The sequence below is a fragment of the Lithobates pipiens genome, unplaced genomic scaffold (genome assembly GCF_037356315.1).
Source record: "Lithobates pipiens isolate NorthernLeopardFrog02 unplaced genomic scaffold, aLitPip1_a1.2 Scaffold_13, whole genome shotgun sequence".
NCBI lineage: Eukaryota > Metazoa > Chordata > Amphibia > Anura > Ranidae > Lithobates > Lithobates pipiens.
Genome location: NW_027507718.1, coordinates 287,390,527 through 287,678,884, shown reverse-complemented (window position 1 = coordinate 287,678,884; position 288,358 = coordinate 287,390,527). Strand labels below are relative to the sequence as shown.

Genomic DNA, 288,358 nt, shown 5'->3' with positions numbered 1-288,358 from the left:
TTAGTGTTTTGTCTATTTAAATTTCCGATGTGTCTAGTGGTGATTACTGGTTAAGCCTGACTATAGTCATGACACAATTTGGTGTCCACAGCTATAATGAGGTTAAGAGAAATCGGAAGCATGTAGTAATAATTTAGTAAGGCACAGATCACTGCAGGCTTCATTTAGGTTATTAGAAAGGTTAAAGTTCTTCCATCTGTAGGGGACAGATCCAGATTTTTGGGCAGGTTTCCCCCAACCAAATGTCATTCATTAATACTATTAGATGGAACTGGAGCACTGTTTCATTCTGGTTCAGGTGCTGGGAATTAAAATAAAGATATAGGGATAAAGGTTAATCCATAAAAAGAGGAAAGCAGAGCAGTGGGATTGGTCAGAATTGAACTGTCTTCCGCTCATTTCTTTCAGACAGCAGCATTTGGTCTTAAGTAGGAGTTCCCTCTACACAAACCTCACAGATGAGGGTCTAAAGAAGGCATTAACTGCCCACTCAAAGGCTTTGTGATTATCCTTAAGGTCACAGCACAATCTCTCTGCCTTTTGACCCAAGAGGACATTATGTATGTCCAGGCAGTCAAAATGAACTAAAAGACAATAAATGTATTTTAGAGGTATTAACACATATGGCAAACATAATCCCTTCTGCACTGAAATACCAAGCCGGACCAGACTTTCATAAGCCCATTACGGTCGGTCAAGCTTATACTACTAATGTATATCTGTACATCACTGTTATTATGAATGGCATGTGTCCATATATAGGGAAAATGCTTAGTCCCTACATCTTCTGCTGTATAAGTGTCTGGGATATTGTATTCTTTGATTCCATGTTTAAGGCTGTGTGTGATACCAGAAAGTCATTTGATAGCTAGAAGGATTACTAAGAAAATGGAAAGGCAATGCTACTTTGTTTATAGCTCAAATGTGATCTAAAGTAAAATAATTTTACTCCTGTGTAAGGACTGTCTTCCTGTAAGACAGTATAGTACTTTCTTCTAGAGTTTACCCAAGAAAACACAAACTGCTAGATATACAGTGCCTTGAAAAAGTATTCATACCCCTTGAAATTTTCCACATTTTGTCATGTTAAAACCGTAAATGTATTTTATTGGGATTGTATGTGATTGACCAACACAAAGTGGCACATAATTGTCATATGAAAGGAAAATTATAAATGTTTTTCTAAATGTTTTACAAATAAATATCTGAAAAGTGTGGCATGCACTTGTATTCAGCCCCCCTTTACTCTGATACCTCTAACTAAAATCTAGTGGAGCCAATTGCCTTCAGAAGCCACCTTATTAGTAAATAGAGTCCATCTGTGTGTAATTTAATCTCAGTATAAATACAGCTGTTTTGTGAAGCCCTCAGAGGATTTTTATAGAACATTAGTGAACAAACAGCATCATAAAGGCCAAGGAACACACCAGACAGATCAGGCATAAAGTTGTGGAGAAGTTTAAAGCAGGGTTAGGTTATAAAAAAATATCCCAAGCTTTGAACATGTCACGGAGCACTGTTCAATCCATCATCCACAAATGAAAAGAGTATGGCACAACTGCAAACCTACCAAGACATGGCCATCCACCTAAACTGACAGGCTTTGCAAGGAGAGCATTAATCAGAGAAGCAGCCCAGAGGCCCATGGTAACTCTGGAGGAGCTGCAGAGATCCACAACTCAGGTGGAAGAATCTGTCCACAGGACAACTATTAGTCATACACTCCATAAATTAGGTGGGAGAATCTTAGGTGGGAGAATCTGTTCACAGGAGAACTATTAGTCGTGCACTTCACAAATCTGGCCTTTATGGAAGGGTGGCAAGAAGAAAGCCATTGTTGAAAGAAAGCCACAAGAAGTCCTGTGTGCAGTTTGGGAGAAGTCATGTGGGGGACTCAGCAAACATTGAACTTTTTGGCCTAAAAACAAAACGCTATGTGTGGCGGTAAACTAACATTGCATATCACCCTAAACACACCATCCCCACCCCGAAACATGGTGGTGGCAGCATAATGTTGTAGGGATGATTTTCTTCAGCAGGGACAGGGAAGCTGGCCAGAGTTTATGGGAAAATGAATGTATCCAAATACAGGGCAATCTTAGAACAAAACCCAGTAGTCTGCAAAAGACTTGAGACTGGGGCGGAGGTTCACCTTTCAACAGGACAATGACCCTAAACAAAGTATATTCATGTGTTAGAATGGTCCAGTGAAAGTCCAGACCTAAATACAATTGAGAATCTGTGGCAAGATTTGAAAATTGCCATTCACAGATGTTCTCCATCCAATCTGACAGAGCTTGAGCTATTTTACAAAGATGAATGAGCACAGATTTCACTGGTGAAAAATTATGAATAATAACTTGCGCTATGATGCTAAGATATAATATAATGAAATAAAAAAACGTGAATTGCAGCTGCTGTACGCAAAGTGCTAATCACCAAAAACTGTAAAATATAATTACAGCGCTTACAAATAATGACAAAATGTAAAAAAATCAAAAAGTGTATAATAACTATGTACTGCCAATAAAGTCCCAAATAAAGCCCCAAATAAAGTACTCTTGTGCTCCAATCTTCATAAAAGTGCTGAAGTGCTCCAAACTTCACTCTGCAATATATCCCTACTCACCAGAAATCATGGACTCCTAGCTTTTCAGTCTAGGGGGTCAAACAGACTTTAATCTGGTGATGGGCAATGGATGACACTGTCCAATAGGGATCTCCCCTCCAACATGATTCACCAGGACTCAAGATGTTCACCAAAATCAGAACAAGAAAGGGAACCAATAGTGACGTATTGCAAAGCAGGATGACTTATTGTGCATAAAATGTTGTACTTAGAGAACATCAGTAAAATCAGACATGTAGAAAGCAAGTAATCTAATCTGCCTATATTCCACCGCAAACAGAAGTGACGTCGTTTTGATTCTGGACCAGAAATTCCATCAATGCATTTCGCCCCCCCCCCCCCCCCCCCACAGGAAATCATCAAGGACATCAAATAATTCAGATGTGCAAAGCTGGTAGAGACATACCCAAAAAGACTTGCAGCTGTAATTGTAGTGAAAGGAGGTTCTACAAAGTATTGACTGAATACAAATGCATGCCACACTTTCACAATTATGTGCCACTTTGTTTTGGTCTACCACAAAAAATCACAATAATATAAATTTAAGTTTTTGGTTGTAACATGACAAAATGTGGAATATTTCAAGGGGTATGAATACTTTTCCAAGGGAATGTAAGTTGTGAAATCCTTATGACCCCATCATGTTATTAACCACTTGACCACTGGGCACTTAAACACCCTTAATAACCAGACCAATTTTCAGCTTTCGGTGCTCTCGCATTTTGAATGACAATTACTCAGTCATGCAACACTGGACCTATATGAAATTTTTGTCCTTTTTTTCACACAAATAGAGCTTTCTTTTGGTGGTATTTAATCACCGCTGGGTTTTTTATTTTTTGTGCTATAAAGGAAAAAATACCGAAAATTCTGTAAAAAAATGAATTTTTCTTTGTTTCTGTTAGAAAATTTAGCAGATTAGTAATTTTTTCTTCATAAATTTTGCCCAAAATGTATACTACTACATATCTTTGGTAAAAATAAGTACAAATTGGTGGATATTATTTGGTCTTTGTGAAAGTTATAGAGTCCACAAGCTAGGGTGCCAATATCTGAAAATTGATCACACCTGAAGTACTGACGGCCTATTTCAATTCTTGAGACCCTAACATGCCAGAAAAGTACAAATACCCCCCAAATGACCCCTTTTTGGAAAGAAGACATTCCAAGGTATTTAGTAAGAGGCATGATGAGTTTTTTGAAGTTGTCATTTTTTCCCACAATTCTTTGCAAAATCAAGATTTGTTTTACTTTTTTTTTTTTTTTCACAAAATTGTCATATTATCAGGTTATTTCTCACACACAGCATATGCATACCACAAATTACACCCCAAAACACATTCTGCTATTACTCCCGAGTATGGCGATACCACATGTGTGAGACTTTTACACAGTGTGGCCACATACAGAGGCCCAACATGCAGGGAGCGCCATCAGGTGTTCTGGAGCACCCCGGCCAATTCTGACATTTCTCTCCTACATGTAAAAATCATCATTTATTTGCTAGAAAATTACATAGAACTCCAAAACATTCTATATGTTTTTTTAGCAAACACCCTGGAGAATACAATGGTGGTCTTTGCAACTTTTTATCTCGCACGGTATTTGCGCAGTAATTTTTCGAATGCTTTTTTTTGGAAAAAAAAACAGTTTTGGGCTTAAAAAAAAAAAAAAACACAGTAAAGTTAGCCCAATTTTTCCATAATGTGAAAGATGAAGTTACGCTGAGTAAATATATACCTAATATGTCACTCTTCAAAATTGCACACGCTCGTGGAATGGCGCCAAACGTCGCTACTTAAAAATCCACATAGGCGACGATTTAATTTTTTTTTACTGGTTATATGTTTTGAGTTACAGAGGAGGTCTAGGGCTAGAATTATTGCTCTCGCTCTAACGTTCGCAGTGATACCTCACATGTGTGGTTTGAACACCGTTTTCATATGTGGGCGGGACTTACGTATGCGTTCGCTTCTGCATGCGAGCACATGGGGACAGGGGCGCTTTAAAAAAAAACATTTTTTTTATTGTTCATTTTACTTTATTTATTTTAGTTTGACATTTTTTTCCCCAAAAATAATTTTTTTGATCCCTTTTATTCCTATTACAAGGAATGTAAACATCCCTTGTAATAGGAATATGGCATGACAGGTCCTCTTTACAGTGAGATGTGGGGTCAATAAGAACCCACATCTCACCTCTAAGCTGGGAAGCCTGAAAAAAAAAAAAAAAAAGATTCTGTCTTTGATCGTATTAGCGATTCGGTAGAAGCACCGGAGGGCGGCGGGAGGGGGGGGATGTCTTTGGCTGGGTATTGCAGGGTATCACCGACTATGGCTGGGTATCTCAGAGTATGGCTGGGTATCTCAGAGTATGGCGTTGCAGAGTATTGCATTGCAGGGTATTGGCGGGTGTTGCAGAGCATTGCAGGGTATTGGCGGGTGTTGCAGAGCATTGCAGAGTGTTGCAGGGTATTGGCGGGTGTTGCAGAGTGTTGCAGGGTATTGCAGAGTGTTGCAGGGTATTGCAGAGCGTTGCAGGGTATTGCAGAGTGTTGCAGGGCATTGCGGAGTGTTGCAGGCCATTGCGGAGTGTTGCAGGGTGTTGCGGAGTGTTGCAGGGTGTCGCGGAGTGTTGCAGGGTGTTGCGGAGTGTTGCAAGGTGTTGCGGAGTGTTGCAGGGTATTGCGGAGTGTTGCAGGGTTTTGCGGAGCATGCAGGGCATTGCGGAGTGTTACAGGGCATTGCGGAGTGTTGCAGGGCATTGCGGAGTGTTGCAGGGTAATGCAGAGTGTTGCAGGGTAATGCAGAGTAATGCAGAGTGTTGCAGGGTAATGCAGAGTAATGCAGAGTAATGGGGGTATTGCAGAGTAATGCAGAGTAATGGGGGTATTGCAGAGTAATGCAGAGTAATGGGGGTATTGCAGAGTAATGCAGAGTAATGGCAGGGTATTGCAGAGTAATGCAGAGTAATGGCAGGGTATTGCAGAGTGTTGGCAGGGAATCGAGGGGTTAATTTTCGGTGAGCAGCGATGTGGGCACTGCAGATGCAGCCCACATCGCTGCTGACACCGATCTCTTCCCCCTCCGCTGTACCGATCGGTACAGAGAGGGGGAGGGAGGAACCGGCGTCATAACATGACGCCGGTTTGTTTACAAGTGATCACTCCGTCATTTGACGGAGCGATCACGTGGTAAACGGCCGCGCTGAGCGGCCGTTTACCGTGATTCGTGATGCGCCGGGTCCACTGGACCCAGCGGTCACGGATGCTCTCGTGTGCGCGCCCCAGGGGGCGCGTGAGAGCAGATTTCTGGGAGGCCGTTAATTAAAGTCTTAAAGGAGAAGCATGGAATAATAAAAAAAACAAACACACACTCACCTCCATGCAGCTGCAACAAGCAGATGCTACATCTGTCCCCCACCGGCTCTAAGACCATTAAGTAACCAAATTACACAAACACTGATCGCTCAGTTTTCCAGTTCCCAGGTCTGTTATGAGCAGAGAGCAGTGTCTGTCAGTCACCGCTCTCTGCTCTTCCCCTCCAGTATTTATTGGAGCAGTGGGCTGGAGAGAAGACGGGAGCAGCTGGCTCAGTAACCATAAGTTTGTGCAGGAGGAAATAAGTGTGTACAGGAGGAAACAAGTTTGTACAGGGGGAGAAGATGTTCTAAGACTATCACTTTTACACGGTCAAAGGTGATGTCTTCATCCTTCACACAGTGATGGATGGGAATTCTTGGAAGGAATAGTCTGCGGGGTTAAGCAGAGGAGGGGCAACAGTCTGCATGGAGATGCAGGAGAAGATTCATACTCAGTAAAAATGCATATCAAATATTCTGGCTCTAACTATGTGGTATTGTGCTTAATCTTAAAATATGATGGCAATTAAAGGTTCTATGGACATCCCTTATCCCCTTTCCCCCGTCCAAGTTGTACCTCCCAATAAAACAACAAAAACAAAACCAGCAAAAGACTGTTTATTGTCTCTGCAAGTGATGTCTTAAGTCTGGCAGTGGGGTGAATTGGTGGATTGTTTTTTACTAGCGGCAACTAAATCGCTACATGTAAAAAATAGCTGTGCCAATGGCAGCATGATAGGAACACCTAATATGCACATTTACTGTGAAGTCTAAGCAAGCTCTTCATTTGCTATGAGATAAGTATAGCTGGTTGATCATTATTATTATTATTATTACGGTATTATTATTAACGATTTATATAGCTCCAACAGTTTACGCAGCGCCTTACAATGTATAGGGGAGACAACACAATTACAGTACAATACAAAAGGTACAGGGGGGCCCTGCTCATAGAGATTACATTCTAAAAGGGAGCGGGTGGTGGTATAAAAGGTAATAGCTGCAGAGAATGATTTGATGGGGGCGGCTTGGGGACAGTTAGGTGGGTGTAGGATAGGCTTCCCTGAATAAATTAGTTTTCAGGGATCATGGAAATCAGGGATCATGGAAATCTTCCAAAACTTTCACATCACCCAATTAAAGTTCTAATGTTTTGGTGTGACTTTTACACACCAACATCAGTTTGTCACATGACTGTTTTGAAGTTTGACATTCTGAATCTGTCATGGTCATTTTATTAGATGTGACTGGCACAACTCTGAGATCATTTATATCCTTATAAAATATTTGTGGCATATTATCTCATATAATACAGAAGATGTAGCTTGTGTTGTGATTAACACTGGGCTTATCTATGCATTGTAACCACAAATTTGGTAAGGCTGGATTCACATCTATAGGTGCTTGGTAATATGTGATAAAATCTGTATTTGCATGCCACTGAGAGCCCGAGCAAGCCACTTCTGCCGCCTTCACAGCCTGGTACTCTGTTGATCACTGAAGGGGCAGAGCACAGAGTGGAGGCTGAAAGTCCCCTCTCTGGGCTTAGCGTTTAACCGAGAACTGAGCAAGCATTGGTCTTTGATTGCTAAAACTTGCTGTGGCTGACGTCACACAAAGCCGACCCAAGCTCTTCAGGGATCCTAACAAAAATGTTGGGATCTACCCAGACGTGTGACTGCCAGCTGGCTCAGCCTCTCAGCACGCCACTGAGAGCCTGAGCCAGCCGCTCCTGCCCCCTCCATAGCTCAGTGCTCCAGTGAGCACTGGAGGGGCAGAGCACAGAATGGTGACTAATAGAGGTGGTAAAGGACAGCTGAAGCATTGGACTGATGCTGCAGGTGAGTATAAAGGTGTAGCACCCTCTAGTGTGCTAGAAGGATAGTGTATTTTTTTTTTTTTTTGCGAGCGCAGGTAAATTTCCAGGCTTGGCTGGCAGCCAAGCCTGGGTGTGTTTTGATCTGGGTTGAGAGTGACTCAGAATAGAGCTGGGTGACTGACAGGCAGCATCACTAAGACCTCCCACTTCTTTCCAGAATGTTTTGGTGGTTTCTAGAAAGGGAGGTGGAGAGGGGAGGTGGATCTGTTTGGGGTGTTCTGAGGAGCCCTGACCAATCCCCAATCTGGATTGGCAGGGGGCAGGCCTCCTTAAATACCCAGGATAAGCCCAGCTGGGGAGGAGTTGTTTGGGTGGAAGCTAGAGATGGAGTGTTAGGCTGTTGGGGCCTTTTTATGGAGCTTCTCAGTCTGGGGGGGGGGGGGTGAACTTGGGCCTGTGGCTTTTGTGTGGATAGGACCCTTCTCACAGCACATGGAGATGTCCTGGACAGATGGCATAGGAACAGGAGAGTATAGCGGGAGAGCACTGCCAGGCAAAGTCTCCAGGAGAGGAACAACAGGTAGCAGCCAAGAGGGCTGGTGAGTGTAACACAGTCAGGAGATCTGGAAGGCACGCCTGAGAGGACTGGGAGATTACAGTCTGGGATGGGTGCAGAGACAGAGGAGTGGCCTGGGGTGTAATGGGCAGTGGAGAGAGAGGCAACTTCAGCCATGAAGACTGGCAGGGCCTGAGGATGTGGTACTGGGCTCAGTAGCCACGCTTACAGCTGGGACTATCTATAATTTTTCTACACTAAAGGGGCCTGCTGTGGTCCCTGCCTTCTAAAGGCATTCACCTTAGGCCTGGTTGAGCCAGTGTCAGTCCTACAAATCAGTACTAGCTGGTCTGGGAAGTGCAAGTAAGTGATATGCTGGAAGTGTTGAGGAGAAATAGTCTGCAAGCAAGTGATGTGCTGGAGTTGAAGAATGGAGTTGTATATATACCGGAGGTGTATACAGTCGGTCTCATATCTATTTTTTTGCAATCAGTTTGGGCATTTCGTGAATATCCCATCCCCATCCAAGTTTAGTCCCCTCAATAAAAATACAAAACCAAGTTCAAGGATTGGTTTTCTGCCTGAGGGTGAATGAGAAACTACAACACTCAGCAGCCCCTGTGGGGTACTGCTACAAATGTTTATTTATTTGAAATCCTGCACTTCTCTTTGAAGCAGATTCCTTAGCATTTAACACTTTAGTGAGTGTTGGGTGCCTATGTCCCATTGTTATGTACTATACACCATTTTTAAGCCCCTATATCACTGCTGTATCCTTTAGTAACATATGGATACACAAACCAAGATGATTACCTAGATGAAAACTCCTACTATGTTTCAGGATGGGATATAGGAAGCAGAGATGTTCAACAACACCAATACAATATATACAATGCTGTGAAAAAGTATTTGCCCCTTCCTGATTTATTTTCTTGCATATTTCTCACACTTAAATGATTCAGATCATCAAACAAATTTTAATACTGCACAAAGATAACCCAAGATGCAGTTTTTAAATTATTATTTCATTTATTAAGGGAAAAAAGCTGTTCAAACCTGCCTGGCCCTAACTGAAAAAGTAACTGCCCTATCCCATGCTGAATCATGAATGAACTGTGATTAAAGAGGGATTCCACCTACAAAAAAAAATGAAAAAACAGCAGCTATAAATACTACAGCTGCTGACTTTTAATAAATGGACACTCACCTGTCCCAGGGTCCAGCGATGTTGGCAGCCGAGACCGATCGATCGCTCGGCTCTCGGCTGCTGCTGCCACCATTCTAGGTGAGAGAATCAGGAAGTGAAGCGTTGCGGCTTCACTTCCCAATTCCCTACTGTGCATGCGCGAGTCACGCAGCGCAATAGGAATGGTCCGCGCTGTCTCTGGGACACATGTGTGTCCCAGCAGACAGCACGGCGGGACAGGAAACAGCAATGACTCCCTTGGGAGTCTATGCCCGGAAGTGGGTGCAAATACCTGTCTTAGACAGGTATCTACACCCCCTCCCCCCTGAAAGATGCCAACTGTGACACCAGAGAGGGGAAGGTTTCCGATGAGCGGAAGTTCCACTTTAGGGTGGAACCCCGCTTTAACCACATATTTTTGGAAAGCTGAGTTAAATTTCACTTGCCACCCCCAGGCCTGATTGCTGCAAGATCTGTTGAATCAAAAAATCACTTAAATAGAAGCTGTCTGACAAAGTGAAGCACATTAAAAGATCTCAAAATGCAACACATCATGCCGTGATCTAAAGAAATTCAAGAACAGATGAGAAACAAAGTCATTGACATTTATCAGTCTGGAAAGGATTACAAAGCCATTTCTAAGGCTTTGGGGTGCCAGCGATACCACAATGAAGGCCATTAATCACAAATGGAGAAAACTTGTAACATTGATGAACCTTACCAGGAGTGGCCGGCCAACCAAAATGGCTCCAAGAGCACAATGATAGCTCATCCAGGTGGTCATAAAAGAACTCAGAAAAACATCTAAAGAGCTGCAGGCCTCACTTGCCTCAGGTAAGATCAGTGTTCATGATTCAACAATAAGAAAGAGACTGGGAAAAAATGGCATCCATGGGAGAGTTCCAAGGCCAAAACCAATGCTGACCAAAGACTTTTAGGCAAATATTCTGTGGACTGATGAGACATTAATTTAACTTTTTGGAAGGTGTGCGTCCCATTACATCTGGCATAAAACAAATACAGCATTTCATAACAAGAACATCATACCAACAGTCAGACATGGTGATGGTAGTGTGATGGTCTGGGGCTGCTTTGCAGCTTCAGGACCTGGACGACTTACCATAATTGATGGAACCATGAATTCTGAGCTCTACCAGAAAATCCTAAAGGAGAATGTCCAGCCATCAGTTTATGACCTCAAGCTCAAGTGCACTTGGGTTATGCAGCAGGGCAATGGTCCAAAACACAACAGCAAGTCCGCCTCCAAATGGTTCAAACAAAGAAAAATGTAATTTTTAGAGTGGCCTAGTCAAAGCTCAGACTTAAATCTAATTGATCATCAAATGTTGTATGATGATCTTACACAGGCCGTTCATGCTTGAAAACCCTCCATATGGCTGAATTAAAACAATTCTGGAAAGAAGAGTGTGCCAAAATTGCTCCACAGCAACGTGAAAGACTCATTGCCAGTTATCACAAAGGATTGATTGCAGTTGTTGCAGCCAAGGGTGGCACAACCAGTTATTATGTTTAGGGGGCAATTACTTTTTCACATAAAGCCAGGCAGCTTTTTTACCTTAATAAATTAAACCATCATTTAAAATCTGCCTTTTGTATTTACTCAAGTTATCTTTGTGTAATAATAAAATGTGTTCAATGATCCGAGTCATTTAAGTGTGACAAATATGCAAAAAAAATAAAAATAAATCAGAAATGGGGCAAATACTTTTTCACAGCATTGTATATATAGAGGACAGTATACTGTATGTTGTATAAGTGAGTATAGAATACTGAGGTGTTGCAAGGATTTTACATAAGTTGTGGTAAAGTGACAACTGCAGTTCGAATAGCTATCTGTTGTACTTTAAAAAATGTTGATTAACAAGGAGGGGGCAGAATCTATATGAGAGAGAGCCCTAAGATTTGTTCAAGAACTCTTCTAGAGCATAGACACACTACATTCCCACCATAAATATTTAATTATGGACACAATCACCATTAATCACAAGTTTTACAAAGAATCACAGAAAACAGAACAGTGCATTTAATGTGTATAAAATCTACAACACTTAAAGAGGAAGTAAACCCTGAATCTTTGTTTCCCTGCAAAGGTAAAGCATAATGGGCTACTATGCATCGCATAGTAGCCCATTATGTGCCACTTACCTGACACAGGAGCCAGCGATGTCACTGCTGTCCCCTGTAGTCCGGAGCATCCATCTTCTAAGTGGGTCTCGCTGCTCTGGCCACTCACAGCGCTGGGGCAGCGATGACGTCACTCCCGCGCATGCGCAGGGAGCTGCCACTAACGGCATATCGCCATTAGCAAAGGCATGCTGCAAACGCCGATAGTGCACCTGCATGCCGCTGTCTACGACGCATGCGCCATAGACAGCTGTGACTGTCTTTTTGTGAATATCTCCAAAACGATATTTCTTGGACCTACAGGTAAGCCTTAATCTAGGCTTACCTGTAGGTCAAAGTGGTTTGTAAGGGTTTACAACCACTTTAAGGCAGCAAGGTCACATTCTGCTTGTGTTGTCGCTGTCAGTGCTGAATATGAAAAACTGGCCATGAAACAAAACAATAATCTGGAAATTGACTGAACAATATGCAGTGTGCCAGACAGGACAGAGGCCTCCCAGAAGCTGTCCGCTAATAATGCTAATGAGAATGTCTACAAATGTACACTGTGCTTGATAATATGCCAAGCCAAAAGAGAAAACATTCTGTATTTATACTAAGATCCAAATCCTGCCAGCAGTCAACTCCGGAAGAGAGGGCTTTGCTTGCAATACTGGAAGGATGAGGTGAAAAAGTCTGGAACTATTGGAACGTGTGATGGCTTACCTTAATTAAATGGCCAAATTACGCTAATAGCGACAGGGGTGTAAATGATCATGGTTACGTAAAACTTGAGCGTACTCACTGTGTACACTGCGCACATATGCCACAGTGCTTTTACCCACAAAATAGGTTTTTATTACTGTGCCACAAGTGATTGTGCAACAAATCTACTTTTTAAACCATGAAACTCATTCATTACATACAGTATGCTTTTCTGTACACAGCCTACTTTAAGAATAGGAACTTTGGGATGACATAGACCCCTTTCACACTGAGGCTGTTTTCAGGTGTTTTAGTGCTAGAAATAGCACCTGTAAAGCGCTTGAAAACCGCCTCCCATTCATTTCTGTGTGACTTTTCACACGCGGACAATGCGCTTGCGGGGCGTTAGGAAAAGTCCTGCAAGCAGCATCTTTGGAGTGATTTGGGAGCAATGTATACAGAGCTCCCAAAATGCCTTGCCCTTACCAAAGTGCTTTGGAAGCACTGCAACATGGGTACTTTTAACCCCTTCTTTGGCCGTTAGCTAGCAGCCGAAAAGCGCAATTTAAACAGCGGATAAGCGCTGCTAAAACAAGCGGTTTACCACTAAACGCTCAGGTGGCCCCAGTCTGAAAGGGGTTTAAATTTACTTGGAGTACAGTGGTCAGGAGTATGCCATATAAAGCCCGGCACACAGAGTGCAGTGGTCAGGAATATGACATGTACAACACAGTTTATATAGTACTAGGCAATTATTCAACATTCAGGTAAAATACAGATGCTACCAAACACTTTATTTAAGATACCCTAGCAGCTGAGAATTACAGCTGACGCAGGGCGGATAATAGAACAATGTGTATATGTGTACCAGCGCTTAAATATTGGTGTCCATAATACAGTCTTAAAACTGTAAAATCTTGGGAAAAGGCAAAGAGAGAGAAGAGTTTAATGACATGCGTTTGGAGGATATGAATATTTGGTGAGGGTATATAAGCACGTGGGAGTAAACAGGAGAAAAGCACATGGATTCTGTACATTTTCAGATACAGATATAGACACAGATATATGTAAGACCGCTGAGCAAATACGGTGTGACAGAAAGTATTGCAACGACTGCCATTTTATTCTCCAAGGTGTTCAAAAAAAAAAATCTATACTGTTTGGGTGTTCTAAGTAATTTTCTAGCAAAAAAAAAAAAACTGTTTTTAACTTATAAACAACAAATCTTAGAAAGAGGCTTGGTACTTAAGTGGCTAAGCACTGGTACACATATATACTGTGTATTTACAGTAGTGCAGGGCTGAGGAGTATGTAATGCACACAGTGCATGGTGCAGGAGTGTATAGCACACAGATTACAGTGCTTGGGAGTGCTTATCACACAAAGTGGAGGAGTCAGTTCTCAGAAGTGTGTAACACGCGGAGTTCAGGGGTCAGGAGTACATAACCCAAAGAGTGCAGGAGTGAGAAGTGCGTAACACAAAGGATGTAGAGGTCAGTACCTAAGATAACTTATTTGGGGCTTTTTTTTGGCAATAGTCTTGCAAAAGTTATTTTATTTTCTATGTAATGTGTAGTCAAAAGACATACAGTAAATAATTTTTTTTATTTTCACAAGTGTACATTAAAAGTACACGTTTTATTTAACCATTTGTCTTTTAAAATGAAACTAAAATGTTTTTTCTGCTACAACACATAGAAAACTTATTTTCAACTGAAAATAAGTACTTGTTTTCAATCTGTAAAAACTGGGCTGCTCACTGATGACTTTTCCAAAGTCCAAGTTGTTTATTAAGAAACAGAAGCTTGCAACACATTAAATGGTGGAAAAGTCATCAGTGAGCAGCCCAGTGGAAAGGGAGTGGGCTCCTTGGGCTTTGGCACCTGTATTATTTTGGGATATCGGAGTGTGTGTCACTTTTTTTTAGAACTGCACTTTTTTTATGTGACACTGAAATAAAACAAGCAAAACAAATGAAAACAAAAAATGGTTATGTTAGAAAATAGAAAAAGAAGAAAAAAATCGAAATAAAAACAATCAGTAGGTATAGAGCTGTTAAGAGAATGGGAGAAAGTAGTAAATAAACACTGGTTAAAGTGAACAAAAGGGTTAGGAAGAAATACATTTTATATTTTGCAAGGTCTTTTTTATGTAGCCGGGAGCGGACTGCAGTAACCTGATTCAGCACACCTAATCTCCACTTTCTCAGACTGTTCTTAATTCCCCCAGTGCATCACACTCCTGAGCCAGTGAGGGGAGCATCATGGGAATTGTCCTCTGCGCAGCCATCACCGTACTGCTGTATAGAGTGCAGAAACAGCGGTGACCTCTTGCACCGGGGTAGGCCGCAATCTTACAGCAGAGCGGCGAGGCTGGTGCTCACACAATGGGTCCCCGGAATAAGAGAGCGCGGGCCTGCTGGGCAGTTCCTCTTATAGTCTCTCCCATCATTTCCCCCTGGATAGAGTGGATTGTTGGGAGATGTAGTCTGCTAAGCCCACCGCCGGTGACAGCTGGCTTAGTAGACCCGGCGATCTGGTTTTTGCCCAAATCATCTTTGGCCTGTCAGTATCAAACACTATATGAACACTGCATGCAGACAACATAGCCTGGATTATTAAGGGAATGGATACATTGCCATACCTATCTCTCTGCTGATTATTACCCACCTTATGTTACCTATTGAGGATCTCCTGTTAACATCTGAGCTCCAACGCTGCCGGTGAAGACAACCCTCAGACCTAACATTAGGACTACTACCTTTTTCTTGCCGTCAAAGGGTAGAGTGACTGGTTCCAATATAACACAATCTCTCGGGATCATAGTCTTTTTAGGCCGGCCCTTTTCCCTTTAGTGGTAGCATAATCAGCTAACGTTGCTCTGGTAATCTTACTGCTAAGTGCGTATATTGCTATGTACATTGGACTGTTACTGTTATTGCCATTGGTACATATTTGTCTGCTGAGTGTTCAATTCAACCTGGTTCTGGGGTGTTTTCCCAGGATTTGGCTGATTGACACTCCCCTTTTGCTATATAGTTAATACAAAATACTGTTGAGTTTGCATTGTGTCTGTGTTTCATTTAAGGAGTATATACTATGTCAGAACCTAGAGTGTCAGAAGGAGCGGTGAAGTTTTCAGGGTCAAGGCAGCACTGGAGGAAAATAAATATCTAGTGGCCCCCACGGGGGTGGCACTACATTTAACTGATGTCATATGCAAATCCAGTGCCGGTTGGTGTTTACATTTTTTGGGGGGGGCGCAAACAAACTGAAAAAAAAAAACATAATTTGCAGATACTGTGCCATCAAACACAGCCACTGTGCCTTCAAACACAGCTACTGTGCCATCAAAAGCAGCCACTGTGTCATCAAATGCTGTCACTGTGCCATCAAATGCAGTCACTGTGCCATCAAATGCAGCCACTGTACCATCAAACACAGCCACTGTACCATCAAACACAGCCACTGTGCCCATCAAACACAGCCACTGTGCCATCAAACACAGCCACTGTGCCATCAAAAGCAGCTACTGTGCCCATTAAATGCAGCTGCTGTGCCCATCAAACCCAGCCACTATACCATCAAACACGGCCACTGTGCCCATAAATTGCTGACACTGTGCCCATCAATTTCTGCCAGTGTGCCCATCAATTGCCGCTACTGTGCCCCATCAGATGCTGCCAGAGTACCCATCAATTGCACCTTTTTGGGCATCTATTAGAGCCCACGGCTCTAATCAGATACTTCCAAAAAACACACCTGCTACAGTAATTCAGATGCCCGATGCCCAAAAATGGGTCAAGCACCTGAATAGGGGGTGTCAGCAGCGGCCATAGATAGATTCATGCAATGCATGAATCTATCTATGGTGATTAGAGCGGTGCAGGAGAGAGGGGGTGGCGCTCCTGTGCCCTTTATGGACGCACCGCCACTGTGCAAATCTAAGGTTATATGACATCTAAAAAGTTCAGTAAATGCAATGTAACAATACAGTGCTATACAGTATTACTCAATGACACTTGTCATTTTACAGATGTGCTGCTGCATTTTGACAACTGGTAATGGCTGTTAATAGCGATGGGGGGAGCAGCGACAAGGGGAGAGAAGCTGAACATAGGAAAAATGGTTAGGAAAGCTGTTTAAACTTTTAGGGTGTATCTGCTACATTTATGATTCTCAAGCGGTTAAGACAATACCCACCTTTCAGGAGAGCCACTTATCACTGCAGCACATCTTCTGGGGTGTGTTTTCTTTAGTCCACAAGAAACTGTCCCTGCCATAAAATACCCTGTTGATAGTGTTTGCCTTCAAGGCTAAAAGTCCCTAGTCCTACCTTGTATATCATACAGAACATGACATAACGCAACAGAGGAGAACATGACAACCTCCATAAAAAAGTGGGATATCTACAATACTCTTTCTCATGCCCTTCTTTATAACAATTTCAACAACTCATAAAAGCATAACAAAATAGATCAGCCGGTAACAGATCACCAGATAAGGCAAATTGTTATCACAATCATGCCGATAAAGACAAAGGGGGTTATTTACTAAAGGAAAATACACTTTGCACTGAAAGTGCACTTGGAAGTGAAGTCGCTGTAGATCCGAGGGGGACATGCAAGGAAAATAAAAAACAGCATTTTAGCTTGCACATGATTGGATGATAAAATCAGCAGAGCTTCCCCTCATTTCAGATCTACCCCTTAAATTTAGAGCGACTGCACTTCTAAGTGCACTTTCAGTGCAAAGTGGATTTGCCTTTCGTAAATAACCCCCAATATTTTGCTTCGCAAACTGATTCATATTCTACCAGAATTGTCATATTCTATTTTTGATGCAGAATTTCTTTATTATCATGGATATTAAAAAGTGATAATCACAAGGTGCTGTCCCATATCACTGCCCAGGTCTAATACATAATCTAAATTGTAACTAATAGGTGTGCACAAGCTTTATGGCAACCTAAGACATATTCTTAGGTCATCGTGAATAATAATAACACACTCTGGTAACAGAAACCAGATTAATAATTAAGAATATATATATTGTCTCACCTATCTCAGATAGGTGATATTTTCTTTGGAAGAAAATCCTGCCAGATGTTAGTGATGATGGAAGAACATATCTTTTTGCCACCCGGAGGTTCATACACAAGAGTATCAATAGGAATCTGTACAGATGATGTCAAAGATTTAAACATCAAACGTGAGATATTCTGACCTCTTGGAAAGAAATTAGCATTATTAAATAATAATGAAAACATTTACAAAGGAAACAGGCCTAAAGTGATTATTTATCAATTCCATATGGCGTATCTGTTGTCTGTAAGTTATTTTTAATTTTTGTCTGCTTTTTGTTTCTTTTTGTTCAGTATTGATCTTGCCATTTAACACCCAAACTGCTAGAGGGCAATAGCAATCCAATCCAGATCCGGTGCTTCTAGTATACCCTTTTAATAAAGGTCTATTTATATTTAGAATAAGTTAAACCATTTCAGGGGCAATTTTATTAAACAACCTCTGACAAAAGGTCATTACCTGAGTCATTAACCACTTCAGCCCCGGGAGATTCTACCCCCTTCCCGACCAGAGCATTTTTTGCGATTCGTCACTGCGTCGCTTTAGCTGACAATTGCGCGGTGGCGCGACTTTGTACTCAAACAAAATTGACACCCTTTTGATCACCTCTGCGGTTTTTATTTTTTTGTGCTATAAACAAAAAAAAACAATATTTTTAACTTTTTGCTAAAATAAATATCCCCAAAAAATATATAAAAAACTAATTTCTTTCTCAGTTTAGGCCGATATGTATTCTTCTACATATGTTTGGTAAACAAAAAAACCAAAAAACGCAATAAGCATATATTGATTGGTTTGCGCAAGTGTTATAACGTCTACAAAATAGGGGATAGATTTATGGCATTTTTATTATCATTTTTTTTTTATTAGTAAAGGCGGCGATCTGGGATGTTTATCATGACTGCGACATTATGGCGGACACATCGGACACTTTTGACACTATTTTGGGACCATTGTCATTTATACAGCGATCAGTGCTATAAAAATGCACTGATTACTATGTAAATGACACTGGCAGGGAAGGGGTTAAACACTAGGGGGTGATCAAGGGGTTAAGGGTGTTCTAGGGAGGGGCTCTAACTGTAGGGGGATGGGCTACCACTGACATGACAGCGATCACTGTTCCTGATGACAGGGAGCAGTAGATCCCTGTCATGTCACTAGGCAGAATGGCAAAATGGCTTGTTTACATAGGCATCTACACATTCTACCTCTCCACACCGCAATTGCGGGCCGCCAGCGAACATCGAGTTTCAGGAGCACGCCCGATAGGCAGCAAATTTAAAGGGACGTACAGGTACGCCTATTTGCCTGACTGTGCCATTCTGCCATCGTACATCTGTGTGCGGCGGAAGGGCAAGCAGTTAAAGTGAACCTTCAGTAATTTTTTTCAACTTGCCATCTATTAAATCTTCTGCCCTTGTTGTTTTAACTTTGGATAGTAAAACATTTTTTTTGCCAGGCCAGTAAATACCTTATACAGCCCACTTCCTGTTTCTTTTTTGGTCATTAGCCTAGGCTTATGACATCATTCACAGCTCTCTCTCTCTCTCTCACTCTTGTGAGAGTTTGCCGGGGGGGGGGGGGGGGAGTCATAAGAGGGCCAATGAGAGCAGAGCTGGAGGTGTGCCCATTTGTGTATGTGTAAATTCAGGAAGTGAACAGGCAGCAGCTTCAGTTGCCCACAGTTAAAATGGCTGCAGCCAGACTCAATGGAGGGAGATTTTTGCAGCATATTTGGCAAGTACAGAATCACAGTATATATAAAAAAATATGCAGAGTGGTTGGAGGGAAGCATCAGAATGGCAAAGATGTTTTTATTACAAATGATGTGAGCAGATTGTAGTTCTTCTTTAATTTCTAGTAATTATGTTGTTTTCACATGTCAATGCCTAAAATTAAACTGTAACAAGATTTGTACTTATTTTTTTAAAGTTGAAATATTTTTAAACATAATATAAACTTTTATTAACCACTTACAGACCGGACCATTTTGCTGGTCAAAGACCAGACCACTTTTTGCGAATCGGCACTGCGTCGTTTTAACTGACAATTGCGCGGTCGTGCGACGTGGCTCCCAAACAAAATTGACATCCTTTTTTTCCCACAAATAGAGCTTTCTTTTGGTGGTATTTGATCACCCCTGCGGTTTTTATTTTTTGCGCTATAAATAAAAATAGAGCGACAATTTTGAAAAAAACGCATTATTTTTTACTTTTTGTTATAATAAATATCCCCCAAAAATATATAAAAAAACATTTTTCTCCCTCAGTTTAGGCCGATACATATTCTTCTACATATTTTTGGTAAAAAAAATCGCAATAAGCGATTATTGATAGGTTTTCGCAAAAGTTATAGCGTTTACAAAATAGGGATAGTTTTATGGCATTTTTATTCATTATTTTTTTTTTTTTACTAGTAATGGCGGCGATCAGCGATTTTTGATGTGACTGCGACATTATGGCAGACACATCGGACATTTTTGAAACATTTTTGGGACCATTGTCAGTTATACAACAATCACTGCTATATAAATGCAGTGATTCCTGTGTAAATGACACTGGCAGTGAAGGGGTTAACCAGTGGGTGGCAGTGTAGGGGTTAAGTGTTACTAGTGGTGTGTTACTAATTGTAGGGGGTTGGGCTTTCATTTAGTGAACACTGATCTCTGCTCCAATCACATGGAGCAGAGATCAGCGTCACTAGTTGCTAGGCAGAATGGAGAAATGCTGTTTACAATGGCATTTCTTCATTCAGCCGTCCCGTGAGATGATCGCCAATATGCCTGGCCGTGCCATTCTGCCGACGTACATTGGCGTGCGCTGGTTGGGAACCGGTTAATAAACATGTGATACAGATTGAAAAATAGTGTCCCAGAGCATTATGTTTTCCTTTCAAGAGAGAGCACAGCAGAAGCTGCTTGCTTTTGTCTGCCTCTCTCTAATTGAATCTTTGTATGGAGCTGTACAGAGCAGAAAAATTGAGGAGGATGGGGAATGATGAACATATCTGACTCATTTAGTACATGTGTGCATTTTGAGATTGAGCTATTGAATTTAGGAAGCTCTCATGTATATGACAACTTCCTGCACAGAACTGTATCTCCAGCCCCATTCAGCTGACAGCCGGTACATTCCACAATTGAAAGCTAAATGTAAATACGGGTATGGGTGATGGCAATGACCATATCAGGGAAATGATCTGTCACTGGGTGGGTATAGCATGTTAGGGAACTGAGAAACAAGTTCCTCATCAGGTCTGATTTACTTTTAATTGACAGAACATGGCAGTGGGTGGATTCAAAAGCCTCAATTGTACTGAATTTATGAATCTTCGTTAAACGGGCCTTCGTAAATTTGAATATTTACAAATTAACGATTTTGTTGAATTTCATTGAAAAACTAATTCAGAACAAAACGAATTGCACATGTCTAGTTATTAAACCAAGAAAAATATGAATATTAAATTACCAAGTTAGCCTAACCCTGCTCTTAACCTAATCCAATTCCTAATCCTGTCTGTATTGCAAAAATGAATCCCTAAAAATAACCAATCATCTAACTCTTAAAACACAACCATAACAACCTTTAAATTAAGCCATCGTCTAAATCTATCATTAGTGTTAAATTTAAGCAGCAATAAAAATGTTGTATAGTATGATAACCCCAGATTAAAAATAAATAAATAGTTTCTCCACGCTCCTGGTCTTGACATGGTGACAATAGTCATCAAAACAGGATGTGAGGGCAAATCTCCCCATAAAAAGGCAATGATAAACATGATCAGCAAGGATTCTTAATCTTCCTCATGCTAAAAAAAAAAAAAGCATTGGCTAGAGTTGGGATTTCGTTGAATAGAAAGTCAATCTGTATTTTGAAGATACAGATCAAGAGTGTTTGCTCATAGTATAACCATCCAACATGGTGAAGGTAAAGTTCTCTATACAATTTTATCAGTTGAATACCTTCACTGGAAAAATGTGTAGCAGGGGGTGTGGAGCACTGGATCTCCTAAGCTCTTTCTGCTCACGTAACACATAAGTGCAGCAGCAAAGAGCATAGGCTTTATTGTCCACAATCCACACATATGTGTCTATAGACAGCCAAGGCTTCTGTGCTGAGGGCATGCTCACTACCTGCTCCAGTACAATGGCCCAACTGCTCCATCAGCTCCCATTCTCTAGTTATAATCGGGAGCTGGTGGGACAGGCTCCTGAACATGTGACCACTGTGACAGTCAATAACAGTGGTCACATTATCAAAAAGTCTGCCCCATCCCCCAGGCCCACTTAGAGGGATGCTGTCTCTAGGCAAAAATCAGTTACAATAGGTATTCTCAGTCAGGTCTTAACCCAGGGTTTCACAACCTTTTACTCACGAAGGAACCCTCCAAATAACTTTCCAGTCTCAGGGAACCCCGGCTAAAAATGACTATATCTACAACTCCTGATACATTGGTACCATGGTCATTGGGAAGAATGATCCTTACACTTGTGGTCATTGGGAAGAATTAACACTTACAGATAGCTTAAAAGATCAATGGTGTCAGTGGAAACTTATCTGAGAGGCAGAAATTGCTCATTGCTCAAGGAACCCCTAGAAATCTCTGGAGGAACCCCAGGGTTCCATGGAACCCTGGTTGAGAAACCCTGTTTTAACCAATATAAAAGGTAATTCATCTCCTTAAGCAGCTTTCACAGGGGTGGGCAGAGAAAGGTCAGCTCTTTACTAAAGTAGAGACTAGAGTGTCCGTTTATGAAGCAGTGAACAGCGGTGATCCTAAGGATCGCCACTGATCACACTCCATAAACAGTTTATGAACCAGAGATAATCGGGGGAGAATGCACACTGAGAATTCTCATTGACTGACACAGAAATGGCCAGTTTATGAAGCTGCGATCTCAGCACTTCACTGGCGATATGTGTCAGAATTCACCCTCCCCGTTTCACCAGCTCAGAGATGGAGAATCGAGGAGTGAAGAGGGAATCCCGGGGATCTGTGGGGGAAGGAGGAAGATTATTAACTTCCTTCTACCTTGCTCAGACCCCCTGTCATATATATATAGAAAGGCCAGTATGGTGGCCTGGAATTATGGGAGGAGCCCGGTGGGGTATATAACTAGCCCGTTCGCCTGCCTTCCTCGTCGGTTCCGGTGCGCGATATCTGATACGTCAGAAATCAAGGGCCGACTGTTTGAGACCAAACGTAGCGAGTTGTGTTCGTGAGTCCCCGTGTTTGTCTTGATCGTGTCCGTGTTGTCAGTCGCCTTGTCGTCATTGGCGTTCGTGTGTTTTCCGTCCGAGTGTCGCAATACTCAACGAAATTGCCGTTGTCGCGCAACGCGTCTGGGCCGGCTGTCGCAGGTAGGGCTTCGGCACCCATTTTCATTTCATGTGTTACAATATCACTCAAACACGATATCCTGAACTCACGAACCTCTCACCTTTCATTTCACGGACGTTTTGAACCGTGTCACTCGTACTCGTTACCTCATGTCACTACTCCTTTTTCTTGCGAAGGAAAGTTGTTATTTCCTTTTCGAGACGCGTCGGTCGTGCCACATCGGGCACTTCATTTCGTAGGCACGTCAGGTCGAGCCGAACGACTCCCCAATCATTTCTTAAATATTCGAATCGGTCGAATCACTTCGATACCACAGCCGACTGCTCGTTACGTTAATGCTAGCAGTCCGGATCATTTCGAATGTCGTGTCCTTTCAAACGGTAAACCGGTCCGACCGTTCCAAATACGATTCATTTCATATATTTGAGTCATTTCGATCATTTCATTCCGTTCGAATTATTTCGATCATTTCATGTCACTTCGCATCATTTCAATCTTTTTATATCAGATCGAATCATTTCTTTTCTGTCACTCACCACGCTCCAGTGCGAATCCTGTCGCATCCCCCATGCACCGATTCGCTTCGGAGTGCCCTAGTTCTTCGGCCTCATTTCTGTACATGCTCCAGAGACTGAGTCACTCGCAGGTTCAGGCACAATCCCTGATTCTAGTCTTTGTCATGGCATACCATTTCTGTCACTTATTACGCTCCGATTCGAATCCCGTCGCATGCATTAATGCACCGATTCGTTCCGGTGTGCCCAGCTGTTACGCCTCATTTCAGTACATGCTCCAGAGAAGGATTCTTTGTGGTAACCATCTGTCCAGTCGTTGATTCTTGTCTCTGTCATGGCATATCATTTTCTGTCACTTATCACGCTCCGATTCGAATCCTGTTGCATTTATTGATGCACCGATTTGTTCCGGTGTGCCCAGCTGTCACGCCTCATTTCAGTACATGCTCCAAAGACAGGATTCGTTTGTTTCATTCATGGGCACATCCTCTGATTCTTGTCTTTGTCATGGGTATCATTTCATCTCACCTATCACGCTCCGGTACGAATAGTCACATCCGTGCACCAAATTCGTCTCGGCGTGCCCTAGGACAGGCCTCATTTTCAGTACATGCTCCAGAATCCGTTTCGTGCTCGGTCGCAAGATGGTGGCATGGCGATCCGGACATCTGTCATGGCGGATTCACTCATTTCACTGTCATATCGCTTCCCGGTTCAAGTCCAGTTGATTTTTCAAACTTTGGATTCCTACCGGGGGCTTGGCTCATCGACCACATTTCACTATAAGTTGCTTCTAAGTTTCATACCTGCTAAAAAAAAAAAAAAAAAAAAGGAAAAAGGAAGCTACATTTCATTTTGTTGTTTGTTTTATTTCTTTTATTTTGTTTCATTTCATTTCTAAAATCTCACCTCCATGAAGTCACTATTTTGGCTAGCATTTCTGTTCAGGTATAGAACTCTCAAACTTCACCTTCATCTCCTCAGATCAGTCGAGTTTTCAGTAGGTCCACCCTGCACCTGGTGGGACAGTGCCTCCTTAGGTTCCGCATAGGAGAAAACCCGAACCCAAGGACTAATAGGCTCGCCAGGTCTGGATTACGCCACCATGTCTCGGGCTGGCAGCGAGGACCTCACTGCCCCATTATCTCCGTCTCTAGTCTCAGAGAGTGGCAGCCAACGGTCTCCCAGAGCATGGACTATTCCTAAGCTGACAGCTGAGCTTAGGCGCAGAGGCGTACCCTTTCCGGCAACAGCCAGAAAGGCCGAGCTTTTCAGGCTCCTCTTTTCCTCCCCCAGCAGCGGCTGAGGCTAGTACCCAGCAGGCCTCACTGGGCTCTATCGCTTCTTCTATTTCACAGCTCCATACCTTGGTGTCTTCCCTGTCGACCTCAATGTCAGAGGTCCAGTATCGGGTGGCCCTCCTCGAGACCCGCCCGCCCGTGTCTCCTCCAGTACCAGCATCCCAGGCAGTGACTAACCCTCTCGCAGGTACCACCGGGTGTACATCGGTGGTGTACCCTTCTCATCTGGTATCAGCTAGCATCAGGAAGGACATCCTAGAGGGCAAGGACGTCAATCTGGCTTCGCTTCTCATCTCCATTCATGAACTGGCAGAAAACAAGGCTTATACATGGGGGGACGTGTCGTGGTCCTCAAGACCAAAGACCCCAGGCTGGACAGGAAGCTTTCTGTCACCGAATTTACATTGGCCTTCGGCATGATGAGGGACATCGTCTCCCCTGGCAGGAGGGAGGAGCTGGATCACTACCTCCATGTGGTAGTAGATCTAGGTTATAAATACGGCGGTTTTTCATTTTACGACTTCCACCGCTCCTTCTCCGCTAAGGCGGCCGCCAGGCTCGTCCAGTTCCAGACGCCTACTGATTGGAGCGTCATGGATACAGAGCTATTCTGCCGCCACTTCGCGGGGCTACGGTCTCCTCTTTATGCGATTTGCCAATCGGCTACTCACACCACGACTTGGTGCGCTAGCTCAGTGGCAGCCCCGCCCTCAGACGGCCCTTCTACCTCAGGTACCGCTCAGGGCCCACAGGCGCCGGCACGCCTGCCGCAGACGGATAAATTTGGGCGCCCGGTCAAGACTATGGGGGGTGCAGCAATCTGCAACAATTATAATAGCGGCTCTTGCAATTTCAGTCAGTGCAGGCTGCTCCACGTATGCACGCAGTGTCATAGGGCTCATCCCAGGATTATGTGTGAGGTCAAACAGATTAAGAATCTTGACTAAGCCGGGTCAACGTCTCGTGGCTCAGCATCTACCTTACCAATCATCCTACCCCCTCACTATCCGTCTACCTTGTCCAGGGCTTCACTCAGGGCTTTCACACTGGACTTATTTCTCTCCCTCACCTCACGCACGAATGCCAGAACCTGCGGTCAGCAGCTATGGATGAACGAGCCATTGACCAACTACTACAGTCAGATCTGTCCCCAGTCTTAATTCCCTTATCCCCTCAGAGGAGTTCTCCCTCAAGTATACATCTATAGACACGGCCATCCAGGCCATTCTCAAAACAGGCACAGGAACCTGGCTCTCCAAGGCCGACATCTCGGACGCCTTCAAGCTCCTTCCCATCCACCCATCTCTCTGGTGCTGGCATGGCATCAAGTGGAAGGAGCGGTACTATTTTGTCACCAAACTAACATTCGGGTCCAAGAGCAGCCCCTGGCTCTTCGATACTTTCGCACAGACTCTCACGTGGATCCTGCTACACGTAGCCCAGTGTCGGGGAGTCATACATTATCTGGATGACTTCCTGCTGATCGAGCCACCCGGCTCACCTCCAGGAGATCTGGATAAGTTAAGGGCGGTCTTCAGTAACCTCAACGTCCCCATTGCCGTGCACAAGGTGGATGGTCCAACGCAGACCATCACCTTTCTCGGGGTCAACCTAGACACCAACACCATGCAGGCTAGCCTCCCCCTGGACAAACTGGCCCGCATCAGGACGGTCCTGAGGGACTTCACCCGTGCCAGAACTTGCACCAAGAGACAGCTACATTCCCTACTCGGCATGCTGAATTTCGCCATACGCATCATCCCTCAGGGTCACGCATCCGTGTCACGCCTATTAGTCTTACTGTCCCTCTCACAGGACCCGGAGCAAGTCCTCAGCCTGGATCCCGCGGCGATAGCAGACCTTGCTATGTGGGAGGAGTTCCTATCCTCTTGGAATGGCGTGTCCCTGTTCATTCCCTCTGTGTCTTCCCTTTCACCCCAGGTGGTGACCGACGCAGCGGCCTCCACAGGCTTTGAGGCTATTTTTGGCCATCTGTGGCTCGCAGCTCCCTGGCCTCCCCAGATACTGGCTATTCCTGGCTTCGCCGAGACGTCCTCCCTCTTTGAGTTGTACCCTATCGTAGCTGCAGCTCACACATGGGGCCGCAGTTGGTCGGGGCAAACGATGACCTTTTCTACAGATAATTTAGCCACTGCGGAGATCATTAATAAAGGCAGATCCAACTCTCTAGCAATTATGTCCTTCCTTCGTCGACTGGTCCAGCTTTCTTTATCATTTCAGTTCAATATCCATTGTTCCTTCATCCCCGGTAAATTCAATCAGGCAGCGGACGCCCTCTCCCGCTTTAACTTTGTCTCTTTTTGATCAGGTACCCGGAGCTGGACCAACATCAGCAGCTATCCCGGACTGGTCTCAGCTGACCCTGGATTAGCACCACACCTCCTAGCGGCGACCCAACTCATCGAGCACTCCCTCTCACGCAATACCCTCAAGGCCTATCAATTGGCCTGGAGGGCCTTTAACCGCTTCATGACGTGTCACAGCACAGAGACGTCCCGTGTCAAGCAAGTCCTAGGCTTCATTTCCCACTGCCACTCGGAGTTGGCGTTGTCCTTTAATACAATCCGGCTATATCTGGCCGGTGTACAACATTTCTCGTCCCTCCAGGACCCTACCGAACCTTCCTTATTTTCTTATCACGCCGTACGGGTTCTTATGCGCGGCATCCAGAAGCGCCAGCCAGTGGCCCGCACCAAACGGCTGCCTATTACAGGAGACGTTTTTAGAGATTTGTCAGATATTCTGGCCACTTCACCTTTTGGTCTCCGCATAAGTATCGTCTTGCAAGCAGCCATACACCTGGCCTTCTACGGCTTCTTACGGCCAGGCGAGTTTACTTGTAATGGCCCCTCAGCACGCATGCTGTGCAAGCACCACCTGGTCCGATACGAAGATCATTATATTCTACACTTAGCAGTCTCCAAGACGCAGCAGCTTGGCTCGGGTACTGACATACATTTCTATAAAGACCAACAACCGCTGGTGCCCGGTCGCCATTCTCACCCGCTTGTTAAACCTTCTGGCCGGTCAACCAGGGTCTGGCCCGCTTCTGCCATTTCACACTAAACCACTGAACGCCGCCCAGTTTATGGAACATGTCAGGATACTTCTGGGCATCCTTCACCTCAATCCTACTCACTACTCCGGACATTCTTTCCGTATCGGAGCAGCTTCAACCGCCTCCCGCCAAGGGGTCCCGGACCATGTTATCAAGAAGTTGGGCAGATGGAAGTCCACCTGTTTCGCCCGTTACATACCCAACCCGCAAGTGGAGATGGCCCAGGCCTTTGTTAAACTCACCCAGTCTCAAACTGGAAACAATAAAATACAACCCCTACCTGAATGTTTTTGCCCCCTTATTTTGGTATACCGTACGTTGGACCAGGGCACACTTTCAGGTCCATTTCTAGGAAGGGAGTTTATGTTAACCTTGTTTGTCATCCTTATACGTATCGGTCAGAGGGCTCTAGACCATAAATAGAAAGGCCAGTATGGTGGCCTGGAATTATGGGAGGAGCCCGGTGGGGTATATAACTAGCCCGTTCGCCTGCCTTCCTCGTCGGTTCCGGTGCGCGATACCCACCCACCCATCCCCTTTTTAGGGCATTTCTCAGGCATTATACTCCTCATGAGAGTACTCATTTCACTCCATTTCATTTCATTTCATATTCATCTCATTAATACCCATTTCTCTATCTAGGGTATGCCCCCTTATTTTGGTATACCGTACGTTGGACCAGGGCACACTTTCAGGTCCATTTCTAGGAAGGGAGTTTATGTTAACCTTGTTTGTCATCCTTATACGTATCGGTCAGAGGGCTCTAGACCATAAATATATATATATATAAAAAATATGTGTGTATATATACTGTATATGTATATATAACATGTGTGTGTGTGTGTGTGTATATATATATATATATATATATATATATATATATATATATATATATATATATATATATATATATATATATAATGTAGGGGGATTCTTTATTTTATTAGCATTAACCAAGCCGTCTGTCCGTGTATTGAGCAGTGATAATTTATCACTGCTTAATAAACGGACATCTGTGTGTTTCTGTGAATTTCTGGTACTCTAAAGTCTCATGAGATTCCAGTATCAGGGGGTGTTCTTCACTGTCTGAAGCGTTTGTAGATCTCTTCACTTCACAAAAGAAGAAGCGATCTACAAAGCTTCATAAACTGGCATCCAGAGGAGAAAGATGTCCTCTGAGAATGCCGGAGAATGAAGCAGTGAAAGTATTGAAGTGTGTTAAATAATATAGGTAATTAGTAAAGCAAGTTTAATTATATAGGTATTTGCCATACAATATTAGAAAGTCAAGAAAATATGAGATATGGGAAGATGATATAATAATATAACTATAAAATTTAAACAAACAAAACTACAGAATACAGGCATACCCCACTTTTAAGTACACAATGGGGTTTATTTACTAAACCTGGAAAGTTCAAAATCAGCCTCACTTCTGCATAGAAACCAATGAGCTTCTAACCCCAGCTCGTTCAATTAAGCTTTGGTAATAAAATCTGGAAGCTCATTGGTTTCTATGCAGAAGTGAGCCTGATTTTGCACTTTCCAGCTTTAATAAATAAACCCCATTGTGTACTTAAAGAGGAAGTAAACCCTGATGGGTTTACTTCCTCTTTTTTTCCCTGCAAAGGTAAAGCATAATGGACTACTATGCATCGTATAGTAGCTCATTATGTGTCACTTACCTGACACAGGAGCCAGCGAAGTCGCCGCTGATCCCTGTAGTCCGCCGCGTCCATCTTGCTGGTGGCGTCTCGCAGCTCCGACCAATGACAGCGGCGAAGCCGCGATGATGTCACTCCCGCGCATGCGCACGGGAGTCGCGCCTCGCAGCTCCGCCGCTGTCATACGGCGAAGCCGCGATGACGTCACTCCCGCGCATGCGCACGGGAGTCGACAAATTTGGCAAATCCATTCTTGGATTTGCCGCATTTAGTGCGCATGCGCGCCGCTGTCTACGGCGCATGCGCCGTAGACAGCGGTGCCCATTTTCGGGCAAATATCTCCTAAACCATATAGGTTTAGGAGATATTGCTTGGACCTACAGGTAAGCCTTAATCTAGGCTTACCTATAGGTCCAAGTTGTTTGGAAGGGTTTACTTCCTCTTTAAAAGTGGGGTATGCCTGTATGTAAGTAGGTAGGATCATAATGACTAAAAGAGCTATGGTTAAAACTTGGTTTTTCAAAAGGATGGACAAATGTATATAATATACTTGCATATAACTAATAATATATAGAAGTAGAATACATACAATTATTGAGCAAAGGCTAAATGTGAGGATCATAATTACAATCAAGGGGAAAGGGGACTCTTTGGACCCACGACATGTGTTGGCTATTTATATCTGAATAAAGCCAAATCTAGATGGACACTTTCTGCTTTTGGCGCTTTCTTCTTTGTCCACCTAGTCCTTATTAAAGTGTGCAACAAGGCCACCACCCCCAAAAGCTCATACTTCAAAGCAGGGGTCCCTTGTCGCATGAATGATGTCTGGTCACCCAATGTTTTCTAATAAATCTCTTACTCTGTTACATAATTGACTAATAAAGAAGTAACAGTATGAATGATAATACCACACTGGAGATGCCCGATTTATGTGGGAGGGCCTGCTTTGCACTCTGCCAGCTGTAAACTGGTAAGTCTTGTCTGATCGACAGAGGCTACAGTCGATCCTGTTTGAAAAAAGCTTCCATAGAGCAAAATTAAAAGACAGAGATAATCTGATCCATTCAACGAAATCTAAAAAAGATGATCAAAAGGCTCATCTAATAACACGATATGCGGGGAACATAAAAAAGTTCACCAAATTATTCAAAAGTATTGGCACCTTCTGGCCACAGATGAGGTGATAGCTAAGTATGTGAACCCATACCCTCAAATTGATTCTCTAGTGATCATCTGTAGAGTGCCTGATAATAATTCTCCTGAAGAAGCCAATGGTTTGGGAAAACATGGAAAGATCTAATCAGTCTACACCTGCCTATGTATTGTATGATCATATCGGACATGTTTTCTATGTCTTTACATTTTTTTACTATTTTTCAAATAAAATTGTATATTTTTGTTGCTGTATTTTTGCACCTTTAAAATTACTTTGATCTCTGTTATGCTGTGAGCTGGTAAGTCATCCTTTGGATCAAGCTTTATCAGTTCACTAATATGATTGGCGATTGTATTATTTGTGTGACCGGTCAAATAAATGCCTAAACTTTTTACTGTATCCACTTCTGTTTCAAATGTTTAAAATAGAGGCCAGCTGAAGACCTGTTTGGTGATTTTGGTGTTGTTGCTCAGCCATTTAGTCTTGTTCGACTCTTCGTGACCTCATGGACCATAGCACGCTAGGCTTTTGTGTGCTCCACTTCCTCCCAGAGCCTCCTTAATTTCTTGTCCGTTGTTTCAATGCTATCTATCCATCTTGTTTTCTGTTGTCCTCTTCCCCTTTTTCCTTCCATGTTTCCCAGCATCAGGGTCTTTTTCAATGAGTCCTTTCTTCGCATTAGGTGGAATTATGCCTGCTTGTGAATTATTCAGGGTTGATTTCCTTCAAGATTGACTGGTCTGATCTTCTTGCCATCCAAGGGACTTTCAAGAGTCTTCTCCATTAGCATAGTTCAAAAGCATCAATTCTTTGGCGTTCAGCCTTCCTTATGGACCAACTTTCTCAGCCATGGGTTACTACTAGGAATACCATAGCTTTGACTATACGGTGCTTTGTCGTTAGGGTGATATCTCTGCTTTTTATAATGTCTAGGTTTGCCATTGCTTTCCTCCAAGGAGCAAGCGTTTTTTAATTTCATGGCTAAAGTCACCATCTGCCATGATCTTGGAGCCTAGGAAGATAAAATCTGTCACTGTTTCCATTTCTTCCCCTTCTATTTGCCAAGGAGTGATGGGATCGGTTGCAATGATCTTAGTTTTCTTAATCGTCAATTTCAGGGCAGTTTTTGTGCTCTCCTCTTTTGCCTTCATTAAGAGACTTCTTCAGTTTATGTTTGGCGATGCGCCATGGTAAAAAAAAGAGGGTGTGGTTGCAAAACCATTCAGATGGGGCCATTATTATCAACTTTGTACAGGTAAAAAATATCCTGGTAATATTTCTATGCATGTGGGTCTTCTGTATTCAGGTTGCTATAATATTCATAATATGTATACCACAACATGCTTACAGATGCAAAAGGGTTTATTTACCAATAAAGTATAACTAAAGGCAAACCTTCTATTTTAGTTTTGGATAGAATAGAGAAAGATTAGAACGCTTGTCAGTTTTTATTGCTGTCTTTGCCCCTGTTAAGCAGATTCACCCTCTCTATTTGCCCCATTTGCCATTATCATTGAAAGTGAAAATTAAAGAAAATCCCAAAATTGTAGGTTGTCCCCGGAAAAGTAAAAGATTGGATATCTTCCAATGGGGATACTAGTTCTGGTGACCTGGGGGTCCCAAAGGAATTTCCTTAATTTGCAGGGATTTCCTCTCACTTCCTGTTTGGCTATGGGACAGGAAGTGAAGGTAAATCTCCTCAATGGGACACAGATGGCAAAAAGATTCTGACAAGGGTTATAACCCTTTATCCAAAATTTAAAAAAAATGTTTTTCTCACAGTTCTACTTTAAGAGCAAATTTTCTTTGCAAGGAAATTTATACTATGCAAAGGGATTTTCCTCAGAGCTTAGTGAATGTGGTGAAGTTTCACTTTACGAAGAATACTCAATTGCGTACATAATAATAAAAAAAAAATCTACATGATTGGATGATGGAAGTCAGTAGAACTTCACCTCATTCACTTACCTCAAGTGAGAATTCCCTTACAAAGCGGACAGTCTTTAGTAAATCTACCCCATAGTTTCTATATTATCTTGCTTACTGTAAATATGTGTCACCACTCCATGTCAGTTATTTATCCTTGCAGGGGTACAGTGTGACATACAATAAAGAACTCATGGATATTCCTCTACAAGGCATTGCGATTGGGTGATTTAGCTCTGAGCTTACCATGACATTGTTTACACGTGAACCGATTAAAGTTTATATCTGACGCGAGCAACATTTGGCAAATGACCAACGCTGTGAAATGTAAATTATTTCCATTCGCTTTCCCTGCCTCAGATGTAGGTAATCTGTTGATCATACCTCAGACTCAGAGCTCCAAAGCAGGTTTAGATTTCCCTCCTTTCAGATATATGAGTCAGAGTAAAAATAACACAGGCAAATATTGATGTACAGCATTCCTGGAATCAGTGTCATGCTTGTCCTAACTCTGAGCGGGACATGAAAGAACTTCCTGACAAAAACACGGGTTTAACTGTCCAAAGATGTCCCTAAATATAATATGTGAAATAGGCTATATTATGACGCATGCCTTCATTTGTTAATAGGACTTCATAAATATGATGAACACAGAAGGCTAAATACCTGTCATAAGCTCTACAGCTCAGTTCTCAGAGGTCACTGACCTTTACTAGTCTTAGCGGCCATTAAATTGTCATATAATTAGCTGCCTGAGATACCAGCAGGCTATAAGGTAAACTATGTGTTTTGCTGGCAACCTGCAGTGACAGCGATTACAGGCTTAAGATCACAGATATACCTTGGTGACTTGGTCCGTGGGTAATGTCATTGCTGAAAATGTAATCTTGTTTTCTATTATAGCTCAAACACACTTAGGAATAGTTGCCAATTTACTTTGCTTTGTATGAATAAAATACCCCGGTCTTCTTTCTTTTTTTGGGAGGTGGAAGACACCTTTTATTGCTCTGCCACCCATGACCACCATTGGCCACATAGGCATGGTCTCCCATTCTCTTCCTAGACCAGAGGAGGACAAAAGTTGGTGGGGAGATGGATATATGCCCCCTCAACTAGTACTAATGAGATACAGTTACATAGTTTCATAGTTAGTAAGGTTGAATAAAGACACCAGTCCATCCAGTTCAACCTGAGTGAGTGTCTACAATTGCCCCTATCCCTGTACATTGCACACTCACATCAGTCCCTACCCTCAAGGAGCCCTTGTGTTGGGCTGGTGGCCCTTATGCACACACTCCCCCATTGATCACAGCAGGACTTGCAGTTAGTGACACTTTGTGTATTGTATAGCTACTTGTTCCTCATTAAGACCTGCAATCACAGCATCTTTTAGGGTAAGGTCCTCCAGCATCGTTGTCCTTTTTGGCTCTGAAATATCATGCGATCAAATGGAAAAAGTTAGAAAGTAAGTCTATGTGGGTAGATGTGAAATGATTTCACTATAAACCATGAAACAGTATAGGTATGGACTGCATTTCTTACAGTGTTCAACCTTGGTGACAGATGGGTGCTTGTAGTGACACTAGTGGATGGCGCTGCATAGACCCCAGCATAAAGATGAGACATCACCACAATCCAAAGCAATTAATATACACTTATATTAGTGCAAATTCACATGTATCTTATGAAACCCATTGTTTTAGGGCTACGCAGGATTAGGGCCGGTGCTACCACTAGGCAAACTAGGCAGCCACCTAGGGAGCACTGCTGCCTAGGGGCGCCCGGCCTCTGGCTTCCCTCCACGTTTGCATGCTCTACAGGCTGTAGCATGTAACTAACTCAGCCCAACTGGAGCCAGTGCTAGAGGAAGCAGAGCCGATGCTTCCTGTATAGCGGTGCCTTCTGTCATATTAGCAGGGAAAAGTGGGTGGATTCAGGGGTGAGGCCAATGGGGGGGCGGCAAAATTAGGTTTCACCTAGGGTGTCAAAAATCCTTGCACCAGCTTTGCGCAGGATCCCTTCCTCAAGGCGACATAGTGACCACTGATATTACAGAAGTATCCCACCTTTTACCATGCCTGCCATTCAATAAAGCACTGAAGCACACTTTGCTGTATATTTACAAGTATTTGCACACAAATGTGCCCAGTGAATGAACATGTGCACTCATTCTGTGCAAATGGGGCAGAAAACAAATGCAATTAGGCTATTTTCTGCGCTGGTTGAATGTTTTTCCTTGTTTAAAACAAAAAATACCACATTTGGCCACTAGATGGTGCTACATGTGATGGGCTTTTCCTACAATATTTAGCACTATTTAATGGTAATGCAATATTTTAAATCAATGGAAAATATTCGACCACTCTTGGAATAGCCTAATAACATTTGTTTTTCGCCCCATTTACACAGAATGAGTGTACATGCATTTTCAATGGATAAATTGCTGTGCATTTTTTTTATTTATTTTTTTACTTCTAAATACTTCTAAATATTCCCCTTGGTGCAGTAAATTTTCTTTATTCCACAGAAATGTGTCCCTCTCCCTATGTGGCCAGGAGACCATAAAATGAATTTAGAAGTCTAGCCATCTTATCAGACTCTGTATTAACATGAAGGCACAAAATACCTACACCTATGAATAGGTTAACAAAAAACAAATAGTCAGGCCCACTTGTCCTTTACCCTATAACAATCCTTAGTATTTATCTTGAAGAAAATATATATATCCTTATACACATATTGTCCTTTATTTAGCTTGTATATTTGCTAAGTGATTCATGCAGTGATTACTGAATCCTGATACTCAGAAACCAGTCTTCCAACTCCTATCTGCAAATTTTTATTGAATCTGGGTGACACTTATCTACAATTTATTGTCAAACAATCACAGTACTAAATGTTATTCTGAAGAAACTGTGTAGTATAATTGTTGTCCTAAGTACTTCACACATATAAGACTTTAAAGGAGTAGCAGGAAATCTCTACCAATATATTATTGCTTGTGAAGGCTTATCTGAAATGGGAATCCCTCCACACTACAGCTGCCATGCATAGGTATTGAATGTTGATAGCTCAATAATACAAGCTGGAACTGTTAATTCATATTCTAGTCACTAGAGGGCACAGTTCTCCAAGATATACTTCACTGCTTGCTATCAGAATCAGAAAATAGCTGAAATGTTGTGCCTCTTGTTAAAGGATATTACTTCATTACTGTCCATGTATATACAATACTTTGCTTTTGCGATTACATAGTTAGGTTTAAAAAAAAAAGTCCAGCTTGTTCAACCAACACGAAAAAAAAGAAAGAAAAATAAAACCTCCATATGCCCTATCCTATATTCACAGTTGATCCAGAGAAAGACCAAAAACATCAATAGAGCATGATCCAATTTGCTCAAGACGAGAGAAAAAATAATAATTCCCGATGCCCCGAGAGACAATCAGATAGTCCTTGGATCAACTATCCTTGATGTTATTGTCAATAAATGTAGGTATCTATTTATTTTTTGTGAACTTATTAAACAAAGTAAAAGGTTTGGGGCTTTAAATGAGGTGTAGGACGTGTAGGTCCAATGTCTCCATCCCCAATATGCAAAAAACAGAGGGGGGATTTGTGCATTTAGGAATACATCCAGCTCTTCTTTAAAATAATCTGCAGTGTATGCTAGAACTAGTTCTTGAGGGAGTCTATTCCAAATTTTCACAGCTCTTACTGTGAAGAAGCCTTCTTGACCTTTGTGGATTGTGACCAAAAAAAATGAATCATGCTCATACAGTATGTTCTATAGTAGAGGGCATGACTGTCCTGGAGACTCATCTATGGGTGTGCAGCTCTACCCTTGTAGGAGCCGCTTAGCATGGATTCTCTGTTCTTTGCCGCAACCAAAATCTCAGCCCCTCTAACAAACCAGGTTGAGTGTACAAACATACAATGTCACAGGAAATCACTGAAAGTAATAGTAGTGCTATATCAAAGAAAACAGGCACCACACCAGGTAGTAAAGGCAAACCTAATATATTGTCACCTAATATGGTTGGTAACTAAGCAAGCATAAAATGGATTAACAATGGCAATAACACGATTTAGCTTACAAAGTGCTTAGCAGTAAGGACTGGGCATAAGATGATATTTGGCATACACATCAGCAGAAACAGTAGCAAGGCCACTTCAAGTGCAGCAGTGAGCAGTAAAGTTTATTAACTATTTGCCGACCGGCTCACACCGATATACGTTGGCAGAGTGGCATGTTCCCGCAAAACAATGTATGGGTACGTTGTTACCTTTAAGAGCCACCGGAAGCGCACGTGCGATCATGGGCACGAGAGCCAGAACTGGGGATTGTTCCTAGTAAGTAGAAACAATGATATGTCTCCTCCCCACAGAGAGAAACACTCATGAAGGAACACATTTAACCCCTTCATTGCCCCCCCCCCCCAGCGTTAACCCCTTTCTTACCAGTGACATTTACACAGTAATTTTTATAGCACTGATCACTGTATAATTGTCAATGGTTTCAAAAATGTGTCAAAAGTGTCTGATCTGTCAGCCACAATGTCGCAGTACCGCTAAAAATCGCAGATCATTGCCATTACTAGTAAAAAATAATAATAATAAAAATGCCATAAAAATTGCATAAATCTTTCCCTTTTACCAAAAAATATGTCAAAGAATATATATTGGCCTAAACTGATGAAGAAATTTACTTTTTAAAAACATTTTTGGGATATTTATTATAGCAAAAAATAAAAAAATATTGTTTTTATTTTCAAAATTGTCAATTTTTTTTGTTTATAGTGCAAAAAATAAAAACCGCAGAGGTGATCAAATACCACTAAAAGAAAGCTCTATTTGTGGGAAAAAAAGAACGTAAATATTGTTCCTGTACAGTGTCACGTGACCATATAATTGTCAGTTAAAACGACACAGTGCCGTATTGCAAAAGATGATCTGATCATTAAGCAGGAAAATCTTCCGGTCTTTAAGGGGTTAACAGAGTGCTGGAACTATGCCGCCAAAATGCATTTATGGCAGCGATGCTAGTCCTAGACTGACTGGGTATGCACTGTCCAAAAGAAAAGGAGGATGGTATCGGAGGGGGCAGGGCAACAAAGGGGGCTTGCAGAATAATTATTATGAGAAGGGCAGTCCTTTTAAATTTTCTTCTGTTATCGGTTATTGTTGGAGCCTTTTAAGAGCGTCTTTGCACTTAACGACAGTCCCAGTTAACCTGCATGCTGTATAGGTACGGTATAGTTTAGTCACAGGTGCAGGGTAAATGTGGTTCAGGTGCATTAAAGGTTCGGTATAATGCGATATAGGCAGGGCCGATGCTACCACTAGGCAAACTAGGCAGCCACACTGGTTTCCTTACTCTCTACTCTCTGCAGCAAGCAACTAAGTCTCAGCATCTGCAGACAGCCGCCGCTCCGTTCACACATAGTGTCAGAGGTGCAGCGGCCGCAGAGGACTGTGTCTGTGTCCTGACTCCCGAATGAATGGAAGCAAGCAAACATTCATTGATGGGCACTGGTAGGCTGCATTGATGGGCGCTGGTAGGCTGCATTTGATGGGCACAGGTGGGCTGCATTTGATGGGCGCTGGTAGGCTGCATTTGATGGGTGCTTCATTAAAAAGGTTAGAGTATACTTGGGCAGGGGAAAGGGGGTGGGGTCAGGGGTGGAGCCAATTGGGGTGGCAAAATGAGGTTTCGCCTAGGGTGTCAAAAATCCTTGCACCAGCCCAGGATATAGGGTTATAGAGTATAGCAGTATAGAGTGCATTATGGGTGCAATAATGATTGGGTACACTTGGTGTCCTGCTCTCAGTGGTCCAGTCCCTGCTAGCAATAGGAAAATAGCCTTCTCACCAGTCCCCTGGTGCTTTGGCGACCTCTCTCTGTAGAAGGGGGTGCCCCCTCCGGCTCTCCCTGAAAGCTTGTGTTGGTGATCAGTGGTGGGAAGCATATGGGGAGTGGATGCTTTGGTCTCCCTTTTTTGTGGATGAATGCCATTATCTTCCCTGCTCCATGTCTGGGTTCCTATGTTTCTGGGACCCCCATGCCGGAATACTGGGTAAGCACATACATATTTGGTGGAGTTGCCCAGTGACGCAAGAATTTTGGAAAGCTGTTTTCATACTTGCCTCGGAGATGTTTGAACTCAGTTCCTGGAGGCTGGATGATCAGTGGACCATGGAAGTAGCAGAAACAGATCCTAACCTCCCCCTGCAGCCCCATAATTAAAAGATTAGGTACAGAGAATCATTAAAACGGGTAAAACTGCGTAAAAAGCAGTCAAAAAAAGCATCAGTCATCAAGGGAATGTCAAAATCGTCATAGTCCCCAGAAATAAATGCACAAAAACTGCCAATACAAAAAACAATAAATAATACATTAAACTGAGATCAAACAAAATAAAATTATAATTTGATATTGGAACAAGGTAAAGTACCCCAAAGATATGAATACATAAATCCACCAAATCAAACACCATAATAAAAATATACTCCCAATATGTACTATACTCCAGATGCATACATCTAACTTCAGCAGGGCACATAAAAAATTGCTAGTAAAGCAGCTGAGATGAAATTTAATATGAGGCCAGAGGGTCAAAGGACCTTAGCCTCATAGATCCAAAAAGATTCTCTCTGGCTCAACTGCCTAATGAAATTTCCCCCTCTCCATTGCCTAACCACTCTTTAAACCCCCCTAAAACTTCAATCACTTAGGATCTTTGTTATAATACAACCTAAAATATTTAGAAACATTGTGATTCCTCTCTCCTTATTTAATGTTAGCAATGTTCTCCCTCACACGTACCTGAAACTGTCTGTACACAGACACTCCAATAGATATATACAGTATCTCACAAAAGTGAGTACACCCCTCATATTTTTGTAAATTTGTTATTATATCTTTTCATGTGACAACACAGAAGAAATTACACTTTTCTACAATGTAAAGTAGTGAGTGTACAGCTTGTATAACAGTCAGGGCCATCTTTAAGGTAGGGGCAAAAGGGGCAGCTGCCTCATACTTGCCAACTATCCCAGTTTAAATTCCCTTGTCCCTTGAAGTTTTAGCCCCTTGCTATGTCCTGATATCTCAGTGTGAATTGCTGCTACTAATGGTGCCCAGCTCTGACCTATTGTTGTGTACAGATGACTCACCTACAGACCTGTGTTTACATGTAAATACCCAGCATTCCTATGTAAATAGCAGCATTCATATGTAAATAGTTTCACCCAAAGGCATAGATATGTAAATAAAGGCGGCATTCATATGGGTATCATGCCCCCTGCAGTGAGCAGTATTACTGTACAGTAATCTCTAGCAACCAACCAACAAGCAGAAATCATGTAGTGTAACATCTAGCAACTAATCAGCGAGCCGTAATGTGTGCTGTAACCTCTAGCAACCAGTCAGTAAGGGGTAATGATACACTGTAACCTCTGGCAACCAATTGCAATCGCTGCCTGATCTGATACAGTAAACTGATTTTAAGTCTAGCTGCTATTTATTGTATGTCTCAGAGCAGGTGGAGAGCAAAATTGTATTGGGGGGGGGGGGGGGGGCAAGAAAACGTTTGCCCAGGGTCCAATCATTATTAAAGACGGCCCTGATAACAGTGTACATTTGCTGTCCCCTCAAAATAACTCAACACACAGCCATTAACGTCTAAACCGCTGGAAACAAAATGTCAGGGCTGGGCTCAGCCCACCCTTCTTAGAGCTCAGGCTGCTCAGCTGTCGGTTAATTGCAGTACTCATCATTCCACAGTGACACACCTAGTGATCATATCCTGCTCGTTAACAAGCCCTGCTGGCTATTTAAGCTACCTGGACTAGATCTCCTGTTCCTTTGCCTTGGTCAACATATATAGAGACTCTCTGCTGTGTTCCTGTTGAAGACTCACCTGGCTGGCGTCCTTTCTGGTTCTTGATCCTGTCTGCTGATCTCTGGCTCCCTGATTTCCTGGTTTGTTCAGACTACCAGATTTGGTTACTGAACCTTGGCTATGTTTTGACTATGTTTACTATTTGTACCATTTTTACGACTATATTAAATGGTGTGATTTTTACTGCAATTTCTGTCTCCGTCTCATGTGTTTCTGACACAAAGTGAATACACCCTTAAGCGAAAATGTCCAAATTGGGCTCAAGGTGACAATATTTTGCTTGGCCACCATTGTTTTCCAGCATGACCTTAACCCTCTTGGGCATTAAATTCACCAGAGCTTCACACGTTGCCACTGGAGTCCTCTTCCACTCCTCCATGATGGCACCAGCTGGTGGATGTTAGAGACCTTGCACTTCTCCACCTTTTGTTTGAGGATGTCCCACAGATGCTCAATAGGGTTTAGGGCTGGAGACATGCTTGGCCAGTGCATCACCTTTACCTTCAGCTTCTTTAGCAAGGCAGTGGTCATCTTGGAGGTGTGTTTGGGGTCATTATGATGTTGGAATACTGCCCTGTGGCCCAGCCTCCAAAGGGAGGGTATCATGCTCGGCTTCAGTATGTCACAGTACATGTTGTCATTCATGGCTCCCTCAATGAATGGTAGCTCCCCTGTGCTGGCAACACTTATGCAGCCCCAGACCATGACACTCCCACCACCATGTTTGGCTGTAGGCAAGACACACTTGTCTTTGTCACCTTCTTTGGTCAACCATGGCGAGGCCTGTTCTGAGTGGAAACTGTGCTGTTACAGTGGTGTGAAAAAGTGTTTACCCCCTTCCTCATTTCCTGTTCCTTTGCATGTTTGTCACACTTAAGTGTTTCGGAACATCAAACCAATTTAAACAATAGTCAAGGACAACACAAGTAAACACAAAATGCAATTTGTAAATGAAGGTGTTTATTATTAAAGGTGAAAAAAAATCCAAACCATCATGGCCCTGTGTGAAAAAGTGATTGCCCCCTAAACCTAATAACTAGTTGGGCCACCCTTAGCAGCAACAACTGCAACCAAGCGTTTGCGATAATGTGCAATGAGGCTTTTACAGCGTCCTGGAGGAATTTTGGCCCACTCATCTTTGCAGAATTGTCCTAATTCAGTTACATTAGAGGGTTTTCGAGCATGAACGGCCTTTTTAAGGCCATACCACAACATCTCAATAGGATTCAGGTCAGGACTTTGGCTAGGCCACTCCAAAGTCTTCATTTTGTTTTTCTTCAGCCATTCGGTGGTGGACTTGCTGGTGTGTTTAGGATCATTGTCCTGCTGCAGAACCCAAGTTCATTTCAGCTTGAGTAAACGAACAGATGGTCGGACATTCTCCTTCAGGATCTCTTGGTAGACAGCAGAATTCATAGTTCCTTTTATCACGGCAAGTCTTCCAGGTCCTGAAGCAGCAAAACAGCCCCAGACCATCACACTACCACCACCATATTTTACGGTTGGTATAATGTTCTTTTTATGAAATGCAGTGTTCCTTCTACGCCAGATATACTTGGACACACACCTTCCAAAGAGTTCCACTTTTGTCTCATCGGTCCACAGAATGTTGTCCCAAAAGTCTTGGGGATCATCAAGATGTGTTGTGGAGAAATTGAGACGAGCTTTGATGTTCTTTTTGCTCAGCAGTGGTTTTCTCCTTGGAACTCTGCCATGCAGGCCATTTTTGCCCAGTCTTTTCCTGATGGTGGAGGCATGAACGCTGACCTTAACTGAGGCAAGTGAGGCCTGCAGTTCCTTGGACGTTGTTGTGGGGTCTTTTGTGACATCTTGGATGAGTCGTCGCTGCGCTCTTGGGGTAATTTTGGGCGGCCGGCCACTCCTGGGAAGGTTCACCACTGTTCCATGTCTTCGCCATTTGTGGATAATGGCTCTCACTGTGGTTCGCTGGATTCCCAAAGCTTTGGAAATGGCTTTATAACCCTTTCCAGACTGATAGATCTCAATTACTTTCTTTCTCAATTGTTCCTGAATTTCTTTGGGTCTCGGCATGATGTGTAGCTTTTAAGGATCTTCTGGTGGACCTTACTGTGTCAAGCAGCTCCTATTTAAGTGATGCCTTGATTGTGAACAGGTGTGGCAATATTCAGGCCTGGGTGTGGCTAGAGAAATTGAACTCAGGTGTGGACAACCACAGTTATAGTATGTTTTAACAAGGGGGGCAATCACTTTTTCACACAGGGCCATGATGGTTTGGATTTTTTTTCACCTTTAATAATAAACACCTTCATTTACAAATTGCATTTTGTGTTTACTTGTGTTGTCCTTGACTATTGTTTAAATTGGTTTGATGTTCCGAAACACTTAAGTGTGACAAACATGCAAAGGAACAGGAAATGAGGAAGGGGGCAAACACTTTTTCACACCACTGTAAATGGCTGTATGATCTTGGCCACAGTGCTGGAGCTCAGTTTCAGGGTCTTGGAAATCTTCTTATAGCCTAGGCCATCGTTATGTAGAGCGACAATTCTTTTTTTTCAGATACTCAGAGAGTTCTTTGCCATGAGGTGCCATGTTGAACTCCCTGTGACCAGTATGAGAGAGTTTGAGCAATAACACCAAATTTAACACACCTGCTCCCCATTCACACCCGAGACCTTGTAACACTAAAGAGTCACATGACATCAGGGAGGATATATGTCTAATTGAGCCCAATTTGGACATTTTCACTTAGGGGTGTACTCACTTTTGTTGCCAGCAGTTTAGACATTAATGGCTGTGTGTTGAGTTATTTTGAGGGGACAGAAAATTTACACTGTTATACAAGCTGTACACTCGCTACTTTACATTGTAGCAAAGTTTAATTTCTTCAGTGTTGTCACATGAAAAGATATAATAAAATATTTACAAAGATGTAAGGGGTCACTTTTGTGAGATACTTTATATATAGATAGATATATCTATCTATCTCTATATATATATATAGATATATAGATATCTCTCTCTCTCTCTCTCTCTATATATATATATATATATATATATATATATATATATATATAGCGACCCCCTGGGTCTACTGGGAGCAAAGAGGTACCTCCAGATACAGGGAGCGAGCTTACATTCACCCCAGAGCTGAGTTCATGGCTTCATGCTTTAATGAGAACTTGAGAAAATTAGTAGGAGAGAGGTTTAGGGGAGGTTTCAGATACACTTTTTAGAAGATGACTTACAGACTCCTTGAATCCAAAGGACAAAACAGCTTTCTTTAAGAAGATCTTGGATACCTGGATAGGTCTCTTGCACAGACCTAGCAACCGGTAGAATGTCTTGATAAGCCGCTCTCACAGACTTAGCAGCCAGTAGAACTCTTGGATAAGTCTCTCTTACAGACTTAGCAGCCAGGAGCTAGTTACCTTGATTAGATTGTAGAACAGCTTGACAGTACCAAAACTTTTAAGCCGACCCGGTGGTGCTGTAAGGGTAGTTTAGATATAGGTGCGTCCTCCAAACGAGTCACCAGGCCCTCCTGAGAGACCAGCCTTCATCCTGGCTCTCTCCAGCAAGGGTCCTCCCCTGGATCTCCTCAGCTTGGCTCAGCTTCTTCCGTGCAGGCAAGACAGCTTAAGGACTACCTCAGGATTAGTAAACCCCAGACAGGCTTCTGGGCCTACTTGCAGAATATGCAGCAGCACATCTTCAGGCCAGGAGGTCTCCTGAGGTAATGACTGACTAGAGCACTTTTGCAGACTCTAACAGGTTGTCTTCTAATGCTGCGTACACACGGCCGGACTTTCCGACAGAATAGTTCAGACGGAATCATTCCGTCGGATATTCCGATCGTGAGTGGGATAATCTGATCGTTTTTCTTTAAAAAAATTCAGACGGACCTAGAAATAGAACATGTTTCAAATCTGTCTGACTCAATTCCTATCGGGAAAACCGTTTGTCTGTATGCTGGTCCAACGGACCAAATACGACGCAAGGGCAGCTATTGGTTACTGGCTATTGAACTTCCTTTTCTAGTCCCATCATATGTCATCGCATTCAAAATGATCCATGTGTGGGCAAGTCCGTTCATTCGTAAGTTCATCGTAACTCTGTCGAAAGTCAGTCGGTAAGACCGTCTGACCTTTTCTGCCGGAAAGTCCAGTCGTGTGTACGCGGCATAAGATTGCCCTGTATTTTGCTCCATTCATCTTCTCATCAACTCTGACCAGCTTCCCTGTCCCTGCTGAAGAAAAGCATCCTCACAACATGATGCTGCCACCAGCAGTGGAGTGTATGACTAATAGTTGTCTTGTGGGCAGGTTCCCCCACCTGAGTTATGGATCTCTGCAGCTCCCCCAGAATTACAATGGGTCTCTTGGCTGCTTCTCTGAATATGGTTCTTCTTGCCTGGCCTGTCAGTTTTGGTGGATGTCTGTGCCTTGGTAGGTTTGTAGTTGCGCCATACTCTTTCCATTTTCAGATGGTGAATTGAACAGGTCTCCTTGAGATTTTCAAAGCTTGAGATATTTTTTTTATAATCTAACCCTCCTTAAACTTCTCCACAACTTTATCCCTGACCTGTCTGGGGTATTCCTTGGCCTTCATGATGCTGTTTGTTCACTAAGGTTTTCTAACAAACCTCTGAGGGCTTCACAGACAGCTGTATTTATACTGAGATTACATTACACACAGGTGGACTCTATTTACTAATTAGGTGACTTCTGAAGGTAATTGATTCCACTAGATTTTAGTTAGGGGTATCGGAGTAAAGGGGGCTGAATACACGCCGCACTTTTCAGATATTTATTTGTAAAAAAAAAATTAAAAACCATTTATCAATTTTATGTTTGTGCCACTTTGGGGATGATTTGCTAAGATGAATGCACTGCGCCGGTTCATACCTTAATTTGTGCGCCAGATAAATTATTAAGTGAGCGTATGAACCTGCGCACGCATAAGCGCAACAGATAATATGCCGGCACACGCGGTAATAATATGCCATTGATAATAGCACACACAGTATCATTAACAGTCCATTCACACAGGGGCAACGCGACTTGAGGCAACTTTGGGAGGCAACTTGGACATGACTTGAGTGTGAATCACAGCATGACTTGGGGCGACTTACAACACAACTTGGGGCAACTTACAATGCGACTTTAAGTTGCCCCCAGGCCAGGCGACTTTCATTTAAAAAAAAAACGGCATGGGTTCCCCTCCAAGAACATGCCAGGCCCTTCAGGTCTGGTATGGATATTAAGGGGAAGCCCGCGCCCAAAAAAAAAATGGCGTGGGGGCCCCCCTCAAAATTCATACCAGGCCCTTCAGGTCTGGCATGGATTTTAAGGGGAATACCGTGCCAAAAAAAAAAATGGTGTGGGGGTCCCCCTCAAAATCCATACCAGGCGCTTATCTGAGCACGCAACCTGGCGGTCGCAGGAAAAGAAGGGGGGGTGAGGGGGGATGAGAGAGCGACCCCCCTCCTGAACCGTACCAGGCCAAATGCCCTCAACATTGGGAGGGTGCTTTGGGGTACCTCCCAAAGCACCTTGTCCCCATGTTGATGAGGACAAGGGCCTCATCCCCACAACCCTGGCCGGTGGTTGTGGGGGTCTGCGGGCAGGGGGCTTATCGGAATCTGGAAGCCCCCTTTAACAAGGGGACCCCCAGATCCCAGCCTCCCCCCTGTGTGAAATGGTAAGGGTACCCCTACCATTTCACCAAAAAAGTGACAAAAAATTACTTTATTAAAGTCAGGGAAATCTTATGCTGCATACACACGACTGGACTTTCTGGCAGAAAAGGTCCGACGGTCTTCCCGCCGGACTTTTGACGGAGTTACGACGGACTTCCGAACCAACGGACTTGAAAGAAGAAGATGGAAGAAGAAACTGAAGGATGAAGAGAGGAAGAAGTAAGAAGAAATAAGATTGTAATTTTTAACACTTTTGTCACTTTTTTGGTGAAATAGTAGGGGTACTTTTGTACCCCCTTACTATTTCACACCATTTCACACGGGCGGAGGCCCCCGAAGACCCACACAACCACCGGCCAGGGTTGTGGGGATGAGGCCCTTGTCCTCATCAACATGGGGCAAGGTGCTTTGGGGGGTACCCCAAAGCACCCTCCCAATGTTGAGGGCATGTGGCCTTGTACGGTTCAGGGGGGGGCGCTCTCTCATCCCCCCTCTTTTCCTGCGGCCTGCCAGGTTGCGTGCGCGGGTCTGGTATAAATTTTGAGGGGGACCCCTCAGACATTTTTTTTTGGTCGCGGGTTCCCCTTAATATCCATACCAGACCAAAAGAGTTGAATAATGCTTGCGCCATGTCTATAGTGGTGCACCGATCGCCGCCTCCTGTGCGCCGATATGTTATTAGTAAATGGGGAATTGCGCTGTTACAGGCGCACATGCTTTGTGAATACAAAAACGGCCGTTGCGCATCGGCGTGCGCCACAACTCATGGCACAAACCTTTTGTAAATCAGCCCCTTTGTGTTGGTCTATCACATAAAATCCCAATAAAATTAAATTTTTGGTTGTAACATGACAAAAATTTTGAAAATTTCAAGGGGTATGAATAACTTTTCAAGGCACTATATATCCTATATATATATATATATTTCTAATTTTGTATATTTTCAATAATCATCTTTATGTACAGTAGTTGAGCTACACTTTATTATTTTCTTACTGGTACGATTTAGGGAGTACAGTGAGATTACTCTCATGCCCTGTACACACGATCAGATTTTATGACAAAAAATGTTGGATGTGAGCTTGTTGGTGGAAAGGCTGACCGCGTGTATTCTCCATCGAACATTTGTTGTCGGACTTTCCGCCAACAAATGTTGGCTAGCAGGTTCTCAATTTTTCCGCCAACAAATTTTTGTTGTCGGACTTTCCGATTGTGTGTACACAAGTCTGTCGGGCAAAAGTCCACGCATGCTTGGAATCAAGTTCGATACGGAGATATAACTAGCGTTCGTAATGGTGATATCACATACATCTTGTACGTCAAATCCACGGGTTTGTTGTCGGAAAGTCCGATCGCGTGTACAGGGCATAACAGTGTTTAGCAGGCAACTTACGTCTCACATTTTGGGATAAACACATATTTTTGTTGGACTGAGCATATTGTGTTTTACATTGTATTTATTGTACCAGCATGTCTTTGGTGTGGGGGAAGAAACCAGAGTACCGGAGGAAACCCACGTAGGCACATGGACAACGTTTCAATCAGGGCAGAAAGAGGATGAACTTTCTGGTCAGGTTTCATTCATAAATCTGTTTTTTTTTCATATTTCACATTGGTATCACAATTTTACACAGTCAGTTAGTTTTTACCTGTTTAAACAACAGAATAGCAAAATCCAAAAGGAATGATAGTAGCCGTTTTATGAAAATGTACAAATCAAGTACAGAAAACAGTCATAAAGCCTAAAGCTAAACCCCAAGCAGATATAAATGACACTAATTAATGTAGCTCTCTATTTATTAATGCACTCACAAACATGTTTATGTATAAACACAGTTTTGGGACTTTAATGGTGCCAACAATTGTACCAAATATGTTCTACTGTTAAAAAATAACTTAATTTTTGGGGCGCGTGCGCGAGGCTCGACATGACGGACGTTCCTCACTAGAGCTCCGCATTTCCCGCCGTGGTTCCGGGACCTAATTGGCTATCCACAGCGGGATCACAGCATCACTACTACCGGGCTCGCTTACCATCATAGTTGAGCACCTCCCGGGATGGTTCTCACGGGCCACCACAGCAAATCCAAACCGAAACCCATCAAGGAGGCACTCGTGTGGGCCTCATCCAAGATGGCGGCGAGAGCACAGGCAGTGTCACAGCATCTCAGCTCTCCCCAGGGCGCAGCGGAGTCACACAGCAGGGATGAAGAGGACTGTGGATCTGGTTTGGAGGATTCCCCAGCACTACCGCCCACAGGTATGTCACAGGCTGACTTCCTCTCCCATATGGAGAATATGCTTACTAAAGCCCTGAAAGCCACATCAGATCAAATCACCAATAAATTGACCGGTGAAATACGTGAACTCGGGCAGCGTACGGCTGACCTTGAAACACGGGCTGACGATATGGAGCTCACACTCAGGGAACATGCCCAAGAGCAAGCCACACTCCGTGAGGAGAACTCTATGTTGCTCTCGCGCCTGGAGGACACGGAAAATCGCTCCCGCAGGTCGAATCTGCGCCTCCGTGGTATCCCAGAGTCGGTGATAGATCTACAGTCTTTTACCACTGCCCTGTTTCAAGAGCTCTCCCCATCGATTCCAATTGAGCGCCTGGAGTTCGATAGAATCCATAGAGCCCTGACTCGCCGACAGGCCGACGTCCCACCGCGAGACATTATTAAGCTCTATTTCTTTAAAACAAAAGAGCAACTCCTCTCAGCTGCCCGAAGCAAAGCAGACACCCTCAACTTTTAGGACCACACATACCAATTGTTTACAGACCTGGCACCTCTTACAATTGCTAAGCGTTGGGCTATGAAGCCGCAACTGCAAGTCCTCATGCAACATCAAATTAAATACATGTGGCGGTTCCCGTTGCCCTCCAGTTTACCTATAATGGCCAGCAACACACGTGTACATCCTAGGAAGCCCTGCAGCGCCTTCTCGAGACTCTCTACCTGGCTCCCCCGGTTCAGCAAGCAGAGACCTCACTGCCTCGCACCCCGGCCCGCCCAACTCCATATCCTCATATGGTAACCCCTAAACGAGATCTCCGTGAGCTACAGGCACCCCGATCCAACCACAAGGGCACCCCATCGCGAGCCCCTACAGCGAGCCATTCTAGCCCTAAGGTATTTGTACCTCGCTGAACTGTTCAAGATCCATCACTGTTGTTTCCTCATCTCTCGGATGTTCCCGGGAACTTTGTTTCACCAGTTTGACTAGCCCACCATGTCCAGCAGACTGTTGTGTGTGTGGGGTTTTTTTTTTTTGGTTTTTTTTGTCGCAGCACTTGCTGAACCATGGACCTATACTGTCATTACAGGTTTCCACCAAGCACCGTTTTTCCTGGGCTTTACGGCCCAAAGTTATGCAGCACATAGCTATGTCTTTACGTTATATCTGCACTGCCCTCTCTGTGCTGCTTTTGAACGTTTAAATCCCCCCCCCTCCCTTTTTTTTTCTCTCCCCCACACAGATTTTGTCTACACCGTTAGTTGTTATTGAGTTTATGCTTCTTATTGATTTATTTCTTGTTATGTTACTTTGTGAATTGATCCCACCAGAATTGATATATTTCCTCCCGGTGTGCTGCGGGGAATAGTCCCTGCTCCCCCCACACATCAGTGCGCCTTCTCTGTGGCTGGCTTTCTGGTCATGGAGTCTGTGCACCCTAAGGTCGGGCGATTCGGATGAACCCGTTTCGCAACAGCTACTTTATGTTTCGCCTTACGTAGTTGTTTTCTCTTTTTCATTTTCTTTCCTTGCCTTTCCTATTTCTGCTCCACTTCTATCCCCACCGGTCGGTTGGTCCGGGCGGGTCCTGGGCACGGTTGTAAATCCTAGCCTCAAACTAATATATGGCCCCCCTGAACATACTATCATTAAATGTTAAGGGGCTCAACTCCCCCAACAAACGTGTCAAAGCATTCCGCACTTTTGTATCCTTAAAAGCCAGTATAGTGGCACTGCAAGAGACACACTTTTCTTCTCACAATACTCCCAAATTTTTTAGCAATAAGTACCCTTTAGTATATACGGCCTCTGCTGCTACGAAGCAGAGAGGTGTCCTCCTGGCTTTCCACTGCTCTCTGCCATTTATTCTCACCTCGGAAATTAAGGACCCGGAGGGCCGTTATATAATTTTAGTGGGCTCTCTCCAAGAATCAGATGTCACTTTAGTTTCTTATTATGCCCCCAATTCAAACCCTATCCCATTTTTCTCCCACCTTTTTCATGTAATCAGAACCCACCTGAAAGGTACCTTAATCATGTGTGGCGATTCTAACTTAGTCACCCATCCGTCTCTTGATAAATCTCCTTACACTCCAGAACGTCATTCGTTGTCAGTCCAATTCCGATCCAAGCTCCAGCAGGCGTCACTGTTAAACACCTGGAGAGAATGTAACCCCGTAAAGAAAAATTATTCCTTTTATTCTAACCCTCACAAGTCATTTTCCAGGATTGACCATATTTTAGTTCCCATCGCATCCTCCCCAATACTGATCGAATCCTGTATACACCCTATCACCTGGTCTGATCACTGTGCAGTGATCACTACCATCTCTTCGCTCATACCTCAATCTAGAGATAGATCTTGGTGCATGAATGATAAGCATTTAACTAATCAATCATTTTGTTTTGATATTGAGATAGCATTGAAGGTTTACCTCCTACATAATACTATACCGGAGATCTCTCCTATCCTTTTATGGGAGGCGCACAAGCCTGTGATCTGGAGCAAGTGCATCTCCACCGCTACCTACCTTAAAAAGGATAGAATAGAACGACTCCAGCAACTGGAATCTGACTTTCAACATCAATTTCTACAGTTCCAGTCTACCCCATCAGAAGCTAACAAGTTAACCATGGAAAAGATACGATTAAAATTAGATTTACTCCTAACAGAAGCTGCTGGCAAAACCCTTCGTAGAGCTAGCCACACCATATATACGAAAGCTAACAAGCCTGACACTTTTTTGGCACTTCGCTTCAGGCACCCTGAGCGAGTCCACAAACCAATTAGACTTAAGGTGGATAAAGGTGTCCATACAAGCAATCCAATCAGAATAGTATCCGAATTTAGTAAACGGTTAGCCAAATTGTATGAGTCTGCAGCTCCCTTTCCTCAGGAAATAGCTGAGACATTATTTCACAACCTTCCGATCCCCTCGTTATCCGTCGCGAACCGTGCCCTAATTGCCACACAGATTTCGCCTCTTAAGGTGCTGCAGGCTATTAAAACTCTGAAACCCCATAAGAGGCCTGGCCCAGACAGGTTAACTAGCTTATACTATAAGAGATTTGCCGGCACCCTGGCCCTTCTCTTGGCAAACTCGTTCAACTCTCTGCTTAAAGGGGAGGCCTTTGGTGGAGACACACTAACGGCCTCCGTTTCCATGATACCCATCCCAATACTGACTGCACATTCATAGACCCATTTCGCTCTTAAACGTTGATATAAAAATTTTAGCAAAAATCCTATCTACACGTTTGAACCCACACATTGGAGGGTTGATCCACAGAGACCAGGTGGGCTTCATTCCCAAATGCCAGGCGAGCGATAACATACGTCGGGTTATTCTTTTGCAGCACTTGGCCAGATCACTAAAAATACCCATGCGCCTTCTATCTCTCGACATACGCAAAGCTTTTGATACGGTATGCTGACACTATCTTAACTACATACTGCAATGATGGGGATTTGGTCCGCACTTCCTTCGTTGGATAGACGCCTTATATACCCACCCACAAGCATATGTACGGTACTCCGGTTTTTGCTCGGATAAGTTCCCAATTTAACGCGGTACTAGGCAGGGATGCCCTCTGTCTCCCCTAATTTTTGCACTCGCCATTGAGCCCCTTGCAGCCCTGATTAGATCGAAGCTGGATATCCGTGGATTGGAAATAGCCTCAACAACGCATAAACTTTGTCTCTTTGCGGACGACGCCCTCCTTTTTATCACTTCGCCCCACACCACTTTGCCAAATCTTTTTCATGTCCTTGATGAATTTGCCCGGGTCTCAGGCCTGGAAGTAAATCAGACCAAATCTAGAGCCCTCAACGTGTCCCTCCCGGGAGAGATCCTCCAACAATTACGTGAAAATTTCCCCTTTCAGTGGTCTTTGTCCTCTATACTTTATTGAGGAATAAAACTAACTAGTAATCCAGCCCAACTATATCAAGCAAACTACCTACCCATGTTACGTAACCTCTCATCCCTTCTTACGGCCTGGCAGCCCCTATGTGTTTCCTGGTTGGGACGGATTATGGCTGTGAAAATGTCCCTATTACCCAAATTGTTGTACCTGTACAGAGTGCTCCCAGTAGCGATCCCGCCATATTTCCATAGGGTCGTACAGAGTTAAACTTTCAAATACATCTGGGGAAAAACGAGACCTAGGATTTCTAGGCTAGTCCTTTTTCGCCACAAATCAAGAGGGGATCTGGGAATACCAAACTTTAGAAATTACTTTTACGCTGCCCAATTATCCCAAATGGCCCTGTATCATGCAAACTCGGAAATCCCCTTGTGGGTCAGCCTGGAGGCTGTGGAGGCCCATCCTATATCAGTTTCGAATTTACTTTGGCTCCCACCCCAGGTGCGTAAATCGCTCACCAATCCCGTTACTTGTCATTCCCTCAAAATTTGGAATACGGCATGCACCCCTTATAAATTGCAATCACTGCACTTGCCCTTGCTCTCATTTTTAGGTCACCCTAGCTTCTATCCAGCCTACGTGGAACCAAATGCCTTTTTGGCGTGGTCCCGCGCAGGCCTGACTCGGGTATGCGACTTGTCTTCGGGCAACTCCTTTATTACGTTCCCGGATTTACAGGCCCAGGCACAATTACCTCATAAGGAGTGTTTTCGTTACCTCCAGATAACCCACTTTCTCCAGACAATGATCAAACCCCGTACTAACTTCGATAATTTGACCCTATTTGAATCCATATGCACCTCCGACCCACATGCCCCAGGTATCATTTCATACCTCTATACCCATTTATCCTCTACACTGGATGATCCCCCACATTATGCTGCACAATGGTCTTGATGCGGAGTCCTGGACTGATATTTGGATCAACACAAAAAATTCCACGCAGAATGTTGTCGCCTCTGAAGCCAACTATAAGGTCCTCATGCGCTGGTACCTGGTTCCCTCCAGGATTGCCAAATTTGTACCCAGTTACCCACCAAACTGTTTTAGGGGCTGCAAGGACTGTGGTAACCATGTCCATATATGGTGGACGTGCCCAGTAGTAAAGTGTTTTTGGGCAACAATATTCCAAATGCTATCCTTATTGATGCAAAGCCCCATAGAACCTGATTCAGCAATAGCCTTATTAAATCTGTTGCCCCACGAATTCACTAGAGCCCAAAATCGTCATTTTCTCCAAGTAACTATGGCAGCCAAACAAACTATTGTGAAAGCCTGGAGGACCCCATCTTTGAATGTCACTGAAGTGAAAAACAGAATCACACAGGCTATGATCCATAGCAGGATAGAGGCAGTAATACTTGACAAAGTACCCCAACATAGTAAGGTATGGCAGCCCTGGTTAGAGCACTTCTTACCAAGTAATTTTGACTCTCACCTCATAGTTCCTTAGCCCATCCCAGACACTGTCTGAGTATAGCAGGTGCTGCCCTGGGCCCGCTTGGGCCCTCCGACCACCCTCCCCTCGTCCCACCCTACTCCTTTCTCGTGTACCCCCCCCCCCCCCCCCCCCTCACATGTCTCTAACTCTCTTCTCCAACCATCTCTTCTTCTTTCTCTCCTCTCATGAATATAAATTTAGATATGCGGAACTAGATCTTTACCGGATATCCTCATGATAGATACTACCGTGATGATACTAATTAAATGCCCCTTCACTTTTCGGGACCTTATGTTTGCTCCTACCCAGCACCCCTGTTGGGTCCTTTGTAATGGGTATGCACCATACCTTTATGGTTTTCAGACCCAACCTGGAACCTTATACATTACTTTATCCACGATGATTCAACTGATGTATAATTCATTGTTGTATATCTCTGTAACCAATGCAAAATCTTCTGCTCTTTATGTTTTGTATTTTTCAATCTCTCAATAAAACTTTTTGAAAGTAAAAAATAACTTAAACCGTTAATACAAGTGTTATTTAAACTTAGTGCTATATATTTTACAGACTCTTTGAATCTTTTGATATGTACTGTAGGTAATGATGTCATTGCAGTTTTACATTGAGGAACATTATTCTGAAATTGTTTGACAATTTCCACAGATTGGTGAACCTCTGAGACACTCTGGTGTAGCTGTGCATAGTAGCCAATCAGCTTCTAACTTCAGCTTGTTCAGTTACACTTTGGCATAAAAACCTGGAAGCTGATTGGTTTCTATGCAGAGCTACACCAGATTTAGCACTTTCCAGTTTTGGTAAATCCCCCCCATGACTCTCTAAAATGCTCTTTTTATACCCAATCATGTTACTGACCTGTTGCCAATTACTCTAAAAATCTGGCAAGATTTTGTGTCTTATTTACTAAATGAAATAATGAAGAGCTGGGATAAACCCTTACATTATGCTACAGTGCAGTAAAGTAAGCTGGAACCTAACTAGCAAATCATGCACTAATGTTTAATGCATATGGTGTGGACCTGGTTTACCATTCATATTGAATGTCTATATCAGTAGTGGTCCAATTACTTGTGATAAGGGGCCTCACATGAGGCTCCTGACATCACCAAAGGACTGCACGTAATCTTCAGTGAGTGTAATGCTACAGAAGGCTTTCAGATTGCAAACTGGCAACAAGATGGTCAGAGACAAAGGGCATGCTAGAGGAGATGCTCCCTACAGTATGCATGCCATCTGTTCCCAGGAATTGAACCTCCCCAACCACCTGGCAGTTTTGTAAAAATTCCACTGTATTCCAACCAATGGTCACAACTGTGCAGGGGTCAATCCAAAATGGTGTTGCATGCACAAATGGCTCTAGTAGTGCCATTTTGGATTTAGGATTGCATAGTGTGATTGTTTTGTTGATTGGTGCCTGCACTCTTGAAAAGCCAGTACATCAACTACTATACACTGAGGTGGTGATTGCACAGTTGGTCTTTTCAGCGAGGAAGCTGTTTAGATAGTTGTAGACAAGGTATTCAAGAAGTTTGAAGGTAGACAGGTGCAAGGGGATGGGTTTTGAATTTTTTACAACTGGCGGAATTTAAGGACTGGGGAAACCATTATGTATTTGACTCTTCTGATGTTCACAGTTTTCAAAGGTTGTATCAGTTAGGTCCCAATTCTGCATGTGGTGAGGGAAACGAGTATAACCAGAGCAGATGAGATGACATTGAGCTGTTGTAGACAAAGGTGGCCAGGTCAGGCATGATAGGGGTGAGATTGTCATAGTGATAGTCAGTAGCAGATGGAATAAAATGGCAATATCAGGATGTGTGAATTCTGCTGGTTCTAGGGATGGGGGTTGAAGAAATAGAGAGTATTTAACTGATAAGATTGTGATGAATTGAAAATTCTTGATGGAAGAGTTTGCCTGATGTGCAGAGGTGGGAGAAATAAAGGTCAAGGGAATTGCCATCAGAGTGGGTAGAAGTATGTGTCTAGTGCGTTCAGTCTAAAGAAGAGGCAAGATTAAGTAGTGGAGGGATTGCTGGGGTGTTAACATCAACCTAAATGTTAAAGTATAGGATAGCCAGAAGTGGTCATGGCACTGTGACACTGGCTCAGGAGGCGAATACAGTGAGCTTAAAAAAGAAAACAGAACAGAGAGGGAAATGTAGGAGGAATTTGAAAGTTGCTTTGTGACAAAAAAGGAGTCCAACTCCACCTCCCTTTCGTGGACTGAGTCTGGGTAAGCGAATCAAGTGGAGGCCACCATGGGGGAAGACATCTAGTAAGGCAGAGCCACTGATGGATCTAGGCTTTAGTAAAAGCATATCAGTCAGAGCAGTTGGCCATAAAAAGGCTGACAGAGAGAAGCTTGCTACAGACTTAGCTGGCATTCCAGAGGTCACTTGTGAAGCGAGGGGTACTGCATCTTTAAAAAGCAGGGGAATTGATGGTAAAGGGCCATGGTTAGGGTAGATAACTGCAGATCTCAGAAGCAGGAGAGTGAGGGAGGTAAGATGGGAATGTCTCGGTGTACTGCTGTTTTTGACTGTATGTGTGTGTGTGTGTTCGGAAATAGTAGGAGGTGAAGAGTGCAATGCTATGGAGATGGCAGAAGTTTAGGTGAAATGTGTACATTTTGGGGTGGAGAGGGAGGGTAAAGGAGGAGAGAGGGTGCAATAGTGAGAAGAAAAGTTACATAGGTTGAAAAAAAAAAAAAGACAATCCAATTTAACCTATAGAAAAAAAAATTGTCGAAAACCTCCATATACAGAATCCTATACCCACAGGTAATCCGGAGGAAGTCAATAAAACACTCTATAAAACTTTGCTAGTGAAAGCATATTGAAGCGTCCCAAGAATGGGATGCAGACTGTGAAAAAAAGTTTAGTAAAGGCTCACTTGCATACTTTTTGAAGTGGAGTGAGGTTGTTTGCAGTGTTTTCTTGGTTGTGCCTAATCAAAGTGTTGAGCTAAAAGCATCACACACTTATACAGAAAAGGTACTTTTAGTAAGAATGCCTATGCTGCTTCCATGAGTTGAAGTACAATGTAAATTTACACTCAAATGTGGTGCTGGTGTTTGGTAATTAATCAGAGGTAATAAAAAGACACATGGTTGTTAGTGAAAGGTTTCCACACTAAACAGGGCCGAGACATTAAGGTCAGTTCTTTGATTAGGCAAAAAGCCAGAAAGGTAGGTCTGTCTCAAAATGGACGGGGTGCAGCAGTTATAATAAACAATAGCAAGACAGATGCATTTTCATTCATATGAAAGATGGTTACCTGTGGGGGCAGAGCAGAGAACACATGATAATTGATAAGAGGACGATGAGGTGGGTAGATGGTGTTGTGTTAAAAGTTCCACATATTTACGCAGGAAGGGTGTTTTTAGCAAGAATGCCTATGCTTGCCCCTTGCTATGAACGCACCCACTGCTGTGAGATAAAGCATACTGTGCATGCACACAGGTTAAGAGAACACGTGTTCCTGTTAATGTTCAATGGTTGGAGCATCCTAGCATCAGGACTGGATGAGGCAAAGCTATCTGTAGGGGGTTTCTGGCCAGGCTACAGGAATGGATGTTTTTCCTTAGCTAATGGAGTCCCCTTGGCTGCATAGACAATTTTCTTTTAAACGTAAAAATGATGAAGAAAGAAAGCTTTGCAGTAAAATGCAAGGTTCGCTTATAATGTCTCCGCTCTCTCTTGTTGTAAAGGTACCTGTAAATAAAACAGAGTATATACTTACGTCTGTCATGAGTATATGCTCTTGCAATGGACTGGAGAGTCTTCTCATGAGGTTTGGGCTGCTCTGCATTCTCTGTAATATCCCTGGAGGCATAACAATGTCATGCCCAGGGATGTGAAAGATGAGAGTAGGGCAAGTATAAATCTTTATAGGGACCTTTTGAACATTGGCGATTTTGGAGATTTTTACAGGGGAAAGGGACCCAGACATTATATGCAGAAAGTGCAGTGTACTGCAAGGTCGGCTTTAATTAATACAACTCGGTTTTGTCCTTGCTCCCAACCTGACAATTAATGATTATTTAATGAATACATACATGTATGAACTAATGATGTATGTTTGTCGCTTAAATTCGGATTAATGAGAATAGGCAAAATTGCTTAGAACAAGAATTGTGTAGCCCAAAGCAAGCCATCTTGCCACTTAAGTTGCATTGATCATAAAAAGCAGCACCGCTTGTGTAGTATAGGGGAAAAATCAGTTTAATTCTGCAGTCATCAGTAATGAATACACCCAGTACTTTAACATAAATGTAAACTTTATTGTTTGTTACAATAGTAAATTGCAAGATCTTCTCATTTCATTCTTAAAATTAAGTCAAAATGCTTCATAACATTACAGTCTTTTTTTAAATTTATTTCCCATAACTGAGATGCTAAGTAGCCTCTGCCATTTCTAGATCATGAAACTAGTTTAAAAAAAAAAAGAAGCAGCATGGATGGCAGCACCATTTAAAGCTAAAAAAAAATCCCTTGTGTTGTACTTCTTCTGTAAATGAAAGAAACATTTTTTTATTTTTAAGTAGCTAGGAAATGTGCTCCTATATACCACAGGGTTGTACAATGATGACTGCAAGTTCCTACAGGGTTGCATTTACAGTAAGTCTTAACTGTACTCTGACGCCAGACAGCAGCCTCTAACCCTTCTTCTCTAATCTGCTAATATATTAATCTAGCTAACTAATACAATTAAGAAGACTACATCAAAACATTTAACATCAAGTTACGAGTGCTTCCTTGAAATACTAGGAAATTGTACATGTATTTGGCTTCTCCAGACTTGGTTATAACAGACAAAACACTCTATGAGTTTCTGAAGAATATGGCTTGAAACAACGTAAGTTTGATTTCAGACCCAGGTACAGTAAGTACCCATTGGCATTTTTTAAACCTGTCTTCAATGCACACAAGACATAGAAAAATACAAGAGTGTGAAGTAAGACAAGTCCCTTGGAATATGGGAGATTGTTACAGGAATTGTTATTCTCCTCTCAGATTTTTTGAAAAAGAAATAGTAAAGATCTGGTGTGTTATGTTATCTGTGTGGACCAGAAGAGGGCACTTTAATCAACTCTGTACTGCTTCATAAGCAAATACATAAAGCACAGTGTTACCGAACTCACACACACAGCCCTGCAGTAGTAGTCAGATACGGAAACCGTTCTCAAAAAATAGAAAACAAGAACTATTCGGCGTTATAGGAACCAGGCTTTTGTCATGGACTCTGAGCAAAACAATCAGGTAACACCTTCAACCTTCTTCTCTTTTCATCCCTTCTAGCAGGTAGTTCAGCAAGTGATGAGGCTTTGATACGTGTGTTGTCCAGGTGCACAAGTCCACTGTGAGACACACCAGATATAAGATATGTAAAATGATTACAGTCTAGATTTAATACTGTAGTAACCAGCTTGGGCAGATGGTTTAATTTGCATATTGATAGGAACCACACCTGTACACATTACAGCATCCTAGGTATAAAATGCAGAACGCAAAAGATTATAAACCTTAGCCAGAAGACTGGATTTATATTCCTGTGTATACCTTGTCTCATTCTTGAAATAGGTCAGTAACAGATTACGGGCAGTAGTAAAACACCAGAGTTTGTACTGAAGAACATAGCAATAGCCTTTTTTTCCAAAGGACTTGTTAAAGTGGGCTGATGTTACAGACCAATTTCCATTCCTTCGACATACTCGGCGTGCTTGGCGCACTGATCAGCTTCACGTTTTAAGACAAGAATTAAATAAACTATTACAAATTCACTTTAGTTGTCGCTAGGATCTAAGTGCTTGAGATATGGTTTTCTTTGTGCCTTTAAAATATTTGCTCACTCCCAATTCTGTTTTGTTTGTATTCATCTTCTCTTAATTTTTGATGACCCTGAGCTATGACTTGGCATTAAGTTTCACCATTAGTCAGCCTTGGCAGCTTTCCTTGTTTTGGCCATATAGGCTTCGAAGAAGAAGCGGCAGAAAAGCACAAAGTAACTGAGGTACATGATGGAGGACCACACAATATTTTGTACGTGGGATGGGCACTGTCCTTGTTGCATCCAAGCAAAGACCAGGTAATTCACCACGCACCCAATAAGCATCTGAGTGATCTGGGATAAAGTGATCATCATGGCAAACTTTCGCGACACTCTAAAGCCAGCGGCTCGCAAGGCATAGTAAGAATACATAACTGCGTGTACTCCATAGTTCATGGTCATAAACCACCCGCCTCCGGCCACCATGTCTTTATATGAATACCATGAATACAGCAACACTGTTATATGGTGGTACCAGTGAAGGAAGATGAGCTTCTGTTTCCTAAGGATGATAAAAATGGTGTCCCCTGAAAGACAAGCACAGAAATAACATATGAGAATTGTATTTTAGGCACACACTGTACATTCAAGTTGCTGCATACTAGATTTTAGGTGCACCCAGAGATCGTAACGGTAACACTGACAGTCACTGTAGAGATGAGCAGCTTTGTACCCTACTCAGGAAACTATGCATATTAGCTGAAGTCCCTTGCCTTGCAGCAAGGCAGTGGGGGAGATTTACTAAAACTGGCACATAGAATCTGGTGCAGGGTAACCAAATAGCTTCTAACTTCAACTTGTTCAATTAAGCTTTGACAACAAAATCTAGAAGTTGATTGATTACTAAGCATAACTTCACCAGATTCTTTTTGCACCAGTTTTAGGAAATCTCCCCCACTGTATAGATCAGAAGACAATTTGAACAGCACAGGAAATGCTTTGTCTGTAAAAACTGTTCATACATGCTTTTCAACTGTGTGTTCTTCTATTTGCTGTTCTGCTTCAAAAGGATTATCTATATGTATATAGGCTCCTCACTCTTTTTATTATTTGTTTTGTATTGCAGCAATAAATGCAAAGCAGGTCACACATATCAAAAAAGTAGTATAAAACTGAATCATGGAGCATTTGGCATTTAGATAACATTAATAACTGCCAGCTGCCTTGGTGAAACATAATTACAGTGCCATATACAGGGCCAGGTTAACTTGCTATCAATCTGAATGTGGGTACATTTGTAAAGTTTCTTACAATATTTCAAAAATTATTACATGAATAATGTTAAAAAATAAAATAAAAATGGTATAAACATATCTCTCTCTCTCTCTCTCTCTCTATCTATCTATCTATATATATATATATATATATATATATATATATATAAAAAAACACACACACACACAGTATCTCACAAAAGTGGGTACACCCCTCATATTTTTGAAAATATTTTATTATTTCTTTTCATGTGATGACACTGAAGAAATTACACTTTTCTACAATGTAAAATTGTGTATATACATCTTGTATAACAGTGTAAATTTGCTGCCCCCTCAAAAAAACTCAACAGACAGCCATTAATGTCTAAACTGGCAACAAAAGTGAGTACACCCCTAAATAAAAATGTCCAAATTGGGTCCATAGTATTCACCATTTTTTCACTAGAGCTTCTCAGGTTGCCACTGGAGTCCCCTTCTACTCCTCCGTGATGACATCACGGAGCTGGTGGATGTTAGAGACCTTGCGCTCCTCCACCTTCCATTTGAAGATGTCCCACAGATGGTCAATTGGGTTTAGGTCTGGAGACATGCTTGGCCAGGCCATCACCTTTACCATCAGCTTCTTTAGCAAGGCAGTGGTCACCTTGGAGGTATATTTGGGGTCGTTAAGTTGGAATACTGACCTGCGGCCCAGTTTCTGAAGGGAGGGGATCATGCTCTGCTTCAGTATGTCACAGTACATGCTGGCATTCATGGTTCCCTCAATGAGTTGAAACTCCCCAGTCCCGGCAGCAATCATGCAGCCCCAGATCATGACACTCCGACCACAATGCTTGACTGTAGTCAAGACACATTGGTCTTGTACTCCCCACCTGGTTGCCGCCACTAAGGATGAGCTCAGGCGTGTTCGCATATGCCACATGCAGAGCCCGCCAGGAAGTCGGTGCAGCACTGTGCTAATCACAGGCAGTGAGACATTGCCCCCGATGTGCGGCTGCAGAGATCAGGCACTGTCTCCTTGCCTGTGATTAGCGCAGCTCTGCGCAGACTTTCTGGCGGGCTCTGCACGTGGTGTATGCGAACATGCCTGAGCTCATCCTTAGCCGCCACACATACTTGACACCATCTGAACCAAATAAGTTTATCTCGGTCTCCTTAAACCCCAGGTAATGGTTCCAGTAATCAATGTCCTTAGTCTGCTTGTCTTCAGCAAACTTTATGTGGACTTTCTTGTACATCATCTTTATAAGAGGCTTCCTTCTGGGATGACAGACATGCAGACCAATTTGATACAGTGTACGGCGTATGGTCTGAGCCCTGACAGGCTGACCCCCCCCCACCCCTTCAACCTATGCAGCAATGCTGGCAGCACTCATACGTCTCTTTCCGAAAGACAACATCTGGATATGATGCCGAGCACGTGCACTCAACTTCTTTGGTCGACCATGGTGAGGCCTGTTCTGAGTGGAACCTGTCCTGTTAAACTGCTGTATGGTCTTGGTCATTGTGCTACAGCTCAGTTTCAGGGTCTTGGCTAGGGATGAGCTGATGTTTGAGTTGAAAGTAAGTTTGACTCGAACATCAGGTGTTCGCCTGTTTGCTGAACAGCGCACAATATGCGGTGTTCACGGAAAATTTGAAAACTGCCAGAACACCGTTAAATTCTTTGGGAGACTAACATGAAAAATCAAAAGTACTAATTTTAAAGGTGTATATGCAAGTTATTGTCATAAAAAGTGTTTGGGGACCTGGGTCCTGCCCCAGGGGACATGTATCAAAACATTTTTTTCGGAAGCAGTAATTTTTTAATGCTTAAAGTGAAACAATAAAAATTAAATATTCCTTTAAATATCGTGCTAGGGGGTGTCTATAGTATGCCTGTAAAGTGGCCCATTTTTCCCGTGTTTAGAACAGTACCACAGCAAAATTTAATTTCTAAAGGAAAAATTGTCATTTAAAACTGATCGTGGTTGTATTGAATTTTCGAATCTTGGCAATATAGATACAGATAATTGAAAAAAAGAGCATGGGATCCCCACCCCTCCATTAACATGCCCTTAGGGTCTGGTATGAATTATAAGGGAAACCTTAAGCATTTAAGTCACCGGGTGGCCAGCCCACCTCTGACGCCACGGGGAAGCCATGGGGAAATTCCCATGGCGTCAGAGGGGGTGGGGTCACCCGGTTATGTCACCAGGTGGCCCTGCCCTCAGGTATATAAGAGCTGTCAACGGGAAGGCGCGTCCTTTTTAATAAAGGACTTTTCCCAAGCTGTGTCTTGTCTTTTTTACCATTTTGACACTTTTTTTTCTGAAATGGTAGGAGTACATTTGTACCCCATTACCAATTCACACAGGGGGAGGCTGAAATCTGAGGGCCCCGTGGTTAAAGGGGGCTTCCAGATTCCAATAAGCCCACCGCCCGCAGGCCCCCACAACCACTGGGCAAGGGTTGTGGGGATGAGGCCCTTGTCCCCATCAACAAGCACCCTACCTATGTTGAGGGCATGTGGGCTGGTACGGTTCAGGAGGGGGGCGCTCTCTCTCACCCCCCCTCTTTTCCTGCAGCCTGCCAGGTTGTGTGCTCGGATAAGGGTCTGGTATGGATTTTGGGGGGATCCCTACAACATTTTTTTTTACATTTTGACGCAGGGTTCCCCTTAATTTCCATATCAGACCCGAAGGGCCTGGTATGGACTTTAGGGGGACCCCCACGCAATATTCATACCAGATCCAAAGGGCCTGGTAATGGACGGGGGGGGGGGGGGATACCATGCTCTTTTTTTTCAATTATCTGTATCTGTATTGCCGAGACCCGACAATTCATTACAGTACAGTGTGATCAGTTTTAAGTGACAATTTTTCCTTTAGAAATGTCATTTTACTGTGGTACTGTTCTAAACACAGGAAAAATGCGCCACTTTACAGGCATACTATATATTCGATTTAAGCATTAAAAAAAAAACGGCAGTTAAAAAAAAAAAAAAAATGCATTGATACATGTCCCTTGGGGCAGGACCCAGGTCCCCAAACACTTTTTATGATAATAACTTGCATATACTGTAAGCCTTTAAAATTAGCACTTTTGATTATTCATGTTCGTGTCCCATAGACCTTTACGGTGTTCGTGTGTTCTGCCAAATTTTTTGCCTGTTTGCATGTTCTGCTGCGAACCGAACAGGAGGGTGTTCGGCTCATCCCTAGTCTTGGAAATCATTTTTTATAGCCTAGGCCATCTTTATGTAGAGCAACAATTCTTTTTCTCAGATCCTCAGAGAGTTCTTTGCCATGAGGTGCCATGTTGAACTTCCAGTGACCAGTATGAGAGAGTGAGAGCGAACACCAAAATTTAACACACCTGCTCCCTTGTAACACTAACGAGTCACATGACACCGGGGAGGGAAAATAGCTAATTGGACCCAATTTGGACATTTTCACTTAGGGGTGTACTCACTTTTGTTGCCAGCAGTTTAGACATTAATGGCTGTGTGTTGAGTTATTTTGAGGAGACAGCAAATTTACACTGTTATACAAGCTGTACACTCACTACTTTACATTATAGCAAAGTGTAATTTCTTCAGTGTTGTCACATGAAAAGATATAATAATAATAAATATTTACAAAAACGTGAGGGGTGTATTCGCTTTTGTGAGATCTCTCTCTCTCTCTCTCTCTCTCTCTCTCTCTCTCTCTCTATATATATATATATATATATATATATATATATATATATATATATATATATATATATAGATCACACACAAACATATACATGCACACAGGTAGGTCCATTTGGCCATTTGGACACAGGCACAATTTTTCATTTTTTTCAGGTATTTACCAAAACATACTCAAGCTATAGTTATATAATGAATATGGGTTGAAATTGCACACTGTCAGGTTTAATTTGAGGGATGTACATCCAAATTGGAGGAAGGGTTTAGGAATTACAGCTCTTAAGAATAACCACCAACCTTTTTATGAGACCAAAAGTAATTGGACAATTGAAACAAACGCTGTTTCGTGGCCAGGTGTGGGCCACCCCTTCATTATTTCTTCATAAATTAAGCAGGTACAAGGTCTGGAGTAGATTCTAAGTGTGTTATATTTGCATTCTATTGCTGTGAACCTACATCATGCATTCAAAGGAGCTGTCCATGCAAGTGAAACAGGCCATTGTAAGGCTTCAAAAATGAAACAAATCCATCAGAGAGATAGCAGTAACATTAGGAGTGGCCAAATCAACAGTTTGGTACATTCTGAGGAAAGAAGAATGCACTGGTGAGCTCAGCAACATAAAAAGGCCTGGACGTCCACAGAAGACAACAGTGATTGATGACCGCAGGATCCTCTCTATGGTAAAGAAAAACTCATTCACAACATCCAGACAAGTGAAGGACACTCTCCAGGAGGTGGGAGTATCATTGTCAAAGTCTACAATCAAGAGGAGACTTCATGAGAGCAAATACAGAGGGTTCACCACAAGGTGCAAATGGATGAAACTAAGATTAACCTGTACCAGAATGATGGGAAAAAAAGGGTGTGGAGAAGGCTTGGAACAGCTCATGATCCAAAGCATACAACGTCATCTATAAAACATGGTGGAGGCAGTGTGATGGCATGGGCATGCATGGCTTCCAGTGGCACTGGGTCATTGGTGTTTACTGATGATGTGACAGCAGACAGAAACAGCCAGATGAATTCTGCAGTGTTTAGAGATACACTGTCAGCCCAGATTCAGACAAATGCAGCAAAGTTGATTGGACGGCCCTTCACAGTACAAATGAACAATGATCCAGAACACAAGAGCAACACAGGATCTTTTGAAGGTAAGAAAGTGGAATATTCTGCTTTGGTCAAGTCAGTGACCTGATCTCAACCCAATTGAGCATGCATTTCACTTGCTGAAGGCAAAACTAAAGACAAAAAGAGCCATAAACCAAGAACAACTGCAGTTAGAGCCTGGCAAAACATCAGAAAGGAGGAAACCCAGTGGAACTGCAAGCACGGGTGTGAACTATGCCATTGCAAACCATATAACCTACTTTCTATGCGTTTCTGAAGCAAAGAAAAAAAAATGCACTGGACTGCATGTGGTGTGAACTGGCCCTAAGATTTCCTTTCACTGGAACAAAGGGGCCAGGCCCAACCCCTGAAAAACAACCCCACACCATAATCCCCCCTCCACCAAATAATTTGGACCAGTATACAAAGCAAGGTCCATAAAAACAAGGATGAGTGAGTTTGGGGTAGAGGAACTTGACTTCAACCCGATAGAACCCCTTTTGTGTTGAATTAGAGCGGAGACTGCAAGCCAGGCCTTTTCATCCACATCATTGCCTGACCTCACAAATGCGCTTCTGAAAAATATGGGTTTGTGTCTTTACTCACTTTTTAAAATTTTTGGATGAGTGGGTAGGGGTACTACAGTGCCTTGAAAAAGTAAAAAGAAAAAAAAAATGACACCGCTTGAAATTTTCCACATTTTGTCATGATACAGCCAAAAACCTAAACGTATTTTATTGGGATTTTATGTGATAGACCAACACAAAGTGGCACATAATTGTGAAGTGAAGGGAAAATGATAAATGGTTTTAAATTTTTTTTACAAATAAAGCTGTGGAAAGTGTGGTGTGCATTTGTATTCAGCCACCCTTAATTAAGTTAATACTTTGTAGATCCACCTTTCGCTGCAATTACAGCTGCAAGTCTCTACCAGCTTTGCAAATATAGAGAGGGAAATGTTTGCCCATTCTTTGCAAAATAGCTCTAGCTCTGTCAGATTGGATGGAAAGTGTCTGAACAGCAATTTTCAGGTCTTGCCACAGATTCTCAATTGGATATAGGTCTGGACTTTGTCTGGGGCGTTCTAACACATGGAAATGCTTTGATCTAAACCATTCCAATTTAGCTCTGGCTGAATGTTTAGGGTTGTTGTCCTGCTGGAACGTGAACATCTGTCCCAGTCTCAAGTCTTTTGCAGACTCTAACAGGTTTTCTACTAAGATTGCCCTGTATTTGGCTCCATCCAGCTTCCCATCAACTCTGACCAGCTTCCCTGTCCCTGCTGAAGAAAAGCATTACAACACGATGCTTCCACCACCACGTTTCACAGTGGGGATGGTGTGTTCAGAGTGATGTGCAGTGTTAGTTTTCTGCCACACATAGCATTTTGCTTTTAGGTCAAAAAGTTCAATTGTGGTCATCTGAGCAGAGCACCTTCTTCCACATGTTTGCTGTGTCCTCCACATGGCTTCTCGCAAACTGCAAATGGGACTTCTTATGGCTTTTTTCAACAATGTATTTCTTCTTTCTGAAGGCAATTGGTTTCACTAGATTTTAGTTAGGGGTATCAAAGTAAAGGGGACTGAACACAAATGCATGCCACACTTTTCACATATTTATTGGTAAAATATTTTGAAAATCATTTATGATTTTCCTTCCACTTCACACTTATGTGCCACGTTATGCTGGTCTATCACATAGAATCCCAATAAAATACATTTACTTTTTTGGTTGTAACATGACAAAATATAGAAAATGTCAAGGGGAATGAATACTTTTATTTTTACTTTTTCAAGGCCCTATCTACTCACCAAAAAATTGTAAACAGTGAGAAAAGACACAAACACAAATTTTTGACAAGTCCCTTACTAAATAAAGAAAGTCCCCCTGGAGTAGATCCATCATCGATCACGACGCCTGCCACACCACTGGAATAAAAAAAAAAGGTCACCTTTTACACATTTTACATTTCACATAGGGGAGGGGCCGGGCTTCCAGATTCCAATAAGCCCCCTGCCGGCAGACCCCCACAACCCTGACTGGAAGAAAGAGACCCTTGTCAACATGGGGACAAGGTGCTCTGGGGTGAGGGGGGGGGTGTGACTGAGCCCTCCTGCCCCAAAGCACCCCCCCATGCTGAGGGCATATGGCTTGGTATGGTTTGGGGGGGTGCTCGTTCGTTCCCCCTCCCTTTCCTGGCCTGTCTGGCTGCATACTCAGATAATGGTCTGGTATGGATTTGGGGGGGGGGGGCACACTGAATATACGAAATGAAATTCGCGAGAACATATTACTATTTTAACCAAAAATTTATCTGAATTTATATTCGGACTGAAGCGAATTGCACATTTCTAATCTATCTTTATATATATATATATATATATATATATATATATATATATATATATATATATATATATATATATATATATATATATATATATACACTCACACTAGTCATAGCAAATGGCTGCTATATAAATTCTAACAATGTTAAAGTTTATACCTTAAGATAAATTAATTGGAAAATTATTGCTGCAGTCTACAATGATAAATGATGCTCTATTGTATTCAACAGTGACATTGTACTACATAAACTGACTGATTCAGGGTGGTGACAAGTCAGTCCAGGGTTTAAGCTGAGATTAAGTAATTTACAGCTTATAAAAAGAACAAACTAGGACTTGTCAGCATTATGACTGAAATAATTTCACCTCTAAATGTTCTTTACTGTAGATATGACATTTCAAGCACTCTTTCAGTACTTTTTAGAAATATATTCAGGTAAATTTTAAACATAAACAGAAGCAGTCATGTAGTATTTACTTTGTACTACAAATATATACTACAAATATATCTGATTCAGCAAAATAATCAATAATTAAAGCAAAGGTTTGTAAATTTACAGGCTAGATACTACAAGATAAAATGGACCACTTTACAGAGCACATACAGCCATACTATACATTTAAATGCAAATAATCAATAGGGATTTTGTTGAGGATTCTGGAATAGGAAGTCAAAGCCCATTGATTTGCTAAAGGTCTCTAAAGAAGAACTCTACCATGTACCACTTCCATCTATATTCACCATATAACCCTCAGGGCAATTTATTAAAAACAGACTGGCGTTTTTGGAGTCCCCAGATTTCTGTCTTTCATAACATATAGAAGAATGTGGAACAATTTGAACTTGTAGAATTAAAAACCTTAGATCTGTGTGGCTACATTTTCTCTAACACTTACAATCTTCATATAGTTAACATGTAACTTCCCCTGAAATAATGGGAACAGGTACACACTTTTATCTATTGTGACTGAAAGCCCTTGTACACACGGTCTGACATTCTGACAACCAAATCCGTTGGATTTTGTCCGACGGATTTTGTCCGAAACTGTTTCAAACACACGGTCGGACAAAGTTGTCGGAAAATCCGATTGTACATAACATGATGACGTCATTTCGTTACGACGGAACTACGTTCAGGCTAGTAGCCAATGGCTTTGGTCTAGAAATTTGATCTGAGCATGCGTGGCACTTTGTCCGTCGGAGTAGGCTACACATGATCGGAGTATGTCCGAACGGAGCATTTTGTTGGAAAATTTTACGGACAAGTTGGAAAACTTGGTCCGTCGGATACTCCGACGGAAACAGTCCGATGGAGACCACACATAGTCGGATTATCTGACAAAACGGTCCGATAGGACACATTCCGTCTGAATCTCTGACCGTGTGTACAAGGGCAAAGTGATATGAGATTATTTTCAGACATCACGCTGAATTAATTATTTACTCACATGGAGAAAAATTTCAATTGAGTTTATTATATCATTTTTCGATATATTCATTCCATAAAAGTTTATACTTGCATATACTTAGAAAAGGGTTTTTATAATTTATTTTTTATTTTATTGTAATTTTAGTTTATTGTATATCCAAGCGCTGCTAGTGCCTTAGTTTATTAACCATTAGTAATTTTTTCGGCACATTATTAAGATTTTGGAAATAGTAAGATAGCAGCAGCTGTATTTTAGGTTTCACCGTGAGCGCTGAGGGAGTGCGGTTTTGCATATTCCTAAACTCTCACTCTTTGTTTTTAAGGTACACACTTGCACACAAAAAAGGATGTGTGGTAGAATGCACCAGATATTAGCACTATCCTTAAACACGCTGGCTGACAGCCACCATTTTAGAAGATGCAGAAGGCCAAGGTACAGGACTGTTTGCAGGAGACATAGAAAAGGGAAGCGTAGTGGAAGTAATTTGAGACACTAGAGGTCAGACCGCATCAAATCGAAGACTCCAGCTTGTACCCGCTAATTTAGTAATTAAGCAGTGGTTAGAAACTGCATGGAATAAACACACACCAAAAAGGTTTCCAGACACACAAGGTCAAACTGCTTGGCTGTCACCCATCATTGTGGCGAGAATGCAGAGGGCAGCCACTTTAGGGATGTCATTGTCCTGTGTCGAATCATTAGTAAGTTCTGCTATACATCATGTTAGTCGACATTCTATATGTGCTTCTTCTGTGCATAGAGCACAGCAAAAATCTTTGATATGTCCAGACCAGCTGCTCATAGGATAAGTGTTTTTTTAACTAGTTTCTTCAGAGATTTAAATTTTGTTAAAGGAATAGGCAACCTGTGCCTACTAGCTGATCTAGAATAAAGGCCTATTCATACTTTTCCATTTTCTTGCAGTAAAACAAATTAACTTTTCTGCACATAAATGCTTTTTTAAAGCCCAGGATATTAGGAACACATCCCCTACCACCTTTTAACCAACTACTGGTAAAAAAAAAAAAAAAAAATAAGCTATCCAAAAGCCATTGTATTTACCTGAAGCCACAGCCTTCTCTTCTTTGGTTTACTGGGGTCCTTTTTTGGAGTTCACATCATTGTTGGAGGCAACACTTTCAGCAGGTGGGATTATTTGTGGTTTGAGGCTAAGGTGGACTTTAACCACTTCAATTCCAGACACTTTTGCCCATTCCTGCCCATATATTGGATAATTTTGAGCTTTCAGCGCTGTCGCAATCTGAATGACAATTGCGTGGCCATAAACACTGTACCAAAACAAATAGAGCTTTCTTTTGGTGGTATTTGATCACCTCCGCAGTTTTTATTCTTGCTAAAAAATTACAACATTTTTGAAAAAAAAAATATTTTTTGTTTCTGTTATAAAATTTGGTTTTCTCCTTCACTGACGATAGGGTGGCAATGATGGGCACTGATGAGGAGGCACTGATATGTAGAATTGATGGGCACTGATAGGCGGCACTGATGGGCACCGATAGGTGGCACTGATATGCAGCACTGATGGGCACTGACATGTCGAATTGATGGGCACTGACAGGCGGCATTGACAGGTGGCATTGATGCACGCTAATAGATGGCCCTGATGGGCAGCACCTATTGGGCAGGTACTGACAGGTGTTAATGCTAGGCACTGATTGGCACTGTGATGGACACTGATTTGCACTATGGTAGGCACTGATTGGCACTTTATTGGGCACTGACAGGGGGTTATGATGGGGCACTGACTGGGCACCGATTGACAGCTTATGGGTACATTTGATGGGGGCTGTACTAATAATCAGTATGTTGATTATCAGCACAGACCCCCCTCTGACAGGGAGAACCGCGATCGGCTCTCCCTGTAGCGCGAACTGAGGAATGCTGTTTACCGGCACTTCCTGGTTCTCGCAATGATCAGCTGTGATTGGTCACAGCTGATCACGTGTTAAGAAGCCTCTGTCAGAGGCTTCTTATCATAATCAGAGACTGACATGTCAAGATCGCCACGCTGCGCACCCCCCGCAGGCATACGCTGGCATGTTATCCTGCTGGATGTCATATGACGCCCAATCAGCATAACAGAACCACTTCCCATCCGTCATTCTGTTATAGGCCGGGCGGGAAGTGGTTAATGGTACCATAACACTTGGAATACACAAGTAGATAAAATAAGGTTTTATTAAATTAACATAGACATGTTAAAACATACAAGGATTTTTAAAAGACAGATCGGTAAATTTATACATATGAGGTGCCGTAGGAAAGGATAGTAATACCAGTTCACCCTGTAACAATCATATTGGCATGCTCGACATGTTTCGTGGGTAATTTGCCGCTTCTTCAGGAGCTCAATTTGCATATCTAGGATGTTATTAACACAGAGATAATGTATAATACTACAAAAAAGAGAAAAAAACATTAAATCACAGTACAAACGGTATAGAATCAAATAGCATAATTAGATAATAAGAAGGTAATAGCAAATGCGGTATCCCCCCAGGAATGCCAGAAATACCCTTACCAAGAGCAGCAGCATAAAGCGGCAATCCAGAGGAGTGGGTCCACCCCAGGGGGTGTGTTTGGACTCTGATTTATATGTCTTTTTCTCTTTTTTTGTAGTATTATACATTATCACTGTGTTAATAACATCATTTATATGCAAATTGAGCTACTGAAGAAGCAGTGAATTACCTGCAAAACAGGTGGAGCAATATACTTGTTACATGGTGAACTGGTACTACTATCCTTTCCAGCTGCACCTCATATGTATGAATTTACAGAGCGTTCTTTTAAAAATCCTTGTATGTTTTAACATGTCTATGTTAATTAATAAAACCTTATTATATCTACTGGTGTATTCCAAGTTTTATGGTACCATTAAAGTCCACCTTAGCCTCAAACCACAAACAACCCCATATTGAGAGGACTTAGGTACCCCTTTTTGTTAACATTAAAACTTCTTTAGGCACTCCATTTTACTTTCAGCAGATGGGTCCTTGCTCATTGGCTCCAGAGGCTGGAGAACTTACAAAGTCAGTGAGAAAACCAGTGCTCAAAGTGAGTACACCCCTAAGTGAAAAAGTCCAAACTGGGTCCAAAGTGTCAATATTTTGTGGGGCCACCGTTATTTTCTTGCACTGCCTTAACCCTCTTGGGCATGGAGCTCACCAGAGATTCACAGGTTGCCATTGGTGTCCTCTTTCACTCCTCCATGATGACATCACAAAGCTGGTGGATGTTAGAGACCTTGCACACCTCCACCTTCCGTTTGAGGATGCCCCACAGATGCTTAATAGGCTTTAGGTATGGAGACATGCTTGGCCAGTCCATCACCTTTACTCTCAGCTTCTTTAGCAAGGCAGTGGTCGTCTTGGAGGTGTGTTTGGGGTCGTTATGTTGGAATACTGCCATGCGGCCCAGTCTCCGAACGGAGGGGACCATGCTCTGCTTCAGTATGTCCCAGTACATGGTTCCCTCAATGAACTGTATCTCCCCAGTTCCGGCAGCACTCATGCAACCCCAGACCATGACACCCCCACCACCATGCTGTAGGCAAGACACACTTGTCTTTGTCACCTGGTTGCCGCTAAACATGCTTGACAACATCTGAATCAAATACGTTTATTTGCTCTCATAAAACCACAGGACGTGGTTCCAGTAATCCATGCCCTAACTAAGGACTAACGTCCGAAACGCGTAGGCCGTTTTACAGCTCTGTACATGTATTTAATAAAGGAATACTATTTTGGATGTCATCCTGAGTGCCGACCATCCCTTTCCTTATTAATCTTTAGATGAGGCTTCCTTCTGGGACAACAGCCATGCAGACCAATTTGATGTAGTGTGTGGCGTATGGTCTAAGCACTGACAGGCTGACCCCCCAACCTTTGCAGCAATGCTAGCAGCACTCATATGTCTATTTCCCAAAGACAACCTATGGATATGATGCTGAGCATGTGCACTCAACTTCTTTGGTTGAACATGCTTGACTGTAGGCAAGACACACTTGTACTCCTCCTCACCTGGTTGCCGCCACAAACGCTTGAAACCATCTGAATCAAATACGTTTATCTTGGTCTCATCAGACCACAGGACATGGTTCCAATAATCCATGTCCTTAGTCTGCTTGTCTTCAGCAGACTGTTTGTGGTCTTTCTTGTGCATCATCTTTAGAAGAGGCTTCCTTCTGGGATGACAGTCATGCCAACCAATTTGATGCAGTGTGTGCTGTATGGTCTGAGCACTGACAGGCTGATCCCCCCACCCCTTGAACCTCTGCAGCAACGCTGGCAGCATTTATACATCCTATTTCCCAAAGACAACCTCTGGATATGACACGGAACACATGGTGGCCTATTGACAGTGCTGTGGCCTACATTAATCTGTCGGTGTCCAGCACTGAGTTTGGAGCGTCCATACCGGTCACTCCTTCCTTAGTGTACTCCCTCCCCAGGCACTGTGTCCGTCACACTAACAGGTGCATGACCAAAGAGTTGGGCAGTGGGTGGATCCATAGCTGCTATTGAAGTTCAACAGCTGCTTTTAAATCTGCCCACTGATGTGTGCAGCCAATCAAAAGTTAAGGCAAACCTGATGGAAGAAGTCATCTCCCAGTTCCTCATCAGGCTCTGCCCACACAGCAACACAAGTCACTTTCCAAATATTGCCATTGTCATATTTGCATAATGGCATCACTGCTATCCCTGGCCCCTGCATTTACATTTTACTTTCTGCTGATTGAGGCCAGGAATAGGACCCTGTGTGGCAAGGCAGGCCATCATGGTAAATGTGATCTCAGGCAGGCAGTGCAACCTATATTAAATGAAAAAAAAAAGACTTCATAAAGCTCATTCCACAAAAAAAGTGAGGAATTCCTCTCCTTACAAGAAACCACAGATATGGTTTTGTTTCCACAGGATTTCTTCTTTACAGAAAAGACATTTTACACTGCCTTATGAATACAAGCTAATAAACGTTTCATTAAGGCAGGTTTTGTGCTATGCCAATATAGTATAGTGCAATGTACTACAAAGTGCTATACTGCTGACTCCTTTATTATGCCTTGTGATAAATGCACCGTGACATTGTTATTAGGATTCACTCAGTGTTTGCTTTGACAGCAACAAGATATACTGGTTATGTCACCCGTTATATTGCTCAAAATTGTGTCCTTAAATCACCCCTTACATTCTCTGAATAGCAAAAGGCATGGAATCCATCTGCTCAAGTCTAGATGCAAGGGTCACGTGTGAAGAGTGGGGGTTCCTAGGCTACTAGTGGTCAGCGGAATATAGTCTGGGGACAGGAGTGCTGCAGGCTCTTAAATTCCTCCATTGTGAGCAACAATTCAAACAAACTGTATTACCGTTTTAAAGCAAAACTGAAACTTTATTTATTTTTATTGTATGGCCTAGAAAACATTTAGGGGGAAAACTGTGCATGCATACATGCATACATGCAAAACTTCCTCCCCTTTGGCTGGAAGAAATACTCATCAGCTCACAAAAACCTCCTCTGTTTATTCTGCTCTGAGCTGATAAAGGTGGAGTCTGCGTCAGAGGGAAGCAATGTCATTTATGGTCGAAGCCCTTCAACCAGGACAGATATGAACCACATAAACACGCCACAAGACTCATAATGTAACATAGACCTGAAGTGTGCCCTGGTCTGCTGGCCGGTATACCAAAAAGATAAGATACCCAAGTTAAGTAATGGATGAACGTGGAGATAAATGTGCTGAGAAGTGCCCTGAAAAAGGGGAATGAGAGGGAGGGTATCACGCACCGGAACCGACGAGGACCACAGGTGAGTGGTCTGCTTAAATACCCCCAGGCTCCTCCCATAATTTCAGTAATGGATGAACGTGGAGATAAATGTGCTGAGAAGTGCCCTGAGAAAGGGGAATGGGAGGGAGGGTATCACGCACCGGAACCGACAAGGACCACAGGTGAGTGGTCTGCTTAAATACCCCCAGGCTCCTCCCATAATTTCAGACCATATAATGGCCTTCTTATTTATGCTCGAAGCCCTTCAATCGGGCCAGATATGAACCACATAAACACACCAAAAGTCTCATAACGTAACATAGACCTGAAGGGTGACCTGGTCTGCTGGCTGGTATAGCAAAAAGGAGGCAAAAATATGCGGATAGGGGAGTAACTCTTTATTGGTCCTGTGACATTTATTGAGCAAGCTTGGTAAAGGCTTGCAATGTTTCTTCCTGAGTGTTCCGAGTGCCTCGAGAGAAGCAGGCGGATTTCCACCCGCCCACCTTTTAAAGACATGGTCTGGTACCCTGTGCTTAGATGCGGCCGAGGCCACTCCAATCTGAAAGGAGTGTCCGGAATAGAGGCAGGGGTTAAGGCCTAGGTTAACCAGGGGGATCCTAACTTGCTTGACGAACTGGCTGCCTCTAGGGGGCTGGTCTAAAAGGTGGCAAGGGCTGGAGTTTGACTGGCTGGATAGATGAGACAGTAACTGGTTGAGTATTGCTATTGGACACCAGACGTTGTTGGTCAGAAAGAGCTTGATAACGACCCCGGGGGATGGATTGATGGGTTTTAGACATTATAAGGTGTAAAAAACTTGACAGTGAGCCAGGTTGCATCTGCAGAGTATCTGGTCACCAGGGCCACTAAGGTAAACTCGCTAGGCCGCAAAAGCTGTGGAAGGCCAGGTAGATGGACGCTTGGATGACCAGGCTGGACAGAAACTCACACAGGGAATGTGAAAGGATGGTCAACGTGTCCCTGAAGATGGCACTTGTGATGGGTAAGCGTTTGTAGTTGGCTACGGGCTGATGCTTCTGGATGCCTCGTAGGATGGATTTTGACTGTATGGGCTGCGAACATGGATGGCTTTCTGGGGTCCTGTAAGAACAAAATGCTGGATGCCGGCTAAGTATAGCCTGATGGTGTTATGAGATAGAGCCAGCTGCGTGTGGCAATACGTGTAAAAGGCTAGGATGTGCTTGATGTCTCCTGTCGCTGCTCCGGGGCATAAGGCTAGAAACCTGCAATAGGCGTTTCAAGCGGTGCGATAGGCCTTCAGTGTGTTGCGGAAGAATGCCTGATTAACCTGGTGGCTTGTGTTGTGGAGGTGTGCCTTTAACCCATGATCAGCTGCGCCCAAGATGGGATAGGAGAAGTGGTTGGGTCGGCACCAGGTTTCTGCTGAAGGATTGAAGTAGGTTAAGCGGGACAGTGCGTCTGCTGCGAAGTTGCGCCTGCTCAGGATAGAAACGCAGTGAGCATTAAATTGATGTTGCAGGGACAACTGCACCTGCCGCATAGGAAGAACATGATCGGAAGGGACTTAGACATGCCTTGTTTATAATTTCGGAGCGTGGCCTTGTTGTCTGTGGCAAGCCACCATTTGTCCTGTCCAGGTATGGCCCCAGACCTGAGTAGCTGCCACAATGGGATATAGTTCAAGAAGTGAGGATGACTGACCAAACCAGAGATTTAGAAGGATTTCTAGTGGCCATGGTGCTGCGAACCAGTGATGGCTAAAAATTGCTGTGAAGCCTGTGGAGGTTGTGGCATTCATGGCTACCAGAGGTGAAAAAGCTAACGCTAGTGGAATAAACATGAATATGCCATTCCAGTTGGCAAAGAATTCATCTTACATTGTCAACCTGCTGTAGTTGTTGGGTCCAGCCTGAGAACATGATCAGTATCTTGTACTTTCCAATTGATGCCATGCCACCGCCAGAGAGATGGCTGAATGGCCAGTAATTAAGAACATGTCCCCTTTGGACAGCCATGTGCCCGGCAGCTGACAGGAGCTTCTTGCACTTGTGGGTGGGTTTTTGGTGGGGCCACTGTGAAACCCCGACGTAAAACCATGCACCAAGAAGGCGGTCAATGAGGGAGTCGGGTGTGACGTAAGATAAAGCCCCAGCCACCAGACATCCACTTGGCCTAGCCATGAAGTGTTGTACTGCTTGAGGTAGCACGTGACCTTAGGATGTACTCTGTGGCCCCTGACGCCAGGTAAAGCAGTTGGCATTGGCTAAAGTTGTGAGTCTCATAGTTAAAATTGAGTAGCATATTGTCTAAGATTTGAGAGTATGTTCGAACGTATGAATGGATAAACTGGGTAATGACTGGTGGCACGTGGCAGGTGCCTCACGATGACACCGGGCTGCGGAAGCTGTGTGACAAATGGTGTAGTGTCGCGCTGAGGACTCAGATTGTTGTGCCACTGACACGACGAGGTCCAAATCAGCCAGTAGGATTTGTGAATGAGCTGACAGAGTACGTGAAGGAGGGTATCGGCTGAGTTATGAGTGCGTAAGAGTGGAGTAATGATTAGTAGCTTACGGCAGTTGCCTCACGATAGAGACCAAACTGTAGTAAGCTGTGCAATAGAACCAAGAAGTGGTGCAGAGGAGACAAACCCTTGTGCCGCTGGTGTGACTGGATTAGACTGTAGGGATGCCTGCTGGGTGCCAGGCTTAGCTACTGCTAGTGGTGGGGAGAGCATCCTGAATAGCTTGGCTTTACTGGTTGTGGCGGGGTAGGGAACGCCCCTACGCCATGGCTCCGCTGTGAGCCCTGGGGATGGTCCATCCCCTGAGGGACTGCACACTGCCGCCCTCTGAACCCACAAAGGGTAACAGAGGGGCAGAGGTGCAGTCTTCGCTGTTGGCCTGCAACATGGCTCCAGCTATAAGACAAGGTGAAAGGGAAGGAGCGGATGAACCACTTGCAATCTAGCAGCCATGAGGCAAGGAGAGGGGGTGCATGTGTAAGAGGAGTCGTAAAAGGTAGGCTAGTGAGTGGAGTTGTATACAGGAAAAAAAATTAAAATTATAAGAAGGAAAAGGAGGAGGACAGAAAAAGGAAACTGAAGAAGCCAGTTTGTGTACGAACGCTGTTGAGTGGAAATTTAGAAAACTCAAAAGAGTGTGTGGCAACCGAGGTGAGCCAGTAGGTCACTAACCAGGTAACCGATAGCTCGAGTGCCCATCTGTGCTGGTCACAGACCTGTGAAACCAGAGCCCTGGGGGCGTACTGGGGCAAGAAGCTGATATCTGGTATGGCCTAAGTAGGAATCTAGCGTTCTGTAGTTCATGACGTGTGCTCGGCCTGCCAACGCTGCACTGTCAGCAAACAACGTTTGGCAGCCTTGTCTGCGTAGATGAAGAGTAACCCTTAGAAAACAGAGTGTAATGCAAAGAAATACATGACAGTAACTAACGCCCAATGAGCAGCCCAAATCGTGTATGTGAAGTGAATGTTTAGTGAAAGAGTGCTGCAGGTTTATGTGACACCTGACTGGCGCCCTAGATGCGAAGTCCTGGTTGAGGTCGATGACTCAGTCGACCGGGAACCTGTAGTAAGAATGACACGGAAGTCCAGTTTTTTTTTCTTTAGAGCTGCCCTGACCCCTTGATGCAACTGACCCCCTGGTGAAGATGCGATCCCTGTGTACTTATATAAATTTTATGAAATAACGTCCAACCTGGTGCAGGATGGAACAACTCAAGGGAGAAATGACAGACAGAAAATGGGGACTGGCCGATGTGTCACTGGAGACGATGAGTTTCACTGGAGTTTGAGTGCCACTGGAGACCTGCTTGCAACGATTGCAAGAAAGTAGCCTTATCAGGAAGGTGAAAAGCAAGGATAGCAGAGAACAATTAGCTAAAAACATTTTCTTCTCTAGATGTGAGTGTATGCTACGATGTCATCATATATTAAAAAAAAAGCCACACTCAGCAGATTTAATGTTCTACAGAACACCTAATAGGTCTTTATTGAACCTCTTACAGACCGCCCCACACACATACTGCGGCAGGGAGGGCCGCTCTGTGCCAGATCATGTACCTAGTATGTGATCCTAAACTTCAGGTCAGGGAAGCGCGCCACCGGTGACCCACTCCTGCTGTGTCCAATCACAGTTAATCAGTGGGTCTGACGGACTTGATGTCTGCCGGGACCCACCGATCGTTCGGGACACAGGCAGAACAGCAATCTGCCTATGTAAACAAGGCAGCCCACTGTTCTGTGAGAGAGGAATGTACTGATCCTGGGTTTCTGCTAAGCAGGAACATAGATCTTTACCCTCCCCTAGTCAAAACACCTCCCCCACAGTTAGTAAGCACAACTTAGGCATATATTTAACCCTTTAATCGCTCCTGATGTAAACCCCTTCCCTGCCAGTGTCAATAGTACAGTGACAGTCCACATTTTTTAGCACTGATCACTGTATTAGTGTCACTACCAATCAATATATGCTTATTGGGATTTTCTTAACTAAAAATATGTAGCAGAATATATATTGACCTAAATTGATGTGAAATTCGATTTTTTTTATTATTATTATTGGGTATATGTTTTATAGCAGAAAGTAAAAAAAATATTTTTTTTTTCAAAATTGTTAGTCTTTTTTTGTTTATAGCGCAAAAAAAAATTAAATGGCAGAGGTTATCAAATACCACCAAAAGAAAGCACTGTTTGTGGAAAAAGAGGACAAACATTTTATTTGGGTACAGCGTCGCACAACTGTGCAGTCAAAGTAATGCAGTACTGTGTCGCAAAAAATGGCCTGGTCAGGAAGGGAGTAAATATTCCGGAGTTGAAGTGGTTAAACATTGTGGTTTAGGTTTGTAGCACTGTCCCTGTAGGGATTGCTGTGTGTAGACTTCCCTGGGTCTCCTCCTTATTATCTTGCAGCCAGTTACCAGGGGTTTTCACATGACCACCCGTACTCTCATCCGCTCGTTATCCAATAATCCAAGGGTTGGGTTTTTTGGTATTTATTGTTGGAATTTAGATGGGAGAAGGGAATAGTGGGATACACCAACTGGAACTAATTACAGATAAGGACTACTCTCACTCAACCTCACCAAGTTGAATGTGGTAGCAGACTCTCTGCTATACCATACCACACTTGTATGGGATAAATTACTCTTTTGCTTGCTCTGGCAGCAGACTTGAAGGAACTGTTTCATCTTCGGGACAATCACTGACACCCATCCACTGACTCTACTAGCTGAAGGCTAGCTGAAGAGATGGCCCTTACAGGACAGAGCCCCATGAAATAGATTTGTACTCACAGTAGTCAGAAACAGATCCTTCCTCCTGATGTGTCTCCCTTCCAGTCACCTCTGCAGGACATCTGGGTTGCAGCTTTACTCGGACTCGATCCCTCGGGTCAACCACCTGAGGCTGCATGGCAGCTTGGGCAGAGGAGGGGCAGCCATCCCCTTCTTCCGGGACCCCGCGCACATGTGCCCCTGGCATATATACAGTCACCCAGCATGCACTGAGGCACTTTCCTCTGACAATGGCCAGGGCTGTAACTATGCCTTTGCTCTCATTTGTCAGATTTCCTCCCACTGTCCATTATGCTCCGTCCTATTGGACCAGTGTGAAACATTCAGACATGAGCAGCACCTGAGCACCATGAGCAGACCCTATCAATGGATCCATGCTCTCTGATAGGCAGAGAGCATCTAAATGTACCTGGCAGCCTTCCTGGTAAGTAGAAAGACCCAAAAAGCTATACCCTCAACTAAGCAGAACACTGGTGGGCATACCCCCCAGAAGTTCCATATTCTGCGGGGCTGTCTTGGATTTTCAACCTACTCCCGCTGTCCCATTACAAGGGTTGTGTGCCACTAAGGCTTTAGCCGTGTACACAGTGCCCACAGCTAATTTATATGCAAATCAATGCAAACTCTAATTTGAACTAGCATAGGATTTCAAAATAAATGCTTATGCAACTAGATTTGACGTCACATTGAACAGCTGAGGGGAGGAATTCCTGCTGTAGTTTTAACTCCCTGTTGTATCTGCTGAGTGAGCTTAAGGGGAGGAAGGTGTATGTACTTGTGGAAAGAGAGGGGTTCCATACTGGTGGGGGGGGGGGGGGGGGTTCTGTACTGGTGGGGAAAGCAGAGGTCTGTATTATGGGGAGGTCTCTACTGGAGGTGGAGTCTGTACGGGAAGGAGTAATTTTGGGTGTACGCTATATACTGGCTTGTTCATTAAGTTCTGTCCCCTGCACCCTCTGCGTTATGTACTCCTGACACCTGTACTCTGGGCGCTATGTACTCCTGACCTGTGTACTCTGCACAATAACCACTCCTGATGCTTGTATGAAACCATGCCTTACCACTGCACTATGTTCATTATCCATTTCTTATTTTTGCACTCTAGTATCAGGCGCTTCTGATTATAGCACTCTGGTATCTTGCACTCCTGACCCCTGAACTCTCTGCAATACAGACTCCTGAGCCCTGCACAATAGACATGTTTTACATTTCATACTCCTGACCAGTGTAGTCTGTAGGCTGGTCTTTATATGACATTCTCCCATTTGACCATGCCCACTTTTTGTTGGCCACATCCACTTTAAGCTGCAGTGCGCTACCCACACCACACTATACCTATTTAAAAATTGTCCCTCTTCGTCAAATTGAAAAGTTGGGAGGTATGCTGATGGGTGTTTCATGCTTACATACCTCCTACACACTTAAAGAGTGATCAGAATTTGTACGTCGGATACCTTCCATAATGGAAGCTGGTAGCAGCCAGGAAACTGCAGAGGTGGCCACAGTGGCGGAACTACCAGAGTCGCAACAGTCTCACTTGCCACTGGGTCCTGGCATTCCACCACTGTGAGGAGGGCCCCAGACATCACGAAAGACTACTGGTCCACGCCTGATGTAACGGCTACAAGGAGGGTTAGCTCTAACACTGCTGGTAATGACTTCCGGCACTTGGCTCCAGTGACTGGCTTGCAGCTTGTGTGAGGAGTTTCAGATCCCACATGCTGCGATTACTCTGTATGGCAGCTGCATCTCTCCCTCTCTCCCCTTTCTCCCCCTTCTGCCTCACACACGTACTGAAGCCCCCTCCACTTCGGCTCGGATGTCACAGATGGGGGGGGGGGGGCGAAGGAGAATGGACACCGCACCAACGGGACAGGACGTGCCGATCTGAGGTTTGTACCAATCCTGAATGCTTAGCACTTGCAGGGGAAGGAGACATAGGGAAGGGGAGTCAGAGAAGGGAGCAAGTTGTCAAAGAAGGATACTAGCAGTGATTTGGAGGGGGATAAGAGGAGGCTGCATGTGCTAGAGGGCACTTTGGGAGCAGAGAGAACTTGTGCTGCGGGGGTCATATTTTTTATTCAACCCCACTTCTAGCACAAGTTCTCTCTGCCCCCAAAGTGCCCTCTTGCACATGCAGCAACCTCTTATCCCCCCCAAATCACTGCAAGTATCCTTTTTTCCTCCCCCTTCAAAAAGGGGTTGGCTGCTACTGAGGGGACAATCGTGGTGTCTGGGATCTCGGGCACCTCGCTAGAGATTTGGAGAAATCACTCCAGGACTCAAGGCCAGTTCACACACGAATCACAAAGGAACGCATCCTTCTGCCATTCACATACCTTCCAGGTGCTGTGCGATTTGAGCCCTTTCATTTGAATGGGCTGAAATTGTGTTGGTCTGCACCAAGAGCTGTGCATGCAATACTTTACAAAACGCACAGCAACTGGATTGCATGGTACTGATGATCATACAATCTGGTGCAGGCAAACACTGCATTTGAAACCTGCATTCGGGAAATTAAGTTGACACCTGCTACAGATCACTTTGGCAGTGCATTTTGAATGCAGTGTGGGAAACGCACACAAAACGCAGGTTTCCCTCACTGCATTCTGGTGTGAACAGTTTTAGTCTAGATGCACAGGATTTCATTTGTATCTCAGGAAGTTCCCAAGAAAACCAGGAGAGTTTGGAAATGTGGATTTGTATTAGAAGAGGATTTGTGTTTTGGGGAGGGGGGTTTGACCAAGGATGGTCAGTGAGAGCATTTGTGCTGAGAGGGGGATTGGATGGGAGTGGATTTGTCCTGGGTGGATTTGAAGAGACGTCCTTCCATTGCACCCCATCATAATTATAGGCGCAATGTGAAGGAGGTTCCAGCATGGCTGTAGACAGTGGGGGTGGGGGGTTGCATTGTAGAGGGGAGAAGGGTGGCAGGGCATCAAAAATCAAAGAGCACCTTCTCCTGTGTAGAGAAAAATTCTTGCACCGGCCCAGGTGGTACTGAGAACATCCCTGCCTCCCCCCGCAGCTCCCCACTGCTAGCCCAATGCTGCCAGTCTGACCTTCCATCCTTCATCAGTGTCCCCACTGTGAGCCACTTGCTATCAGAGCTCTCCTCCTGCACCACTGCGGCTCATATTCCTGGGGTCAGCAATGGATATGCTGGTTCTCCTGTAATGGGTGATCTGCTCAGGGTCCGCTCACTGAGCCTGTCAGTAACTTCCTGTTTAAAAGCCTTTCAGATGCAGGTCTTAGGCCGCGTACACACGGGCGGACTGTTCGCCCAACTTTGTCCGCTGAACAGTGTTTCAGCGGACAGTCCGCCCGTGTGTGGGCTTTCAGCGGACAGTTTCAGCGGACAGTTTGACGGACAAAGTCTTTCGGAAATTCCGAAAAACTGTCCGCTGAAACTTGGTTTGAGCGAACAGTCCGCCCGTGTGTAGGCTACTTTCGAAATGAGCGGACTGTTCCCGCTCGGAGGAAAGTCCGCTCATTTCGAGCGCGTGTGAAGGTAGGCGGGGCCCGCGACGGAGACGTCGCGGGCTCCGCCGCCTGGAATGGACTTAAAGGGGAACCCCAACGCCGGAAAAAATCGGCGTGGGGGTTCCCCCAAAGTCCACAACAGACCCTTGTCCGAGCACGCTACCCGGCCGGCCAGGAAAGGGGGGCGAGCGAGCGCGCCCCCCCTCCTGAGCCGTACCAGGCCGCGTGCCCTCAACATGGGGGGTGCCTTGGGGAAGGGGGGGCCGCGCGGCCCCCCCACCCCAAAGCACCTTGTCCCCATGTTGATGAGGACAAGGGCCTCTTCCCGACAACCCTGGCCGTTGGTTGTCGGGGTCTGCGGGCGGGGGGCTTATCGGAATCCGGGAGCCCCCTTTAAGAAGGGGGCCCCCGGATACCGGCCCCCCACCCTATGTGAATGAGTATGGGGTACAATGTACCCCTACCCATTCACCTGTAAAATAAAAGTACCCCAAAAAAAAACACAACACACGAGAAAAAATATTTTATTGCACAGCTCCGGGGGTCTTCCGTCTTCGGGGGTCTTCTCGCCGGACTCCTCCGTTATCTTCGTGTAGCTCTTTTGCTAGCGGAGGAGTCCGGCTTTCTTCCTCCCCGCCGCCGGCCTCTTCTCCCGACTTCGGGGGTCTTGTCCCCCTCTTCGGTTCTTCTGCCGGGCCACCGCGCCTTCTTGTAGCTCTTTTGCAGGCGGTGGCCCGGTCTTCTGTCGCCGCCGCCTTCCGTTCTTCTGCCGGGCCACCGCGCCTTCTTATAGCTCTTTTGCAGGCGGTGGCCCGGTCTTCTGTCGCCGTCGCCGCCTTCCGTTCTTCTTCTTCTTCTTGTTCTTTTTCTTCTTCTCCAGGAGATGTTGACACGACGCTCTCTCCGGCCGGAATGCCAGAGCCGCCCTGCGCTGCCACTTATATAGTGACAATGGGGCGGTGTCACATGGTATATGTCACATGGGTTGGTCACATGGGTTGATGTCACATGGTGACCCCGCCCCCTTACGATGTCATAGTCCCCATGTGACATCAACCCATGTGACCAACCCATGTGACATATACCATGTGACACCGCCCCATTGTCACTATATAAGTGGCAGCGCAGGGCGGCTCTGGCATTCCGGCCGGAGAGAGCGTCGTGTCAACATCTCCTGGAGAAGAAGAAGAAGAACAAGAAGAAGAAGAAGAACGGAAGGCGGCGACGGCGACAGAAGACCGGGCCACCACCTGCAAAAGAGCTATAAGAAGGCGCGGTGGCCCGGCAGAAGAACGGAAGGCGGCGGCGACAGAAGACCGGGCCACCGCCTGCAAAAGAGCTACAAGAAGGCGCGGTGGCCCGGCAGAAGAACCGAAGAGGGGGACAAGACCCCCGAAGTCGGGAGAAGAGGCCGGCGGCGGGGAGGAAGAAAGCCGGACTCCTCCGCTAGCAAAAGAGCTACACGAAGATAGCGGAGGAGTCCGGCGAGAAGACCCCCGAAGACGGAAGACCCCCGGAGCTGTGCAATAAAATATTTTTTCTCGTGTGTTGTGTTTTTTTTTTGGGTACTTTTATTTTACAGGTGAATGGGTAGGGGTACATTGTACCCCATACTCATTCACATAGGGTGGGGGGCCGGTATCCGGGGGCCCCCTTCTTAAAGGGGGCTCCCGGATTCCGATAAGCCCCCCGCCCGCAGACCCCGACAACCAACGGCCAGGGTTGTCGGGAAGAGGCCCTTGTCCTCATCAACATGGGGACAAGGTGCTTTGGGGTGGGGGGGGCCGCGCGGCCCCCCCTTCCCCAAGGCACCCCCCATGTTGAGGGCACGCGGCCTGGTACGGCTCAGGGGGGGGGGCGCGCTCGCTCGCCCCCCCTTTCCTGGCCGGCCGGGTAGCGTGCTCGGACAAGGGTCTGTTGTGGACTTTGGGGGAACCCCCACGCCGATTTTTTTCGGCGTTGGGTGTCCCTTTAAGTCCATTCCAGGCGGCGGTGCCCGCGACGTCTCCTTCGCGGGCCCCGCCTACCTGTACACGCGCTCGAAATGGGCGGACTTGCCTCCGCCTTACGTGGGCGAGTCCGTTCATTTCAAAAGTTGAGCGAACTGTTTGGCAAACAGTTCGCTGAAACAGTCCGCTCGTGTGTGGGCAAGTCCGCTCATGCAAATTTTGAGCGGACTGTTGCGGCAACTGTTTGACGAACAAAGTTTCAGCGAAAAGTCCCCGCGTGTGTACGCGGCCTTACATGCTAGTAAAATCGATAACGTTTTATGGCAGTACCTAAATACAGGTGGAACACAGTGGCGGAACTACCAGGGTCTCAAAGGTTGCACTTGAGACTGGACCCTGGTGTTCTGCCATGGTGGGGGGCCCAAGATGGAAGGAAGGGGGCTGCTGTGAGACCCTAATAAAGGGCCCCGGGACCAGAGGTCAGGTTTGGTTTCTTGTACTGGGGCCCTGAAGATTGTAGTTACGCCTATGGGTGGTCATTAAAATTTTGAGTAGGAACCGGTTTGAGTATTGATAGTGTAGCAGAATCTCTTACCTCTTCCAGTCTAATGAGGACTTCCAAGGCCAAAGATAGCTGACATCCTTCAATATGTGGTGGGTTGTGAGGCACAGTGTGTGCAAAGATGGTGAAAGTCATTGAGCGCCAGACACTTCTTGGATGTAAAAGGAGGTTTTATTTCTTTAGACAGTCCTTTTATATATTTTGGGAGAAAGAGGGTTAGTGCCAGGACACCCTCAGATAGTTGCAAACTCATTTGGTGGACTCCAAGACTTTAATAGGAGGACAGCCGAACAGGGAAAGGCCCCAGCAAGGCGCCACTTCTGCACGTGCAGGATTGCTGGCCACTATGGTAACAGTCCTTTAACAGTTCCTAACTCAAACGTATCAGTTCTTTCAGCTCCACTACAACTGCTCCTTGTAGTACTTCATTTCTGAGCTCCTGGTCTCTAACTAGACCCACTGATTTACTGACTATGAATCCCTTGAGCTCCTCCAAGGTTGGCGGTGGTATCTCCCTCAATTATCACCCTTCTCTGCTAGGTCCCTAACTTGGCACTCCAGATACTTCTCAAGCTTCACCCATGCTAACTGGCTTGGTTGCTAGCTTGGTTGCTAGCTTGACAGACAAGGCTGCTCTGCAAGCGTCACCTCTGCTGTTTGGGTCCCAGACTTGATCACCTCCTGAAGTTTCCCTGATTCTCCACCGTGCCCATTCGGTGACAATATGATTCCGGTACTTGCTTCAGTTACTCACTGTGGTCCCTGGTAAAGGCGGTTGGTCCCTTCGTGGTGACAGCTTCCCTCTTTCCTCCGACCACTGACAGGTTCTCCGGCCAACAGAACCGTCACTTTTGGTTGGACTGCAAGCCGCAGTCCCAACCCTTCACTGCCCTCTTACTTCTGGATAGGCTCTCACACAGCCTGGCAGCCAGATGCCCCTGGGATAGGCCCAATCTCCAACCTAGCAGCCCGGGGCAGACAACACAAGTCGCCGTCTGGGTGGCACAGATCACCTGACCCTGTCCGAATATATAGGCTCTCCCAGCAGCAAAGGATTAAAAAAAAAAACCCTGCCCATTGGCTGGGACACCCACATACCCATAACCTGACCTTGGGTTGCCTTCTCGTATCTAGTACAACCAAGAACCCAGCCACCTAGCGGTAGAAAAAAAAATTGCAACGAGGCCAAGCTTAGGGAGAAGTCAATAGATCCCTATCAATCGACCAAGACGGCTAGTAATGGCAAGTACATTTGTGAGGAGGTCCCTGACTAAACTCTAGGGTGCTACAATAGCTAAAGAGTTTAAGCAGCTACACGAGTCATTGGCCACAGATGCCAGCAGAATGGCAGGTGAGGAGGAGCCAACAGAGCAGGCTGGGTCAAGAACAGAAAGAAGTGGAAGTAAAGAAAGAATTAAGCAGCAAGCTTCAAAAGCAGACTAACTTGTGGAATTCTCTCCTACTTACAAATCTGAAAACCTATAATAGTGTGAAGAAGGTATGTAAGCTTAATATTCCTTCTTGTGGCCTGCCTAGATTAATCTATTGGTGATGCAGCCATATTTTCTATACCAGCTGTGTACAAATAAAAACTGTTGTGTTAAATAAAAACAAACAAAAAAATACAATGACAGCACTTGAGCATAGTATACACCAGTGATTCTTAACCAGGGTTCAGTGGAACCCTGGGGTTTCTCCAGAGGTTGCTAGGGGTTCCTTCAGCATTGGGCAATTTCTGCCTCTCGGATAAGTTCCCACTGATACCATTGAGTTTTTAAGTATCTGTAGGAAGGTAATTCTTCCCAATGACCACAAGTGTAAGGACCATTGCTCTCACTGACCATCACACTAATGTATCATGAGTTATAGATTTCAAATTTTTAGCAAGGGTTCCCTGAGACCGGAGAACTATTTCAAGGGTTCCTCTGTGTTGAAAAGGTTGAGAAAGGCTGGGATACACGGACTGAAAATTGTCTGGTTTTGCAGGAACTGGACAACTTTTAGGCTGTGTGTACTACTATCTGTTTAACAGAAGGCAGTCTAAATACCAGCTCTGTAAAACTGTCCTGCTAGCGAAGACCAGCATTTGATCAGCGTTTGCAGCCAGACTGTCAGAATACAATAGTGCAGCATTGGAGATCCCTGCATCTGGCATAAATTGGTTGGACGGGAAAAAAAAAAAAAAGACACTACTGTTCTGTTAGTAAAGTTTCCAGTAACTCTCAACATTCATTTCAGCGGCCCTATACTGAGTGCTTATGAAAGATTTTGGAGTAAATTAATTATTGATAGGGGGGAGGGAATTTTACAATATTTTCTAAATTAATGACACATCAGTAAATCATGTAGGTTAGTTAGATGGATGTTTTCATAACCGATGAAGCCTGGGTTCACAACTCTATGCTTCTGCTGTCATGTACATATTTTTTCATAGGCTTTAATGGGCCAGAAAACACAGGTAAATGCCCATAATATCAGACCGGTCGCATTTTTTTAAAAAGCACTACGCAAATGTGAATGGCCTCACTGGTAACAATGTATTTTCATGGCACACTGCAAAACGTACATAAAAGCGCAAAGGTGTGTAGGAGGCTTTAGGCTCCACCCATGGTGCACAGACTATTTTCATCTACTGTAACGCACATACATCAGAATCAGCACAGTGGCTAGCATTCCTGCTTCACAACTCTTTGTGCTGGGTGGGATATACTACTGCACAGCATAACTGTACATTATGAAACACTTACTGTACCCAACTCTGGTACTGTTCATTCTAGGTTGCCAGCTGCCTCTTCATACTCCAAAGTTGGCATCTCTTTTGTTGAGTCTTCCAAATCCCCAGTAATCCTCTTTCCAATCCATCCATTGGGCAGTCACTGATAGTGTCTGCACACAGGAGTTATATATTCCTTACCACCCAGCTCCATTCTTAGCATCTTGCAGATGCTAGAAATAAGCCGGAAGGGTATGCTGCATGCACATACAGTGTACATAGAAAACACAAATTTGCTAGGATAGACTTTTTGGCAGAAGCCACTTTTCACGTTTCTTCTGTTAAAAGCTCTATCTTTCAGTGCGTTTTTACATCAAGTGTTCAGTGAATGAAGTGTGCAATAATGAATGCTGCATAGCACTCTGTGTAAAGGTTTGTTTTATCCAGATGTTCCAGTTTCCTTCCATAGTTAAAATGTACTAGGATGCTAAACAGCTTACACCCAAAATTGTATTGAGGATACATACTGCATCTCTACTTGCTGACTTTGCTTGCGATACACGTTACATATTGCCAAAGAGAGATCAAAAATTCTAGGTCCATTATCCACAGTTAAAATTAAACTGATGACCTGTAGGGGATTTTAAAGTATTGTCTATGGAAAATATAGGGTACCAAAAGGTTTGTCGTCATTTTGCAGGCTCTTGCAAAATTTAAAACTTGACATGTTGGGTTCATATTTACTCAGCCCAACCTCCTCTTCCTCCTTTTAGATTTTACCAAATAATTGGGTAATATATTACTTTTTGTGCCTTAAAATTAATAAAATGTATTTGCTTTGCACTTGATAAACTGTTGCGCACATATCATGCAACATAAAAAATTGGGTCTACCACTATTTTATTTTGCAGAGACTTGGCTTTTCGAAAAATGTATATGTTTGGGGGTTTTACCTAATTTTCATGATTAAAATGATTTTTAAGACATGTATGCTAAAAAAAAAAAGGCAAAAATGGCTTTAGCAGCAAAAGGGTTAATATGAGTAGGCTAGAGATAATTGAAGTACAATGTGCAAATGAATACGGTATATGATTTTACATTTTGATCATAGATGCACTTTACAGTAAAGCAAGAATTACAATTTACCAGGGCTGTCAGCTTTGCATAACTCGTTATGAAAGAAAGTATACTGAAAGTTTTCCTAGCTGTTTAAGAACACATCGGTTTGTATAACAGAACATTGTGTACAATATGTTTTTTTTGTTTGTTCTTTTTCTTCAAACAGCAGCTTTCACATAAACCTTTCAAAGCATATGGAAGATAAAAATATTTCACACAGCCAGTCCCTTGGACCAAGCCATCTACTGTTAACGTAAAAAACCTATTTTCAGTAATTCAAAGCAAACACAGACTCTTTTCATTTTAGGATGAAAGTTACTTACCCAGCTCCGGTGCTTTGCTGAGCACAAATGCATATGCCCAGAATTTGCTGACTGGTCCATAATAAAAGCTCTGGTCACAAACGGACTGCTTGAGGCCTTTGGTCATCAAAATGTACAGCATATATGCACCAGTCCGGACTGCACCAAATATACTAAAATAAAACAAAAGTAATGAACATGCCAAAAATTCTGCAAACATGTATATAATAAAATGTTATTTACTGGTATTGTATATTTCACATATTTTTCTACCTAATATGTATGCTTTACAAAAAAAAAAAATACATACAGTAGTCTTTATCAACTGCAAGATCGTTCATATTTTGTATATTTCCACAATAGTCTAGTTTAGAAGAACCCCTTATGGTGTGTGAAGTCAAAGAATTGTGCACCGCTCCAACCCTCTGGAAGCTTCCCTTATATATTGGAAACTGTTACTGGCTTGGGGTCTGTAACTCTTCTATACACTGCTCAGTAAAATCCAAAGGAAAAACTGCACACTGATGACATCTTCACAGGCAAAATTTCAAACATCCGACACGTTTCAGCACATGGTCTTGCCTCCAGGACCACTCCTCTGACATGTTTTGCCTGATGGGCTTAAGCTGGCCATACACTGATCAAAATTCAGTCGGTTCTGCACAGATCAGCTAAATTCGATGAGTTTGTGGCCACCCCTGTTCAACAGAAAGGACATGCTGGAAAACGTCTCGATTGACTGCAGCTGCTGATCAATGTATTCTGACAGCAGTAGGTCCCACTGCAGTGTTCCCAGATGGCTGAAAATCTATGGCACATGTATCAAACACAAGGCCCGTGAGCCAAATCCGGCCTGCCAGGCCATTCCAATGTGGCCCCCGCACCCAGGGTCTTTCAGTCAGAAAATTGTCTGGCTCTTGCCCTCTGCTCACCACTATCACTTGTAAGGCCCCATTCACACCTCAGCATTTTTGTAGTTTGCAGCCTGAAGCTCCAAAACGCTGGAGGAGAAAGAATCTATTATTCTCTATGGAGATGGTTCACATCTCCACTCCAAATCGCCTGAAGCCTAAAAGCAGAAGCCTTCTGTGTTTACAAGGTCAGCTTTTCTCTCAGAGGCTGTCACATATCCTTGCCTACCCTGAACTCACGATGGGGACAAGGGAGATGCAGGTGCAGTGTGGCATGGGGCATCACATGGTAAACTGCACTGTGATCCCCGTCTGTGCTGGGTGCACAGATGGCTACCAATGATCTCCCGGCAAGTGATAGAGACAGAGCTGCCCACACTGCTGGGAGGCACTAGAGCTGGGCCGCAGAGCAGTGGAGGGAGACGTGTGCAGAGGTGGGGTATGGGGGATAATGGTGCAGAGGTCAGAGCTGGGGAGGGGTGGAAGCGAGATGTGGGAAGCCTGTGAAAGAGCTGAAACTTGTACACTGTTAATGGTACACCCCTAAACCCTATATTCTGTAGCGCACTCCTGAACTCTGCACTCTGCATATAGCACACCCCTGAACTCTGCACTCTGCACATAGCACACCCCTGAACTCTGCACTCTGCACATAGCACACCCCTGAACTCTTCTGCACTCTGCACATAGCACACCCCTGAACTCTGCCCCATATACGTAGTGCACCCCTGAACTCTGCACCCTCTGTATAGGGCACTCCTAAAAACTGCACATAGCACACCCCTGAACTCTGTACATAGAGAATTCCTGAACTCCACACATAAACACTCCTGGTTTTTGTTTGCCCCTTTAGGATCCTCCCATGGTTAGTGCAATTTGGCCACACCCTGCACCTATTCTCTGAGAAAAAAGAGCCCTGGATAAATGTATATACTCTTACAGATACAACAGGCCCTTCAAGGGCAACCATAATGCTGATGTGGCCCGCCATGACACCCCTGACCTATAGCCAGCTTTAATCATAGAGGAGTTAGACCTTTTATGCGAAACATGTAAGAAGATTGATCCTGGGGGCTGGTCCAAGTGCTGAAGTTTGTTGGTTGATTAAAGATTTGTCTGTTAAAATGGTTGTAAACCCTTACAGATCACTTTTACCTACAGATAAGCCTAGATTAGGGATTACCTGTAGGTGCAAAAAATATCTCCTAATCCTGGGAGTGACGTTGTTGCAGCTCCGGTCAGTCACAGCGTCGGAGCCGCAATACTCGGAAGTCACTCCGGGATAGATGCGGCATCGAAGGAGGACAATGAGTGTCGATTTGGGGGCTTCCATCTCAGGTAAGTTATTCATAATGAGCTAGTATGCTATGGATATTAACTCATTATGCCTTTGCCTTGCAGGGTCTATTTTTTTCTTTTAGTTTGGCTTTACTTCCTCTTTAAGCAGTAGCGGCTGGTGGTATAGTTTTTTTTTTTGGGAGGGGGCGCAATTAGTCCACCGCCAACACCCCCACGGTCAATCGGACTCTGCACTTACCCTATCTAGATTGCAGGATTCCTCCGGCGGTGGGCCTCTGTGTCTCCTTCTTCCTTGGGTCCACAGTGGCGCGGCTTCCCCTGTCTCCTCCCTCCTCCTCCATGCTGGCCAATAGGATCACTTCTCTGCACTCCAAGCCCACCCTTTTTTTAAGTCAATTATAGCCTCAGGCTCTAATCATGTGCTTCTAAAACAAAAAACAAAAAAACTCCCATTGGAATCCATGCATCCGGTGCTCCGGTTGTGGAATAGGGGCATGGATTAAGGGGGTGGGCTATCGCTGCTGTTAAGACATCATCAGTGTGCACCTTGCATTTTGGATTATATCAAGAGAACACTTTAGTAAAGGGGGAAAATTGGCATTATAGCGGTTCTTGAAATAATTACATATAAAGATTATATAAAATAGTTTCTTTATGGATACAAAAAGAGAGGAAAACACAGGGTTCAATTAAAATTAATTATAGACCATATACATAATTGCATCTAATGGGTCACTGGTGTTCCAGTGAGAGAAGGTGGTCTCAGGTAGCTGTAATGTCTCAACATGTTTCACCAATAATGGCTTCTTCAGGGGATTATTTGGGACCACCACAAATAGCCAAGCTCTCAGTCATTCCCAAACCAAAAAATTGACAAATTGGGGGAAACCCCTCAAAAAGGAGAGGGGGGGTAGATGTAAAATGGGGGACCCCCAGCCGGGCTGATGCAAAAGAGACCGTGCACAATCACAGGAGGTAGATAAAGACCCAGTGTACTCAATATCATAAAACAAATGGGTTCAGGGGTGCCGGTGTGCAATTACAGTATAGAGTAGAAACCAAAAGTGTCCCAAAGCCCAGACACAGAACTGTTATCCACTGCACAAGAGGGTAAGAAGTTAAGGTCACCCCTTATCTCCAGCCAGCTTTATCAGCTGGGGGCCCCCATTTTACATCTAAACACCCTTCTCTCCATTTTGAGGGTGTTTCCCCAATTTGTCAATTTTTTGGTTCGGGAGTGGCTGAGAGCTGGGCTATTTGTGATGGTCTCACATAATCCCCTGAGGAAGCCATTACTGGGAAAACACGTTGGAACATTACATCTACCTGTGTCCACCTTCTCTCACTGGGACACCAGCAACCATTACATGCAATTATGTATATGCTCTACAATTGGTTTTAATTGAACCCTGTGTTTTTAATTGAACCCTGTGTTTTCCTCTCTCTTTTTATATCAATAAAGAAACTATTTTATATAATCTTTATATATAATAATTATTTCAAGCACCTCTGTAATCCCAATCCTCCCCCTTTATTACTTTCAACAAACGGGATGAGGTGCATGCTATCTTAGAGACACTCAGACTACCCTCTTGTCTACAAGCTAACACTTTGTTTCAGTCATTTTTTTATTTGGACAAATAACCAGTTTTTTTTGGTGGTCCTTAAGAATTACATTTCTTTTCACTTTAGATGGTAGAGTTAACGGGACAAAATGGGGTTGATGCAACAAAGGAAGCAGGCAGAAAGAGAAGAATAAATCGAGTTCAGGAATGATTTTGGCCATTCCCCACTATTTGCAGTCTGCAAGCAGTTTTAAAAAGGTGGTGACCAACTTTTGTTCTAGGTTTTTTCGCATCCTAGTGACAACCCCCATCCAACCCAATCAGAATCCCACTGATAGATTGTTTAACTTTTTGTACCTGAACACAGCAAGGCTGAGAGACCATAGAACGAGAGGTTTTCTTAGCTCAAACTTTTCCCGTTGTTTCATTAGGTGCCGACCACCAAATATAAAGGCAGCATACATGGCAGAAAATAAAAACGATTTCTTCCTGAAAAAAAAAAAATATGTATAATACAAAAAATATAAGACAGCATTAAAATAATTTCAGTATCGGTATCCTATCATCTAATAAATGTTGATAAAATATAGCCTTGTTCATAAAATCATAACATATAATGCATATAGCCATCAGGCGCCGTAAGAAACTATTGGTCCAGCAGCTTTAAGGAATAGGCTACTTCCAGGCATACCTGCTGTTCTGTCTTTCCAGACTAAGCACTTCTATAACTGATCTAGTTGTGGCAAGATAGCTGTAACTTACATTCTCAGTAGAATTAGCAGACCGTGACCAAAACCAAATGACATTCTGTAGCTCGTAGAAAGCTTTTAAAGAAAACCTGTGCAAGGATAAGGCTCAGTTCACACTGTACACCGCATGTGAAATACACAGAAACTGCACTGCATTCCTGTGCAATTCATATGTGGTTCAGTGTGGTGCTATTCAATTGGGCTCAAATTGCACCGCATGCATGCATCTTATTTGGAGTCGCATGGAACTGGATTGCACTGCGCTTGCGACCTGCGTTTGGGGTGTCGTTAACAGATGAAAATCAGATAGGTAAAAAAAAAAATCATAGCATGTCTAGCTCCAACAGAATATGGTACATGTGATGAATGGAGGGCTAAATCATGATACATGTCAGTATACACAGTGCAGCACACATACAGCTCAGTACACTGTTCATACACATCAATAAGTGCCTGAGAACTTGTGAATGTGTGAGGAGCAATGCCTCGTGGGACATGTAGTCCTGGGCAGAAGAAGGAAGCAAGTTATTCTTAAGGCAGAACTTTTTTTACCTTGCTATATCGGCACTCTAAACTATACTTTTCAGGTGCAATGGGGGCACTCTTGCAGGAGGAGCCAATAGTGCTGGTGGGGGACCCAAGAAGAGGAGAATCAGGGCCTGCAAAATCATTACACGGAGCTGGCAAGTATGATAAACTTGTTATTAAACAAAAAAGCTCCTCCAGAGTTACCATGGGCCTCTTGGCTGCTTCTCTGATTAATGCTCTCCTTGCCTGAATGGCCATGTCTTGGTAGGATTGCAATTGTGCCATGTTCTTTCCATTTTCGGATGATGAATTCAACAGTGCTCCGTGAGATGTTCAAAGCTTGGGATACTTTTTTATAACCTAACCCTGCTTTAAACTTCTCTACAATTTTATCCCTGACCTGTCTGGTGTGTTCCTTTGTCTTCACGATGCTGTTTGTTAAGAACTAAGGTTCTCTAACAAACCTCTGTGGGCTTCACAGAACATCTGTATTTTTTTTACTGAGATTAAATTACACACAGGTGGACTCTATTTACTAATTAGGTGACTTCTGAAGGCAATTGGTTCCACTAGTTTTAGTTAGGGGTACCAGAGTAAAAGGGGCTGAATACAAATGTAAATGCACGCTACACTTTTCAGATATTTACATGTAAAAAAATGTGAAAACCATAATTTTCCTTCCACTTCACAATTATGTGCCACTTTGTGTTGGTCGAGCACATAAACTCCAAATAAAATACATTTACGTTTTTGGTTGTAACATGACAAAATGTGGAAAATTTGAAGGGGTGTGAATACTTTTTCAAGGCACTGTATCAACTAAATTATACACCACACTTGGAGGTTCTTATCCAATTAATTGAAGCAATAATTGACCAACAAACCAATGAAAATAATTGTTAGTTGCAGCCCCCGCCCCTTTTTTTTTTTTTTGGTGGGCTGGAAAATGTTTGCAGTGTACTGAAAGCACACATCTTATCAAAATCTACCATTATTCTGGGTAATTTGACTCATATTTGAAAAAAAATGAAACTCACATTCATATTGTTCATTGTAAAATTATTGGTAAAAGATAAGAGATAAAGGGTAAGAAAATGAGTCAGGATGGCACTTGGCAGAGATCAAGAACAGCTGTGTTTGTCTAAAAATTTAAGAGGTATCACGAAGAAGCTCCACTAGACAGTCATCTGCAGTTGGAAAGAAGTAGATTCAACCCACATGCCAAGATGTAAAGTTTAAGCCTCTTTGCTAAATATTCGCAGTGTCAGTTTCTTGGCAGTCCTTCGTATGCAGCTGATTAGGCACTTGGCACCACCAATACTGAGCTAAGCGAAGTGCCAATAGTACTTTTTGTTGAAATGATAACAGCTGTACTCCCACTTCATTAATAAAAGTGCAACTGGAGATATCAAGACTGACAACATAGAGCGCAGAAGGCTAAAACCTCAGGAATTGTAGGTCACACATAGGTCAGGATACACCACTACTCATTTAGAAGACTGACATAATGATCCTAACAAGATACATTTGTACATAGTTCTGTATCACTTTAACCGCTTCAGCCTCGGAAGATTTTACACCCTTTCTGACCAGAGCACTTTGGCACTGCGTCATTTTAACTGATAATTGCGCGGCCGTGTGACGTTACACCCAAACAAAATTGACGAACTTTTTTTTCCCCACAAATAGATTCGATCACCCCTGCAGATTTTTTTTTTTTGCACTATAAGCAAAAAAAAGCGACAATTTTGAAAAAAATATATATTTTTTAGTTTTTGTTATAATAAATATTCCTCAAAAATATATATAATTTTTTTTTCCCTCAATACAGGACGATATGTATTCTTCTACATAAAAAAAAAAAAAAAACGTAATAAGTGTATATTAATTGGTTTGCACAAAAGTTATAGCATCTACAAAATTGGGGATAGTTTTATGGCTTTTTTTTTGTTTTTAGTAATGGTGGCGATCTGCAATTTTTATCGTGACTGCAACATTATGGCGGACACATCGGAAATTTTTTACACTATTTTGGGACCATTGTCATTTATACAGCGATCAGTGCGATAAAAGTACACTGATTACTGTGTAAATGACACTGACAGGGAAGGGGTTAAACACTAGGGGGCGATCAAGGGGTTAAGTGGGTCCTAAGGAAGTGGGCTTGCTAGGACCGATCACAGGGAGCAGTGGATCTCTGTCATGTCACAAGGCAGAATGGGGAAATGCCTTGTTTACATAGGCATCTCCCCGTTCTGTGGCTCCATGACAAGATTGCGGGACACCAGCAGACATTGAGTCCGCGGGACCCGCGGGTATGACCATGCTGTACGAGTGTACGCTAGCCCCTCCAATTAAAGGGGACATACAGGTACGCCCATTTGCCCACCGCTGCCATTGTGCCGACATATATCGGCGTGCAGCGGTCGGCAAGTGGTTAATAAAGAGGAAAAAAAAACAGAATAGCAGACACTGCTGTAAGCCAAACGATGTGAAATGATGTTACCAGCAAAATATTAGTAATACTTGTCATTCACTCTGGCGATTCACCTACACATACACCTACATAGTCAGGAGTAGGGATGAGCTTCGAGTTCGAGTCAAACTCACGTTCGTCTCAAACATTGCCTGTTCGGCGAACAGTGAACAATTTGGGGTGTTCGCGGCAAATTCGAAAAGACCCTGTACAAGTCTATGAGAGAAATCTAAAGTGCTAATTTTAAAGGCTAATATGCAAGTTATTGTCCTAAAAAGTGTTTGGGGACCCGGGTCCTGCCCCAGGGGACATGGATCAATGCAAAAAACGGCCGTTTTTTCGGGAGCAGTGATTTTAATAATGAATAAAGTGAAACAATAAAAGTGTAATATTCCTTTAAATTTCATACCTGGGGGGTGTCTATAGTATGCCTGTGAAGGGGTGCATGTTTCCTGTGCTTAGAACTGTCCCTGCACAAAGTGTAATTTCTGCAGGAAAAAGATTGGAGAAGGAAGATCTTAGCTAACGGAGGAGGCAGGCGAAAAGGGCAGACATAGTCGCACTCCTGAGGAATACCCGTCATAGGACTGTTGGCTTTATCAATTACTGCCATACCAAAAGGTACCAATAAAATGAAAGCCAGCGACTCGGAGTGCTCTTGCGAAGAAAATTCATTACTGGCTACATGTATAAAAGCATTATACAAAAGATGCTAATACGTTTCAGCTATTGCAGCCTTCTCCATAGCATAGCCTTGCTATAAGGAAGGCTGCAGAAGCCAAAACACTCTAGCATCATTTATATCATGCTTTTATACATGTAGCCAATAAAGAATTTTCTTTGCAAGAGCACTCCGAGTCGCCGGCTTTCATCTCATTGATGTCTACTACCTTTGGAGTTGAATGCCTCAGCCAGAGCACCGGACTCCAGCTCCTGGATATATATTATAGCGGCTGAGCTTGGTATAAAAAAACTTTTAGATTTGTCTATACCAAAAAGGTACATCTTTTTGTAGTAGTGGTAAAAAAAAAAAAAAAGAATCTAGCTGTGACTTGTTCTAAAAGTAGGTACATTCCTTTGATATCTACCAGCTCCTAGACAGTGCTTAGTTCAGCCATTGCTCTCCATCTAAAAGATCTACCCTTGGACACTCATTGTGTACAACATTGACATGGGATCCCAGGACACAGGCTCCTCTCATCCTCTGTAGGTCCACAACTACCTCCAACTAAAATCAATAACCTAAATACTGTAGTATAAATACTCCGTTACAAGAATGCAGCAACTGAGCAACACTGTTAGACGTTCTTAGAAAGAATATAGGAAAACTATTTTGTAGTAACTAGAGTATACACCTGCCAAACATCTGCTAAATCAATCAATCTCTCCCATTTACATGCTGAGATGAGCAGTGTAATACATTCAAGGAGTATAGAGTGGAAATTAGCAGCAACAAAGATTATCACTGATCCAGCCTCCTAGAAAGCTAGATTTTTTTTTCCCGTTTAATGCTTTTAATCTTAAAAATAAGGGATTAAAAGGTTATTGGACACAAACAAGATTTTCAACTACAGCCAGCAGAGTCTGAGATTACTGATTATACAAGCCTGAAAACATTCTGCTAACAGAGGCAGATGTAAGACAGACATTGCCTAGTCTGACAAACTGTTTGTGCATGTTTGCATAAAGCTAACAAGCATATGAAAAAAAAAAGAAAGAAAAAGGTCTACTTTCATGCCACAGAAACTACATGAGCAGACTTAACAAAAGAATATTCTTTTTTTTTATTTTTTTATAATGAACTATTTTTATTAGAAGATCAAGTTTTACAAAAAGAGTAAACCTTAAAGCAGTATACGGTACATATTTCACCAATTTAAAGAATGTCAATTAAAGGAAAGAGGGCTTAAATGGGAATACCGGGTAGTCGCTCACACCAACCCCATATGTAGTTCCATTCGGCCATATAATAAATTGGACTATACCGGTACTTGGTAATGGAAAAACACTAATAAAATTTAAAATCAATATAATGTTTAATAAAGATATAAAACAAAAACAAAACAATACTGAAATATCACTTGAAGGAGTACAATAATATGCACATCACAGTTGAGGTATTCCTGACGGGTTCTCCATAGGGAACATTCAGGAGAGGGAAGGGGGAAAGGAGAGGGGAAGGGAAGGAAAAAAAAAAAAAAAAGGGGGTGGGGGGAAAGGGGGGGAAGGGGGGAAGTGAAGGTGAAATGCTCCAGGTGACTACATATAATTACCAGAGGTATAAGGTCAAAAATGATTAAACCATGCTATTTAATATAAATGTGTGAAAATTATTAGCAAACCAAACGTGAATAGTCAAGTGTATCCATGTGGATTGAGCAGTGTGAAAGGAGGAAAAGAAAGAAACCCTTCACCCCAATAAGGATCCTTAATTCCAGAGAGGGTTACAATAAGAACGAATCGGCTTACCAACAAGCCAATCAAGAAATCGTGTAAAGACAGGACATCAAGGTTGAGCTGGTTAAACAAGCTTGTAAGGATATTGTATGTGTCCATTCGGCGGTCAAACAGACCGACGTAGTGGTTGCTAGGCAATCTGTTCTGGCGCTCTATCAGACCGCCGAACGGACGCACCTGCGCAGTAGCGACCGTTCAGTACGCCTGCGCGGTGCGGAGAGGCGGACCACACAACGTCGGGCGCCGCCGATTTCCGGCGGACGTCAGACGCTATGTGTGTTGGGGAGTCTATTTAACGGTCTGTTTGACCGCCGAATGGACAGGTTCGCACGGACTCCATCAGGGCTGTATTAGGATATTGTCCCCGCTGACAGGTAACCACTTTATATGATGTTACTTACTTATGAATTTATCCAATTTTTCCTCTGACGCTTTGGCTTTATAATGCCCGTCGGCCTTTTACCCTGTCTATATTCAAATGTTTTATATACCTTTTGCAGTATTGATGGCCATTAAGCTATCTAACAGTGGACCTGGTATCTGATACTCAGCGAACGGTACAATATCCTTACAAGCTTGTTTAACCAGCTCAACCTTGATGTCCTGTCTTTACACGATTTCTTGATTGGCTTGTTGGTAAGCCGATTCGTTCTTATTGTAACCCTCTCTGGAATTAAGGATCCTTATTGGGGTGAAGGGTTTCTTTCTTTTCCTCCTTTCACACTGCTCAATCCACATGGATACACTTGACTATTCACGTTTGGTTTGCTAATAATTTTCACACATTTATATTAAATAGCATGGTTTAATCATTTTTGACCTTATACCTCTGGTAATTATATGTAGTCACCTGGAGCATTTCACCTTCACTTCCCCCCTTCCCCCCCCCTTTTTTTTTTTTTTCCTTCCCTTCCCCTCTCCTTTCCCCCTTCCCTCTCCTTTTCCCCCCCCCCCTCCCCACTTTTCTAGTCACCTAATATCACGGTTTCACCCTCACGAGGTCTTTCTTCCCTTTCTTTCCTTCTCTCTCCCCCCCTTCCCCTTTCTTCCTTAATTCAAGATATACCCCTCCTAATTGATAAATTATTATAATATTATTTATCCAGAGCCGGCGTTTACCAATCCCCCATGTTCACCGTGGGGGGACTTTGCGGATCTCCTTACCTGCAGCCTGTTCCTTGAAGTAGGGTGAGCTGACCTCCTCTTTTAAACATATAGGGAATTTGTGTATGTAAAATCAATAACATTATGATAACTGTATTGCTTATATCTTTACATGTGTGTATTATCTAATGACTGTGATACTTTTATATAGATATCCTCCTGAAGAAGCGGGCCTTTTCCCGCGAAACTAGTCGAGGAAATTTATTGTGCACTCTCTACGGTTGAATGTTCCCTATGGAGAACCCGTCAGGAATACCTCAACTGTGATGTGCATATTATTGTACTCCTTCAAGTGATATTTCAGTATTGTTTTATTTTTGTTTTATATCTTTATTAAACATTATATTGATTTTAAATTTTATTAGTGTTTTTCCATTACCAAGTACCGGTATAGTCCAATTTATTATATGGCCGAATGGAACTACATATGGGGTTGGTGTGAGCGACTACCCGGTATTCCCATTTAAGCCCTCTTTCCTTTAACTACAAATTCTGGATGATGGTACATTATACAATACTTATAAAGATTTAGACCAGAGGCGATACTCATAATATGTGATTAAAGAATGTCAAAGTAGGGGCATAGTAATTACAAAAGAATATTTTATATACAATATCTGTAGTTGCCAAGTGTGCAAATCCAGAGATTTTAAACAATGCCCATCACTGTTCAGCAGACTGTCCTGCTGTATTCAGAAATTCGCCCGCACTCCAACCAGGGCCTGCATTAGGTTAGGGGAAAACTAGGCAATAGCCCAAGGCCTTCACCCTCTTTGGGGTCCCAGTAAAGTAGCAGCGTCTTTAGGGTTCCAGTAAACAAAATGGCAGGGAGTTCAAGCAAGCTGTTGGAGCAAAGCATATTCAGCTTGATGGTCCTGCATAAATGTCATCAGCAGTGTCAAAGGATGTCATGTAGGACATGGTGCATATCCTCGAATAAGCAACTAGCAACACCACAAATGCCAGGGTGTTCTTTCTTCCCAGCTTTGCAAAGACATCCTTTTAATCCCACCGATTATGGGTCAAGCTTTGCTTCCACCAGGCCCAGACTGGGACAAAAAATAGGCATTTTGGAATGAGCAGCCCATGACATGTTAACCAGCCCCTTCCCCACTCTCCACCCTGACGGCTCCCCGGGAGAGAGGAGGGGGAACCCAGCAAAGGTGTGGGGGATGAGGGTAACTGGGAAAGAGCGGGGGGGGCAGAGAGCACAGGGAAGAACTTTGAGAATATGGGGTGGGGCTAGAGCACAGGGGGGCTGGAGAGCACTGTGGGGGGTGGCAGAGAGCATGGGGATCCTGAAGAGCACAGAGGAGAGGCAGAGAACACTGGGAGTAAGAGGAGAGCACAATAGGGCCGGAGAGCATGGGGGAGTTGGAGAGCACAGGGGGTGAGGGGTTGGAGAGCACAGGGGGAAGCAACTCACAAAAAACACAGGTTGGGGCGGAGATCACAGGGAGGACAGGAGAACATGGGGGGAGGTGGAGATCACAGGGGGAGGTGGAGAGAACTGGGGGAGAGGCAGAGGACACAGGGGGGCAAAGAGAGCATGGGGGGAGGTGGAGAGCACAGGTGGGACTGGAGAGCACTGGGGGAGAGACGGAGGGCACGGGGGGGCAAGCTGAGAGAACAGGGAGGTGGATATCACAGGGGGGAGGTGGAGAGCACTGGGAGAGTTGGAGAGCACTGGGGGAGGTGGAGATCACTGGGGGAGGTGGAGAGCACAGGGAGTAGTGGAGAGCATGGGGGAGATGGAGAGCACAGAGGGGAGGCAGAGAGCACTGGAGGGGCTGGAGAGTACTGGGGGAGCAGCAGAGAGCACAGGGGGAGGCAGAGAGCACTGGGGGGGGGGCTGGAGAGCACTAGGGGATTGGAGAGCACTGGGGGGGGGCTGGGGAGCACTAAGGGTGCTGGAGAGCATGGGTGAGGTTGAGAGCACAGGGGGAGGTGGAGAGAACTGGGGGAGAGGCAGAGGGCACAGGGGGGCAAAGAGAGCATGGGGGGAGGTGGAGAGCACAGGTGGGACTGGAGAGCACTGGGGGAGAGACAGAGGGCATGGGGGGGGGGCAAGCTGAGAGCACAGGGAGGTGGATATCACAGGGGGGAGGTGGAGAGCACTGGGAGAGTTGGAGAGCACTGGGGGAGGTGGAGAGCACTGGGGGAGGTGGAGAGCACAGGGAGTAGTGGAGAGCATGGGGGAGATGGAGATCACAGAGGGGAGGCAGAGAGCACTGGAGGGGCTGGAGAGTACTGGGGAGCAGCAGAGAGCACAGGGGGAGGCAGAGAGCACTGGGGGGGGGGCTGGAGAGCACTAGGGTATTGGAGAGCATGGGGGAGGTGGAGAGCACTGGGGGGGGCTGGAGAGCACTAAGGGGGCTGGAGAGCATGGGTGAGGTGGAGAGCACTGGACTGGGGGGCGCTGGAGTGCACTAGGGGGACTAGAAAGCACTAGGGGGGCAGCAGGATAAGAGGAGTGGTGGGGGTGGCTGCATATAGAAGAATCATTCTCTCCATCTTCCTCCCGCAGTCTCTGTAAGCCTGCGAGAGGGAGAGGAGCAGAAGCAAGCATTCAGAGACTGCGGGAGGAAGATGGAGAGAATGATTCTTCCAGGTTACAGGGGGACACACTCACGTTCTCTCTGATCCGGCTCCATGGTGTCTGTAGCAGGTGTCTCCTCTAGCTCCTCTCCCTTCATGGTCACGTTACCTGGCACAGACGGCTGAACCACACTGGCGGCCGTGGAGAGCCTGAAGGTGTCTCCTCTAGCTTGTCCCCTTCATGTTTCCGCTCCCCTGGTGTCGATAGCTGAGCTTAACTGGCAGCCAGGCAACCGCGGAGTTACCGGGTAAGCAGCGCCTTGGGCCCCGCAAGGACATGTGGCCCAGCGGCCCTGACCCACCGGGCAAGTGCTGGTTTGCCCTATGGCCAATCCAAGCCTGGCTCCCACCGACTATGGGGCATGCTTTGCTCCCTCCGACAATGGGGCATGCTTTGCTCCCTCCGACGATGGGGCATGCTTTCCTCCCTCCGACGATGGGGAATGCTTTGCTCCCTCCGACGATGGGGCATGCTTTGCTCCTACCGATGACGGGGCATGCTTTGCTTTATTATTAGAAGGTTGGGACCTAATTTGGTTTGCCGTCAGTCATTTTGGCCTTCCCACCAACTTCTGGCAATAGTTATTGTCTCAGCCCCTATCTGTTTCTATTCTGTATTCTATTTTGTGTTTATGAACTCTGCACAAGCAGTGGATTATGAGGGTTCCCTGGAATCTCTTCAAAAAGGTTAATATACACCAGATTCTATAAATATGGCATTTGCTTTTATAGCATTGGATAGAACAAATAATTTAGCAAAGGCTTTGATTCCAACATGTGGCTTCCTTCTTTCTTAAATAGATTATGAAGGTTTGTTGTAGGAGGGGCTTGTGTGACACTACAAACTACAAAGCTATGCCCATTTTTTGAACACACCTACATTTGGCCATGCTCTTCATACCTCCAACAAGATCTATACCTTGGTTCTAACCTTTTGGATTTGGGATTTAAGTGTCCACCTTCTGATACTTCAGGATAAAGATAAGTCTCATACCACACAATAGCTTTCTAACACAAACTGGCAAATCCAACACTCCACCATCTTTCTCCCAATCACTGTCACTCTAGAATTTAGTCTCTGACATCTTGTAATAAAAGGTATGTGCCCCATATCAGTTAGCAAATAAGATCTATTATAGGTCAACGGAGTGAACTTTCATTCTAAAAAGTAAAATTTACATCTAAACCTAATTTTACATTTCAGTTTGGAGATTCTGGGGTTGCAAAACGTGTTCTTAAAGTAAATGAAAAGGTACCTTTATCGTTAAATCTCTGTGCTGGTTTACCATCAAATGCTGCATTATTCATGAGTTTCTTATCTTTTACATTAACATTGCATGCTCCAAGGTCTTGCTAATATCTTAGCCCAGATCTTGTGCTATATCAATCAGTCTTCGGATGGGTGTCTCCTTTTTCTGTACTCAATTTTTCTACATGGCATTTTGTGCTTGGAATATATTTCATATGTTTATCTTAGCAGAAAAGAAGTCTAAATGATTCAATCTAACCTTGGTGTACCCATGCATTGATATAGAGTGCCTTAACATTTCATAGAATTCTTCTGTATATATTATTTTACAAAAATTTCTCTAATTAAATGTTCTCTATAAAAGACACATTTGTTGTAAAAATCAGGGTATAAAGTAAAATTTTGGCTGTACATAAGACTGTTTATTAACCTTGGGCCTATTAATCCAGAGAGGGTTCCCTTTTTTTTGCCTTCCTCTAAACTTCCAAAAATTGTATAGAATTAAGGAAAGCAGCAGGAGAAGGATTTAAAAATTCAAATAACTCAAGCAGCAGCAGCTAAGCTAAACAGCAGTCGCTTCATAAATTAAATACAACATTATGTACAAAAAACTGTAGAAAAATAAAAAAACCTTTATGAAACAACAAAGTCTTTTAGGGCTACACCTTAAATATGGTGTTTCTCTTGAATATACCATGTTGGGCACTGTGTTGTAAGAACAGTTTAGGAGATGGAGCTGGTTCGTTGTTTGCCTACAGCACTTGGGCAAGGGCAGGGACACATACGGGTGTATGGTGTGGGAAAACAAGTGCTTCCTAAGCTCAAAAAGACAGTTGACCATTCCCTCTTTTGAATGAAGTTGTGATTTTTTTTGAGCACTGTGTCTGGCCAATCATATGAGTGACAAAGAGGGTCCCAGTGCAATCAACAGGTAGACTTTATCCTGCCCTTTGTTCCCAGAGAGATACCTGTCCATTTATGACCAGCCTTAGAGACAATTTGATTAATATACAGTGCCTTGCAAAAGTATTCATCCCCTTGGCTTTTTACCTATTTTGTTACATTACAGCCTTTAGTTCAATGTTTTTTTTTGTTTTTTTTTTAATCAGAATTATATGTGATGGATTAGAACACAATAGTCTAAGTTGGTGAAGTAAAATTAGAAAAATATATACATAAAATTATTTTTCAGAAATAAAAAACTGATAATTGGCATGTGTGTACGTATTCACCCCCTTTGTTATGAAGCCCATAAAAAGCTCTAGTGCAGCCAATAACCTTCAGAAGTCACACAATTATTGAAATTATGTCAATTTGTGTGCAATCTAAGTGTCACGTGATCTGTCATTACATACACACCTTTCTGAAAGGCCCCAGAGGCCGCAACACCTAAGCAAGAGGCACCACTAACCAAACACTGCCATGAAGATCAAGGAACTTTCCAAACAAGTAAGGAACAATGTTGTTGAGAAGTACAAGTCAGGGTTAGGTTATAAAAAAATATCCAAATCTTTGATGACCCCTAGGAGCACCATCAAATCTATCATAACCAAATGGAAAGAACATGGTGCAACAGCATACCTGCCAAGAGATGGCTGCACACCAAAACTCTTGGACCGGGCAAAGAGGGCATTAATCAGAAAGGCAGCACGGAGACCTAAGGTAATCCTGGAGGAGTTCCACAGCAGAGACTGAAGTATCTGTACTTAGGCAAACAATAAGCCGTACGCTTCATAGAGTTTGGCTTTATGGCAGAGTAGCCAGAAGAAAGCCATTACTTTCAGCAAAAAACAAAATGGCATGTTTTCAGTTTGTGAAAAGGCATGTGGGAGACTCCCAAAATGTATGGAGGAAGGTGCTCTGGTCTGATGAGACTAAAATTGAACTTTTTGACCATGAAAGAAAACCCTATGTCTGGAGCAAACCCAACACATCACATCACCCAAAGACCACCATCTCCACAGAGAAACATGGTAGTGGCAGCATCATGCTGTGAGGATGTTTTTCAGCAGTCAGGACTGGGAAACTGGTCAGTGTTGAGGGAAAGATGGATGGTGCTAAATACAGGGATATTCTTTAGTAAATATTATTATTTAGTAAGTACTACTCTGTGTGATTTGAGACGAGGACGGAAGTTCACCTTCCACCAGAACAATGATCCCAAACACACAGCTAAAGCAACATTTGAGTGGTTTAAGGGGAAACATGTAAATTTATTGGAATGGCCTAGTCAAAGCCCAGACCGCAATCCAATAGAAAATCTGTGGTCAAAATTAAAGATTGCTGTTCACAAGCGCAAACCATCCAACTTGAAGGAGCTGAAGCAGTTGTGCAAGGAGGAATGGCAAAAATCCCAGTGGTAAGATGTGGCAAGCTCATAGAGGCTTATCCAAAGAGACTTGGAGCTGTGATAGCCGCAAAAGTTGGCTCTACAAAGTATTGACTTTAGGGGGGTGAATAGTTATGCATATTGACTTTTCCTGTTAATTTGTCCTATTTGTTGTTTGCTTCATGATAAAAAAAATCTTCAAAGTTGTGGGCATGTTCTGTAAATTAAATTATGCAAATTTTCAAACAATCCATTTTAATACCAGGTTGTGAGGCAACAAAACACAAAAAATTCCAAGGGGGTGAATACATTTGCAAGGCATTGTATTAGAAAATATCCAAGGTAAGCCAAAGGATTTGTCAGCCTTCCACTCAAGGCTGTGGAATTCCCTACATGGTAAACATCGAATAAATCTATTAAAAGGGGGAGTGGCCAAGAGCAGAAAGTGAGCAGAAGTGTCTCACGGAGCTTCCCCGATTGATCCTGTATAGATCCTACTCCCGGCTGGCGATCCCAACAGAACCAACACCGGACTCTGATGGAACCATCCCTGATCCTCCTGGCATCCTTGGCTAACTGTCCAATGGCATGGCATGGTGACCTGCAAACAGCAGGACCTCGAACATGCGGCAGCCCAGTCTCAGAGGACATGTGGAGCGGAGAAGCTGCAGACAGTGAGTGAGCCTCCTAAAACGCCCAGAGCTAATGGGAAAGAGCCCCTTCGAGACATGCTCTATTATGCCCAGGAGCTAACTGGGGGGACAGGATGGGCCGCAGAGATGGATTTAGAGGCAACCGTGCCATCTTTCATAATGAGGATGAGGGAGAGCTGTACACACAGGGCCCCTCAGTAGCCACTATACCTCAGCTTACTGATGCAGGAGAACCATAGAGAATGATGAGGCTGATCAACCCTCTTTGGCTGATATTTAGGCCAGTTCATAAATGCATGGCCTCTGTGGATACCTTGAAAGCAGACTTTGGGGGTATGAAGGAGGAGCTGGGCCTAATCCGCCATGATCTACAAAATATCCGGGACCGTACCACAGCAGTGGAAGGCCGAGTTAGCAATGTTGAGGATACATTGACCCCATTGATCAGGGATCTGCATTCCACCATGTAGTTTGCTAAGGTGAATGAGCTAAAGTCTGAGGACATTGAAAACTGTTTAAAACTAAATAATGTCCAGATTGTGGGGCTCTCTGAGAAGCTGGAGGGCAGGGACCCCACAGAATTTATTGAACAGTGGCTAGTAGGGGTGTTTGGTAAGAAAGCCTTTACTCCATTATACTCTGTGGAGCGAACGCATAGAGTGCCTCCTAGGCCCCTGCCACCTGGGCACCCACTGCGCACCATCCTTGCCAGATTGCTTAACTACAAGGATAAAGAAGTTATTTTACATCTAGCCAGATCTAATTTTACATCCAGCCAGATCTAAAAAAAGAATGTAGTGCACAATGGAGCCCGCATCTCCTTCTATCCAGTTTACTCTGCGGAGGTTCAGCGGTGAAGGGCCCAGTTTACAGATCAAAAAAAGGCTACAGGGCCTACATGCGACATATGCTATGCTTTTTCCTGCCAACTCCATGTGTCAGTCATGGGTCAAACACTGGGGTCAAGATAGCTGGATGTCAATGACCACCTTTTTCTGGCAAGCGGATTGTGTGGAGGCGGAAGGAGATTGACAAACTCAGCGGGTACACTACAGGAGAATTTGAGCCTCACTCCTTTCTAATTCCCTATTGCGATCCTGCATATTCAGCTGGGAGACATAGCTATATCACAAGTTTGGAATGCAATGGGAATTGCTCCTTTATTTCTTCAAGAGTTAACGGTTTCCTACTGGGACTATTGATTACTTTCCTAAGTTTCCAGTGGATTACAACTTGGGCTATGAGCAGTGACCCCCTACTGGCAATATTGCCTAGTTTAGTTAACTGCTCTACCATTTTTTTCCTACATGCCAGTCAGGCCAATATGGCAAGATATCTCATTATATGGAAGATCCTGCCCATTGGCGGAGCGGAGACTGTTTTCGTTCTATCTTATTTTCTCACTGTTACCTTTTTTTTTTTTCAAAAGTGAGTCAGTATGGCTGCGGAGATTTTGCTGTATGTTTGGGATCATTGTCTTGTTGGACGATAAATCTCCGTCCCAGTTTCAGGTCTTTTGCAGACTCCAACAGGTTTTCATCCAGAATGGTCGTGTATTTGGCTGCATCCATCTTCCCCTCAATTTTAACCATCTTCCCTGTCCCTGCTGAAGAAAAGCAGGCCCAAACCATGATGCTGCCACCACCATGTTTGACAGTGGGGATGGTGTGTTGAGGGTGATGAGCTGTGTTGCTTTTACGCCAATCATATCGTTTTGCATTGTGGGCAAAAAGTTCGATTTTGGTTTCATCTGACCAGAGCACCTTCTTCCACATGTTTGGTGTGTCTCCCAGGTGGCTTGTGGCAAACTTTAGATGAGACTTTTTATGGATATCTTTGAGAAATGGCTTTCTTCTTGCCTCTTCCATAAAGGCCAGATTTGTGCAGTGTACAACTGATTGTTGTCCTATGGACAGACTCTCCCACCTCAGCTGTAGTTCTCTGCAGTTCATCCAGAGTGATCATGGGCCTCTTGGCTGCATCTCTGATCAGTCTTCTCCTTGTCTGAGCTGAAAGTTTAGAGGGACGGCCAGGTCTTGGTAGATTTGCAGTGGTCTGATACTCCTTCCATTTCAAAATGATCGCTTGCACAGTGCTCCTTGGGATGTTTAAAGCTTGGGAAATCTTTTTGTATCCAAATCCGGCTTTAAATTTCTCCACAATAGTATTACGGACCTGCCTGGTGTGTTCCTTGGTCTTCATGATGCTCTCTGCGCTTTCAACAGAACCCTGAGACTATCACAGAGCAGGTGCATTTATACAGAGACTTTATTACACACAGGTGGATTCTATTTATCACCATCAGTCATTTAGGACAACATTGGATCATTCAGAGATCCGCGATGAACTTCTGGAGTGAGTTTGCTGCACTGAAAGTAAAGGGGCCGAATAATTTTGCACGCACCACTTTTCAGTTTTTTATTTGCTAAAACAGTTTAAATTATCCAATAGATTTCGTTCCACTTCACAATTGTGTCCCACTCGTTGGTGATTCTTCACAAAAAATTTAAATTTTATATCTTTATGTTTGAAGCCTGAAATGTGGCAAAAGGTTGAAAAGTTCAAGGGGGCCGAATACTTTCGCAAGGCACACTATATAGAGGCACACAACAGGGGTGTTCTCTGTCCCCCCCCCCCACCTCTCCGCTATCACCATCGAGCCATTGGCAGCCTTGATCCGCTCGAACACCAGTATCCATGGATTTCAATATGGAAGGTTGCAGTAGAAAATTATGCTGTATGCGGATGATACCATGCTCTTTTTAGGAGACACCTCTGAATCTCTGAGAGAAGCAATGTCAGTTATTTCCACATTTGGAACCTACTCGGGATTAGTTATAAATTGGACTAAATACTATATTATGTTACTGGATGCTAATCCTGACAATTGGGTAACTACCATGCAAAACATCCCAGTATCTATCTTCTTTAACCACTTGCTTACTGGGCACTTAAACCCCCCTGCCCAGACCAATTTTCAGCTTTCAGCGCTGATGCACTTTGAATGACAATTGCGCGGCCATATAACAATCATTTTTTTCCCACAAATAGAGCTTTCTTTTGGTGGTATTTAATTACAGCTGGGAGTTTTATTTTTTGCTAAACAAACAAAAAAGATGCAAAAAAAAAGAAAAGAAAAAATCATGTTTAATAGTTTGTTATAAAATTTTGCAAACAGGTAATTTTTCTCCTTCATTGAAGTGCGCTGATGAGGCAGCACTGGTGGGCACTGATAGGCTGCACTGGTGGGCACTGATAGGCATAGTTAAGGTGGCACTAATAGGCACAGATAAGGTGGCACTGATAGGCACAGATAAGGCAGTACTGATGGGCACAGATAAGGCGGCACTGATGGGCAAAGATGGGCACAGATAAGATGGCACGGATGGGTGGCACTAAGGGGCAATGATAGGTACCACTGATAGATGGGACTGATAAGTGGCACTGCTGGGCACTGATGGGCATTGATGGGCACTGGTAGATGACACTGATGGGCACGGATATGTGGCACTACGGTGCAGCACCGTTGTTGAGGCAGACTGTGGGTACTGATGGGTAGCACTGTGGGCACTGATGGGTGGCACTGATGGGGGGCACTTTTTAATTACTGAGGTGGCACTGGCAGGGGGCAGGTGGACACTTGTAAGCTGGCCGTGATCGGGACTGATGTCCCGGTCATGGCCGCCGGTGATCGGCTCTTTTTTTCTCCTCGCGCTGTCAGCGCGAGGAGGAAAAATAACTGATTACCGGCTCCGTTGTATTACATGATCAGCTGTCATTGGCTGACAGCTGATCACGTGGTAAGGGGTCAGGATCGACCCCTTGCTTCGATCCGTGATCAGGCGAGTCTCATAGACTCGCTGATCACAGAGTGCGCCGTGCGCGCCCCTCAAGGGCCGCGCAGGCCGCTCGTGCATGGGACGACGTCAATAGACGTAGTCCCGGCAAAGGAGATCCGCGCTGTATTTGGCTATAGCGCGGATCTCTAGTGGTTAAATACTTAGGCATATATGTCACTCCTAGACTGTTGGATTATGTTTCCCTCAATTTATCCCTCTACTAGGGCGAATCAGAGATAAAGCCAAGGTGTGGTCCAGGTGTTGTCGGTAGTCGGGAAAGATAACCTTTTTAAGATGGCGTTTATGACCCAGCTTCTTTACGTTGTACACAATACTCCAGTGGTGATCCCCTTAAAATTATTTCACATTATTAACTCAATATTTGGGTCTTTTTTGTTGTTAACCAGACCCCCGCAAGTTAAACTGGAACAGCTTCAGAAACCCAAAGATGTGGGGGGGGGGGGGATTGGCCTTGCCCAACCCCTGGTTATATTATCCGGCAGCTCAGTTACAACACATTGCTCAAGTCCTGCCCTTGGATCGGGTAGAGGCAGAGGGGAGTGAGGTCTCTACTACAGCCTTAATAGGTCATGTGACTGGGACTAGTGATGTGGCTATGGGGCTGGGGGCATTGGCAAATCAATACGCCAATACGCCAAATCAAATAAGCAATTCCCCACGTTTGTCCTTATGCAAAAGATATGGAACCAGGCATTTGCAAAACGTCACTGGTTTCACTAATTACAGTCCTATTTGGGATAACAAATATTACACTGAACTGCTTTCACAGGAAAGTGGACCCAGGTGGAAGAAATATGGGATTACTTGTCTGAAACATATCTTTTGCAATGGAAAGTTATCTTCTTTCCCTGAATTAAAAAAAACATGTAATTTAGCGCACTCTATGTGCTTTTACTATTTGCAGCTGCAGCATGCCATTAGGGCACAATCTGAGGGTGAACTGGGGTTACAATCCCTGACCCCTATATTTTATTATATGGCCGAGGTCTCTCAAATGGTTTATTTCCAATTGCTAGTTGAAGTTATACTCTATATTCTTACGTGGGTTTCCTTTCTGGAGTTTTGAGTAAATGGGAAAGAGATGTGGGGATGTTTGAGGAAGAACAGTGGGAGGAAGTTATGAAGGCAGTGCAAGAATGTGTTGTTAATGTAACACAACATTTGTCCCATCTCTAGATAGTCATGCAGATGCATTTTACACCTGCTCGGTTGCGTAGAATGGGGGTGACGTATGACTCTATGTGCACCAGATGTTATAGAGATCATGGTGATTTAAACCATCTGCTGTGGAGATGCCCAAAACTCCATCTATACTGGTCTGGGGTATTATCCACCATTAATACGGTAATACAAGTTACTGTTCGCGCTGACCCAATACAATGTATATTAGGTATTCTAGATAAGCTTTTAACTGAGGACCATTCTAGACAGGCCATAGCAAGGGCCTTCTTTCAGGCTCATTTACTTATACTCAGGCACTGGAAGGCTGTTGAACCCCCTACACTTAAAGAATGGATCTTGCAGATGGGAAATACCTTGCGGTTGAAAAAGTACAATTACCAACACAGCGGGCACCCTCTCAAGTTTAATAACGTATGGGAACCTGTGGCTGGGTACCCCTGTGCTATCCCCAGTAGAATTAGTTCTGGATAAACTGTTGTGGTAATAATGTTGAGGTTTGGCATAAATATGTCCGAGTTTATTTGGCTGCACGATCAATGCCTTGTATTTCATGCTAATTCATCTGTGTGGGCAACTGACTATTTGTTGTATTAAGGGCACAGGCATATGTTTTTCTGTTGCATGTAACAGACTGTGTGAATTCTGTATTGCTGTTTCTTGATCTTGACTTGATAATAAAACGTATAATTGATAAAAAAAATAATAATAATGTATTAAAAGACAGAATAGTAAAGCACTGTTTTAATCCAGGAATTTGATTTGACTGCCTTTGTGGAATCAGGAAGGATTTTTTTATTGACTACCTGTCTTTAGCTTGTGGACCCGGATGCTTGCTATTGAACACCGGTGCTGTACACTTTGCCAGCCTTCTGTAGACAAGGTACTGCAATGGAGGAATACTAGACTTGAAAAGATACTCAGTTGTTTATTCTGAAAATGAGGGTGTATGCCATTGAGAAATAAAGATCCAGATAAGTCACCATAGGTTAATAAAGTGGAAGAAAGCTAAAATACCAAAGTTTATTATCTTAGGCTGAAAAGACAAACGCAAGGCTTTAGTTTCTTTGGGCAAAAACAGTATCATTTGAATGGGGTGTTTAGCCTGGATCCAGGCTGAACCACAATTTATGTCTAAAGGTAGACAGATGTATATTGACATACATCCATCTGCTTGCATCCAAGTTTGTGGAAACAGAAAAACAAAAACAAAAAAACACACAGAAAAGGTCTGCACACTTTTTCATTTTTGTGGACAAAAGTGGATGTAAACTGGAGTGAATTGAAGATGAACATACAAAGTGATGAAGACTGGTGTTACCTGATTTTTTTTTTCCTTTTTCTTTTTAGGAAAAACCTTTTAGATAAATCATTAAAAAGCTGACAATTGTAAGCACTCCTGTCAGTGTTGGTAAGCTGCAATAGAAAACATTTTGGGGTGTTAAATACCACTTTAAGAGATGGTGCCTGGTTCAAACTCCTGAAATAATTAAAATTAATATCTGCAGACTTGCTTATAAACACTATTGCCTAAGCAATTTTAAATAAAGTCATGGCACCTGCTGTGTGTTTTCTGCAAAACAGCTCTCTTGCAAAAAGCTAATATATTGCCAAAGGTGTAATTTAAAAAAATGCCAAATTCAGGGCTCAGCAGAAAAATGGTCCATCTTGACATTCTAGAAATGCAAACATGAAGATGAAAATTCGGGTGGCATATATATATATATATATATATATATATAGGGTGTGTCACAAATGACTGTCAGGGGCCTTTTTCACTTTCTTAATAATGCATGTATTTTGCTCACCTTAGGTACCTTCACCACAACTAAAACACTAAACCCGCCCTAAACTAATACTTTATAAACATCAAAAAGGTTCCAATAATGACCTACCCACATCATTAGATAATCTAGAACATCAAATAAATAAGGAATCAAAAAACAGGAGTCCTTCATCCATCACATGCGGCAGGTGGGTGGAGCCTCTCACTCTTTGGGGCCAAAAAAATGTAAGTGGAAGTAAACCCATCGATTTAAACAGTTAAAAAAAAAAAAGGCATACCGGGAATGCTAACTGCACATTGGCTGTGTTCTCAGCCAAACTATCAAACCATCCAATGGCTGGTGTCATAACGAATCACATGTGCAACACCATAGCAGTTCAAGATTAAACAGAGGCAACGATGGCAGCTTCCTTGGCTGAAAACGATAGGGGAGTTTACTTCCACTTTAAAGATTTTACCTGCAATACTGAGCAGTCTAAACTGACTTATTGTACCCAAAGACAGAGGACAACAGTTGCCCAATAAATTTTTTATCCAGATTTGGCAACAAATTCATCACTGCAAGGTACTTACAAACAGCCATTGTCATCATCTACTTAAAAAAATAAAAAATAAATGGGGATTCAGAATGTCACAAAAGAAGCGGAGACCAGAAATTGTCTGGTTAAGCAAAGCCTAACCACAAATTCCCTTCTGAGCTATACTGAGTGTTCGAGGATAACCCAAAAGACAGGTGTACCTACATGATCCCTTTAGCACCTTCAACTCACCAAATCAGTCTCAGGGTGAGAGTGCCAATGTTGATTAGGTGTTACTGACTGCATAGGTCTGATATAGGGGTCTACTTTCAGACTCAATGACACTTCCATCTATGCCTGGTTTTCCTATTTAGCGACATGGTGGACTGGTCACTTCCCGTTCAGCACATCACAGCTTGACTGAAATGAGATCTTGCTGTCTGCTATTCTGTTAATTTTATTAGAAAAGCTAGATCATGGTAATTACAAAGGAAGTGGTTATGTCCCAGCATAAAGACTATTGCATATTTTTACCATCTGTATCGCTGGTTGACAGACATAACCTAATGTCTTCCGTGTAATACTGATGACCACCAACTGATTCAGACAACATAAATAATAATTTTCTTTTCTGCAGGGAAAAAAAATAAAAAATTATTTGTGGAGAAACTGTGTTCACGTTTGAAAATGTATTTTATTATAAAAATGTATGGTCTTTCACTGGAAAGAATCTCTCACTTCCACGGTCATGCACATCAAATTAGCCTTGTCAGTGTAACTGTCAAGATGTTGACGAAGATCTTGGAATCCACATTGAGGGTGATTATGCATGCATTCTGCTGTAAAGCAAGCAGTGCACCATGCAGCATGGTCCTGCTCATCTAATAGCTGCATTTGTAAGGGATTAAATCGCACAAAACTTCACTCTGTTAAAGGAAACCTACCATACGAAAAATATGCGAACTGCCAGTGCTGACTTCTGAAAATGATAGTTTCCTGACTATTATGCTGATCTCCTGGCTCAAAGATTTTCGGAATCACTGACACAGAATGACACAGTAGAGATTCAAGGCAGAAGATCGTATACCTATGCTTCAGGATATGTAATCACTTTAATACAGGGCACTTTTACTCCCTTCCTGCCCAGACCAATTTTCAGCTTTTGGTGCTCTCAAATTTTGAATGACAATTACTCAGGCATCCTACATTGTGCCCAAACAAAATATTTATAATTTTTTCACACAAAATAGAGCTTTTTTATTGGTGGCATTTAATCACCACTGTTTTTTTTGTTTTGTTTTTTTGCAATATAAACATAAAAAAGGAGTGAACATTTTGAAAAAGAAACAAACGCTTTTTTTTAGTTTCTATTATAAAACTTTGCAAATAAGTCATTTTTGTTCATAAATTTGGGCCAAAATGTATACTGCTACACATCTTTGGTAAAAATTACCCAGATTAGTGTATATTACTTAGTCTGTGTGAAAGTTATGGTACCAATCATTGAAGATTGATCACACCTGATGTACTGATGGCCGATCTAATTTCTTGAGGCCCTGAAATGACAGTACAAATACTCCCAAAATGACCCCTTTTTGGAAAGTAGACAGGCCAAGGTACTTAGTATGAGATATGGTGAGTTTTTTGAAGTTGTAATTTTTTCCCCACAATTGTGAAAATGAAGAAATGTATTTTTTACACAAAATTGTCACAAGTTATTTCTCACACACGGCATAAGCATACTTGCAATTATACCCAAAAACACATTTTTCTACTCATCCTGAGTATGGCGATACCACACGTGTGAGACTTTTTTAAAGCTTGGCCACATACAGAGGCCGAACATCCAAGATAGGACAAACCCATAAAAATACTTTATATTAATAGTAAAAAGGTTAGGTCTGAGCATGTAGGTCCTTTTACAGGGGACTGGGGACAAAGAGAAGGCAAGTTTATTAAATACTTTCTTCAGCTCTGTGTATACAAAGGAGCATGGGGGAGCTCATGTCCATAATGGGGGTGGTATTGACACAGCCCCAAATGATCCACAATGGCTCAAAAGTGATATGGTCCAGAAATATTTAGGCAGAATAAAGGTGGATAAAGCACCTGCACCATCTGGCATCCACCCATGGATCCTAAAAGAATTGAGCTCCGTCATTTCAAAGCCATTGTTTCTAATTTTTAGGGATTCTTTAATGACTGGAATAGTACCACTGTATTGGTGTAGGTCCAGTTTAGTGCCTAGATTCAAAAAGGAAAATCAAAGTCTTTACCATGCAACTATAGACCTGTTAGTTTAACTTTTATTGTGGGGAAGATAGTGGAGAGTTTAAAAGAGAATTAAAAGACCACATACATCAGTTCTTGCTGGAAAAAAAATATTTTAAGCAACAGACAGCATGGATTCATGAAAGACTGAAGTTGTCAAACAAAACCTGATTTTTTTTTTCTTATGAGGAAGTAAAACCTTGGACAGAGGGGTGGCCGGCGAACGTAGTATACTTGGATTTTGCAAAAGCATTTGACCCAGTTCCCCACACATGGCTAATTTGTAAGGTAAAGTCTACAGGCTTGGAAATATCAGTTTGTAAATGGATAGAAAACTGGCTAAAAGACAGAATTCAGAGATTAGTGGTTAATGATTCTTACTCTGAATGGTCTAAGGTTATCAGTGGTGTACCCTAAGATTCAGTTTTGGGACCCTTACTTTTTAATATCTTTATAAATATAGGGTCTGGGATTAAAAGTACCATTTCAGGCTTTGCAGGTGACCCCAAGCTATGCAGTGGAATAACATCCTTACAGGATGTCTCTTATTTACAAGCCAACCTCAATGCACTGTTTAATTGTGCGACTATGTGACAAATGAGGTTTAATATTGATAAATGTAAAGTTATGCACATGAGAGCTAAGAATATGCATGCATCATACATACTTGGGGGATTACAACTGGGGGAACCAATGGTGGAGAAGGATCTAGGGGTTTTGGTAGAACATAATATTAATATTAATATGCAATGCCAAGCTGCAGTTTCCAAAGCAAGCAAAGTCCCTTCTTGTATTAAGGGAAGTATTGTCTCCAGAGAGAAGGATATAATTTTGCCCCTGTACAAATCATTAAGCCCTTATCTGGAATATGCAGTTCAGTTTTTAGCACCAGTTCTCCAAAAGAAAATCAGGGAACTGGAGAAAGTGCAGAGAAGGGCAACCAAACTGATAAGAGGCATGGAGGAGCTCAGTTATGAGTATAGATTAGAGGAATTGAATTTATTCTCTTTTGAGAAGAGGAGACTAAGGGTCAACATGTACAAATACAAAAGGGGTCCATATAGTGAATTTGATTTTACGTTATTCATCATTATTAAGGTCATCACGGAGAACAAGGGGGAACTCTTTACCTGTAAAGGAAAAGAGATTTCATCTCCAAAATACAGAAAGGTTTCTTCACAGTAAGAGCTATAAAAATGTGGAATATAGAATCCCTCAAGAGCTGGTTCTGGCAGGCTTAGTAGATTGCTTTAAAAAGGCCTGGATTATTTCCTAAATGTACATAATATAACTGGGTACTAACATTTATAGGTAAAGTTGATCCAGGGAAAATCCAATTGCCTCTTGGGGGATCAGGAAGACATTTTCCCCCTTGCTGTAGCTAATTGGATCATGCTTTGCTGTTTGTTTTTTGCCTTCCTCTGTGGGTTTAGGATTGTGTGTAAGGGATTGTATGATTTTTAATTTTTTTTTCTCTTTATTGGTTGAGCTAGATAGACTTGTGTCTTTTTTTTCAACCTGACTAACTATGTAACCTTCAGGCATTCTAGGAGCATAAATTACATATCTGCAACTGTGGACTAAGATGGAGGCTTAGTCCTGGCCGACAGAGGATCAGATAACTGCCTTTTAGAGACCTGAAGAAGTCCCACACCACAACAACATGGAGAAACCAACCAAAGCGGATCCTCATCCCGCTTCAGCTCCCCGCAGCACTCGGGCGCACAGCAGAGCTGACAAAATCTGGAGCAGCAGAATACCTCCGTGACTACGGCCTACCCGCTCACTCCACAAACTACAGCAACGGAACTCAGTACACATCACCAGCCACCACAGCAGACCCAAGGCTCGGTAAAAGACTGCTTCTTCACCAGCGCCCACACAGCAATCACAATCCTCTCTCAGCCTAAATGACCTGAAAGTAGTAGCTACTGACATAAAAGAAACCCTCACAGCAGCTTTTTCAGCAGCCATAGCAGATCTCTGCCATGATATATAAGATTTAGCAGACAGAGTACTAGAAGTTGAAGTGTCTGCAGCACAGCATGAATAGATCAGCTCTGAACCTCTCAAGATACATACACCCTACAATTAAGGGATATGCAGATACACATGGAATACCTTGACAACCATCTAATCGATCGAATATGATCAAATACAGCAAAGAGTAACAGCCATCTTTAACAATCTCCTGGACAGACCAACCACATAATGTATTGAGATGGAAAGAATACACCGGGCATTACGTTGGAAAGGGAGAGACATAGATCCGCAACGAGATAAAATTTGCTGCTTAACCAGTTTCCACATTAAGGAAGAGATACTAAGAAAAGTACACAACAGAGTACACATAACCCATGAATAAGCCGATATCAAAATATACCAACATCTCACAAACTTAACTCTGCAACATCGCAAAGTTCTCTGACGTTCTGCAGAAAAGAGGGATTCACTACAAATAGAAATTTCCTTTCTGCCTCTCAGCATCCACAGCTGGCAGAACAGCCCTACTAAAAGGACCAGAAGACCTTCCGCAATTCTGTTATCACCTAGGCATCCCTATGGTCCTAATTCCTGATTGATGTGCAGAATTCCATCTACCCTCTTCCATTGGAGAACACCACAGAGAAGATAGAATGGAAACACAGACCTTCCATTACAGTTGACACAGATCACCAGAGACGTTCACAAATACACAATTCAAAAAGTCTCTATATAAATACCACTTTTCTTACAGCCTCTACCAGGCCTAGGCTCTCATTGCGAGTCCAAACTAGGTTATACCACCCCACAGCAGATAGCCTCCTATAAAGACATAAATGATACATTGTAAACTTTCTCCTTTCTGCTGACACCCCCAGGTAAAGAACCCTACCCTAATGCCCATTTTAGGCAAGTTAGCAGGTTCTTCCTTGCCTCCTGGATATACCCTACCTCCTCCCCACCCCCCCCCCCCCCTGTACACACCAGACCACCCAATCTACAAAGAACTACAATAAAAGTTTCCCCCTCTCTAGGGTGAATCCCACCCCTAACCACACCTTTACTCATACAACTAAACTCCTAAATATAATTTATGCTATCCTTTTCTACCTATTCCACAGCTTCCCCCTAATACCCTAACAACATAATTGATCAATATGTCACAAAGAAAACAAGAGTCCAAAATTCTGACGCTGGTATCGGTCAATGCCCAAGGTCTTAGGCCCCTTTCACACAGGATGGATCCGTAATGATCCACCCCGTGAACATCCGCTTGCTTAGCGGGGATCGCTCCATCCATCAGATCTCCGCTCTCCTCCTCTATGGGGGATCGGATGAACACGGACCGTCTTTCCGTGTTCATCCAATCTGCTCTGCAGATGGATAGAAAAATAGGATTTTCCTCCATCCGCAGAATCGGACTATAGCGGAAACGGACTATATCGGGTGTCAGCGGATGTTCATGCCTTGACACCCACTATCCCATAGGTATGCATGTACGTCCGTATTTCATCCGAAAATGGATGGATCTAACACCTAAATTGACCAGTCATTCCTTTCCTATGGTCTACCATGCAACCAGTTGCCAAACAAAAACTAAAGGAGTACCAATACTCATTGCAAAACATTTACCCATAAACATAACTGACATTCTTGTGGATATTGAAGGGAGATAGGTTTATTATATTGATTACCTTTTAAAAAAAGGTAATCAATATAATAAACCTATCGCAATAGCAAACATATACTGTCCAAATACAAAACAAACCTCATTCTTAAATTTTATATCATCACAACTCTCCGCCTTCAAAATGGGGATGTTGATTATGGGAGGGGACTTGAATATCCCTCTTCAGCCCACATTAGATACATCCAATGGTAAGACTAACATTCATTATCGAGCCGTGAAAAAAAAAATCAACCTCTCCATACAAGAAATCCAGATCCACGATACGTGGCGTACCTTAAAGGGGAGGTCCACCCTAAAAAAAAATGCATAAAAAGACTGCAAAAAAATAAAAAATAAAACAATTTTTTTCACTTACCAGAAATGGCTGTTGCTAGGCAGATCATCCTAATCTGTCTCTTCCTATTCCGCGGTGATCTTCTGTCTTCTCCTCCTCACGTTGTCTTCTGGGGAACAGGGCGCGGTGTGTTGTGGGAACGTTGTCCCACAACACAGCGAGCCCCATTCACAAAGCACTGAGTGACTTGCGCAGTAGGGAATGGGCAGTGAAGCCGCAAGTTTAAATGGTGGCGCTGGGACCTAAGAGCCGAGGAACAGGTCGGCTTCAGGCAGCTGACATCACGGGCACTCTGGAAAGGTAAGTGCTTATTAAAAGTCAGCAGCTACAGTGTTTGTAGCTGCTGACTTTTATACTTTTTTTTTCCATTGACCCACCCCTTTAAATCCAAACACATGTGACTATACCCACTTCTCTGCCACACATAACAAATATTCTAGACTTGACTATTTCTTTCTTTCACAAACAGACCTACATAGACTGACCAATTCCACTATACAGCCAGCAATTCTCTCAGACCACAATCCAATTACCATGACCCTGACTATACCAACTCCAGAAAAATACTCCAAAATTTGGCGCCTGGATACTTTACTACTCACAGATGAAAATCTGATCAAAAATTTTACCTCATGCCTACAAACAACATACTTTAAAAGAAAATACCGACCCTGCCTTATCTCCAGTCCAGTTTGGGAAGGCCACAAATGTGTAATAAGAAGAGAACTCGTTGCAGCAGCTGCACACAGGTAAAAAGAATATCAAGCACAAATAGACAATATCATAACACAAATCCAGTCATTAGAAGCAGCACATAAACAATCACAGGCTGAACAGACACTTCAGGGACTCACACAAGCTAGGAAAAAAACTTGGAAAAACTGGAAAGAAATATTAAAACGCAAATAAACACTTACAAAAAAATTGTTCTATGGACAAGGAAACAAAAGTGGAAATCTACTAGCAAGAGCTCTTCAAGCCAAATGAGCTAAATCCACGATTCACCACATAAAAGCCCAAGACTCTCATATTTTCTCATATTCTAATAAAGATATTGCTTAGATACTATACAAACCTTTATTTATAACCTTCACCTTGAAGTCAGCTCACCAAAAGAACGAACTGCCCGTTAGACAGCAATAACAAACTTCCTATCAAAACACAGCCCAAACACACTGCCCTCACTAGACTCAAACATAGTTGATCGCCCGATTTCCATAGAAGAACTTAACAGTAGCAACAGAAGCAATTAAAAATGGGAAAAAGCCCAGGACCAGATGGCTTATTTGCAGTCTATTATAGAACATTTTTTAGACACCCTCTCTGTCCCATATTTAAGAACTTTTAACTCCCTAGCATCCAAACCCAATGGCCTACAAGGTAGACTAGAAGCACATATCTGCCAAGGGATTCTTTTTCTCTTTGGACGTGGAGAATGCATTTTATAGAGTAGCCTGTGACTATATGAAAGCAGTCCTGGAAAAAATAGGATTAGGGCAGAGAATGCTTAACTTTATACTTGCACTGTACTCATCACAATCCGCCAAAGTCTGAGTTAATAGGCCACCAAACAAATGCCTTTCCTATTTCAAATGGAACCAGACAAGGATTCCCTTTACCCCCCCCCCCCCCCCCCTTACTCTATGTACTCTCCCTTGAACCTCTACTAAATTGCATTAGAAGGAATGATAACATCTCAGGGATTGAAGTTACAGACCATACACATAAGATGGCAGCATTTGCGGATGATATACTACTCTTCTTAACTAACCCCCAAACTACCATACCCACTTTACCAAAAGAATTAGAACAATACAAATCCCTATCTAACCTATAAATAAAATGTTCTAAGTCACATGCACTTAACATAACACAATCACCATCTGAAGTGGCAGTTTGTAGAGTAAAATTTCCCTTCTCATGGACACAAATCGATTACTTAACTAGGAATACAATTACCCAGTCGCCTTGATGATTTGTATAACCTTAACTATTTACCATTACTAAAAAAAATATACATCAAGACCCTGAGAATTGGCACAAAGGTAAATTTTCCTGGTTTGGCCATAAAAATGAATGTATTGCTCCCATCTCCTATATATCTTACAGTCAGTCCCAATTGGACTCCCCAAAAACTTTTTTTGCATCATACAGGAGAGCTTGTACACATTTTGTTTGGGGCCAGAAACGCCCCAGACTCAGATACGATATTCTTTCATTACCTAAACTTAAAGGAGGAATTGGTTTACCAGACATATACAAATACGATATAGCCTGCCACCTCACAAGAATTGCGGACTGGAATTTACATGCAAAAACCTACCCTGGCCCGCTCGCTCCTTTTAAAAAGGACACCGAATTCACACCTTTCCTCCCATTTTCCTTTCCTCCCAATTTAAATGGCAAGGGTGGCCACATGAACAGATTAGAGCTGAAAAATGTTTTCAATGTGGCTCCCTGATCCCATATGAAACACTCCAAACAAAAATGCTTGACTCTACCTTCCGTTTCTGGACATATGTCAAGTTAAGACACTTTTTCAAATACCCAAGCATCTCTCCAGACTGGCATAGAAAACACACGCCAATCAAAACCTTCTGTACTAAACCTTCCCCACAATAACATATAATAGCCTTCATGTATGCACTACTATTTTCCAACCAAGAGCCGAAAAATAATGATCCATGTCTACAATGGGAACAAAATCTTAACATTAATCTTACAGAAGAGGACTGGGATCATATACTACACAACATACACAAAGGCTCAGTGAATACCACAATCCAAGAATCAGAATATAAACTCCTGGCCAGTTGGTATCTTACACCCATCCAGTTAAGCGAATTTTCCCCCACATCACCATCACCTTTTTGCTGGAGATGTGGAAATGAACGGGTACCCCATTACATATTTGGTGGACATGTCGAAAAATACAACCCTTTTGGAAGGATATACATGATACTATAACAAGGATTACCACTTATACACTAGATTTTACATCTGCACAATTTTACACCTCTCATCCCTTCCACACTCCTTTTACATCAAATCCCTGGTTTTACATCTTGTAAACGCAGCTAAAGGATGCATTTCATTACAATTGAACTCTTCTACTCCACCAACAGTTTCAGATTGGATACACTATGTTTATCAAACAGCTGAAATGGAAGAGTTGATACATATAATGAGAGACAACCCTTCCAATTTCAGGAAAACCTGGGCATGTTGGACCCACTACTCAAACTCTTTACACAGAGACCACCCTTCTTAGATAATCAAACAAGACTATATATCTTTCTCTCTTCTATGACCCACTTTCACCCCACTAAAAAGAACCTTATACCCCTCTTTTGTGAAAAACCTATCACACTTTTGAAGGCCCTGGAGCACCAGAATAATGAAAAGGCCCACAAAATGGCCCTATTTTGGAAAGCAATTACCCCAACATATATTCTATGAGGCATTATGAGTCTTTTGAACATGTCATTTTTTTCTCCACAAGTTTTAGAAACATGTGGAAAGAAAATGAAAACATATAGATATTTTTTTAAAGATATTTCTAAAACACAGCATGGACATAGCAAGAATTATACCCCTAAACACATTATGCTACTCCTCCTGAGTATGGTGATACCACATGTGAGACTTTTTCACAGCCTAGCCACAGAGAGGCCCAACACCCTTGGAGCACCATTAGGTTTTCTAGGGACATAATTACACACATAAATTCCAAACAACCCATCACATTTTTGAAGGCCCTTTACATTTCTAACATATAGCATGTACATGCCAAAATACTGTATACTTACATACAGCTAGCTTACAGCCATTTATTACTATGTCTCCCAGTGCAGAAACATGCACACAATTTTCACAAAGTTTGTATAGCCACATGCGCCCATGAGGCTTTTATTTTCCCCTTTTTTTGTAAGAAAAGTATGTAAACAATCTTTTTCACCTTTCCCAGGGTACGCGGTTTTAGACAGTTTGGGATAGAAGCCATGGGACAATGACTACTATAACAATTGAAATAGAAAAAGAAGTCAAAAGAAAAAAAAAGAAAAAAAGAGAGAGAATCGGCAGCCTGGTGTGAGTTATCAATTCACATTTCCATTTTTTCATCTGCACTGCAGTTTTAAAATTGCAAAAGCACCAACATCGCCTAACAGCAAGTCTATTCTTATAGTTGCTCACCTTCCTAGCACAGCAGCCTATTACAGGAACACCTATTCATCATACCTGGTCTAGAATTCTTGCGTTGTCCATGGGGACTAATTACTTAGCCAAGAGTGGAATAAAACCAGAACTTACAAAGTTATGTTTCTGAGTTTTCAAAAGGACATTTAAGAATGAAAACATTTAAATAAATGTCAGGAAAAAGATGCATTCTGGAAAATATTATATGTTGCTATTATAATACATTTTTTGGTAAGAGGCAAAATGTCATCTAAAATCATCATGAAACCCATGACAGAAAAAGAGATATAGGATAAATAAATTGAGAGATACCTGTATCAAAGCTCAGAGAGTAGATGAGTGTTTGCTGAAAGCCTTATTACTTGTCACCAAGGAAAATCTAGAGTACCCTGTGAGCTGTGGGAAAGAAAACCTTGCCAGTGTGTCCCCTTGCTTGTCTTGATGGAGCAACATATGCAAGGGCCTGCAGAAAGATGGTTTCTTGCAGTATGGAATTTGTATCAGTCAGGAAAAACTAGATGAACTGGACTGTACAGTACCATTTCTGACCAGTTCAGCAGTGGTACACAAGGACAAGCTACTGGTCAACTGTGTTTCCACCTGTCTGTACAATTTGATTGGTGTCACAGTTAGTAATATTTATTTAGGACATACTTCAGGAAGCAAGTACAACCATTGCACATTGCACTATATGCAATCTGTATAAAGTTACTAAAGACATGGGCTCCAAATGGAAGTGTAAAATTATTATGTGCAAAATGCATTTTAGCATATTATGGGTGTGACCAAAGGTACTTTTAAGAGCATAGTTAAAGTGCATGTAAACGAATTATTTTTAGCTTTGGATATACAAGAGGGAATTATTAAAAGGGTATATCAAGTCTTTTTTTTTTCCAAGTTCTGCATTGAGTAGATGAGAATTTCTGTAGCGTTTGTACGGTTACCTGGGACTCGGAGTGATATGGCCTCATTTCCTGTCCCGCTAACCAAGTTTTGCAGGAAGGGAGGCAAAAACTGCAACAGTGAGACAGATAGAAACATACAGTGGATATAAAAAGTCTACACACCCCTGTTAAAATGTCAGGTTTCTGTGATGAAAAAAATGTGACCTATAAACTCTATAACTCAATTGAGGGGGAAGTAAAAATAAAAAAAATAAAATAATGTTGTTGCATAAGTGTGAAAAAAATATGGCACAACAGTAACATTACCAAGAACTGGACGTCCCTCCAAAATTGATGAAAAGACGAGATGAAAACTGGTCAGGGAGGCTGCCAGGAGGTCTATAGCAACATTAAAGGAGCTGCAGGAATATCTGGCAAGTACTGGCCGTGTGGTACATGTGTAATATACTAAGAGAAACCCAGAAGATGACTCCAATAAAAAATAGCAATGGGAGGACCAACCACGGTATGCAAAAAAATTAAGAAAAGAAAAACTTTGAGAAGCTGTAGAAATTACCCAATCATGGGAACAAGTTTAACCATATAGTGGAAAAATATGATCATGTGTGTCAAACGCATTGATCATATAGTGGAAAAATATGATCATGTGTGTCAAACGCATTGATGTGTTGCGGTCCAATATATTGGAGGTCTAATACTAGCTACCCTCACAGATTTGTTTGACTGGATGTGCTTGCCCCAGGCTGCCTCACAGAGCCTTTTGAGTGAACGGGCCAGCATCTGACTGGGCTTAATGTGCACTGGTCAGGCCCGGATTGGCCATAGGGCAAACCAGGCACTTGCCAGGTGGGCCGGGGCTGGCGGGCTGCATGTCCTTGTGGGGCCCAAGGTAGCTGGGCTGCTCTTTGAGCCGTGCTGCTCACCCAATAACTCTGCGGCCGCCTGGCTGCCAGTTCAGCTCAGCCATTGGCACCAGGGGGGCAGGAACGTGAAGGGGGAGGAGCTAGAGGAGACACCTTCAGTCTCTCCATGGACACCAGTGTAGTTCAGCCATCTGTGCCAGGGGGCATGACCACAAAGGGGGAGGAGCTAGAGAAGACACCTGCTGCAGACACCACGGAGCCGGATAAGAGAGAACATGAGTACGGCCCCCTGTAACCTGGATAGGAGGCACAGTGGGGGTGGCTGAATATAGAAGAATCAGTCTCTCTATCTTCCTCCTGCAGTCTCTGAATGGCTTCTTTTGCTCATTTCCCTCTCACAGGCTTTCAGAGACTGCGGGAGGAAGATGGAGAGAGATATTCTTCTGTATGCTGCCACCCTCACCGCTCCTCTTATCCTGATGCCCCCCCAATATTCTCCAGCCCCTCTCCTCCCTGTACCCTCTAGCCCCCGCAGTGGTCTCCACCTCATCCATGCTCTCCAACCCCCTAGTGCTCTCCAGCCCCCCCCCCAGTGCTCTCTGCCTCCCCGCAGTGCTCTCCAGCCCCTCCAGCTCTCTCTGCCTCCCCTTGTGTTCTTCACTTCCTCCATGCTCTCCACTGCCCCCCCTGTGCCCTCCACCTCTCCCGCAGTGCTCTCCAGCCCCCCTCCCCTGCTTGCCACCTCCTCCCTGTGCTCTCCGCTGCCCCCTATGTCCTCCGCCTCTCCCCCAGTGCTCTCCACCTCCCCCGTGCTCTCAACTGTCCCGTGCCCTCCGTTTCTCCCCCAGTGCTCTCCAGCCCACCCTATGCTCTTCACCTCCCCCTGTGCTCTCCAACAGCCCCCATGCACTCAGTCTTTCCCCCAGTGCTCTCCTGCACCCCCAGTGCTCTCCACCTCCCCCGTGCTCTCTGTTGCCCTCTGTCTCTCCCCACAGTGCTCTCCAGCCCCCCCTATGCTTTCTATCCTCCACCCATGCTCTACAATTTCTAATTTCTACAGCTTCTCAATTTTTTTTTTCATTTTTTGCATACCGTGTTTGGTCCTTCCATTGCTATCTTTCATTGGAGTCATATTCTTGGTTTCTCCTAGTATACTACATGTTGATATACATAATTATGGAGGTACCCCATCCTAATGGATGAATCTGTGCTTAAGATGAATATGAGGAATAATTCACAGATGTTGGCTACCAGGCCCTGCCCTTTGATTTTGTTTTTTGTCCATGTGGTACATATGACAGCATTCTCCCATATTCTTCATATATCTGGGCAATGGGGTAAAGTGGCTTACAAAGAAAAACATCCAAACCCGGCTAAATTTTGCATAAAACACAACTGAAGTCTCCCAAAGCACGTGGGGAAATGTGTTATGGTCTGTTGAAACTAAAAGTTGAACTTTTTGGCCATAATTCCAAAACATGTGTGGTGCAAAAACAACACATCCCCAAAAGAAAACCATAACCACAGTGAAGCATGGCGGAGGGAGCATCATGCTTTGTGGCTGTTTTTCTTGAGCTGGAACAGGGACCTTATTCAATGTAGGAGAGAATTATGAACAGTTCCAAATACCAGTCAATATTATTATTAATATTATCAGGATTTATATAGCGCCAACAGTTTACGCAGCACTTTACAACTTTAGGGCAGACAGTACAATTACAATACAATTCAATACAGGGAGGAATCAAAGGGCCGTGGCACAGAACCTTCAGGCTTCTGCTAGAAAGTTGAAAATGAAGAGGAACTTCATCTTTCAGCATGACAACGACCCAAAGCATACATCCAAATCAACAAAGGAATGGCTTGACCAGAAGATTAAAGATTTGGAAATGCCCAGCCAGAGCCCAGACCTGAATCCCATTGAAAATCATTGAAAATCTGTGGGGTGATCTGAAGAGGGCTATGCACATGAGATGCCTTCGCAATCTGACAGATTCAGAGTGTTTTTGCAAAGAAGACTGCCAAGACAAGATGTGCCATGCTGATAGATTCATACCCAAAAAGACTGAGTGCTATTATAAAATCAAAAGGTGCTACAACATAGTATCAGTTTAAGGGTGTGCACACTTATGCAACCATATTATTTAAATTTTTTTATTTTTACTTTCCTCCACCTAAAATATTTCCGTTTGTTGTTCAACTGAGTTGTACAGTTTATAGGTCACATTAAAGGTCTGAAATGATTTATCTTTGTCTCATTTTTTTCCATCACAGAAACCTGACATTTTAACAGGGGTGTGTAGACTTTTTAAATCTAAAAAGCATTTTTATTTGTGTTGCTGTTGGAAAGTTACTTTCATTTCCTGGCTAGTAAAATGTGGTCAGCTTGACAGAAGTGAGGATACATTTCTCTAATGGAGCCCTGGATAGTAGTAAAAACCCAATAGAAGTCCTAATCCTTTCCCACACTAATTTAGAGAAAAAAGGGTTTTTACTTGACATACGTTTTAGGACCCCCCTGTCTTACTGTCTGTGTCTTTTTGGGGACAGTTTCCTTCATCTGAAGGAAAGGTTCCCGATTGGAAGACCTACTGTGACAAAAATGTTGGGATTACCCATCCCCATCCGTACTGGAGAGAATTGCCACCAGAACTAAAGTGAGTGAATTGCTCAAATGCAGAAATAAAAATCAATTTTCTATACAAAACTATATATAAAAAAAAAAGATGTTTTTCAAAAAAAAAAAAAAAATACCAGGTCTTCTTGCTAGTCACAGGGCCTTTCTATTGCAGGGTGACCACACTAAATGCCTACGCAATGTAAGAAAGGTTTTCAAGATCAGTGCCTCTCCATCCCAATCAGTACAGGATTATTGTTCCATGAGAGCACCATGCTTTTCAAGGAAGTGGCGCCAGAAGCCTTCCAAATTCCACATTTTAGCTTTTGCAGACTGAAGATCTTAGGAGCCTAGTAGATTTCTCTGCTCTCGGAGAAAGATAAGAAACAAAATGGGGGGGTTTTAAGACTGGATTCACACATTTGAGGATGGCAGACATGGCATGTGATTTGCACCACATTGCTGTTTTTACTCTATTTGCTCTTCCCACAGTGACTTGGAAGCATGCACACAATAAACCTGGAAGGCCGAGGATGCTACCGCACTGGATCATCTTTGTGTAATATTTGAGATCCTGAAATTTTCCAGGATCTCCCCAGAAAGAATGTGAGGTCCCCCTTGTCTAGGTACCACGAGTGGAAGCTGGGATGCAAATGCAAGTGCACTTTATATACAGGCTTCGATTTAATTGATGCACCCTTTTTTTCCTGATAAGGCATTTCAAAGTGCAGTGATGATGATGCACATACTGAAATAAAAATCCACATGAATTAATGTTAATAGGTGAAAAGCAGTAAAGACAATTAATACAACTACTGCTAATTAGTTGTTCTGGGTAACCGCACTTTTCCTTGAGAGTCTAAAAGATTTTTAATAATTATAAGATTTGTTGTACAAGTTAGGTGCTCCTTTCCCACACCATTTCTTTGATTGGTTTTAGTAATGAGGCAGCAAGCTGCAGCTGAATGGTAAAGAATGCTTTATCAGAAAGTAACAAAAATTAGGCTTTCTAATCTGGAAACTGAAAAAAAAAAAAAATGCTGACTTCTTCCATCCTATGAACAGTACATCATGCTCTAATAATGTCAGCGTGAGTCTCTGGGTCACCTACTGGTTGGGATGAAAATCTCTGCACAGTAATGAGACGCACAATTCTTGTGGCTGTACATTCACTTGAATTCCCACTGAAAACCGTAAGGAAGAAAAAAAAAACGTAAATAAATGCACTGGTAAATGTAATACACTTACATTTCAGATTCTAAAAAAACGCAGCACAAGTTTTCTTTTTTCTTGCAGAAGAGGCATCTTAAATAAAGTGCCCAAAATATAATATTCTTAGTAGTTTTTAAAGTAGAATGAAAACTGTATAAATATGCTTTTTTAAAGCATAACTACATGCAATAACAGAAATTGCAACTTTCTTCATGGCCTGCAAAATTAAATCTAATCATGTGAAAGTCTCTAGCATAGTCACTGAAATGTTCATAAAATTGTATAATCTGTACTTATACCTAAGGGCTCATCGACACAGACTATTTGCAGCCTAAATATGCTTTAACATAAATATCCCAGGGTTTTTCCTTCTATGCCTCAGGGAGCTACAGGTTGGCCAATATAAACCGTATCAGCACTCCACTCTTCTCATAGAATAGGGAATATTCCTCAGACAGATCTCTGTTCACAAATCTGCTAGGATGGGGTTGCTTAAATGAGAAAAAGGAAGGATTTAGGGGGACAAGGGTAGATCAGAGGTCACCAACTTACCAATGAAACCTGGCCTACCTCTCCAAACTCTAGCTCCCACTACACCAAATAAAACACTTTACCCAAAGTGGGATTCAATGGGCGTAAGGTATTTTATTATAAACAATGTAAGAATAAATAACAAAAACATAACATTACAGATCAACTTGAGCTGTAAGTCCTTTAGGGGTACCATATTACTGAAACATTGGGTCTGTGGCACCCACTAACTAAATTATGCCCCCAGATACGAGACTCCACCTCAGGGACAATCCCAGCTGAACTCAGACACACACTAAACTGAGGGCACCATACCAAGGCATACTGTTAGACAGGTCAATTTGGTTGGTCATTGGCTGGTTGGTAAGTTTAAGCTTGAAAATCTCTTTGTATTTGTTTGACATATCCCCCTGCACTCCTCCCCACCCCCCCCCCCCCACCCCCATCTCATCAGCCAATCCAATAAGCACTATACATTTCTTAACACTTTTTACACAATTTGCCACACGCTGTCTGCTTCCTGTTCCACCCTGTCATGTATGTCCCACGCTTATCCATTTCATTCCTAGCTCTGGGTCTGCCTTTTTGTGCTCCCCGCAGTTGCTGTTTCTTGAATGGTTTCCCCAGTTTCTCCCTTTCATCCCCTTTCCCAGGGGCGGATCCGGGGGGGGGGGGGGGGCAAAGGGGAAATTGCACCCCCCCCGAAGATATTACCCACTCCAAGGCCAAGGGCACCTTGGGAAATCAGAGCTACGGTCGGGACAATTCACAGCCATTCTTAGCATTAGTGAGCTTATTGCCCAGACACATTGGGACAAGACTCCCTGCCCCCTGTACCTCCCCCAGCAGTTTTCAAGCATCTCTCCTGCAGGCTAATGCTTGAGTAGGCAGGAGCCTCCTGGCTTCTGCTGCTTGAGTGGGAGGGATGGGGATGTGCCTGACCCCCAAAATCATGCCTGCCTTGAAGAGGGAGATGTGAACAGCTGAGCAGAGGGAACCAAGTGAATGTGAACTTTCTTGAGGTAAGCTCAACTAGCAGTACATTGTGGATTAGTTACAAGCACCTCTATGCTAAGTCTGCTGAGTTACTGCAGCTTAACATAGAGGTGCTGTTAGCTGACAAATGGGATTGCATCTCCTTTTCATGTAGCACAGTGAGAAATTGGGCTCATTAAAGCATTGTGATTGCCCCCTTGTGTGTGCCCTGCCGATTCCCCCAGTGTATGCTTTTCTGACCCCCTAATGTGTCCCCATGCCGACCCCCCAGTGTGTTCCCTCCTGACTCCCCCAGTGTGTGCCCTCCCGACCTCCAGTGTGTGCCTCCTGACCCTCCCCTGGTGTGTGTCCTTCTGCCCCCCCGTGTGTGCTCTCCCAACCCCCCCCCCCCGGTGTATGCCCTCCTGACCTCCCTGGTGTGTGCCCTCCTCACCTCCCTGGTGTGTGCCCTCCTAACCCTGTACTGTGCCCTCCTAACCTCATAGGTGTGTGCCCCCCTGACCTTCCCCGGTGTATGCTGTTCTGACCCCTCCCCGGTGTGTGCCCTCCTGAACTACCCTGGTGTGTGCCCTCCTGACCACCCCGGTGTGTGCCCTCCTGACCACCCCGGTGTGTGCCCTCCTGACATCCATGGTGTGTGCCCTCCTGACATTCATGGCGTGTGCCCTCCTGACCTCTCCGGTGTTCTGTAAGAAACTTCTGGCAGTGCCCCTCCAGAGACTAGACTCTGGATCTGAACTTGCCCCTTCCTCACATGTTAGCATGACTGCTGTCCCAACACTATGGCTTTGTATTTCCCCATAGTTACCCCTGTCCGTTGTGTGCTCCGATTCTCCCTGTTAGAAATGTCTCAGGTTTCCTCACTATTTACCATGGTCTCCTGACCTCCCCGGTGTGTGCCCTACTAACCTCCCTGGTGTGTGCCCTCCTAACCTCCCCGGTGTGTGCCGTTCTGACCCCCTCCAGTGACACCAACTCTGATCTCTGTACACTGTCCTACATTCTAATGACCTCTGTACACTGGTCTTCATCCCACTGACCCCCGTAGAGTGTCATCTTGCCCCCTATCCTCTTCCCTACTTACCCCATATCCTCTATCCTGTCAACTACTGTCCTCTGCCCTGCTGACCTCCGATCTCTGCCCTACTGTTCCCTGTACACGACCTCTGTACACTACCCTACATACTACTGACCTCTGTACACTGCCCTACATACTACTGACGTAAGTACACTGCCCCACCTACTACTGACGTAAGTACACTGCCCCACCTACTACTGATGTTAGTACACTGCCCCACATACTACTGACGTAAGTACACTGCCCTGCATACTATTGACCACTGTACACTGCCCTACATACTACTGACCTCTGTACACTGCCCTACATATTACGGACCTCTGTGCACTGTACATTGTATGATACATTAAATTCAGTTCTGTAATCAACAACCTATTTTCTGGCAGTGCCCCTCCGGAGACTAGACTCTGGATCTGCACCCGGCCCTTCCACACACGTTAGCATGACTGCTGTCCCAACACTATGGCTTAGTATTTTCCCATAGTTACCCCTGTCCCTTGTGTGCTCCGATTCTCCCTGCTAGAAATGTCTCAGGTTTCCTCACTATTTACCATGCCCTCTAAGAAAATGCTAATGCCTGTAACAGGCGAGGCTGCTGCCTCTGTTTTCCCTATGGTCCCAATGCTTACACAGCAACAGCCTTGCTTGCAAAGTCTTTTACGACTTTGGCACAAGAAATTACCCGGAGCTGCTGTTTCTGCAGTATGCGTAAAACTTAGTCTGAGATATCAAAACTTATTGCAGTGATCATTTATCACTGGAGGGACATTGGTCAGACAGGGGATCCTGGAGGATTTCCTTAATTAAAAAGGTGTCCCCCTTCAGGAATGATCACTACATTATGCTGCAACTCAGCAGGACATGTCAATCTTGGCACAGCCACTTCAAATAGTTTGTTTTTTCTGTCCTTTCAAAACTCATATAGATTGGGCAGCAGGCATTTGTGCTTCAGGGACAAATTGGGAAGCTAATATTAGAAAATTGAAGCAAAAAAATAAAATAAAGCTGCTGCGCCAAGCACCCTATAAGGCCTAATTTTTACTTCAGTAAAAAAATAAAAGCTAAATGTTTAGCTGCAGCTTCATTTCTATTACATGGGAGCAATTGATGCATGTTCTCATGTACAAGTGTACAAAACCTCTCCTCTGAGCCAGTACAGAACACACACACACACACACACACACACACACACACACACATACAAAGTTAGCATTTCCTGCAATTCAGAGAATATAAAAGTAGAACCATAGACAAAAGTATGTTTTGTTAATTTGAATTGGAGCAAGGGTTGGTTATAATCATTGTCAATTTTTTTCAGCCATCTTCGTCCCATTAGGATGATTTCAGTTCACCTCCTGTCCCAAAGCCAAACAGAAAATGAGAGGAATCTCTGAAAATTAAGAGTTCCTTGGGGACCCCCAGATCATCAGAACTACAGTCAGGTCCATAAATATTGGGACATCAACATAAGTCTAATCTTTTTAGCTCTATACACACCACAATGGATTTGAAATGAAACTATCAATATGCTCTTTAACTGCAGACTTTCAGCTTTAATTTAAGGGTATTTACATCCAAATAAGGTGAACGGTGTAGGAATTACAACAGTTTGTATATGTGTCTCCCACTTTTTAAGGGGCCAAAAGTAATGGGACAGATTAACATATCTTCCATCAAACTTTCAATTTTTAATACTTGGTTGCAAATCCTTTTCAGTCAATTACAGCCTGAAGTCTGGAACGCATAGACATCACCAGATGCTGGGTTTCATCCCTGGTGATGCTCTGCCAGGCCTCTACTGCAACTGTCTTTAGTTCCTGCTTGGTCTTGGGGCATTTCCCTTCAGCAAGTGAAATGTATGCTCAATCGGATTCAGTTCAGGTGATTGACTTGGCCATTGCATAATAATCCACTTCTGTCCCTTAGAAAACGCTTTGGTTGCTTTCGCAGTATGCTTCGGTCATTGTCCATCTCCACTGTGAAGCGCCTTCCAATGAGTTTTGAAGCATTTTGCTGAATATGAGCAGATAATATTGCCCGAAACACTTCAGAATTCATCCTGCTGCTTTTGTCAGCAGTCATCATCAATAAATACAAGAAAGCCAGTTCCATTGGCAGCCATACATGCCCACGCCATGACACTACGACCACCATGCTTCACTGATGAGGTGGTATGCTTTGGATCATGAGCAGTTCCTTTCCTTCTCCATACTCTTCTCTTCCCATCACTCTGGTACAAGTTGATCTTGGTCTCATCTGCTCATAGGATGTTGTTCCAGAACTGTGAAGGCTTTTTTAGATGTTGTTTGGCAAAGACTAATCTGGCCTTCCTGTTTTTGAGGCTCACCAATGGTTTAAATCTTGTGGTGAACCCTCTGTATTCATTCTGGTGAAGTCTTCTCTTGATTGTTGACTTTGACACACATACACCTACCTCCTGGAGTGTTCTTGAGCTGGCCAACTGTTCTGAAGGGTGTTTTCTTCCCCAGGGAAATAATTCTTCGGTCATCCACCACAGTTATTTTCCGTGGTCTTCTGGGTCTTTTGGTGTTGCTGAGCTCACCGGTGCATTCTTTCTTTTTAAGGATGTTCCAAACAGTTGATTTGGCCACACCTAATGTGTTTGCTATCTTTCTGGTGGGATTGTTTTTTTTTTTTCAGCCTAATAATGGCTTGCTTTACTGATAGTGACAGCTCTTTGGATCTCATATTGAGAGTTGACAGCAACAGATTCCAAATGCAAATAGCACACTTGAAATTAAATCTGGACCTTTTATTTGCTCCTTGTAAATGGGATAATGAGGGAATAAACACACACCTGGTCATGGAACAGCTGAGCAGCCAATTGTCCCATTACTTTTGGATCCTTAAAAAGTGGGAGGCACATATACAAACTGTTGTTTGTTCTTACACTGTTCACCTGATTTGGATGTAAATCAGATAAAGCTGAAAGTCTGCAGTTCCTTTCATTTCAAATCCATTGTCGTGGTGAATAGAGCCAAAAACATTAGATTTGTATTTAACAGAGAGCATGGATGTTCTTAAAGGGGCTGTAAAGGTTCTTTTTTTTGTTTTGTTTTTTAAATAACAAAATAACTGATCAATGCTGGCAATGTGGAGGTGAGACGGGCACATTCCTCCATATCTGGTATAGCTGCCCGTCCCTTCACTCTAGCCATTTTGGCATAAGGTACATGACGTGACCACAAAGGTGTCCTCTCTCCCACTAGACTTCTCCTCAGCATTGTATCTATTACACTTGGCTAAAATCTCTAAATGGCACTAGAAAAGCTGCATGGATGTGCGAACCAATTCAATGGTGGCCTACATCCCAGCCCTCAACGACTAAATGGCTTCAGTAAATCAACCATGTGGCAGAGATGGAGGAGCTGATCTACATTACTTTAGACAAGATTTCTAAATTCACCAATGCATGGGAACCATGGACAACCTTTAAAAGGACTCCATTATACAACGAGCTTGCACAAGATAAGAAATTACTTACCATAGGGTTATATAGCCATTGATCCTTAGAGTCACCTCTATGTTACCTTGATGGTGTGAAACGCCTTACTGTTTTGCCTGTTAGACAATGGAGAGGGCAGCTGGTGATGCCCTCACCCCCTTTCCCTTACCTACTCATGTCCTTCTTACCCAACCCCCGCCCTCCCCAACCTTCAACCCCCCTTTTTTCTCTTTCTTTTTGCCTTTTTTCCCCCCTGCCTGTCCAGCTCCATGGACTAGGGCCAACGAGGGCCGTGAGTGAACTTCCCCACATCACAGAGGAATTCACAGAGCAACATGGGTCAGCTAAAAATAAACATTGGAATACATTTGCCTTGTGGTTCTTTTTCTCACTGAAACTGTATTCTTTGTTTATAACCTTGAACTGAATAGAATGATAATGTAACATTGGGGAGTTATTCTGCTGTGTGCGTCAGGCGTATGCTGCTGATCTCTGTATACAAGCTTTTTACTAAACTTGGTAAAGAATAAGCAAAAAACAAAACACTGAAATTAAGTCTAAATCAATAGCTTGTAGTGATCTAGAGAATGATATAATATTTGTAAATGGTAAGTATGTACTATTTATAGTGAATATTTTATAAATTATTTTTACTACCTAGAGAAAAAAAAAAGAAGACTGCTCTAATAAGATGGATGGTCCCTTAGTGGTGACTGCTTCCCTTTTACCTCTGACCACGACTGGTTCCCCGTCCGGCTGAACCTTTATAACTCGGTTGGACTCCAATCCTGCAGTCCCAACTCTGCACTGCTTCTCCTGCTCCTGGATAGTCCTCAGGCAGCCTAGCAGCCAGGAGTCCCCGGGATAGGCCACAGGCTTCTGGCCTAACAGCTCTGGATGTCATAACGTCCACCCAGACAGCCATCCAGGTGGCACAGAACCCCGATCACCTGACTCCACCAAAATAAATAGGCTCTCCCAGCAGGCCAAGGGACTAAAGAAACCCCTGCCAATTGACGGAGACATCCCATCCATTCATAATCTGACCTTGCTATGCCCTTGTCGATCTAATGTCACCAGCAACAGTGCCACCCAGTGACAGAAGAGAAAGTGTGCAGCAACTCCAGGATTAGAGGGATCAGTGGATCTTCTAACAATTAACCAGAACATTTACTATCTGGCAAACTACATTTGTGAGCAACCCTGCCTAAAAGCCAGGGTGCTATAAAAGAAAAGAACAAACATCTCTACTTACCTGCTCTGTGCGGCCCAAACTTCCTCTTCTAGGGTCCCCCACCGACACTCCTAGCCCCCCCCCTCTGTCCAGTGCTCGCTCCCGAGCCCCGCTGCTGTGTCTATTGACACAGAGTGCAGGAATAAGCCCCTCCCCCACCTCCCTCATCACTAGCTTAGATTGACAGCTCTGGGAGCCAATGGCTCCTGGTGCCCCAGCAAAGCCAGCGAGACCTGGAAGTGAGGAGAGAGAACAGCTGCAGACATGCACAGTGCTGGATTGAATTAGGGGTCAGATAAGTAAAAGGGGGGGGGGGGGGCGGATGCTGATGCCTAAACATTTTTTACCTTAATGCAAGAAATGCATTAAGGTAAAAAATGTAGCTTTAGAACTATTTTAAGCTCACAAAAGGTTTCTGAAGTCTCCACATATGGTAGTATAGTGCCATTACATAGACTATAAAAGTGGTGAAAGCGTGACTGTTCAGCTGTTCAACTTACACTGCAAGCTGTAACATTTAAGACCTCTTTTTAAAAAGACGATAGCTTTAAAAACAAGGCTAATAGAAAGCAGTGTAAGGTGATCCAGGTTAAAATCCAGACAAGCCCCAGTCATGTTGTTTTAGTTTGTTTTCATTTGCCCGAAAATGAAGATGCTCCAATCAATAATGCAGAGGAGCATCTTGATAAACAAATTTGCCATGCTCACGGTGTTGTGCCTGCCTTGCAGAAACCTGACCTACACATACTAACAGCAGGAGCGATCGTCTTCACAGTTCCCGACATCCCGTCTTTGTTCTCCGAAGGGCTTTAAGGCTGTGGCTTGCTCAATATACAATTTGAACTCTGGATTTTATATATGTAGTGTTTGCTCCTGTAGGAGCCACTGGAAATTTGCCTAGGGTCTTTCCCAGTAGATTGCCCCAGCAGCCAGGCACATGCTTACAGTCACTCTTCTCCTCAAAAAACAGACTAAGGGTGGTCTCATTTGTTGTTTTCATTTTTGGAGTAACTGGGATAGGGTTGAGGGGAATTGAGTGGGATAATCCAAAAACAGTTATATGCAGACTTCTATCTAGAGCAAAAAGAGCAGGATCCTTTCACGTAGAACTTGATGGCTGGTGCCCTGAAGAGCTTAGTCTGGCGGCCCAGTTAACAAAACACACAGCTGACTCTCTATCACAGTAGGGGAGGCAGCAGCCCAAGACTCTAAAATCTCTCACTGCAGTCTGTACTCACAAAAATGTCTGGGGTTGCCTCCTTCCAACTTCCAAGCGACATCTTTCTCGAGTAGTGCCAGACTAGATCTTCAGTATCCAGGCCCTTAGGTCATCCACCTGAGGCCTCACAAACAGCAAGCACATTGGCAATGTTGCCCTGGAGGGCAGCAGCCTTCCAGGCTAAGCTAATCCTCTGCAGGAAGACTCAGAAGCTCAATGTCTCAGAGTATATGCGCCTTGTTAATTTTTATTTCAGATGTTTACAACCACTTAAAGGACAACTGCACCTGTGTTTTAAAAATCAATATTTTAATGAGGCTAGCACACTTATTAAATCAGCAATATAAAGGCTATACCTTTCTTCCCAACATGAACTAAGATTGTCATGGTGTGCCAAACCTGAAACAACAAAAAAAAAAAAAAAAAAAAAAAAAACAGTTGGGTCTCCAGGAACTTTTGCCATAATTTGGTGTCGGACTTGCCTACCAGAAGAGATCCCCCATTCCTCAGTGCTGCAATGTCAGCACTTTTCTCTGTCACCTTCGTCTTCTCTTGGGTTCAGAGCCTGACTGTTTGATGCACATGGGAGTCACTGCTTCCCAGTCAGGTTCTGATTATGTAAGCAGCACAATTTTAGCTGATTTTAACAACAGAATTAAGTTAAAGAGGAGGTCCACCAACCCCACGAAAAATTTAAAGTCAGCAGCTAAAATACTGCAGCTGCTGACTCAACCACGAGTCAACCAGGTGGCGTCATTCTACTGCGGCATGGCGGCTGTCTCCCGAAATTTGCCGTAGCTGTACATTGGGCCTTTAAAGAGCTAGAGCAGGTGTGCGTCGCTGTACAGCGGGGGAGCCGATGCTCGTGGCCAGCAGTCCCGATGACCACCTGCCATGCGTGATCGCGGACATGAGAGACAGAACAGGAATTTGTGTGTGTAAACACACAAATCCCGGTTATGTCAGGAAAGGAGAGACAGATCGTCTGTTCCTGCTAGCTAGCAACATCAATCCGGCTTCTCCTCTAGTCTGTCCCATCCCCCCACAGTAAGAAACACACTGAGGGAACACATTTAACCCCTTGATCGCCCCCTAGTTTTAACCCTTTCCCTACCAGTGGCATTTACACAGAAATCAGTGCGTTTTTATAGCTCTGATTGCTGTACAAAGGTCACTGGTCCCAAGAATGTATCCGATCTGTCCGCCGCAATGCCGCTGCCATTACTAGTAAAAAAATAAAAAAAATAATAATAAAAAAATGCCATAAATCTATCCCCTATTTTGTAGACACTATAACTTTTGCACAAACCAATCAATATACGCTCATGCCGCGTACACACGACTGGACTTTTTGACAGCAAAGGTCCGACGGAATGAGTCCGTCGGACAATTCGATCGTGTGTGGGCTCCATCGGACCTTTGCTTGCCAAAAATCCGGCGGACTTTAGAAATAGAACATGTTTTAAATTTTACCACCGGAACTCCACCGGAACTCCGTCGGACCGTTCGTGTGTATGCTAGTCCGATTGACAAAAAAACGACGCTAGGGCAGCTATTGGCTACTGGCTATGAACTTCCATATTCTAGTCCGGTCATACGTCATCACTTTCGAATCCGTCGGGCTTTGGTGTGATTGTGTGTGGCCAAGTCTGGTCGTGTGTACACGGCATTACTGCTTTTTTTTTTTTTACCAAAAATATGAAGAAAAATATATATTGGCCTAAACTAATGAAGAAATTTGTTTTTGTTTTGTTTTTTGGAACTTGGGATATTTATTATAGCAAAAACTAATTTATTTTTTTTGTCGCTCTTTTTTTGTTTATAGCGCAAAAAAGAAAAGCTGCAGAGGTGATCAGATACCACCAAAAGAAAGCTCTATTTGTGGGGGGGGGGGGGAAGACATACATACATTTTTTTGGGTACAACGTTGCACGACTTCACAATTGTCAGTTAAAACGACACAGTGCCGTATTGCAAAAAAATGGCCTGGCCATTAAAGGGACAAATCCTTCCAAGGCTGAAGTGGTTAATATATGAACATTGGACACTTACCTGTCCAGGGAGCCTGCGATGTTGGTACCCCAGCCAATCTTCAGATCAGCTGTCGGGTGCAGCCACCACCATTGCTGATAAGAGAACCCGACAGTGAAGCCTTTTGTCAAAAGCAGGTCCGCATCCCCCCCCCCCCAAAAGATGGCAAATGTGGCACCGGAGGGGGTGAACTCCACTTTAAGAAGACCATTGCAAAATCTTAGTTTATGTGGAAAAAAGATAAAGTATTTGTAATGTGGATTTAATTAGGTGTGAACTGTGGAAGTCGTGTCCAAAAAAAAGGCAAGAAGAGGTAGTGGTGTACCTATAAGATCAATTTTTAACCTCCACTCCAATCCCACTCAAAATATACTTGCAGACCAAAAAAGATTTGGCTGAGATGTGCTATCGGTGGGAGAGGCTACTCTCTGTATAAACAGCACACAAGTGCCAAAGTCCTTGTGCCCACAATATATGCTTTAATCACTGTGCTAAAAACCACAGCCTAAACCTAATTTATAAAGCAAACCTACAGTATATAATGCACTTAAAGTGTTTGTTAACCCACTATACTATGATCCTGCCATCCCCTCTTTTATATAATGCTATGTGTCCCTGTGCCTGTGTTATATTATAAAAATGCAGATTATACCATCTATCAAAAGTGGCTCCGGTGCTCAGGTGACTCCTTGGCTCTCTCCTATGCACAGCTATAGTGGTTGGGGCCAAGCTTTGCCGCTGACGTCAGCAGAGGAGGAGGGGAGGAGAGAGAGCTGTGGAGTCACTTGAGCACTGGGAGCCACTCTGATATATGGTATAATATGCATCTTTTTTATACAGCATAGGGACACATAGGGGATTATTTACTAAAGGAGAATCCACTTTGCACTGCAAGTGCACTTTAAAGTGCACTGAAAGTGCACTTGGAAATAAATTCACTGTAAATCCAAGGGGGACATGCAAGGAAAATAAAAAACAGCATTTTAGCTTGCACATGATTGGATGATAAAATCAGCAGAGCTTCCACTCATTTCATATCTACCCCTCAGATTTAGTGCAAGTGCACCTTCAGTGCACTTTCAAGTACACTTGCAGTGCAAAGTGGATTTGCCTTTTGTAAATAACCCCCATAAGGTTATACAGTGGTGTGAAAAAGTGTTTGCCCCCTTCCTCATTTCCTGTTCCTTTGCATGTTTGTCACACTTAAGTGTTTCGGAACATTAAACCAATTTAAACAATAGTCAAGGACAACACAAGTAAACACAAAATGCAATTTGTAAATGAAGGTGTTTATTATTAAAGGTGAAAAAAAATCCAAACCATCATGGCCCTGTGTGAAAAAGTGATTGCCCCCCTTGTTAAAACATACTATAACTGTGGTTGTCCACACCTGAGTTCAATTTCTCTAGCCACACCCAGGCCTGATTATTGCCACACCTGTTCACAATCAAGGCATCACTTAAATAGGAGCTGCTTGACACAGTAAGGTCCACCAGAAGATCCTTAAAAGCTACACATCATGCCGAGACCCAAAGAAATTCAGGAACAATTGAGAAAGAAAGTAATTGAGATCTATCAGTCTGGAAAGGGTTATAAAGCCATTTCCAAAGCTTTGGGAATCCAGCGAACCACAATGAGAGCCATTATCCACAAATGGCAAAGACATGGAACAGTGGTGAACCTTCCCAGGAGTGGCCGGCTGCCCAAAATTACCCCAAGACCGCAGCGACGACTCATCCAAGAGGTCACAAAAGACCCCACAACAACGTCCAAGGAACTGCAGGCCTCACTTGCCTCAGTTAAGGTCAGCGTTCATGCCTCCACCATCAGGAAAAGACTGGGCAAAAATGGCCTGCATGGCAGAGTTCCAAGGAGAAAACCACTGCTGAGCAAAAAGAACATCAAAGCTCGTCTCAATTTCTCCACAACACATCTTGATGATCCCCAAGACTTTTGGGACAACATTCTGTGGACCGATGAGACAAAAGTGGAACTCTTTGGAAGGTGTGTGTCCAAGTATATCTGGCGTAGAAGGAACACTGCATTTCATAAAAAGAACATTATACCAACAGTAAAATATGGTGGTGGTAGTGTGATGGTCTGGGGCTGTTTTGCTGCTTCAGGACCTGGAAGACTTGCCGTGATAAAAGGAACTATGAATTCTGCTGTCTACCAAGAGATCCTGAAGGAGAATGTCCGACCATCTGTTCGTGTACTCAAGCTGAAACGAACTTGGGTTCTGCAGCAGGACAATGATCCTAAACACACCAGCAAGTCCACCACCGAATGGCTGAAGAAAAACAAAATGAAGACTTTGGAGTGGCCTAGCCAAAGTCCTGACCTGAATCCTATTGAGATGTTGTGGTATGACCTTAAAAAGGCCGTTCATGCTCGAAAACCCTCTAATGTAACTGAATTAGGACAATTCTGCAAAGATGAGTGGGCAAAAATTCCTCCAGGACGCTGTAAAAGCCTCATTGCACGTTATCGCAAACGCTTGGTTGCAGTTGTTGCTGCTAAGGGTGGCCCAACCAGTTATTAGGTTTAGGGGGCAATCACTTTTTCACACAGGGCCATGATGGTTTGGATTTTTTTTCACCTTTAATAATAAACACCTTCATTTACAAATTGCATTTTGTGTTTACTTGTGTTGTCCTTGACTATTGTTTAAATTGGTTTGATGTTCCGAAACACTTAAGTGTGACAAACATGCAAAGGAACAGGAAATGAGGAAGGGGGCAAACACTTTTTCACACCACTGTATAACAGAGGGGGTGGCATGATCATAGCATATATATGAGAGCAGCATGAGGGGAGGATTGTGGCGTGGATGGAGCTGACAGGCAGGGAGTGTAGGGGGGGAGGATGACACAGGGTAACAAACGCTTTAAGAGTGAAGGGATGAGAAGTATTTAATAAAGCCCAAAGTACAGTGGCCAGGAGTGTAAAATGTACAGCAGTGTAAATAGTGCAGGGCTGGGAAGTGTGTAAAGAAGAGAGTGAAGGGCCAGGTGTGTGTACTGCACAGAGTGCATGAAGTAAATAATGCAGAGGGTGTAGGGCTCAGGAGTGGGTAATACACAGAGTACATGGCTCAAACATACGGAACACTAAATTTGGCGCACAGGAGTGCTTAACACAGAGAATGCTAGGCACAGGCCTGCTTAATGGAGTATGCAGGATTGTGTATCCCACACAGTGCAGGGATTAGGGTGGGCAACATATAGGAGAAAAAAAAGAAGAGATCAGCACTGTGCGCAGCTGCATCTATTCTCCCCTTGCTTCCTCTTTACACAGCATTCGAGCAGTAGCAGGAGTGATTGGCTCTTCCTTCTGTCAATCAAATGCAGTGAGGAGAAAGTGGGGGGCGGGCCTAAGTCCCGCTGTGTATGTCTATGGAGCACAGCTGCATAGACACACAGGACGGGAGTGTGCACATTTCTCCCCATAACAAGCAGCTCTCTATAGTTGTCTTAAAAAGATGAGGAGGAGCCAAGATCCCCACCAGGGACCCCAGAAGAGGAGGAATTGGGCCACTTTGTGCAATACCACTGCACAGAACAGAAAGGCATAACATGTTTGTTATTTTAATTCAAAAAAATCTGACTTTCGTTAAACACTTTAACGGAACGTGTTCTTATATTTTACCTGAGAAACCCTGTAAACATAAGGAAATTTCATTTTAGACTGGAACTATTAAAAGGGTGGCAGTTGGTTTTAAAGTAGGCAAAACTTTTAATTTTGGATAGAATTAGGGAGGGTTATAACTATATCTGTCAGATTATTATTTTTTGCCATTTATGTCCCATTTATGTCCCATTTGGAAGATTTACCTTCACTTTCTGTCCCATAGCCAAAACAGAAAGTAGGGGAAAATTCCTGCAAATTAAACACTTGACCACTGGGCACTTAAACACCCTTAATAACCAGACCAATTTTCAGCTTTCGGTACTCTCACATTTTGAATGACAATTACTCAGTCATGCAACACTGGACCTATATGAAATTTTTGTCCTTTTTTCACACAAATGGAGCTTTCTTTTGGTGGTATTTAATCACCGCTGGGTTTTTTATTTTTTGTGCTATAAAAGAAAAAATACAGAAAATTCTGTAAAAAAATGAATTTTTCTTCATTTCTGTTATAAAATTTAGCAGATTAGTAATTTTTTCTTCATAAATTTTGGCCAAAATTTATACCACTACATATCTTTGGTAAAAATAAGTACAAATTGGTGGATATTATTTGATCTTTGTGAAAGTTATAGAGTCCACAAGCTATGGTGCCAATAGCTGAATCTGAAAATTGATCACACCTGAAGTACTGACGGCCTATTTCAATTCTTGAGACCCTAACATGCCAGAAAAGTACAAATACCCCCCAAATGACCCCTTTTTGGTAATAAGACATTCCAAGGTATTTAGTAAGAGGCATGATGAGTTTTTTGAAGTTGTCATTTTTTCCCAAAATTCTTTGCAAAATCAAGATTTTTTTTACTTTTTTTTTTTTTTTTTTCACAAAATTGTCATATTATCAGTTTATTTCTCACACAGCATATGCATACCACAAATTACACCCCAAAACACATTCTGCTATTACTCCTGTGTACGGAGATACCACATGTGTGAGACTTTTACACAGTGCGGCCACATACAGAGGCCCAAAATGCAGGGAGCGCCATCAGGCGTTCTGGAGCACCCAGGACAATTCTGACATTTCTCTCCTACATGTAAAAATCATCATTTATTTGCTAGAAAATTACATCGAATCCCAAAACATTATATATGTTTTTTTAGCAAACACCCTGGAGAATACAATGGGGGTCGTTGCAACTTTTTATCGGTATTTGCGCAGCAATTTTTCGAATGCTTTTTTTGTGCTTAAAAAAAAAACACAGTAAAGTTAGCCCAATTTTTGCATAATGTGAAAGATGAAGTTATGCTGAGTAAATAGATACCTAACATGTCACTCTTCAAAATTGCACACGCTCGTGGAATGGCGCTAAACGTCGCTACTTAAAAATCCCCATAGGCGACGCTTTAAATTTTTTTTTACTGGTTATATGTTTTGAGTTACAGAGGAGGTCTAGGGCTAGAATTATTGCTCTCGCTCTAATGTTCGCAGCGATACCTCACATGTGTGGTTTGAACACCGTTTTCATATGTGGGTGGGACTTACGTATGCGTTCGCTTCTGCATGCGAGAGCACATGGGGACAGGGGCGCTTTAAAAAAAAAAAAAAAAATGTTATTGTTCATTTTACTTTATTTATTTTAGTTTGACATTTTTTTCCCCAAAAATAAATTTTTGGATCACTTTTATTCCTATTACAAGGAATGTAAACATCCCTTGTAATAGGAATATGGCATGACAGGTCCTCTTTACAGTGAGATGTGGGGTCAATAAGACCCCGCATCTCACCTCTAAGCTGGGAAGCCTGATAAAAAAAAAAAAAAAAGATTCTGGATTTGATAGTATTGGCGAATCGGTAGAAGCACCGGAGGGCGGCGGGAGGGGGTGTCTATGGCTGGGTATTGCAGGGTATCACTGACTATGGCTGGGTATGGCTGGGTATATCAGAGTATGGCTGGGTATCTCAGAGTATGGCGTTGCAGCGTATTGCGTTGCAGAGCATTGCAGGATATTGGAGGGTGTTGCAGAGCATTGCAGAGTGTTGCACGGTATTGGCGGGTGTTGCAGAGCATTGCAGAGTGTTGCAGGGTATTGGTGGGTGTTGCAGTGCATTGCAGAGTGTTGCAGGGTATTGGCGGGTGTTGCAGAGCATTGCAGGATATTGGAGGGTGTTGCAGAGCATTGCAGAGTGTTGCACGGTATTGGCGGGTGTTGCAGAGCATTGCAGAGTGTTGCAGGGTATTGGTGGGTGTTGCAGAGCATTGCAGAGTGTTGCAGAGTGTTGCAGAGCATTGCAGAGTGTTGCAGGGTATTGCAGAGTAATGCAGGGTATTGCAGAGTAATGCAGGGTAATGCAGAGTAATGCAGAGTAATGGCAGGGTATTGCAGAGTATTGCAGGGTAATGCAGAGTAATGCAGGGTAATGCAGAGTAATGCAGGGTAATGCAGAGTAATGCAGGGTATTGCAGAGTAATGGCAGGGTATTGCAGAGTATTTGCAGGGAATTGAGGGGTTAATTTTCGGTGAGCAGCGATGTGGGCACTGCAGATGCAGCCCACATCGCTGCTGACACCGATCTCCTCCCCCTCCGCTGTTCCGATCGGTACAGAGAGGGGGAGGGAGGGTTTGTTTACAAGTGATCACTCCGTCATTTGACGGAGCGATCACGTGGTAAACGGCCGCGACGAGCGGCCGTTTACCGTGATCCGTGATGCGCCGGGTCCAGTGGACCCGGCGGTCACGGATGCTCTCGAGTGCGCGCCCCAGGGGGCGCGCGAAAGCGGAATTCTGGGAGGACGTCATATGACGGCCTCCCACAGTTAAGAAACCGCCCTAAAGCCGTCATTCGGCTATAGGGCGGTTATTAAGTGGTTAAGGGAATCTCTAGAGATCCCCTTGGTCACTTGAACTAGTGTGTCATTGGAAGATTTATCCTGTTACTTTTCTGGGGACAACCCAAAATTTGGGATTTTCTTTAACTTTCAATGATAATAGTAAATGGGACAAATAGAGAGGGTGAATCTCCATAACAGGGGCACAGTCAGCAGTAAAATCAGGTGTTCTAATTCATCTCCAGGTCCATCGTTAAGGCAGGGCAAAAGGGGAAGCAACCCTGGGCACCATCATTGTTGTGGGGACCAAAGTAGCTGCCTCATAATTGTCAACTATCCCAGTTTAAATTCCCATGTTCCCCTTTACGTATTAGCCCTGTGCTCTGTCTCGATATCTCAGTGTGAAGTTCTGTTACTAATTCTGCCCAGCTCTGCCCTATTACCATGGTCTCACCTACAGACCCTGTGTTTATATGTAAATAACTTGCATTGATATGTAAATAGTGGCAGCATTAATATGTAAATAGCCAAGGACTGATGGCATTGATATGTAAATAGAGGCAGCATTCATATGTATATAATACGCTCCTGTGGTCATATCCACCATCACTTCTGCTGAATGCTGACCACTAGGGAGGTAAAGGGGCATGCTTGAAAGTCCTGCCTACAACTGTGGTCATTAAACCCATTAGCCTGTTCTGCAAAGGTAATCAAATTGGAAGTGGAACCCTTTTTCAAAATAACATTGTGCCACATCACCATGAATTTTGGTGGATGTGAATATACACATCTCAGCAGATGAGTGAGGGTGTCATTAACAATTAATGGAACTGATGTGTATCTGCTAAAGGGCAGCATGTTTCTGTGGTGTCAGGAAGGCGATTTTGCATGGGTTCCTGATACACACAAATGTGAACACAGGTTAAATGTCTCAGTTACATTGGTGGTCAGTGTAAATCTTCTCATTAAATTGAGGCTTGGTGTACAATCCTTTCATTCACACTAGTGACGAGTGTGAAGGTCCCCCTTACATTGGGGGTTACTGTGAATGCTCATATTACATTAGTGGTCAGTGTAAATTACATTGTTGGCCAGTGTACAAACTGCTCTTTATATCGATAATCCGTAAAAAATCCAAACTTGCATTTGTGGTCAGTTTCGAATCGTCCCTTACATTGGGGGTCCATGTAGAAGCCCCTTTAAATTGGTGGAGAGTGTACATCCCCCCTTACATTGGTGGGCAGTGTAGAAACCCTCCTTTATTGGTTGTTGATCTAAAATCACCCATTACTTTGGTTGTCAGTGTAAATTCTTCATTACACTAGTGATCAGTGTACATTTCCCTTTACATTGCTGGTAAGTGATCAGTGTACATTTCCCTTTGCATTGCTGGTGAGTGGAGAATTGCCCTTACACTTGTGGTCAGTGTAAATCCCACCTAATATTGGTGGTTAGTGTAGAAGTGTCACCTCAGTACAAATATCCTCGACAATGGTCGTCAGTGTAAATTCCCCCTTACATGGAGGTCATTGTATATTTCCCCTTAATCTGGAGGTTGGTGTAAATGCTCCTATACATTGGTGTCAGTGTAGAAACCCCTCTCTATATTGGTGAGTGACATAAAATCCCCTGTTATATAGGTTATATAGTGGTCAGTGCAAATTCCCCCTCACATTGGTGGTCAGTGTAAACCCCCTTCACATTAGTGGTCATTGTAAATTCCCCATTACATTGGTGGTCAGTATAGAATCCCTCAAATATTTCCATCTTTGCTCTACACGATTCAGAATTTGCCACAGGGTACTGCCTTCTAACTAATCCCATCCCCCTACCACTGCCACTGATCCCATCAACCCCTCAGCATTGCCACTGATCACACCCCCCCCCCACCCCAGCATTGCCACTGATCCCAGGAGTCCTAGGATCCCTAGGTGTTTTATGTCTATTGATGGGTCCCCTCACCCCCCCCCCCAGTCTATGGTGTGCAGGCAGTGAGGAGATGATGTGCTGTAACCTTTAGCAACCAATCAGTGAGCAGTAATGATGTTCACTAACCTCTTGCAACCAATCATTGAGCGAAAAGGATATGCAGTAACCTCTAACAACCAATCAGTGAACAGTAAAAATGTGCAGTATTCTCTAGCAACCAATTGGTGAGTGGTAAGGACGTCCGGTAACCTCTAGAAACCAATCAGTGAGCAGTGTTGATGTACAGTAATCTCTAGCAACCAATCAAAAAGCAGAAGTCATGTGCCGCAACCTCTAGCAAATAATCAGCAATCCATAATATGTGCTGTAACCTCTAGCAGCCAGTCAGTGAGCAGTAATGATACACTGCAACTTCTGGCAACCAAACACAATAGCTTTCTGATCTGATTCAGTAAACTGATTTTAAATCTAGCTGCTATTTATTGTATGACTCAGAGCAGGGGGAGAGCAAAATTGGATGGGGGGGTTCTGAAGAAAATGTTTGCCCGGGGTCCAACCAATATTAAAGATGGCCCTGTCCATCTCAAATCTATCCAAAACGTTAAAAAAAATAAAAATAAAAAAAAGGAAGGAAGAGGTTTTGCCTTTTGTTATACCTTAATAATGCAGATGATATTAGAGAACTGTAGTAATTCAAAGCAACCTGTCAAATTTCAACTGTAAAATCAGATCGCTTGATGTGGGTTATTGCAAATCATCTTAAAAATCATCTTAGTTCTCTGCATTACGTTAGTAAATGAGTTTAGTCTTTTCATGTAAAATAATGAACTGCAGATCTCACTGCTCAACTACTAAACTGTACATTTAGTGGCATTCCCCTGAAAATCTGCAACATCTGCAACATGCACAAAAAGGTGCATCTGTGCTGCTAACCAAAATGATTCCTGAATTCCACAAGGTAAAAATTACAACAGATGGCAGAAGACGCTGGTGATTAACACCATTTTAGAATTCTGCTGATGTTGATAAACTCCATCTATTACTGGCAGAATTTCACCGCTGACCAGGAAAATGCATAGTAAATGTTTAAATAATTGCTTACAGTTATAACTAATCATGAAAAAATCTAAGCAATTATCCAATCAGAATTATGGAGGTTTTGGGGGTATTCTATAAAAAGGTTTTGAAGAGGAAAGGATGTGGTTTTATAAAGAGAAAAATGATTTTTTAATGGTTGAAGACATCAGATTCAAAAAAGCTTATACCGTTCTTTTGTACAATTTTATTTTGTGGTGACAAAAAATTGTATTTGCTGATATTTTATTAAACTGAAAAATGTTTTTTTTTTTCTGCGTTGCTATAGCTTACAAGTTGACTAAGGCTTCATGCACACTAGACATAAAAAAAAAAAAAAAAAACATGATTCCCCTGGCAGAAAAAAATAAAATAAAAAAAGTCATAAAATATGGCACTAAACATGTCACCATGACGGCCATGCATTTCAATGGGAAATTTTGAATAAGAAGCCAAGCTATTCCTATATGAAAATGGCTCACCCAAATTCCACTTGTTTTATACTGATTGGCCATCCTTCTATGTAGAAAAGTTCAATTTGGCCCGAGCCAAGTGATACAAGTCTTAAAATATGGCACTAAACGTGCCACCATGACAGCCATGCATTTCAGTGGAAAATATTGAATAAGAAGCCAAGCTATTCCTATATGAAAACGCATCTTGGTTCACCCAAATTCTGCGGCAGGTTGGCTCAGCTGTACGAATTGCCATAGGTGTATGTCGGACTCATACATGGCTTTCTGTGCATGCCGATTGGCCAGTGGGGGAGCCAATTAGCAGGTCCGGCAGATTCAAGGTCTCCCGGACGACCCCGATTGTTCCCTACAAAGACAGAATGGGGATCTGCCAAAGTAAATGCCTTATTTACAATAAAACATTTTATGTCGCGTACACACGATCGGAATTCCGGCCAGAAAAAGACCGTTGAGAGCTTTTCATCAGAAAATGCGACCATGTGTATGCTCCATTGGAATTTAGCTGTCCGAATTCCCGCCAGCCAAAAATTGATAGCATGTTCTCAATTTTCCAGACGGAAAAACTTTCTATCTGTAATTCCGATCGTGTGTATGCAATTCCGACACACCAAAAATCACGCATGCTCAGATTCAACTACGAGACAGAATCTATTGGCTACTAGCTATTGAACTTCCTTTTTCTAGTCGCGTCGTTCGTGTTGTACGTCACCGTATAAACTCGGAATTTGGTGTGACCGTGTGTAGGCAAGGCAGCTTGAGACAAATTCCGTCGGGAAAACCATCAGAGCTTCTTCCGACGAGAATTCCGATCGTGTGTACGTGGCATTAGACTATAGACTTTTTTGTAGAGTTAAATAAAAAATGGGTTATGCCTTATGCCACAGAAATCTGACTTAAGACTGAGTCAAGTCAAAAATCATTAGCAGACTTTTACAACATTGGGTTATGTTCCTTTGTTATAAATAAATGTGAGAACCAAAAGCCCCTGATTGAAATTTTACAAAGCTCAGTCACTGTACTCTGTTGTTTGCTTTGACCTCTTTAAGGACTGAGTTGAGTGTACAAAGCATACAATATCACAGAAAATCACTGACAGTAAGCCCTGGAACACATTGATGCAATTTGGCATGCCAAATCGGCGGCTATTGTCCACAATGGAACCGTCCAAATCGGTGCGACGCCAACTTTTCGGTGCCGCAACGATTCCCAAAAGTAATTTCTGTACTACTTTTGGCGTTTTCAGGTGCAATTTCAATAGACATCTGTGCAGGAAACTGAAATCATGAAATGAATGAAATCAATTCAGCTGAACTCGCATGATTCCAATCCCGTAGCAGTGTGAACCAGGGCTCATACTTAGTACCCAGTAGTAGCACTATATCAAAGAAGCTGAGCCCCATCTCGACCCAGCGATGTTGCATGAGAGCCTCGGCTGTCCGGGACTCCTCCATCAGCTCCCACTGCTGTCAAAATCAGCGAGCCAATGAGGAGAGAGAGGGGGCGGGGCTGAGACACAGCTCCAGTCTAAATGGACACACAGAGCAGTAGCTCAGCTCAGGTGTCCCCATAGCAAGCTGCTTCTGTGGGGGTACTCGGAAAAGGGGGGGGGGGGCGGAAGAGCCTCAAGTAGAGGACCCAAGAAGAGGAGGATCAGGGCTGCTGTATGCAAAACCACTGCACAGAGCAGGTAAGTATTTGTTGTTTTTAAACAAAAAAACAAGGACTTTAATATCATTTTAATATGTTGTCATCTTATATGGTTGGTAACAAAGTAAGCATATAAAGGGATTAACAATAGTAATAACACATGTAGCACTGACACCTGAAGGAGCGGCTGGTTTTTGCTGGGCTTTCCGTTTACCTTCTCCACCTTGTTGTTCTTGTCTAGGGGTTCCTGAGGTTGATGACCCAATAACTGCAGAGACCGACACTTGAACCCCTACCGTTTATCTTCTCCACCTCGTTGTTCTTGTCTAGGGGTTCCTGAGGTTGATGGCCCAATAACTGCAGAGACCGACACTTGAATCCCCTTTTGAGGAATTTTTATTTGCATAAAACGTTGGTATGGGTAGGAAAGCTCAGGTACTTGTTTGGAAACTGCTGGCACATAAAGATGTCTCTCTCTAGATGATCCAGGAAATAGCCACTCACAACTGGATACTTCAGCTGTCGGATAAATCCTGGTTTATGGATCTAGCAGCCGACAAGTGATTCAGATTTAGCAAAGTCTCTGCCACAGACTTGGTTGTAAAACATTAGATGAACATAGAAAGTCTCTCACAGGAACTTAGTTGTAACCAAAGGATGAAATTAGGAACTTTCTTACAGTACCAGAATCTTGCAGCCGGTCCAGCGATAGCATAAGAATGCGGATTTACTTGGTGTCTTTTCAGCTTAGTTTCCAGGCTCTTACCGAGCAGCCAGCCTCGTGCATGGCCCTCTTCTGAAGAGTCCTCCCCTGGTTGCGTTTTGAGTTCCTGGGCCTCTCCAAACCCGAGACGGCACCGGACCACCTTGAAATCCTCCTTCCAGTTACTGCGCCTCGGACTATCCAGCCCAAGACTCGGAAAATGGATGGATCCGCACCCCAAGCCATGAGGGCCTCTGGGGGCTGGTCAGGAGGACCGGGACAATGGAGTCAGAACATACTTCTGGACCGGAACCCAGAACCACGTGACCTCAGCACCTTAAGTACCCTCTCTCGGAATACACGACGAGACAACGCACCCACTGATTGGCTCCGAGAGAGAGATTGGTAGCCAATGCGTCCAACCAGACTGCGTTCCAATGCCTGTCAGAGATGATACATGCACCTATGACCAGGCAGAACATAGTACAGTCCAGCCAAACTGATGCTAGAATAACAATTTAGTGAAAGTAACCCCAAGACCCAACTATAGTCTTAAGAAAAAACTAAATTTACAAACATAGCACATACTCTTCAGGAGTACCAGCGCTACACACAATTTAGCATACAGGGTGACTAGTAATAAGCACTAGGCGTAAGTTGACACTTGGCATCCAGATCAGCAAAAAAACAGTAGCTAGGTCACCTAATGTCTAGCAGTTGGCAGTAATAAAGCTTAATTTACCGAACACATGAACTATACTGCTAAGTAAACTGATGGTGACTTAGCTAGGCCTAGACTGACTGGATGTGTACTGTTCATAGAAATGAAGGGCAGAAGGGAAGAAAGGGGACTTGCAGGATGGATTTATGGGAGAGGCAGTCCTTAAGTTGTTCTTCTGTTGGCTATTATTGGAGCTCTTTAAGAAGCATTGGTGCAGGGTGTGGCCTGGAGCTTCATGGTGTAGGACGTGTTGAGTGAGAGCTCCGTCTGAGACTTTATCCTTCTACCTCATCCTTTGGGGATTCATCTTCGATACTTACCACAACGAAGCCCAGGGACCTTGTGATCACTCTGCCCCTCATGTCGCCGACTAAAAGACCCTCCGAGGCAGTCGCCAAGCTGGCTAAGTTCCGCCACGAGGGCCAGGATGCGGCGGAGGAAGATGGTGCCGGCCCTGTTCGTACCGCGGAGGAGCTTCCCACCAATGAGACCGCCAAGATCCTCGAGGCCGTCTCCTCTGCTAAACCGCCCTCACTACCAAGATAGAGGAGGTTAAGGTGGACATCTCCAATATTCGGCACGACTTGCAGAAATTGAGGGACAGGGTGTCCGAGGCTGAACGATGGGTGGACCACGTGGAGGCGGACATTCCTCCTCTACAAACTTCAGTGGAGCGCCTACAACACCAGCTTAGTGTCGTCCTCCATAAACAGGACGACATGGAAAATAGACTCCGCAGGTGCAACCTTCGCTTCGTGGGTCTCCCGGAACGCTCGGAGGGCTCCGGCCCTCCCACATACTTGGAAAGCCTCCTCATTAAAACCTTCGGCAGGGAATCCTTCTCCTCCACATTTGTGATTGAACGAGCACACCGCCAGCGCACCCCCGCGGACTTTTATCGCTAAGCTACTCAACTACAGGGACCGGGATGCGGTGCTTCGTCTCACCCGTGAACGGGGAAATATACCGGTCGACAATGTTACGGTGGCGGTGTTCCCGGATTTTTCAGCGGAGGTCCAGCGGAGGCGAGCGCAATTTACCGAGGTCAAGCGCCAGGTGCGCGTTCGCCATCTACCATATACAATGTTGTTTCCTGCTCGGCTCCGGGTGACCCGCGAGGGCAAGACATATTTTTTCAAAGACCCTGTGCCGCTGCCTCTTCGTGGCTGGAGCAGGGAGAGGCACGGGGCCCTGTTCAAAGATGACCGCTGCAGCCCCTGGGGAGCGCATACCTACTTACCTCAACAACCGTGAGTGACCCCTGCTCTTACCTGACTCTCCTGTCGTATCCCCCCCTTTTCTTCCCCTGATCCTATGAACTGCCATCCCTTTTGCTGCTGTCACCCCCTGTCCGGGAGAACTCTATGCTGCTGACTCATGTGGTGCCCGTCACCAAACTCCCTCTGAGCCCCGGATATACAGTTCTTGATACTCCCTAAACTGTCCATCTCCTCTGCATAGCTGATCGGGTGGTGGCCGGTGGGCACATCCTCCTTCGCTTTATCTGTAGCGGCCGCCTGTGTGGAGATGGCGCGGATCATGCGGGGGGACCTGCATCAGGACGCGATGCCTTTGCCCTTGCTCCACTCCACTTTTGCCCTTCCCCCCCCTTTCCCTGTCCATTCCTGCTGGCACATACAGAGGTACCCCTGTGTTGCTTGGACCCCTTATTTCTGTGCCTACCCGCCACCCCCTCCGGTTTGCTCTTTTTCACATCATGGTCTTCCCCTCTCCCCCTGATTGCCCCCCACGATATGTTCCCTTTTGGTCTCTCAGACGACCAGCTGACTCTTGCTCTGGAAAATATATTCCCTGCAACCCGTTGCACTGTCTGCTCTGCAGTTTGTTATAATTGCGCCCACTAATGCTATGTTTCCCTGGCCAGCAGTCACTACCGCGGCCGCGGCGAGTGACCGTTTTACTGTTCTGCCCCGCTGGTCCAGTGTAGGCACTGTTACAACTGTTCTAAAGGTTATTTATGTCATGTACTGTGTTATTTGCAGCTGTAGTTTTACTAATGATGTGTTCTTGTTTCTGTGGATAATAGCCTGGGAGGATCCAGTGGTTGTCTATGCACCATGCCTGCCCGAGCTTCCCATTTTGGGGGCCGGCAGTGTATTAACACATGCCTGCATGTTCCATGGCTGCGCTTAAGTTTGCAACCTGGAATGTCAGGGGCCTTGGAGCCAAACCCAAGCGACTGGCTGTCCTTACCCACCTTAAACGCCTGAGAGTGGACATCTCGATCCTCGTCGAGACTCACCTCACAGGCCAATCCCAAAGGGCGCTCAGAAAACCCTGGGTTGGCTGGATGTACAGTGCCCCTTACACCTCCCACTCCCGAGGAGTAGCCATTTTAATTGCTAAAACTGTGCAGTTCCAGCTACATGACTTGTGCTCAGACCCACATGGTAGATTTCTGTTTTTGCATGCCACCGTGAGTGGTCTGACGCTGCTTATCATGGCATTCTACATACCACCGCCCTTTCAGTTTCAGGCCCTGCAAGAGGGTCTCACTTTTATGACCAAATTCCCCACAGTACCGGTAATCTGGATAGGGGACTTTAACATGACCCTTAACCCCGGCCTTGACAGACTTGGCACAACTGATCGAATGTCCCCCCCTCCTCATACCACTAGGTTTGGTAGGTTTGCAGCTGAACTAGACTCCTGGAGACATAAGCATCCGACCACAAAGGCCTTCTCCTGCTTCACCCCTTCGCGCCGTGCCATGTCCTGTATAGACAAAGCCCTGCTCTCCCCTTCCCTGCTACCCGAGTTATTGGAAGTTGAATTTGACGCCAGGGTGCTGTCGGACCATTCCCCATACTGGTTGACGTTGCGACTACCTTTGACTGTACCCCCCCGTATATGGAGGCTGAACCCCTTCTGGCTTACGGTTATCCCGGGATCAGAGGAACTACAGAGGGAAGTGGCTTACTTTCTCCGCTCGAACTCGGGATCAGCATCCACTGGGTCAATCTGGGAGACATTTAAGCTTCACGCTAGGCTGCTCTTGTCCACCCGTATCAACAGATATAAGGCCACTTCTAGGCAGGCATTGACACAGGCTGAGGAGCGCCTGCAGTCCCTTGAGCAACAATTTGTGGCAGATCCTTCCCTGGAACACGCCACCCAGCTTCGTCTCCAGTCCCGATTGACTGACCACCTACACTATGAGAAAGCGAAGCAGGGACTATTTTTCAGTAGACAGCGTATTTTTGAGCACTGCCCCTGGTCAGGGCGAGTCTGATAAAATATCTGGGAGTGCAATGTTCACGATCATTAACTGACTACACCATCTTAAACATAGAACCCTTGTTCGCCCTTCTTAAACACAAAACCCAGATTTGGTCCCGTCTCCCCCTTGGGGTGATGGGCCATGTAAATTTGGTCAAAATGATCCTCCTCCCCAAGCTACTCTATATGTTTTGGCACGCTCCCCTGCGAATCCCACTTAGAACCTTTAAATCCCTGGAGGCCCTCTTAAATACGTTCGTTTGGGGCTCGTCTCGGCACAAGCTCTCATGGAGTGCTCTGAAATGTCCTTCCCACCTGGGCGGCACTGCCCTACCAGACCTGTACTATTATTACCTGGCCTCCCAACTCTCCCACTTCTATTATTTTAATCAGATTGACAGAGATCGTTACGCCACCTTGGTGTGTTCCCCTCACTCGGCTCAGGTCACGCCTCCGCTCCGTCTCCTTATGCGCGGCCCCCAGGGACTACCCGCCCCGGGGAGTGACATGTTGTCCCATCGTTGCTTGGTCTGGCAGCAGGCTACGTCCATTACTGGGGCCCCCAGGTTCCACTCCCACACCCCCTTTGGGATAACCCCTTGCTCCCCGAACTATCTGCCGTCCCTGGCCGCTCTCGGTGGCTGGCCAGGGGCGTTATTTTTCTGTCCCAGGTCATCACCAACGGAAATATCAGACCCTTCCAAGCCCTCAAAGACGATTTCGGCCTCCCTAACCGAATGTTCTTTCGATACCTTCAGCTCCGCCATGCCCTTAACTCCCAATTCGGATCCCCTATCCCCAGACTTGAGACACTCCCAATAGTGACAGCGGTCCTAGGAGACGACCCTAAGAAAATGATTTCTTTCTTCTACAACAACTTACTCACGCCGGGGGCAACCATCCGTGCATATCGACTTAAGACTAGATGGGAGGCGGACGTGGGGGTTATCGAGGACGCGGACTGGGACAGTGCACTAGATACTCTTAAGCTGGTTTCCCCTAAACTTTCAGACAGACTTACACACCTTTACATGCTCCACAGGTCATATTTAACCCCTAGGCGGCTATCCAAATTTAGGCCTGGCTATGATCCGGCATGCCCTAAGTGTGGTGATCCCCAGGCCACGTTCTACCATCTCCTTTGGTCCTGTCCTGAGCTGCAGGCTTACTGGAAACAGATTGTTGACTTCCTCCATGACCAAATGGGCTCCCCGCTGACAGTCTGTCCCCGTCAATGTTTGCTGGGGATTCTCCTTATACCTGAGGAGACAAGGATTCTGACTACCTTCCTGCAAGAGACTCTATTTCTTGCCAGGCTGCAGATAGCCCGCACCTGGATGAGCTCATCATCCCCCACTGCCTGGCAATGGAAGGCGGCTGTTAATGCCACTCTCCCCTATAAAAAATTGCTGTATACACATAGAGGTTGCCCGGGCAAATTTGCCAAGATATGGGATAAGTGGGTGGGGGATCCGGATACATGTGCTGACCCAGTGTAACCTGTAGCTACTATGCCCCCTAAACTATTAAGGGCCGGCCCGATGAGACCAGTTGACCCCCGTAGCTGAAGGAGGGATCCCCGCCCCAGGTTGATGGTTCCATGTTCCCCCCCTCTGAACAACCTTACGCAACCTGGGCTGTGGATTTGCCTGTGACTCCCACTCTCTGAGGTCCTCTCTCCCCCCCTCCCTGAACACACCACACTACTCTTGTAAATATACTATTATACTTGTAAACAAAGGACTGTTTTCTCAGCCCATGCTATTGTTAACAGCTGTTTTATCCGTATATTTGGTGCATGTTGCACCCCACATGTGTTTCTGTTATCCTATGTATTTTTACATGCTCAATAAACGTTCCTTTTCAAAAAAAAAAAAGAAGCATTGGTGCACTTAATGACAGTTTTAGTAAACCAGCATGCAGTATAGGTGCAGTATATTTAATGTCCAGCCTCCAGGAACTCAGTCCCTGTAAGCAGTGTGAACAATGGGCAGTAAGCCCTCTCACCAGGCCCTGCAGTGCAACTGTGAATTCCAGCTGTAGAAAGATGGCCCCCTCAGGCTCTCCACAGAATGCCTCTGGAGATGGGAAGTAGAGGGCGAAAGGATACTCGGATCTCCCTGTGGCAACAGTGCAGAAGCGATCACTGTAGTCTGTGTTCCGCTGCCTCGGATATCTCTGCTGGTCTGGCCTCTCAGCAGTCTGGTCAGTGTACAGATGTGCTTTTATCACTTACTTCAATGCCACGAGAAAGATCCTAGGGGAATGGTCTCAGAAAAGCAGCTCCACTGCTCCTCTTTGCCACAGTGTCTCTTGGGAACTATAGTGCAAAGGGTCCACAATCTGCACAATATAGTTTACTTCTTGGACTTCAAAACCCATGATCCTCACAATTCTGCATAGGAATTCATAAGCTTTTCTGCTATAGCTCTCCCTCTGCTGCGTGGAGGGGATAGTGCAGCACAAATTTCAGCATAAAAGCAGAAAGTGAAAGTAAACTGATTGTAAAGAGAGAAATTAAGGCCCCCCTCTTTGTCTCCCTGCACAGGTAAAGCATAATGGACTACTATGCATCGCCAGTTTATGAAGCTGCAATCTGAGAGCTTCGCTGGCGATCAGAGTCAGAATTCACCCTCCCCGATATATCAACTCAGAGGTGAAGAAGTGGGGAGTGAAGAGGGAATCTGGGGGGAGGAGGAAAGAGTAAGATTTTTAACTTCCTTATACCTCATTCAGACCCCCCAACACTGTAACCATGTCCCCCTGTCATATTTATGCGTATAAATATTATATATAAATATTATATATATATATAAATATTATATATATATATATATATATATATATATATATATAGTGTATTTTTCTATCATTAACCACACCCTTTGTCCGTGTACTGAGCTGTGATAATTTATCACTGCTTAATAAACTGACATATCTGTGTTTCTGTGAATTTCTGGTACTGTAATCTCGTAAAGTCACACGAGATTACAGTATCAGGGGCTGTTCTCCACTGCTGAAAGATCTCCACTGTGAATGCTGGAGAATGAAGCAGTGAATAGATTTCACTGCTTCATAAACAGACACCTATGTGGACTCTGATGTAAAGGGAGACTCTAGTGATTAACTTCATATGATTTGAAATTTTATTTAATTGCAAAATACATGTATAGTTTATACTATAAAAAAAAGTTTGTTAAAATGTTCAGGTTTAACTTGAAGAAAAGGTGGCAACCCTGCTTCCAAGAGAAGATAGCCAATATAAGCTTTTCCAGCCCAGCTTATTTGACTTGTAGGCTAACAAGAGGAGGTGCTGGCAGCTAGAGCATGTGGGAGAGAGAAGAGGGGACACAGCCTGAAATGGGGGATCGCCTTCAAGAGGCAGACAGGTTTCAGGCTCAGCCCCTGCCTGCAATGATCCATGTGAGCTGTTTTTTTTCTCTTGCACTTGGTCTAAAGAGCAGAGAAACAGCTTATTCCAGCATGGAGAGAGCACGCTTCTACAGTTTGGGAAACAGAGGGTTAACAACAGGGCATCAAAGAACAATATCCCTTTTTCAATCCTTCCATGCTGTATTGTAACACCAGCAAGGCTTTTGGTAAATATCCACAGACTTCATGCATTCCTTTCTGTCAGCAAAATTCTGTCATGTTTCTTACAAAGACTTTGACAGAGAGAAAAGAATGCAGGATGTCTGTGTGTTCTGCCCATCTATTATCTTTATATAAACAATGCTGGTGGCACACTACAAGATGAATGAATTGTTCTTCATATATTTCCTACAATGTACAAAGGAGACTGAGATCTTGCACACAGCTTGCATGAGCCAATATAATGTAATTGCAGCAGAATTTCCTCCATCCAGATGTCCAGGTAGAGACATTTGGGAGGGAGAGAGAATTTGTGCCTGACATACTCTATGTATCTGGCCTTGCCCCTTGGGGACTTATCTAAACCCAGATTTAGACTTCTCCATATTGGCCTTTTGACTGAGGCTACATAGGCGTAATGTATGTATCAACCCCTGGGACCGGTATGTCTCCCCAGATTAAGCCAACTGGCCCCCTATCACCACCCAGCCTTCCCCTTTTGTTCCCACCCTGTATTCTTTTACTCAGTTTTTTCTTTGCACTCAACCAGGCCCATCGATGTAAAGATATGTATAGAGAATCATGTAAACGACTAGAGAAATGTTGTAATATCTCACTCTTAGGATATTGAAAGCATATTTAAAATACAGTATATACAAGACTGAATATTTTGTAGCTTTTAGTCATAAGATGTGGTCACTGTATCTTTTTCCCAGGCCTTTTTTCTTTATTTTCTCCTGGCAATTCTACCAATAAACACATTTCCTGTCCTAGGTTGACAACACTAACTCACTGTACTAAATGAAGGAGCAGCATTGTTGCCCTAGTCTGCTCATCTGATTGAATATGAATACCACCCCTTCACTTCATTACCTTTAAGGTCTCATGCACACTGGGCTTAAAAAAAACACTGCTTTGAGGCTACATTCACACGTTGTAATTTGGAATTTTGCTTGTGATTCCAAATCGTTTATCTAAACTTGTGATCACACACAAATTTGGGCGCCATTATCTCTTAATCGCACCACAACACAATGCGATTCTGCTGCGATTGTTGTGCAGCAGTCACGGCAAATCGCCCCTTCAAAATCACATCAAGTTTGTGTCTTCAAAAGGAAGAGAAGCTTCTTTTGAGTGACAAAAGGTGCCCTATGCAACATGCAAAATACATTTTTAGCCTTTTATTATTAGCCTATGTGGCCATGCACACACAGGCATTTACAGGCGTATTAAAAGAGGAGCATTTAGAGGCAGGAATAAAAAAAAAAGGGGGATTGACGTGCCTAAATAACTGTAAATGCACCTAAACACCAGGTGCAATCAGTACTTGAGCATTCATTCCTTTCAATGACCAAAATAAATATTCTGGCCAATGAAATGAATGACTGCCCAAACTCGATTGGCTCTAGGCATGTTTTTTTATGCTGTTTAACTCCTTCCAGGAGCAAAGGCATTCAGAGCATCCAGTGTGCATGAGGCCTTAGCCTGGGTTCACACAGAAATGTGGTTTTGAAATCATGCAAGTTCAGCTGAAGAATTTCAATTCTGCATTTCAGTCCAACTCCAGGGGCAATTTGACAGAAATCTGTGTCGTTTCATCCACAGATGTCTATTCAAATTGCCCCTGAAGTTGCCAAAAGTAGTGCAGGAACTACTTTCGATGCAGCGCCGCAAAGTCGTGTTGCAATGATTTGGACGGTGCTATTGCCGGTGTCATGTCAAATAATGACTCCCATCGGATAGTGCATCCGATGAACCACGCATGTTCAGTGATGATGTCACTCCAGCTGATCGGGAGACCAGCTGGAATGACATTACGTACTGTGCATGCTTTATCCGATGAGAGGCATTAATCGACGATCTGCAAAGCATGGAGGCAGAATCTGACTGTCAGATTCTACCTCGCTCTGTACACGACAGTAATCGGCTGTGTGAAGATGCTCTAAAGGGGAGCTGGAAGTGTTGGGGGCCCAATGATCCACTTTTATCAGAATTGGTTTCTAGGTGAACATTTCAGCTTAAAATCTCAGGGAACAATAAACTGCAGTGACAATTGACCTCACATAATGAAAAGAGTTTTGCAGGTGGAGAGGGCAGAATATACAATGTGCACACTATGAGCGGACATACTCCTCGGGAGAGAGTGAGGCAGAATCGGACAATGCCGTACAGTGTCATCGCATGCCGCACATTGTCATCGCATGCCGCACATTGTCATCGCATGTTGTACAATGCCGTTGCATGCCGTACAGTGCCATTGCATGCTGTACAATGCCATCACATGCCATACAATTTCATCACATGTTGTACAATGCCATTGTGGATAGGGGATATTACTGTGTTTACTCAACTAGTGAAGAAAAATGAACAGCTGCTACATAATAATGCGACAAAATTTCAATGCAAAAGATCAGTGAAAAGTGTAGCGCTAAAAATATAAAACAATAAACATTGAACAATGGGGGTTATTTACTAAAGGAAAATCCACTTTGCACAGCAAGTGCACTTGGAAGTAAAGTTGCTGTAGATCCGAGGGGGGCTTGCAAGGAAAATAAAAAACAGCATTTTAGCTTGCACATGATTAGATGATAAAATCAGCAGAGCTTCCACTCATTTCAGATCTACCCCTTAGATTTAGAGCGACTGCACGTCCAAGTACACTTGCAGTGCAAAGCGGATTTGCCTTTCGTAAATAACCCCCAATACATCAAGAATTGTGTAAATAATAAAAACTTTGTGATAAAAATCAATCTCAAATATAATGAATATAAAACATAAAAAGTATAGAATGAGCAGAAACACAGGTGAGAAAGTCCCAAAGGTCAAATAATCCTATGGTAAACATAAGTGAGGGTTTCAGTGCACAATAAACCCCATGCAGTCCACCACGAAAACTTGTTGCTCAGAAGTGGGGTACAAAGGCCTTGGCAGGCATGTAGAGCATCAGGGATAGTGTGTCCTCCACCAGAGATAAGGGGTATACACTCTAATGCCGTGTAAACAAGAGCGGAATGTCCGACAGAAAAAGTCAGACAGAATTTTTTCATCGGATATTCCGATCCTGTGTAAGCCTCATCTGACTTTTTTTTAACGAAAATTCAGACGGACCTAGAAATAGAACATGTTTTAAATATTTTCGATGGAACCAATTCCTATCGGGAAAACCGTTTGTCTGTATGCTGTTCTGACGCATCAAAAACGATGCATGCTCTGAAGCAAGTACGAGACTGAGGCTATTGAACTTCTTTTTTCTAGTCCCGTCGTACATGTTCCCGGGACATGTACGTCACCGCATTCTTAACGATCAGACTTTGGTGTGATTGTGTGTACGCAAGACAGTTTCAGCGGAACTCTGTCGGAACTCCATCGGAAAAGCCTTTGGAGTTTATTCCGATGGGAAAACCGGTCATGTGTATGCGGCATTACCGGATATAGTGGACTTGAATGTCAGTGACAATGAGTCAATCAAGTGAGGATAGCCAGATCAGCAGATTTCCAAAATGATCCAGGGAATCCAAAGAGCTTCAAGAATGAATCCAGGGAATCGTGCAGGTAACCATGAGGCTGGAACTCAGATGTAAAGCAGCCAGACTAGAAAGCCAAGAACTGATTACAACATTTTTTTTTATTTTTAGCGCTACATTTTTCACTGATATCTTGTACAAAGCCATTGTATGCTGTACAGTGTCATCGCATGTGGTAAAGTGTCATTGCATGCCGTACAGAGCATGGCATGACACTGTACGGCATGCAATGGCTCTATACAGCATAGTCAGATCCTGCCTCGCTCTCTCTGTGCATAATGGACAGAACGCTGGTGAGGAGTATGTCCGCTCATAGGGGATTATTTACTAAAGGCAAATCCACTTTGCACTGCAAGTGCAAACTATAAGTGCGAAGTGCACTTAAAATTGCACTGGAAGTGCAGTCGCTGTAGATCTGAGGGGGACATGCAAGGAAAATAAAAAACAGCATTTTAGCTTGCACATGATTGGATGATAAAATCAGCTGAACTTCCCCTCATTTCAGATCTACCCCTCAGATTTACAACGACTGCACTTCCAAGTGCAATTTCAAGTGCACTTTACACTTGTAGTGCAAAGTGGATTTTCCTTTCGGAAATAAACCCCATAGTGTGCACATTGTATATTATGCCCTCTCCACTTGCAAAACTCCTTTGTTTATGTGTGAGGTCAATTGTTGCTGCAGTTTATTGTTCCATGAGATTTTAAATTGAAACGTTCACCTAGAAATCACTTCTATTAAAAGTGGATTATTGGGGATAATGTGACCCCAATACTTCCCCCTCCCCTTTAGAGCATCTTTACACAGCCAACTACTGTTGTGTACAGAGCGAGGCCGAATCTGACAGTCAGATTCTGCCTTCACACTTTGCAGATCGTCAAATAATGCCTCTCGTCTGATAATGCATGTACAGTACACAACGTCACACCAGCTGGTCTCCCGATTAGCTGGAGTGACCTCATCACTATGCATCCGCCTCTCTGATGCATTATCCGACGGGAGGCATTGTTTGACAGGACGCAGGCAATACATGGTGATTTGACATGTCAAAATGGTCCGATGTGAACGTGGGCTAAAATAGAGGGGCACTGCTTTGTAATTCACAAAAAACAGCAACGAAAGCTGATAAAATTGATACTTCAGTTTAGTCTACGATAATTTGTAAAGACAAAATTAGACAAAAATATTTTTTTCGACAGAAATAAACGGGTAATTTTCTGTACTTGCTGAGAACATACTTAGCACTAATTCTTGGTTCATACTAGATGCAGCGTGAATTCGCTGCAAATTCGCACCGCTTCTAAATCGCAAACCCGTTCATGTGAATTGATTGTGTGGTGTATGTTAAGTTAACGACACCGCACAATCAGTTTGCAAAACGCATCACGATTTGCAGAATTGGATCGCATAGGTGTGAACACCCATTGGATTCGACTCTGGTTTGGACCAAAAAAAAAAAAAAAAAAGGTCCTGCGTGAGTTTGGTCCGTATGCGATTCAAATTCAGCCACACAGTTTGCGTGGCCGAAATTTACATCGCACACATCGCATGTGATCTGCACAGCAATGCGGTGTGAATCACATGCGCCGTCTGGCATCGCAGCAGTGTGAACCGGCCCTAAAAAAAAAAAAGAAAAAGGGATCCAATTCATCCACATCGAAGCTGCAATAAATTACATTTTTGTTCTCAGCTTTGGATACACTTTAATATATCATGACCAAATGGATTACATTCTATCTACAATGCTGGACTAGCTGTGTAACTTGTTTAATTGTATTCCTTTCATAATTTTCTATAATAATAATAATAATAATAATATAATATCCATCTCTTTAACAAGCCAAAAAGTTTTATGGTCCAATATATAGATAAGCTTGACGGTGCTGTACTGTATATACCAGTGACGATCTGATGATCTATTGTTCTACAATAGTTTGTTAACCCTGCTCACACAGCGCTCAATGCAAAACCAAAGCTATAGAGCAAGCTGCATTAGAAAGCACTATAGCAGTGTAACGTAAAATGATCTGTTCATTCAGCTGCCTTCTGTTGGATGACTCAAAACTTTCTAGCAGTGTGATTTCAGACAGGCTCCCTCCTCCATGACGTAAGCCTGTATGGATTCATTTCCAGCAGTCAGCACAGAGATTCTGTGTTCCTATTGGCGTTCTGTATGTCAGCAGACATCAGAAGATAATAGTCATTGGCCAGACAATTAGAGCTGTTGCAGCTGTCATTCACTGCTGCTAGCCTGTACGATTGAGACAAAATAAGAATAAAACCCATTCAAATTCCTGTTGTTGCTCAACGCTCTAAAAAAAAAAATATATATATATATGTGTACTATGTGTACGTGTGTGTGAGGCTTTTTTTTGCAGGCTTTTTAGATATGCAGGCAGCCAAAAACAAATATCTATGCCAGACTGAAAGAACACACCGTTGGGACAAATGAAATAAAAAATGGGCAATATGTGAAAATTTGAGCAGAGTATACGTCAATTTTTTATTTTATATATATATATATATATATATATATATATATATATATTTAAAAAATATATAATAATAATATTATATATATATATATATATATATATATACACACACACACACACACACACACAGGGGACGAAAAGTATTCAGACCCCATTACATATTTCACTCTTTGTTATATTGCAGCCATTTCCTAAAATCATTTAAGTTCATTTTTTTCCTCATTAATGTACACACAGCACCCCATATTGACAGAAACACACAGAATTGTTGACAGTTTTGCACTGTATATGGAGGCCAGTTGCGGTGCGAATTAAAACGGGTCCTGTGCATTTTTCAGTCTGGTCTAGGTGCGATTTAAGTGTCAAATGTGCACCTGAACCGCTGAATGGAAACCACACTCTGTGCACAGAAATCAGCCCCGCATATATGTGAACCCAGCCTAAGTGTTTCTCTGCCATTCCGGAGAAGTATTGTATTTTTAATCAATTAATACAAGGCTTGCTCCAATTGGCCGACATGGAAACCATGATGTCATACGCCTTTTCACCTCGGCTAATTTAGGGGAAGCCATTGTATTAATTGATAAAAATAAAAGGTTTCTCCTGAATGGCAGAGAAGAATTCAGCTCGACTATTTTCAGCAGCAGTAAGTCACCTGTATAGCTGCTGCAATGTAGCGCCACTTACTACAGTGTATTACAGCAACCCCATAGTTCTGTAATGGAAATATAAAACAAAGACAATTCCATAGCTCAACTTCACTGCCATTGTGCTCTTGCTGGGTGCCCAGTGTGCTCCTGTTCAGTGCTGTCTTTAGTATAGATTGGACCCTGGGCAAAAAATTTCTTGGGGCCCCCCCATGCAATTTCCCCCTCCACCTACTCTGAGACATACAATAAATAGCAGCTGGACTTAAAATCAGTTTTCTGTATCAGATCAGGCAGCAATTGAAATTGGTTGCCAGCAGTTACAGCATATCATTATTGCTTACTGACTGGTTGCTAGAGGTTACAGCACACATTACGGCTCACTGATTAGTTTCTAGAGGTTACAGCACATCACCTCCTCACAGCAGGGGAGCATGATATACATAGGAATGCCGCCTTTATTTGCATACCAATGCCACTGGCCACAGCTATTTACTTAGTATTGTCGCCGCTATTTACATACGAATGCCGGTTATTTACATGTAAACACAGGGTCTGCGGGTGAGTCATCTGCACACAACAATAAAACAGACATGGGCAGCATTAGTACCAGCACTTCCTGAGATATTGGGACACAGCACAGGAATAAAACTTCAAGGGGCAATGGGATTTAAACCTGGATAGTTGGCAAGTATGAGGCAGCTGTTTTGGGCCCTACAACAATGACAGGGCCCAGGGCAGCTGCCCCTTTTGCCCTGCCTTAAAGACGGCCCTGCTCCTGTTCCTTTAACTACTTAAGGACTGCCGCATGTAATTCTACGTCGGTAGAATGGCAAGTTCAGGCACAAGCACGTACCCGTACGTGCTTGCCTTCCAGCGGGTGGGGGGTCCGATCGGACCCCCCTCCCGCTGGCTGCCGCGGTCCGTTTCGCTTCAGGAGCGGTCTGGGATGAGGGGATGGCCGTTGGTTTCTGGCCAACCCCTCTTGATCGCTCCTGGCGAATGAGAAGCTTCCCCTGCCTGTGTAGTGTAAACACAGACAGGGAGGAAGTGATGTCACTCTCCTCGGGGTGGTCTTTTTGACCGGACTGCGAGGAGAACACATAGTAAGTGTGCACCAATCACTACACTGACATTTAGGTACACATAGGCACACAAATCCCCCCCGTCATAGTGTCACTGATTGTAGTGATCATTTATTTACTGATCATTGCATTTAGTGTCAGTTGTGACAGTAAAAAGTGTCAAGGCAGTTAGTGTTAGGTCCAGGGTAGCCCCCTACCCCCCCAATAAAGGTCTAACCCCCTGATTGCCCCTAGAGTTAACCCTTTCACCCCCTTTTGCCAGTGTCACTAAGCAATCGTTTTTCTGATTGCTGCATTAGTGTCACTGGTGCCACTAGGTAGCTAGTTATTTTTTAGGTTCACCGCCAGGTTTTTATAGTGTTAGGTACCCCCATATACTACCCAATAAAGATTTTAACCCCCTGATTGCCCCTAGAGTTAACCCTTTCACCAGCGATCACCGTATAAGTGTCACTGGTGACGCTGGTTAGCCAGTTAGTTATTTAGGTTCCCCGTCAGGTTTTTATATAGCGTCAGGGACCCCCTTACACTACCTAATAAAGATTTTAACCCCCTGATTGCCCCTAGTTAACCATTTCACCAGCGATCACTGTATAAGTGTTACGGGTGACTCTGGTTAGTTTGCTTTTTATAGCATCAGGGCACCCACCATTTATTACCCAATAAAGGTTTAACCCCCTGATCACCCGGCGGGTGATATCAATTAGGTTTTAGGGTCAGGGTCTGCATTGCCCCAGGCAGCGCTAGGTTAGTGCCAGTACCGCTAACACCCACGCGCAAAGCATAAACCTCCCGTAGTGGTATAGTATCTGAACAGATCAATATCTGATCTGATGAGATCTATACTAGCATCCCCAGCAGCTTAGGGCTCCAAAAAAACGCATTGTTAGCGGGATCAGCCCAGATACCTGCTAGCACCTGCGTTTTGCCCCCCTCCGCCCAGCCCACCCAAGTGCAGTATCGATCGATCACTGTCACTTACAAAACACTAAACACATAACTGCAGCATTTGCAGAGTCAGGCCTGATCCCTGCGATCGCTAACATTTTTTGTTTGTTAGCGTTTTATATTTAAATCCGGAAAGGCGGTGCTTGGTTTTCGGAGTCCCGTAAGCGCTAGGCTCCCAAAAAGTCCCCCACATGTGTTATTCCCGTGGGGTGTAATTTCACATATGCCCATAGAATGTGTGAGCAATATATCATTTAGTGACAACTTTGTACAAAAAAAAAAAGTTTGTAATATTCCCGTAACTTTAAATTAAAAGCTGTGTAAATTCCAGAAAATGTACTCTAGTTTGCAGCTGCTATAACTTTTGCGCAAACCAATAAATATGCGCTTATTGACATTTTTTTTACTAAAGACATGTGGCTGAATAAATTTTGGCCTAAATGTATGACTAAAATTTAGTTTATTCGATTTTTCTTATAACAAAAAGTAGAAAATATATTTATTTTCAAAATTTGCAGTCTTTTTCCTTTTATATCGTAAAAAATAAAAATCGCAGAGGCAATCAAATGCCATCAAAAGAAAGCTCTATTTGTGGGAAGAAAAGGACGCAAATTTCGTTTGGGTACAACATTGCATGACCGCGCAATTACCAGTTAAAGCAGTGCTGTGCGAAATTGTAAAAAGACCTCTGATCCTTAGGCTGACAATTGGTCCGGGGCTTAAGTGGTTAAGGGGGCTTGGGCAGTCTCCGGGCACCTGTCCCACATCTATCCATTCCATGCATGTGCTTCCACTGTGGAGACACTTATAAACTTGTGTTAGGCCTGCAAGCAATGCAGGGTGGCGTGACGAGGCCTTGCAGCTTTCACATGTGTTTGCAAATGTGTGCTAACTAAACCCCTGCTTTTAACAGACGGTTAGACAGCAAAAGCATTTGACACAGTTCCCCATAAACATTTACTGTACAAAATATGGTCTGTTGGCATGGACCATAGGGTGAGTGCATGGATTGAAAACTGGCTACCAGGGCGAGTTCAGAGGGTGGTGATAAATGGGGAGTACTCGGAATGGTCAGGGTTGGGTAGTGGGGTTCCCCAGGGTTCTGTGCTGGAACCAATCCTATTTAAATTTGTTCATAAATGACCTGGAGGACGGGGTAAACAGTTCAATCTCTGTATTTGCAGGCAATACTAAGCTAAGCAGGGCAATAACTTCTCCGCAGGATGTGGAAACCTTGCAAAAAGATCTGAACAAATGTATGGGGTGGGCAACTACATGGCAAATGAGGTTCAATGTAGAAAAATGTAAAATAATGCATTTGAGTGGCAAAAATATGAATGCAATCTATACACGGGGGAGAACCTGTGGGGGAATCTAGGATGGAAAAGGACCCGGGGTCCCTAGTACATGATAAGCTCGGCAATGGCATGCAATGCCTAGCTGCTGCTAACAAAGCAAACTGAATATTGGCATGCATTAAAAAGGGGATCAACTCCAGAGATAAAACGATAATTCTCCCTCTTTACAAGACTCTGGTCCGGCTGCACCTAGAGTATGCTGTCCAGTTCTGGACACCAGTCCTCAGGAAGGAGGTACTGGAAATGGAGCGAGTACAAAGAAGAGAAACAAAGCTAATAAAGGGTCTGGAGGATATTAGTTATGAGGAAAGGTTGTGAGCAATGAACTTATTCTCTCTGGAGAAGAGACGCTTGAGAGGGGATATGATTTCAATATACAAATACCATACTGGTGACCCCACAATAAGGATAAAACTTTTTCGCAGAAGGGAGTTTAACAAGACTCATGGCCACTCATTAAAATTAGAAGAAAAGAGGTTTAACCTAAAACTATGTAGAGGGTTCTTTACTGTAAGAGCGGCAAGGATGTGGAATTCCCTTCCACAGGTGGTGGTCTCAGAGGGGAGCATTGATAGTTTCAAGAAACTATTAGATAAGCACCTGAATGACCACAACATACGGGGATATACAATGTAATATTGACATATAATCACACACATAGGTTGGACTTGATGGTCTTTTTTCAACCTCGCCTAAAAAGTAACTATGTATTATATCTTTTCATGTGACAACACCAAAGAAATGACACTTTGCTACAATGTAAAGTAGTGAGTGTACAGCTTGTATAATAGTGTAAATTTGTTGCCCCCTCAAAATATCTCAACACACAGCCATTAATGTCTAAACCGCTGTCAACATAAGTGAGTACACCCCTAAGTGAAAATGTCCAAATTGGGCCCAATTAGCCATTTTTACTCCCCGGTTTAATGTGACTCGTTAGTGTTACAAGGTCTCAGGTGTGAATGGGGAGCAGGTGTTATTGCTCTCCCTCTCCCATACTGGTCACTGGAAGTTCAACATGGCACCTCATGGCAAAGAACTCTCTGAGAATCTGAAAAAAAGAATTGTTGCTCTACATAAAGATGGCCTAGGCTATAAGAATATTGCCAAGACCCTGAAACTGAGCTGTAGCACGGTGGCCAAGACCATACAGTGGTTTAACAAGGTCCCACTCAGAAAAGGCCTAGCCATGGTCAACCAAAGAGGTTGAGTGCACATGCTCAGCATCATATCCAGAGGTTGTCTTTGGGAAATAGACATATGATTGCTGCCATCAATACTGCAGAGTTTGAAGGGGTGGGCGGTCAGCTCAAACCATATGCCGCACACTGCATCAAATTGATCTGCATGGCTGTCATCCCAGAAGGAAGCCTTTTCTAAAGATGATGCACAAGAAAGCCCACAAACAGTCTGTTGAAGACAAGGACATGGATTGCTGGAACGATGTTCTGTGGTCTGATGAGACCAAGATAAACTTATTTGGTTCAGATGGTGCAACGTGTGTGTGGCAGAAACCAGGTGAGGAGTACAAAGACAAGTGTGTCTTGCCTACAGTCAAGCATGGTGGTGGGAGTGTCAAGGTCTGGGGTTGCTTGAGTACTGCTGGCACTGGGGAGCTACAGTTCATTGAGGGAACCAAAACATGTACTGTGACATACTGAAGCGGAGCATGATCCCCTCCCTTCGGAGACTGGGTCACAGGGCAGTATTCCAACATAATAACAACACTAAACACACCTGCAAGACGACCACCGTCTTGCTAAAGAAGCTGAGGTGAAGGTAATGGACTGGCCAAGCATGTCTCCAGACCTAAACCCTATTGAGTATCTGTGGGGCATCCTCAAAAAGAATGTGGAGGAGCGCAAGGTTTCTAACATCCATCAGCTCCGTGATGTTGTCATGGAGGAGTGGAAGAGGACTCCAGTGGTAACCTGTGAAGCTCTGGTGAACTCTATGGCCAAGAGGATTAAGGCAGTGCTGGAAAATAATGGTGGCCACACAAAATATTGACACATTGGGCCCAATTTAGGGGTGCACTCCCTTGTTGCCAGCAATTTAGACATTAATGGCTGTGTGTTGAGTTATTTTGAGGGAACAGCAAATTGCACACTGTTATACAAGCTGTACATTCACTACTTTACATTGTAACAAAGTGTAATTTCTTCAGTGTTGTCACATGAAAAGATATAATAAATTTACAAAAATGTGTGGGGAGTACTAACTTTTGTGAGATACTGTGTATGGTATACTCCTTCTAATACCTTAATTAATTACTTTATATTACCTTATAATATATACAGTAGAGTGATATACACAACTGTGACACGAGTCATATTGTAATTGAATATTAAAAATGACCACTTCCTTTTCACTCTGCAGTCCGATTTCCAAAATCCATTATGTATCTGCAACACAGCTGGCTGGAAACAATCAGGTTAAAGAAACTTGTCTGATCACTATTATTTCCCCCATGGTACACCAAAGCATGGGCTCCCAATGTCCCCTCTGCTGATCAACTCAAACTCAGATAAGAACTTATAGCGTTTACAACTAATGCTAACCATACTCTACATGAAAATTCATTCAAACTTGTTTTCAAATACCAAACACTTAATCACGAGAGCAAACAATAGTGCCATCATGTAATGACCAAATTTCGAACCATAAATCGTTCAGTGGACATAAACAAATCAGTTTTGTGTCCGTTTTGAACCTAAACCGACTTTAGGGTCTATGCTCCAGCATGTATATCTCCCAATCAGTGTGTTCCACTGAGGGTGCAGGTCAAACTTGTAGTCTACCCTGACTCCATGTAATCCACGGAACAAACAGAGAAAAATCTCAGCCATCGCACACCTTACCAGCCCAGTGTGCAATAAGTGAAAGCAGCCTCAGCCTAAGGTCTCTTTCACACGGGACAGATCCATGATGATCCGCCCTGTGAACATCCACTTGCTCAGCGGGGATCGCTCCGTCAACACCCGCTGTGCAGGAAGATGATGACAGGTCCGTCCCTGGTCAGAGCGCCGCTCTTCCCTATGGGAGATTGGATGACGACGAACCTCAGATTCCTGTTGTCACCCGATCCGATGACGGATGGAAAAGTAGGTTTTTCCTCCGTCACACTTTTTCGGATTGGAGCGGGTCGGATGTCAGAGGACATGTCACCGCTGACATCCAACGCTCCATAGACCTCTATGGAGCATCCGTTCAGGTCCGCCTAAAAAACTGACAGGCGGACCTGAACGGATCGTCCGTGTGAAAGAGGCCTAACTCCATCCAGGCCATGCCTAGCTGAGATTTTTCTCTGTCTGTTTTGTCACATATGGGCAGTGTGAACAGTTACATTTTTAAACAGGCGAGAAAGACACTGACCCTTCAAATTATCGTTCGTTTGGTAGAAGTTTTCCAACCTTTTCCTTCGGCTCCGAAAAGTCAAATCTTATTGGTCTCTTGGAAGAGGTTCCCTTTTGGGTCAATTCCCTGCTATGGGTTTATCTATCTTACATGATCGAGGGAAGGTCCAATGCAAGGATGAGACCCTAGTTGGCTGTCTTTACCGGACAGATATTTTGACTTCAATCCAAACGGCATTCACTAAAACTTATAATACGATTATGGTTTCAGCAGAAATTTCCAGAACATCAACAGAATATTATTTCCTGTGAAATTTGACTTTATTAAACACACCACTAGCTTTCCTTGGGCCCTTTTCACATAAGTCAAAACCAGATCCACCTGTTAGTTTTTTAGGCAGACCTGATTGGATGCTCCATGTAAGGTTATGGAAAGGTGGTTGTATATGGACATGCATCCAGGGATCAAGTCCTGCGGGAACGCATGGGAACGGAGTTCCTGTACTTTTTCCACAACAGGAACTCAGTTCCCGTTAGCAGCCGTGTCCTGCAAGACTTTGAAGTATGCAAGCTGTGTGGCAGGTGCTACACCAGCAGCTGCCGACACAGCTCGCATTAGTAAGTGCTGCACACCTGATCATTCAGGCATTGCCAGTAGGCCCCCCCCCCCCCCACAGTCTCCTGCATACTTGCTCTGGGTGTCCTGCCGAATCCCCCCCTCCTCTATCTTCAGTGCCATATGATGAGAGAACCCAGAGGAGGAGCACAGCTATTCTGCTCACAGGACATGCAGGGAGAGAGGTGAGCTGGGGGAGGAAGATCAGTTTGGGGTGGTAAGATGAGCACAATACCTGGCAAAGTTTAATGCCAGGAGGGAAGTTTATGTGGAAATATGTGAAGAGTTGGAATAGCAGCGAGTGTGTGTTGGAGCCCTGCAGAGTTTGCAGCCCCCCCAAGCTAACATACATCTCCTAAGCAGGAACACATCACTATCTCCCCAAGCATTCTGTCCAGATTATGTGCAGTTAATTTATGACCTTTCCGTTTAACCCTGTGTTATCCAAACTCTGTTGAATGAAAAGTGTAAACTCACCACATAAACACTCTATATACAAAATAAAATTCCCCACTAAAGATCAGAGCATGATGTTCACATTTGCATGGAAGCACAATTGAATGAATGCTGATTATTCAGAAAATTATCGTATTTATGTTTATTGAGGATTGGTTTTTTTTTTTATGTACTAACAGTTAAGCTTTATACACACAATACGAAAATTGGATGAAAAATACCACTTTTGAAGCATTTGTGCATATGAGCGTATCATTTTTATTTTTTTTGATGGGGGAGTGGATCTTGGGTGGGGAGTTCCCACACTTTTTTCCCCGGGACTTAACCCCTGCATGAATCCATTTATATCTAGTGCAGGTGCAACAAATAAAAAAAAAATAATAATCTGTGTCCTTTTGCCATTGTTTACGCCCTAAAGATGACAGATCGAAGGTAGTCTTGATGTAATTTGGATGCAAGTCAGTTTATATCTGGCAGCCTATAGATCTAATATGGGTTGAAAACTGCTGCACAATAGTGACATCTGTGCTACTCTGTTTTGATTCTGCTGGGGATCTGTTCACTGACATGTAGAAGCATGAGTAAGGATGTAGCAGAAAACGGGTTACGCACATTTCAAAGGAATTACATCAGTCAGTATGCATTTCCTACAACACAATCTTACCACAAATGCATGTGCTTGCTTTTATGTGCAATACAGGTAAATGCATGACTTTGTTAAAGGAAACTATTAGCAGGTAATTATGTGTGCTGCCATTGCTAACCTCATCTTCTGGAATTGGTAGTTGTGCGACTGTTATTCTGAAACTATGATGTCAGCACTTTCTAAATCCCTGACCCAAGAGATGTATAAAGATCAGACTTCACTTGACTCTCCAAATCTGTATGCTTGTTCCAGGTCTATGATGCAAAACATATTAAAATCATTGGACAGCCAAACAACTAGTACTTCCAGAAAAATAGTCATGCAAGTCTCATTTTGATGTGCTTGCCCTTTAAAACCAATTATCCACCGCCTGATGTAAACTGCATGCAGAGAAAAGAAAGGCTGGAATTCTACGGCTCTACGCTGACTGTTCTTTCCAAGTAGTGTCATCTGGAGAATTACATTTGTCTTTAGCCTTCTGATTGTGCATAATTCACCTGGGTAATTAGTGTGTGCCTTCATAACAGTCATTATCAATAAAAGAGAGAGAGGTAACATTCTCAGAGGACGCCTTGATAGAGATATTATACAGATTTTTTTTTTTTAATTATTATTCTAAAATCCATATAAAGAACTGTACAGAACAGCAAATACCTTTGCTCCTGATTACCTAACAAAAGAACTCCACATATTCGTTTTGCCTAATTTATCCCCTAATTGTCTATTTCTTATAGCACATTAGAACATATAGGTGTGGCTGTAATTTCTGTAGCTTTCCTCTTTCTATAACGTCACACAGACCTAGCTAAAGGATGATGCAGCATTTACTACATGGCACATATTTGGGAAATTTGAGCCATCAAATTTATAAAAACCCTAAACCAGGCATTTTCAAAGTCCGGACCGCAGGCCAATTGCAGCCTGCGTTCCGGGGTTTAATGTGCCCCCCCCCCCGCCCCCAGTAATTTGTATATATCTTTTGCGGCCCCTGGGGCCAATACGGTACTTATCGGCGCTGCCTCGGAGGGGATAGGGAGTGGGACGAGCACCGTCAGATTACATAGAGGAGAATCTCCTGTTTACTTGGCGGCATCTGTAATAGGAAGTTCTGTCTCTCAGGCTGCCAATGGACAACTGCTCTGTCTATCATAGGAGGTGGGACTTTGTATTAAAGAGGCTGCCGAATAAACAGGATATTCTCCTCTATGTAATCTGTAGGTGCTCATCCCGCCCCCCTCCCTGTCCCCTCCGAGGCTGCAGATGGGGATTGATCAGGCTGAGCTGATGGCAATGGTAAGGCTACATTCCGGCAATGGAGAGGCTGCATTTATGGCAATGGTAAGGCTGCATTCATGGCAATGGAGAGGCTGCATTCATGGCAATGAAGAGGCTGCATTCATGGCAATGGAGAGGCTGCAAATAGGCACCGACCCTTATTTTGCTTAACAGTTCTTTATTTAAAATTTACGTTTTTTTTTCTGAAACTTTCCTCTTAAAGTGAAGATGAGTGTTATACACTGAATACGGTATATCCAAATAACACGCCCAAGCTCATCCTTAGTCCTGATTGGTGCTCGGGGACTCGTTGAGGCCACAAAAGATATACATTATATATATATATATATATATATATATATACATATATATATACATACATATATATATATATATATACATATACACATACATACATACATACATACATACACACACATACACATAACATGCCCAAGCTCATCTCTTCAGCGCATACAGCCACAAAGCCAAGAGAATTATTGTTGGGCCGTGTATTAGTGCTCAGATGAACACACTTAGACCAATTTTTAATGGTTCAAAGAATGTCAGGCAAAATGGTCGGCCCTCACGCATGTTCATGTCATCAAATCTGGCCCTCTTTGAAAAAAGTTTGGACACCCCTGCCCTAAACTAAACCGTACATCCTAAAAGGTAATGTGGAATCTCATGTGCATTGTAAATTTTGGCATTGCTGTCCTAACAATACAAATACGCAACATTTTTTTTCATGGCAAGGCATAATCCACTGCAAAGAAGAGTGACCTATAATGAGCAGTTTCTCTTTTTTTATATATATAAACATCCAAAACAGGCATACTATAGTTTCAAATGACCTATGCTAAGTGCAGGCTGATAATGGGCAAACTGAAGCTTGAAAATCCCTGGGCTGGATGCAGACGTGCAGATTCAGATTCCATCCACTACACAGCTCTTCATTGCCTTTATTGACAGTCTAGTTTTCCTCATCGTAGCCAATGCAATGTAACATGTTTTTGTTTACAGGTCCTCACAGTTGTCAATAATGACCCTACTTACTGGCACCTATAATAATCGAGAAAAGGTTTGTGGACACCTGACCTATATAACTAGACTAAGACCAAAAGTATGTGAACACCACTCCAAATTAAGTTTTTTCTTGTATTTATAATGGTCTCTCACCTTAAAGCGGGAGTCCGCCGGGACTCCGTGTTTTTTTTTTTTTTTTAAAAAGCCAGCAGCTACAAATACTGCAGCTGCTGACTTTTAAAATAGTGACACTTACCTGTCCAGCGCGCCCGCGATGTCGGCACCCGAAGCCGATCTCTAGATCGTCTGTCGGGTGCTGCCGCCGCCATCTTGGGTATGGGAATCAGGAAATGGAGCCTTTCGGCTTCATTTCCCGGTTCCCTACTGCGCATGCGCGAGTCTCGCTGCGCAATAAGGACGGTCCCCGCTGCCTCTGGGATCTGTGTGTTTCCCAGCAGGCAGCGGGGCACTTGCGGAAAGGGGCGGGCACTTGCGGAAAGGGGCGTAATCTACGCCCCTTTCCGCAGAGAGCTATCCCGGAAGTGGGTGCAGAATACCTGTACTGTACAGGTATCTGCACCCCCCTCCCCCCTGAAAGGTGCCAATTGTGGCGCCGGAGGGGGGGAGGGTTCCGATGAGCGGAAGGTCCACTTTAGGGTGGACCTCCGCTTTAAAAGCGGTGTTCCGCTTAATAAAAATAAATAAATAAAAGTCAGCAGCTACAAATACTGCAGCTGCTAACTTTTAATAATCAGACACTTACCTGTCCCAGGGTCCAGCGACGCAGGGGATCAAAGCCCCCATCTGCAATGCAAAAAATTGCATATCCCCCCAATTCAAGTGCCCCCCCCCAAAAAAAAAAATCACTCCTCCTAGCACATATCTACCCCTAAAATTGCCCCTACCAATAACCCCACTGCAAATCCCTCCTTCCAGCACAAAGCGCCCCAATCATCCCTCCTATCACAAATCTTCTCCCCCCCCCATTCCTTCTCCCCTTAAATTTTAGCATACCCCCAATTCCCCTCCTAGAACAATACTTACTCCCTGCTGCCCCCCCAATCCTCCTTTCCAACACAAATTCCCCCCCCCCCCAATTTCCTTGTGGGGCCCCCCACCTCACATGACACCACAGTGCCCAGGGCAGCCGGCCCTCCTGCCCACCCCTTGTCCCGACCCTGTGCTCAAGGACATTAGTTATGTGGTTATGTGGAGCTTGGAGCAAATAAGTTGTACAGATCCCTGTAATATGATCAAAACCTGTATTTCTGCAGTGGGAACTTATATATCTGCTTTATATCGTTAATAGTTCTCTTTAGCCCTTCATATACGCTGAGCTTAAAAAAAAAACAGCGCTTTTGCAGGAGTTTTCTTTTTTCAGCCTGCAAAATCACCTTTATGTTACCATGAGTGTCCATGTACACACGATCGGAAATTCGGCCAGCAAAAGACCGATGAGAGCTTTTGGTCAGAAAATGCGACTGTGTGTATGCTTAATCTGACTTTTGCTGCCAGAATTCCAGCCAGCAAAAGATTGAGAGCATGTTCTCAATTTTTCCGTTGGAAAAAATTCAGATCGGAAATTCTGATCTTCTATACCAATTCCGACACGCAAAGTTTCTACGCATGCTCGGAAACAATTCAACGCATGCTCAGAAGCATTGAACATTTTCTCAGCTCGGCTAGTGTTGTACGTCACCGCGCTCTCGACAGTCAAACCTTCAGCAAACTTTTGTGAGAACGTGTGTATGCAAGCCAAGCTTGAGCGGAATTTCGTAGAAAAAAAACCTCCAAGATTCTTCCGACGGAAATTCCGCTCGTGTGTACGGGGTATAACAGTTATAAAGTGGCAGCTCATTAGCAGAACATATTTTTGGATGTTCTAACATTTTACCTACATTGGAATTCGGGACATATGTAATCCTTAAAAAGAATAGGATACCAAAAGATCTAGACACAATGATTTTAGAAAGGTGGATTCTTGTTCGTTTCACACTTATAGGACTAAAAGTTAACAGGTAATATAAGAAACTTTTTGAGCCATTATAGGCAGCTTATAAAAACCCATTCCTGTGTTAGCTTCACTACTTCCTACCAAGGCCTTTTATGGCCATATACTCATGCATAATATGATCTGCAAATGATTTTTGCTCAGAAATGCTTTAAATACCTTTGTATTATTAAAAATGCAGATTTCTGTACCCTCGCTCCAATCCTCTAAGATGGCATAGCTGAGCAACAGCCACACCCTTGATCACAAGTGTCCTCATACAGACTTGTATTGGAGTGAAGGGTGGGGGGGCGTTTCTGACAATGCTTTAAACTGAGTGCCGATTACCAAGTGCACTAATTGTAGTGCCTATAAGAGCTCTTTCATACGGGCGGCTAACAGATAGTAAAAACAGGGGGCTAAGTGGCAGTTTTGCAGCCCATTCAATTTGTAACAGCACAACTGGACACAGTTAACACATACTGCTGCGCTTTGTTTTGTGGCTGCAGCATTTTTAAACATAGGAAACTGGGTTTGACAGACGGTCCTACCTGTCAAACTCATCCATTGAGCTCAATGGGATCACATCCTAACAGTAAACTGAACGGTCTGCTTGCATCTTCAGCAGCGCGGCTCAGTAATTTTAAAATAAAAGTAAAAAAAAAAAAAAAAAAAAAAAACATAAAAAATACACCACACACAAATAAAAAACAGGCAGTAGAGCTATTCGAATGCCCGTCAGCTACTGCTATACTGCCCTCTGAAAAACACCTTCTGAAGAGTGATCTGCAGTGGATTGCAAGCACTACAACCAACGTGAAGGAAGCCTTAGCAAAGTGAATACAGAGCTGTGAAAATGTAGGTTCTTTTTGTACAGTGTGAGACTGCATATTTCTTTGACTTCAGTGGGCTTTAAAAGGGGTTGTAAACCGTTGTGTATTTTCATCTTAATGCATCCTATGCATTAAGGTGAAAAAACTTCTGACACTGACTGGCACCGCAGCCCCCCTCCCCCCGTTTTACTAACCTTAGCCCGTTCATTCCCTCGGCGGAGATAAGCTGTACCTCTCTGCCCAGGGTTCTCGGCTCTTGATTGGATAGATGGATTGTAGCGCAGCCATTAGCTCCCGCTGCTGTCAATAAAATCCAATGATGCAGGCGCCGGAGTGCGGGGCCGAGTCCGGCATTCTGTGTCTATGCACGCAAATACTGGATTCGGTATCACGCCCGCAAGGTTTACCAATGCTAGGAGGAGCCCCGAGCGCCACGGGGGACCCCAGAAGATGAGGTTTGGGGCCACACTGTGCAAAAGGAACTGCACAGTGAAGGTAAGTATAATATGTTTTTTATTAAAAAAAAAAATGAGGGTTTACAATCTCCTTAAAGCGGAGGTCCACTCTAAAGTGGACCTTCCGCTCATTGGAACCCTCCCCCCCTCTGGCGCCACAATTGGCACCTTTCAGGGGGGAGGGGGGTGCAGGTACCTGTACAGTACAGGTATCTGCACCCACTTCCGGCGTAGATTCTGCAGAAGGTACGCCCCTTTCCGCAGAATCTATGCCCCTTTCCGAAGTTCCCCCCGCTGCCTGCTGGCAAACACACGGATCCCAGAGACAGCGGGGACCATCCTTATTGCGCAGCGCAACTCGCGCATGCGCAGTAGGGAACCGGGAAATGAAGCCGAAAGGCTCCACTTCCTGATTCCCATACCCAAGATGGCAGCGGCAGCACCCGAGAGACGATCGAGAGATCGGCTTCGGGTGCCTACATCGCGGGCACGCCGGGCGGGTAAGTGTCATTATTTTAAAAGTCAGCAGCTGCAGTATTTGTAGCTGCTGGCTTGTAAAAAAAAAAAAAACGGCGGACTCCCGGTTTAAGCCTCATGCACATTTGAGCCCAAAAAGGCCTGCTTTACAGACGTTTGACTTTTTTTTTGCCTCCAAGCTCATGCAAATGTGTGTATGGACACATAGACTAACATGGAGGGGCATTTAGATTGCTGATTCATTGTTATGATGCATGGTTGTCATTCTCATCCAATAAGTTCTTTCTTAGTCACTAACCTGGAACAAGAATGCAAACAGGAAGTTCTGCCTTCACTAGTGGCAAAACTACCATGGTCGCAAAGGTCGCACTTGTGACCAGGCCCTGGCATTCCACAACTGTCGCGGGAGGGTCCCAGCGGGGTTGCTGGCCCCAGGGCTCTGAGCTGAGTGTCTCAGCCCAGAGCCTGCACTGACAGTTCCGCCTGCCTCGCACAGATAGGAGAGGAGAGCGTCGATCTGTTCCTTCTCCTCCTGTGTAAATTCAAATTATTGTCTTCACACTTCCTATGGAGCACACAGGAGAGGGACAGGAGGAGAAGGAGCAGATCGGGTCTCTCTTCTCCCATCCGTGGCGGGGAGGAGGGAAGTAGAACTGTCATTGCAGGCTCTGGGCTGTATGAGAGATATGCTCTCAGCTCAGTCTTGCTGAGGAGGCACTGCTAGGCACAGGGCCGTCTTTAACGAAGAGCAAATGGGGTAGCTGCCCTGGACACTGTCTTTGCTGTGGGGCCCAAAGCAGCTGCCTCTTGAGCACAAGCTACCTGCAAATTGGGGCTGCAATGATGGCACTGCAGAGTGCACCAGTGACAAGGGAAGCAGCACTGTAATCTCACGCCAGCAGAGAAGGGGCAGGGAGCTCCATTGACACTCTGACCCCACCCCATGCAGTCTGTATACTCGGGAGGAAGGCAGCGCTGTATTCCCCAGCCAGCAGAGAGGGGGCCGGGCCTTGAGCTCCATGGACGTTCTGACCCCGACCCATGCAGTCTATACTCAGGAGGGAGGCAGCACTGTATTCCCCAGTCAGCAGAGAGGGGGGCGGGGTCAGAGCGTCGGTGGACTTTGTCTAAATATCTGGGAGGGAACGGCTGTAGTAGGAGTAGAGCTTGGAGTGAGACCTGCCCCTGGACTTCTGAAAGTGCATGGTGACCCTGGCTGTCCAGATATGACCTTTCCCCCCCATAGAATGGCTGACTGCTATCCTAAACCCTGAGCAGTTGTTCAGCTGTACATTGCTGAAAGGTCTCTGGTCATCTCCTGTAGTATGTGCGCAGTCTCTGACCCTCTCCTGTAGTATGTGCGCAGTCTCTGACCCTCTCCTGTAGTATGTGCGCAGTCTCTGACCCTCTCCTGTAGCATGTGAGCAGTCCCTGACCCTCTCCTGTAGCGTGTGCGCAGTCCCTGACCCTCTCCTGTAGCGTGTGCGCAGTCCCTGACCCTCTCCTGTAGGGTGTGCGCAGTCCCTGACCCTCTCCTGTAGGGTGTGCGCAGCCCCTGACCCTCTCCTGTAGTGTGTGCGCAGCCCCTGGCCCTCTCCTGTAGTATGTGCGCAGTCCCTGGTCCTCTCCTGTAGTATGTGCGCAGTCCCTGGCCCTCTCCTGTAGTATGTGCGCAGTCCCTGGCCCTCTCCTGTAGTATGTGCGCAGTCCCTGGCCCTCTCCTGTAGTATGTGCGCAGTCCCTGGCCCTCCCCTGTAGTATGTGCGCAGTCCCTGGCCCTCCCCTGTAGTATGTGCGCAGTCCCTGGCCCTCTCCTGTAGTATGTGCGCAGTCCCTGGCCCTCTCCTGTAGTATGTGCGCAGTCCCTGGCCCTCTCCTGTAGTATGTGCGCAGTCCCTGACCCTCTCCTGTAGTATGTGCCCAGTCCCTGACCCTCTCCTGTAGTATGTGCGCAGTCCCTGACCCTCTCCTGTAGTATGTGCGCAGTCCCTGACCCCCTCCTGTCGTATGTGCGCAGTCCCTGTCCCTCTCCTGTAGTATGTACGCAGTCCCTGACCCCCTCCTGTCGTATGTGCGCAGTCCCTGTCCCTCTCCTGTAGTATGTGCGCAGTCCCTGACCCTCTCCTGTAGTATGTGCGCAGTCCCTGTCCCTCTCCTGTAGTATGTGCGCAGTCCCTGACCCTCTCCTGTAGTATGTGCGCAGTCTCTGACCCTCTCCTGTAGTATGTGCGCAGTCTCTGACCCTCTCCTGTAGTATGTGCGCAGTCTCTGACCCTCTCCTGTAGTATGTGTGAGGTTTATGAGCATCTCCCGTGGTATGTGCACAGTCTCTGACCATCTCCTATAGTCTATCTGCAGTCTCTGACTGTCAGGATCACTTAAGTGCTCCTGCTCCTCATTCTAGCATCTGGGTTTTGGCTATTACATTCTCCCTGTCTGTGTCCACCTGCAAAGTGATTGATATGGTCAGTCCCCTGCTTTACTAGTTTGGATTACCCTGTATATGACTTTGGACCAGATTATTGGAATATTCCTTGAACTCAGCCTGCCTTTTTACATGGACTGTCATAGAACCACGCTACCTGACTGCTAACTGCAAGTATCTCTTGGCTTTGCTCAGTTCGCATCTGCCCTGGTGTGGTGGCCAGGGACTATAACATTGTGTATAAGTCCTGGGAGCAACCAAGTACCGGTAGGCCTGCTTGCCTTAAGGGAACAGGGGCTGCTAAAGGTGAAGCATACAGCCGCCAGCTATAGTGTCTGACCACCTGCGTTGGGGTAGATGTGACATTATCGCAAGCCTTTAAAAAAAAAAAATCTGTGAAAGGTGGACTCTACACAGGCTCATTTATTTGCTGAGGAAATTTGCAAACTGACATGCCAAGTGCAGGAACTGTCTTTGTGTGTAAACAGACCTCCAGGCGTAACGCAGGAGCCAGAGCCCAAAGTTAACCCACCTGAAAGTTTTTCTGGTGACCCCCATATGTTTTCCAACTTTAAAAATAGTTGTATGCTATACTTTAAGCACACTCTTCTGGTTCGAGAGTACAGCGACTTAACTTGATTATTACATAGTTGCAGGGGGTTCCCCAGTTTTGGGCATTTAGTCTCCCCGCAGATGACCCAGCCAGAGGGTCAGTTGAAGCTTTTTTGAAGGCCTTATGTTTACTGTATGATGATCCTGACCGTGCCCATTCAGCTGAAGCTAACCTTAAGTCATTACGTCAGGATAAAACGCACCGCTGAACAATACTGTTCTGATATCAGCCGCATGGCATGGTTTCTTGCACCGGGGCCCTGAAAGTTCTCTAGAATAACAGCAGACAGATGTCATAGGAAGATGTAAAAAGGAAAACTGACTAAATGAGCCAATCAACTAGCAAGAAAACAGTGGATCCCACCAGAGTGCTTCCCTGATTACTAGCAGACACAGTAGGAAGATCTGATAGGACCACAGACAAAAATAAAACAGCTGACTAGAGATAAAACTTAAGAAACCAACAGAAGGGTGACTGGATTTTGTCCAGCTCTGAGGACTGTGAGTGGCTAAGGGACACAGATGGATCATACCAGATGGTGCAGGGTTGACAAGGGAAACATTCTTGGTGGAGTGTCTGTATAGAGGATTTGATGGATGGCGAGTGCCAGAAGCAAATAGCTGTGGAGAAGCTGGTGAGTGCATCAAACCTGGAGCTGCAGCTACGTAGAAGCTGAAAGATAAACCTCACCTGGAGCTCTGGCAATGGAGAAGCTGGTAGAGAGAGAACCAAGAGCTGTGGCTACAAAGAGGAACAGACAGGTGGAGTGCAAAAAGGACAGCAGCAGGAGAGCATGGACCAGACAACAGAAGATAAAGAGAAAAGGCTCAGGAGTCAAAGAAGCATAAGGGCAATCAGGCAATTAACATGGGGGCTTGGCAACTATGTGGGCAAAGATTGTACAGGTGTCTGTCCCCTGTGCACCAATTCTGTACACCAAACCCAAAGTGTGCACCAGCCACTGGCCTACGAGACATTACATTCACTTTCCTGGTCTGCCAAATGTTTTAAAAAAAAAAATCCATTGCTTGAGGTTATCTTTTATATGGACAGTATATGCTGCTTTCCTTTCTAAATTGTGTCAAAGTGGACATAAACCAACCAATTTAACTTTTCCCAAAACTATTACATTCAAGGCATGCCTTGGATGATAGCTATTACAGTTGCCAGTGTACTTTTGTCAGCTGTCAACTGAACTATGAAACCATCAAATGGATGGTGTGATAGCCAATCACGTGTGCAGCAGTGTGGCAACTGCAGAGCAAATATAAGCTAAGATGGCTAAGAGGGTTTAGGTCTGCTTTAATGGATTTGCAATTACCGTATATACTCGAGTATAGGCCGACCCGAATATAAGCCGAGGCCCCCAATTTACCCCCAAAAAAACTGGCAAACTTATTGACTCGTGTATAAGCCGAGGGTGAGACATGCCTGTCCATCCCTGTGTGTGTGTCCGTCCATCCCTGTGTGTGTGTCCGTCCCTGTGTGTCCGTCCATCCCTGTGTGTGTGTCCGTCCCTGTGTGTCCGTCCATCCCTGTGTGTGTGTGTGTGTCCATCCATCCATCCATCCCTGTGTGTGTGTGTGTGTCCATCCATCCATCCATCCCTGTGTGTGTGTGTGTCCATCCATCCCTGTGTGTGTGTGTGTGTGTGTGTGTGTGTGTGTGTGTGTGTGTGTGTGTGTGTGTGTGTGTGTGTCCAGCCTACCTGTGTCCCGAGCCTCCGACCCGTGCCTTGCCTCCGTCCCGTGTCGTGCCTTGCCTCCGACCCGTGCCTTGCCTCCGTCCCGTGTCGTGCCTTGCCTCCGTCCCGTGCCTTGCCTTGCCTCCGTCCCGTGCCAGGATCGCCGCTCTTCGTCGGCGCCTCGGCGGCCATACTACAATTCGAAAGCCGCGCCTCCGCCTCTGCCTGTGATAGGCGGAACACTGAATTTCCCAGCAGCCTGTGTTCCGCCTATCACGGACATCGTCTCATCCTCGTCCGTAGTACGAGGATGAGACGATGTGCGTGATAGGCGGAACACAGGCTGCTGGGAAATTCAGTGTTCCGCCTATCACAGGCGGAGGCGGAGGCGCGGCTTTCAAATTGTAGTATGTCCGCCGTCTGTCTGCTCGATACGCTGATCGAGCAGTCAGACGGCGATGACTCGAGTATAAGCCGAGGGGGGCACTTTCAGCCTCAAAAAAGAGGCTGAAAATCTCGGCTTATACTCGAGTATATACGGTATTTACATTTCAGAATATAATATAGTTACCAGATTTTAGAACACATCTGTGACATTCATCCACTTTAAATGCTATTATATTTATCAATAGTTATTGCATTTTCTAAGGCAATTTCATAATATATATATATATATATATATATATAATTTAGCAGAGACCCTAGAGAATAAAATTGTGATCATTGCAATTTTTTTTTTTATATTTTTACACTGTCCCTTTATTTATTTTGTATCACTTTTATTCCTTATTCAAGTAAAGTATAACATCCTTTGTAATAGAAACAAGCATGACAGGTCCTCTTTATTGAGAGATCTAAAAAGAGATTTTTGCCTTTAACAGAAGTGACATCTGGTGTCACTCTGGTCTTCCAAAGACATAGAGCAGAGTTGAGGCTATCTTGCTCTCACTCGACTTCCTGGCCAGGGCATCTGATCAGCTCGGGGTATGCTCGGAGACCACTGGGAAGCAGGGGGCACCTCTCCTGTCACCTCGAAAAGTGATCCTGTGGCAAATAAATCTGCCACTTGGACCGCTTTTATCAGATGCAGAATTGCCCACAGTACAAAATAATACTGGTGTTGTGGCAGCTAGCTGCTGCCATAACAACGGTATTCAACGTCAAATTAATGATGTAAATGTACTGTGGGCGGTCGGCAAGTGGATGCTAAGGTTGCATTCAATTTAGGAGCACATAAGTCAAAGACCATAGAGATATTATTCATTGGACTGAGATCTCTGCTCATGCTCTTACCTTTGGCTGTACATTGTTGGCTTTTAAGATAACAGTACTCCTGCCAAAGGAGAAACATGTTAGACGATTGCCAGCCATCTTGTGAAAATACTTCCCTGGCTTTGTCTGGCTTCCATACTTCAGAATCACAGACTGGGAAAAAGCAGGTACTAAGTAAAAGTCTTTAACCACCTCAATACAGGGCACTTACTATCCCATTCCTGCCCAGGCCCTTTTTCAGCACTGTCACACTTTGAATGACAATTGCGCAGTCATGCGATTCTGTGTGGTGTGATTTGAATCCATTTTGAATGGGCTGAATTGCACCACGTCGCACAAAAGAAGTGCGGGCACCTTTTTTTGAAAAGCAACCATGCGATCTGGTTCAGACATACACTGCGTTTGTGACCTTCTTTTGTGGAGTTGTTAATTTTGAGTTGACACCTGCAGCAGATCAAAAACAGTGTGATTACAATGTGGTGCGGGAAACGCACAGGGATCACAGCGTTTCCTGTACCACATATATATGAACCAGGGGTAATACAGGGCCAAGGCATGCCACTGAGGGCAGTATAAAGTCCAGCCTGACCCTGGCATCAGCAGACATGTTGTGGTGTCAACTGCCATATCAGTAAGCTGGTGAGCAACTTAACAAGCTTGCCAGTGCCAATCTGAACTGTCAGTAACGCAAGCAATTGAAAACTGCTTGGCCTCAGTCAACTGTCAGTAACACAAGCAATGCAAAATGTAGCCCAGTCAGCCTCAATCACATACTTTGCCAGTTGCCACACAGAATCACAGTCTCTCACTGACTCACGATTACCTAGTATGAACAGCAGAATGCCAGCAGCAGCACAGCAGTCTGAGAACACTCCCCGAGACTAGGCCAGAAGAGAAAGAGGGACATACCTGGACAGGACAGCAGCAGTTCATCCCTGTGGGGGGCCGGAGACTACACAGCACTTTACAAGCACTCTGCGCTCCAGGGCCCAGGCAAAGCTCCTCTCCCAAGCCCAAGGTGGGAGTGGCACTGCAAGTCAACGAGAATACATGGTGTGCAGTGGGCAGGACTACACGCACCACCGGTTCCCACTGTGCTGCCTGGTAATAGATCTGTCAGCATTCAATCCGAGCTGGATAGACCAGCCTGGCAGTGTACTACAACATGCATGCGGGTATGCCTAATGATCTATTACACTTGCTGAAGCGCCAATTTTACACTCTGTGTGCCACTGGCTGCAGTGCCGCCTGTCATCATGTGCGGCTGAAGAGCAGGGACACCTTGCATTTCATTTTGGCCCGGGGGGGGGGGGGTTGAACACCCCTGACCCCCCCCTTATCTATGCTCTTGCATGACCACTGTGATGGGCTATCACATCATCAAGAGCTGTGACCGAGAGCTGTATTGCCCCTACATATATGCGGTTAGCGAAAGGTTAAAGGCAACCCAATGCCCTCTGCATTTTTGTGCCCCACTAGCATTTATTATGATGCTATGCAGTAGAAAAACAAAAACCTTTTATATTTTATTATTTTGATTGCTAAACTGACAACATGTTCTTGCCCTTTGCACTACCTTCAAGTAAACCTGCCAGTTGTAACCAGAACAGGTTTTCTTTATAGCCCACCTCCTCTCATACTCATACTTCTCTTCCCTGAAGTCCTCTGAAATGTCTCATGAGAGAAACATGGGAGCTGCCATGGTTGACTTCTCCCTGTGAATATACTTAGCTTGGTTTCATGTTGACCCATATGTCTCTCACTGAAGGTTTCCTTTAATGGTTTTCAGCTAGCCCATTTCTTGAAGTAAATGCATAATTTCCTGAAAATCTTCCAACACCTTTTTCCAAATCAATGTGCAATTTAATCAAAACAATGCAATCCGCACACAATTGAAAAACCATAACTTCCTTTCCGATGGATATGAACTCACTTCGATTGGATTCAGTCAAACTGAGTCAATCAGCCAGGGAGGAATATCATTGATGGTTTTGCATTGATCGGCAGCACCGAGATACTGTATTCATGAACAAAGTAAAATTTTGATCGATCAGATAAGGTTGCATCTGTGGTGAAATGAAGCTGTGATTGATAACTAACAGATACACTATATTACCAAAAGTATTTGGATGCATGCCTTTACACACATACACATGAACTTTAATTGCATCTCAGTCTCAGTTTCTAGGGTTCAATATGGAGATAGCCTACCCTTTGCAGCTATAACAGCTTCAACTCTTCTGGGAAGGTTGTCCATGAAGGCCTGGCTTGCAGTCTCCACTCTAATTCAGCCCAAAGATGTTCTGTTGGGTTGAGGTCAGGTTTCCGAGCAGGTCAGTCTGTCTTTATGGACCTTATTTGTGCACTGTTGTGGAGTCATGTTGGAACAGGAAGGGACCATCCCCCAACTATTCCCACAAAGTAGGGAGCATGAAATTGTCCAAAATGTCTTGGTATGCTGACGCCTTAAAGTGGGAGTAAACTCCTATGCATACATTTTCACCTATAGGCAAGCCTCTAAAGGCTTACCTATAGCTACTGTAAATATCTCCGAAACGTGCATCGTTTCAGAGATATTTATTGTACATGCTGCCGGTTAAGTCACCGGTGCATGCGCTCTGAAGGAATGGCCACGCGGGCAGTTCCTTTAGAGTCCTGTGCCATAAATGGTGACTTCCACACGCAGTGACATCATTATGGCTCCAGCCACTCACACAGCCAGAGCCTGCGAACCAAGAAGGAAGCCTTGTCAGAGGTGACAGTTCAACTCTGTAAAGGCTTTGTTCTAAGGTAAGTTTCACATAATGTGCTAGTATGTAATGCACAATAGCACATTATGGCTTTACCTTGCAGGTTCCAGAAAAATAAAACAAAAAAAACACGTTTACTAATGCTTTAAGAGATCCCATCACTGAAACTAAGGAGCCAAGCCCAACCCCTGAAGAACAACCTCACACCATAATCCCAGCTCCACCAAATGATTTGGACCGGTGCACAAAGCACTGATTTTGCTAATTATGAAGAAATCAGTCAATAATTTATCAAAGTGTGTATGGCCATCATAAGAATGCTTTAGGAAAGTGGTTTTTAATGGACAAATTGTTTACATAGGGCACCTACAGAAAGATGGAGCATCATATTGAAGACAATTTGCATTTTAATTTTACCTCTACGCACACAGTATACAATTGTTTTGGCACCTTTCACCAAGGGCAACTTCTTCCTTATGTTCAGGATGAATTGCTACACAGATTTGTAACATCCCAACTCCAATCACAACAGGACTTTGTGGCTGTCTATGGCTTTATACAAATTGTCGAGATTTCCTTCACCTGACAAAAAGGCATCGTATGGAAAGTGTCCTTATCAAAAATTGTTTTTATTTGGGGGGGGTTATTGAGGGGTGCAAATATTTAGGCTGAGCTATAACGAATGTGCAGTCAGTAGTACAGATGCAGAATGACTTTGGCCTTAGTCACTCTGAACGATTGAAGGCTGTGGTCATTCTGCGCATGCACTGACAGCACATTGTTGATGTTTACATCTCATTCAGAACAAATCATTCACAACGCAGAGGTTCAGGTGCAGACTGGCCTTGACCTTCAGTCATTCAGAATGACTAAACATCAAGGTCATTACAATTCTGCACCACTGCCACATGAATGGACCAGAGTGAGGTGTATAGAAGGTCAACAGCGGGGATGCGCAGAATAATTTTACATTAGGCTTAGCCTAAAGCCTTAGCTGTCAAAGGTGGGTAGAGGTATAGGTACAGCCTAGTGCCTACAGATTCCTATAAATCAGTGAACAGATGCAAGATAATTCTTCCTTTCTGCTTTAATATAATCAAAAATTTGCATAACAGCAGCCCTTCAATTTCAAAAATAAAAGCAATATATTACTAGAGGATACCTTGAGTTGTAAACAACTCTGTCATCAGAAAAGATGTTACCTCTGGAGCTCTCCTTTACCAAGCAAACATTAAAACGTATACTGTTTTGACAAAAACATAAAAAATAAAAAAAAACCACAGCCCAGAACAGAGCTAGGAACAGATATTGTGACCTCGGACTAATCCTTTCCTTAGTATTACTATACACAATACCAAAGCAGAATTCAGTTGCAGATACTTTTAAACCCACTTCCTGCCCAGGCTGTAGAGAATGTGCACATGGCTGGCTAGGGCACAATTCATTCTCTTGTTAAATCAGAATTTGTGGCATCTGGAATAAAGTATTCCATTGTTATAAGTTCTTGCCTCTCTTTTACATTTTTACCAGCCATTGTAAATCATGGCTCTGTGGAACCCTAGAGTTCCTACATGGGTCGCAAAGGGTTCCTTGAGCAGTGGCTGATTGACTTAGCATCTGATGGAACCTGCATAGTTCCATGGCCAATGTCAGTTGAAGACATGCCACCTGTTGGGGGGAGGGGGGGGGGGGGGTAGCGCTATTCAAACTGATCCCTATAATGAAAGTGGTCATTCTTTCAATTGACCTCCAACCTAACAGGAATCAACCACTAGGAAAGGGGCCACTTATTTAATGACCACCACTGTTAGGACACACCTCCCCTTCTGACCATGATGTAGACAAGCCTTTCTCCATTGACTACCGATGTAAAGAAGTCTGCCCGCATTTGTTTTCTGATCATTGATAGTTTTCATTTTCATTTTGAAAATACTAGGGCAAATAACGTTATCAACTAGAGTAGGGGGTGTCAAATATTCTACGTGTGAAGGGTTTTCCTTGGGACTGGGTTATAATTTCATGGGTTCCTTTGGGGTAGAAAGGCTGTGTTATACTATGGGCAATTCACTCTGTGCAGAACAGATTTGTAAACTTCCATTAACACAGACACGTCTCGGCCCACCAATAGGATCAAGTCAACGCTTCATTCCGAGCATTTTATTCTTTTGTCAAAACTCATTTAGATTAACAAGTACTACATGTCTGAATGTCCCTGTGGGCACAGTACCTTGTAGAACAAATGAAAGACTAGAGAAGCATACAACTCTGAGGCTGTACTGCCCATACATGTATCCATTCATCTGATAAAACAATTATATCAATATTCTGATCTAATTGAACATTTATAGATTTCTTTCTGCTATAATGAACAACTGAACAACTTGCTGGGTCTAATATAAGTGAGCTAGAAAACTGATCGTATTGAAGCTGATCACTTGGCGTATGAAGCAATTGATTCAGAAACGAGCACCTTGGTTTTTTACTTTTTTCAAAGACTTTTGACAGTGAAGGAAACTATTAATAAAAGGTGAATAAACCATATCTAATGCTTTCTAACTAATCTTTAATGTGATCATTTTAATCAATCTTATTGCTGCGTGTGTGGGCATCTTTACTCCTGCCTCAAAAAAAAAAAAAAAAAAAAAAAACACAAACCTATCTCAAGTCTTTAAATGCTTTAAAATCCAGAATAAAGAATGAATGAAGATTTTTTAAAACAGTCCTCTATATTTATAAAACATGAACCCAACACATTATTACACAAAAAAAATAAAAAATACATATAAGAAAATATTGAACAAAAACGTTCTGCAAGGTTAAATAAGGCAATTATGTGTTTCATGGCCTGATTTCCAAACAGACCATGGTAGATTTAGGTAGAAAAGCCATTCCTGCTCTGTGAACTTAGCACATCCACAACATTCTAATGGACCTGAAAATCAGGAGCTCCACACCCCAAACACTTGTTTGACAAAATGAATGCACTCAACTAATCAATGGCAGCTATTGATTTGCAATTCCTGACCCCAGCAGAGCAGATTCAGCTATTATTACAGCCATATATTGATGACTATTATAAGCATGCACAGCTGAAGACAGAAATATGGTGTTGTCTGCGAAGCAGGGCCTCTTAGCTTGTACCAGTAACCCCCTCCTGCCTATGTATGTGCTCTTATTTCAGGCAATGCAAGTGATCATGTATGTGGAAAGCCATGTAAGCCACCCAGTCCAGAAATATAGAGCATCCATTCATTCTGGATAAACCAGGGCCCCAGCACATCACACCTGCACCCTTCAAATGCCACAAAGGCCTATGGCTGCATGTTGGGAGAGGCATCCCCAGGGCTGAGTGTAGCCACCACATGGAAGACACATCGTGCATGTGATCCACAAGGTGAAATCCTCTGGGAGGGACATCATCATCACCACCATCATCATCATCTCACTCCTACAGAATGAATGCGTGGGTGATATGCCATCCATCCATCCATCCAGGAACATGTACCCATCAATGAGGGCGATCAGCCTGCACCTACCAGTTCTCCTGCATCCACTGGATTGCGTCGTTCTCGTTAAATTGCTTCTCGAATTCATATTCTTGTAAAGTCAACGCTGACATGTTCATTGGGGCGACCTGCTGTGTGATACCTAGAGAGGAGAATGAGGGAGGCCGATCTCTCCGGACTGTCCCTGGTCTGTGTGTGTGTGTCTGCTGATAACATACACACCTCCTCCTCATCCGATCCCTTCCTTCCTTCCTTGGGTGTCTGTGCCTCCTAACTGTACCCTTGATTTAGCATTGCTCTCTCCTCGCCCTATCCTCCTCCCGGGTCACAGGAGCTCTCCTCCTCCTTTCTTCTACATCCACCCTGACAGCACACGCAGCGCTGCGGTCCTAGAGCCGCCTCCTCTTCTACACACACTACCTGGCTGTCAGTAAACATCGTCACCCATCACGGTACATGACTCCCAGTACCCATCATCACCCATCACAGTGCCCGACTGCCAGTTCCCATCATCACCCATCACAGTGCCCGACTGCCAGTTCCCATCATCACCCATCACAGTACCCGACTGCCAGTACCCATCATCACCCATCACAGTACCCGACTGCCAGTACCCATCATCACCCATCACAGTACCCGACTGCCAGTACCCATCATCACCCATCACAGTACCCGACTGCCAGTACCCATCACAGTACCCGACTGCCAGTACCCATCACAGTACCCGACTGCCAGTACCCATCACAGTACCCGACTGCCAGTACCCATCATCACCCATCACAGTGCCCGACTGCCAGTTCCCATCATCACCCATCACAGTGCCTGGACTGCCAGTACCTATCATCACCCATCACAATGCCTGACTGCCAGTACCCATCATCACCCATCACAATGCCTGACTGCCAGTACCCATCATCACAGTGCCTGACTGCCAGTACCCACCATCACCCATCACAGTGCCTGACTGCCAGTACCCACCATCACAGTGCCTGACTGCCAGTACCCACCATCACCCATCACAGTGCCTGACTGCCAGTACCCACCATCACCCATCACAGTACATGACTGCCAGTACCCATCACAGTACCTGACTGCCAGTACCCATCATCACCCATCACAATGCCTGACTGCCAGTACCCATCATCACCCATCACAGTGCCTGACTGCCAGTACCCACCATCACCCATCACAGTGCCTGACTGCCAGTACCCACCATCACCCATCACAGTGCCTGACTGCCAGTACCCACCATCACCCATCACAGTGCCTGACTGCCAGTACCCATCATCACCCATCACAGTACATGACTGCCAGTACCCATCATCACCCATCACAGTACCTGACTGCTAGTACCCATCATCACCCATCACAGTACATGACTGCCAGTACCCATCATCACCCATCACAGTACATGACTGCCAGTACCCATCATCAACCATCACAATGCCTGACTGCCAGTACCCATCATCACCCATCACAGTGCCTGACTGCCAGTACCCACCATCACCCATCACAGTGCCTGACTGCCAGTACCCATCATCACCCATCACAGTACCTGACTGCCAGTACCCATCATCCATTACAGTAAATGACTGCCAGTACCCATCATCACCCATCACAGTACCTGACTGTCAGTACCCATCACAGTACATGACTGCCAGTACCCATCATCACCCATCACAGTACCTGACTGTCAGCACCCATCATCCATCACAGTACCTGACTGCCAGTACCCATCATCACCCACCACAGTACCTGACTGCCAGTACCCATCATCACCCATCACAGTACCTGACTGCCAGTACCCATCATCACCCATCACAGTACCTGACTGCCAGTACCCATCATCACCCATCACAGTACCTGACTGCCAGTACCCATCATCACCCATCACAGTACCTGACTGCCAGTACCCATCATCACCCATCACAGTACCTGACTGCCAGTACCCATCATCACCCATCACAGTACATGACTGTCAGTACCCATCATCCATCACAGTAAATGACTGCCAGTACCCATCATCACCCATCACAGTACCTGACTGTCAGTACCCATCACAGTACATGACTGCCAGTACCCATCATCACCCATCACAGTGGCTGACTGCCAGTACCCATCATCACCCATCACAGTGCCTGACTGCCAGTACCCATCATCACCCATCACAGTACATGACTGCCAGTACCCATCGTCAACCATCACAGTGGCTGACTGCCAGTACCCATCATCACACATCACAGTACCCGACTGCCAGTACCCATCACCCATCACAGTACCCGACTGCCAGTACCCATCATCACCCATCACAGTACCCGACTGCCAGTTCCCATCATCACCCATCACAGTACCTGACTGCCAGTACCCATCATCACCCATCACAGTGCCTGACTGCCAGTACCCATCATCACCCATCACAGTGCCTGACGGCCAGTACCCATCATCACCCATCACAGTGCCTGACGGCCAGTACCCATCATCACCCATCACAGTGCCTGGACTGCCAGTACCTATCATCACCCATCACCACCCATCACAATGCCTGACTGCCAGTACCCATCATCACTCATCACAGTGCCTGACTGCCAGTACCCACCATCACCCATCACAGTGCCTGACTGCCAGTACCCACCATCACCCATCACAGTGCCTGACTGCCAGTACCCACCATCACAGTGCCTGACTGCCAGTACCCACCATCACCCATCACAGTGCCTGACTGCCAGTACCCACCATCACCCATCACAGTACATGACTGCCAGTACCCATCACAGTACCTGACTGCCAGTACCCATCATCACCCATCACAGTACCTGACTGCAAGTACCCATCACAGTACCTGACTGCTAGTACCCATCACAGTACCTGACTGCTAGTACCCATCATCACCCATCACAGTACATGACTGCCAGTACCCATCATCACCCATCACAGTACATGACTGCCAGTACCCTTCATCACCCATCACAGTACATGACTGCCAGTACCCATCATCACCCATCACAGTGCCTGACGGCCAGTACCCATCATCACCCATCACAGTGCCTGGACTGCCAGTACCCATCATCAACCATCACAATGCCTGACTGCCAGTACCCATCATCACCCATCACAGTGCCTGACTGCCAGTACCCACCATCACCCATCACAGTGTCTGACTGCCAGTACCCACCATCACCTATCACAGTGCCTGACTGCCAGTACCCACCATCACAGTGCCTGACTGCCAGTACCCACCATCACCCATCACAGTGCCTGACTGCCAGTACCCACCATCACCCATCACAGTGCCTGACTGCCAGTACCCACCATCACAGTGCCTGACGGCCAGTACCCACCATCACCCATCACAGTGCCTGACTGCCAGTACCCACCATCACCCATCACAGTGCCTGACTGCCAGTACCCATCATCACCCATCACAGTACATGACTGCCAGTACCCATCATCACCCATCGCAGTACCTGACTGCCAGTACCCATCATCACCCATCGCAGTACCTGACTGCCAGTACCCATCATCACCCATCGCAGTACCTGACTGCCAGTACCCATCATCATCCATCGCAGTACCTGACTGCCAGTACCCAACATCACCCATCACAGTGCCTGACTGCCAGTACCCATCACAGTACCTGACTGCCAGTACCCATCATCACCCATCACAGTACCTGACTGCAAGTACCCATCACAGTACCTGACTGCTAGTACCCATCATCACCCATCACAGTACCTGACTGCCAGTACCCATCATCACCCATCACAGTACCTGACTGCCAGTACCCATCATCACCCATCACAGTACCTGACTGCCAGTACCCATCATCACCCATCACAGTACCTGACTGCCAGTACCCATCATCACCCATCACAGTACCTGACTGCCAGTACCCATCATCACCCATCACAGTACCTGACTGTCAGTACCCATCACAGTACATGACTGCCAATACCCATCACAGTACATGACTGCCAATACCCATCATCACCCATCACAGTGGCTGACTGCCAGTACCCATCATCACACATCACAGTACCCGACTGCCAGTACCCATCACCCATCACAGTACCCGACTGCCAGTACCCATCATCACCCATCACAGTACCCGACTGCCAGTACCCATCATCACCCATAACAGTGCCTGACTGTCAGTACCCATCATCACCCATCACAGTGCCTGACTGCCAGTACCCATCATCACCCATCACAGTGCCTGACTGCCAGTACCCATCATCACCCATCACAGTACATGACTGCCAGTACCCATCATCACCCATCACAGTACCTGACTGCAAGTACCCATCACAGTACATGACTGCCAGTACCCATCATCATCCATCACAGTACCTGACTGCCAGTACCCATCATCACCCATCACAGTACCTGACTGCCAGTACCCATCATCACCCATCACAGTACCTGACTGCCAGTACCCATCATCACCCATCACAGTACCTGACTGCCAGTACCCATCATCACCCATCACAGTACCTGACTGTCAGTACCTATCATCACCCATCACAGTACCTGACTGTCAGTACCCATCATCACCCATCACAGTACCTGACTGTCAGTACCCATCATCACCCATCACAGTACCTGACTGCCAGTACCCATCATCACCCATCACAGTACCTGACTGCTAGTACCTATCATCACCCATCACAGTACCTGACTGTCAGTACCCATCATCACCCATCACAGTACATGACTGCCAGTACCCATCATCACCCATCACAGTACCTGACTGCAAGTACCCATCACAGTACCTGACTGCTAGTACCCATCATCACCCATCACAGTACTTGACTGCCAGTACCCATCATCATCCATCACAGTACCTGACTGCCAGTACCCATCATCACCCATCACAGTGCCCGACTGCCAGTACCCATCATCACCCATCACAGTACCTGACTGCCAGTACCCATCACAGTACCTGACTGCCAGTACCCATCATCACCCATCACAGTACCTGACTCCCAGTACCCATCATCACCCATCACAGTACCTGACTGCCAGTACCCATCATCATCCATCACAGTACCTGACTGCCAGTACCCATCACAGTACCTGACTGCTAGTACCCATCATCACCCATCACAGTACCTGACTGCCAGTACCCATCATCATCCATCACAGTACCTGACTGCCAGTACCCATCATCACCCATCACAGTACCTGACTGCCAGTACCCATCATCACCCATCACAGTACCTGACTGTCAGTACCCATCATCACCCATCACAGTACCTGACTGTCAGTACCCATCATCACCCATCACAGTACCTGACTGCCAGTACCCATCATCACCCATCACAGTACCTGACTGCTAGTACCTATCATCACCCATCACAGTACCTGACTGTCAGTACCCATCATCACCCATCACAGTACCTGACTGTCAGTACCTATCATCCATCACAGTAAATGACTGCCAGTACCCATCATCACCCATCACAGTACCTGACTGTCAGTACATGACTGCCAGTACCCATCATCACCCATCACAGTACCGGACTGTCAGTACCCATCATTGTACATGACTGCCAGTACCCATCATCACCCATAACAGTACCTGACTGTCAGTACCCATCATCACCCATCACAGTGCCTGACTGCCAGTACCCATCACAGTACATGACTGCCAGTACCCATCATCACCCATCACAGTGCCTGACTACCAGTACCCATCATCACCCATCACGGTGCCTGACTGCCAGTACCCACCATCACCCATCACAGTGCCTGACTGCCAGTACCCATCATCACCCATCACAGTGCCTGACTGCCAGTACCCATCACAGTACCTGACTGCCAGTACCCATCATCACCCATCACAGTACCTGACTGCCAGTACCCATCACAGTACCTGACTGCTAGTACCCATCACAGTACCTGACTGCCAGTACCCATCATCACCCATCACAGTACCTGACTGCCAGTACCCATCATCACCCATCACAGTACCTGACTGCCAGTACCCATCATCACCCATTACAGTACCTGACTGCCAGTACCCATCATCACCCATTACAGTACCTGACTGCCAGTACCCATCATCACCCATCACAGTACCTGACTGTCAGTACCCATCACAGTACATGACTGCCAGTACCCATCATCACCCATCACAGTACATGACTTCCAGTACCCATCATCACCCATCACAGTACCTGACTGCCAGTACCCATCACAGTACCTGACTGTCAGTACCCATCATCACCCAACACAGTACCAGTACAGGACTGCCAGTACCCATCATTACCCATTACAGTACATGAATGCCAGTACCCATCATCACCCATCACAGTGCCTGACTGCCAGTACCCATCATCACCCATCACAGTACCTGACTGCCAGTACCCATCATCACCCATCACAGTACCTGACTGCCAGTACCCATCATCACCCATCACAGTACCTGACTGCCAGTACCCATCATCATGCATCACAGTACATGACTGCCCGTACCCCTCACAGTACCTGACTGCCAGTACCCATCATCACCCATCATAGTACCTGACTGCCAGTACCCATCATCATACATCACAGTACATGACTGCCAGTACCCATCATCACCCATCACAGTACAGGACTGCCAGTGCCCATCATCACTCATCACAGTACAGGACTGCCAGTACCCATCATCACACATCACAGTACAGGACTGCCAGTGCCCATCATCACTCATCACAGTACAGGACTGCCAGTACCCATCATCACACATCACAGTGTATGAATGCCAGTACCCATCACCCATCACTTTGCCTGACTGCCAGTACCCATCATCACCCATCACAGTACCTGACTGCCAGTTCCCATCATCACCCATCACAGTACCCGACTGCCAGTTCCCATCATCACCCATCACAGTACCCGACTGCCAGTTCCCATCATCACCCATCACATTACCTGACAGCCAGTACCCATCACAGTACCTGACTGCCAGTTCCCATCATCACCCATCACAGTACCCGACTGCCAGTACCCATCATCACCCATCACATTACCTGACAGCCAGTACCCATCACAGTACCTGACTGCCAGTACCCATCATCACCCATCACAGTACCTGACTGCCAGTATCCATCATCATCCATCACATGACACCAAGTACCCATCATCAATCACACAGTACCTGTCAGTATCTATTATCACCAATCACACAACACCTGACTGCCAGGATCCATCATCACACAGTACCTGACTGCCAGTACCCATCATCACCCATCACAGTACATGACTGCCAGTACCCATCATCACCCATCACAGTACATGACTGCCAGTACCCATCATCACCCATCACAGTGCCTGACGGCCAGTACCCATCATCACCCATCACAGTGCCTGGACTGCCAGTACCTATCATCACCCATCACAATGCCTGACTGCCAGTACCCATCATCACCCATCACAATGCCTGACTGCAAGTACCCATCACAGTACCTGACTGCTAGTACCCATCATCACCCATCACAGTACCTGACTGCCAGTACCCATCATCATCCATCACAGTGCCTGACTGCCAGTACCCACCATCACCCATCACAGTGCCTGACTGCCAGTACCCACCATCACAGTGCCTGACTGCCAGTACCCACCATCACAGTGCCTGACTGCTAGTACCCACCATCACCCATCACAGTGCCTGACTGCCAGTACCCACCATCACCCATCACAGTACATGACTGCCAGTACCCATCACAGTACCTGACTGCCAGTACCCATCATCACCCATCACAGTACCTGACTGCAAGTACCCATCACAGTACCTGACTGCTAGTACCCATCACAGTACCTGACTGCTAGTACCCATCATCACCCATCACAGTACATGACTGCCAGTACCCATCATCACCCATCACAGTACATGACTGCCAGTACCCATCATCACCCATCACAGTGCCTGACTGCCAGTACCCATCATCACCCATCACAGTGCCTGGACTGCCAGAACCCATCATCAACCATCACAATGCCTGACTGCCAGTACCCACCCTCACAGTGCCTGACTGCCAGTACCCATCATCACCCATCACAGTGCCTGACTGCCAGTACCCACCATCACCCATCACAGTGCCTGACTGCCAGTACCCACCATCACAGTGCCTGACTGCCAGTACCCATCATCACCCATCACAGTGCCTGACTGCCAGTACCCACCATCACCCATCACAGTGCCTGACTGCCAGTACCCATCATCACCCATCACAGTACATGACTGCCAGTACCCATCACAGTACCTGACTGCCAGTACCCATCATCACCCATCACAGTACCTGACTGCCAGTACCCATCATCACCCATCACAGTACCTGACTGCCAGTACCCATCATCACCCATCACAGTACCTGACTGCCAGTACCCATCATCATCCATCACAGTACCTGACTGCCAGTACCCAACATCACCCATCGCAGTGCCGGACTGCCAGTACCCATCATCATCCATCACAGTACATAACTGCCAGTACCCATCACAGTACCTGACTGCCAGTACCCATCATCACCCATCACAGTACCTGACTGCAAGTACCCATCACAGTACCTGACTGCTAGTACCCATCATCACCCATCACAGTACCTGACTGCCAGTACCCATCATCATCCATCACAGTACCTGACTGCCAGTACCCATCATCAGCCATCACAGTACCTGACTGCCAGTACCCATCATCACCCATCACAGTACCTGACTGCCAGTACCCATCATCACCCATCACAGTACAGGACTGCCAGTACCCATCACCACACATCACATTGTATGAATGCCAGTACCCATCATCACCCATCACTTTGCCTGACTGCCAGTACCCATCATCACCCATCACAGTACCTGACTGTCAGTACCCATCATCCATCACAGTAAATGACTGCCAGTACCCATCATCACCCATCACAGTACCTGACTGTCAGTACCCATCACAGTACATGACTGCCAGTACCCATCATCACCCATCACAGTGGCTGACTGCCAGTACCCATCATCACTCATCACAGTGCCTGACTGCCAGTACCCATCATCACCCATCACAGTACATGACTGCCAGTACCCATCGTCAACCATCACAGTGGCTGACTGCCAGTACCCATCATCACACATCACAGTACCCGACTGCCAGTACCCATCACAGTACCCGACTGCCAGTACCCATCATCACCCATCACAGTACCCGACTGCCAGTTCCCATCATCACCCATCACAGTACCTGACTGCCAGTACCCATCATCACCCATAACAGTGCCTGACTGCCAGTACCCATCATCACCCATCACAGTACATGACTGCCAGTACCCATCATCACCCATCACAGTACATGACTGCCAGTACCCATCATCACCCATCACAGTGCCTGACGGCCAGTACCCATCATCACCCATCACAGTGCCTGGACTGCCAGTACCTATCATCACCCATCACCACCCATCACAATGCCTGACTGCCAGTACCCATCATCACTCATCACAGTGCCTGACTGCCAGTACCCACCATCACAGTGCCTGACTGCCAGTACCCACCATCACCCATCACAGTGCCTGACTGCCAGTACCCACCATCACCCATCACAGTACATGACTGCCAGTACCCATCACAGTACCTGACTGCCAGTACCCATCATCACCCATCACAGTACATGACTGCAAGTACCCATCACAGTACCTGACTGCTAGTACCCATCATCACCCATCACAGTACATGACTGCCAGTACCCATCATCACCCATCACAGTACATGACTGCCAGTACCCATCATCACCCATCACAGTACATGACTGCCAGTACCCATCATCACCCATCACAGTGCCTGACGGCCAGTACCCATGATCACTAGTGATGGACGAACTTCCGACGGGACGTTTCGCGAACGCGAAATGCGAACGGACCCAAACGTTCGCGAAACCGACCGTTCGCCGCGGGCCCCATTGACTTCAATGGGAGGCGAACTTTGCAAACCTTCATGTCGAATTTGCGGCCACGTGGTAATTATTAGGGGGTAAAACGTAGTCCCACCATCTGGACAATGACATAATACATGTATGAGGTGAATTTGGGATCGATAACTACAAGCATTTTTATTTTATTTGGGAAATTGTTCTAACAATTCAGGACTATGGAGTTAATGAAGGCAATGGAGGAGAGGGAAGGTCAGGGACCAGGGTAGGCAAAGAAGAGGGTGCAGGAGATGATCACCAGCAGCGTGACATACCGGAATGACACATGCACCGTGATAGAGGCATCTGACAGCAGCACCGTAATACAGAGCACTGACAGCAGCACCGTGACATACAGCGCTGACAGCAGCACCGTGACATACAGCGCTGACAGCAGCACCGTGACATACAGCGCTGACAGCAGCACCGTGACATACAGCGCTGACAGCAGCACCGTGACATACAGCGCTGACAGCAGCACCGTGACATACAGCGCTGACAGCAGCACCGTGACATACAGCGCTGACAGCAGCACCGTGACATACAGCGCTGACAGCAGCACCGTGACATACAGCGCTGACAGCAGCACCGTGACATACAGCACTGACAGCAGCACCGTAAGCAGCCCCAGGAGGAAGTCAGCACAGCACAGGGATGGTGTGATCCCCTCATAATAAGAACCCCCAGGAGGAAGTCAGCACAGCACAGGGATAGTGTGATCCCTTCATAATAAGAACCCCCAGGAAGAAGTCAGCACAGCACAGGGATATCATAAGCAGCCCCAGTAGAAATATGACACCGCTCAACCTCTTCAAAGAGGAGGGTAGGGGCATATAGTACGGTGTGCTTTTTTGGGTCAAGGAAGTGAGCCAAATGAATTAAGAAGGTCTGTGTGCTTGATTAAAAAAATAGTTTATAGACATATACATGGTCTACTGGTCACATGTGTTGAATTCCTCCGAGATCCATGCCTCATTCATTTTTAGAAATGTGAGGTAGTTAACACTGTGGTGAGCTAGGCGAGTACGCTTATCGGTCACAATCCCCCCTGCTGCGCTGAACGTCCTTTCGGACAGGACACTGGATGAGGGGCAAGCCAACAGTTCGATTGCAAATTGGGCAAGCTCTGGCCAGAGGTCAAGCCTGCCCACCCAGTAGTCTAGGGGTTCATCACTCCTCAGAGCGTCCACATCGGCCGTTAACCCAATGTAGTCGGACACCTGACGGTCTAGGCGTTCCCTGATGCTGGATCCGGATGACACCTGTCGATGGGTCGGCTGAAAGAATGACCTCATATCCGAAGTCACCAACACATCTTCAAACCGGCCTCTTCTTGCAGGCGCTGTTGGATTGGTACCCGCAAATCCTTCTCTGGGAGTGGGAATTGCTCCTCTGCCAGCGCACGCAAAAGCAGAATGCAGCATTTCTCGAAGCAAGGCCTGGAAGTGCTGCATTCTGACAGCCCTCTGCGACGGCGGTAACATTTCCGCCATTTTGTGTTTGTACCGGGGGTCTAAGTACGTTGCCACCCAGTACTGGTCCTTGACCCTCATGCTTTTTATACGGGGGTCCCTATTAAAACACTGGAGCATGAAGGCCCCCATTTGCACTAAAGTGGAAGCGGTGTGGTGGCCTGGCTCCTGCTCATCATCCAGGATAATGTCGTCCTCTTCATTCTCCTCTCCCCATCCTCGCACAACAGGGATCCCAGAAAGGTTTAAAGCATGCTCTTCTTGCTCCTGCTCATCCGCCCCGGCACCATCCTCCTCTGACTCCTCATCAGACTCCTGTTGTTGACTTGTCTCAGATAGAGTAGCCCCCCCTGGGAATTCATCCAGCATTGCGACTTCCTCATCTTCCCGCTCCTGCTCCTCCACAGCCTGATCAATGACACGACGCAATGCACGCTCCAGAAAGAAGGCATAAGGTACCATGTCACTGATGGCGCCATGGCTGCGACTGACCAGTTTGGTGATCTCCTCAAATGGCCGCAGAAGTCTGCATGTGTCGCGCATGAGCAGCCACTGGCGCGGTGAAAAAAAACCCAGCTCCCCAGAACCGTTTCTTTCGCAGAGTTCATACAGGTAGACGTTAACTGCACGTTTCTGCTGGAGCAGCCTATCAAGCATATAGAAGGTTGAGTTCCATCGCGTCGGGCAATCGCAAATAAGACGTCTGACCGGCAGATGGTGTCGCCGCTGAATGTCAGCAAGGCGAGCCATGGCCGTGTAAGATCTTCTGAAATGGGCCGAGATTTTCCTTGCCTGCCGCAAGATGTCCTGGACCCCAGGGTATTTGACAAGGAATCGCTGCACGACCAAGTTTAAGACGTGTGCCATGCACGGCACGTGCGTGATTTTGCCCTGTTTCAATGCGCTAAGCAGATTGGCACCGTTGTCACACACCACTTTACCAACTGTCAAATTGAGCGGTGTTAGCCACTCATCTGCCTGTGAACGCAAAGCTGAAAGGAGTGCCGGGCCAGTGTGGCTCTTTGCTTCCAGGCACAACAGACGCAGCACGGCATGGCAACGTCTCACCTGGCATGTGGAATAGGTTCTGGGGAGCTTGGGCGGTGCAGTGGAAGAGACGCTAGCAGCGGAAAAGGAGGAGGCAGCTGAGGAGGAGAGGGAGGAGGATGGAGTAGGAGGAGGAGAAGAAGAGTCAGGCCTGCATGCAATCCGTGGCGGTAAAACCAAATCTACACGGGTGCCACGGGTTACATGCTTGACGGCCGTCAGAAGGTTCACCCAGTGGGCAGTAAAACTGATATACCTTCCCTGCCCGTGTTTGCTAGACCACGTGTCTGTGGTCAGATGTATCTTGGCACCGACACTGTGTGCCAGAGATACATTCACTTGCCGCTGAACATGGCCATATAGCTCTGGGATGCCCTTCTCTGAGAAATACTTCCTTCCTGGGACCTTCCATTGTGGTGTTCCAATGGCCACAAATTTGCGAAAGGCCTCCGAGTCCACCAGTTTATATGGCAGTAGTTGGCGGGCTATGAGTTCTGACAAGCCAGCCGCCAACCGTTGGGCAAGAGGGTTATCCGGCATCATCATTTTTTTACGCTCAAACATTAGGCCCACGGAAGCCTGCCTTTTTGCAGAAAAATGTGAGCTTGGCGTGATGGAAGGTGGAGTGGAGGACAATTGTGAGGAGAGAGGAGAAGGAGAAGTAGAAGACGAGGCTGGACGGTGAGAGCCTGCAGTGTGGCTTTGTGTGTTCCGTTGCTCCCACTGGGCTCGGTGATGGCTGCTCATGTGCCTTCTTAAGGCGGTCGTCCCTAGGTGAGTATTGGGCTTACCGCGACTAACGCGTTGACTGCAAAGATTGCAGATGGCAACGCTATTGTCAGCAGCGGACACGTTAAAAAAAGCCCACACTGCGGAGCCATGTGCCGGTGTCCTGGGAGCGCCAGATGTGACCGTACATGGTCGATGACTCGCTCCTGATACATTTGCAGTCTGCTTTGTCCCTGCTGTGCAATGTAAGTCATTGCTGCTTCTCCTCCCTATCTGCTGGTCCATATCTCCCTCTGAACTCCCCTCCTCTTCCTCTCTTGTGGGCACCCACGTGACATCACTAGACACGTCATCATCAACGTCACCTTCCCCACCGCTATAAGTAGAGATCTCGGAGTAGGCAGCAACACCGGGGACCAACCTCCTCCTTGGGCTGATCTGGGTACTGGCGTCAGACTGCTGAGTAGCGCTTGTTGCTACCTCCTCTTCCTGATCCAATACCAAGAGTGGCTGCGCATCAGAAATGTCCTCTTGATATGGATCGGAATATAATTCCAGTGACTCAAGCGGAAGGTATGTGGTGGTGGTGGTGGTGGTCGTGTTGTTGGTGGTAGTGTCTTTGGGGGTGCACATAGCAGAGAGTGAAGAAGAGGGTGCAGATCGAGAGGATGAGGAGGGTGCAGAAGAGTAAGGCTGAGCGAGCCACTCAACCAAGTCTGGTGCATCCTTTAAAGTAATTGAACGCACCTTCTGCAACTTCCCACTTTGGCTCAAGCCTGTTGCTCCTGCCCTACCCCTACCACCCCTGCGGAAGGGCCTGCCTCTTCCTCTGCATGTCATTTTTTAAATGACCCTGTGACAAAACTCTTAGTCCCTATACCGCTGAAGGACTGCTGCAGTATAGGTGAGCGGTCAGCAGTGGTGCACGTCAACCCTATCTATTGTGGACCTATAGCGGTCCTTACAGAACAGCAGACTGTACCGCACTCAAGCCTATGTACCGTAGCACCCTATACCAAGTTACCAGTCCTTATAAGAACTTTTGTGGACCAAGCAGGTTGTGTATTAGTGTTTAGCAGACTGTACGTCAGTCCCTATACCGCTGAAGGACTGCTGCAGTATAGGTGAGCGGTCAGCAGTGGTGCACGTCAACCCTATCTATTGTGGACCGATAGCGGTCCTTACAGAACAGCAGACTGTATCGCACTCAAGCCTATGTACCGTAGCACCCTATACCAAGTTACCAGTCCTTATAAGAACTTTTGTGGACCAAGCAGGTTGTGTATTAGTGTTTAGCAGACTGTACGTCAGTCCCTATACCGCTGAAGGACTGCTGCAGTATAGGGCAGCGGTCAGCAGTGGTGCACGTCAACCCTATCTATTGTGGACCGATAGCGGTCCTTACAGAACAGCAGACTGTACCGCACTCAAGCCTATGTACCGTAGCACCCTATACCAAGTTACCAGTCCTTATAAGAACTTTTGTGGACCAAGCAGGTTGTGTATTAGTGTTTAGCAGACTGTACGTCAGTCCCTATACCGCTGAAGGACTGCTGCAGTATAGGGCAGCGGTCAGCAGTGGTGCACGTCAACCCTATCTATTGTGGACCGATAGCGGTCCTTACAGAACAGCAGACTGTACCGCACTCAAGCCTATGTACCGTAGCACCCTATACCAAGTTACCAGTCCTTATAAGAACTTTTGTGGAACAAGCAGGTTGTGTGTTAGTGATTAGCAGACTGTACGTCAGTCCCTATACCGCTGAAGGACTGCTGCAGTATAGGTGAGCGGTCAGCAGTGGTGCACGTCAACCCTATCTATTGTGGACCGATAGCGGTCCTTACAGAACAGCAGACTGTACCGCACTCAAGCCTATGTACCGTAGCACCCTATACCAAGTTACTAGTCCTTATAAGAACTTTTGTGGACCAAGCAGGTTGTGTATTAGTGTTTAGCAGACTGTACGTCAGTCCCTATACCGCTGAAGGACTGCTGCAGTATAGGGCAGCGGTCAGCAGTGGTGCACGTCAACCCTATCTATTGTGGACCGATAGCGGTCCTTACAGAACAGCAGACTGTACCGCACTCAAGCCTATGTACCGTAGCACCCTATACCAAGTTACCAGTCCTTATAAGAACTTTTGTGGACCAAGCAGGTTGTGTATTAGTGTTTAGCAGACTGTACGTCAGTCCCTATACCGCTGAAGGACTGCTGCAGTATAGGGCAGCGGTCAGCAGTGGTGCACGTCAACCCTATCTATTGTGGACCGATAGCGGTCCTTACAGAACAGCAGACTGTACCGCACTCAAGCCTATGTACCGTAGCACCCTATACCAAGTTACCAGTCCTTATAAGAACTTTTGTGGAACAAGCAGGTTGTGTGTTAGTGATTAGCAGACTGTACGTCAGTCCCTATACCGCTGAAGGACTGCTGCAGTATAGGGCAGCGGTCAGCAGTGGTGCACGTCAACCCTATCTATTGTGGACCGATAGCGGTCCTTACAGAACAGCAGACTGTACCGCACTCAAGCCTATGTACCGTAGCACCCTATACCAAGTTACCAGTCCTTATAAGAACTTTTGTGGAACAAGTGAGTTGTGAATGTTTAGCAGACTGCAGCAGAAGGGCAGCAGTCAAGTATAATATCCTTTCTATATTTGGAAGAAAGAATATTATACATGTACAAGCCTATTACTGTACCACTGATACCAGTCCTGAAAAGAACCTTTGTGGAACTAATAATAACAGCAAGTCTTTAAAATTACCCTCACTGCCTGACAACACTGCTTCCTTCCTGTCCCTATACAAATTGGCAAAAAAAGAGAACGATTAGTGGTTACTGGAACAGCTCTTTTGTGGACCTTGATAGTAACAGCTAATGATGATGATGATGATGATGATGATGAAAGACTAATCTGGCTGTCCCTGTAGCATACACCGTCCTTTCCCTTTCTCTAAACTAACAAAAGACACTCAGGCTGCTGCAAGAATCAGCAGCACAGCAAACCTATCAACACCTAACACCTATACCAGTCCTGAAAAGAACTTTTGTGTACCAAATAGCTAGTGGTTTATCTCTCCCTACTCCACACAGGAACCTGTCCCTATCTTAACAGAAGAAAGAATGTAAAATGGCCACCGGATCGGGTGTATTTATAGGTTAGGGGGAATGTACAAGTGTCCATGTGCTGTCATGTCTCAATTGGCTGTCCTGTATCACATGATAAACGTGTCACCAAAGGTTAAAGCTCTTGTATACATTAAACACGTAAGTCCGCCGCGGCGAACGACGGAAAAAGGCGTTCGAACGTGCGGACCGCGAATGTCGGAAATTCGCCGCGAAACGACCGCCGGGCGAACCGTTCGGCCATCACTAATGATCACCCATCACAGTGCCTGGACTGCCAGTACCCATCATCAACCATCACAATGCCTGACTGCCAGTACCCATCATCACCCATCACAATGCCTCACTGCCAGTACCCATCATCACCCATCACAATGCCTGACTGCCAGTACCCATCATCATCCATCACAGTGCCTGACTGCCAGTACCCACCATCACCCATCACAGTGCCTGACTGCCAGTACCCACCATCACAGTGCCTGACTGCCAGTACCCACCATCACAGTGCCTGACTGCTAGTACCCACCATCACCCATCACAGTGCCTGACTGCCAGTACCCATCATCACCCATCACAGTACATGACTGCCAGTACCCATCATCACCCATCACAGTACATGACTGCCAGTACCCATCATCACCCATCACAGTGCCTGACGGCCAGTACCCATCATCACCCATCACAGTGCCTGGACTGCCAGTACCCATCATCAACCATCACAATGCCTGACTGCCAGTACCCATCATCACCCATCACAGTACCTGACTGCTAGTACCCATCATCACCCATCACAGTACCTGACTGCCAGTACCCATCATCATCCATCACAGTGCCTGACTGCCAGTACCCACCATCACCCATCACAGTGCCTGACTGCCAGTACCCACCATCACAGTGCCTGACTGCCAGTACCCACCATCACAGTGCCTGACTGCTAGTACCCACCATCACCCATCACAGTGCCTGACTGCCAGTACCCACCATCACCCATCACAGTACATGACTGCCAGTACCCATCACAGTACCTGACTGCCAGTACCCATCATCACCCATCACAGTACCTGACTGCAAGTACCCATCACAGTACCTGACTGCTAGTACCCATCACAGTACCTGACTGCTAGTACCCATCACAGTACCTGACTGCTAGTACCCATCATCACCCATCACAGTACATGACTGCCAGTACCCATCATCACCCATCACAGTACATGACTGCCAGTACCCATCATCACCCATCACAGTGCCTGACTGCCAGTACCCATCATCACCCATCACAGTGCCTGGACTGCCAGAACCCATCATCAACCATCACAATGCCTGACTGCCAGTACCCACCATCACCCATCACAGTGCCTGACTGCCAGTACCCACCATCACAGTGCCTGACTGCCAGTACCCATCATCACCCATCACAGTGCCTGACTGCCAGTACCCACCATCACCCATCACAGTGTCTGACTGCCAGTACCCATCATCACCCATCACAGTACATGACTGCCAGTACCCATCACAGTACCTGACTGCCAGTACCCATCATCACCCATCACAGTACCTGACTGCCAGTACCCATCATCACCCATCACAGTACCTGACTGCCAGTACCCATCATCATCCATCACAGTACCTGACTGCCAGTACCCAACATCACCCATCACAGTGCCGGACTGCCAGTACCCATCATCATCCATCACAGTACATAACTGCCAGTACCCATCACAGTACCCATCATCAGCCATCACAGTACCTGACTGCCAGTACCCATCATCACCCATCACAGTACCTGACTGCCAGTACCCATCATCACCCATCACAGTACAGGACTGCCAGTACCCATCATCACACATCACAGTGTATGAATGCCAGTACCCATCATCACCCATCACTTTGCCTGACTGCCAGTACCCATCATCACCCATCACAGTACCTGACTGTCAGTACCCATCATCCATCACAGTAAATGACTGCCAGTACCCATCATCACCCATCACAGTACCTGACTGTCAGTACCCATCACAGTACATGACTGCCAGTACCCATCATCACCCATCACAGTGGCTGACTGCCAGTACCCATCATCACTCATCACAGTGCCTGACTGCCAGTACCCATCATCACCCATCACAGTACATGACTGCCAGTACCCATCGTCAACCATCACAATGGCTGACTGCCAGTACCCATCATCACACATCACAGTACCCGACTGCCAGTACCCATCACCCATCACAGTACCCGACTGCCAGTACCCATCATCACCCATCACAGTACCTGACTGCCAGTACCCATCATCACCCATCACAGTGCCTGACTGCCAGTACCCACCATCACAGTGCCTGACTGCCAGTACCCACCATCACCCATCACAGTGCCTGACTGCCAGTACCCACCATCACCCATCACAGTACATGACTGCCAGTACCCATCACAGTACCTGACTGCCAGTACCCATCATCACCCATCACAGTACCTGACTGCAAGTACCCATCACAGTACCTGACTGCTAGTACCCATCATCACCCATCACAGTACATGACTGCCAGTACCCATCATCACCCATCACAGTACATGACTGGCAGTACCCATCATCACCCATCACAGTGCCTGGACTGCCAGTACCCATCATCAACCATCACAATGCCTGACTGCCAGTACCCATCATCACCCATCACAATGCCTGACTGCCAGTACCCATCATCACCCATCACAGTGCCTGACTGCCAGTACCCACCATCACCCATCACAGTGCCTGACTGCCAGTACCCACCATCACAGTGCCTGACTGCCAGTACCCACCATCACAGTGCCTGACTGCCAGTACCCACCATCACCCATCACAGTGCCTGACTGCCAGTACCCACCATCACAGTGCCTGACTGTCAGTACCCACCATCACAGTGCCTGACTGCCAGTACCCACCATCACCCATCACAGTGCCTGACTGCCAGTACCCACCATCACCCATCACAGTGCCTGACTGCCAGTACCCATCATCACCCATCACAGTACATGACTGCCAGTATCCATCACAGTACCTGACTGCCAGTACCCATCATCACCCATCGCAGTACCTGACTGCCAGTACCCATCATCACCCATCGCAGTACCTGACTGCCAGTACCCATCATCACCCATCACAGTACCTGACTGCCAGTACCCATCATCATCCATCACAGTACCTGACTGCCAGTACCAAACATCACCCATCACAGTGCCTGACTGCCAGTACCCATCATCACCCATCACAGTACCTGACTGCCAGTACCCATCATCACCCATCACAGTACCTGACTGCCAGTACCCATCATCACCCATCACAGTACCTGACTGCCAGTACCCATCATCCATTACAGTAAATGACTGCCAGTACCCATCATCACCCATCACAGTACCTGACTGTCAGTACCCATCACAGTACATGACTGCCAGTACCCATCATCACCCATCACAGTACCTGACTGTCAGCACCCATCATCCATCACAGTAAATGACTGCCAGTACCCATCATCACCCATCACAGTACCCGACTGTCAGTACCCATCATCACCCATCACAGTGCCTGACTGCCAGTACCCATCATCACCCATCACAGTACATGACTGCCAGTACCCATCATCACCCATCACAGTGCCTGACGGCCAGTACCCATCATCACCCATCACAGTGCCTGACTGCCAGTACCCACCATCACCCATCACAGTGCCTGACTGCCAGTACCCACCATCACAGTGCCTGACTGCCAGTACCCACCATCACAGTGCCTGACTGCCAGTACCCACCATCACAGTGCCTGACTGCCAGTACCCACCATCACCCATCACAGTACATGACTGCCAGTACCCATCACAGTACCTGACTGCCAGTACCCATCATCACCCATCACAGTACCTGACTGCAAGTACCCATCACAGTACCTGACTGCTAGTACCCATCATCACCCATCACAGTACATGACTGCCAGTACCCATCATCACCCATCACAGTACATGACTGCCAGTACCCATCATCACCCATCACAGTGCCTGACGGCCAGTACCCATCATCACCCATCACAGTGCCTGGACTGCCAGTACCCATCATCAACCATCACAATGCCTGACTGCCAGTACCCATCATCACCCATCACAATGCCTGACTGCCAGTACCCATCATCACCCATCACAGTGCCTGACTGCCAGTACCCACCATCACCCATCACAGTGCCTGACTGCCAGTACCCACCATCACAGTGCCTGACTGCCAGTACCCACCATCACCCATCACAGTGCCTGACTGCCAGTACCCACCATCACCCATCACAGTGCCTGACTGCCAGTACCCACCATCACAGTGCCTGACTGCCAGTACCCACCATCACCCATCACAGTGCCTGACTGCCAGTACCCACCATCACCCATCACAGTGCCTGACTGCCAGTACCCACCATCACCCATCACAGTGCCTGACTGCCAGTACCCACCATCACCCATCACAGTGCCTGACTGCCAGTACCCACCATCACCCATCACAGTGCCTGACTGCCAGTACCCATCATCACCCATCGCAGTACCTGACTGCCAGTACCCATCATCACCCATCACAGTACCTGACTGCCAGTACCCATCACAGTACCTGACTGCCAGTACCCATCACAGTACCTGACTGCTAGTACCCATCATCACCCATCACAGTACCTGACTGCCAGTACCCATCATCACCCATCACAGTACCTGACTGCAAGTACCCATCACAGTACCTGACTGCTAGTACCCATCATCACCCATCACAGTACCTGACTGCCAGTACCCATCATCATCCATCACAGTACCTGACTGCCAGTACCCATCATCCATCACAGTACCTGACTGGCAGTACCCATCATCACCCATCACAGTACCTGACTGCCAGTACCCATCATCACCCATCACAGTACCTGACTGCCAGTACCCATCATCACCCATCACAGTACCTGACTGCCAGTACCCATCATCACCCATCACAGTACCTGACTGCCAGTACCCATCATCACCCATCACAGTACCTGACTGCCAGTACCCATCATCCATTACAGTAAATGACTGCCAGTACCCATCCTCACCCATCACAGTACCTGACTGTCAGTACCCATCACAGTACATGACTGCCAGTACCCATCATCACCCATCACAGTGGCTGACTGCCAGTACCTATCATCACACATCACAGTACCCGACTGCCAGTACCCATCACCCATCACAGTACCCGACTGCCAGTACCCATCATCACCCATCACAGTACCCGACTGCCAGTTCCCATCATCACCCATCACAGTACATGACTGCCAGTACCCATCACAGTACATGACTGCCAGTACCCATCACAGTACATGACTGCCAGTACCCATCATCACCCATCACAGTACCTGACTGCAAGTACCCATCACAGTACCTGACTGCTAGTACCCATCATCACCCATCACAGTACCTGACTGTCAGTACCCATCACAGTACATGACTGCCAGTACCCATCATCACCCATCACAGTACCTGACTGTCAGCACCCATCATCCATCACAGTAAATGACTGCCAGTACCCATCATCACCCATCACAGTACCTGGCTGTCAGTACCCATCATCACCCATCACAGTGCCTGACTGCCAGTACCCATCATCACCCATCACAGTACATGACTGCCAGTACCCATCATCACCCATCACAGTGCCTGACGGCCAGTACCCATCATCACCCATCACAGTGCCTGGACTGCCAGTACCCATCATCACTCATCACAGTGCCTGACTGCCAGTACCCACCATCACCCATCACAGTGCCTGACTGCCAGTACCCACCATCACAGTGCCTGACTGCCAGTACCCACCATCACCCATCACAGTGCCTGACTGCCAGTACCCACCATCACCCATCACAGTACATGACTGCCAGTACCCATCACAGTACCTGACTGCCAGTACCCATCATCACCCATCACAGTACCTGACTGCAAGTACCCATCACAGTACCTGACTGCTAGTACCCATCATCACCCATCACAGTACATGACTGCCAGTACCCATCATCACCCATCACAGTACCTGACTGCCAGTACCCATCATCACCCATCACAGTACCTGACTGCAAGTACCCATCACAGTACCTGACTGCTAGTACCCATCATCACCCATCACAGTACCTGACTGCCAGTACCCATCATCATCCATCACAGTACCTGACTGCCAGTACCCATCATCCATCACAGTACCTGACTGCCAGTACCCATCATCACCCATCACAGTACCTGACTGCCAGTACCCATCATCACCCATCACAGTACCTGACTGCCAGTACCCATCATCACCCATCACAGTACCTGACTGTCAGTACCCATCACAGTACATGACTGCCAGTACCCATCATCACCCATCACAGTGGCTGACTGCCAGTACCCATCATCACTCATCACAGTGCCTGACTGCCAGTACCCATCATCACCCATCACAGTACATGACTGCCAGTACCCATCGTCAACCATCACAGTGGCTGACTGCCAGTACCCATCATCACACATCACAGTACCCGACTGCCAGTACCCATCACCCATCACAGTACCCGACTGCCAGTACCCATCATCACTCATCACAGTACCCGACTGCCAGTTCCCATCATCACCCATCACAGTACCTGACTGCCAGTACCCATCATCATCCATCACAGTGCCTGACTGTCAGTACCCATCATCATCCATCACAGTGCCTGACTGCCAGTACCCATCATCACCCATCACAGTACATGACTGCCAGTACCCATCATCACCCATCACAGTACATGACTGCCAGTACCCATCGTCAACCATCACAGTGGCTGACTGCCAGTACCCATCATCACACATCACAGTACCCGACTGCCAGTACCCATCACCCATCACAGTACCCGACTGCCAGTACCCATCATCACCCATCACAGTACCCGACTGCCAGTTCCCATCATCACCCATCACAGTACCTGACTGCCAGTACCCATCATCACCCATAACAGTGCCTGACTGTCAGTACCCATCATCATCCATCACAGTGCCTGACTGCCAGTACCCATCATCACCCATCACAGTACATGACTGCCAGTACCCATCATCACCCATCACAGTACATGACTGCCAGTACCCATCATCACCCATCACAGTGCCTGACGGCCAGTACCCATCATCACCCATCACAGTGCCTGGACTGCCAGTACCCATCATCACTCATCACAGTGCCTGACTGCCAGTACCCACCATCACCCATCACAGTGCCTGACTGCCAGTACCCACCATCACAGTGCCTGACTGCCAGTACCCACCATCACCCATCACAGTGCCTGACTGCCAGTACCCACCATCACCCATCACAGTACATGACTGCCAGTACCCATCACAGTACCTGACTGCCAGTACCCATCATCACCCATCACAGTACCTGACTGCAAGTACCCATCACAGTACCTGACTGCTAGTACCCATCATCACAGTACATGACTGCCAGTACCCATCATCACCCATCACAGTACATGACTGGCAGTACCCATCATCACCCATCACAGTGCCTGGACTGCCAGTACCCATCATCAACCATCACAATGCCTGACTGCCAGTACCCATCATCACCCATCACAATGCCTGACTGCCAGTACCCATCATCACCCATCACAGTGCCTGACTGCCAGTACCCACCATCACCCATCACAGTGCCTGACTGCCAGTACCCACCATCACAGTGCCTGACTGCCAGTACCCACCATCACAGTGCCTGACTGCCAGTACCCACCATCACCCATCACAGTGCCTGACTGCCAGTACCCACCATCACAGTGCCTGACTGCCAGTACCCACCATCACAGTGCCTGACTGCCAGTACCCACCATTAGTGATGGACGAACTTCCGACGGGACGTTTCGCGAACGCGAAACGCGAACGGGCACAAACGTTCGCGAAAACGACCGTTCGCCGCGGGCTCCATTGACTTCAATGGGAGGCGAATTTCGCAAACCTTTAGGTCGAATTTGCGGCCACGGGGTAATTATTAGGGGGTAGCACGTAGTCCCACCACCTGGACAATAGCATAATACATGTATGAGGTGAATTTGGGATCGATAACTACAAGCATTTTTTTTTTATTTGGGAAATTGTTCTGACAATTCAGGACTATGGAGCTAATGAAGGCAATGGAGGAGAGGGAAGGTCAGGGACCAGGGTAGGCAAACAAGAGGGTGCAGGAGATACAGAGCACTGACAGCAGCACCGTAATACAGAGCACTGACATCAGCACCGTGACATACAGCGCTGACAGCAGCTCCGTGACATACAGCGCTGACAGCAGCTCCGTGACATACAGCGCTGACAGCAGCTCCGTGACATACAGCGCTGACAGCAGCTCCGTGACATACAGCGCTGACAGCAGCTCCGTGACATACAGCGCTGACAGCAGCACCGTGACATACAGCGCTGACAGCAGCTCCGTGACATACAGCGCTGACAGCAGCTTGACAGCAGCTCCGTGACATACAGCGCTGACAGCAGCTCCGTGACATACAGCACTGACAGCAGCTCCGTGACATACAGCGCTGACAGCAGCTCCGTGACATACAGCGCTGACAGCAGCACCGTGACATACAGCGCTGACAGCAGCTCCGTGACATACAGCGCTGACAGCAGCTCCGTGACATACAGCGCTGACAGCAGCTCCGTGACATACAGCTCTGACAGCAGCTCCGTGACATACAGCGCTGACAGCAGCTCCGTGACATACAGCGCTGACAGCAGCACCGTGACATACAGCGCTGACAGCAGCTCCGTGACATACAGCGCTGACAGCAGCTCCGTGACATACAGCGCTGACAGCAGCTCCGTGACATACAGCGCTGACAGCAGCTCCGTGACATACAGCGCTGACAGCAGCTCCGTGACATACAGCGCTGACAGCAGCTCCGTGACATACAGCGCTGACAGCAGCTCCGTGACATACAGCGCTGACAGCAGCACCGTAAGCAGCCCCAGGAGGAAGTCAGCACAGCACAGGGATGGTGTGATCCCCTCATAATAAGAACCCCCAGGAGGAAGTCAGCACAGCACAGGGATGGTGGGAGCCCCTCATAATAAGAACCCCCAGGAGGAAGTCAGCACAGCACAGGGATGGTGGGAGCCCCTCATAATAAGAACACCCAGGAGGAAGTCAGCACAGCACAGGGATGGTGGGAACCCCTCATAATAAGCAGCCCCAGTAGAAATATGACACCGCTCAACCTCTTCAAAGAGGAGGGTAGGGGCATATAGTACGGTGTGCTTTTTTGGGTCAGGGAAGTGAGCCAAATGAATTAAGAAGGTCTGTGTGCTTGATTCCAAAAATTGTTTATAGACATATACATGGTCTACTGATCACATGTGTTGAATTCCTCCGAGATCCATGCCTCATTCATTTTTAGAAATGTGAGGTAGTTAACACTGTCGTGAGCTAGGCGAGTACGCTTATCGGTCACAATCCCCCCTGCTGCGCTGAACGTCCTTTCGGACAGGACACTGGATGAGGGGCAAGCCAACAGTTCGATTGCAAATTGGGCAAGCTCTGGCCAGAGGTCAAGCCTGCCCACCCAGTAGTCTAGGGGTTCATCACTCCTCAGAGCGTCCACATCGGCCGTTAACCCAATGTAGTCGGACACCTGACGGTCTAGGCGTTCCCTGATGCTGGATCCGGATGACACCTGTCGATGGGTCGGCTGAAAGAATGACCTCATATCCGAAGTCACCAACACATCTTCAAACCGGCCTCTTCTTGCAGGCGCTGTTGGATTGGTACCCGCAAATCCTTCTCTGGGAGTGGGAATTGCTCCTCTGCCAGCGCACGCAAAAGCAGAATGCAGCATTTCTCGAAGCAAGGCCTGGAAGTGCTGCATTCTGACAGCCCTCTGCGACGGCGGTAACATTTCCGCCATTTTGTGTTTGTACCGGGGATCTAAGTACGTTGCCACCCAGTACTGGTCCTTGACCCTCATGCTTTTTATACGGGGGTCCCTATTAAAACACTGGAGCATGAAGGCCCCCATTTGCACTCAAGCGGAAGGTATGTGGTGGTGGTGGTGTTGTTGGTGGTAGTGTCTTTGGGGGTGCACATAGCAGAGAGTGAAGAAGAGGGTGCAGATCGAGAGGATGAGGAGGGTGCAGAAGAATAAGGCTGAGTGAGCCACTCAACCAAGTCTGGTGCGTCCTTTAAAGTAATTGAACGCACCTTCTGCAACTTCCCACTTTGGCTCAAGGCTGTTGCTCCTGCCCTACCCCTACCACCCCTGCGGAAGGGCCTGCCTCTTCCTCTGCCTGTCATTTTTTAAATCACCCTGTGACAAAACTCTTAGTCCCTATACCGCTGAAGGACTGCTGCAGTATAGGGCAGCGGTCAGCAGTAGTGCACGTCAACCCTATGTATTGTGGACCGATAGCGGTCCTTACAGAACAGCAGACTGTACTGCACTCAGGCCTATGTACCGTAGCACCCTATACCAAGTTACCAGTCCTTATAAAAACTTTTGTGGACCAAGCAGGTTGTGTGTTAGTGATTAGCAGACTGTACGTCAGTCCCTATACCAATGAAGGACTGCTGCAGTATAGGGCAGCGGTCAGCAGTAGTGCACGGCAACCCTATGTATTGTGGACCGATAGCGGTCCTTACAGAACAGCAGACTGTACTGCACTCAGGCCTATGTACCGTAGCACCCTATACCAAGTTACCAGTCCTTATAAGAACTTTTGTGGACCAAGCAGGTTGTGTGTTAGTGATTAGCAGACTGTACGTCAGTCCCTATACCAATGAAGGACTGCTGCAGTATAGGGCAGCGGTCAGCAGTAGTGCACGTCAACCCTATGTATTGTGGACCGATAGCGGTCCTTACAGAACAGCAGACTGTACTGCACTCAGGCCTATGTACCGTAGCACCCTATACCAAGTTACCAGTCCTTATAAAAACTTTTGTGGACCAAGCAGGTTGTGTGTTAGTGATTAGCAGACTGTACGTCAGTCCCTATACCAATGAAGGACTGCTGCAGTATAGGGCAGCGGTCAGCAGTAGTGCACGGCAACCCTATGTATTGTGGACCGATAGCGGTCCTTACAGAACAGCAGACTGTAACGCACTCAGGCCTATGTACCGTAGCACCCTATACCAAGTTACCAGTCCTTATAAGAACTTTTGTGGACCAAGCAGGTTGTGTGTTAGTGATTAGCAGACTGTACGTCAGTCCCTATACCAATGAAGGACTGCTGCAGTATAGGGCAGCGGTCAGCAGTAGTGCACGGCAACCCTATGTATTGTGGACCGATAGCGGTCCTTACAGAACAGCAGACTGTACTGCACTCAGGCCTATGTACCGTAGCACCCTATACCAAGTTACCAGTCCTTATAAGAACTTTTGTGGACCAAGCAGGTTGTGTGTTAGTGTTTAGCAGACTGTGCGTCAGTCCCTATACCGCTGAAGGACTGCTGCAGTATAGGGCAGCGGTCAGCAGTAGTGCACGGCAACCCTATGTATTGTGGACCGATAGCGGTCCTTACAGAACAGCAGACTGTACTGCACTCAGGCCTATGTACCGTAGCACCCTATACCAAGTTACCAGTCCTTATAAGAACTTTTGTGGACCAAGCAGGTTGTGTGTTAGTGTTTAGCAGACTGTGCGTCAGTCCCTATACCGCTGAAGGACTGCTGCAGTATAGGGCAGCGGTCAGCAGTAGTGCACGGCAACCCTATGTATTGTGGACCGATAGCGGTCCTTACAGAACAGCAGACTGTAACGCACTCAGGCCTATGTACCGTAGCACCCTATACCAAGTTACCAGTCCTTATAAGAACTTTTGTGGACCAAGCAGGTTGTGTGTTAGTGATTAGCAGACTGTACGTCAGTCCCTATACCAATGAAGGACTGCTGCAGTATAGGGCAGCGGTCAGCAGTAGTGCACGGCAACCCTATGTATTGTGGACCGATAGCGGTCCTTACAGAACAGCAGACTGTAACGCACTCAGGCCTATGTACCGTAGCACCCTATACCAAGTTACCAGTCCTTATAAGAACTTTTGTGGACCAAGCAGGTTGTGTGTTAGTGATTAGCAGACTGTACGTCAGTCCCTATACCAATGAAGGACTGCTGCAGTATAGGGCAGCGGTCAGCAGTAGTGCACGGCAACCCTATGTATTGTGGACCGATAGCGGTCCTTACAGAACAGCAGACTGTAACGCACTCAGGCCTATGTACCGTAGCACCCTATACCAAGTTACCAGTCCTTATAAGAACTTTTGTGGACCAAGCAGGTTGTGTGTTAGTGTTTAGCAGACTGTGCGTCCGTCCCTATACCGCTGAAGGACTGCTGCAGTATAGGGCAGCGGTCAGCAGTAGTGCACGGCAACCCTATGTATTGTGGACCGATAGCGGTCCTTAGAGAACAGCAGACTGTAACGCACTCAGGCCTATGTACCGTAGCACCCTATACCAAGTTACCAGTCCTTATAAGAACTTTTGTGGACCAAGCAGGTTGTGTGTTAGTGTTTAGCAGACTGTGCGTCAGTCCCTATACCGCTGAAGGACTGCTGCAGTATAGGGCAGCGGTCAGCAGTAGTGCACGGCAACCCTATGTATTGTGGACCGATAGCGGTCCTTACAGAACAGCAGACTGTAACGCACTCAGGCCTATGTACCGTAGCACCCTATACCAAGTTACCAGTCCTTATAAGAACTTTTGTGGACCAAGCAGGTTGTGTGTTAGTGTTTAGCAGACTGTGCGTCAGTCCCTATACCGCTGAAGGACTGCTGCAGTATAGGGCAGCGGTCAGCAGTAGTGCACGGCAACCCTATGTATTGTGGACCGATAGCGGTCCTTACAGAACAGCAGACTGTAACGCACTCAGGCCTATGTACCGTAGCACCCTATACCAAGTTACCAGTCCTTATAAGAACTTTTGTGGACCAAGCAGGTTGTGTGTTAGTGATTAGCAGACTGTACGTCAGTCCCTATACCAATGAAGGACTGCTGCAGTATAGGGCAGCGGTCAGCAGTAGTGCACGGCAACCCTATGTATTGTGGACCGATAGCGGTCCTTACAGAACAGCAGACTGTAACGCACTCAGGCCTATGTACCGTAGCACCCTATACCAAGTTACCAGTCCTTATAAGAACTTTTGTGGACCAAGCAGGTTGTGTGTTAGTGATTAGCAGACTGTACGTCAGTCCCTATACCAATGAAGGACTGCTGCAGTATAGGGCAGCGGTCAGCAGTAGTGCACGGCAACCCTATGTATTGTGGACCGATAGCGGTCCTTACAGAACAGCAGACTGTAACGCACTCAGGCCTATGTACCGTAGCACCCTATACCAAGTTACCAGTCCTTATAAGAACTTTTGTGGACCAAGCAGGTTGTGTATTAGTGTTTAGCAGACTGTGCGTCAGTCCCTATACCGCTGAAGGACTGCTGCAGTATAGGGCAGCGGTCAGCAGTAGTGCACGGCAACCCTATGTATTGTGGACCGATAGCAGTCCTTACAGAACAGCAGACTGTACTGCACTCAGGCCTATGTACCGTAGCACCCTATACCAAGTTACCAGTCCTTATAAGAACTTTTGTGGACCAAGCAGGTTGTGTGTTAGTGTTTAGCAGACTGTGCGTCAGTCCCTATACCGCTGAAGGACTGCTGCAGTATAGGGCAGCGGTCAGCAGTAGTGCACGTCAACCCTATGTATTGTGGACCGATAGCGGTCCTTACAGAACAGCAGACTGTAACGCACTCAGGCCTATGTACCGTAGCACCCTATACCAAGTTACCAGTCCTTATAAGAACTTTTGTGGACCAAGCAGGTTGTGTATTAGTGTTTAGCAGACTGTGCGTCAGTCCCTATACCGCTGAAGGACTGCTGCAGTATAGGGCAGCGGTCAGCAGTAGTGCACGGCAACCCTATCTATTGTGGACCGATAGCGGTCCTTACAGAACAGCAGACTGTACCGCACCCAAGCCTATGTACCGTAGCACCCTAGACAGACCAAGTTACCAGTCCTGATAAAGAGCTTTGTGGAACAAGTGAGTTGTGAATGATTAGCAGACTGCAGCAGAAGGGCAGCAGTCAAGTATAATATTCTTTCTATATTTGGAAGAAAGAATATTATACGTGTACAAGCCTATTACCGTACCACTGATACCAGTCCTGAAAAGAACCTTTGTGGAACTAATAGTAACAGCAAGTCTTTAAAATTATCCTCACTGCCTGACACACTGCTTCCTGCCTGTCCCTATACAAATTGGCAAAAAAGAGTAGGCTGGAACGATTAGCTGGAACAGCTCTTTTGTGGACCTGATAGTAACAGCTAATGATGATGATGATGATGATGATGAAGAAAGACTAATCTGGCTGAGCTGTCCCTAAAATAGCAGCATACAGCGCTCTGTCCCTTTATCTAAACTGACAAAAGAAACTCAGGCTGCTGACCTAACACCTATACCAGTCCTGAAAAGAACTTTTGTGTACCAAATAGCTAGCGTTTTCTCTGTCCCTACTCCACACAGGATCCTTTCCCTACAGTGACAGAAGAAAGAATGTAAAATGGCCACCGGATCGGGTGTATTTATAGGTTAGGGGGAATGTCCAAGTGTCCATGAGCTGTCATGTCTCAATTGGTTGTCCTGTAACACATGATAAACGTGTCACGAAAGGTTAAAGTTCTTGTATACATTAAACACGTAAGTCCGCCGGGGCGAACGACGGAAAAAGGCGTTCGAACCCGCGGACGGCGAAAGTCGGAAATTCGCCGCGAAACGACCGCCGGGCGAACCGTTCGGCCATCACTACCCACCATCACCCATCACAGTGCCTGACTGCCAGTACCCACCATCACCCATCACAGTGCCTGACTGCCAGTACCCATCATCACCCATCACAGTACATGACTGCCAGTATCCATCACAGTACCTGACTGCCAGTACCCATCATCACCCATCGCAGTACCTGACTGCCAGTACCCATCATCACCCATCGCAGTACTTGACTGCCAGTACCCATCATCACCCATCACAGTACCTGACTGCCAGTACCCATCATCATCCATCACAGTACCTGACTGCCAGTACCAAACATCACCCATCACAGTGCCTGACTGCCAGTACCCATCATAACCCATCACAGTACCTGACTGCCAGTACCCATCATCACCCATCACAGTACCTGACTGCCAGTACCTATCATCACCCATCACAGTACCTGACTGCCAGTACCCATCATCACCCATCACAGTACCTGACTGCCAGTACCCATCATCCATTACAGTAAATGACTGCCAGTACCCATCATCACCCATCACAGTACCTGACTGTCAGTACCCATCACAGTACATGACTGCCAGTACCCATCATCACCCATCACAGTACCTGACTGTCAGCACCCATCATCCATCACAGTAAATGACTGCCAGTACCCATCATCACCCATCACAGTGCCTGACTGCCAGTACCCATCATCACCCATCACAGTACATGACTGCCAGTACCCATCATCACCCATCACAGTGCCTGACGGCCAGTACCCATCATCACCCATCACAGTGCCTGACTGCCAGTACCCACCATCACCCATCACAGTGCCTGACTGCCAGTACCCACCATCACAGTGCCTGACTGCCAGTACCCACCATCACCCATCACAGTGCCTGACTGCCAGTACCCACCATCACCCATCACAGTGCCTGACTGCCAGTACCCACCATCACAGTGCCTGACTGCCAGTACCCACCATCACCCATCACAGTGCCTGACTGCCAGTACCCACCATCACCCATCACAGTACATGACTGCCAGTACCCATCACAGTACCTGACTGCCAGTACCCATCATCACCCATCACAGTACCTGACTGTCAGTACCCATCATCACCCATCACAGTGCCTGACTGCCAGTACCCATCATCACCCATCACAGTGCCTGACTGCCAGTACCCATCATCACCCATCACAGTACATGACTGCCAGTACCCATCATCACCCATCACAGTGCCTGACGGCCAGTACCCATCATCACCCATCACAGTGCCTGGACTGCCATTACCCATCATCACTCATCACAGTGCCTGACTGCCAGTACCCACCATCACCCATCACAGTGCCTGACTGCCAGTACCCACCATCACAGTGCCTGACTGCCAGTACCCACCATCACCCATCACAGTGCCTGACTGCCAGTACCCACCATCACCCATCACAGTACATGACTGCCAGTACCCATCACAGTACCTGACTGCCAGTACCCATCATCACCCATCACAGTACCTGACTGCAAGTACCCATCACAGTACCTGACTGCTAGTACCCATCATCACCCATCACAGTACATGACTGCCAGTACCCATCATCACCCATCACAGTACATGACTGCCAGTACCCATCATCACCCATCACAGTGCCTGACGGCCAGTACCCATCATCACCCATCACAGTGCCTGACTGCCAGTACCCACCATCACCCATCACAGTGCCTGACTGCCAGTACCCACCATCACAGTGCCTGACTGCCAGTACCCACCATCACCCATCACAGTGCCTGACTGCCAGTACCCACCATCACCCATCACAGTGCCTGACTGCCAGTACCCACCATCACAGTGCCTGACTGCCAGTACCCACCATCACCCATCACAGTGCCTGACTGCCAGTACCCACCATCACCCATCACAGTACATAACTGCCAGTACCCATCACAGTACCTGACTGCCAGTACCCATCATCACCCATCACAGTACCTGACTGCAAGTACCCATCACAGTACCTGACTGCTAGTACCCATCATCACCCATCACAGTACATGACTGCCAGTACCCATCATCACCCATCACAGTACCTGACTGCCAGTACCCATCATCACCCATCACAGTACCTGACTGCAAGTACCCATCACAGTACCTGACTGCTAGTACCCATCATCACCCATCACAGTACCTGACTGCCAGTACCCATCATCATCCATCACAGTACCTGACTGCCAGTACCCATCATCCATCACAGTACCTGACTGCCAGTACCCATCATCACCCATCACAGTACCTGACTGCCAGTACCCATCATCACCCATCACAGTACTTGACTGCCAGTACCCATCATCACCCATCACAGTACCTGACTGTCAGTACCCATCACAGTACATGACTGCCAGTACCCATCATCACCCATCACAGTGGCTGACTGCCAGTACCCATCATCACTCATCACAGTGCCTGACTGCCAGTACCCATCATCACCCATCACAGTACATGACTGCCAGTACCCATCGTCAACCATCACAGTGGCTGACTGCCAGTACCCATCATCACACATCACAGTACCCGACTGCCAGTACCCATCACCCATCACAGTACCCGACTGCCAGTACCCATCATCACCCATCACAGTACCCGACTGCCAGTTCCCATCATCACCCATCACAGTACCTGACTGCCAGTACCCATCATCACCCATAACAGTGCCTGACTGTCAGTACCCATCATCACCCATCACAGTACATGACTGCCAGTACCCATCATCACCCATCACAGTACATGACTGCCAGTACCCATCGTCAACCATCACAGTGGCTGACTGCCAGTACCCATCATCACACATCACAGTACCCGACTGCCAGTACCCATCACCCATCACAGTACCCGACTGCCAGTACCCATCATCACCCATCACAGTACCCGACTGCCAGTTCCCATCATCACCCATCACAGTACCTGACTGCCAGTACCCATCATCACCCATAACAGTGCCTGACTGTCAGTACCCATCATCATCCATCACAGTGCCTGACTGCCAGTACCCATCATCACCCATCACAGTACATGACTGCCAGTACCCATCATCACCCATCACAGTACATGACTGCCAGTACCCATCATCACCCATCACAGTGCCTGACGGCCAGTACCCATCATCACCCATCACAGTGCCTGGACTGCCAGTACCTATCATCACCCATCACCACCCATCACAATGCCTGACTGCCAGTACCCATCATCACTCATCACAGTGCCTGACTGCCAGTACCCACCATCACCCATCACAGTGCCTGACTGCCAGTACCCACCATCACAGTGCCTGACTGCCAGTACCCACCATCACCCATCACAGTGCCTGACTGCCAGTACCCACCATCACCCATCACAGTACATGACTGCCAGTACCCATCACAGTACCTGACTGCCAGTACCCATCATCACCCATCACAGTACCTGACTGCAAGTACCCATCACAGTACCTGACTGCTAGTACCCATCATCACAGTACATGACTGCCAGTACCCATCATCACCCATCACAGTACATGACTGCCAGTACCCATCATCACCCATCACAGTACATGACTGGCAGTACCCATCATCAACCATCACAATGCCTGACTGCCAGTACCCATCATCACCCATCACAATGCCTGACTGCCAGTACCCATCATCACCCATCACAGTGCCTGACTGCCAGTACCCACCATCACCCATCACAGTGCCTGACTGCCAGTACCCACCATCACAGTGCCTGACTGCCAGTACCCACCATCACAGTGCCTGACTGCCAGTACCCACCATCACCTATCACAGTGCCTGACTGCCAGTACCCACCATCACAGTGCCTGACTGCCAGTACCCACCATCACAGTGCCTGACTGCCAGTACCCACCATCACCCATCACAGTGCCTGACTGCCAGTACCCACCATCACCCATCACAGTGCCTGACTGCCAGTACCCATCATCACCCATCACAGTACATGACTGCCAGTATCCATCACAGTACCTGACTGCCAGTACCCATCATCACCCATCGCAGTACCTGACTGCCAGTACCCATCATCACCCATCGCAGTACCTGACTGCCAGTACCCATCATCACCCATCACAGTACCTGACTGCCAGTACCCATCATCATCCATCACAGTACCTGACTGCCAGTACCAAACATCACCCATCACAGTGCCTGACTGCCAGTACCCATCATAACCCATCACAGTACCTGACTGCCAGTACCCATCATCACCCATCACAGTACCTGACTGCCAGTACCCATCATCACCCATCACAGTACCTGACTGCCAGTACCCATCATCACCCATCACAGTACCTGACTGTCAGTACCCATCACAGTACATGACTGCCAGTACCCATCATCACCCATCACAGTGGCTGACTGCCAGTACCCATCATCACTCATCACAGTGCCTGACTGCCAGTACCCATCATCACCCATCACAGTACATGACTGCCAGTACCCATCGTCAACCATCACAGTGGCTGACTGCCAGTACCCATCATCACACATCACAGTACCCGACTGCCAGTACCCATCACCCATCACAGTACCCGACTGCCAGTACCCATCATCACCCATCACAGTACCCGACTGCCAGTTCCCATCATCACCCATCACAGTACCTGACTGCCAGTACCCATCATCACCCATAACAGTGCCTGACTGTCAGTACCCATCATCACCCATCACAGTACATGACTGCCAGTACCCATCATCACCCATCACAGTACATGACTGCCAGTACCCATCGTCAACCATCACAGTGGCTGACTGCCAGTACCCATCATCACACATCACAGTACCCGACTGCCAGTACCCATCACCCATCACAGTACCCGACTGCCAGTACCCATCATCACCCATCACAGTACCCGACTGCCAGTTCCCATCATCACCCATCACAGTACCTGACTGCCAGTACCCATCATCACCCATAACAGTGCCTGACTGTCAGTACCCATCATCATCCATCACAGTGCCTGACTGCCAGTACCCATCATCACCCATCACAGTACATGACTGCCAGTACCCATCATCACCCATCACAGTACATGACTGCCAGTACCCATCATCACCCATCACAGTGCCTGACGGCCAGTACCCATCATCACCCATCACAGTGCCTGGACTGCCAGTACCTATCATCACCCATCACCACCCATCACAATGCCTGACTGCCAGTACCCATCATCACTCATCACAGTGCCTGACTGCCAGTACCCACCATCACCCATCACAGTGCCTGACTGCCAGTACCCACCATCACAGTGCCTGACTGCCAGTACCCACCATCACCCATCACAGTGCCTGACTGCCAGTACCCACCATCACCCATCACAGTACATGACTGCCAGTACCCATCACAGTACCTGACTGCCAGTACCCATCATCACCCATCACAGTACCTGACTGCAAGTACCCATCACAGTACCTGACTGCTAGTACCCATCATCACAGTACATGACTGCCAGTACCCATCATCACCCATCACAGTACATGACTGCCAGTACCCATCATCACCCATCACAGTACATGACTGGCAGTACCCATCATCAACCATCACAATGCCTGACTGCCAGTACCCATCATCACCCATCACAATGCCTGACTGCCAGTACCCATCATCACCCATCACAGTGCCTGACTGCCAGTACCCACCATCACCCATCACAGTGCCTGACTGCCAGTACCCACCATCACAGTGCCTGACTGCCAGTACCCACCATCACAGTGCCTGACTGCCAGTACCCACCATCACCTATCACAGTGCCTGACTGCCAGTACCCACCATCACAGTGCCTGACTGCCAGTACCCACCATCACCCATCACAGTGCCTGACTGCCAGTACCCACCATCACCCATCACAGTGCCTGACTGCCAGTACCCATCATCACCCATCACAGTACATGACTGCCAGTATCCATCACAGTACCTGACTGCCAGTACCCATCATCACCCATCGCAGTACCTGACTGCCAGTACCCATCATCACCCATCGCAGTACCTGACTGCCAGTACCCATCATCACCCATCACAGTACCTGACTGCCAGTACCCATCATCATCCATCACAGTACCTGACTGCCAGTACCAAACATCACCCATCACAGTGCCTGACTGCCAGTACCCATCATAACCCATCACAGTACCTGACTGCCAGTACCCATCATCACCCATCACAGTACCTGACTGCCAGTACCCATCATCACCCATCACAGTACCTGACTGCCAGTACCCATCATCACCCATCACAGTACCTGACTGCCAGTACCCATCATCCATTACAGTAAATGACTGCCAGTACCCATCATCACCCATCACAGTACCTGACTGTCAGTACCCATCACAGTACATGACTGCCAGTACCCATCATCACCCATCACAGTACCTGACTGTCAGCACCCATCATCCATCACAGTAAATGACTGCCAGTACCCATCATCACCCATCACAGTGCCTGACTGCCAGTACCCATCATCACCCATCACAGTACATGACTGCCAGTACCCATCATCACCCATCACAGTGCCTGACGGCCAGTACCCATCATCACCCATCACAGTGCCTGACTGCCAGTACCCACCATCACCCATCACAGTGCCTGACTGCCAGTACCCACCATCACAGTGCCTGACTGCCAGTACCCACCATCACCCATCACAGTGCCTGACTGCCAGTACCCACCATCACCCATCACAGTACATGACTGCCAGTACCCATCATCACCCATCACAGTACCTGACTGCAAGTACCCATCACAGTACCTGACTGCTAGTACCCATCATCACCCATCACAGTACATGACTGCCAGTACCCATCATCACCCATCACAGTACATGACTGCCAGTACCCATCATCACCCATCACAGTGCCTGACTGCCAGTACCCATCATCACCCATCACAGTGCCTGGACTGCCAGTACCCATCATCACCCATCACAATGCCTGACTGCCAGTACCCAGCATCACCCATCACAGTGCCTGACTGCCAGTACCCACCATCACCCATCACAGTGCCTGGCTGCCAGTACCCACCATCACAGTGCCTGACTGCCAGTACCCACCATCACCCATCACAGTGCCTGACTGCCAGTACCCACCATCACCCATCACAGTGCCTGACTGCCAGTACCCACCATCACAGTGCCTGACTGCCAGTACCCACCATCACCCATCACAGTGCCTGACTGCCAGTACCCACCATCACCCATCACAGTGCCTGACTGCCAGTACCCACCATCACCCATCACAGTGCCTGACTGCCAGTATCCATCACAGTACCTGACTGCCAGTACCCATCATCACCCATCGCAGTACCTGACTGCCAGTACCCATCATCACCCATCGCAGTACCTGACTGCCAGTACCCATCATCACCCATCACAGTACCTGACTGCCAGTACCCATCATCACCCATCACAGTACCTGACTGCCAGTACCCATCATCACCCATAACAGTGCCTGACTGTCAGTACCCATCATCATCCATCACAGTGCCTGACTGCCAGTACCCATCATCACCCATCACAGTACATGACTGCCAGTACCCATCATCACCCATCACAGTACATGACTGCCAGTACCCATCGTCAACCATCACAGTGGCTGACTGCCAGTACCCATCATCACACATCACAGTACCCGACTGCCAGTACCCATCACCCATCACAGTACCCGACTGCCAGTACCCATCATCACCCATCACAGTACCCGACTGCCAGTTTCCATCATCACCCATCACAGTACCTGACTGCCAGTACCCATCATCACCCATAACAGTGCCTGACTGTCAGTACCCATCATCATCCATCACAGTGCCTGACTGCCAGTACCCATCATCACCCATCACAGTACATGACTGCCAGTACCCATCATCACCCATCACAGTACATGACTGCCAGTACCCATCATCACCCATCACAGTGCCTGACGGCCAGTACCCATCATCACCCATCACAGTGCCTGGACTGCCAGTACCTATCATCACCCATCACCACCCATCACAATGCCTGACTGCCAGTACCCATCATCACTCATCACAGTGCCTGACTGCCAGTACCCACCATCACCCATCACAGTGCCTGACTGCCAGTACCCACCATCACAGTGCCTGACTGCCAGTACCCACCATCACCCATCACAGTGCCTGACTGCCAGTACCCACCATCACCCATCACAGTACATGACTGCCAGTACCCATCACAGTACCTGACTGCCAGTACCCATCATCACCCATCACAGTACCTGACTGCAAGTACCCATCACAGTACCTGACTGCTAGTACCCATCATCACAGTACATGACTGCCAGTACCCATCATCACCCATCACAGTACATGACTGGCAGTACCCATCATCACCCATCACAGTGCCTGGACTGCCAGTACCCATCATCAACCATCACAATGCCTGACTGCCAGTACCCATCATCACCCATCACAATGCCTGACTGCCAGTACCCATCATCACCCATCACAGTGCCTGACTGCCAGTACCCACCATCACCCATCACAGTGCCTGACTGCCAGTACCCACCATCACAGTGCCTGACTGCCAGTACCCACCATCACAGTGCCTGACTGCCAGTACCCACCATCACCCATCACAGTGCCTGACTGCCAGTACCCACCATCACAGTGCCTGACTGCCAGTACCCACCATCACAGTGCCTGACTGCCAGTACCCACCATCACCCATCACAGTGCCTGACTGCCAGTACCCACCATCACCCATCACAGTGCCTGACTGCCAGTACCCATCATCACCCATCACAGTACATGACTGCCAGTATCCATCACAGTACCTGACTGCCAGTACCCATCATCACCCATCGCAGTACCTGACTGCCAGTACCCATCATCACCCATCGCAGTACCTGACTGCCAGTACCCATCATCACCCATCACAGTACCTGACTGCCAGTACCCATCATCATCCATCACAGTACCTGACTGCCAGTACCAAACATCACCCATCACAGTGCCTGACTGCCAGTACCCATCATAACCCATCACAGTACCTGACTGCCAGTACCCATCATCACCCATCACAGTACCTGACTGCCAGTACCCATCATCACCCATCACAGTACCTGACTGCCAGTACCCATCATCACCCATCACAGTACCTGACTGCCAGTACCCATCATCCATTACAGTAAATGACTGCCAGTACCCATCATCACCCATCACAGTACCTGACTGTCAGTACCCATCACAGTACATGACTGCCAGTACCCATCATCACCCATCACAGTACCTGACTGTCAGCACCCATCATCCATCACAGTAAATGACTGCCAGTACCCATCATCACCCATCACAGTGCCTGACTGCCAGTACCCATCATCACCCATCACAGTACATGACTGCCAGTACCCATCATCACCCATCACAGTGCCTGACGGCCAGTACCCATCATCACCCATCACAGTGCCTGACTGCCAGTACCCACCATCACCCATCACAGTGCCTGACTGCCAGTACCCACCATCACAGTGCCTGACTGCCAGTACCCACCATCACCCATCACAGTGCCTGACTGCCAGTACCCACCATCACCCATCACAGTGCCTGACTGCCAGTACCCACCATCACAGTGCCTGACTGCCAGTACCCACCATCACCCATCACAGTGCCTGACTGCCAGTACCCACCATCACCCATCACAGTACATGACTGCCAGTACCCATCACAGTACCTGACTGCCAGTACCCATCATCACCCATCACAGTACCTGACTGTCAGTACCCATCATCACCCATCACAGTGCCTGACTGCCAGTACCCATCATCACCCATCACAGTGCCTGACTGCCAGTACCCATCATCACCCATCACAGTACATGACTGCCAGTACCCATCATCACCCATCACAGTGCCTGACGGCCAGTACCCATCATCACCCATCACAGTGCCTGGACTGCCATTACCCATCATCACTCATCACAGTGCCAGACTGCCAGTACCCACCATCACCCATCACAGTGCCTGACTGCCAGTACCCACCATCACAGTGCCTGACTGCCAGTACCCACCATCACCCATCACAGTGCCTGACTGCCAGTACCCACCATCACCCATCACAGTACATGACTGCCAGTACCCATCACAGTACCTGACTGCCAGTACCCATCATCACCCATCACAGTACCTGACTGCAAGTACCCATCACAGTACCTGACTGCTAGTACCCATCATCACCCATCACAGTACATGACTGCCAGTACCCATCATCACCCATCACAGTACATGACTGCCAGTACCCATCATCACCCATCACAGTGCCTGACGGCCAGTACCCATCATCACCCATCACAGTGCCTGACTGCCAGTACCCACCATCACCCATCACAGTGCCTGACTGCCAGTACCCACCATCACAGTGCCTGACTGCCAGTACCCACCATCACCCATCACAGTGCCTGACTGCCAGTACCCACCATCACCCATCACAGTGCCTGACTGCCAGTACCCACCATCACAGTGCCTGACTGCCAGTACCCACCATCACCCATCACAGTGCCTGACTGCCAGTACCCACCATCACCCATCACAGTACATAACTGCCAGTACCCATCACAGTACCTGACTGCCAGTACCCATCATCACCCATCACAGTACCTGACTGCAAGTACCCATCACAGTACCTGACTGCTAGTACCCATCATCACCCATCACAGTACATGACTGCCAGTACCCATCATCACCCATCACAATACCTGACTGCCAGTACCCATCATCACCCATCACAGTACCTGACTGCAAGTACCCATCACAGTACCTGACTGCTAGTACCCATCATCACCCATCACAGTACCTGACTGCCAGTACCCATCATCATCCATCACAGTACCTGACTGCCAGTACCCATCATCCATCACAGTACCTGACTGCCAGTACCCATCATCACCCATCACAGTACCTGACTGCCAGTACCCATCATCACCCATCACAGTACTTGACTGCCAGTACCCATCATCACCCATCACAGTACCTGACTGTCAGTACCCATCACAGTACATGACTGCCAGTACCCATCATCACCCATCACAGTGGCTGACTGCCAGTACCCATCATCACTCATCACAGTGCCTGACTGCCAGTACCCATCATCACCCATCACAGTACATGACTGCCAGTACCCATCGTCAACCATCACAGTGGCTGACTGCCAGTACCCATCATCACACATCACAGTACCCGACTGCCAGTACCCATCACCCATCACAGTACCCGACTGCCAGTACCCATCATCACCCATCACAGTACCCGACTGCCAGTTCCCATCATCACCCATCACAGTACCTGACTGCCAGTACCCATCATCACCCATAACAGTGCCTGACTGTCAGTACCCATCATCACCCATCACAGTACATGACTGCCAGTACCCATCATCACCCATCACAGTACATGACTGCCAGTACCCATCGTCAACCATCACAGTGGCTGACTGCCAGTACCCATCATCACACATCACAGTACCCGACTGCCAGTACCCATCACCCATCACAGTACCCGACTGCCAGTACCCATCATCACCCATCACAGTACCCGACTGCCAGTTCCCATCATCACCCATCACAGTACCTGACTGCCAGTACCCATCATCACCCATAACAGTGCCTGACTGTCAGTACCCATCATCATCCATCACAGTGCCTGACTGCCAGTACCCATCATCACCCATCACAGTACATGACTGCCAGTACCCATCATCACCCATCACAGTACATGACTGCCAGTACCCATCATCACCCATCACAGTGCCTGACGGCCAGTACCCATCATCACCCATCACAGTGCCTGGACTGCCAGTACCTATCATCACCCATCACAACCCATCACAATGCCTGACTGCCAGTACCCATCATCACTCATCACAGTGCCTGACTGCCAGTACCCACCATCACCCATCACAGTGCCTGACTGCCAGTACCCACCATCACAGTGCCTGACTGCCAGTACCCACCATCACCCATCACAGTGCCTGACTGCCAGTACCCACCATCACCCATCACAGTACATGACTGCCAGTACCCATCACAGTACCTGACTGCCAGTACCCATCATCACCCATCACAGTACCTGACTGCAAGTACCCATCACAGTACCTGACTGCTAGTACCCATCATCACAGTACATGACTGCCAGTACCCATCATCACCCATCACAGTACATGACTGCCAGTACCCATCATCACCCATCACAGTACATGACTGGCAGTACCCATCATCAACCATCACAATGCCTGACTGCCAGTACCCATCATCACCCATCACAATGCCTGACTGCCAGTACCCATCATCACCCATCACAGTGCCTGACTGCCAGTACCCACCATCACCCATCACAGTGCCTGACTGCCAGTACCCACCATCACAGTGCCTGACTGCCAGTACCCACCATCACAGTGCCTGACTGCCAGTACCCACCATCACAGTGCCTGACTGCCAGTACCCACCATCACCTATCACAGTGCCTGACTGCCAGTACCCACCATCACAGTGCCTGACTGCCAGTACCCACCATCACAGTGCCTGACTGCCAGTACCCACCATCACCCATCACAGTGCCTGACTGCCAGTACCCACCATCACCCATCACAGTGCCTGACTGCCAGTACCCATCATCACCCATCACAGTACATGACTGCCAGTATCCATCACAGTACCTGACTGCCAGTACCCATCATCACCCATCGCAGTACCTGACTGCCAGTACCCATCATCACCCATCGCAGTACCTGACTGCCAGTACCCATCATCACCCATCACAGTACCTGACTGCCAGTACCCATCATCATCCATCACAGTACCTGACTGCCAGTACCAAACATCACCCATCACAGTGCCTGACTGCCAGTACCCATCATAACCCATCACAGTACCTGACTGCCAGTACCCATCATCACCCATCACAGTACCTGACTGCCAGTACCCATCATCACCCATCACAGTACCTGACTGCCAGTACCCATCATCACCCATCACAGTACCTGACTGCCAGTACCCATCATCCATTACAGTAAATGACTGCCAGTACCCATCATCACCCATCACAGTACCTGACTGTCAGTACCCATCACAGTACATGACTGCCAGTACCCATCATCACCCATCACAGTACCTGACTGTCAGCACCCATCATCCATCACAGTAAATGACTGCCAGTACCCATCATCACCCATCACAGTGCCTGACTGCCAGTACCCATCATCACCCATCACAGTACATGACTGCCAGTACCCATCATCACCCATCACAGTGCCTGACGGCCAGTACCCATCATCACCCATCACAGTGCCTGACTGCCAGTACCCACCATCACCCATCACAGTGCCTGACTGCCAGTACCCACCATCACAGTGCCTGACTGCCAGTACCCACCATCACCCATCACAGTGCCTGACTGCCAGTACCCACCATCACCCATCACAGTACATGACTGCCAGTACCCATCACAGTACCTGACTGCCAGTACCCATCATCACCCATCACAGTACCTGACTGCAAGTACCCATCACAGTACCTGACTGCTAGTACCCATCATCACCCATCACAGTACATGACTGCCAGTACCCATCATCACCCATCACAGTACATGACTGCCAGTACCCATCATCACCCATCACAGTGCCTGACGGCCAGTACCCATCATCACCCATCACAGTGCCTGGACTGCCAGTACCCATCATCACCCATCACAATGCCTGACTGCCAGTACCCATCATCACCCATCACAGTGCCTGACTGCCAGTACCCACCATCACCCATCACAGTGCCTGGCTGCCAGTACCCACCATCACAGTGCCTGACTGCCAGTACCCACCATCACCCATCACAGTGCCTGACTGCCAGTACCCACCATCACCCATCACAGTGCCTGACTGCCAGTACCCACCATCACAGTGCCTGACTGCCAGTACCCACCATCACCCATCACAGTGCCTGACTGCCAGTACCCACCATCACCCATCACAGTGCCTGACTGCCAGTACCCACCATCACCCATCACAGTGCCTGACTGCCAGTATCCATCACAGTACCTGACTGCCAGTACCCATCATCACCCATCGCAGTACCTGACTGCCAGTACCCATCATCACCCATCGCAGTACCTGACTGCCAGTACCCATCATCACCCATCACAGTACCTGACTGCCAGTACCCATCATCACCCATAACAGTGCCTGACTGTCAGTACCCATCATCATCCATCACAGTGCCTGACTGCCAGTACCCATCATCACCCATCACAGTACATGACTGCCAGTACCCATCATCACCCATCACAGTACATGACTGCCAGTACCCATCGTCAACCATCACAGTGGCTGACTGCCAGTACCCATCATCACACATCACAGTACCCGACTGCCAGTACCCATCACCCATCACAGTACCCGACTGCCAGTACCCATCATCACCCATCACAGTACCCGACTGCCAGTTCCCATCATCACCCATCACAGTACCTGACTGCCAGTACCCATCATCACCCATAACAGTGCCTGACTGTCAGTACCCATCATCATCCATCACAGTGCCTGACTGCCAGTACCCATCATCACCCATCACAGTACATGACTGCCAGTACCCATCATCACCCATCACAGTACATGACTGCCAGTACCCATCATCACCCATCACAGTGCCTGACGGCCAGTACCCATCATCACCCATCACAGTGCCTGGACTGCCAGTACCTATCATCACCCATCACCACCCATCACAATGCCTGACTGCCAGTACCCATCATCACTCATCACAGTGCCTGACTGCCAGTACCCACCATCACCCATCACAGTGCCTGACTGCCAGTACCCACCATCACAGTGCCTGACTGCCAGTACCCACCATCACCCATCACAGTGCCTGACTGCCAGTACCCACCATCACCCATCACAGTGCCTGACTGCCAGTACCCATCACAGTACCTGACTGCCAGTACCCATCATCACCCATCACAGTACCTGACTGCAAGTACCCATCACAGTACCTGACTGCTAGTACCCATCATCACAGTACATGACTGCCAGTACCCATCATCACCCATCACAGTACATGACTGGCAGTACCCATCATCACCCATCACAGTGCCTGGACTGCCAGTACCCATCATCAACCATCACAATGCCTGACTGCCAGTACCCATCATCACCCATCACAATGCCTGACTGCCAGTACCCATCATCACCCATCACAGTGCCTGACTGCCAGTACCCACCATCACCCATCACAGTGCCTGACTGCCAGTACCCACCATCACAGTGCCTGACTGCCAGTACCCACCATCACAGTGCCTGACTGCCAGTACCCACCATCACCCATCACAGTGCCTGACTGCCAGTACCCACCATCACAGTGCCTGACTGCCAGTACCCACCATCACAGTGCCTGACTGCCAGTACCCACCATCACAGTGCCTGACTGCCAGTACCCACCATCACCCATCACAGTGCCTGACTGCCAGTACCCACCATCACCCATCACAGTGCCTGACTGCCAGTACCCATCATCACCCATCACAGTACATGACTGCCAGTATCCATCACAGTACCTGACTGCCAGTACCCATCATCACCCATCGCAGTACCTGACTGCCAGTACCCATCATCACCCATCGCAGTACCTGACTGCCAGTACCCATCATCACCCATCACAGTACCTGACTGCCAGTACCCATCATCATCCATCACAGTACCTGACTGCCAGTACCAAACATCACCCATCACAGTGCCTGACTGCCAGTACCCATCATAACCCATCACAGTACCTGACTGCCAGTACCCATCATCACCCATCACAGTACCTGACTGCCAGTACCCATCATCACCCATCACAGTACCTGACTGCCAGTACCCATCATCACCCATCACAGTACCTGACTGCCAGTACCCATCATCCATTACAGTAAATGACTGCCAGTACCCATCATCACCCATCACAGTACCTGACTGTCAGTACCCATCACAGTACATGACTGCCAGTACCCATCATCACCCATCACAGTACCTGACTGTCAGCACCCATCATCCATCACAGTAAATGACGGCCAGTACCCATCATCACCCATCACAGTGCCTGACTGCCAGTACCCATCATCACCCATCACAGTACATGACTGCCAGTACCCATCATCACCCATCACAGTGCCTGACGGCCAGTACCCATCATCACCCATCACAGTGCCTGACTGCCAGTACCCACCATCACCCATCACAGTGCCTGACTGCCAGTACCCACCATCACAGTGCCTGACTGCCAGTACCCACCATCACCCATCACAGTGCCTGACTGCCAGTACCCACCATCACCCATCACAGTGCCTGACTGCCAGTACCCACCATCACAGTGCCTGACTGCCAGTACCCACCATCACCCATCACAGTACATGACTGCCAGTACCCATCACAGTACCTGACTGCCAGTACCCATCATCACCCATCACAGTACCTGACTGCAAGTACCCATCACAGTACCTGACTGCTAGTACCCATCATCACCCATCACAGTACATGACTGCCAGTACCCATCATCACCCATCACAGTACCTGACTGCCAGTACCCATCATCACCCATCACAGTACCTGACTGCAAGTACCCATCACAGTACCTGACTGCTAGTACCCATCATCACCCATCACAGTACCTGACTGCCAGTACCCATCATCCATCACAGTACCTGACTGCCAGTACCCATCATCACCCATCACAGTACCTGACTGCCAGTACCCATCATCACCCATCACAGTACCTGACTGTCAGTACCCATCACAGTACATGACTGCCAGTACCCATCATCACCCATCACAGTGGCTGACTGCCAGTACCCATCATCACTCATCACAGTGCCTGACTGCCAGTACCCATCATCACCCATCACAGCACATGACTGCCAGTACCCATCGTCAACCATCACAGTGGCTGACTGCCAGTACCCATCATCACACATCACAGTACCCGACTGCCAGTACCCATCACCCATCACAGTACCCGACTGCCAGTACCCATCATCACCCATCACAGTACCCGACTGCCAGTTCCCATCATCACCCATCACAGTACCTGACTGCCAGTACCCATCATCACCCATAACAGTGCCTGACTGTCAGTACCCATCATCCATCACAGTGCCTGACTGCCAGTACCCATCATCACCCATCACAGTACATGACTGCCAGTACCCATCATCACCCATCACAGTACATGACTGCCAGTACCCATCGTCAACCATCACAGTGGCTGACTGCCAGTACCCATCATCACACATCACAGTACCCGACTGCCAGTACCCATCACCCATCACAGTACCCGACTGCCAGTACCCATCATCACCCATCACAGTACCCGACTGCCAGTTCCCATCATCACCCATCACAGTACCTGACTGCCAGTTCCCATCATCACCCATCACAGTACCTGACTGCCAGTACCCATCATCACCCATAACAGTGCCTGACTGTCAGTACCCATCATCATCCATCACAGTGCCTGACTGCCAGTACCCATCATCACCCATCACAGTACATGACTGCCAGTACCCATCATCACCCATCACAGTACATGACTGCCAGTACCCATCATCACCCATCACAGTGCCTGACGGCCAGTACCCATCATCACCCATCACAGTGCCTGGACTGCCAGTACCTATCATCACCCATCACCACCCATCACAATGCCTGACTGCCAGTACCCATCATCACTCATCACAGTGCCTGACTGCCAGTACCCACCATCACCCATCACAGTGCCTGACTGCCAGTACCCACCATCACAGTGCCTGACTGCCAGTACCCACCATCACCCATCACAGTGCCTGACTGCCAGTACCCACCATCACCCATCACAGTACATGACTGCCAGTACCCATCACAGTACCTGACTGCCAGTACCCATCATCACCCATCACAGTACCTGACTGCAAGTACCCATCACAGTACCTGACTGCTAGTACCCATCATCACAGTACATGACTGCCAGTACCCATCATCACCCATCACAGTACATGACTGGCAGTACCCATCATCACCCATCACAGTGCCTGGACTGCCAGTACCCATCATCAACCATCACAATGCCTGACTGCCAGTACCCATCATCACCCATCACAATGCCTGACTGCCAGTACCCATCATCACCCATCACAGTGCCTGACTGCCAGTACCCACCATCACCCATCACAGTGCCTGACTGCCAGTACCCACCATCACAGTGCCTGACTGCCAGTACCCACCATCACAGTGCCTGACTGCCAGTACCCACCATCACCCATCACAGTGCCTGACTGCCAGTACCCACCATCACAGTGCCTGACTGCCAGTACCCACCATCACAGTGCCTGACTGCCAGTACCCACCATCACAGTGCCTGACTGCCAGTACCCACCATCACCCATCACAGTGCCTGACTGCCAGTACCCACCATCACCCATCACAGTGCCTGACTGCCAGTACCCATCATCACCCATCACAGTACATGACTGCCAGTATCCATCACAGTACCTGACTGCCAGTACCCATCATCACCCATCGCAGTACCTGACTGCCAGTACCCATCATCACCCATCGCAGTACCTGACTGCCAGTACCCATCATCACCCATCACAGTACCTGACTGCCAGTACCCATCATCATCCATCACAGTACCTGACTGCCAGTACCAAACATCACCCATCACAGTGCCTGACTGCCAGTACCCATCATAACCCATCACAGTACCTGACTGCCAGTACCCATCATCACCCATCACAGTACCTGACTGCCAGTACCCATCATCACCCATCACAGTACCTGACTGCCAGTACCCATCATCACCCATCACAGTACCTGACTGCCAGTACCCATCATCCATTACAGTAAATGACTGCCAGTACCCATCATCACCCATCACAGTACCTGACTGTCAGCACCCATCATCCATCACAGTAAATGACTGCCAGTACCCATCATCACCCATCACAGTGCCTGACTGCCAGTACCCATCATCACCCATCACAGTACATTACTGCCAGTACCCATCATCACCCATCACAGTGCCTGACGGCCAGTACCCATCATCACCCATCACAGTGCCTGACTGCCAGTACCCACCATCACCCATCACAGTGCCTGACTGCCAGTACCCACCATCACAGTGCCTGACTGCCAGTACCCACCATCACCCATCACAGTGCCTGACTGCCAGTACCCACCATCACCCATCACAGTACATGACTGCCAGTACCCATCACAGTACCTGACTGCCAGTACCCATCATCACCCATCACAGTACCTGACTGCAAGTACCCATCACAGTACCTGACTGCTAGTACCCATCATCACCCATCACAGTACATGACTGCCAGTACCCATCATCACCCATCACAGTACATGACTGCCAGTACCCATCATCACCCATCACAGTGCCTGACGGCCAGTACCCATCATCACCCATCACAGTGCCTGACTGCCAGTACCCACCATCACCCATCACAATGCCTGACTGCCAGTACCCATCATCACCCATCACAATGCCTGACTGCCAGTACCCATCATCACCCATCACAGTGCCTGACTGCCAGTTCCCACCATCACCCATCACAGTGCCTGGCTGCCAGTACCCACCATCACAGTGCCTGACTGCCAGTACCCACCATCACCCATCACAGTGCCTGACTGCCAGTACCCACCATCACCCATCACAGTGCCTGACTGCCAGTACCCACCATCACAGTGCCTGACTGCCAGTACCCACCATCACCCATCACAGTGCCTGACTGCCAGTACCCACCATCACCCATCACAGTGCCTGACTGCCAGTACCCACCATCACCCATCACAGTGCCTGACTGCCAGTATCCATCACAGTACCTGACTGCCAGTACCCATCATCACCCATCGCAGTACCTGACTGCCAGTACCCATCATCACCCATCGCAGTACCTGACTGCCAGTACCCATCATCACCCATCACAGTACCTGACTGCCAGTACCCATCATCACCCATCACAGTACCTGACTGCCAGTACCCATCATCACCCATCACAGTACCTGACTGCCAGTACCCAACATCACCCATCACAGTGCCTGACTGCCAGTACCCATCATCATCCATCACAGTACATGACTGCCAGTACCCATCACAGTACCTGACTGCCAGTACCCATCACAGTACCTGACTGCCAGTACCCATCACAGTACCTGACTGCCAGTACCCATCACAGTACCTGACTGCTAGTACCCATCATCACCCATCACAGTACCTGACTGCCAGTACCCATCATCACCCATCACAGTACCTGACTGCAAGTACCCATCACAGTACCTGACTGCTAGTACCCATCATCACCCATCACAGTACCTGACTGCCAGTACCCATCATCATCCATCACAGTACCTGACTGCCAGTACCCATCATCCATCACAGTACCTGACTGCCAGTACCCATCATCACCCATCACAGTACCTGACTGCCAGTACCCATCATCACCCATCACAGTACCTGACTGCCAGTACCCATCATCACCCATCACAGTACCTGACTGCCAGTACCCATCATCCATTACAGTAAATGACTGCCAGTACCCATCCTCACCCATCACAGTACCTGACTGTCAGTACCCATCACAGTACATGACTGCCAGTACCCATCATCACCCATCACAGTGGCTGACTGCCAGTACCTATCATCACACATCACAGTACCCGACTGCCAGTACCCATCACAGTACCCGACTGCCAGTACCCATCATCACCCATCACAGTACCCGACTGCCAGTTCCCATCATCACCCATCACAGTACATGACTGCCAGTACCCATCACAGTACATGACTGCCAGTACCCATCACAGTACATGACTGCCAGTACCCATCACAGTACATGACTGCCAGTACCCATCATCACCCATCACAGTACCTGACTGCAAGTACCCATCACAGTACCTGACTGCTAGTACCCATCATCACCCATCACAGTACCTGACTGTCAGTACCCATCACAGTACATGACTGCCAGTACCCATCATCACCCATCACAGTACCTGACTGTCAGCACCTATCATCCATCACAGTAAATGACTGCCAGTACCCATCATCACCCATCACAGTACCTGGCTGTCAGTACCCATCATCACCCATCACAGTGCCTGACTGCCAGTACCCATCATCACCCATCACAGTACATGACTGCCAGTACCCATCATCACCCATCACAGTGCCTGACGGCCAGTACCCATCATCACCCATCACAGTGCCTGGACTGCCAGTACCCATCATCACTCATCACAGTGCCTGACTGCCAGTACCCACCATCACCCATCACAGTGCCTGACTGCCAGTACCCACCATCACAGTGCCTGACTGCCAGTACCCACCATCACCCATCACAGTGCCTGACTGCCAGTACCCACCATCACCCATCACAGTACATGACTGCCAGTACCCATCATAGTACCTGACTGCCAGTACCCATCATCACCCATCACAGTACCTGACTGCAAGTACCCATCACAGTACCTGACTGCTAGTACCCATCATCACCCATCACAGTACATGACTGCCAGTACCCATCATCACCCATCACAGTACCTGACTGCCAGTACCCATCATCACCCATCACAGTACCTGACTGCAAGTACCCATCATCACCCATCACAGTACCTGACTGCCAGTACCCATCATCATCCATCACAGTACCTGAGTGCCAGTACCCATCATCCATTACAGTACCTGACTGCCAGTACCCATCATCACCCATCACAGTACCTGACTGCCAGTACCCATCATCACCCATCACAGTACCTGACTGCCAGTACCCATCATCACCCATCACAGTACCTGACTGCCAGTACCCATCATCACCCATCACAGTACCTGACTGCCAGTACCCATCATCCATTACAGTAAATGACTGCCAGTACCCATCCTCACCCATCACAGTACCTGACTGTCAGTACCCATCACAGTACATGACTGCCAGTACCCATCATCACCCATCACAGTGGCTGACTGCCAGTACCTATCATCACACATCACAGTACCCGACTGCCAGTACCCATCACCCATCACAGTACCCGACTGCCAGTACCCATCATCACCCATCACAGTACCCGACTGCCAGTTCCCATCATCACCCATCACAGTACATGACTGCCAGTACCCATCACAGTACATGACTGCCAGTACCCATCACAGTACATGACTGCCAGTACCCATCATCACCCATCACAGTACCTGACTGCAAGTACCCATCACAGTACCTGACTGCTAGTACCCATCATCACCCATCACAGTACCTGACTGTCAGTACCCATCACAGTACATGACTGCCAGTACCCATCATCACCCATCACAGTACCTGACTGTCAGCACCCATCATCCATCACAGTAAATGACTGCCAGTACCCATCATCACCCATCACAGTACCTGACTGTCAGTACCCATCATCACCCCTCACAGTGCCTGACTGCCAGTACCCATCATCACCCATCACAGTGCCTGACTGCCAGTACCCATCATCACCCATCACAGTACATGACTGCCAGTACCCATCATCACCCATCACAGTGCCTGACGGCCAGTACCCATCATCACCCATCACAGTGCCTGGACTGCCATTACCCATCATCACTCATCACAGTGCCTGACTGCCAGTACCCACCATCACCCATCACAGTGCCTGACTGCCAGTACCCACCATCACAGTGCCTGACTGCCAGTACCCACCATCACCCATCACAGTGCCTGACTGCCAGTACCCACCATCACCCATCACAGTACATGACTGCCAGTACCCATCACAGTACCTGACTGCCAGTACCCATCATCACCCATCACAGTACCTGACTGCAAGTACCCATCACAGTACCTGACTGCTAGTACCCATCATCACCCATCACAGTACATGACTGCCAGTACCCATCATCACCCATCACAGTACATGACTGCCAGTACCCATCATCACCCATCACAGTGCCTGACGGCCAGTACCCATCATCACCCATCACAGTGCCTGACTGCCAGTACCCACCATCACCCATCACAGTGCCTGACTGCCAGTACCCACCATCACAGTGCCTGACTGCCAGTACCCACCATCACCCATCACAGTGCCTGACTGCCAGTACCCACCATCACAGTGCCTGACTGCCAGTACCCACCATCACCCATCACAGTGCCTGACTGCCAGTACCCACCATCACCCATCACAGTGCCTGACTGCCAGTACCCATCATCACCCATCACAGTACATGACTGTCAGTATCCATCACAGTACCTGACTGCCAGTACCCATCATCACCCATCGCACTACCTGACTGCCAGTACCCATCATCACCCATCGCAGTACCTGACTGCCAGTACCCATCATCACCCATCACAGTACCTGACTGCCAGTACCCAACATCACCCATCACAGTGCCTGACTGCCAGTACCCATCATCATCCATCACAGTACATGACTGCCAGTACCCATCACAGTACCTGACTGCCAGTACCCATCACAGTACCTGACTGCCAGTACCCATCACAGTACCTGACTGCCAGTACCCATCATCACCCATCACAGTACCTGACTGCCAGTACCCATCATCACCCATCACAGTACCTGACTGCAAGTACCCATCACAGTACCTGACTGCTAGTACCCATCATCACCCATCACAGTACCTGACTGCCAGTACCCATCATCATCCATCACAGTACCTGACTGCCAGTACCCATCATCCATCACAGTACCTGACTGCCAGTACCCATCATCACCCATCACAGTACCTGACTGCCAGTACCCATCATCACCCATCACAGTACCTGACTGCCAGTACCCATCATCACCCATCACAGTACCTGACTGCCAGTACCCATCATCACCCATCACAGTACCTGACTGCCAGTACCCATCATCCATTACAGTAAATGACTGCCAGTACCCATCCTCACCCATCACAGTACCTGACTGTCAGTACCCATCACAGTACATGACTGCCAGTACCCATCATCACCCATCACAGTGGCTGACTGCCAGTACCTATCATCACACATCACAGTACCCGACTGCCAGTACCCATCACCCATCACAGTACCCGACTGCCAGTACCCATCATCACCCATCACAGTACCCGACTGCCAGTTCCCATCATCACCCATCACAGTACCTGACTGCCAGTACCCATCATCACCCATCACAGTACCTGACTGCCAGTACCCATCATCACCCATAACAGTGCCTGACTGTCAGTACCCATCATCACCAATCACAGTACATGACTGCCAGTACCCATCATCACCCATCACAGTACATGACTGCCAGTACCCATCACAGTACATGACTGCCAGTACCCATCACAGTACATGACTGCCAGTACCCATCATCACCCATCACAGTACCTGACTGCAAGTACCCATCACAGTGCCCGACTGCCAGTACCCATCATCACCCATCACAGTACCTGACTGCCAGTACCCATCATCACCCATCAGTACCTGACTCCCAGTACCCATCATCACCCATCACAGTACCTGACTGCCAGTACCCATCATCATCCATCACAGTACCTGACTGCCAGTACCCAACATCACCCATCACAGTGCCTGACTGCCAATACCCATCACAGTACCTGACTGCTAGTACCCATCATCACCCATCACAGTACCTGACTGCCAGTACCCATCATCACCCATCACAGTACCTGACTGCCAGTACCCATCATCACCCATCAGTACCTGACTCCCAGTACCCATCATCACCCATCACAGTACCTGACTGCCAGTACCCATCATCATCCATCACAGTACCTGACTGCCAGTACCCAACATCACCCATCACAGTGCCTGACTGCCAATACCCATCACAGTACCTGACTGCTAGTACCCATCATCACCCATCACAGTGCCTGGACTGCCAGTACCCATCATCACTCATCACAGTGCCTGACTGCCAGTACCCACCATCACCCATCACAGTGCCTGACTGCCAGTACCCACCATCACAGTGCCTGACTGCCAGTACCCACCATCCTCCATCACAGTGCCTGACTGCCAGTACCCACCATCACCCATCACAGTACATGACTGCCAGTACCCATCACAGTACCTGACTGCCAGTACCCATCATCACCCATCACAGTACCTGACTGCAAGTACCCATCACAGTACCTGACTGCTAGTACCCATCATCACCCATCACAGTACATGACTGCCAGTACCCATCATCACCCATCACAGTACATGACTGCCAGTACCCATCATCACCCATCACAGTGCCTGACGGCCAGTACCCATCATCACCCATCACAGTGCCTGGACTGCCAGTACCCATCATCAACCATCACAATGCCTGACTGCCAGTACCCATCATCACCCATCACAATGCCTGACTGCCAGTACCCATCATCACCCATCACAGTGCCTGACTGCCAGTACCCACCATCACAGTGCCTGACTGCCAGTACCCACCATCACCCATCACAGTGCCTGACTGCCAGTACCCACCATCACCCATCACAGTGCCTGACTGCCAGTACCCACCATCACCCATCACAGTGCCTGACTGCCAGTACCCACCATCACAGTGCCTGACTGCCAGTACCCACCATCACCCATCACAGTGCCTGACTGCCAGTACCCACCATCACCCATCACAGTGCCTGACTGCCAGTACCCATCATCACCCATCACAGTACATGACTGCCAGTATCCATCACAGTACCTGACTGCCAGTACCCATCATCACCCATCGCAGTACCTGACTGCCAGTACCCATCATCACCCATCGCAGTACCTGACTGCCAGTACCCATCATCACCCATCACAGTACCTGACGGCCAGTACCCGTCATCATCCATCACAGTACCTGACTGCCAGTACCCAACATCACCCATCACAGTGCCTGACTGCCAGTACCCATCATCATCCATCACAGTACATGACTGCCAGTACCCATCACAGTACCTGACTGCCAGTACCCATCATCATCCATCACAGTACCTGACTGCCAGTACCCAACATCACCCATCACAGTGCCTGACTGCCAATACCCATCACAGTACCTGACTGCTAGTACCCATCATCACCCATCACAGTACCTGACTGCCAGTACCCATCATCATCCATCACAGTACCCGACTGCCAGTACCCATCATCACCCATCACAGTACCTGACTGCCAGTACCCATCATCACCCATCACAGTACCTGACTGCCAGTACCCATCATCACCCATCACAGTACCTGACTGCCAGTACCCATCATCACCCATCACAGTACCTGACTGCCAGTACCCATCATCACCCATCACAGTACATGACTGCCAGTACCCATCATCACCCATCACAGTGCCTGACGGCCAGTACCCATCATCACCCATCACAGTGCCTGGACTGCCAGTACCCATCATCACTCATCACAGTGCCTGACTGCCAGTACCCACCATCACCCATCACAGTGCCTGACTGCCAGTACCCACCATCACAGTGCCTGACTGCCAGTACCCACCATCACCCATCACAGTGCCTGACTGCCAGTACCCACCATCACCCATCACAGTACATGACTGCCAGTCCCCTTCACAGTACCTGACTGCCAGTACCCATCATCACCCATCACAGTACCCGACTGCCAGTTCCCATCATCACCCATCACAGTACATGACTGCCAGTACCCATCACAGTACATGACTGCCAGTACCCATCACAGTACATGACTGCCAGTACCCATCATCACCCATCACAGTACCTGACTGCAAGTACCCATCACAGTACCTGACTGCTAGTACCCATCATCACCCATCACAGTACCTGACTGTCAGTACCCATCACAGTACATGACTGCCAGTACCCATCATCACCCATCACAGTACCTGACTGTCAGCACCCATCATCCATCACAGTAAATGACTGCCAGTACCCATCATCACCCATCACAGTACCTGGCTGTCAGTACCCATCATCACCCATCACAGTGCCTGACTGCCAGTACCCATCATCACCCATCACAGTACATGACTGCCAGTACCCATCATCACCCATCACAGTGCCTGACGGCCAGTACCCATCATCACCCATCACAGTGCCTGGACTGCCAGTACCCATCATCACAGTGCCTGACTGCCAGTACCCACCATCACCCATCACAGTGCCTGACTGCCAGTACCCACCATCACAGTGCCTGACTGCCAGTACCCACCATCACCCATCACAGTACATGACTGCCAGTACCCATCACAGTACCTGACTGCCAGTACCCATCATCACCCATCACAGTACCTGACTGCAAGTACCCATCACAGTACCTGACTGCTAGTACCCATCATCACCCATCACAGTACATGACTGCCAGTACCCATCATCACCCATCACAGTACCTGACTGCCAGTACCCATCATCACCCATCACAGTACCTGACTGCAAGTACCCATCACAGTACCTGACTGCTAGTACCCATCATCACCCATCACAGTACCTGACTGCCAGTACCCATCATCATCCATCACAGTACCTGACTGCCAGTACCCATCATCCATCACAGTACCTGACTGCCAGTACCCATCATCACCCATCACAGTACCTGACTGCCAGTACCCATCATCACCCATCACAGTACCTGACTTCCAGTACCCATCATCACCCATCACAGTACCTGACTGCCAGTACCCATCATCACCCATCACAGTACCTGACTGCCAGTACCCATCATCCATTACAGTAAATGACTGCCAGTACCCATCCTCACCCATCACAGTACCTGACTGTCAGTACCCATCACAGTACATGACTGCCAGTACCCATCATCACCCATCACAGTGGCTGACTGCCAGTACCTATCATCACACATCACAGTACCCGACTGCCAGTACCCATCACCCATCACAGTACCCGACTGCCAGTACCCATCATCACCCATCACAGTACCCGACTGCCAGTTCCCATCATCACCCATCACAGTACATGACTGCCAGTACCCATCACAGTACATGACTGCCAGTACCCATCACAGTACATGACTGCCAGTACCCATCATCACCCATCACAGTACCTGACTGCAAGTACCCATCACAGTACCTGACTGCTAGTACCCATCATCACCCATCACAGTACCCGACTGCCAGTACCCATCATCACCCATCACAGTACCTGACTGCCAGTACCCATCATCACCCATCACAGTACCTGACTGCCAGTACCCATCATCACCCATCACAGTACCTGACTGCCAGTACCCATCATCACCCATCACAGTACCTGACTGCCAGTACCCATCATCACCCATCACAGTACATGACTGCCAGTACCCATCATCACCCATCACAGTGCCTGACGGCCAGTACCCATCATCACCCATCACAGTGCCTGGACTGCCAGTACCCATCATCACTCATCACAGTGCCTGACTGCCAGTACCCACCATCACCCATCACAGTGCCTGACTGCCAGTACCCACCATCACAGTGCCTGACTGCCAGTACCCACCATCACCCATCACAGTGCCTGACTGCCAGTACCCACCATCACCCATCACAGTACATGACTGCCAGTCCCCTTCACAGTACCTGACTGCCAGTACCCATCATCACCCATCACAGTACCCGACTGCCAGTTCCCATCATCACCCATCACAGTACATGACTGCCAGTACCCATCACAGTACATGACTGCCAGTACCCATCACAGTACATGACTGCCAGTACCCATCATCACCCATCACAGTACCTGACTGCAAGTACCCATCACAGTACCTGACTGCTAGTACCCATCATCACCCATCACAGTACCTGACTGTCAGTACCCATCACAGTACATGACTGCCAGTACCCATCACAGTACATGACTGCCAGTACCCATCATCACCCATCACAGTACCTGGCTGTCAGTACCCATCATCACCCATCACAGTGCCTGACTGCCAGTACCCATCATCACCCATCACAGTACATGACTGCCAGTACCCATCATCACCCATCACAGTGCCTGACGGCCAGTACCCATCATCACCCATCACAGTGCCTGGACTGCCAGTACCCATCATCACAGTGCCTGACTGCCAGTACCCACCATCACCCATCACAGTGCCTGACTGCCAGTACCCACCATCACAGTGCCTGACTGCCAGTACCCACCATCACCCATCACAGTACATGACTGCCAGTACCCATCACAGTACCTGACTGCCAGTACCCATCATCACCCATCACAGTACCTGACTGCAAGTACCCATCACAGTACCTGACTGCAAGTACCCATCACAGTACCTGACTGCTAGTACCCATCATCACCCATCACAGTACATGACTGCCAGTACCCATCATCACCCATCACAGTACCTGACTGCCAGTACCCATCATCACCCATCACAGTACCTGACTGCAAGTACCCATCACAGTACCTGACTGCTAGTACCCATCATCACCCATCACAGTACCTGACTGCCAGTACCCATCATCATCCATCACAGTACCTGACTGCCAGTACCCATCATCCATCACAGTACCTGACTGCCAGTACCCATCATCACCCATCACAGTACCTGACTGCCAGTACCCATCATCACCCATCACAGTACCTGACTTCCAGTACCCATCATCACCCATCACAGTACCTGACTGCCAGTACCCATCATCACCCATCACAGTACCTGACTGCCAGTACCCATCATCCATTACAGTAAATGACTGCCAGTACCCATCCTCACCCATCACAGTACCTGACTGTCAGTACCCATCACAGTACATGACTGCCAGTACCCATCATCACCCATCACAGTGGCTGACTGCCAGTACCTATCATCCCACATCACAGTACCCGACTGCCAGTACCCATCACCCATCACAGTACCCGACTGCCAGTACCCATCATCACCCATCACAGTACCCGACTGCCAGTTCCCATCATCACCCATCACAGTACATGACTGCCAGTACCCATCACAGTACATGACTGCCAGTACCCATCACAGTACATGACTGCCAGTACCCATCATCACCCATCACAGTACCTGACTGCAAGTACCCATCACAGTACCTGACTGCTAGTACCCATCATCACCCATCACAGTACCTGACTGCTAGTACCCATCATCACCCATCACAGTACCTGACTGTCAGTACCCATCACAGTACATGACTGCCAGTACCCATCATCACCCATCACAGTACCTGACTGTCAGCACCCATCATCCATCACAGTAAATGACTGCCAGTACCCATCATCACCCATCACAGTACCTGACTGTCAGTACCCATCATCACCCATCACAGTGCCTGACTGCCAGTACCCATCATCACCCATCACAGTGCCTGACGGCCAGTACCCATCATCACCCATCACAGTGCCTGGACTGCCATTACCCATCATCACTCATCACAGTGCCTGACTGCCAGTACCCACCATCACCCATCACAGTGCCTGACTGCCAGTACCCACCATCACAGTGCCTGACTGCCAGTACCCACCATCACCCATCACAGTGCCTGACTGCCAGTACCCACCATCACCCATCACAGTACATGACTGCCAGTACCCATCACAGTACCTGACTGCCAGTACCCATCATCACCCATCACAGTACCTGACTGCAAGTACCCATCACAGTACCTGACTGCTAGTACCCATCATCACCCATCACAGTACATGACTGCCAGTACCCATCATCACCCATCACAGTACATGACTGCCAGTACCCATCATCACCCATCACAGTGCCTGACGGCCAGTACCCATCATCACCCATCACAGTGCCTGGACTGCCAGTACCCATCATCAACCATCACAGTGCCTGACTGCCAGTACCCATCATCACCCATCACAATGCCTGACTGCCAGTACCCATCATCACCCATCACAGTGCCTGACTGCCAGTACCCACCATCACCCATCACAGTGCCTGACTGCCAGTACCCACCATCACAGTGCCTGACTGCCAGTACCCACCATCACCCATCACAGTGCCTGACTGCCAGTACCCACCATCACCCATCACAGTGCCTGACTGCCAGTACCCACCATCACAGTGCCTGACTGCCAGTACCCACCATCACCCATCACAGTGCCTGACTGCCAGTACCCACCATCACCCATCACAGTGCCTGACTGCCAGTACCCATCATCACCCATCACAGTACATGACTGCCAGTATCCATCACAGTACCTGACTGCCAGTACCCATCATCACCCATCGCAGTACCTGACTGCCAGTACCCATCATCACCCATCGCAGTACCTGACTGCCAGTACCCATCATCACCCATCACAGTACCTGACTGCCAGTACCCAACATCACCCATCACAGTGCCTGACTGCCAGTACCCATCATCATCCATCACAGTACATGACTGCCAGTACCCATCACAGTACCTGACTGCCAGTACCCATCACAGTACCTGACTGCCAGTACCCATCACAGTACCTGACTGCCAGTACCCATCATCACCCATCACAGTACCTGACTGCAAGTACCCATCACAGTACCTGACTGCTAGTACCCATCATCACCCATCACAGACCCTGACTGCCAGTACCCATCATCATCCATCACAGTACCTGACTGCCAGTACCCATCATCCATCACAGTACCTGACTGCCAGTACCCATCATCACCCATCACAGTACCTGACTGCCAGTACCCATCATCACCCATCACAGTACCTGACTGCCAGTACCCATCATCACCCATCACAGTACCTGACTGCCAGTACCCATCATCACCCATCACAGAACCTGACTGCCAGTACCCATCATCCATTACAGTAAATGACTGCCAGTACCCATCCTCACCCATCACAGTACCTGACTGTCAGTACCCATCACAGTACATGACTGCCAGTACCCATCATCACCCATCACAGTGGCTGACTGCCAGTACCTATCATCACACATCACAGTACCCGACTGCCAGTACCCATCACCCATCACAGTACCCGACTGCCAGTACCCATCATCACCCATCACAGTACCCGACTGCCAGTTCCCATCATCACCCATCACAGTACCTGACTGCCAGTACCCATCATCACCCATCACAGTACCTGACTGCCAGTACCCATCATCACCCATAACAGTGCCTGACTGTCAGTACCCATCATCACCCATCACAGTACATGACTGCCAGTACCCATCATCACCCATCACAGTACATGACTGCCAGTACCCATCATCACCCATCACAGTACATGACTGCCAGTACCCATCACAGTACATGACTGCCAGTACCCATCATCACCCATCACAGTACCTGACTGCAAGTACCCATCACAGTGCCCGACTGCCAGTACCCATCATCACCCATCACAGTACCTGACTGCCAGTACCCATCACAGTACCTGACTGCCAGTACCCATCATCACCCATCAGTACCTGACTCCCAGTACCCATCATCACCCATCACAGTACCTGACTGCCAGTACCCATCATCATCCATCACAGTACCTGACTGCCAGTACCCAACATCACCCATCACAGTGCCTGACTGCCAATACCCATCACAGTACCTGACTGCTAGTACCCATCATCACCCATCACAGTACCTGACTGCCAGTACCCATCATCACCCATCACAGTACCTGACTGCCAGTACCCATCATCACCCATCACAGTACCTGACTGCCAGTACCCATCATCACCGATCACAGTACATGACTGCCAGTACCCATCATCACCCATCACAGTGCCTGACGGCCAGTACCCATCATCACCCATCACAGTGCCTGGACTGCCAGTACCCATCATCACTCATCACAGTGCCTGACTGCCAGTACCCACCATCACCCATCACAGTGCCTGACTGCCAGTACCCACCATCACAGTGCCTGACTGCCAGTACCCACCATCACCCATCACAGTGCCTGACTGCCAGTACCCACCATCACCCATCACAGTACATGACTGCCAGTACCCATCACAGTACCTGACTGCCAGTACCCATCATCACCCATCACAGTACCTGACTGCAAGTAACCATCACAGTACCTGACTGCTAGTACCCATCATCACCCATCACAGTACATGACTGCCAGTACCCATCATCACCCATCACAGTACATGACTGCCAGTACCCATCATCACCCATCACAGTGCCTGACGGCCAGTACCCATCATCACCCATCACAGTGCCTGACGGCCAGTACCCATCATCACCCATCACAGTGCCTGGACTGCCAGTACCCATCATCAACCATCACAATGCCTGACTGCCAGTACCCATCATCACCCATCACAATGCCTGACTGCCAGTACCCATCATCACCCATCACAGTGCCTGACTGCCAGTACCCACCATCACCCATCACAGTGCCTGACTGCCAGTACCCACCATCACAGTGCCTGACTGCCAGTACCCACCATCACCCATCACAGTGCCTGACTGCCAGTACCCACCATCACCCATCACAGTGCCTGACTGCCAGTACCCACCATCACAGTGCCTGACTGCCAGTACCCACCATCACCCATCACAGTGCCTGACTGCCAGTACCCACCATCACCCATCACAGTGCCTGACTGCCAGTACCCATCATCACCCATCACAGTACATGACTGCCAGTATCCATCACAGTACCTGACTGCCAGTACCCATCATCACCCATCGCAGTACCTGACTGCCAGTACCCATCATCACCCATCGCAGTACCTGACTGCCAGTACCCATCATCACCCATCACAGTACCTGACGGCCAGTACCCGTCATCATCCATCACAGTACCTGACTGCCAGTACCCATCATCATCCATCACAGTACCTGACTGCCAGTACCCAACATCACCCATCACAGTGCCTGACTGCCAATACCCATCACAGTACCTGACTGCTAGTACCCATCATCACCCATCACAGTACCTGACTGCCAGTACCCATCATCATCCATCACAGTACCCGACTGCCAGTACCCATCATCACCCATCACAGTACCTGACTGCCAGTACCCATCATCACCCATCACAGTACCTGACTGCCAGTACCCATCATCACCCATCACAGTACCTGACTGCCAGTACCCATCATCACCCATCACAGTACCTGACTGCCAGTACCCATCATCACCCATCACAGTACCTGACTGCCAGTACCCATCATCACCCATCACAGTACATGACTGCCAGTACCCATCATCACCCATCACAGTGCCTGACGGCCAGTACCCATCATCACCCATCACAGTGCCTGGACTGCCAGTACCCATCATCACTCATCACAGTGCCTGACTGCCAGTACCCACCATCACCCATCACAGTGCCTGACTGCCAGTACCCACCATCACAGTGCCTGACTGCCAGTACCCACCATCACCCATCACAGTGCCTGACTGCCAGTACCCACCATCACCCATCACAGTACATGACTGCCAGTACCCATCACAGTACCTGACTGCCAGTACCCATCATCACCCATCACAGTACCCGACTGCCAGTTCCCATCATCACCCATCACAGTACATGACTGCCAGTACCCATCACAGTACATGACTGCCAGTACCCATCACAGTACATGACTGCCAGTACCCATCATCACCCATCACAGTACCTGACTGCAAGTACCCATCACAGTACCTGACTGCTAGTACCCATCATCACCCATCACAGTACCTGACTGTCAGTACCCATCACAGTACATGACTGCCAGTACCCATCATCACCCATCACAGTACCTGACTGTCAGCACCCATCATCCATCACAGTAAATGACTGCCAGTACCCATCATCACCCATCACAGTACCTGGCTGTCAGTACCCATCATCACCCATCACAGTGCCTGACTGCCAGTACCCATCATCACCCATCACAGTACATGTCTGCCAGTACCCATCATCACCCATCACAGTGCCTGACGGCTAGTACCCATCATCACTCATCACAGTGCCTGGACTGCCAGTACCCATCATCACTCATCACAGTGCCTGACTGCCAGTACCCACCATCACCCATCACAGTGCCTGACTGCCAGTACCCACCATCACAGTGCCTGACTGCCAGTACCCACCATCACCCATCACAGTACATGACTGCCAGTACCCATCACAGTACCTGACTGCCAGTACCCATCATCACCCATCACAGTACCTGACTGCAAGTACCCATCACAGTACCTGACTGCTAGTACCCATCATCACCCATCACAGTACATGACTGCCAGTACCCATCATCACCCATCACAGTACCTGACTGCCAGTACCCATCATCACCCATCACAGTACCTGACTGCAAGTACCCATCACAGTACCTGACTGCTAGTACCCATCATCACCCATCACAGTACCTGACTGCCAGTACCCATCATCATCCATCACAGTACCTGACTGCCAGTACCCATCATCCATCACAGTACCTGACTGCCAGTACCCATCATCACCCATCACAGTACCTGACTGCCAGTACCCATCATCACCCATCACAGTACCTGACTGCCAGTACCCATCATCACCCATCACAGTACCTGACTGCCAGTACCCATCATCACCCATCACAGTACCTGACTGCCAGTACCCATCATCCATTACAGTAAATGACTGCCAGTACCCATCCTCACCCATCACAGTACCTGACTGCCAGTACCCATCATCACCCATCACAGTGGCTGACTGCCAGTACCTATCATCACACATCACAGTACCCGACTGCCAGTACCCATCACCCATCACAGTACCCGACTGCCAGTACCCATCATCACCCATCACAGTACCCGACTGCCAGTTCCCATCATCACCCATCACAGTACATGACTGCCAGTACCCATCACAGTACATGACTGCCAGTACCCATCACAGTACATGACTGCCAGTACCCATCATCACCCATCACATTACCTGACTGCAAGTACCCATCACAGTACCTGACTGCTAGTACCCATCATCACCCATCACAGTACCTGACTGTCAGTACCCATCACAGTACATGACTGCCAGTACCCATCATCACCCATCACAGTACCTGACTGTCAGCACCCATCATCCATCACAGTAAATGACTGCCAGTACCCATCATCACCCATCACAGTACCTGACTGTCAGTACCCATCATCACCCATCACAGTGCCTGACTGCCAGTACCCATCATCACCCATCACAGTACATGACTGCCAGTACCCATCATCACCCATCACAGTGCCTGACGGCCAGTACCCATCATCACCCATCACAGTGCCTGGACTGCCATTACCCATCATCACTCATCACAGTGCCTGACTGCCAGTACCCACCATCACCCATCACAGTGCCTGACTGCCAGTACCCACCATCACAGTGCCTGACTGCCAGTACCCACCATCACCCATCACAGTGCCTGACTGCCAGTACCCACCATCACCCATCACAGTACATGAATGCCAGTACCCATCACAGTACCTGACTGCCAGTACCCATCATCACCCATCACAGTACCTGACTGCAAGTACCCATCACAGTACCTGACTGCTAGTACCCATCATCACCCATCACAGTACATGACTGCCAGTACCCATCATCACCCATCACAGTACATGACTGCCAGTACCCATCATCACCCATCACAGTACATGACTGCCAGTACCCATCATCACCCATCACAGTGCCTGACGACCAGTACCCATCATCACCCATCACAGTGCCTGGACTGCCAGTACCCATCATCAACCATCACAATGCCTGACTGCCAGTACCCATCATCACCCATCACAGTGCCTGACTGCCAGTACCCACCATCACCCATCACAGTGCCTGACTGCCAGTACCCACCATCACCCATCACAGTGCCTGACTGCCAGTACCCACCATCACCCATCACAGTGCCTGACTGCCAGTACCCACCATCACCCATCACAGTGCCTGACTGCCAGTACCCACCATCACAGTGCCTGACTGCCAGTACCCACCATCACCCATCACAGTGCCTGACTGCCAGTACCCACCATCACCCATCACAGTGCCTGACTGCCAGTACCCATCATCACCCATCACAGTACATGACTGCCAGTATCCATCTCAGTACCTGACTGCCAGTACCCATCATCACCCATCGCAGTACCTGACTGCCAGTACCCATCATCACCCATCGCAGTACCTGACTGCCAGTACCCATCATCACCCATCACAGTACCTGACTGCCAGTACCCAACATCACCCATCACAGTGCCTGACTGCCAGTACCCATCATCATCCATCACAGTACATGACTGCCAGTACCCATCACAGTACCTGACTGCCAGTACCCATCACAGTACCTGACTGCCAGTACCCATCACAGTACCTGACTGCCAGTACCCATCATCACCCATCACAGTACCTGACTGCCAGTACCCATCATCACCCATCACAGTACCTGACTGCAAGTACCCATCACAGTACCTGACTGCTAGTACCCATCATCACCCATCACAGTACCTGACTGCCAGTACCCATCATCATCCATCACAGTACCTGACTGCCAGTACCCATCATCCATCACAGTACCTGACTGCCAGTAACCAACATCACCCATCACAGTACCTGACTGCCAGTACCCATCATCACCCATCACAGTACCTGACTGCCAGTACCCATCATCACCCATCACAGTACCTGACTGCCAGTACCCATCATCACCCATCACAGTACCTGACTGCCAGTACCCATCATCCATTACAGTAAATGACTGCCAGTACCCATCCTCACCCATCACAGTACCTGACTGTCAGTACCCATCACAGTACATGACTGCCAGTACCCATCATCACCCATCACAGTGGCTGACTGCCAGTACCTATCATCACACATCACAGTACCCGACTGCCAGTACCCATCACCCATCACAGTACCCGACTGCCAATACCCATCATCACCCATCACAGTACCCGACTGCCAGTTCCCATCATCACCCATCACAGTACCTGACTGCCAGTACCCATCATCACCCATCACAGTACCTGACTGCCAGTACCCATCATCACCCATAACAGTGCCTGACTGTCAGTACCCATCATCACCCATCACAGTACATGACTGCCAGTACCCATCATCACCCATCACAGTACATGACTGCCAGTACCCATCACAGTACATGACTGCCAGTACCCATCACAGTACATGACTGCCAGTACCCATCATCACCCATCACAGTACCTGACTGCAAGTACCCATCACAGTGCCCGACTGCCAGTACCCATCATCACCCATCACAGTACCTGACTGCCAGTACCCATCACAGTACCTGACTGCCAGTACCCATCATCACCCATCAGTACCTGACTCCCAGTACCCATCATCACCCATCACAGTACCTGACTGCCAGTACCCATCATCATCCATCACAGTACCTGACTGCCAGTACCCAACATCACCCATCACAGTGCCTGACTGCCAATACCCATCACAGTACCTGACTGCTAGTACCCATCATCACCCATCGCAGTACCTGACTGCCAGTACCCATCATCACCCATCACAGTACCTGACTGCCAGTACCCATCATCACCCATCACAGTACCTGACTGCCAGTACCCATCATCACCCATCACAGTACATGACTGCCAGTACCCATCATCACCCATCACAGTGCCTGACGGCCAGTACCCATCATCACCCATCACAGTGCCTGGACTGCCAGTACCCACCATCACCCATCACAGTGCCTGACTGCCAGTACCCACCATCACAGTGCCTGACTGCCAGTACCCACCATCACCCATCACAGTGCCTGACTGCCAGTACCCACCATCACCCATCACAGTACATGACTGCCAGTACCCATCACAGTACCTGACTGCCAGTACCCATCATCACCCATCACAGTACCTGACTGCAAGTACCCATCACAGTACCTGACTGCTAGTACCCATCATCACCCATCACAGTACATGACTGCCAGTACCCATCATCACCCATCACAGTACATGACTGCCAGTACCCATCATCACCCATCACAGTGCCTGATGGCCAGTACCCATCATCACCCATCACAGTGCCTGGACTGCCAGTACCCATCATCAACCATCACAATGCCTGACTGCCAGTACCCATCATCACCCATCACAATGCCTGACTGCCAGTACCCATCATCACCCATCACAGTGCCTGACTGCCAGTACCCACCATCACCCATCACAGTGCCTGACTGCCAGTACCCACCATCACAGTGCCTGACTGCCAGTACCCACCATCACCCATCACAGTGCCTGACTGCCAGTACCCACCATCACCCATCACAGTGCCTGACTGCCAGTACCCACCATCACAGTGCCTGACTGCCAGTACCCACCATCACCCATCACAGTGCCTTACTGCCAGTACCCACCATCACCCATCACAGTGCCTGACTGCCAGTACCCATCATCACCCATCACAGTACATGACTGCCAGTATCCATCACAGTACCTGACTGCCAGTACCCATCATCACCCATCGCAGTACCTGACTGCCAGTACCCATCATCACCCATCACAGTACCTGACTGCCAGTACCCAACATCACCCATCACAGTGCCTGACTGCCAGTACCCATCATCATCCATCACAGTACATGACTGCCAGTACCCATCACAGTACCTGACTGCCAGTACCCATCACAGTACCTGACTGCCAGTACCCATCACAGTACCTGACTGCTAGTACCCATCATCACCCATCACAGTACCTGACTGCCAGTACCCATCATCACCCATCACAGTACCTGACTGCAAGTACCCATCACAGTACCTGACTGCTAGTACCCATCATCACCCATCACAGTACCTGACTGCCAGTACCCATCATCATCCATCACAGTACCTGACTGCCAGTACCCATCATCCATCACAGTACCTGACTGCCAGTACCCATCATCACCCATCACAGTACCTGACTGCCAGTACCCATCATCACCCATCACAGTACCTGACTACCAGTACCCATCATCACCCATCACAGTACCTGACTGCCAGTACCCATCATCACCCATCACAGTACCTGACTGCCAGTACCCATCATCCATTACAGTAAATGACTGCCAGTACCCATCATCACCCATCACAGTACCCGACTGTCAGTACCCATCACAGTACATGACTGCCAGTACCCATCATCCCCCATCACAGTGGCTGACTGCCAGTACCCATCATCACCCATCACAGTGCCTGACTGCCAGTACCCATCATCACCCATCACAGTACATGACTGCCAGTACCCATCATCACCCATCACAGTGGCTGACTGCCAGTACCTATCATCACACATCACAGTACCCGACTGCCAGTACCCATCACCCATCACAGTACCCGACTGCCAGTACCCATCATCACCCATCACAGTACCCGACTGCCAGTTCCCATCATCACCCATCACAGTACCTGACTGCCAGTACCCATCATCACCCATCACAGTACCTGACTGCCAGTACCCATCATCACCCATAACAGTGCCTGACTGTCAGTACCCATCATCACCCATCACAGTACATGACTGCCAGTACCCATCATCACCCATCACAGTACATGACTGCCAGTACCCATCACAGTACATGACTGCCAGTACCCATCACAGTACATGACTGCCAGTACCCATCACAGTACATGACTGCCAGTACCCATCACAGTACATGACTGCCAGTACCCATCATCACCCATCACAGTACCTGACTGCAAGTACCCATCACAGTACCTGACTGCTAGTACCCATCATCACCCCATCACAGTACCTGACTGCCAGTACCCATCATCATCCATCACAGTACCTGACTGCCAGTACCCATCATCACCCATCACAGTGCCCGACTGCCAGTACCCATCATCACCCATCACAGTACCTGACTGCCAGTACCCATCACAGTACCTGACTGCCAGTACCCATCATCACCCATCAGTACCTGACTCCCAGTACCCATCATCACCCATCACAGTACCTGACTGCCAGTACCCATCATCATCCATCACAGTACCTGACTGCCAGTACCCAACATCACCCATCACAGTGCCTGACTGCCAGTACCCAACATCACCCATCACAGTGCCTGACTGCCAGTACCCATCACAGTACCTGACTGCTAGTACCCATCATCACCCATCACAGTACCTGACTGCCAGTACCCATCATCATCCATCACAGTACCCGACTGCCAGTACCCATCATCACCCATCACAGTACCTGACTGCCAGTACCCATCATCACCCATCACAGTACCTGACTGCCAGTACCCATCATCACCCATCACAGTACCTGACTGCCAGTACCCATCATCACCCATCACAGTACCTGACTGCCAGTACCCATCATCACCCATCACAGTACCTGACTGCCAGTACCCATCATCACCCATCACAGTACCTGACTGCCAGTACCCATCATCACCCATCACAGTACCTGACTGCCAGTACCCATCATCACCCATCACAGTACCTGACTGCCAGTACCCATCATCACCCATCACAGTACCTGACTGCCAGTACCCATCATCACCCATCACAGTACCTGACTGCCAGTACCCAACATCACCCATCACAGTGCCTGACTGCCAGTACCCATCACAGTACCTGACTGCTAGTACCCATCATCACCCATCACAGTACCTGACTGCCAGTACCCATCATCATCCATCACAGTACCCGACTGCCAGTACCCATCATAGTACCTGACTGCCAGTACCCATCATCACCCATCACAGTACCTGACTGCCAGTACCCATCATCACCCATCACAGTACCTGACTGCCAGTACCCATCATCACCCATCACAGTACCTGACTGCCAGTACCCATCATCACCCATCACAGTACCTGACTGTCAGTACCCATCATCACCCATCACAGTACATGACTGCCAGTACCCATCATCACCCATCACAGTACATGACTGCCAGTACCCATCATCACCCATCACAGTACCTGACTGCCAGTACCCATCACAGTACCTGACTGCTAGTACCCATCACAGTACCTGACTGCTAGTACCCATCACAGTACCTGACTGCTAGTACCCATCACAGTACCTGACTGCTAGTACCCATTACAGTACCTGACTGCCAGTACCCATCATCACCCATCACAGTGCCTGACTGCCAGTACCCATCATCACCCATCACAGTACATGACTGCCAGTACCCATCATCACCCATCACGGTGCCTGACTACCAGTACCCATCATCACCCATCACGGTGCCTGACTACCAGTACCCACCATCACCCATCACAGTGCCTGACTGCCAGTACCCACCATCACCCATCACAGTGCCTGACTGCCAGTACCCACCATCACCCATCACAGTGCCTGACTGCCAGTACCCACCATCACCCATCACAGTACATGACTGCCAGTACCCATCACAGTACCTGACTGCCAGTACCCATCATCACCCATCACAGTACCTGACTGCCAGTACCCATCACAGTACCTGACTGCTAGTACCCATCACAGTACCTGACTGCTAGTACCCATCATCACCCATCACAGTACCTGACTGCCAGTACCCATCTTCACCCATTACAGTACCTGACTGCCAGTACCCATCATCACCCATCACAGTAAATGACTGCCAGTACCCATCATCACCCATGACAGTACCTGACTGTCAGTACCCATCACAGTACATGACTGCCAGTACCCATCATCACCCATCACAGTACCTGACTGCCAGTACCCATCACAGTACCTGACTGTCAGTACCCATCATCACCCAACACAGTACCAGTACAGGACTGCCAGTACCCATCATCACCCATTACAGTACATGAATGCCAGTACCCATCATCACCCATCACAGTGCCTGACTACCAGTACCCATCATCACCCATCACAGTACCTGACTGCCAGTACCCATCATCACCCATCGCAGTACCTGACTGCCAGTACCCATCATCACCCATCACAGTACCTGACTGCCAGTACCCATCATCACCCATCACAGTACCTGACTGCCAGTACCCATCATCACCCATCACAGTACCTGACTGCCAGTACCCATCATCACCCATCACAGTACCTGACTGCCAGTACCCATCATGCATCACAGTACATGACTGCCCGTACCCATCACAGTACCTGACTGCCAGTACCCATCATCACCCATCATAGTACCTGACTGCCAGTACCCATCATCATACATCACAGTACATGACTGCCAGTACCCATCATCACCCATCACAGTACAGGACTGCCAGTACCCATCATCACCCATCACAGTACAGGACTGCCAGTGCCCATCATCACAGTACAGGACTGCCAGTACCCATCATCACACATCACAGTGTATGAATGCCAGTACCCATCATCACCCATCACAGTACCTGACTGCTAGTACCCATCATCACCCATCACAGTACATGACTGCCAGTACCCATCACAGTACCTGACTGCCAGTACCCATCATCACCCATCACAGTACATGACTGTCAGTACCCATCATCACCCATCACAGTACCCGACTGCCAGTACCCATCACAGTACCTGACTGCCAGTACCCATCATCACCCATGACAGTCAGGGCCATCTTTAATATTGATTGGACCCTGGGCAAACAAACATTTTCTGGGGCCCCCCCTCTTCCACGGAATTTCCCTCTCCAGATGCTTTGAGACATACAATAAATAGCAGCTAGACTCAAAATCAGTTAACTGAATCAGATCAGGCAGCGATTGCGATTGGTTGCCAGCGGTTACAGTGTATCATTGCCACTCACTGACTGGCTGCTAGAGGTTACAGCACATGACTTCTGCTTGCTGATTGGTTGCTAGAGATTACTGTTCATTAGTACTGATTGATTGCTAGAGGCTACTGAACATCTTTACCACTCACTAATTGGTTGTTAGAGGTTACTGCACATTATTACTGTTCACCAATTGGTTGCAAGAGGTTAGTGCACATCATTACTGCTCATTGATTGGTTGCAAAAGGTTACAGCACATTATCTCCTCACTGCCTGCCTGCGTATTCACATGCACCAAAATTCAGGGTGCTATGGCACCATGTTATTTTGAAGACGGGATACACCTCCAATTTGCAGAACAGGCTGATGTTAGACTTAATGACCACAGTTGTAGGCATGACTTTCTATCACGCTCCTTTACCTCTCCAGTGGGCAGAATTCAGCAGAAGTGATGGTGGATGTGACCTCAGGGGGGCATGATATACATATGAATGCTGCCTCTATTTACATATCAATGCATGGTCCCTGACCATTTACATATCAATGCAGGTTATTTACAAGTAAACACAGGGTCTGCAGGTGAGTCATCTGTTCATGGCAATAGGGCAGAGCTGGGCAGCAGCAGCAGAAGTTTACACTGAGGTATCTATTGGGACAAAGCACAGGACTAAATCTTCAAGGGATAAGGGAATTTAAACTGGTATAGTTGGCAAGTATGAGGCAGCTGCTTTGGGCCCCACAACAATGGCTTGGCCCAGGGCAGCTGCCCCTTTTGGCCTGCCTTAAAAACGGTCCTGATCACAGTACCCGACTGCCAGTACCCATCATCACCCATCACAGTACCTGACTGCCAGTACCCATCATCACCCATCACAGTACCTGACTGCCAGGATCCATCATCACACATTACCTGACTGCCAGTATCCATCATCATCCATCACATGACACCAAGTACCCATCATCAATCACACAGTACCTGTCAGTATCTATTATCACCAATCACACAACACCTGACTGCCAGGATCCATCATCACACAGTACCTGACTGCCAGGATCCATCATCACCTAGTACCCATCATCATCCATCACAGTACCTGACTGCCAGTACCCATCATCACGCAGTACCTGACTGCCAGTACCCATCATCACGCAGTACCTGACTGCCAGTACCCATCATCACGCAGTACCTGACAGCCAGCACCCATCATCACCCATCACACAGTACCTAACAGCAAGTAACCAACACACAGCAAGCACCCATCACACAGAACCTGACAACCATCTCCAAATATACAGCACCTGACAACCATCACCCAACACACAGCAAGCACCCATCATCACCCAGCACACAATACCTGACAGCCAGTACCCATCATCCAACACACAGTACCTGACAGCCAGTCCCCAGCATCACCCATTACACAGCACCTGACAGCAAGTACCCATCACACACTACCAATCATCACCCATCACACAGTACCTAGCTGGCGGTACCCATCATCACCCATCACACAGTACTTGACAGCCAGTACCTATCATCACCCTACACACAGCACCTGACAGCCAGTGCAGATCATCACCCAGCACACAGTACCTAACAGCCAAGCCCCATCACACAGTACCCGACAGCCAGTACCCATAATCCAAACACACAGTACCAGACAGCCAGTACCCATCATCACCCATCATCACCCATCACCTGACAGCTAGTACCCAACACACAGTACCTGACAGCCAGTACCCATCAATCATCACACAGCACCTAGCAGCCAGTATCCATCACACAGTACATGACAGCCAGTACCCAACACACAGTACATGACAGCCAGTACCCAACACACAGTACATGACAGCCAGTACCCAACACACAGTACATGACAACCAGTACCCAACACACAGCACATGACAGCCAGTACCTGTAATGAAACGTCCCACACTCCTTTTGAGGGCTTTTGTCATATACCACTTCCTCCCAGTCTGAATATAGATATCAGATATTCCAGCCGCTAACAACTACAACCAAGACAATACACGTTTGGTTGCTGAATTGATTTATTTGAGATGACACACAAATATATACAGCAGGCTGACCATACAAACTGTAACCAGAAACCTAATTATAATGAGCTAGTTTACTAATCATTTACCCAGACTAGGTGACTCTGAGATATGACCTTTCAGAGTAGACTTGCCATCTCCTCATTCCCAACTTACAATACACATAAGTAGAAAAACATCCCCCAATAGTTTGCAAGTTGCATCACCCAAAACTGAAAACACAGCACCTGACAGCCAGTCCCCATAACCACCCATCACACAGTACCTGACAGCTAGGACCCATCATCACCCAACACACAGTACCTGACAGCCAGTCCCCATCATCACCCAACACACAGTACCTGACAGCCAGTACCCAACACACGGCACCTGACAGCCAGTACCCAACACACGGCACACAGTACCTGACAGCCCGTACCCATCTTCCAACACACAGCACCTGACAGCCAGTACCCAACACACAGCACACAGTACCTGACAGCCCGTACCCATCTTCCAACACACAGCACCTGACAGCCAGTCCCCATAACCACCCATCACACAGTACCTGACAGCTAGGACCCATCATCGCCCAACACACAGTACCTGACAGCCGGTCCCCATCATCACCCAACACACAGTACCTGACAGCCGGTCCCCATCATCACCCAACACACAGTACCTGACAGCCAGTCCCCATCATCACCCAACACCAAAAACACAGCACCCGACAGCCAGACCCCATCACACAGCACCTGGCAGCTAGTACCCAACACACAGTATCTGACAGCCAGTCCCTATCACACAGCACCTGGCAGCTAGTACCCAACACACAGTATCTGACAGCCAGTACCCATCATCATCATCCAACACACAGTACCTGACAGCCAGTACCCATCATCCAACACACAGCACCTGACAGTGAGTAACCAACACACAGCAAGCACCCACCACACAGAACCTGACAACCATCTCCAAATACACAGCACCTGACAAACATCACCCAACACACAGCAAGCACCCATCATCACCCAGCACACAATACCTGACAGCCAGTATCCAACACACAGTACCTGACAGCCAGTCCCCATCATCACCCAACACACAGCACCTGACAGCCAGTCCCCATCATCACCCAACACCGAAAACACAGCACCCGACAGCCAGTCACCATCATGCAGCACCTGGCAGCTAGTACCCATCATCATCCAACACACAGCACCTGACAGCCAGTACCCATCACACAGCACCTGACAGCCAGTACCCATCACACAGCACCTGGCAGCCACTACCCATCACACAGCACCTGGCAGCCACTACCCATCATCCAACACACAGTACCTGACAGCCCATACCCATCATCCAACACACAGTACCTGACAGACAGTATCCATCATCACCCAACACCGAAAACACAGCACCCGACAGCCAGTCCCCATCATCACCCATCACACAGCACCTGACAGCAGCCAGTACCCATCATCACACAACACACAGTACCTGACAGCCAGTGCCCAACACACAGTACCTGACGGCTAGGACCCAACACACAGTACCTGACATCCAGTACCCATCATCACCCAACACACAGCACCTGACAGCCAGTACCCATCATCACCCAACACACAGCACCTGACAGCCAGTACCCATCATCACCCAACACACAGCACCTGGCAGCCATTACCCATCATCACCCAACACACAGCACCTGGCAGCCAGTACCCATCACATGGTACTTGACTGCCAGTCCCCATCATAAACCATCACCTGACAACCAGTACCCATCATCACAGGTTCTGTGGCTATTTAAGGTGGTAATTAAACTCAACTGAGTGCTTTATCTGCATTAACAGAACCTGTGTACTTCATATGTGTTTGGGTTTAAAGGGATGAGGTGGCAACCCTACCTGACAATCATCACCCAAACACACTGCACTGGACAACCAGCACCCAACAACCATCTCCAAATACACAGCACCTGAGAGCCAGCACCCAACACACAGCACCTGGCAGCCAGTACCCATCACACGGCACCTGGCAGCCACTACCCAACACACGGCACCTGGCAGCCACTACCCAACACACGGCACCTGACAGCCACTACCCAACACACGGCACCTGACAGCCACTACCCAACACACGGCACCTGACAGCCACTACCCAACACACGGCACCTGACAGCCACTACCCAACACACGGCACCTGACAGCCACTACCCAACACACGGCACCTGACAGCCACTACCCAACACACGGCACCTGACAGCCACTACCCAACACACGGCACCTGACAGCCACTACCCATCTTCCAACACACGGCACCTGACAGCCACTACCCATCTTCCAACACACAGTACCTGACCGCCAGTATCCATCATCACCCAACACCGAAAACACAGCACCCGACAGCCAGTCCCCATCATCACCAAACACACAGCACCTGGCAGCCAGTACCCATCACACGGTACCTGACTGCCAGTCTCCATCACCCATCACCTGACAACCAGTACCCATCATCACAGGTTCTGTGGCTGATTAAGGTGGTAATTAAACTCAACTCAGTGCTTTATCTGCATTAACAGAACCTGTGTACTTCATATGTGTTTGAGTTTAAAGGGACGAGGTGGCAACCCTACCTGACAACCATTAACCAAACACACTGCACCGGACAACCAGCACCCAACAACCATCTCCAAATACACAGCACCTGAGATCCAGCACCCAACACACAGCACCTGACAACAATCACCCAAACACACCACACAGCCAGCACCCATCACACAGTGCCTGACAGCCAGAACCCATCACACAGCGCCTGGCAGCCATCTCCAAATATACAGCACCTGACGATCATCACCCAACACACAGCAAGCACCTATTACCCAACACATAGCACCTGCCAACCATCACCCAATAAACAACAAGCACCTGAGCCATCACCCAACACACAGCACCTGGCAACCATCTCCAAATATACCGCACCTGACAACCATCACCCAACACACAGCACCTGACAACCGACAAACAAGCAACCAACAAACAAGCACCCAACACACAGCAGCTGGTAGCAATCATCCAACACACAGCACATGAGAGCCAACAAACAGCACTTGGCAACCATCTCCAATTATACAGCACCTGACCCATCGCCCAACACACAGTAAGCACCTGACAACCATCACCCAACACACAGCACCCGACAGCCATCACCCAACAAACAGCAAACAGCACACAGCACCTGGTAACCATCACAGAACACACAGCAATGACCTGACACCTATCACCCAGCAATCACCTGACAACCATCACACAGCAAGCAATAAGCACCCATCACCCAACACACAGCACCTGACAAAAATCTCCAAATATGCATCATCCGACAGCCATTACCCAACACACAGTGCCTAAATGCCATCATACAGCACCCAACACAGATTACATGACAGTAGGGTTGCCACCATATCCCTTTTAAACCCAAACACATATTAAACAAATGATGTGGCCGATTTAAGGTGGTAATTAAACTCAACTCAGTGTCTTATCTGCATTAAGAGAACCTGTGTACTTCATATGTGTTTGGGTTTAAAGGGATGAGGTGGCAACCCTACCTGACAACCAGTACCCAACACACAGCACCTGACACCCATCAACCAACACAGAGGACCTGACAGGCAGCACCCAACACACACAGCACCTGGCACTGGCAGCCATCTCCAAAATATAGAGCACCTGACAGCTATCTCCAAATATACATCACCCAACAGACACCACCTGACAACCAGCTAGGGTTGCCACCTCATCCCTTTAAACCTGAATTGTAATTAAACTCGCTCAGTGCCATATCTGGATTTAATTAGCCTCATAACCTATGTAATTCAAAGATGATCGGGTTTAAAGTGGTTGTAAACCCTTACAAACCACTTTGACCTACAGGTAAGCCTAGATTAAGGCTTAACTGTAGGTCCAAGAAATATCTCCTAAACCTTGTTTAGGAGATATTTACAAAAAGACAGACACCGCTGTCTACGGCGCATGCGCCGTAGACAGCGGCACGCAGGTGCACTATCGCCGTTAGCAGCATGCCGCTGCTAATGATGATATGCCAATGGTGGCAGCTCCCTTGTGCATGCGCGGGAGTGACGTCATCGCTACTCCGGCGCTGTGAGTGGCCGGAGCAGCGATACCCGGAAGAAGATGGATGCTCTGTGCTACAGGGGACAGCGGTGACATCACTGGCTCCTGTGTCAGGTGACACATAATGGTATGCTTTACCTTTGCAGGGAGACAAAGAAGAAGTAAACCCATCAGGGTTTACTTCCTCTTTAAAGAGATGAGGTGGCAACCCAACAACCAGCACCCAACACACAGCACCTGACAACCACCTTAAAATATACAGCACCCAACGCATAGCACCTGACAGCCATCTGCAAATACATAGCACTTCACAGCAATCACCCAACACACTGCACCTGAATCCATCTCTAGATAGACAGCGCCTTACAATCATTACCCAACAAACAGCAAGCATCCAACACACAGTACCTGACAACCATTCTCAAATATACATCACCCAACACGCAGCACCTGACATCCACCTCTAGATAGACAGCACCTGACAGCCAGCCCCCAATAAAATGCACCTAACAGCCATCACCCACCACACAGCACCTGACAACCATTTTCAGGCACAGTACACCTCCAGGCACATTACACATCCACACTAGGGATGAGCTCAGGCGTGTTCGCATGGAACACGTGCAGAGCCCTCCAGGAAGTCGGCGCAGCGCTGCGCTAATCACAGGCAGTGAGACATTACCTGATCTCTGCAGCCGCACATCGGGGCAATGTCTCACTGCCTGTGATTAGCGCAGCGCTGCGCCGACTTCCTGGCGGGCTCTGCACGTGTTCCATGCGAACACGCCTGAGCTCATCCCTAATCCACACATTTGTGTAATAGTGTAGGAACTGCACTACATGGTATATACTGTATATGTGTATATATCAGCTTCTAACGCCAGCTTGTTCATTAAGCTTTGGTAATAAAACCAGGACGCTTATTGGTTTCTACGCAGAAGTGAGCTTGATTTTGCTCTTTCGAGCTTTAGTAAACAAACCCCATTGTGTACTTAAAAGTGGGGTATGCCTCTATATATATATATATATATATATATATATATATATATATATATATATATATATATATATAGTGTAGCGGTGTAGTTGTCATTAGTAACAAACATCCACCAAATCACTTCGCTGCCAGACCTTTATATATCACCTCAGAGACAATGAATAGTCATTTACTTTGTTTTGGTTTATTGGGGGTATAACTTGGTTGGGGAAAGGGGTATATGGGATGCCCATAGATCAAATCACTTTGCCATCATATTTAAAGACTTTATAGCAGGGCTCAAGTCCTGTGGGAACGCATGGGAACGGAGTTCCTGTACTTTTTCCACAACAGGAACTCAGTTCCCATTAGCAGCCATGTCCTGCAAGACCTTGAAGTATGCAAGCTGTATAGCAGGAGCTAAACCCACAGCTGCCGACACAGATCGCAATAGTAAGTGCTGCACACTTGACCATTCAGGCATTGCCAGTAGGGGGCCCCATGACAGTTTCCTCTTCGATCTACCTGTCAATCACAGCTAGCTGATGGGTAGATCAGGTCCCTGCTGCTAAGAGATTGTATTTAGTCAGACCTCTCATGATGCGCTCCTCCCCGCCGGCCCCTCCTGATTTTCTGCGCTCCTCCCCCCCTTGTCCTGCATACTTCCTCTGTGTGTCCCACTGAATCCCCCCCTCCTCTATCTTCAGTGCCATATGATGAGAGAACCCAGAGGAGGAGCACAGCCATTCTGCTCACAGGACATGCAGAGAGAGAGGTGAGCTAAGGGAAGAACATCAGTTTTGGGTGGTAAGCTGAGCACAATACCTGGCAAAGTTTAATGCCAGGAGGAAAGTTTATGTGGAAATAGCTTAGGTTGGAATAGCAGTGAGTGTGTGTTGGAGCCCTGCAGAGTTTGCAGCCCCCCAAGCTAACATACATCTCCTAAGCAGGAACACATCACTATCTCCTGAGCATTCTGTCCAGATAATGTGCAGTTAATTTATGACCTTTCCGTTTAACCCTGTGTTATCCAAACTCTGTTCAATGAAAAGTGTAAACTCACCACATAAACACTCTATATACAAAATAAAATTCCCCAATAAAGATCAGAACATGATGTTCACATTTGCATGGAAGCACAATTGAATGAATGCTGATTATTCAGAGAATTACCGTGTTTATGTTTATTGAGAATTCTTTTTTTTTTTTATGTACTAACAGTTAGGGCCGGTTCACACTGCGGGCGATGCGAGGCGACACGACTTGCCTCACCGCGATCTGACAAGTCGCCCCCGTTCTGTACAATGGAACCGTTCTGAGAGGAGCGACTCGAGTCGCTCCGACTCAGAAAAAAGGTTCCTGTACTACTTTTGGGCGACCTCGGGGCGACTTGCATTGACTTCTATACAGAAGTCATTTGCAAATCGCCGCTGAGGTCGCGGCAGGTCGCGGCGAGGCAAGTCGATGTCGCCTCGCATCGCCCGCAGTGTGAACCGGCCCTTAAGCTTCATACACACAATACGAAAATTGTATGAAAAATACAATTTTTGAAGCATTTGTGCATAGGAGCGTATCATTTTTTTTTTTTTTGGTGGGGGAGTGGATCTTGGGTGGGAGTTCCCACACTTTTTTTTCCCAGGACTTGACCCCTGCTTTATAGATTAGAACCAGGTTTGAGCCTGAAGAACTGATGCACATCTATAACAGCTACAGTCTCTTCCCTGCATTACCATGCAGACAATTACTCCTCCTCTGAGTAACTCCTGCAGACTATTGCCCCCAGGAATTCTTCATCAGTTATTGTGTAAAGATAAGTACTTCACCCCTGACCGTGTAAGGGTGAAGTTTCCAGAAACTTCTCCTCCTGCACAAACTTATACTGAAGCACATTCATTTCCTGTCACATCTTCTTCTATGTGCAAAAGATCCCACTCTGAATAGTCTCTAATGCTGACTCTGGTTGCTTGCTGCTACCAGGCCAGAGGCACCTCTCCCCGGAGGCCTAGTAGTTTAAAAGCATGTGTTGGATGGTGGACTACTGTTCCCAGCTAGCCCAGCTTGCAAATCCTGTGCCCTCAGGCCACATCAATTTGACACTATTCCCCACAGACATGACTCTGATCCAGGACTCCTTATCAATGACTATGTAGTGATAAGGACTTCATCAATGACCATGTAAAGTTGAAGTTCCCTCATAGACTTCCTGGCATGTCTCCACATCCAATCCTCCACTGTGGTACACTCACCGACCTTTCTCTGCCCTGAGTCCATGGAGAACTTAAAGAGGGATTCCACCAAAAAAAAAAAAAATTAAAAGCCAGCAGCTATAAATACTACAGCTGCTGACTTTTAATAAATGGACACTCACCTGTCCCGGGTTCCTGCGATGCCGGCAGCCGAGGCCGATCGATCGCTCGGCCCTCGGCTGCTGCCGCCACCATTCTAGGTGAGGGAATCAGGAAGTGAAGCGAATCGGCTTCACTTCCCGGTTCCCTACTGCGCATGCGCGAGCCGCGCCGCGCAATAGGAAATCTCCGCGCTGTCACTGGGAACCCGTGTGTGTCCCAGCAGACAGCGCGGCAGGGCAGGAAATGGCGTAGACTCCCACGGGAGTCTATGCCCGGAAGTGGGTGAAAATACCTGTCTTTGACAGGTATCTCCACCCCCCTCCCCCTGAAAGGTGTCAATTGTGACACCGGAGGGGGGGAGGGATCCGATCAGCGGAGGTTCCACTTTAGGGTGGAATCCCGCTTTAACCGAACCGCACATTCCGACAGCTTCACCTGCCCTTCTGCTCCAGGAATTCAGCATCAATGACCGTGTAATGATGTGGACTTCACCAATGACCGTGTAAAGGTGAAGTTCCCTCACATCTCTCCGGGGCCTCCAGATGGGGATGGCCTCCTGTCTAGTACATACTCCATTCTCCCAGTCGACAATTCCTCTCAGTGGCCTGTTACCGCTTATATAGGAGGCCTGCCCCCTGCCAATTAGGGTTGCCACTTTTTCTCCAAGCCAAACTCGAACACTTTAGCGGCACACAGTAATTTAATTTGTTTTGGTATACACCAGGGGTCTCCAAACTTTCTAAACAAAGGGCCAGTTTACTGTCCTTCAGACTTCAGGGGGGGCAGACTGTGGCCATTGGCAGTAGAAAATGTCCCAGTGTGAAAAAATAATGCCCTATTGTTTGTTTAATGGGAGTAATTGCACCCCATCATTGGTCTCAGTGGGAGCAATTGTGCCCCATAATTGGTCTCAGTGGGAGGAATTGTGCCCCATCATTGGTCTCAGTGGGAGGAATTGTGCCCCATCACTGGTCTCAGTGGGAGGAACTGTGCCCCATCATTGGTGTCAGTTGGAGGAATTGTGCCCCTTCATTGATGTCATTGGCCCTCATTGCTGGTGCCATTGAGAGAAATTGTGCCCCATTTTTGCTGTAATTTGGAATATGTGAGCCCTATCATTAGTGTCAGTGGGGGGGGGGGGGGAATCATGCTCCACCATTGTTGGGGGGCTGCAGTTTGGAGACCACTGCACTATAGGATTGTAACAGACCTAGGACATATTTAGGCAAAGAGAATAGTAATTCTCCAAAGAGAATAGTAATGCGGCACACATGGTGCCCCCTCTCCCTCCTGTCAGGCCCTATTCCGAGCCCCATTCCTGTCTGAATAATGTGTCCGGGTTTCAGGTGGACTGAAACCCTGACACATGGTTCCAAACCCGGACTGTCCGGGTGAATCCTGGACAGGTGGCAACCCTACTGCCAATACCAGTTGAGGATTGGTCAGGGCTCACACATGAGCTGCCTGCCACTCCACTTCTAGGCCCTGTCCCTCTTCCAGAACATTCTCCCTGGAAGCAGGGGAGGTGCTTCAGAACTAGAGCACAGGTGGTCACACTCACTGCTACACTAACCACTCCCTGCCCAAATCAAAACAGACAGGCCTAGCTCAAAGCATAGGCCTGCCTAATTTTACCTGTGCTGACAGTTTTCCTAGAAAAAATCCTATGCTAGCACCTACCTATGACAGAGGGTGCTACAATAGTATCTCACAAAAGTGAGTACACCCCATCATATTTTTGTAAATATTTAATTCTATCTTTTCATGTGACAACACTAAAGATATTACACTTTGCTACAATATAAAGTAGTGAGTGTACAACTTGTATAATGGTGTAAATTTGCTGTCCCCTCAAAATAATTGAACACACAGCCATTCATTTCTAAACCACTGGCAACAAAAGTGAGTGCACCCTAAGTGAAAATGTCCAAATTCAGCCCATGTGACTCATTAGTGTTGTAAGGTCTCAGGTAGGAATGGGAAGTAGGTGTGTTAAATTTGGTGTTATCGCTCTCACTCTCTCATACTGGTCACTGGAAGTTCAACATGGCACCTCATGGCAAAGAACTCTCTGAGGATCAGAAAAAAAAGAATTATTGCTTTACATAAAGATGGCCTAGGCTATAAGAAGATTGCCAAGACCCTGAAACTGAGCTGCAGCACAGTAGTCAAGACCATACAGTGGTTTAACAGGAAAGATTCTACTCAAAACAGGCCTCGCCATGGTTGACAAAAGAAGTTGAGTGCATGTGCTCAGCATCATATGCAGAGGTTTTCTTTGGGAAATAGATATATGAGTGCTGCCAGCATAGCTGCACAGGTTGAAGGGGTGGGGGGTCAGCCTGTCAGTGCTTAGACCATACACTGCGCGCTGTATCAAATTGATCTGCATGGCTGTCGTCCCAGAAGGAAATGTCTTCTAAAGATGATGCACAAGAAAGCCCACAAACAGTTTGCTGAAGACAAGCAGATTAAGGCCATGAATTACTGGAACCATGTCATGTGGTCTGATGAGACCAAGATAAACTAATTTGGTTCAGATGGTGTCAAGTGTGTGTGGTGGCAACCAGGTGAGGAGTACAAAGACAAGTGTGTCTTACTTACAGTCAAGCACGGTGGTGGGAGTGTCATGGTCTGGGGCTGCATGAGTGCTGCCGGCACTGGGGAGCTACAGATCATTGAGGGAACCATGAATGTCAACATGTACTGTGACATACTGAAGCAGAGCATGATCCCCTCCTTTTGGAGACTGGGCCGCAGGGCAGTATTCCAACATGACAATGACCCCAAACACACCTACTGCCTTGCCAAAGAAGCAGAAGGTAAAGGTGAGGGACTGGCCAAGCATGTCTCCAGACCTAAACCCTATTGAGCTTCTGTGGGGCATCCTCAAATGGAAGATGGAGGAGCACAAGGTCTCTAACATCCACCAGCTCCGTGATGTCATCATGGAGTGGAAGAGGACTCCAGTGGCAACCTATGAACTCCATGCACAAGGGGGTTAAGGCAGTGCTGGAAAATAATGGTGCCAACACAAAATATTGGAACTTTGGGCCTAATTTGGACAGTTTCTCTTAGGGGTGTACTCACCTTTGTTGCCAGCAGTTTAGACATTAATGGCTGTGTTGAGTTATTTTGAGAGGACAGCAAATTTACACTGTTATACAAGCTGTACACTCACTACTTTCTATCTTCATTTTGCCTGATATTTACTGTTTAACACTGGATGTGTTCGGTAAAGGCTCTACTATACATAGATGCAGCTTCCTACCTGTCAAATTTCCAGAGCACAGTGATCTCGTCTTGCTTCCAGGTCCCATGTCAAGCGGATGCCCTGCTGCTCAGAACGGGCGCCATTCAAAGACTGTTTTGCATTTTCTCAATGAATGCAAAGTGTTCTCTAATTGGATGGGGTGGAGGGATGGGGCAGAGAGTTCACATCTCCATCTTGTCCAATCAGAGAGCTTTTTGCAGTCATTAATAAAATGCAAAGCGTTCACTGAATCGCACCCATGCCAAGCAGGCTACCTCCTGTGGCTGGTAAGCACCGGGGCAGTACTGGACCTGGGAGCTAATGGAGATCACTGTAGTAATGGTGCCTACTACAGTCATTTCCAAACATAGTTACATCGGTTCAAGCTGGGAACAATTTAACTCTGTAAAAATATTCATACCTGGAATTTCATTGTTAAGTGCAGGGCTTTTTTTCAGCAGGAGCTAGGGGGAACTCAGTTCCACCACCTCTGGCTCAGGTCTTCTGCTTCCTGCTCACCACTATCACTTGGTAACACTGAAGTCCAGCTTCTGCGTTTACAAGTGATAGCTTAGCGTAGCGTAGATCCCACTGAGTGCCAGACAGGGACAAGTGAGATACAGAACAGGTGCCCAGGGTTCAGTGCAGTCATGGGCAGGAGAGGGAGCGTGGTAGGCTGCACCCTCTGTGGTCTCCATTTTTCCCTGGTGACCAGTTGTTGATGCTCCTACTGCATAATCTCCCTTGTAAGTGACTGTAGTATAGTATAGTATGCTAGGAGGTACTACAGCCAGATTAATATTGCAACAAAGGTAAGACATATGACAGATGGTGGAGCTTTTAAGGAGAAGGGAAACGATGAGGGCAGTGGAGGGAGGGGGTTGTATGCAGAGGGAAGAGCTACTATTTGATGCCATTCGGCAAGTATTTGTGTGTGGCGGGCATGGTTGAGTTCCTGCACCTATTCTCTAAGAAAAAACGCCCTGGTTAAGTGTACCCTACTACAAATTTATTTTGCAGCTTACCACTTGTCAGATGTGGTAACTGCATTAGTTTCCTTTTGTCAGGCATTTTTTCTTTATTTTCAGCTGGTAAACCTGCCAGTAGCACTTCCGGTCCTAGGGTGATAACACTCACTCACTGCCTAAATGGAGGAGCAGAATTGTCACCCCAGGCACATTTATCAACATCTTCATTCCAGTCTCTAGGGCACTAGTCCCTTTGCCCATGGCCCACACATCTCATGTCTTCCTTAACAGCAGTCCTACCCAGATCCCACCTTGTATGCAACGCCCTTAATTATGCAGGAACCACCCACTTGCAGTGTCCTTTTTGGCAGTTACTGCACATGCACAGTGGGAGGGGCTGAGATTCCCCTGCTGACATCAGTCGGGAGGAGAGGAGGCATTTTTTTTAAATAAAGCATATAAATTATTAAATAAAGCACTGGAGACATTGCATTATTTAAATACTAAAGTTATTTCAGCAACAGGAGAGGAGGGGCAGAGACTATCATGAGCATGTGGGGGGGGGGGAGGAGGACAGAGGAGAGAGCGGATGTCGGAGGCACATAAACTGACCACGGTGTCAGGGCTCAGCAGCCATGATGAACCGTGGTCAGTTTACAAGGGGGAGTGAAGAAACTGTCAGGATCAACCAGGTATTTGAGGTGATACAATGGGCCAAATTACACACAGCACAAACACTGTGCTGTTATTAATTAATTACTTTTTTTTTTTTTTTTTGGGTAACAAACGCTTTAACACCTAAGTAGAAGCAGAGTGATGGGAAATGGACATGCCTTCCATTAAAAGATTGCTAATGTTACAACCTTTTACATTGTTCTGCCGCCCGTGGGATAAAGTACATGTAGTTCTTCGTCCTGTGTAGCTAGTTGCTTCCTAAGGCGTGTTCTGAAGTTTGTCCTGACCCCCCTTTCATCTCCGCGTGGAAAATCTGGAAAGAGATAAATATATCATAACACTGGCTGGGTGGGCTTCAGGCTCTGAATCTCCTCCCCCACACAGCATGGGAAACAAGAAGAGCCTAGGTGAGTGGCAGTGCGCTGTCATGCCAGAGCCAGGCTGGGTGGAGATGGGCAGGCTTAACAGTGATTGGGACCTTGAATCCTGGGTGGGGAGAAACATGTCTTTCCAAAACGACCTTCAGGACAGCCACCCAAGAGAGATCATGGCTCCACCTCCTAAAAGGAAACACCTCCTCCATCAGAGCTTTTTAAGGAAATCCTACACGCAGCCTCCTCAGTTTTTTGTTTCCTCCAACTAGTAGAAACACCTCCGGTGGGAGCCATGATCTCTTGGGCTGACCTGAGAGTGGTAGGTTCTCACCTTAATTTTTCTTTTTTTGGAACTGGTCCTCCCATCTGCCTTCCTGTGGGGGTGGTGCCATGGGCTCTCTCTCCCCCTTCAGTGCTCGGGGAGAGCCAGTATGCCGGCGGTCCTTGCCCCTGCGGTTTCTTTTCTCAGAGCTTGGCGGCCGCAGGGTTTGATTTTCCCGTGTGCAGTGCATGCTGCATCACGGGAGAGGTGGCCGCCATCTTTCTGGTGGCCAGGAGAGCCTTCAGCCATGTCCTTTGGGAAAGGAGTGGGACTTCCGGCGGCGCGCGGCGTTATTTCCTGTCGCTGCAACGCAGGGGGAGAGAGGAAGGTCATCTGGCACCTTATTTCCGGTTCCGGGTCAGCGCATCAGCAATTTTGAATCCCGGGACCGGCAGTGAATGATACCATGCATCTGCTGAGCTGAGCAATGGAGAGCGTTACAGACAAGGGGGCAAGCCAAAGCGCCAGCAAGGTGAAGGTAGGAGCAGTGTCTCCCAATCATCCGGATCCTTTTGCTCCTTTGGGGGAGGGAAGTGATCACCCTCCCCCCCCCCCCCCCCGTTCCCCGCACCACCCCCTTTTTTCACCTTTTTTAGGGGTCTGTGGGGATGGGTCGGGTGTTGGCTTGCTGGGCACTGGGAATTGTCTGGTCTTCCCTTGTTGCCCCTGGGTGTTATCTGCGTTAATTTTTGGCAGAATTAAAATAGCGTGGTTTGTTTTTTCCTTGTCTCTTTTCTGTTTGTTTAGGCAAAAAGTGCTGCCCAACCAGTTAAGAGGAGATGCCTGGTGTGCAAGGAAAAACTGAAAGTGAAAGTGAAACCTGGATCAAAACGATTTGTGCGTCTTGTATCTCAAGCCTGGTTAGGTAAGAATCCCCATCCATTTGTCGTGATTTAGTAGCAACCATTAAGGATGAGCTCAAGGCTTTCAGGTGTTCAGGTCTAATTTGGTGGAGGATCCTGGAACGTCAGGAGAGCCTAGAACCCAGCAGTCATCTGTGGAACCCCAGGGGTGTTCTCAATTGTTGGCGGGAGGGGGGATGTCACAAGACACCTCACAGGATTCTATCTCTTTGGCCTTGGATGAATCTGATTCAGAAGGGGATTCAGAGACAGCCTCTAAGTATAAATTATCCTTAGAAGAAGTGGGAGGTCTCCTCAAGGTGATCTATGGCGACCTTAGGAATTGAGGAAAAGAAGAAAGAGCTCTCTCTACATGATCGCATGTATGCTGGGTTAGGGGATTCCAGGAGTCGCATCTTCCCGGTTCATTCCCTAGTTTCTTACATGATCAAAAGGGAATGGTTACAGCCCGAGAAGAAGCCATTTTTCTCTAGAGCACACAAGAGAAGGTTCCCTTTTGAAGAAAGTCTGGATTTTGTTTGGAACAAGGTCCCGAAGTTAGATTCGGCCTTCTCTCAAGTCTCAAAGTCGACTGGCTTGGCTTTCGAGGACATTATGGATAAACAGGGCCTGGCAGTCAATAATGATTAATTTAAAGCTGGCCATGGCAACTACTACTAGCAAGAAATCTAGATCATTGGGTCATGTCAACCAATTAAAAGCGCATATTACGGCTGATTCTCCAAAGCAGGAAAATTTAGACTCCTTTTCTACATTTTCAGCAGCCAATGCATATATTGCAGATGGGTCGGTCCGCATGACAGCCAGGTCAGCTGCCCTGACTAATTCTGTAAGAAGGGCCTTATGGCTGAAAACTATGCCAGGGGATGCGGCGTCAAAAAATAGACTTTGTAGTATTCCCTTGCAGGGGATCTGTTATTCGGCTCAGAGTTGGAATCTATTCTTGACCGGACGGTGGACAAGAAGAAGTCCTTTCTGGTCAAGAAGAAGCCAGTGCAGATGCGTAGGCGGTTTTTTCGGGCCCCAAAGGGGCAACCGGTGGATAGGACGCAGAACAAGTGGAAATCTTAGGCAGCACAAAAACCCAAGGGCAGGGGTGGAGTGCTGTTCAATTCTCCTGTGTCCGCCACCAAGCCACAATCACTCGCCCATCAGGGTAGGAGGGAGGCTCCAAGAGTTCCTCCCTCAGTTAGGGGCCATTACTCAAAATTTGTTCATTTTGAGAATGATTTCCCACGGTTACAAGATAGAGTTCACGGGGGTCCCTCTGCAAAGGCTCTTGTTCACAAACATCCCAAGGGATCCGGTCAAGGTCTTCACCATGAGGTCCCTCATTCAGGATCTGATATATCAGATTGTCAGAGGGTCATTGTGCCGGTCCCGACAGAGGAGCTGGGTCAGGGTTTTTATTCACATGTGTTCCTGGTCCAGAAGCCTTCAGGGAGGTTCCGTCTAATTTTGAACCTCAAAGGGCTGAACAATTCGCTGCAGTACGAGAGGTTTCGGATGGATTCTATCTTCTCCATAAGGAACCTCCTAAGTCAGGGATGCTATATGGCATCTATAGATTTGCAGGATGCATATCTCCATGTCCCGATTGCCATCAGGTCACAGAGATATCTGAGGTTGGCACTAAAGGAAGGGAGCAAGGTAGTTCACCTCCAATTCAGGGCCCTCCCATTCGGCCTGTCTTCGTCCCGAGTGTGTTCACCAAGATTATGCCTGAAGCTTTAGCGCCCCTACGTCTAAAGGTAATCTCAATGATCCCCTACTTGGACGATCTGTTATTTTTTTGCCCAGACCAGGAAGGGCCTACAAAGAGACCTGGACAGAGTCTGCATCCACCTAAGAGAGTTAGGTTGGATTATAAATCTGCAAAAATCTAATTTGGTCCCTGCTCAGGAAGTGATCTTCCTGGGGTTCCGTACCAGCTCTCTGGATCAAAAGATCTTCCTGCTGGAGGAGAAAAAGGAGAAGCTGATACAATTAGTATCTCAACTACAGTCCGATCATCCCCTGTCCATAAGGAAAATGATGTCTGTGTTGGGAACTTTAACTTATTCCATCGCGCCGTTC

At 46.4% G+C, this 288,358-nt stretch overlaps 1 protein-coding gene across 2 annotated transcripts; it reads right to left on the bottom strand.

Moving 5' to 3' along the window:
* Window positions 1-57,925: 57,925 nt before the first annotated feature.
* Window positions 57,926-196,087, bottom strand: ELOVL6 (ELOVL fatty acid elongase 6). Of its 2 annotated transcripts, XM_077476713.1 has the most exons (5): window positions 195,746-195,952; window positions 131,780-131,852; window positions 94,620-94,751; window positions 90,509-90,660; window positions 57,926-60,020 (listed from the first exon to the last, which is right to left on the bottom strand). In XM_077476713.1, the coding sequence occupies exons 1-5, from the start codon at window positions 195,801-195,803 to the stop codon at window positions 59,596-59,598; spliced, it is 840 nt and encodes a 279-aa protein (XP_077332839.1). In that variant the 5' UTR covers window positions 195,804-195,952; the 3' UTR covers window positions 57,926-59,595. The 2 variants fall into 2 exon arrangements, with proteins under 2 accessions (XP_077332839.1, XP_077332837.1); XM_077476711.1 differs by lacking the exon at window positions 131,780-131,852 and having other exon boundaries at window positions 195,746-196,087.
* Window positions 196,088-288,358: the final 92,271 nt, after the last annotated feature.

Bases quoted from the DNA above. Each gene is read 5' to 3' on its own strand.
- ELOVL6 (XM_077476711.1), bottom strand. From the start codon at position 195,948: ATGAGGAGGAGGTGTGTATGTTATCAGCAGACACACACACACAGACCA. The intron at 94,752-195,745 runs GTAGGTGCAGGC...TTTTTTTTTCAG, and splicing joins CAGTGGATGCAGGAGAACTG to GAAGAAATCGTTTTTATTTT. The intron at 60,021-90,508 runs GTAAGTAACTTT...CTTGTCTTTCAG, and splicing joins CAGCAAAGCACCGGAGCTGG to GGGACACCATTTTTATCATC.